The following is a 243,793-nucleotide window of genomic DNA, read 5'->3' as shown; positions in this document are numbered from 1 at the left end:
AAGGCAGATGTATTTCAGCCAGGTGGCTGATTTTCACTTTCTGAAAATGGGTGCTATGAGACAGGACTCACCTCTTCCAGAATTCAGTGCTGGTGAAATTCCAAGTGCCGCCTTAGGATGGTTTTGCAGGTCGTTTGCACCAGAGCAGAGCTGAGAAGAGGTGCCCAGATGTTTGGTTGTGGGGTGTTTTGACTGCTGTAGTGGAGCCATCCAGCTGTCACTATATAAGGCCTTATCTCTGCAGTGCCACAGAAGGATTCAAACTGATTTGTAGATCATTTTCACAAGCTAAAATATTGCCTATGTTCAGAGATACTTCCTTAAGGGCCTTTTAGCTTTCTTACATATTCAGCTCTTGCTTTTGACATATGTTTGTAGAAAATCACAGTCGTTTTCTATTTGCGGAAACATCAACAAAAAGGAAGGGACTGTCGTTTTGCATTTTGCATCTTGACATGATCAGGGCTGTGTTGTCCCCGGCACATCCATGCCACATAACATAAGCAAAACACTGGAAGATTTCACTGATATGGAGAGGGCTGCCAAATACAAGTCTCTGATCATTTATGCTGCGATCTGTTCACGTCTGAACCTCCAGGTGCTGACGATGACGTGCACACCATATGCTCAACCCTGCCCTTACGGCTTACCGCCAGCTGCCCTGCATGCAAGACCACGCATGGATACAGCAGCGTTCACCATTTCTTGGATGTCCACTTCACTTCTACTGGCTATGACTTGGCATTTCTCCAGCCCACCTGGAAATGAACGGTGTTGGGTATGTCTGCCAAATGAGGTCTTCCTGACCGTGCAAGCCCTTGGACATGGCTTCAACACCACAACTACCAGGTGAATAGTACTGGCAATGGTCTTCAGAAGAGCTTCCTGTGGGGTCTTATGTGACTTGTCTTGGGAAAATGACCTGCAAACATGCCAACATGCTCCCTGAATCACTTGTAATTTACCTGTGACACATACTTCACTTGAAGGGCAGCCCACTGTGCCAGTTTTCCTCAGTACATGTTGAATGTGGAGTTGAAGGGGTCTTCTCAGCTGGAGTTGGAGGGACCCACACACCTCCAGAGACAGGGCCAAGCCCCCACCATGGAGCAGTCAGCACGATGCTGCTGGGGAGGGTTCACCACCCCTGGTACCCCCACACGGGTCCATCCTTCCTGGATGAGGACAAGAGACCACGACTCAAGCTTGGCAATTTAGATGGGATATGCAAGAGAAACACAGCTACTAATCCTCAGCGCCCTTCCTCCTCGGAGCAGGCACTAGGGTTTCCTGGAGACAAGAGCAAACACAAACCTCTTGGCATCAGCAGTCCCCATCGACTGGCAACCCGCCGGCCCCTCTGCTCTGCTGCTTCTGCTTCGACATGCTAAGGAGGCAAGTTTTGTGCACTTTTCAGGTCTTGCTTTAATTTTAAGCGTTTTATCTGCTCCCAGGGGACAGGATTTTTGGGAAGTTAGCTGCAGGTGTGTCTGTAGTTTGCTTGCTGTTTTTCTGGTCTGCCCAGCAAAGCTGCAAAGCGGCTGCTGGCAGCAGGGGCAGCAGAGTCTGGTGCTGTTGGGGCTTGACCCTTGTTTCCTTGGCAATTGCTTCTGAATCTCTGGCTGTCTGGGATTAAGAGTGGCGTGACCGAATCTGAAGTTTCAAAGGACAAAGGGGGAGGAAACTATTCATTTCAGGGTAAAGCAGACAGCCTATGGCTTTTCTGAGGCTTTCGGTTGCTGTTGCCGAAGGGGACGATTTGGTGCTGTTGTGGCACGGGGGTGGTATTTATACAAGAAGCCCCAGCTCTGTTATTCTCTATACTTTTAAAATGTTTTTTTAATTAAGAGGCTTATATACTAAACTGCTGTTGTCTAAGCAGGTATCACATATGTAGCACCAGCTCAGAGATTTGAATTCCAGAACCCTCCTGAAACATTGCTTTTCTTACAGAAGCATAACCATGTGTATTATCAAGCTTAACTGATGCATTCACAGTGCGTGATGCAGTGCAAGCAATGCTGTACGGATAGCCAGAGGTATGTTTGCCCCATCCCTGGAAGTGTTCAAGCCCAGGTTGGATGAGGCTTTGGGCAACCTGGTGTAGTGGAGGGTGTCCCTGCCCATGGCAGGGGTGTTGGAACTAGACGATCTTTGAGGTCTCTTCCAACCCTAACCATTCTATGATTCTATGATTCTATGATTCTATGATTCCATGATTCTATGATTCTATGATTCTATGTTATGGTTATTTACTCAGATTTCTCATTAGCAACATTAGGAAAACATTTATTATGCAGCCTAACTCTTATTAAACCTCTATGTAAGTTTTTACAGTATTGAAGTCGCTGCAGACATTCAAGGTCCAAAAGTGGTTTTTTTTAACAACATTGATGAAAATATGCTGGTTTTGAGAAAGTTGTTTCTGAATCACCGAAAACAGAAATTCTTCCTGCTGTATGCGGTTTTAAACTATGATTATTTGCCAGCTTAACCAGCCTGGGTATTCACCTCTTTGATGTGCCTTGTCTGATGCCAGCCAACACGGTTTGCCATATTTGCACTATCTAATAAAAATTTCACTGCTGTTCTTTGAAAACAAATGCTTCTGTGGGGTTGGCAGCTCCAGGAGCTCCAGCTTTGCTGCTCATTTGCACAACAGGTACAGCCTGGAAAACTGTGCTTCTTCCTCACCATGTGGCCATCCCCATCGGCGTCCTCCTCATGGAGAGGGTTCAGCCAGATGAAAGCAAAGTTCATTCCTCCTGGATCTGAAATCAGACTTTTTCCAGGGAAATCGTCCCCGTTCCGGCAGCCTGCTGGGTCTGGCGCTGCTCATGAAGGCGTAAGAGAGAAAATCTGGGTCAACACAGTGTCCTGCTCTCAGAAATGTCTAAAACATCTTGCAGTTGCTCTGAAAGCCCACCTAAAGCTGTTGCACCCATCACTGGAGTCACAGCCATCTGCAGCATGGGGCTAAGGAGCAGCTTTGTGCTCTGGCCAGCAGCGGGCAGAGGTACAGAGGAGCTGGTACCCCGGGTCCGTGACATGAACGTCTCCTGGTGCTCTGTGCCATGAATGTCCATGGCCAGACACTAAACGTATAGAAATGCAAGACACCTCTGAGGCTTTGCTTTGCTGAGTCTTTTCTTAGTGTCATTTTGGGAGGCTTCTCAAAGGTCTGATGACTCCTCGGAGCATATCTACATCTTCTGAGCATGCCCACAGCCAGAATTAGGAAGACTTTGCCTCCAAATAATTGCAGGGCATGCTCCTCAAAAGAAGAGAAAAGCCCTGGAAGATGCCAGGGTGGAGGGCTGAGGACAGGTCTTTTTTGCACGTGTTTTTCATCCAGTGCCAACACTGTCACAGGTAGGTGGTGGGACGATGTTTTGCAAACGTGATTAAATGACACAGCAAATAAGTCCTGCAGTTGAATCTCTTAGAACAGACGAGTTGAAACGTTTGCAAACAGCATCCTCCTCAAACTGCGGTAGAGATGTGCAGCCTGAGACTAGCAGGGCCAGCTAGTTAAAGTGCTTGCAAGTATTAATTATTTTTCTACCTTTGCTTATGTAAACAGAGACCAAAAATGGCCAAGGAAAAAGCAGAAAGTACTTTCAATTACACATTTTTGTGATAGTTGAATCCATGTTCTGCACGACATTGCAGACTGATTTCTCTTAAAGGACTTTCTATTTTAAAATGTTCTGCATGCATTTGATATCTCTGCTTTTAGATGATTATAGGCATACGTGCCACCAATTTGCTGTGGTGATAAAAATTATACCATTAATGTTAAAATTTTGCATGTGGTGGACAGGGAATAAAATCTCCGGTTCTGAAGATTTGATCACATGTCAAAATATTGTTTAAAATCTATTGCTGAAGGTTGTCTCCTGTGTTTAGCCATTGCAAGATTTCTTGAAGAAACATGTGATGAAACAGTGCAAGGTCCTGCATGTGGGTCGAGGCAATCCCAAGCACAAGTACAGGCTGGATGGAGAATGGATTGACAGCAGCTCTGAGGAGAAGGACTTGGGGATGCTGGTTGAGGAGAAGCTCAACACGAGCCGGCTATGTGCGCTGGCAGCCCAGAAAGCCAACCGTATCCTGGGCTGCATCCAAAGCAGTGTGGGCAGCAGGTCGAATGAGGGGATTCTGCCCCTTTGCTCTGCTCTCGTGAGACACCCTCTGTAGTGTTGCGATCAGCTATGGGACATAGATCTGTTGGAGCAAGTCCAGGGAGGGCCATGAAGATGATGCGAGCGCTGGAGCACTTCTGCTATGGAGACAGGCTGAAAGAGATGGGGTTGTTCAGTCTGGAGAAGAGAAGGCTCCAAGGAGACCTTTTAGCAACCTTCTAGTACCTAAAGGGGTTACAAGAAAGCTGGAGAGGGGCTTTGAACAAGGGTATGTAGTGATAGGCCAAGGGGCAATGGCTTGGAACTGAAAGAGGGGAGATTTAGATGAGATCTAAAGAAGAAATTCTTCCCTCTGAGAATGGTGAGGCACTGGAACAGGTTGCCCAGAGAAGTTGTGTCTGCCCCATCCCTGGAAGTGTTCAAGGCCGGGTTGGAAGAGTCTTTGAGCAACCTGGTGTAGTGGAAGGTGTCCCTGCCCATGGCAGGGGAGTTGGAACTAGATGATCTTGAAGGTCCCTTCCAACCCAAACCATTCTATGATTCGGTGATCCTATATTACATGGGAAGTCCAGCCAGATGATCATGGCAACCCTCAAGGTTTTAAAACCTAGGAAAGCTGAAGTGAGCAAGCTGAGAGAAGAACCGAGAGTGCTACTGAGAAGGAAAAACTGAATCCTTGCAGCCTGAAGCCCATGTCCAAACCCCAGCCATAGTGTCTGTGCTGCCTCCATGGTGTGGTACCGAAGTCGTACATCCTCTTATCCAGGGCATCCCCAAATCCCACAGACTATTCTTGATTTGTCTGTTTGCAACCCCATGGAGGTGGCCCTGGGAAGAGCTTCAGCTGCAGCTGCCCGCTGCCGCCAGAGCACAGCTTTCAGCTCAACGGCAGAGATCACCAGTAAGCCCTCTCAGCCTGAGCCTTTTTCCCAGAAAGTACTCGCTGATGCCAGTTTTTCCTGCGGTTAAATGTAATATTTATAATTCAACAATACTCGGTGTGCTCAACAACTGTAAACTCAGCTCTGCAAGGTGTCCTGGCTTGTCTGGATTTTATTTGGTATGGGAAGAGACAGCTCATGTTTCAGCCTGGTTTAAATAAAAATTCAGGAGACAGGTCTGAGCGCAGCAGCGGGCTGAGGAAGCCATTTGCTGAACTCCTTAGATTGTTATCATTGCTTAGAAACCTCCTGTCCAACAGATGTTATCAAGGAATTGCTAACAAGAGCACCAGGATTATTTAATTCATGACAGAAGCAGTTAGGCAACGCTGACGAATCGTTATTGTGGATATGCTGCAAAAACGTTTGTTCTTGGTTTTATCAAGGAACATGCCTAGAGTTAAACTTGTCAAATACTTCCTGCTCACCTCTATGGCACCAATCATTATTACCCAGCTGGACTGAGTTGAGATAATGAACTACTAATTACTCTAATCAACTCAAGGTACCTATCCTGCCTACAAGAGGCAGGCCATTTCCTCCTGGCTGTGGAGGATGCAACAGTGTCCTTGGTGCTGCAGCCCAGGCTGGTGAGCAGCAACTGGTGACCCCGACGTGATACATCTGTGAGACCCTGGGAAGCCCCGACTCCTTCGCCGAGCCGAGAGCCTGAGCCAAAGGAGCCCGAGCCAAAAGAGCTGGAGCCGGGAGCTCGAGCGAGAGTCCTTCGGAGAAGAAGGTAAAGCCGCAAGCCCCGATGTGGTATTTGTGGGAGGGAACCGTGCTGGAGTTGGATGAATGGGCCGGGTCTCTGCTCACCCATAAAGCCTTTGTGAAAACAGAAAAAATAGTAAAACAAAAAGGGGGAATTATGGCACCAATCATTCTTACCCAGCTGGACTGAGTTGAGATAATGAACTACTAATTACTCTAATCAACTCAAGGTACCTATCCTGCCTACAAGAGGCAGGCCATTTCCTCCTGGCTGCGGAGGATGCAACAGTGTCCTTGGTGCCGCAGCCCAGGCTGGTGAGCAACACACCTCCAGTCCGGGTCACCCACCCTTCCCTCTTGGCCTTTTGTCCCATGTCCCAGACTGTGCTCTGCTGCTTCTTGAGAAACAATGTGGAAAAACAACCCCCAAATCCCATCCAATGGCCAGAAGCCTCTGAGAGCTGGTACAGGAGTGGGATCGAGAAGCTCAGACCTTCTCTCTGCTGCTGGTCCAGCACATGTATCTGCATCACAGCCCCATAGGATAAAAAGCCATCAGTACAGCCACTCTACCGAAATCGTAGCCATATCGTGCTGCACTCAGAGCACTGCATTTCACTTTACTTTGCTGTACTTTTTATTTTGTGAAGAATTGTATGCATCTTTGTCATGTGTTGGTTATTTAGGAGAGTGTCTATGCTACAGCTATGCAATTTTGTGCCTGTTTTTTTAGTCTCATTTCTCCTCAAGCTGAAGCCTTCATAATGGTTTATTTCATTAGCAGTAGAAATGAGGTGAGTGCTCTGTAATACATAAAACAGAAATCGGCTAATAATTCATGGTGTTTGTGCTTAGAGAAAATTTAAAAAATATAGTAAATGTATGTTACTATTAAATATATTAAATTTAAAATTAACTGCTTGCTGAATTTTTCCTTGGCTTGTTCACAGCCGTGAGGGATAATAATCCTAGAAGAGGGACCTTAAGTTCAGTATTCTTGGACATACATAACTATTTACATGTGTGTTCTAGATACTGAGACATGAGTCACATCACCAGTCATTTTATTCAGCAGGTTACTTAGAGAACAATGTAAATAAGTTCGACTCACCATCTCTCAGCATTTGTTGATTCCCAGGCTACGGTCCTTCCCAGGGTAACGGTGATTATGGAATGCACTGCTCCGTGTAGAAGAGCACTGCTGTCAGTGAGCCGATATCTGTGTCATCCTTACTACAACAGGGATGGACGCTGTCATTAAGAGCTGAGTGCTTCATGCTGAAGTGTTATGAGCCTCTGCAGCCCAGTAATGTTTCTTTCTCTGGAAGCTCTGAGGCTGCCCTGCATTTCCACATGGTGGTTTACACGGCAGCAGCCGTTGCGGTTCCCTCACCCCATAAAGCTGGTTTCAGCCCCGTAGTGAATTGGTGCTCCACGCAGCCTCGCTGTGCTTTCTGATCCTGCCATCTCAGCCTGCCCCAAGCTCTGCTCTGTTCTCTGCTGGAACCCAGTGGAGGTGTTTTTCTCGAATGAGATTGACATCATTTCCATGACCTGTGCCTTTGGGCAAGGATTGGCTACCCATACTGTTTGAAGAGCTGTGGGGCATGCACACTGTGGGACTTCTCCTCATGCCGCTAACCAATCACCTACCACTAGACCAGGAGTGTTTCATATGAATATCATGAACTTTCTGAATGTTGAGCTCCCAGGCATAGAATCATAGAATGGTTAGAGTTGGAAGGGACCTCAAAGATCACCTGGTTCCAACGCCCCTGCCATGGGCAGGGCAACCCTCCACTACAACAGGTTGCCCAAAGCCTCATCCAACCTGGCCTTGAACACTTCCAGGGATGGGGCAGACACAACTTCTCTGGGCAACCTGTTCCAGTGCCTCACACCCTCTGAGTGAAAAATTTCTTCCTTATATCACATCTAAATCTGCCCTCTTTCAGTTTCAAGCCATTGCCCCTTGTCCTATCACTACATGTCCTTTGCAAAAGCTCCTCTCCAGCTTTCTTGTAGCCCCGTTAGGTACTGAACAGCTGCTGGAATATCTCCCTGGAGCCTCATCTTCTCCAGGCTGAACAGCCCCAACTCTCTCAGCCTGTCTTCATAGGAGAGATACTCCAGCTCTCAGATCATCTCCTCAGGACTTGCTCCAACAGCTCCATGTCCTTCTGATGTTGCAGGCCCCAGAGCTGAGCAGAGCACTTCAGGGTGGGTCTCATGAGAGCAGAGCAGAGAGGCAGAATCCCCTCCCTTGTCCTGCTGCCCACACTGATTTCGATGCAGCCCAGGACACGGTTGGCTTTCTGGGCTGCCAGCGCACATTGCTGGCTTGTGTTGAGCTTCTCCTCAACCAACACCCCCAAGTCCTTCTCCTCAGCGCTGCTCTCAATCCATTCTCCACCCAGCCTGTGCTTGGGAAGGCTTGTATCTCTGCACGCTCCAATGCACATTTGCGTTAGAGTTGCTAGAGCCACGCTTGGTCGTAGAAGTAACGATTTGCCTTCTACCCCCTTCCCACTGGTCACTCGTGTCCATGGTTACACCTCCACAGCAGAGATGCTGCACTTGCACTTCTGATAGAAAGATTGCAATGACCGGGGAAGGAGAAATCATGGCCCTGATTTCAGGCTGGAGTCAGCAGAAGCACGAGTTGGAGCCGTGTCCTGCTGAGGGGCAGCAGGTGTCCTGCTGAGGGGCAGCAGGTGTCCTGCTGAGGGGCAGCAGGTGCCCTTGCTGGGCAGTGCTGGAGCCCTGCCCTAGGGTGATGCTGAGCTGCTCCTGATGCACGATCCCTCGGCCGTCTTGGCATGTGAAGGTACAGACTCACAAGTCCATGCCGAAGTACGGGAAATGTTTATAGCAACTGAGCTGGCAAGTAAATAGTGATCACTGTAGTGTGACGGCAGCTGCACGTAGTTTATGCTGTTGGGCAGTAAATTCCTGCGCGGTTTGGAAGGCTTTTGCGAGATCTGCGTGAAAACAGCTGCAGCGAAACCCTTCCGTGCAGCCAGATTCACTGTGCGTTTCAGGCAGTTCTTAAGGCTGACCTTGGTATTTTTTCCACAGGGCTCCTGCACAGCAGATATGATCCCTGCTCTCAGGGGAGGGGGGAAAAAATCTGCAGCTGGATAGAACGGGGAAGAGCAGGTGACCGTGACAGCACAGGAAGGGCAGAGTGGCCGACATCAAAACTGCAAACAGCTCTACCCCCAGCAAGGGAAAATTTTCAGCAGCCGCTGGCAAACTGCCCGTCCATAGTCATAAAAATTCTTCCTTGGGTATGGGTTTCCAAAAGCCAAGTGAAAATAAATGGTTTATGCGATATATGAAATAACTCAAAGGCTTGGTTTAGACAGGAGCTGTTTTTCAGCTCCGAGGAACATCTCTGCTTTCTCAGCCCTGTTCTTCAAACAGTGCAGGACTCAGTTTTGACATTAGCACCCTGCAGGGATGGTGGAGGTGGCTGGTCACGGACGGACATGCTGGTGAGAAGGTCCCTGTGTCAGGAATGGCAGCAATTACCCTAACAATGTGCAAAAAATGTATTCTGTTTCGGTCTTAGATACATTTTCTCATATGCTCCTATAGGCAGCTTGATCAGAAAAAGTCCACGTTGTCTCCAAGCCATATCCTTGCCTATTCTCTGCTGAATAAGCAGAGAAATGAGGATGGATTTGCATCTACCGAGAACGTTCAAGGTTCATGTGAGTTCAAGATGCGTGTTTATTACTCACGACCCTGAAGTGCCATCGTGGTAGATTACTCATTTTTTCCGTAGAATTGAGGGAACAACTTCAAGTAATGGCAAATTGATTACCTGCCCTTGATGTCACATTTATAAATGTTCCTCTGAGTTTTCTTGATATTTGCTTTCAGATATTTAACCCTGCAGGCCACTGACTTAAACTTGGTTTCCCAAAGTTAAAACTGCAGCTGTGACACCAGAAAAGTCTGTTAGGAAAGGTTCATAGTCTAACTGGTAGGAAAATACAGGAAAAACAGCATCCAGAAGTATTTGAATCTTTTTTCTCCCTATATGCAACAGTTCCCTGCCAGTGTCCCTGCATTACTGTTAGTCTGGTTTTCAAGGAAAGTGCAGCTGCTCTGCTTTTAACAATTTTTTAATTCCTTGGGCGTTTGGAACAGATTTGATGGAAGCTTAGCGCCCCAAGTTTTGAACTTCCTGCAAGTGTAGAGAGAATCATTAGCCCTGCAGAGCAGCAAAGGAGTGTCATTGCTGATCTTCGGTGTGAAGTGAGGGCCATTTATTCAATTTTATTTTGTTTTATTCGTTCTCGTGACCAGCAAGCGCGCGGAAGTGCAGACGCAGCTTGCAGCAATTGCAGCCATACTGCCTCCGGGCTGCGGCATGGGTTCGCTGGCTGTGCGACGGGGAAGGAGGGAGGGAAGGGGAACTGGAGGCATCCCAACTGGAGGGATGGGAAAGGGCACAGGGAAAGGAAGAGGGATTTTTTTGGTGAGGGGCTGTAAAACCGCAGGCGTTGGGAACCGCTGTCTGTTCTGACAGTGTTTTGAATGGGGCTCGGCTTAGTAGAAGAAGTCAGAGCATGGTGTCCACCAGCCCTGTTTTTGCCTCTCCTGAAGAGGTTTCCAAAAGGGGGGTGTGGATCTGTCAGTCAGCTGCACTGGGTTGTGCAGATGCCTCCGTATCCTTCCGATGACACTCACCAAGGGTAGGAGAGAGGCTGGAGCCATCGTACAGAGGCACTTTCATTCTTTCCCTCCTTGATAAAATGAGAGCAGTATGACCCATATCACCATCACCAACCTCTTCACTCTCCTTTTCCCACTTCTATCCAGCTCCTGCCATCTCCGCTGGTCTTGGGCTTCAGACCCAGACTGTAGGTTCGATTCAGCTAATTCTGCTTCCCTACTTCTTTTCCTTCCTTCAACTGCTTGATGTGCTTTGTCTTGAACATCCCCTGAGCTCAAGGTTTAGGATGTCTTCTGATACAGCTGGTTCCTCCTGGCTCTCCAAACCTCAGTCTCATGGGAGCAGCTACTGCATCTGGTCCAGGACCAGGGACCTCTGATTCCATCAGCTTCCTTCAGTTTCTAGCAGTATCTCTGCTCGTAACACCTGGATGCTGAAGTCTATTAGCATGTACTCTTTAAGACTTCAGCTGGGGAATAGAGCATCTCGTTCACTTTGGCCCTGAGCCATGGGAGATGGCTAGGCCTGCAGAAAGCATCCCGGCATGGAAGGAGCAACTGCTGTCAGGTACTTTTAGAGACTGGAGTCCTTGGAATCTGAAAACCTTCTTGGCTTCTCCACTCAGCAGTTAATTATGACTGATAGTAATCACTGATGTGTTTAGAGCAGTAGATTGCAGGGTTAGCTTATCGTGCACATGCAGCTCTTTTGAAGGAGGTCATCAATAAATCAAAGTAGCTTGCACCTCCTAAATCTGTGTTAGTTCTACTAAAGCCAGACAAAACAAACCTAAAATGTTCATTAAATTAGAGGGCCAACAAGGTTTGCAGCAGAAGTTAATTTCTGTAAAAGATGGATCTAAATCTTTGGTAAATCTCCTGGTGCTGATGGAGGATCAAGGGTGTGTTATCACCCTGATTATGCATATGAGCCTTCAGACTGACACAAGGTGAGAGAGGGTACAGGGTGATGACAGTCCCAGCCTCATAACAAGGACGAAGATATTTATGGAAGCTGACGCAGGGAGCCATCTCCCATGCTCCCAGATGGTCGCATTTAGAGATGCACTCCAAGCTGATGACAGCTTGCTCAGAGTCTGGCCAGCCTGTGGGGACTTCCAGGCTAGTGACACGAAAAGGCTCAGAATCATGGAATGTTTTGGGTTGGAAGGGACCATAAAGACCATCTAGTTCCAACCCCCCTGCCATCAGCAGGGACACTCTCCACTACACCAGGTTGCTCAAAGCCTCATCCAACCTGGCCTTGAACACTTCCAGGGATGGGGCAAGCACAGCTTCTCTGGGCAACCTGGTCTAGTGCCTCATCACCCTCAGAGGGAAGAATTTATTTCTTAGATCTAATCTAAATCTCCTGTCTTTCAGTTTAAAGCCATTGCTATGTGTCCTGTCACTCCACACCCTTGTCAAAAGTCGCTCTCCACCTTTCTTGTAGCCCCTTTAGGTACTGGAAGGCTCCAGAAGGTCTCCCCAGAGCCTTCTCTTACCCACGCTGAAGAAGTCCCTTGGGTTTGGGTGCTGGCTGTGACATGTCCTGCAGGCTCCAGCCCTTCAAGCGGGGCTTGAGACAGTAATTGTGAGAGCAAAACTTCTCGTTATCCTGATGAGTCACTGCTGGTTTCCAGTTTTTTGTGCATTATGTTTTCCTTCTCTGCCTCCTCAGCTCTCCCCTCTGTGCTGATCTGGATGCAAAAATGGGACCAAGTGACTGGCATAGGAGAAAAGGAGAGTAGGAAAGGGTGAGAGAGAGGGACCCATATCTTTGGGTCACAAAGTAACTGGACCGGCTCAGCTACCCGTGAATGGTCCACGAGTAATTCCCTGGGACTCCTCAGGAGGCAACTGGCTGCAAGGCAGATGAAAAGGCAAAGAGGCTAAGGAGAATAAAGCTTCAGAGATCACACATTTAAGTCCCTTCCAACCCCTTAGCAGGGCTCAGGCTCAAATTGAGCCATTGCTCTTGATTTGCTGCTGATCAGCAGTGCCACGGTGCACTTGGCTGGCTGCGAGCACAAAAAATGCAACGTGGTAAGACTCGTTTCTGACTTAACTAAGAGTGCTTTAAGTTTATGTGTCCTATTCCACATGTACTACAATCTACAATCATGGTCATGACAAGACAGGTGAGACTGTGCAACTTGTCAAGCTGCCATAACCAGACCTCAAGCCTGGGTCTTGAGATTGACTACGGAGTGAAATTAACCAAACTTACATTCTCATTCAATCATTTTCCTCTAAGATGTTATCTCTCTTTATTTTATTTTTTTTTTTTAAAAAAGATGGTTTGTGAGAAACAAGATGCTTTTGAAAACTGAAGAGGAAAAGTAAATCATGGACATGCTTCATTTTCAACCAGTGATTTTTGCTGTCACAAGTAGAAGACACCTCACAAAATCTTCGCTGGTTGTTTTGATATTTAGGGTTTTTACTAAGAAGAGATTGAAATTCAATGTTCGTATCTTGTTGGCACTTCCTGGCTGCCAAAGGTTATGTTTATTTTAAAACCTTAGTTGCACAGACACATGTAAAGTAGCTCCTGGTGCACACAGATGTGAGCCAACTGCAGAACATCATCGCAGCCCATATGGCTGCAAAAATTGTTGCAGAGTATCCTTAGGCGCACTTCAGTCATTAAACTGTCATCTTTGCATTTTGTGTATTGATCGAGTAGGGTAGCTGAGCTCTTGTCTCTTCGTCTTTAAAAAAAAAAAATATTTTTACATCAGAACTTTTATTTATAGTAAGTCTAAAAGCAGAGATCAGGAGAAAATGCGTATGACTTCTTTCCCAAATGACTAACTGGGTATTTTTCTTCATCATTGAGCTGCAGGGTTTAGCTAAACTGTGTGATGAAAGGGTACTTCATATAGCATTGCGAGCATAAAAAATATGTCGTTCAGGTTAAACTAAGACATAAACCAAGCTTCATTTTCTGGATAACATGCAAGCCCAAAGTTCTGCAGGAGTTAAATGTCTCTCTGAATTTTTACAAAAAAAATAAATAGTGACTTTAGTTTCCCTCAAAATCCAGATTGTGCCTAAGTTAAGCTTCATTCTGTACTTGCCAGTTTCAGATCCTTGCAACATCCTTCCTCTCTTCTATATTTATATGTAGTTTCACTGAGCGTAGCTGAGCCCTGGCTCATTCCCCTGTGTTTCAGCAGGCGATGGGGAAGGGGTAGCTCTAAGAAAACCATTGGGATTTCAGACTTCTTTCCAGGGGTTAGGTGTAAATAACACAAAGGAAAACCAAACACAAGCATAGCTGTACTTGTCATGAGCTCTCCTTTTGCATGCTCTTAGCCGGGTTATGTTCCTGGGGATGCTCTGCACGAGCATCACCATATCCACCAGCATGTTTTTGAAGGTGGTCACTGGGCGTGTTTGTTTTTGCCTTTATTTAAAATGAAATAGGAAGAGCTTAAAATGAGGTTTGCAATGATGAAACGTTACGGAAGTACCTCAAAGCCTCTGAAAATAAGCCCAGGTCCTTAAGCTGTTATGGGATTTGCCTAGTAACTGCAAAAATGTCATTTACAACTCCAAGGCCATTAATGGGGGCGATGTCCAAATGTTAGCCCTGCGTTGAGGGGTTGTTGGTTCTAGTGGTATTGCAGGGATGCATAAGCAACACACAGGAGCATAAAAACCTCTGGTACAATAGATGATCTGGAGAGCCAGGGCTGAAACTGGTCCCACTGTGGAGTGGAGACCGCCAATACTTGCATCCCTTCACTCGCTTGCCATGACTGATGTGACGCCAGCAGTTTTGATGTCCACAGGAGAGACCCTTCCCCTCCTCCTCGTCCTGGAGATAGGGCTCGCTTACTGGAAGATCGCTTATCCAGCCAGGAGAGGACCGTGACTTTCCTCCTTCATCAGGCTTTCCGAATCAAAGATGACATCATCTCCTACCTCCAGGGAAGCGAAAGTTATCAGCACGGGGAGACTGCTGCCCGGCGACTGCTGGAAAACCACGTCCAGATCATTACAAGCATCGTTAAAAAGCTCAGCCAGGACATTGAGGTAATGCTTGCTGAAGAATGTTTCCCTGCTTTAGTGGTGCAGTTCTAGCTCGTGGTCCATTCAGCACTAATATTGGCTTCAGGAGCAGAAAAGTACTCAACATGACCTCTATGTTTTACTTAAATTCTGATTTTTCTTATGTAGTGGCACTTGCAGTTACTTGTGAAAACAAAAGTGTGGGTACAGGGGAAAGTAAAGTGGGAAACAAAGAAAAGGAAGTGAAATGAAATTAAAAGCAGGTTAATGAGTTTTGGTGGTGTTTTCATTCCAAGGTTCAGATTCTATTTGCTTTCAGTTTTGTTGGAGTGCAGGAGATTGAGTTCAAGGGAAATAAGGAGCAAGCTGTATTTTCATCTAGCGTATAACATAAAGACTCGAGTTTGGCTTTACTTCTTAGTTTTCCCTATGGAGATGTTCTACGACTTTACATAATTTCTGCATGCAAACATAATCAAATATTACTGAAACTCTTCGCAGAGCTCACTGCAGACTGGAATGGAGGTTCGGGTTCACATTTTATTTAAACTGAATGATGTTTCTGTGCTGGAAATGCATGGTACACCTTTTTTCTGCCTAAAGACCTTCAAATAGTTGCTGTTATGTGTCAGATTTCTATGTGAAGTTTACCAGCACTTTTTGGCTTTTCTTTTTGGACAAGGGTGTAAAGTACAAAAATGTCTTGAAGTAGGCTTCTTCAGGGATTTGTGTCGTGGTTTACCCTCAGCTGGCAACTCAACATCACCCAGCCGCTCGCTCATCCCCTCAACAATGGTATGGGGGAGAGAATCAGAAGGGTGAAAGTGAGAAAACATATGGGTTGAGATGAAGACAATTAACTAGATAAGGCAAAAGCTATGCATGCAAACAAAGCAAACCAAGGAATTCCTCCACCCCTTCCCGTGGGCGGTCAGGTGTTCACCATCCCCAGGACACCAGAGATCCATCATGCAGAATGGTGACTTGGGAAGACAAATGCCATCGCTCCAAACGTCCTCCCCTTTCTTCTTCTTCCCCAGCTTTATATGCTGGGTGTGACATCCCATGGTCTGGAATACCCCTTGGGTCAGCCAGGGTCAGCTGTCCCAGCCGTGTCCCCTCCCGACTTCCTGGGCACCCCCGGCCCCCTCGCTGGCGGGGCAGGACGAGAAGCAGAAAAGGCCGTGACGCTGCGGAAGTGCCGCTCAGCAATAACGAAAACATCTCTGCGTTACCAACGCTGATTCCAGCGCCGATCCAGAGCGCAGCCCTGTGCCAGCTCCTGGGAAGAAAATTAACTCTGCCCCAGCCCCAACCAGCACAATTTGTTCTGTCCTTTGAAGTGTTAAATGTCTTATAAATGCCACCAGATCAGATTGCATTTTGGTTTTCATCTATTTGGAGAACTATTTGATCTTCAGTGCCTTTGTCTTAAGAAGTATGCAATCATGGCTCACTTGAAATTAATCTGAATTAAAACTAGGATCTATGTTCTTTTCATACTGATTTTATTTTCAAGATTTTGATACTATGCCAATAAGCAATGCTGTAAAACCACTTACTTATTTTAGATTGTGCAATTCCTCTAACCCTACCCAAATCAAGCATGTACAAGACTGTTTTGCTAGAAAAATGCCTAAGATGCTATCAACAACTCAATCTAACCTTTTGCCTTGGTTATAAATTACCCTTTTTTAGGTCCCAATCTCAGGTGCGTTTGCTGTGTGTGTTTTGATGGTGAGCATTTGATAAGGGTAGAGCACCGACAGCAAAGAAAACGGCACAGTGAGACCCATCAATCAAAGCCGCTACAGAATTAGTGGAGGTTTGGAGAATTGCTCCTGGTGAGCAGCAAATGAGAGTGGTTGAGCAATGTCGACTCCTCGAGCATTAAAAAAAAAAAAAAAATAAAGAAAAAAAAGGATCTGCCAGGAAATGTGACTCATACTCCAAATCTTCCCTGAAGCAGGAAGAACATCCTTCAAAAAAGCTTGCTTCGGGGAAGATGCTGGAAACTCCATTGCCATCAGGAATGAAACTGAGCCCTGGTGAACGCAACTCTCTGCCAGAGCCAGACCTGCTGAGAATAAAGATTTCCCTCAATAAATAGGAGGCTGCTGCTTTCTGCCCTCATGAACGAGCGTCTCCCGGTGCTTTTGCCAGCGAGGGAGCAGTGGTCTCGTTCTGTGCCTCCATCTCCGAGGACTTGTGACATCAGACTGCCATTGCCCAGGACACTGTCAAAAATAGTCTTGAATTGTGGAGTACATTCAACCCTTTGAGAATATTATTTTCTGCCACAGAGCAAAAATAGGAATGCCCAGTATACTCAGTATTTCAGTTATTTTATTCTGTGTGCAGAGGGGGCAAGATTATTCAGGAATAACTGCATAAATGACAAATTTGAATTACATTTTGTTCCAGAGTTATTGCAGCTTTCTCTGCTCAGTTGTGCCTCAGTTTTGGTGAACGCTGAAGCGTCTCCTGTGGCTGGAGAAGTGGGACTGTGGCGCCGCATGGGGACTCAGTGCTAGGGAGTATTTCCATGTACCATCCAGAGGGACCTCAACAAGCTGGAGAGGTGGGGCAGTGTGAACTTCATGAAGCCCAACAAGGCCAAGTGCAAAATCCTGCACTGGGTCGAGGCAATCCCAAGCACAAGTACAGGCTGGCCGGAGAATGGATTGATAATAGCCCTGAGGAAAAGGACTTGGGAGTGCTGATGGATGAGAAGCTCAATATGAGCCGGCAGTGTGCGCTGGCAGCCCAGAAAGCCAACCGTGTCCTGGGCTGCATCAAAAGCAGTGTGGGCAGCAGGTCGAGGGAGGTGATTCTGCCCCTCTACTCTGCTCTCGTGAGACCCACCCTGCAGTGCTGTGTTCAGCTCTGGGGCCCCCAACATCAGAAGGACATGGAGCTGCTGGAGTGGATCCAGAGGAGGCCACAAAGATGATGTGAGGGCTGGAGCACCTCTGCTGTGGAGACAGGCTGAGAGAGTTGGGACTGTTCAGCCTGGAGAAGAGAAGCTCTGGGGAGATTTTATAGCAGCCTTCCAGTACCTAAAGGGGCTACAAGAAAGGTGGAGAGGAGCTTTTGACAAGGACATGTAGTGATAGGACAAGTGGCAATGGCTTTAAACTGAAAGGGGAGATTTAGATTAGATATAAGGAAGAAATTTTTTACCCTGAGGGAGGTGAGGCACTGGACCAGGTTGCCCAGAGAAGCTGTGGCTTCCCCATCCCTGGAAGAGTTCAAGGCCAGGTTGGAAGAGGCTTTGAGCAACCTGGTGTAGTGGAGAGTGTCCCTGCCCATGGCAGGGGGGTTGGGACTAGATGGTCTTTATGGTCCCTTCCAATCCAAACCATTCTGTAATTCTATGATTCTATGCCACTTGCAGCCAAGTGGGAAATGTTTGCAGGGGCACGGCTGCTGGGGAGAAGGGTCTGATGCTGCACCCAGATGAACAAGCTCAGGTCACTGGTACAACCCTGCTGAAACTCAGCCAGGTGGTGAGACAAACCTGTGTTACCTGCGGTATGCATAAACTCATCTGCAACAGCTTCAACAAACTTTAAGCATTTGCAGATGAAATTTTCCTTGATATTTGTCCGTTCCTATTTATTTTTAAAATTTTTTTAATTCACACAATGGAGAACATTTCAAATAAAAAACAATAAAAGCCACTCTGTTTTGGCACAAATAGAATCATAGAATCATAGAATCATAGAATCATAGAATGGTTAGGGCTGGAAGGGACCTTCAAAGGTCATCTAGTCCAACCCCCCTGCAACAAACAGGGATATCTCCAACTAGATCAGGGCCTCATCCAACCTGGCCTTGAACGTCTCCAGGGATGGAGCATCCACCACCTCTCTGGGCAACCTGTTCCAGTGTTCTACAACTCTCATGGTAAAAAATTTTTTCCTAATATCCAATCTGAATCTACCTCCCTCTATTTTAAAAGCATTACCCCTTGTCCTATCACAACAGGCCCTCCTGAACAGCCTCTCCCCATCTTTCCTGTAGGCCTCCTTGAGGTACTGGAAGACCGCTATAAGGTCACCCCGGAGCCTCCTCTTCTCCAGGCTGAACAGCCCCAACTCTTTCAGCCTGTCCTCATAGGAAAGGTGCTCCAGCCCTCTTATCATCTTCGTGGCCCTCCTCTGGACCCTCTCCAACTGGTCCATGTCCTTCTTATGTTGGGGGCTCCAGAACTGGACGCAGTACTCCAGGTGAGGTCTCACGAGGGCAGAGTAGAGGGGAAGAATCACCCCTCACCCTGGCCACGCTCCTCTTGATGCAGCCCAGGACGCGGTTGGCCTTCTGGGCCGCAAGAGCACATTGCCGGCTCATATTGAGCTTCTCGTCCACCAGTACTCCCAAGTCCTTCTCCTCAGGGCTGCTCTCGATCCATTCACCGCCCAGTCTGTATTTGTGCCTGGGATTGCCACGACCCAGATGTAGGACCTTGCACTTGGCCTGGTTGAACTTCATGAGGTTGACACGGGCCCACCTCTCCAGCCTGTCGAGGTCCCTCTGGATGGCATCCCTCCCTTCCAGCGTGTCGACGGCACCACACAGCTTGGTGTCATCGGCGAACTTGCTGAGGGTGCACTCCATGCCACTGTCCACGTCACCGACAAAGATGTTGAAGAGGGCCGGGCCCAACACGGACCCCTGAGGGACGCCACTCATGACCGGTCTCCACTTGGACATCGAGCCATTGACCACTACTCTCTGAGTGTGGCCATTGAGCCAATTCCTTATCCACCGAGTGGTCCATCCATCAAACCCATATTTTCATAGACAAGGGTAAAAGCTGTGCTTTGACCAGGTGAAGTGCTGAGTAGTGCTGAACTGCGCTGAAGTATCAGCCCCAGGCCTTGCCTTTCAACCTGATAAGTAAAATCCAGAGATTTTAGAAATTATTCCCCTGCCTCCACTCCGTATCTGTGAAAGGTCATGGTAGCTGTCAAGGGCTTCCTGAAATTGATGCTTGTGACACGTTCAAATACCATCAAGATGAGCCACTTAACAAGAGCCTGCAGGGCTGTTACTCCTTCCATCTTTAGATCAGACTTTTAATACTGTGCAATAGATTTCATATCAGGCCACATAAGGGTAAAACAAGACATTAAAAACCTGCTTATATTGACCCATGTCCATGTTCAGGGCTGGGTGGGTGTATCTATGACGCACCTTAACAGCAGATCCATGCCTTCACTGGAGCCAAACCTGCCCTGTACAGGACTATGTGTGCTAAGGACATATTTTTACGCATGCTGAGGGCAGTGTATCAGCTTGGACATACGCATTTGAGCATTTGCAGCATGGGCAGACAGGACTCCAGGCAGAGATCCTGCGCCCATCTCTGCTCTGCCTTGCCCGCCCTAAAAAGATTTGCTGTGATGCTCTCAGCTGAAAAAGACTCAGACATAGAGCTGTTGGAGCGGGTCCAGAGGAGGAGGAGCCTGGAGAAGAGAAGGCTCCAGGGACACCTTCCAGCACCTTTTAGTACCTAAAGGGGCTACAAGAAACCTGGAGAGGGACTTTTTACAAGGGCATGTAGTGATAGGACACGGGGCAATGGCTTTAAACTGAAAGAGGGCAGATTTACATTAGATATAAGGAAGACATTTTTTACAATGAGGATGGTGAAACACTGGACCAGGTTGCCCAGAGAAGCTGTGGCTGCCCAATCCCTGGAAGTGTTGAAGGCCAGGCTGGACGAGGCTTTGAGCAACCTGGTGTAGTGAAGGGTGTCCCTGCCAATGGCAGGGGGATTGAAACTGGATGATCTTTGTGGTCCCTTCTGACCCAAACCGTTCTATGATTCTATGATTCTAGGAATCTATGATTCTCTCGCTCCTAGAAACCCTGATAGCCCCCAGTGAAAGCAGCACGACTTAAAAAATCTCCTGTTATTTATTATGGGCTGCACTGTCCTGCAGGTGTTTGAAGGGGAGAATAAAATTAATTTCCCAATTTTTGCATTTCCTAGTTTTTGTGTGCTATACTTTTCAATATGAAGCACATTTTTAAAGTGAAAATTGACCCATTATTTATGCAGCTATAGATTTTCGAGAAAAATACAGTCACTTTCTCTAAGAAAGAAAAACAAGCTTTCAGACCTGCTGCTAGAAATGGTGCTTTGAACTCTATCTCGAAATGAAAAAACAACACGAAAGCAGAAAACTAAAAATATATTAATGATCTTGAATTTACAGGTTTTGGAGAGGCAAATAAGAACAAGGGATGGTGTGGCAGTAGAAACTAATTTTGCTGTTCAAAGTCTGGACCATAAATACATCCAGGGTCTTGGAGACCTGCGTGGAAGAGTAGCAAGGTAAGAAATGCATCATTTTCATCTCTGCTAGTCCATTTGTGCTGAGCAGATTCAGAGTGGGCATAAATGTACTTCTCACTCATTTTATATCTCCATTTCAGTGCTTTCACACTCTCCATGTTAGAAAAATTATCAAGCCAGGGAAAAATAACTATATTTTCCTGTCTCCTTCTTCATGACATGCTTATCATTTTGGGAAATTTTTTGTTCTCTCGTCTGGTTAGACTTCAGCTGAAGTGGTTATTTCCTCCTACTGAAACTCTCCTGTTGTTTCAAAAAAATCTTTAGTTCCTCTCTTGGAAAGTACATCTTGTTGAGCGAACTTGATTTCTTCCTTTGGTGAGATTATAAGTTTTCATTGGTACAAGTAATTCCACAGATGTAACATAGGTGGACTTCCATGGGGCACTATGTAACACAAAATATTATGATTAAAAGAAAGATAAAGTGAAACTCTGCTACTTAACATCAAGAGAGCACATGGATTAAGAACTGACTGAACTGATATATTGGAAAAAGTAATCATTAACAACAAAATCTCCCTAAACCGGCATGTTCCCAATGTTTTCTTTCCTCCAGAGGCCAGTCATACATTTTTAATATAAAACACTACTATTGACATTTGTGGATAACACAGGAATTAGTCAAGTGAGGACAAGATGCTAATAGAGAATAACCAGGATTATTGGCAATGTGGTCTGATTAAGAAAAAAATGTACTTTATAAACCCAATGAGAGACTGCTTCATTACTAAGAGCCCCATGAAAATTCTGGGGAATACAGAAGGTAAACAATTCACTGTGAGCTCTTACAATGATGCAGCATCAGAATTGCCAGGAGTATGGTCTTCGATAAGAGAAGCAGAAGATCAGGAAATAGAGAGGTTATTTTAGCTCTATATATGGCACAGAGATTGATACCAGAATATTGTGTTGAGCACAGAGTCCCTCTTCTGAAATTAAAAACTTGTTATGGTGTAAAGAAGAGCCAGGAATGTGATGATGGGACAAGGAAAATTTCTGGCTGAGAGGAGTATACATCTATGTATAGTTTATAAAAAAAAGAAAAATCCAGAGATGTCTTCGTTTCCATGTATAACTACCAGGAGAGAAAGGAAAAAAATCTTAACATACTGAAGGACTCCAGACTACTGCAGAGAGACTCAAGAATCCAAAATGAGAAGCTGAAACCAACACATTCAAAATTGGCAGGAAAAAGATGGTTTTTTTTAATCTTGTGGCTGATTAGCATTGGAACAAAGTAGGAGGTGATCCTGCAAGAGCCTCCTGATGTTTTCAAATTCGAGTCGGCAGACTCTCTAAATGATAGGCTTTTAGCAAAGCTGTAACATTTGATGGGTGAAGTGTCTTGCTCCTCTTTTCACAGTGTTTTCCTAGGCATGATGCTTGCCTTCATCACCCGCACTGGGGCTCGCTCCCATCTTCTGTTCTGGAGTATTTCATAGATTTCATAGATTTCATAGATTTCTAGGTTGGAAAAGACCTTAAAGATCATCCAGTCCAACCGTCCCTAATCTCCCATTAAAACATATCCCTAAGTAGTTCATCCACTCTATTCTTAAACACATCCAGGGATGGGGACTCAACCACCTCCCTGGGCAGCCTATTCCAGTGGCTGACAACCCTTTCAAAGAAGAAACAAAAAAAACCCTTTTCCTCTGCCTGCAGCAGAGGAAAGCAAAAGCACTTGGGGAAAACAGGGTAATTGTGGGGAAAAAAAAATAACCAGTCCACTTCTACTTGCATTAAAAAAAAAAAAACAAAACAAAACAAACACCAGAAGAAACCAGAGGTCAAGCACTCATGAAGGTCCACAACAATACTTATGAGGCCCCTCTTCCTCTTCCTCGCTCACTTTTCGTGTGCACTGGTTGGCCTTTCCTGAGGGTAGAAGGGAGGATCCCATAACACATCATAGAATCATAGAATCACAGAATGGTTTGGGTTGGAAGGGACCTTAAAGACCACCTAGTTCCAACCCCCCTGCCATGGGCAGGGACATCCTCTACTACACCAGGTTGCTCAAAGCCTCATCCAACCAACATACACACAATTGCACACAAAAAACTATCATGAGGGCACCAAAGTCATCATTTTATGGTGCTGGAAACTAAGTCCTTAGACCCCATTTGTTTTTAAGGCGAGAAAACAGAAAACAGCAGGTTTTCTAACTTCACCAAACATACTGGTAGTACAGAGCCAGAGCTGACTTTTTAGCAGCAACATTATAATGCAGTTTTATGAGAACGATTGCCACTAAGCTAAAGCATAGTATAGTGTTATGTGATTCATGAATCATCAGCATTTCCTTGCTTTTCTAGCTGCTGAAGTTCCCCTCTGAAAATGCCAAGCCTTCACTGGGTACCTGCCCCCAGCAGTGGCTGAGGAATGAGCCGCAACTGACAGAGGACTGTCTTTATAGTGATGATTAATATTTTGATTTTTCACATTTGTTTGATCAGTTCCAGCATTCAGAATTTCTATGTATATTAAAGAGACCTCAGAATTGCTGGAGACAAATGCACATGTTCATATCATTTACATTTATTGAATTAGTAGAAATCTTCCGAATGCAAACTTGCAATGACAGTTTTCCTCTTGATTTGCAGCCTAACCTTAATCCAAGACTGTCTGGGATGAAATGAACCTGAAATGGAGCTGCTGCTCTTTCTCACAGCAGATGATTCATCCTCCTGTATTCTGCCATGTGTAAAGGATTAATGGGGATTAGCTCTTGTAATTCAAATTGTGTCTGTTCTTTTACTCTGTCTTTCCCTGAAAAGTAAATGGTGACCTCTTATCAACTACTGAGGTGGTTGTCCATTAATGCTTGGTCCTTTCGACTACATTTCTACGCCAGGTAAACATTTATGTGTCAAACAGCAGTATCTTAAAAAAACCTAGCCCTTCAGCATCTCAGCTATAGTGACATTCCCATTGAATTAACTATATATTTTGTTTGTATCATAACTCTTAAGAATTCTTTTGGGCATAGCAATATGGATTACAGTAATAAGAATTAGGTAATCAACTGTGAAAAAAGCCACAATTCTGATAAATATTAATTCATTCTCTTAAGCTTCACCAACAAAAGCATAACTGAAAGGACAAATGAGTAAACAATGCACTTTGCACAGACAGTTACGTTTTACTTATTTTTCTCGTGAACTTTTTAGTTGCTCAGAGAAGAAGTCCAACGTAGCACCAGGCAATCAAAAGCTCTGCTATGTCATAGAATCATAGAATCATAGAATGGTTAGGGCTGGAAGGGACCTTCAAAGGTCATCTAGTCCAACCCCCCTGCACGGAACAGGGATATCTCCAACTAGATCAGGTTGCTCAGGGCCTTGTCCAACCTGGCCTTGAACGTCTCCAGGGATGGAGCATCCACCACCTCTCTGGGCAACCTGTTCCAGTGTTCTACCACTCTCATAGTAAAAAATTTTTTCCTAATATCCAACCTGAACCTACCTCCCTCTATTTTAAAACCATTACCCCTTGTCCTATCATAACTGGCCCTCCTGAACAGCCTCTCCCCATCTTTCCTGTAGGCCCCCTTGAGGTACTGGAAGACCGCTATAAGGTCACCCCGGAGCCTCCTCTTCTCCAGGCTGAACAGCCCCAACTCTTTCAGCCTGTCCTCATAGGAAAGGTGCTCCAGCCCTCTTATCATCTTCGTGGCCCTCCTCTGGACCCTCTCCAACTGGTCCATGTCCTTCTTATGTTGGGGACTCCAGAACTGGACGCAGTACTCCAAGTGAGGTCTCACGAGGGCAGAGTAGAGGGGGAGAATCACCTCCCTCGACCTGCTGGCCACGCTCCTCTTGATGCAGCCCAGGACGCGGTTGGCCTTCTGGGCCGCAAGAGCACATTGCCGGCTCATATTGAGCTTCTCGTCCACCAGTACTCCCAAGTCCTTCTCCTCAGGGCTGCTCTCGATCCAATCACCACCCAGTCTGTATTTATGCCTGGGATTGCCACGACCCAGATGTAGGACCTTGCACTTGGCCTGGTTGAACTTCATGAGGTTGGTACGGGCCCACCTCTCCAGCCTGTCAAGGTCCCTCTGGATGGCATCCCTCCCTTCCAGCGTGTCGACGGCACCACACAGCTTGGTGTCATCGGCGATCTTGCTGAGGGTGCACTCCATGCCACTGTCCACGTCACCGACAAAGATGTTGAAGAGGGCCGGGCCCAACACGGACCCCTGAGGGACGCCACTCATGACCGGTCTCCACTTGGACATTGAGCCGTTGACCACTACTCTCTGAGTGCGGCCATTGAGCCAATTCCTTATCCACCAAGTGGTCCATCCATCAAACCCATGACTCTCTAATTTAGAGAGAAGAATGTCGTGCGGGACAGTGTCAAAAGCTTTGCACAAGTCCAGGTAGATGACATCCATTGGTCGACCCTTGTCCACCGATGCTGTCACCCCATCGTAAAAGGCCACCAAGTTGGTCAGGCACAATCTGCCTTTGGTGAAGCCATGTTGGCTGTCACCCACCACCTCCTTGCTCTCCATGTGCCTTAGCATGGTTCCCAGGAGAATCTGCTCCATGACCTTGCCAGGCACAGAGGTGAGGCTGACCGGTCTGTAGTTGCCCGGGTCCTCCTTGTTCCCCTTTTTAAAAATGGGGGTTATGTTCCCTCTCTTCCAGTCATCGGGGACCTCGCCAGACCGCCACGACTTCTCAAATACAATAGCCAGTGGCTTGGCAACTTCATCCGCCAGTTCCTTCAGGACCCGCGGATGGATCTCATCAGGTCCCATGGACTTGTGCACCTTCAAGTTCCTCAGATGTTCTCGAACCTGGTCTTCAAGTACAGTGGGCGGTGGTTCATCCTCACAGTCCCTGCTAGTTCTTTCCACAGCTTGGGTGGTAAGACAAGAGGCTTTACCATTGAAGACTGAGGCAAAAAATTCATTGAGTACCTCAGCCTTCTCTATGTCCCGGGTAACCAGAGCACCAGTATCCTTCCGGAGGGGGCCTACATTCTCTTTGGACTTCCTTTTGTCCCCTACATACCTATAGAAGCATTTCTTGTTGCTTTTTATATCCCTTGCCAAATTCAATTCCTTCAGGGCTTTAGCCTTCCTCACTTGATCCCTGGTCACTCTTACAGCTTCTCTGTATTCCTCCCAGGCTATCTGTCTCCGCTTCCACCCTCTGTAGGCTAACCTCTTCATTTTCAGTTGGTCCAGGAGCTCCTTGCTCATCCACGCCGGCCTCCTGGTCTTTTTGCCCGACTTGTTCTTCGTCGGGATGCACCTCTGCTGAGCTTGGAGAAGGTGCTCCTTGAATGTGGACCAACTTTCCTGGGCCCCTTGTCCCTCCAGGGCCACCTCCCACGGCACTTTGCCCATCAGGTGCTTCAAGAGGCCGAAGTCCGCCTTCTTGAAGTCTAGGGTACAGCGCTTGCTGAATGGTTTCCTTGCTGCCCCATGGATCTTGAACTCCACTGTGTCGTGGTCACTGCAGCCAAGGCTATCCTTAAGTTTCACATCGCCCACCAGTCCCTCCCTGTTGGTGAGCACAAGGTCAAGCATGGCACCCCTCCTTGTCGGCTCCTCTATCATCTGCAGGAGGAAGTTGTCATCCACGCATTCCAGGAACCTCCTGGACTGCCCGTGCCCTGCCGTATTGTCTCTCCAACAGATGTCAGGGTGGTTGAAGTCCCCAAAAATGTAGTGGGAAAGTTACTCAACCCTTCAAAAAATGCCATACTTCACCAAGTACTTTAGTCCAGTGTATGCCGTTCCTTCCATGACTTTGGAAGGTAAAGCTCCTGGAACACATAGCAGGTAGCGAAAGTCCCATCTCTAATTACATGCTTTGATATAACCATCAAAGGCTTTTATTTCTTTACACTTTTCAATTTATATGCAAATCTCATAGGAGCACGCTTTGGGTACCGTTCCCAGTCCATCTGCACTGGTGCTGGCACGCTCTCCAGCCTCTGCTCTGTATGACTGGAAAACCATGATCCCTCCATAATCTCTCCTATATGAAATATCAAATTAGAGCAAGATGCCAGCACGTCCCAACTATCTCCATGCTCTTCGGGACTCAATCTGCCAAACAGTAATAATGCATTTAACTACTTTGCACATAATAAGGATGTTATGTGTAGGGAAAGTGAGATCTGAGCAGGACCAGAAATTTAAGGCACTTCAGCAGTGCTGAGGGTCTTTGCAAAGCTCACCATGTCTGCAGGTCCCTCGGGTACACAGTAATGCAGACGTAGTTGCATTAATCCCATGCTGCAAGCCTGGCTCTTGGGCTCTTTGGATCCTATTGTCAAATCCTCTATTTTTAAATATTCTCTGCAGAGAATATTCAGGTTTCTTTCTCTTGTAACTGAGATTACAGATCCATCAATCCTCCTCTTTCTCACACTATGCACCCATTGCAAAGCTTTGTAATTGTTGCCTTGAGGTGGGATTTTCCCAAGGGAGTGGTGAGCCCTAATCCTCCAAACTCTGTTGAAAGAGCTGGTCTATGCGTTGGTCCAGTCAGCCACTGACCTCTCATCTCAACTCCAACCTCATTTTGTTTGTGCAAGCGTACCTCAACATTCCCACCATGCAAGGAGCCCCTGACCCACCATGATGCCGCCTGTCCCCATCCCCACAAGGACTTTTTGTCCCCCGGGACCATGGTGCCCTGTCCCCTCGCCAGCTCCTGGCTTGTTTTCTAGGTTTGCCACCAGAGAAATCATGATGACAGCCAGCTCTGGAATAGCCCCTCCCTCTCCACATCCATGCTCACCTTCTCAGCTATTTTGTACATGTTTTGCAAACCAATGGTTTCTTTTGAGCAAAGTTCCGGCCTGTGTATATAAAGTCTCTATTATCTGCAACAACTTTTTTTTTTTTTTATTTCCTTGATCTACACACTCTGTAGGTGTATCACAATATCTAAGCATCATCAGGAGATGACAAAAAGCTGGTCTATTTAAACTGTTTAAAATTTCTCTTTAGATCCTTTATTTGTAAACAGCACTGGCTTTATTCGGTGGTGGTGCTTCGGAGGATAATTTCTCTGGCATTTTAAAACCTCGCTGTTTTCCTCACTCAACTTCTATTCTGTTATTTATACTAATTTGTGCACTACTTTGTGGTCTTAGGACATTTTTTTCCACACTCTCATTTTAAGTAATGGGGCAGGTGGTTAATTGTGGGGGGCTGGCGTGAAGGAGGAGTGCAGGAGGGGAAGTCTGTATCTCCTCGCCCATGTTAAGTACATGTACAATGTTATATGTATATTTACATACACACTAAAGAAAACCTTCTTTGTTGTGTTAAAAATATATATTTATATATATGTAAATACATATATACACACTACACACACACAATGCGTATACAAACACATTAAAGACAGAGGTTGAAACAGTCATTCATACTCCCTGGAAATGATAGTTGGTTGAGTGGTGTTCAATCCCTGCGATACTCAATTAATGCTGCCACTTTCACGTCATTCTTTGCCCATTTTAAAAGTGACAAGATTTTTGGTGAATGCAACTGAAAGTGTTTAAGTAGCAAACGACAAATGCTCCTTATGAAACACGAAGTTTTTTTGCTCTAGAAGCAAACTTCCCCAACATCTACATTGAGCCAGCGGAGGCTGTGGGCTGGGCTGGTCGCAGCAGCACCGCGCCATCCCTCCTGGTAGGCATCCAAAAGCTCGGGGTGCTCGGAGTTCAGGTCACCTCTCCAGTGGGATCTGGTGAGCTGTGGATGGCTCCTGCAGCTGTCCCAGAGCCTGAGGGCATCACTGCTGCAGGGGAGGGCATTGCCTCTGGCTGCCCCCTGCTCCCTCGCCGTCATTTCCAGCAGCATTTTAATGGGCAATAATGTACAGCAGTAGATTGGGGATCAGGGTTGTTGCAACGGGGTGTTTCTGCTCGTTTCGCCACTCGCCGAGGTGGTCCCAGAGGGCTGGATTTGTTCCGGTGGCAGCGCATGGACACCAGCATCCCCCTTCAGCCACCCTCCAGCATCCCTCTGCTGAGGCTCTCCTGTCTCTGGTTTGACTGCAGATGCGAAGCAAGCATTGCGAAGCTGTCGGGAGACATCTGTATGATCAGGCGTGAGGCCCAGAAGACCAATAAAGAGATCTATGGCCTTCAGTCAGCCCTCAAAAATTGTGTTGGCGATTTTGAGAAGAAGGTGAGTAGAGAAGCCTACAGTGAAATAGCTGGTGAGTGGTGACTATGCATATATATGTATCTATCTCTCTCTATATCTTCCTTTTCTAATTACTGGCCAATTTTAAAGACTGCTCTAGTATTTATACAATACATCAGGATTTTTAATAAAAAATTTTAAAAATTTAAGAAAACATTAAAAGTTTTCCATGATACTGTGGAATGGTAGTGGTGTTTATAGTAAGTGTAAGGTAATAACAGATAATAATATTATTCTAGGATTTGAGAATCCTCAGATCATAAATGACCCATTACAGTTTCCCAATATCATTTATAAGACCCTTAAACTTATAAGACCATGACTCTGTTTCAAGCGCATCTGCAAATTTCCATTACAGCCATTTAGGAGCTAAAAAAGGCCATCTCAGTCTACAGGCTTTTCTTTATTTGAAAGGCAATGTGAGGAGTCAGGTAATAGCGTGTATCCAACTCCATTTTAATTTTGGCAGTATTTCAAAGGCTTTTGAAACTATAACACTTAAAAGTTTTGGAAAATGCTGTTTTCTGTGAGAGTATTTTTTCCTCCATGGAGTACATAAGCCAGCAGTGGGTAGTTGTTAGTAGTAGTTGTAGTAGTTGTAAAGCACTGTTATTGCCTATCATTCCTTATAACTGGCCTTTCCTTGCGAGAAGTTCACTATGTTCAGTAGCAGTTTTGGAGCCTCTAGCAGGACCAGGAGCTTTGACAGTAATATTTCACAAGAATCCAGCTGTAGTGGAAAATTCTTCTTTCTCAACCAGCAGCATGATGGCTCTCTGCTCCTGCTTCAAACTAGACATAACCTGCACCCACCAGAGTTGAGCAGATATGGGATATTCAATTTCTCCTGCACTCCGGTGTCAAATATAATCTCGTTACTGTATTTTGACTACGACTCTGCTGCACAAGGCGCAGTGCCAGTCATTGTGTACCTCGCCTACCCAGGGCCCTCTTCTCCACGGAAAAACTACTCATGGCAGAACTTCAAGAAACCTTACCTGGAATTCTGTTAAAAGACACTGTTTGGGCATCTGTCTCCTTGAATATCTATGAAAAATAGTCGTCTTCACCTAGAAATGGGGAATGGAGAAGATGTGATTGTGTCAGAGTCACACGAAACACAAAATTGTGTGAAAATAAGCCAGGGTAGACATTGAACAGTATGCAGAAAAAACTTCCTCAGCAGAAAAGGAAAAAATTATTCTCACGTGATTGTAGGAAAGGAGAAGGGAAAGGATTTCTGAAAAGGAGTCAGGTGTTGTAAAGGGAGAATATACTGAGTCCATGTAATGAGTATTCAGTGACACCTTTTTAACACTGACTTACTATGGCTACCGAACAGGTGGTGGCATCTCCTCGCCACGGATTTTTTGTGCTCATTTAGTGTAAAATCTCTAAAGAGAATGGCTAGGTTTTTACATCCTCTTTAATTTACTAATTAACTGAGGGTAGGCAGGCTGCATCCCTCATCCCTTGCATCAGACTGTCCTTCAAGACCCAGTGTCTACTTGCAGCAGTGGCTAACACGACCCACGGTGCCCAGGGAAAACTCCTAGAGGGTGATGTCATGAAGAAACAAGTTTCTAGTGGCTTCCAGTCACTCACACTCCATCTTCCAGAGGCAGGTAAACATCTAACTTCTCTTGAAACAACAGATACAGCTGCTGGAGGACCCACAGAGTTTCCAAACTGCTTCACTGCTGTGCCAAGGGGTGTCCATCCCCCCAGGACGTGGGGTGCTGACCCACCTTGTTCTCTGCATCCCAGTTGAGAAGCTCCAGGTCAGGTTGCTGAAGCAGTCTCTCTTCCCTTGCCCCAACAATGAACAATCCCATGAAAGGCATCATCTCAAACCAAAGAAGTGTGGGAGAACATCAGGTGCCTGGGACATCCCACAGCCTACAGAGCATGTGGCTGCGCAAAGCCGGGGTTGCATACTCCAGCCTGGACATCGCAGGGGAGGTGGATACTTTGAACGACGTTCCCCAGGTGCCACCTTAGTGCTGCAGCCACCAAAGAGTTCAACATCGCAGGTGAACCTCTCTTCACTCTTCTTGGGATCCCATTGGGTGTTGGACAACCAAGGATTTGCAACACACACACTCTGTCAAGGATTTACCTTTCAGTTCCTGCCACTGCTGGGGGAATCTGAGTGGTGCCCAGTGCCTTGTTCAAATAAAAAAGAGCGTTGCTTACCCGTGCGTGGAATAGTGAAGCCTTCCTCCACCAAGGCGTTGGCTTCCACAGGGCTTTCAGCCTTGGTGACCCTGAGCTCAAGTCTTCAGCCTTTATTGAACGAAACTATTTGTGAGAAAAGCTTGGTTTTGTGTAGCTATAACTTGATGCCCGCTGTTTCTTTCCGTGCTTGCACTTATACTTCATATTTAAATGTAAGTGCTCATGGTCTGGCTCATAAAGGCATTCTCTGTTGAATTCTCATTAGGTAATGCAGCTCTTAGGCAAGATGGAGACTTCCAACTCTGATCAAAGCTCGAATTTAAAGACAGTCCAAGGAGATCAACATCGGGAATTGCAACTCCTGGATTTCAAGTAGGTGATGGAGGGTTTTTCATTATGGTAATTCGCCCTGAAAGCTTTAGTGTGATGAACAGGTTGCCATGAAACAGCAAAACAAACCCACTAATTAACATCCATTCAAAACACTATGAGAAGGTTAATGAGGATCTGTGCCATAAAATAATGAAAATACATAATGAAAGTATATTGTCTTGCAAGCTAATTTTTAAAATGAGGTGCTAAATGCCACCCTGTAAGAAGAAAGGTATGAAACCAATTAACTTCCCATACTTAAAAGAACGGCACCAAACACAAAGTCTCTATTTACCATTATAATTGGGGCTAATTTGTGACCTGCCTAATGTGCAGAACAAGACATTTTCTTTACGCACTTGATCGCCTGCCCATTTATGAGACAGCCACCTGGGGCAGGGGTGCTGCTGGGGGAAAAAAGGTGGCCTAAAAAAAAAGGCTAAAGCAGCTGCACAGCCTCATGTGCCCACAAATTTGTGATTTATTTGTTCCTTACTTACGCAGTATGTTTTTCCTACTCTAGCTGTAGAAGTACTTTTAGGGTGCCATCTTAATCTTGATGAGTTTTAGAGAGGAAGGAGCTCTGGGGAAGGATGCGATGAACAAAAGTGTCAGAATATGGCATCCATGTTCTGAACAATGCCAAACACCCCAGCATTTAATAGCAGATCCAGCACAAATAATTGAAAATTTAATTATAATAATCCTGCAATAATGATATTTCAAAAACAATAGTTCTCCTTAAAATGGTGAAGCATTTGAATAAAGATTAATTTTAATTAAGATTGTATATGAATTATATTCAGAGGTAAAAATAGGCTAGGGCTTTAAACAGAAGAAAGTTCTCATCGAGAGAACAGGAAAAGGAGCAGGATTGAAGAGAGAAGTAAAAGCTAAATTGGTAAATGAATTAAAACTGGGAAAAGGAAAACAGAAAGCAGTAAATGGTGGAAATCAAGACAATGTGAAAAAGACAAGAAATGCAACCAAAATAAGAGGGAATGAACAATGGAACAATGCCAGAAAAGAAAGAAATTGGAAAACTGAAGTACTTGCTGAGTTTCTCAAAAGTTAATGAGACTTTACTGAAATGGTCATCAGAATAGGAAGCTTGAAAAGAGGTGGCTTTCCAGGCACTGGGATGGGCTGGCATCGTGTGTGCAACACAGATTCCAATATATTTATTTACTAAACTTTGAGATTTTATTCTAGTTAATATAAAATGTAATTAAAATAGCATGCCCTTTGGGGAATGTCTGTCTCCTTTTATATTGCTCCTTTAAAAGTCTACCAGATTTATGTATTCTTTTTATAGAGCTGAAATAAAATTTAACTTCTGGAACAGACTGGATCATCCCCATAAAACTTGGCATGTTTAAATCAGCTTTAAAGCCCAGAGTTACCTCTTCAGTTGACATGAAGTTGTCTGAGACTCAGTCATCTCCCACTGCAGTCTGCCTGTTGCATCGTAAAAGTAGGAACCGATACGGTTGCTGAAAAACAATGAATTTTTAATGTATTTCAGGATTTCATGGGAGTTGTGCCTTGCTCAGAAACTCGGCCCTTCACACTTAGGCGAGAGGATGTTTATCTGTCGGGGTCGGTTAGGTTGGAATAGCAGCATTCATCTGCACAGGGTGAATTCAATCGACAATAGATCTATTGTCACATGGGAAAAATCATTGTAGCACTAGCGGAGTTTGCTCTTATTAAATACCCACAAGTATCCTCTTATTAATATTTCAGGGTTTTGCTGGACCAAAGATTGTGGCAAATCATCTGTTCCCAGAGCCTCGCTCCTGCCAGATGTGTTTTTGTAAGCTCTGTGCAGGAGGGATGCTAATCGAAGAAAGTTTAAAACAAAATAAAACATAGTACTGCTTTATTATTAATAAGAAATCATTCATATTATAATATCAATTAATAATAATTTTATTATTAATCATAATCTTGTCACTATCAAGCATGTCTCTGCAGACACAGGGTCCAGCCACCGCCATCCTCCTCGGCAGAGCCACACCCTGACTGTGGTTCATGGGGTTTGCATCCCAAAGAGACCATTGTGATCGTTTGGTCTGAACCACACAAGCCGTAAACCTCAATGATAAATCCGTAACTGCCAGTGTGGTTCATTAAAATAATTTTCAGTATTTACTAAACAACATTATAAAATGTTAATTATTTCTGTAGTTCTTCCTGTTCTCCCCAAGGCAGACTTTGCTTGATGGTCAAATCTTTTCCAAGTTGCCTAAATACAGTCTCACATAATTCATTTTTAGTTTCAAATATTTCTTTCTTCCCCCTTTTCCAACTTTGGAGAAATCAGAGTGAAGTCAGATGCCAGCTGTCAACTACGCAAAGTTTGGTTTTGAACCTTTGAACAAAGCTGACCATCAATTGTCATTCATGGTTAATTCATCTTCACTCATTAAATGATATTCCCTAAATTTGTTCAGTAATCTTAACACAAACAATGGCATGGGACCTTTGTTCTATGCTTGATGGTTGAAAACCTCCTGATTATATATGTATGTATAAATGAAAATAACTGGACAAAAGATCTGTCTGAAGAGGTATAAGTCCTATAATTGCCTATTGTGGCAGTCAAATAGAGCTATAACTCTTGTAATGACCAACCTGTCCACTGATCCTCAGGTACGAAGGTCCTGCATCCTGACAACGACCTCAGAGCAGGCAGTGGTGGCTTCAACAGAGTGCTGTTCCCATCCCTACCTGACCTTTCCAGAACAGGGTTTGGGTGGCAATTCCTGTTATTCCAGCCAGCTGGCTCACTGTTAGGTCTGAGAAATACTTTCTATACCTCCCCTCCCTGTGCTCAGGTTGGACGCTGGTCTGTATCATCAGCATGACACCACAATAGCATTTTATTTTCTCATGAACAAAGATGAGTGCTCTAGGAAGCAAACGCTATGTGCATGTTCATAGGTGCGTGGTAGGACTATAAATGACAAACTCAATACTTCTGGTTCTTACTCTTGAAAAATCGAATCTTAGAACTACTAAAATGAGTAACAGTGATAAACTGACCCAACAGACTGCTTGTGTAGAAGAGCTCAAAAAGACACTGTCTATGGCAAACTGCAATAGCGTATCACTCAGAGAAATTTTGCTATTATTAGGGGTTTTTTACCACGTTTACAGTGACTGCTGACATTAATTATCACTTCATTAGACTGACACAAAGCTGTCATTAAACATCTGGTATAAAAACCCACTTTCACTCAAGAAGTCTTTTGAAAAGTGATATTAAATATTAGAAGTGCCGTAAGCATTAAGATCAGCTACAAAATCCTGCTCGTTTCCTGTTGCTTTGTATCCTTACTGAGGCCCAAACAAATTTCAAGTGATAATTGTTTGTGTGTAAGCACACATTAGAAATTAATACAATTACGTTAAAATTTTTGTGATGCTCCTACAGTCAGGTCATATGCACAAGCCTGAAAATTTATATAGATGACTACAACTTGGACCTAAGTTCACATCTTGCCAAGGCTTGTGTTGTAAATTACATGCTGCAGCATAAGAAAAGCAAAATCTAAAACTTGAAGTTCCGTTTAACTTGACATTCTCTTTTTGTCTGCAGTATTTTAAACTTTTTTTATCCTTATGAACTTCGTTTTCAGACCGCGAGTGATTTTGCTGCTCTCCTTGATGCCCAGAAGCGCAGCTGATGTTCAATGGGATAGTGTAGTTTCTTCATCCGCTTCAAATTAAGAGTTAATTCAAATGAGAATTAACATTTTTCAGCCTGCAGATATTTTCCTAAAGTAGACCATGCTTTAGAAATCACATTTTAACATGCAGGTACAACCTTCAAGGTAAAAATTAATAAAATAATTGAGCTTGAGGCTTGTTAGGAAGCTATTGAGGAGATTTGGAGTAATTCAGACAATTTACTCAAGTGACTCCAGACCCCTCCATGAAACTGCCTAAGCCTTAGCCTTGTTACTAAAAAAATAATCACGATTTTAGGTTTACAAGTATTCTAAGTGACTTCAAGGATCAGATACAGACTCATCGGAAGTGGACACAGGTGCGGTTGACACAGACTGAAAAAGATGAAGCCCAGCACAGGCATCAGCTGCTTGACTCGGTGAAGGAGAGACTGGTAAGACTTCCCAGGACGGCAGCCCGGGGCAGTGGGGTGGTCTCCAGCTCTCTGAGCACTGGGAGCGAGAAGCACTGCTCCTGGTGCCTTGATCCCAGCAGGTACCAAATCATGCACACAAAAAATGAGATCTGACACAAAACCAGATGCCTCAGGACACACCAGCAAAATGGCGAGTTATGGAAATTGTGTATTATAGTTTAATTTATTTTGGAAAGGATATCTGGAAGTCATAAGGTTCAACCCCTCACTCAAACAGGGCCAACAGCAAAGTCAGGGCTTGAGCGTCATCCAACCGATTTTTGTTTCTGAGGATGGAGATCCCACAATGCTCTGGGCTTCCCAGGAAATAGTCTTCCCTGATGGTAGCACCGCTTCCCAAGGTGAGCATCGGGGCCACCACTGAACCCCACCCGGTTTCGTTCATTGACAAGCTCAGAGAAAGACGGGATCGTCTGTTGCAGATCCTGCCCAGTTTTAAATACAGACAAACCCTCATCCTGCCATCAGTACGTTAAAACGCGAAGCGCTGAGGTTCCACAGCAGCAGTTAGCACTTGGCACAGGACTGATGCCTTTTAATGAATTCCTTCACAGCTCTGAAAGCTTTTCCTCCTTCGCCATATGCAGTTCTGTCCCCTTTAGAGTTCAGAAGCAATGGACGTGCGATCATCACAACTTAGCACTTTGCAAATCACTGGATTTAAAATGAACAAATAAATAAAATAAGAACTTGCAAAGCACCTTTGTCCTGGCCCAGCTCCTCTTTCACAGTTTATTTGGTTGGCTGGGGAAGAGAGGATTGACACATCCTCCGGGGTACCAGACCTCACCTGCATTCATTCGGTGATGTCACACATGGGATTAGGAAGCAAGGCTGATGGAATGCGTGGTTGGCAGGAGGCAGGTTAATGTGGGCATATTTAAAATGTCTTACCTGTGTTGCTATGTATTTAAAGGAAAGGGCAGAAAAAAGAGTTGAAGAAAAGCTCCTATTTCTGTCACTGAAGCTAGAACAAATGGATAAACCACAGAAATACGAAAAGCAGTTGAACCAGGTGAAACGAGATGAAAAAAACCTGCATGCAAGAATCACCAGATTTGAAAAACAGATCTGGAAGGAACTTGAGGAAATCCAGAATGAATACAGATCAGGTGAGGCTGGGCTTTCATGCAATTTATTTTAAAAATAAATTTCTACAGTAACCTGATGCTCCAAAAAATACTTTCCAGTAAAGACAGAAAGACATTAAAATGACTATTTCTCTCTCCCAAACCCCGATTCAGAGGTGTATGGGTTAGCACACTTGTCTTTGCCAACAGCCAGCATGATGTTTGTCGCAGGTTGCTTTCTCTTCCACAGAGTCTAAAAGATCATTTAAAAGGCAATTTCACGACCTGTTTTCCAGATGTTTTAGAGCACCTATTTCTTCTGTTAGCAAGGCCTCTAACCTTCTTTGGGATGTGCAAGTCATTTCATTTTGCACCGATCCTGCTGCTGAGACTGTGTTTGATGGTTTTGTATCATTTCCATCCTTTACTCCCCATTCTCAACCAACAGTCGCTGGAGAAAGAGGCACCTGGATGAGTTACAGCTACCCGACACAGACCAAGTGTGCAAGTGAAGAGAGGAGCACTTAGATAACATTGAAGATTTTGCCCACTATAATTTATCCTGTGCCACTCAAACCGCATCTGTTGTAACACCCTCTGCTTGCCGCTGGTCACAGAAACACAGCAGATCCATCAGGTTATCAAAAAAAAACCCCAAAAAATCCTCAGCCCTCTCTCCAAGGGAACAGATGGCTGAAAATCATTACACAAGGGCTTCACATCTTACACGTTCTCACTCGAAACTCAAGCGTCTGGTTCTCATTTTCAAAGCTGTCTGTGACTGAGGACCCCAGCTCTTTACTTCAGCTCCAATTCCTTCATTATCTGCAACCCACCTACAAGTCCTCCTCCAAGGTTGCGGCAAACCAAGCTCTAAATTAGGTAAAGTCTTTGTTTGGCTTGACACGGGAAGGCTCTGCTATCTCCAAGACCATCTACGGCAGCACAAGACAGCATCTCAAAGCAAGCTGTGGCTAAGAAATTTCAGAATAAAAGATTCTGATGCTGAAAGCAGAGAGTTCTTAACTTCAAATTCCTGCCTGCAGAAATTAATGACAGAAAAGATCTATTTATACCAAACTTTGGCCCTCCTTGTGTTCATGTTCAAACTCAAGTCCAAGGATTGCTCTTTCCCATGGCAGTCCTCTGGTAGTGGCTCACCCCCAAAAAAGACACTGAAGAGGTGTGGGGCAGCATGAAGGGCACAGGGGCAGCCCACAGACTGTCTCAGGAGCTGTTTGTGCTTCAGCATAGATTGACATCTTGGAAATCAGAGACATGTCTGGAATTTACAAAATTCTAAGCACTATGCAATGATCTGGTTGAACACTATCTAGAGTGTAGCAGTGAAAAAATTAATCCATATTAAACAACCCTTCCAAAAAGAAAGAAACATGTCATCAGCTGCCAGGTGACAATAGGCACTTAAGGAAAAAAAAAAAAAAAGATGAGACTTAAGATTAATCCACTGTTAGGTTGCTTGCTTGCTAATAAGCAAGAACCTATGTGACACGCTGGACAAACGTGAAGTACTCTGTTGTAATTTCAAAGTTACTGCAGTCTGGAAACAGCTAGGCAACAGCAGCTCACAATTCTACTTTTCCAGTCTTTATTGACAATATTTGACTGCGTGAGGGTTCAAACAAGGTGTTTTCCCAAGCCTGGGGTTCATTCACACGGTGTGCAATAAGCCATACTGACCCAAGCTGCGCAAGTTTGGGTGCCTTCCCAAGACAGCACACACCTTCAAAGTTTCTGTAAACATTTATACAGCATGTATTATATATATTTACATATTCATTGTTATGCTCTTAATTGATTAAATTTCTCAGCTAGCATATAAATTACTTCACATGCTCAGTCCTTTTCTTCTGCCCCTTTCTTTTTGGGTCTGGGGTATGTTTAGGGCAGGCAGTCTGTGAGTCGGTGGTCACCATCTCCCCCTGCCAGAATTACCCTTCCCCCAGTTACCATTGTTTCTCCCTTAATATTTGTGGTATTCTTCTAATCTCATTAATCTTTTCTCGTAACAAGATGTCTTCCTTATCAGTCTTTGAAGTCCTTGATTCGGCTCCTTCTTTCATGATTAACAGCCAAATGTTTTGGACCTACAAGGACGCGTGTCCCCCTCTTCACATATTTTTCTAAGGCTCCTTCATTATCCCTCATTATCTATAAAGAAACGTCTAGTGCATTTTTGCATCAAGCAAATCTTCACTTAACCCTCTAACTCTTTCATGGCTGGACAACAAAGGCCCATCATGTCCTCTGTAGCTCTGTTTTTGGAAAAAAATGTGCCTGAACACTCCCATTTCTCTCTTTTTACACACCTATATTCACACGCACAAACACCCGGCTGGTGAAGCTGGGCTCCCGTTCTCCCAGAAGCACACAACAAAACAGCGTCTCTCTCAGCTGGATTGCAACTTGTATTTGCTACTACTTGTAGTTGCAGTTGCTACAACTCTGGTTGAACTGTGGCACCAATCCTGCTATCTGGGTAGGCAGAGCAACAGCATCAGTGTCCAGTGGGAACACAGCGTCTTTGATTCAAAATAAGGACTGCAGGCTTAAAAAAAAAAGTCAATCCCAATGCTCAATGGAAGAACAATATGTTTTAAGGCTAACAATACCCTTGGTTTTAAAAGCAGATAGTATTTTCTCTACTCCACACCACAAATCTGATGTCAATGGCAGTTTACTGCTACGTGTAATTATGCCTGGTATTGTCCAATGTATTGGAATGGAAGATACGATTCCTATAGCAAGGAGCTTGCAACCCAAGCTGCTACTGCCTGCCTATGGTATTCAATAAAACAATGGAATAGAGTAGATTTATGTGCTCTGTATTAAACATAGGTTAGGAACATTTGCAAAGAAAAAAAAGAATCTTTCAACATGTTGAAAGCAACCACTGTTTAATTAATTGTTCCTATTCTTCTACCAGGATTTCAATCCACTCACGAGTCTCTGGAGCTGCTCAAACAAATACAGAACACCAAGCTGAAACTTGAAAAAAAGAAAATTCAGAAAGACATGAAAAAGACACAATGAAAGTGACCTCCCAGAAGACTAACTCCAACAGCAAGCCTTGTCAACGTTCGCAGGTGCTCTCTCCAGTGAGAAGTAGCATTGGGTTAAAGGAAGTAGCCTGTAGACACACCTGATTTTATTCCCTCCTCTCCCTAAAGGGTGTTATTGCTCTTTGTGATATTGTGCAGCCACAAAAGTAACAGCTCTGTAACACTAACAGTCCTTTTCACACCAATTTTACAACATAATACTTCACTATAGAAGAAAAGTTAAACTTTAAGGATTGACTTAAAATTTTACAAGCAGATTTTGTACAAAAGTATTAATATTCTGTAAAGGACTTCAAGAAAACCAGTAAGCCCAGTCCTGTCATAAGCTACATCGGTTTTAGATTGGTGTAACTATTGAAACCAAATTCCTCCAGCTGTGCACAAGGTGTATGTAGTAATAGCATTATGAAAACCAGGATCAGAATATCCACAGATGCATCACTTGGACCTATTGTCTTAAGTTACTAGATCACCAAAAGTAGCTAATAAATTTGGTACAGGTGCAAGTTAATTATTAGCAGATGCATTAATAAGAATGTTTATATCTCATCTTCTCTGACTAAATAAAAGTGAGTGGTGGTTTGCAGTAGAACGCCCAAAAATGTAATCAACATTGTGGGGTTTGTTTTGCTTCAAAAACAAAAACAACAATCTGGAAATAAGGAGAAAAACTCTGGGAGTAGGGTGAAAGAAACGTATCGGTTTAATTTCCCAACAGAAGTCAATATGAGTTCTTTAGCAGGGAGGCCAAAAAAGGCCACAATGCAATTGCAAGAGAAACTTGAATTTCTGCAGTGTGTTTGCTTCCAGAAAGCCCAATACTGTCCATCACCCAGAGAAGAAAATTCAAAAGGGCTCAGATAATCCTCCTTCAATAATCCATATCTCAATTCTGTTGTGCCTTTTTCCTCCACAGAAAAGCAGTTTTCTCAAGCCACGGATTACAGGTGGCTTCTTCTCTGAGAAGCCAGACCTGCACAGCGTGACGGCTGAAAGCGAATTGACGCAGTCAGTAGGGAATGCCATGTCAGCAGTTACTGGCGTCACTCCCGCGGGCAGAAACTTTGGCATATTTAAAATTGCTCCAGTGAGTAAAAAGTTCTAGAAATCACTCACATCTTGTAGAAGACAAGACAAAACAGCCACCAAAGTCACAGACAAACCTTTCTGCATTTTGTGGCCAGGCTCTTTGGAGCCAAACTCCACGGGAAAGACTTCCTCAGCCTCACGCCTGCTTTCAGGCCAGGTCTGTGTGTGTCATGCTTCCTACAAGCCACAGGAAACCAGCAACACCCAAATCCTGATAACGTGCAGCAGTTCCTAAGCTACCTTGAGTCCGTATTTTGGTCTCACTGCATGTTCTCTCCATTGCAGGGGGTCCTGCCTTCACTGTAGACTTAGAGTCCATTAGTGCAGACCCAGCAAGACATTTGGGCTTGAGGGCAGCCTCCCCACTTTCTTTCTGTAGCTCTCTCGAGGCACTCTTGCCATTTGTTGGTCATGCTCTTGGCTGCCGGCGGAGCAGCAGTTTGTATGGCTGCTGGATCTGCCTTCCCACCGAGTACCCTGGATGCTGTGGTCGTCAGTTCACTGAGCAACAGCAAAACGGTGAAATACAGAGTTACTGATCAATGTGTTTCTAACAGCGCTTCATGTCAGAAAAACACAGAAAGAAAAAAAGTCAAGACCACCTCCAGAGTCTAACTCTGAACAGAGAAAAGGACAGAAGTACTGCTGCACATTTCCTATCCATATCTGTCTCTATCCATCCCTCCTTTCACACGGCAGTATGGCACAACCAAATCCTGCTTTATCTAAGCGCTGATTTGTACAATTATACTCGAAGGGTTTGAGGGCCTAATTATAAATTCAGATCACCCGTGAATATATATTTGGAACACTGCTACTGCCTGAGTGACTTCACTGCATAAAGGAGTTCTCAGTATTTATCACTCCACACTGCGACCAAGCTCAAAAGGATCTCTCTCTTCCCTGAAAACACGACATTCAAAAGTTATTTCACTGTCAGCTGTTCAGTTAAATCTGTAGAAAGAAAATTAGGTGGGAAAGAAGAAAAGCTATGTTCTAGACATCTAGGACCATAATCCATAGGCTGCAGGATTAGGGATGTATTTTTCCTTGCAAAGGTACATTTGTGCAGCATTAAAACAGTTCTCAAGGGTTTTCTATCTATGAATTTTAAATTATTAATATAAAACATATCAAACAAAAGTACTGGGAAGAGAGACTCATACACCTGTGTTTTTGTTAAACTGTAAGGTTAGGCAAGACTAAACTAATGTAATTACCTGCTGCACTTCATGATGACATTCTGAGAGAAGCTCAGAAGTTGAGTAGAAATTCAATCCAGCAATTCTTGGGAAATACAGAGAATGAGATGAACATGCATGACCCAAATAAATAAATAAAATTCTCAGAAGCAAGCCATCGTCTCATGTTTGCATAAAAGGATATGTAAGAAGCATATAAAATCCTTCAAATCTGAAGTAGCAAGAATTCCTACCTTGAAATTCATTAGATCTCATTCCATTCTGCCTTCAGCATAAGCCAACATAATAAAACAAATTGCAGTTGTGGAATGCTTTTTCCCCCCTTTTTACAGTAATAGCAGCTGAAGGTATTCACAGCCAGGCAGTGAAATCCATAAACAACTATCTGTTCCCCAGCTCCATGACGCTTATGTGCCTTTGTACAGTACTTGGCATTCTAAAGCTGAGCTCTACAATAGTATAAACCATAGGGCTGTCTCAGCCTGCATGAATTTACAGTTTTTTTCAGTGTTACACAGACCTTCTACAAGTATTGATTCTGCAGAGGCTATACATTGCTGAAAAATGAGGAGAGCAAGATTTTTCCCTCATCCTGTTGAAATTTGCAGAAGCTTGAATTTAAGCTTGTGTTCCCTGAGCACTTTTTACTGAGTAGGTGGTAGAGATATGTGGTGGTTTTTTTCCTACGGGGCATGTAATACAAGTTTGGGCTGTATAATTATCTTGTTCAAGGAGTTCATCACTGATCACAGTAAAAGTAATTTCATGGTATTCTGAAGAGAAAAAACAATGCATTATTTTTTTTTTTTTTCTAATATGGAATATTCACAGTCGACAGTTACTTAGCTGGTTTCTCTGGCCCGCTGTTATTTGTCTGTTCTCCTAGATGTTACAGAGTATTCAGGGTTTAGTAATGAACAAAGTATAGGTTAATACTCAACACAGAAGCTTTTCTGCCTAATGCATTAACAAGGGCAGGCAGCTGCTTGCTGTGCTGTTGTCAGGCTGGTGATGATGGCTCTCCCACCACTAGAGTAGGAGGTACAAATATCAAGACCATCCACAAGGATATGAACTATAGGCTGTAAGAACTTTTCCATGCTTTTAATAGCAGCAAGCTAAAAACAGTTACAGCTAGTCTTGAGAGTCACGAGTACGGCTTTTGCAACACTCCCTTTTAGTATCTGCAGTTACTGATAGTTCAAGTCTGTGTGACAGCTGGCTGTGAAGGGAACCACAATCGATCTAAATTTATCAAAAAAAAAACCTTTTTAAGGAAGGTATTTTGCATTGAGGTGGGTGGGAGAATGAAAGCGTGGGAGACAAGGCAGGGTTCTTGCCATTCAGAGGTTTCTACTCACCTCCACAGAGTAGAAACGCCAGCCTACGGAGCTTGGCTTTCCTCTTTACAATGACAGCGGCACGCTTGTGGCTCTCGCCTGCTTTCCAGAGATCACTGAGCATGGCTGGTCGCAGAGGTGCACACTCCACACACCCCAGCTCGGCATCCTGCCTTCTTTAAGCCCAACAGAACTGGTTCCAAAACCAAGTGTATGTTCAGTGCAGTCCCACTGCACACATTGGAAGTGCCCTTTCTCCTCTGCCATATGGGATCATATGAGTCACTGTAAGACTTCGGTGGACAGACAGGAACTTTAAGAAACTTTAAACCAGGAAATGGACAGATATCGTAACTCCTGTCAACAGCCTGAAAATCCTACTGCTAACATTAACACATTAGAATCATTGCTTTATCTTTTTTTATTTCCATGTACATAAAGGCAAAATAACATCACGTCTTAAGAAACAGTGTCATGATTCATTCAATTAAGCAGTCAGCAGCAGAATTACCAAGACATAAATAGAGCCCGTTATATGCATTTATAAATATGACCCTGTCCCTGATGATCACAAGCTTTTCTTGATGGGAATGTTTACTAAAGCCTGCAGTCAAGAGGATACACTGCTGTACTTAAGATTAGCTAAAAAAAAAAAAAAAAAAAAATATTTAAAAAAGTATAAATTGACGCCACATGAAGTTCCAAGTGGATCTGGGTCTCAACCCCACAACAAAGCATATCAGAGGAATATGGGCATTTTAAATCTCTGAGTGTTTTACAATATTGACTAGAGAAGAAAAGTTTGCTGCTACTTTGCTAGGAAGATTCTGTGCCAAGACAACCTTGCATTACAGTTAATATTGTACTTCTGTGTGTGGCCAAGGGGGAAAAACAGACAAGTACTCTCCATTGCAAACAGTGCTGAAGTTTCAGTGAGGAAGAAAACGAAAGTAAAATTCAGGGTTTTCCTTTCAAATAAAGTGTACTTTTATGGTGGAACTCATGTCAACAAGAAAATAACCTACATTTGCTCAAGAAAAAAGTAAAACTAAAGACAAACTTGCAGTTGATGGAACAAAAAAACCAAAACCAGACACAAACAAATAAAAAATCCCAAACCACATATGCTTTTGGAAGATGGACTGATTAAGTTAAATGAATGGAAAATTTTTCACTTGAGATAGTCCATACTAGGCACTTGCTGACAATTTCTCATTTAGTTCCAGAGCTCTAACATCTCCATTAGCTTTGGCATTTTCTATAAGCACCTGCAGAGAAAAACAAACAATGAAAAACTGAGAATATAACATTTTACTGCTAGTATTTCACTGGCAAACTCAAATGCATTTTAATTTCTGCTATGCAATTTCCCTAAAAGATTAAGTAAGGCCAGATAGGAAATATTAAACATTACACATCAGCTTGCTTAAAACAACAGGCACTTAAAAATCCCCACTCTGCAGTGACTTGCCAAACCTGTACTCACTTGCAATGCACTACAACAGCATCATTTGTTACTTGAGGCCGAGACCAAGTTTGACAAGTACGTTAACCCGCTGGCAATGAAACAAGCAGAGCTAGATGAGACCTATCTCCCTGCCAACACGCACTTGCCTCCTGATAGTACCTTAGTGTAAATCTTCAGTTGCCAGACAGGAGCATTCTCTGCAGCTACTTGAACAAAACTGCTAAGTTATCCTTTTGCTTCCCCCATTTAAACTTATCCTTCCTTCATTTACTTTCTACATCTCCTATTTCATAGAATTTCATAGAATTTCTAGGTTGGAAAAGACCTTAGAGATCATCCAGTCCTATTTGCAGCTTTTCTACTGGTTAAAAAGGCTCCTATGACAGCCTAATGTTCACAGATGTTCACAAGCTTCTGGTGCTTTTCTTGTAATCCAATAGCATCACACATATCAAAAAGGAAAACCATTAAGTAGAATCAAGCCAATCCTTACTCTGGCCATGACTGTTATTGTACTCATTGGTAGGGAGTATCAATGACTTTGCAGAAGCAAGTGCAACGAGACCATACCAGTATCATCCGAACTCGTCAATTCTAGCTTTTTTATGAACATGTATGTCTGTGCATGGAATTTTGTCAACACTGAGCCTACTCGATATGTTGCACCTCCAAACGTACTTTGTTATGGATTCAAAGTTTCATGAGAGAACAGCTGTTAGTCTGGGTAAAAGAGTTTATCATGCCGGTGGAAACAGTGAGGAGATTATTAGGAGAGTGTATGCAGAGTTTGAGTAGTAAAGTGATGCACATTACAAGCCAAAATGAACCACCCACTTCTGCATCACATGAAAGGGCTGTGTGGATTTTTTGAGTTTGACCAAATCCATTTGTGAAGTACTGTCAACAGAAACTAATGTACCATCTACTATGTACTGAAAATAATGTACCATTACAGATACAATAAAAGTCTTAAGCACAGAAAGTACAGCACTCTCCTGTTCAAATCTTTTGGGTCAAGGATACCACACTGTGCAAGCCAGGCTAGAGGAAATTAACATTTTTGGTGCGTTAATATGTTCTGGTAAAATTCTGGCAAAACAGTCCTCATGTCTACCAAAGAGTCACTAGTAGAATTCTTGCCAGTTTGGATTATAGGGTGATTTTACTGTTTGTTTTTCATTAGAATTGCATGAACAAATGGAAGACTTTCAAACTGGATGCAGTCTTGAAAACTGAGGTACACTTTGCCCATACAGAATCCTTAAACATTGCAACCTCTAGAACGTGTGAACCAGCACCTCCCTAGCCTCTGTCTACCCCATTTCCAAGTTGCAAGCCCAGTGTTCAACATAAATAGATTGAATTTCTGTATAAAATTGACTGTCTTACATCTATTAATTCATAATCATCTTTGGCATACAGATGTTGCAGGAGGTACCAGCGTGCCACTGACACTATGGTTTCAGGATTCCCCGGTTGATAAACCACTCTTTCCAACATTCGACGAGTCTCTCTAGAAGCACAAGCAAAACATAATGCAAAGCAAATGCAACTGACTAAGTTGCAGGTAACATACCAGTATCCCAGAGCAAACAAGGATCAGGAGTAATACAAGGGAAGGTCCTTATTTCCATACCACCCAAGAAAGCGAGGGAGCAGTGCTGTACATGCCTTTGTTTCCTACAGAGTTGCATCTAGAATGCTAAGGAATACTGCCATCGTTGTTATGCTTAACATACCACACTCAAGCTAGCATATTAACTAGCAAGTAACCCAAATTAGACTGACATAGCAGATTTCGTGACTGCTACATCATGAACTGCTTCCCCTGCCTCCCTTTTAACTGTCATGCTACTTAAAGAATTTATTCCAGTTTTCAATTTTCTGTTAGTTCTTGGAGTTAGATCTGCGGATAATGACCGCTTGTACTTTTAGACAGCATGTTCCATTTAAACTTAACGCATCATGCATACCTTGCTCCCATTTTACGATTATACTGTAGCAGTGCTTGTAGGAGAGCTGCCAAGGGGCAAGAAGACAGTTTCAAAGCTTCAGTTGTCGCCTCCTGAACCAAGGATGGCCAGTGCTCATTTGAGACATTAGCCTATGATAAAGGGAAAAAAAAAAAAAAAAAAAAAAGAAAGGGCTTTATTGGAGTGTGCATAAATCAGGTTTTGTTTGCAGCTTTCTAGACAGTAGCCTTAATTCAAGCTGTTCTGACTTATATAAAGTATTTGGCAGGTTAGAAAACAATTTCTTTAAAAAAAAAACAACACCAAAACCCAACAACAAACAGTGGTTAGAAGGGCCTCGAAAAGTCATGTTAAATATTCTAGGACCACCCTTGCCAGCATTTCACTTGCTCAATTATGCAAAGATTCTTTTTATTTTTCCATACACGTTTTAGTAATGCTAGTTTTAGTCACAAATCCTTGTTTGCTCTTCACCTTGTAAATTTTCATCCCATGTATAAGACTATTCTAGAATGTAGAATTTATCCCCAGAAGTGACAATGTATTTTACCAGAAGTAAAAAACAACTCCAAGATGGTAATCACCTAATAAAGCAACTACTAAGCTAATCCATGTCTCTTCTGGCTTAAGAAAAATCTTATTATTCTCCTTGTGTCCAGAGAGCACTCAAATTGCTGTTCTTGAAGAGGTGCCCAAATTTTCACTTGGACAGATAATTGGGAGACGAGCAACTTTCAAACACAGAGCCTTCTTGGATCTGAACAAGGTTTTCACCAGGCTTTTGCACATTTCGTTAAGTCAGCGCAGATCAGACAGGCCCAACAGAAATCCACTATCTGCTCCTCTGCTCACGCAAAAAAGCAGAGATGAGAATCAATTTTGTACTAATTACATTTTTAAACACAGTCTTTTCTATTCTCAGGCAATTCAGGCCAGCATTTGAAGAAGTAATATTGATTAAGTTAGAGGGTACCTCACAACCTGGGGGGACATTCAGGAGCTACAGGAAACAGGTAGCAGACCATTCAGAAATGGACAGAAGAATCATGGGAGGAAAAATCCTGTCACTTGACAAATTCTGCCATTTGAAGCATATGGCTCATGAGAAAGAAACTTGTCTACACTAAGGGGGATTCTCTTTTCCCTATCAGAAGCAACAGCTTTGCAGCTTTATTCTTGGTAAAACTGACTGCCGATTTTCTTATATAAGCACTTAGGATATATGAGGTTCCTTTGCCTGATTTTGATTATGGCTGTTAGCTCAATAATCTGTTAAAACACATGAAAAAGCGTTAGCCAAGATCACAGCAGTATCCACCTTTTACACCAGGCTCTAAAGAAGTCTGGTAGCGCACTTCAAGTTTCTAGAGTGACAATGCTCTAAGAGAACAGACACTCGCCAAGAATTTGAGTTCACCTGGCCCCTCGGTGCAAGGAGTAGAATAATTTTCTTTATACCACAAGGTACACTTCCCTTAGATTGTCTTTATACTTCAAGGCAAGACACCAGATCTAGAAACGACCATACAGCACAAAGTTACTTGAAACTTGACTGAAGTCTCCAGGCACCAGTGCAGAAAAAAGGTTTACTAAGGCAGTTGTCTGAACAAGAGGACAGAGACTTGAAGGGTATGTCAATTTGGATGATAAAACTGAATCTGTTATTACAGAAATAACCTGATTGAACAAGTTAACCTCTTTATGAGCACAGTGGTTCTATGTGATTATTTCACAGCAACCTCTCTCACAAAGAAACATTCTAGAAGCAGTCCACTGCCCCCTGAAGTCTCCTTTTATCCTCTAGCTGTCATTCATAAAATGTAAAGTCATTTAAATAGAGACTTCATTTAAAGACCCACAGAAGCCCTGCATCCCATGAACTCCTGTTAAATCATGCAGTTATGTAATTTTGATTATCCTACCATGCAGATTTCCAGTGCGAGCATTGCTAGGCTGAGCAGACTGGATAACATCCCATTCCAGCTGCCCTGCTGTGATGCCAACTGCAGACTCTTTCTGTAACACATCTCTGCTCCAACCATCATTCTTTGAGACTGATATACTTTTGCCAGCCACTGAAAACAAACAAAATCAGTTACGGAGCCACCAAAACACACATCTATTAGGAAATATTGTTTAATTCAATTTATAAGAGTACCACGGCATACTATTAGCTATAACACCACCATCCACTCAGCACTTATTCCAACAACATACTGTGCACCACCTTGCAGGAAAATGCAGGTTGCTGCAGAGCTGGCAGTACATCTCACTACAGTAACTTATTTTGGCATTCCCTTGACCACCCACGGACAACCGTTTGATAGCTGTCTTAATCTGGAGATTGCTCACAGGTGAATCAGTAACATGACTGGTTTTGTGAAAGTCATTCTTCAGGCTAGAAGAATGTCTTTTTGACTCTAAAAGCTCTGTACAGATTAAGAGATAATTTTTCCTCTGGAACAAAGGTTTTTCCAGCCCATCTGAGTAATGCCAGGAACATGAAAGACATTACGATGTAAGCCTAAGCTCAGGTGATGGGTGCAGACTTGACCTACACAGTTTCTGACCCAGTGGGGTCACGCTGGAGATCAGGCAGAGGAAGTAGACAATGGGATCCGTGCAGAGTTTCATGCTCCTGCTGCCTGCTCTTCCAGCAAAAGATGTCCTGTGTTTGCTCATGAAGAGAAGGAAAAGGATTCTAACTTCTCCCTTTTTAATTCACGTCACATTTTTTGAAGCAGACAGACCCACAAATTTGCAAATCCCTGACATGTACGTGATACGCATCAAGATGCTTAAGCCACATTTAGAAATATTATTTGCTGGATCACCAAGCAAACAAAGCAACTTCTTATTGAAAAAACAATTCCTTTGCTATTAAGCAAGGGCCCTTAGACTTTTGCTAGCTAAAGGCTGCCCTGTGTTAGAAAGGGCAGAATCCTTAAACCTTTCCTGATGCATGGAAGTTCTTTATCATTAAGAAGAGACACAGTAGAAGATATTTCTTAGCACTAGTGAGATTGTGCATCCTTGACATCAAGCTGCAGGACTGCTTTGTGAAGTATAACATCCATTCACATCCATTCACGTGCAGAAAAAAAAAAAGCCTTCCTCATCCTCAGTTCTTTGCAGCTGATGATACCTAGCACTCAAGATGCAAAGGAGAAGAGAACCCTCACGCAAAGGTACAATGGTAGCTCTGCCAGACCAGCTTATCTCAGTTTTCCTGGCAAGCCACAGCATACGAAGTAGATCAGCCATCAGAACAGTAGTTCAGCAGCATTCCTAAATCCTGCAAAACAACCACTGAGACGAAAGCCAAAAACTTAAGCTAAAAGCAAAATTAATGGCTCCTCTACCTTAGTAAAACTGTAAGGCATCATGATGGATACTTCTGAGCAAGACAAAACAGTCAAACCCTTCTAAAGTCTAGAGCCAGAAAACATAAAAGCATAGATCTATCCATTAGGAATAGATGTAGCAGCCAGGCTTTTTCAGAATGCTATCCAAGTGCTGAGAAGTATCTTCTTTAATTGAAGACTGAAAAGATCTTCCTCAGAAGTATCTTATCTGTGGCCTGGATTGAAAAAACAAAACAACTCTTGTGTCCCTCCAAAACACTTACACTGTCAGTTCACTTCTTCTCCCTGCTTGTAAGCAAGATGACACTTGGCTATGCAGGGGATGCGTAGCCTTAATTCTATTTTCAAAATATATTACTAAAATAGAGGATACAATCACGTCTTGCATGCCCCCATATTTTGCAAATCCAATCTGAATGGGTTCTTAGTTCAGAAAGATGCAGTCTCACAAGCCAAAGCAAAATGCGTCAAAAAAAGCACCTTTCCACAAATGATACCCACATGTTCCAGTAAGGAAGAGGATCTGCAGCCTTTTAACAAATGAGATGACAATCTCTGTGGCAACCGTGCACTGATCTTTTAAGACTGAAAGCAACTTCAGTGAGAATCTTACCACAAACAGGATTTTATTTAAATTTAAATCCTGCAACTACACAAAGGACTCTAATTCTACACAATGTGCTGCTAACATTAGTAAAGGAAGATAGTAACTGTAACTAACAGCAATGGTTAGGAAATAAACAAATAAATATGCTGCATCACCAGAAAGATCTCTTGGCATGTGTGAGACAGACTTCTCAGATTGTCTCACAGAAGCAGCATATGAAGCGAGTTATAGCACCTTCATATCAACTAAAAATGATCTCTCATGATGCCATGGAAGAGTGAGAGAGAACACTTTTACTGGGAGTGATTTATCTTCCCTGCACACTCATATCATTCAAAAGAACGGAGACACTTGACGTCAAGAGATGACAGAGAAAGAGACTTATTCAGGTTTTCAGACCCTGAATAAGGAATTGTGTGTTACTACATTAGGAAACCATTTCCTTCCATCTGTCCTTATGGGTTATAAAATATATCACTGGTTTCCACTCACATGCAAAGACACAGGTCTCTAAAGAAAATTAAGTGCCAGGGGTTTATCTTGACTTTGTAGTTCTTCTGCCTCCATGTCTGCTTGCTCTTACAAACAGTCCTTACTATTTCAACTAATAAAGAAAGTTAACAATGTTACAACTTTATAAAAAAATTGAATATGGCTGTTCTTTCTGTCACTGGCTGTTGTCAGATAAATAAAAGCCAACAGTGAAACAAACTCTTGTCCACTTATAGTGCATACTCTGCAAAGAGCAGCACACCAAAGCCAGGGAGAGAATCCACACTTACCTGCCAGGCTGCAACTGAAGCTGAACTGGCCATGACTGTCTTGCGAAGCTCCTCCAGGATGGTGTCTGGAAGTTCTTTGCGAGACTGCAACAGCTGCTTACACTGAACTTGTCTCAATAGCAAAAAGAAATCTGGGTGCTCAGGGCAGCTTTTTAAACCCTGAAACCAAAACAAGGCTCAACATGATACCAGAATTATCACTTCCAAATATCAGAAGACGCTTTGATTTTTCCATTTTGGGCTTTACAGAAAACAGCATTGAAAGCATTCTCAGGATCTGTGCAACATGGATTTTCCTCCTACTCTGCACAAAGGAGTGTTCCAGGAGCTGATGCATGAAAACAGATTAACGCTTTTTTCTGTCCTCAAAATACATTTGAAGTCTATCCTAAATTTTGAAAATGTCTTACCCTTAGAGGTTTCTGAAAGGTAGACAGGTAAACAGCAGACCTCTAGTTATCCTTTTGTTTCACAACCATTACAAGTTTGGGGCTAATGGAGGCAAAAACCTGTCCTGCAGCTAGAAGCAACTTTGAGCATGTTCAAAGCAATTTCAGCTCTCCCAGTTACCGTGCTTTATTCTCACTGGAATGGAAGCACTTTACTAAACATTTCCGGTTCAATAACAGCAGATACCTATAAAGTATTTTTCAGAACAAACTCACACAAAAAAGCAGACAGAAAACTAGCCATCTGTTGCTTTATCCTTCTCAGGTGAAGCATGTGAAACTTCCGCAAGTCACATTACATGTTATTTTACCTTTTCAAATCACAATACTCCCAACAATTGTAATTCAAATCAGATTTGTTCTAAGAAACATCAATTATATTTTTCACCCACTTTTTTTAAAAAACAAAATACGTTATCTGTGAGTCCTTAACAAGTTGCTGCTTTGCAAAGAATGCAGAGACGTGCAGAGACTTTCTGAAACACAACAGAAGCTGCTAGTATTTGCTGCAAGTTTCCCTCATTAACAAGTGTGGAATCACACTGCCTGCCTCAAACTGAACGACTGCAGCGCCCGACTCATCATCCCCAATTACACTGCTTTCTGAGAACCCTGGGGTACAAAACTGTTAGCGTTTTTGGTACAAGAAAGCTTTACTCTTGTTTCTTCACAAGTTGCAGGTACTGACCGCCCTCTCCCCAAGCTATTTAACTAACAAAACCCAAAGAAAACCCACCATAACCTTCCCTCATGCCCACATATTGCCTTGTATGTCTAGAAATCTCTGCTCCTCATTAATGTAAGTCAAGGCAGTAGATGAGGTGCCAGAAAAGGAAAACACCTCCTCGCCTAGCAAACAATGAGATAAGAAAGTACCTCCCCCTAGAAAATCAGCATGGTTCACTGAATCTGTTTGGTTTGGCTGTTGTTTGTTGTTTGTTTTTTTTTTAAACTCCCTTCCCCATTAATATAGAAATGCCAGAAGCAGGGAGCACGTTTACATGAGATTAGTATTTTTCCTTAATGAAAGTCAGGAATGTGTGCTGCAGAGTCTAATTGGATTTTTGTTTATTTTTTGACAAGTCTTCCGTTCATGAACACATGAAACACACACTTGAGGCTTGTTAATGCCCCAGTCCCCTTCCCCAGCTGTGTTGCCTCAAGACTTTTCCTTCCTAATAACTAAATTTGTAGCATCCACTTGTGGCTCTGAGATGGAGTACCAATGCAATAGACCAGAAGACATTTAAGTTCTATGCTAATCTCCTACTTGGACTTCATGCCTTGAATTTCTGTAATGTTTTGCGTAATACTAGGTTAATGAATAAAGGCAGAAAGGGCAGACTTAGCTTTGTCACGTCATACGCTGCTTGTTTCAACTATTAAGACAGTTTTGATGTTGCAAACAAAGTATCTTGGAGAGGGAGAAAATGCCAATAACTATTGCATCTGATGGAACAGACAGTTGCTAATTCAAAGATTACTTTTTGGTAAAACGCACACGAATCATGATTTCTATACAACTCTACCATAATCTGTCAGTGTGATGTCATCATACCTTGTTACAAAGTGCTTCAGCTTCTGAGAGTTTACCAGCCTCCTCTAGACTGCTAATAGCTTGACACAGACACCAGTCTTCAAGATTCTGGACATAATTACGTGGAAGGTTATTTTCTCCAGCTGCAAAAACAGATAAAACACTTAACCAGATTACTGGATATGCTGTAGTGCCACACCATGACACATGCTCTAGATCTGGTAAGGGAGAACTTTTAGAAGTATTAATCTGACATGGCTTCCTTCATTAGCAGGAACACTACGAGATGGTAAAATTAAAAGCAAGAAAAGGGGAAAAAAGCATACACCATTCGAGTTAATGGTTTGAGAACAATCAATCAAACATGGAATTTTAATTTCAGTTTTCAAAATACTATGGGCATTGAGCAAGACTGAGGCTGAGGTTATTCCTCTACTGGAAAACTTACAGAACTCAAGCATACTTTAGCTTTTTCTTCTAAGCATCATTCCTGTGCTGTAATACCTCCATACATCCATTTAGGCATCCGAGTTCAGAAGTACTATTTTAAAAAATAGCATTTGAGGCCTTGGAGGGAAAAGCAAGCTGTGTGTGATTCAGTAATTAACACTAGCTGTGCATTAGGATTTAGCATTTTTATATGACAAAACAAAGTTACAGTTCAAACCACTACTGAACAATTCTCAGCTTATTTGCAAGCTTCTGAAATTCAGAGGAGTATTGCAAGCTTACAGCATTTCCATTTTTATATATTTTTTTTTTTAACTAGAAAACTTGTATAGCTTACTTTTGGCTGAAACTGTAGATAGTAGTGTCATCTCTAGATCCCTTTGCTTTGGCTGAGCGCTGTTTAGACAGCCAACGGTGTTTTCAGCATGACAGGCTGCCATTAGCACTGCCCAGGCAGCAGGATTATCTAGAAAATAATAGTGCCTATTCTGAATATGCTGGTAGTTCATTTAGAATGGTCTTCACCAGATTAAACATAAAAACATACCCATCAACAGAACCACACACTGTAAATAAGAGACAGCAAGAACAAAGCAAGTAATTCTATCAGACTCTTACATCAGCTCGGCCCAAGGCAACTGGTTACTATTTGCCTCTAACTAGAAATGTTCTTCAAATCCTAAGATGAAGATGCTGTTTCTAAAGCCAACAAATATATTTTCAGTTAGCCACTGGTGTGCTAACTAAAACTGCCAGTTTACTTCTACAGACTACACAGATTAAACTCAACTATCACTCAGCGCTGCACAACAGCAGCAGCAAAAATCCCAAGATGCCATCCACAGCTTTCAGTCATACAGACTCAGTCTTGTCTGATCACTGGCATGAAAATCATGGTGATAGGCACTTGCTTCTAGTGTCAGCTAATTCCAATGTCAGTTTCACCCTGACCTAGCCCCATGAAGAACTGTGACTGTAAGAGTGCTCTCTGTCCTGAACTGGACAGAGCTCAGTTAAAGATTTCACCCATATAAATTTTCATCCCAAAGATAATGAAGTTTCCCAGCAAAATAAAACAAAGCTTGAAGGTCTAACAAAGTAAAATGTAAAGTACACTACTTTTGAATAGCAGGCATAGTCTTGTGTGTACCTGTAGGAAAGTAATTAAAATTTTTAACTTCCAGTCACACTAATGCACCAGAGCAAAATTACTGAAAAAGAAACAATGTTTTGGCACTTCACTATCAAGTGCAAATTAGCACTTGAAAACCCCACTAGATTTGCACTTCATATGTTTAATGAAGATCACCATTTAGTAATAGGTGAACAGTTGCCTGTAGTTCATGACCAGCATATTGTAACGGAATATCTCCAATCCAAATTCTCAAGCTAGATGAATAAATCTCTTCTGCTTGGTGTAGCATACTGTCTCTTGAGGGAACATGTGTTTTTCTTTTTTGTCGAATATACAAAATAATATGTATCTCCTCTTCTGTTACGGGATTAGCGAAGTGCTCAAGTTTTCAGAACAAGTCTTAAAACTCAGCAAGCTTTTTTTCTTGTCTGGTTTCATTCTCCATATCTAAACGACAGTAAAAACTTGACCTCTAAGCATTCTCCTCAAAACATACACAGGCAACCCAAAACAACAAAGCAACCCAAGAAAAGTAGATTATTTTTTTTTGTCAGCACAATAATTTTGTTTCTGATGGGTAAAAAAATTACTACTGTTGAGAACAAGAGTAACCTGGACAGAGATGGATTGCCTTCTGAATATTTTTCAGAGGATTGTTTTTTTCATCTTCTAACATGTGACATCCTGCTGCCAACTGATTAACTGCAATATTCAGTAGAACTTCCTATAAAACAGAACACAAGAGTGACTTAACAGTATGCTACAAGTGATCAGATGGACTTAATTTTAGGATTGTTTATGGAACTATAAAGTCTGCATTTTAAGAAAGCCAAACCTTTCCATAGTTTACATCAAGTGCCTGTGCGATGCCTCCTGCCACAGCTCCCCCCTGTAAGATTTAAAAAAATAATTGATTTGGTTAGATGATTGATCAAGAGATTTTATATAAAATGTAATGCCAAAAATCTTTTTATCTTTGTTATACGAAGTTTGCACAATGAGATCTTTTCCTTGCCTACAGCACGATCTCTTTATAAAGAATTAGGAAGAGACATTCAGGATTAGAGCTTATCAATACATTGTGTTTCTACTTTTAGCCCCATATAGAAAGGAGTTTGTTTTCAGGTGCTACTTCTGTTCACGTAATTGACATAAATTAAGACAAAAAGTACTCATTTGGAGAACAAATAATAATAAGCATAAAAGTGGCAAGGAAATACTGCCTAATGTGAACAGTGAAATTGACTAGATTAATCAAATTCAACACACATAAATTCTAATATATATTTATATATACACATATATAGGTATAAAATGAAACCAAACAATTATACAACACGCCTTTTCTTGTTGGAATAATTCTAGATTTTTCCTGTGAGTTTATTTCAAGAAGATAAAGAATTGAAAGATGCAAATAAATGGATACATAACTTCAGTACATGCCTGTGCATTGCTCTGTATGTGCTGGTGTATGTAAGACTTAAGTTTTCATATTAACTAGTGAATGTCAAGTACTGAAGGGTGGAGGTTTTTTAGTTAAGAAACAACACAGACTACTCAGAATGTAAACAGCACACGTGTACTACAGCAATGCACTTACTTTTGCCTTTTGTGGTGCATACAGTGGAACTAGTCGTGACAGAAGAGACCAGAGGGCAGGGTTATCAGGGTTACTGGGAAAAGAACAGGGGTATTAGACTTTCTGGTTTAATATGAACCTGGTCTTCCATGACTGCCAGTAGGCAGTTGCTCTAAATCACAAATGGATCTTTTTCTATTAAGAAAACAACCCAGTAGTAATTTAAAACAAAGAACACAATATTCAAGTCCTGCTGCTGGTTGAAGAAATAAAATGTACAATATGCAGACCAATATTCATGGGAAGAAAACAAATAAACTTTAGGACTACAGATCTTGTCCTCAGTGTGAGGAACAAGGAATTTTAATTGGAGTTGGAGAAAATTAATTTGCATAGTTTCCAAAAACAGTTGAAGAGACTATGAGGTGTGTCTTGCTTAAAGGCATTGATTAAAGTTTCTCCTTTCTAGAATACTAAGGCTAATCAAAACACACTTAAACAGACATTTAGCTAACAGACTGAACAGCTTCAGGGGCTGTTAAATACTAAATAAAAGCCCTAGAGACTTTTCTACGTTGAAGGTTCTGCTACATATGATGAAAATGCTTTCACAGGACTGAACTGATCTAACTACCAAAGAAGCCACTAAACCAAAACCAGAAACCCCAAAACAAGCCATGAAACTTCTGCCATTTGATCCCATAAATCAGAAAGCAAGCTTCTGTCAGCTGATGTGACAACCTTAAGTGAGGACTTCTTGCTTGAAAAAGAGTATTTTTATATTTCTTGAGAAAAATGCTGCAAGTGAACAGAGGTTTGCTTACTATTCAGTGTAATCAGAGCAACACATTTACAAGGCAATCTAAAGAAAGACAAAATACATACCTGTGGATTGCTTTGGAGACTTCTCTCTGGACCCCCACATTTCTACCTTGCAATGCATAAACAGCAGATGCAATAAGGCACCTCTCATAAATGTTATCGTCCCCTTTTTCATGCTTCAGTAATTCTTTTAGGGCTGCTGTTGCAAGTGTAGCATCCTGCTTTACCAGTCCTAGTGTGCACAAAGCCTTCAGACTTTCCATACTAGGTTCCTTTAATGAGCTGTTGAATCAGAGGGAGGGAAGGAGACAGTATTTTGCAGCATAAATCAAACTTACTGTTAACATTAGACTACTTGTTACTTCTGAGTCCTCTTGCTCCTATGTATCATGTATGGTATACAGAATTAACAGCCTCTCACTGTGGGATCATGGATCAAGCTAGATCAGTAGCCTTGAAGTCTCCGGATACAGAAAACAGCAGTGGTTGTGTGCCATTTCAGCATTCGAGCTTATAATGTGTAACGACTTGGGAAGGCTGTGGTACGATATTTGTCCTTCAGCAGCAGCCATTAAATGGTAAGAGACAACATGTTAACATTGACAAGTATTTTCTTTTCTTGAAGACATCTGTACTTCTAATCAGTAACAAACCTGAGTTGTAGTGTGTCTGTTTACAGCTTTGCAACAGAAATCCAGGAAGAAAAAGCCAGAAATGAGGCTGTTGCATAGAACTGCTCTTTCTGAGAAATCATGCCTTGTTTACACCAAGATTGTTCCAACGTAAGGTAGTTTAAGCACGCTTTCCACCATCTATCAGTTTTAGTACCACCATCAGTTGCACTGTTCCATTCACTTCACGATGAGAGGCAGTTTAACCTCACATCAATTGTATTCCAAGCTTTACTGGAGTCTTACGAGATAAAGCTACTGACTTTTTCAGTAAATTTTTTCCAGTACACATCGAGAACTGGTAACTCAAGTTAATCCCCAGATCTTCAACCTGGTGAGAACAGTGAGCTCAATACAACCCACCAAAACCAAAGACATGAACTGACGTACTAGCTGAAGTTCGGTGTTCTTACAATAAAGGCAATTCAACAAACTGCAACACAAACTGAATGGAGGTAAATAAACAGTGCACGGCAACAGTAATGTGAAGTTACTTCACTGTAATGTCCTAAACATAACTACAGAATTAAATGCCGCTTACTTTCACTTATCAGGTGTTCACAGGCTCCTAACCAAGCTTCTAAGGACTATTTTTGCCTTCAAAAAAAGACAAGAATGTAAACTTGTCTTTATGATTCTCTGTTTTGTTTTCAGTTCCCAGCAAGAAATATTTCTAAGAGCTGTTAAACGTAAGTTGGATAGCCAGCATTATGTTATCTGGCGAAAAGGCGCTGCCCTTTGACAAACAAGAAGTGGGGCTCTATCATAAAGACATACTCACTGCTAAAAATCGCTGTGCCAAGCTAGCCAGGAGAAAAGAAGAAAGGCAGCTTCTTGTTCAAGGTCCTACTCAGGCCCTTTAAGTCATCTAGCATGAATTCCAGTCAATAAAGACATCTGCCTATTGGACTAGAATGCACCATTTTTGTTCTTATTACTAAAATCCACCGTACACCTTTGCAACACTGTGCTTCCAATCCAGATCTAGACATACTCACTGTAGTGTAACTTTCCTAAACCATTTAGTGGTTTTTTTTTTTTTCCTTTAGACACAAAAAACTAATGTCATCTAGAAAACTCTCATTGTTGATGTTTAGGACAAAACCACAAGTCTGCAGTCACTAATAAGATGTACGAAATATCAGTCTCTAGCTAGTTAACCATCAGTTACTCAGGATTTAGAGTGTACTAGGTCAGGGACCCTCACTATTTCATTAACTCCAGGCATTTGCTGGCAAGACAGAGACTATTCAGCCACTATTGGAGTTTTCTACTGACAGAAGTTGATCTTGAGAGGCTGAGACGTCAGCTCTTAATCCATAGCTACCAGGAGACTAACAATGATGCATGGGCTTTTTAGCCTCCACAGCTCTGAAATAAAAGAAAGATATCAACGACTTAACAACTGATAGAGATCTGTTTATTTTCATGGGGAAGCTACAAGATTACCTATGGCACCTGGAACACAACTGTTCTGGAGATTTCTAACTATTTAAACTGAAATTGTTCTCATTAGTCGTCTAGATTTCTTACAGCTAATGAGCAATAATATTGCCTAGTGCTTAGGACAACTACAGATTAATATTATCTTAACAGATAAACCTACTAAAACTAACATTCAAAGATATTAGACATCCAAACTAACCAGCCCACTACACCTTCCATGCCATACTGTTTTAAGAACATGGAAGAAGACACAGGCTTAATACAAAACATATATCAGCTGAATAAGCTGAAAAGAATATTGCATCCACTCCCACTTTTACTCTGCAACAGAAAAAGAAAATATCCATCCAAGATCCCAAAAAAGTAAATTTGATGATTCAGCAGCACAATATGTCATCATATACTGTTTATTATTCCCTCCACTCACCATTTAAACAGCAGTGCCTTTGCAGCATCCACTTTGTTCTGTTTATACTCTATTATTGCCAAGGCAGTCAGGATATGTGCTTTATCTTGTTCAGACTCAGCAACAGACAAGGCTTTTTCATAGGCTGGTAAAAATTCAAAACATAGAATGGAAGTGGGAGAAAAAAAATATGATTTTTATAAAGCCTCTAAAAAGGTATGATACTAGAACACATACACAGGGGCACCTTGGTTTCAGGTTCACTGTATTTTCACACCTCAAACCACAGGCAGAAGACAAAAAAAGTTGACTAAGACTTTGGAAGTAACTATATGTTAGGAAATGTCGGATTTACAGGGTTGTTTAGAGCCTGGGAGTTGTTTAATATGTAGCAAGTGGAAACAGAACTGAAAAGCAATATTGGGATATTTAGAAAAAGCCTGAAAGAACACAGTTTAAATAATTCCCTGTCACAGCTTATTTATGAAATAGTACTTCAGATGAGCACACATCACTCCAATTAAAAACGAATTGTTATTTAAGAAGTTAAGCTGGCTGCTCCTTTGTGAGTGCTTATACTTCTACACTGACAACTCAGCATACCTTTTTGTGAAATCACACATCTTAGCAGTGCAGAACATGACAACACAGCACTTACATTTATCACTAAAGCTAAGTGCTTTGAAAAACACATTAATCTCCTACCCAGAACTGATTTTTCCAGGAAAGCCATTTCATCTGAGAACAAGGGAAGCTAGGAGCACAACAGCTTAATGGACAAGAATTAAACACCTGAAGAAATGTAGATTCCCTTCTTACATTTTAATAGTTATAGTACTCTGATGAACAGCCTAATGTCCAAAATAGTTGTGGAATTTGTACTTATGCATTAGGACTGAAAAAGTGAAATAAACCAAACTATAGTTAGCTAGGTCAAACGAATTTTGTTAAGATTCATCTCAAGACAAGCGTCCCATAATGCTTTGAATTAGGTAGACGCTTACCTTTGATACTTTCTTGTAAGAGTCCTTTCTTGAAGTAGGCTAATGCTATCCCCACAATGCCATCAAACTCAGTTAGAGGTATTGATGTGTAAACCTCAATGGCCTTATCACACTGACCAAGGGCACTGTAAAAACAAAAACAGTCACAGGTATGAAGGATGTAGCAAGTGCTTCTACGATCCAGTCCTTGCAGACCAGTATCCTCTCCTCCACAGCAGCTGTAAGCAGACACTTGGAAAAGACCAAGATTAGGACAAGAATGTGCAACATTCCCCATCCTCCTTCTGTTACAGCAGTTATTCAAACTATCTGCAGCATAAAGAATAACTGATAGGAAAAAGTCCTCCTCATCTGCGTGGCAGCTATATGCAGGGATGTCACTCGGATGGCCAACACAATGGAGTGGGAGAAAACAGCAAAGGAGAAACATGAAATAAGCAAATCAAAATATGCATGCACACAGACAGGGAAGCACACGCAGACAGAGATATAGCACTCTTGTTTTATGACCACTACGGAAGAAATTACACAGGATTGTGTTTATTAGAACTAGCTATTAGTTACTGGAACTTCGCTCTTATGTAAGTTGCACACAAGAATCACCACATATACAGCTTGGATGTGAGAGACTACAGGAAACTTAAGAGCTGCTTCTAAGGTCTTCCCAGAAGTTAAAGAATGGATTACCACGTTATCTCAGCCTAGAAGTTCCAGCGTCATGTACAGAAACTTAAGAATATATGAAGTTTCCCTAGACGGCAGACAAATATCTAATTAGCAGAGCTTGAGTCATCACGTATCAAAGATTAGTTTGAAAGTCTGTTAAGACTTGAGTCTTGCATTCCCTAACAATCAGAAGGGAATTGTGAAGGGAACTTAGAACTGTGGGTAGGATTGCAGCAGAGACGGTCATCAGCAGAAAGATCACATATATGTCCACAACACGCTAACTCCACGTGCTTCAGGTTGTAGAAGTCAATATGAATTCAAAGGGCAGATAGAAGGGATTTCAAACAAACATTGAAGCAGGCTACTTCATTCAGACTGAGTCTACTACATATCTCAAGTGTGGAGATTGTAAAAAACTCCAGTTTATTCCGGAGACCACTCAACAGCTACATTATGTAGACTATGCTAAAGCACTTAAGTAAGGAGCTAAGGATAAGGGAATCACTGATATCTTACAAACTGTCAGGACGTACAGCAATTTCTTGTAATTTGATTTATTTTTTTTTTAATGCATTACCCATTTCTGGAGCACATACAAAGTTCAGTCAAACTTGTCTACAGTTAAGAATGATGTTAAACAGATTCTTTTTAGCAACCACCTTTCAGCCTCACCCATGTTTTTCACCACTGCACTCACTACATCCAAAACTGGAGTTAGGGGCTGGGAAAACATGTCAACAAACACTTACCACAGACACCTGCCGTAGTTTTGCATTGCTATATTATATTTCTCAGTATCCTCAGAGTTTTTCAGCAACAAAGCTGCCCTGAAAATAACCGCAATGAAGAATAATTACCATCTGACTATAAAATGCATATTTTGTCAATAGTTCTCAGAGCAGAATGCACAAGTGTTTTATGCAAAAGCTTTTCTATGCTAATTAAGCAGAAAGAGAGCTTATTTTACAGTTTTAATGCATCAGCAAACATGTTCACCAAACACAGTTTCCTTTGCCACCTCCTCCTACCATTTGAAAAGAGAAAACAAATCCAAACCACCTCCACTAATCACAACGGGGTAGAGACCAAAACTAAAACCAAACTTACTGACCCCTAAAATCTCACTTAAATCCCATCTAGTGAATTAACTAAATGCCCTGGTAAGACACGTAAGCTTTGGAATGCCTTTACTTCTACAATTTTGTGTTCTGCATTTCCAAATTTGATATAAGAACATCCCCATACTACCCCCTCACAGTACACTTAGTTGAAACGTATTGTTGAATTGAGAAAGTAAGGTTTACTAAAGGAAAAGAAAAACTTGTTAAGTTTTTCAGCTGGTACACAGAAAGAGGGGTCAAGGAGCTTCTATCGGCAAACTTTCCAGGGTGTATAGCGTACCTCTCATAGGCGTTTGTTGCCTGCCTTTTTAGGTGCAGATACTCATTCAAATAACCAAGCATTGTAAAAGCAGATGCATCATCTGGATTTCTCTCTAGAAAAATCAGAATTGACAACACAGGAGAACATGATCAGAAAGACCTGTGAAAAAGCATTACAAAGCCATTGCTACATTGGTGCTACAGTGTATGCACATACATAAAACACTTTGCCATGTGCTTCTGTCAGCTGCACACTGGAATCATTTTGACAGGCTGCAGGCAAACAAAGAAGAGAGATACGAAGACCCATAACATGACATCAGGTTAGCTCAAAAATGTTTCAAATCTTATGACAGAGCATTAATGCACTCAATATATTTTAAGTTTTTCAGTTTGCAATGGTTTGGGTTTTTTTGTAATGAAATAAGAAACTATTCAGCTTGTATTGACTCCAGTAAAACACGGGTAGAATCTTATGGTTTATTTTTAACACTACAACTTTGAAAAGCTTGTCAGTAGCTAAAGCACAGATTTGTGAGCTGCCATCTCTCCTCAGACTTCTAACCTTTTTCCAAGAGAAGGAAGGATCATGCAGGCCCTTCCTGCAGTCTGTTTCAGAACAAGGATTTCACAGAAAGAAATACAGTCTCACATTTATCTCATCTGAAGTGCTTGCACCTTATTTTGTAGCTCTTGAAAATCAGCAACAGAACTGTTCAAGGAGTTAGTCAATAGGATCCCCCAGGAAATTGCCCTCAGGGACAAGGGAGCAGAACAGAGATGGCAGATCTTTAAAGATGCTTTCCATAGAGCACAAGAGCTCTTGATCCCCAGACGTAAGAAATCAGGAATGGAAGGCAAGAGACCAGCATGGCTGAGTCGAGACCTGCTGGTCAGACTGAAGGGCAAGAACGAAAGGCAGAGGCAGTGGAAGCAGGGACAGGTATCCCGGGAGAGTATAGGGACACTGCCCGGCTGTGTAGGGATGGGGTCAGGAAGGCCAAGATGGAGCTGAACTTGACAAAGGATGCAAAGAATAACGATAAGGGCTCCTCCAGGTATGTCAGCCAGAATAGGCAGGTCCAAGAAAGCGTATGGTCCCTGAGGAGCAAGACGGGCAAACCAGTAACAATGGATGAGGAGAAGGCTCAGGTACTCAACAACTTTTTTGCTTCGGTCTTCACTGGCAACCTCTTCCCACAGCTCTTGAGTGGAGGGACCGCAAGGCAGGGACTGGGGAGCAAAGTCCCTCCTACTGCAAGAGAAGATCAGGTTTGTGATCACCTGAGGGATCTGAACATACCTAAGTCTATGGGACCTGACGAGATGCATCCCAGAGTCTTGAGGGAATTGGCTGATGCAGTTGCCAGGCTACTTTCCATGATATCTGGAAAGTCATGGCAGTCAGGTGAAGTCCCTGGTGACTGGAAAAAGAGAAACATTGCCCCCATTTTAAAAAAGGGTAGAAAGGAGGATCCTGGGAACTACTGACAGGTCAGCAGTCAGCTTCACCTCTGTGCCTGAGAAGATCATGGAAGAAAGAGATCCTTCTAGAACCTACGCTAAGGCACATGGAGGACACAGAGGTGATTCAAGACAGCCAGCATGGATCTTCACCAAGGATCCTGCCTGACCAACCTAGTGGCCTTCTATGATGGCGTGACTACATCAGTGGACAAGGGAAGAGCCATGAATGCCATCTGTTTAGACTTCTCCAAGGAAGTGGGAAGGAAGGAAGGATGACTTCTGCATGTCTTTGACATGGTCCCCCACAACACCATTCTCTCTAAATTAGAGAGATAAGGATTTGATGAGTGGACCGTTCAGTGGACAAGGAATGCACCCAAAGTGTAGTGGTCAACGGCTCAATGTCCAGACGGAGATGGGTGACAGGTGGTGTCCCTCAGGTGTCCACAATGCAGTACTGTTTATCTTCATCAACGACATAGACAGTGAAAATGAGTGCACACTCAGCAAGTTTGCAGACAACATCAAGCTTGGGTTGGGGCTGTTCAGCCTGGAGAAGAGGAGGCTCCGGGGTGACCTTATAGCGGTCTTCCAGTACCTCAAGGGGGCCTACAGGAAAGATGGGGAGAGGATGTTCAGGAGGGCCAGTTATGATAGGACAAGGGGTAACGGTTTTAAAATAGAGGGAGGTAGGTTCAGGTTGGATATTAGGAAAAAATTTTTTACCATGAGAGTGGTAGAACACTGGAACAGGTTGCCCAGAGAGGTGGTGGATGCTCCATCCCTGGAGACGTTCAAGGCCAGGTTGGACAAGGCCCTGAGCAACCTGATCTAGTTGGAGATATCCCTGTTCCTTGCAGGGGGGTTGGACTAGATGACCTTTGAAGGTCCCTTCCAGCCCTAACCATTCTATGATTCTATGATTCTATGATTCTAAGCTGAGTGGTGTGGCTGAACTGCCTGAGGGATGGGATGCCATCCAGAGGGACCTGGACAAGCTCAAGAAGTGGACCCATGAGAACCTTGTGAGGTTCAACAAGGTCAAGTGCAACGTCTTGCACATCAGTCAGGGCAACCCTTGGTATCAATACCGTCTGGAGATGAAGGGATTGAGAGCAGCTCTAAGAAGAAGAACTTGGGCGTACTGGGGGATGAAAAGCTCAACATGAGCTGGCCATGTGTGCTGGCAGCCCAGAAAGCCAACCATATTCTGGGCTGCATCAAAAGAAGTGCGGCCAGCATGTTGAGCAAGGCGATTCCACCCCTCTACTCCGCTTCGGTGAGACCCCACCTGCTGTACTGGGGTCCTCAGCATAGGAAAGACATTGACACGTTGGAGCAGGTCCAGGGGAGGGCTGGAAAAATGATCTGAGGGCTGGAACATCTCTCCTATGAGGAAAGGCTGAGAGAGTTGGGGTGGTTCAGTCTAGAGAAGAGAAGGGTTCAGGAATACCTTACAGCAGCCTTTCAATACTTAAAGGGGGCTTCTAAGAAAGATGGGGACAGATTTTTTAGCCTGCAGTGACAGGACAAGGGGCAACAGATCTATACTGAAAGAGGAGAGATTCAGACTAGTTATAAGGAAGAAAGTTTTTACAATGAGGGTGGTGAAACACTGGCACAAGTTGTCCTGAGAGGTGGTAGATGCCCCATCCCTGGAAACCTTCAATGTCAGGTTGGACAGAGCTCTGAGCAACTTGATCTAGCCGAAGACGTCCCTGCTCATTGCAGGTGGGTTAGACTAGATGGTCTTTAAAAGTCCATTCTATGATTCCATGAAATTTCACACTTGGTCTATCTACGTTCTGGGCTAGACCTCTCAACAGGGGGGCCACACTGGCTTGGAACCATGCCCAAGGACATGGTCCATCTCCTACTGAAGGTTAACACAATCATACACTCGAGATTATGGGGTTACACAGCACCCAGGAGCAGGCCTTCTGCCAAACATCATGCACTGGGGCAGAGGAGCTAGCATTTATCTGCACCTATGCATACAGACACACCCAAAGGAAGTCTTACAGCAAACACCTCATGACAAGTGTGACAAGGTTCTGGTCCGTATTTTGACTGGTCTTTGAAAGAAAATCTATTGGAATGAGTAGGAAGACAGAACTCACATCTATTTCATCTTTGTATGACAAAAAATCAGTGGCCCACCTACCCTGTTTTGGTTACTCACTTCACAGTTCAAAAGCCTCTCCCCCACTCAGCCAGATAGTTCTTTGCTAGAACCAGTATGAGAGTATCTACTCATTCTGAATGCATCAGATTAGCGAGGCATTTAAATTACCTACCTGTATATTTGCTCAAGACCACCTGGGCTGCTGGAATAGCATTCATTTCAACAATGTTGTACAGATACAGCTCCGTGTTTCTGTTGCTTTTATCCTGCAGCGTTGAACATACCCAGTGGGCATAGCCTTTTGCTCCCTCATCCTCGAGAAACAAGCAAAAACCCCAAAATAGGAGTCATTAAACTTGCTCAAGCAACAGTGAAACAATTAAAGATTATAATAACAATTCTGTGTTTTAAGGCAGAGTCTTGTCTAAAAATATGCACCAGTGTTAAGCAGGAGAAGACAACACCAAACTGAATTACTCCACACTAAGTTTTTGCGTGTCCTTTGGGCAAAGAGAATTCTTACATTAACATATGACTTGCTGCACCACTGGAGGGATCACAGATGAAAAGAGCTGTAAGTCCTCCACCTTGTCAGAACTCAAGGTTCTGGAAATATCCTTGCTCTCTCCTGGAATAGTTAAACTTTATGCCTTTGATCTCTGTCCGATTCTGTGGAACATCAAGAATGTTTTTTTCGTGACTTATGGAGCTGACTTCTTGGACCATTGGGAGTAGCACATTTAATAAAGTAACTGCCTGCTATTTAGTGCCAGCACAAGCCAGGAACAACAACTCTGGAACATGACCGTAACTGTTTCACCATTCAAGACACACTTTTTTAAAAAAAAAAATTACATCACCTAAGTAGAGATATCAGATATGCAGAAACTTCAGGACAATACAACTATTATACTTACATGCATACTGAGTTCAGTTGTGTGCCTGAAGAGATCCATAGTATCATAGCTGCCTACCGTTTCTGCAATAAGAGCCTACAGAGAAGCAAGAGTTGCTGTGGTGAGGTACTTTAAAAGTTATGACATGGTCAAAAAACTCAGCACACATTACATCAGATATATATTAAGCCTTTAACATGAAGGCACTTTCTTTTCCTCATACTCTCCAAGAAACATCAGTTTTAGGAATACAATGAACAAAATTAAACGAAGTACAAGCTGTTCCCATTGTATCAATACTTGAAATTCGAAGTCTTCCACCGCTACTTTACATTCTTCAGGACAAAGACTTCATGTGTGTTAGCACAACTTATAACAACACCTGATAGGAGTTGAATCTTGACATGTGATTATGCTAGTTCTTCCACAGTTTCAGTTAGATATCACTAGTGGGTCAGCAGCATGGGATTATGAATGCACCTACAGTGATCACGAAAGTGTGAGTTACGAGTATTTCTACTATTCATGGATGTTTTAAATACCAGTGGGATCATATCCAGTCCTCAGTGGTAGGCAGAGGAAGGGACCTCCCAGGAAGTAAGAACTGCTTTTGTCCCACGTACATGAAAGACTTACACTTTCCAGCCACGGCATTAGAAAGAGGGGCTGAGGAGAGAGTTCAGTAGCACCATGTAATGAGCTAGAGGTACAGATGAAGCGGAAATAACTCATGCCTTATGAAGATGGTTTTTTGTTGACAATGACCAACAAAAAGCCTCAGAGCACAAACAGTGATTGGTTTTTTTTTAATAGCCAGTTTCTCACAGAACTCACACCATCACATAGAAAAACCTTACCTAAAGATATCTGATGAATGTGGCTTCCCTTCTACTACCACTTAGGAAACAAAGGGTCCCATCCACCCTCAGGGGAAGTAGAAGCTCCCTTTACTTAAAACGTTTAATTTTCAGGAACATGCTTAAGTACCAACCATTAGGATGGAGTCCAAGTGCTCTCTTTGACTAACATCTCATTGGTGCACAGTTATATGATTTTTCATGATCTTACCTGCCCAATCCAACACAGTAGGTAAGAAGGCTCCAGAGACTGAGCTATCTTGAAGGCTTCATGAGCTTGCTGTAGAACCAAAGATGACAGTGCTATTGGAGGAGTTCAATAGCATGGTAACAGGGCACTTTTAAGTATACACAGGTATTGACATGCAATTATATTGGAAGAAATTTCATAGACAAAATTAGGTCACTACTGAAAACATCTACTGTGACATACACAATAAATTGGTTTAGTCTTTTTAAAAAAATAATAATAAAAAAATAATCTTTACAAGATCAAAGTTCCTCTCCTTTCCAAATATTCTTCTTTCTCATAGCAACAAAACAGTTCAGCAGCTAGATTACCTCTTAGAATAATTATTACTTTAAAATCTGAATCTTGGATCCAGTTTTGGAAATCTGCCTTTCCATCACACAAACAGTTAAACAAACATTTTCAAAATAGAAAAAAATTATTACCACTTACAAATTATCTTTTCCCTATGGATTGCTTATGTTTAGAGTTTCTCCCTTAATGTGGCATAAGATGAACAAAGTCTTAGCATTAGTCGTCTTAGCAGTAAGCAGTATCTAGTTATTTTTATTAAAAATAATTCTGATCATCACATTTCCAATTAAATAAAGTTTCTGTAATTCTGATCAGCAAATAGGGTAGGATGTAGGACTAGCTGCGTAAGAACTCCAGACTTCATTTAAGATGTACTCTAACCTTTCTCCAGAGAAACTCTGAAGGTTACACAGAATTACAGTTAATCATATGACATGCTGATGAATAGAAAGTAGCTACACCAATGGGAAACTCAAAAACTGAAAGTTCAGGTTGTGATCTACAACTACAAATTCTTGGTCAAACCTGGTGTGCACTGGTTTGACTAACCACTTCTCAGACCTTTCAAACAGGTTTCATTCCATTCAGTTACTTGGAAAGCCACCTCGCCAACTCAGTCCACTCAACCTTATCACCTCCAGAACAAATAAGGTACAGGTGCCAATTTATTTTCTTTCAAAGGAAGTAAGTTTCTTGAATCTGAGATGGACCTCTGTGCTTGCCCACACTCCTGCCAGCACATACTCTCTTAAAAAAAAACACAAAAAACAAAAAACAAAAACAAAAACAAAAAAAACCACTTGAGGATTGGAAAGTTACCTCAATGTTTCCAGTTGTCAGATACAAAACTCCCAAGTTGGTCCAGGCAACAACATTCTAGATAGAACAAATGAAGTTAAAACCGATGTATTATTACTATATTCAAAAATAACACCGCATTGGGGAAAAAGTTTTAAATGCCCACTTGAAACAGATGGCAGCTGCCTACAGCACTTACGGTTTGCTCAGCTTGAACAGATTTGATGAACGAATGTTGAGCAAGAGCATAATTCCCAATAGCTGGGGGGGAAAAATAGAAAAAAGGATAGCTAGATCTGTCTGAATTTCATAAACATCATTAGTCAAGTTGCCTTCTAATTTAGGATATTATGGAGCTAGGGGTTTCACTGAAGACTTACCACTACAGGAAGCAACTACACCAAGTGCATTCCAATAAAGATGATTTTTGCTGTCAAGCCTCACCGCTTTTTTGAGACACTGCAAGAAAATGTGGATTATAATCACTACAAGAGCAAAAATTAAGACTTTATGCACCTACTTATTCAGACATATAGTTTTTATTGAGGACAGAGAGAGTACACAAGCAAGCACGGATACTAATTTAAATTTTTAAGAATGTTAACAGGAAAAACAGTCATTACCTGTAAAGACTTGTCTAGCAGTTCACTGATCTCATTCATGTCAGTGCCCACTGCTGTGAGGTGCTCTGCTTGTCGATAATAATTTATTCCAAGATCACACCATATGCTAGGCAAAGACATCAATTTTAAAGCTCTGCCGTAACACCTACAGAAACATGAATCACAGAAGCATTATTCCAAGCCTCTCTACATGAAGAGCAGAAAGCTGAAAAAACATTCAAAAAGAGTGCTTAAAAACCTAAACCAAGCAAACATGCATAAATACAAACAAAACCAGACAACAGAAAGCAAACAAGAATTAACTCATTTTCATTCAGACAGTTATCTCCACAGACTCTATCCTGGTCTAAAGGCAGTCTGTCGTGCCCAACACTTGTGAAGCCACAGATGTGCATTAAATCAAAGCCATGTCAGTTACAATATGCATGCTCTTACTTAAAACAAACATCAGTCATTTTCACAGTTAATCAGACCTCCCCGAGGAATTATTTAACTTTATATATCATGGTTGAGATTTACTAAGCAGCTGCATTTCCTGCCTTACACATCCAACTGCACAAAGCTGAGAGGGAGTCACAGAAGAGGCTACAGAAATACTACAAATATTTTCTACCATCATGAGCTTCCAGGGCCAGAAACAAGGAATTCCCTCTTCCAATGTACTCTAGACCCCACACCTAGGGCAAGAATTGATGATATTTTTATAAGAAAGAAGTACAGACAGAAAGCTTAAAGTATTATCTTGGACTTTAGTAGCCCTAGGAGAATTAGTTACTCTTAGGGCTCCATTTAAAGGGGTGCAATTTGTTGAATGACAGGCAGGATGTAGCCATGCGCTGGAGACAGAAACATGAGAAGAGCAGGTGCTAGATGAGGCGTTGATAGCCACTGTGGCAATCCAAGAAACATATCCTAAAATGAGTGGAGTAGAAGCATGAGACTATTTACCACCTCATAAATCTTTGCTCAATATGCAGGTGTTGACAGATCGGCATGTCTTTCATTTTCTAGAAACGAAATAGTCTACGATACTTCAGACTCTACAGTGTCTCAAGCTGTGCAGAAGCTTTTGATAGTAAAAAATTACTACCTTCCTCCCAGTCTGAGCAGCTCACTTTTCTTCAGCATCTGTTTGCCTGCATTTTTACCCAGAAGGGATCCTAGAACTTGAACATTCACTTTGGTTGGTGAAATAACATGCATACTAGTGCAGGCATCTCCAAGCAGTTTCCAGAGGCAACATACATCAGGACGGTGCTTTGTTGCCCTGTAATTAATCATAAAGAAGACTGGCACAACAATCATTCAGGCACTTCAATATCCTTTCCTGAAATAAAGTTCACCACTTTGAAGAGTGGCACAAACTCAAATGTAATTAATCAATGAGTCATTTGATTTTATTTTTTAAAAAATTCAGGTTTTTTTCCTATTGAACTACAGGTTTAAAGGGTCAAAAATAACCAAAAAAAGAGAGAAACTACAAAATCCCAATGTACCCAACTTTGCTGGGACTAAGAGTCAGTTCTGAAAATGAGCCAGTATCTATCAACATGTCAGCTGACTACACCCACTTCTGCATTTCAGAGCACTATCACGTTATATTACAAGACATGAGTTATCTGCTGGACTTTCTCCTATAACAGCAGTTATCCCAAGGTTTAATTCAGGACACTAAAGCATTTCGTATGAAATGCAAAACAAAAAGATTGAGGGAGGGAAGGAACAATTTCCTCTCATCCACCATTTCTGGTAGAAACCCACTCCTCCCAGACTCACACATACAGGAGGACTGCTAGAGAGAACTGCATGTCAATTCATACCTACGTTATAATCAAATGACTCTGTATCTTTAAACAGAAAAAAAAACCTGACTTTATAATTACCATTCATTTAATGTGTACAGAATATATTACTCAATCATAAATAAGTTCAGAAGGTATTATTCAAACCATTTTCAATAAGCATATTCTCACAGATTAGAAACCTGGTCCATTAGATTTAGTTTAACTGAAAATCCTCAAACATTTAACTCTTATACTTCTGCCTGTCAACCCACAATCCCAGTGGAAATTAAGTAACTGAATATTAAGTACTAACCTTGTAAAAAATTCAAGAGCCTGCTCTATGTAATCCACAGCCTTCCTATCAAGATAGTTCTCAATAGCTGATTTTGCCAGCATGAGATAGCATTCACCAAGTCCTGGAAATAGACAAAATATCCTCTATGAAAAGAGATGCTTTTATGATATGCTTGATAAAGGAGGTGGGCTGGGAGAGGGGAAACCCGCTCAGTGTTCTGCTTGATATAAAGATTTATACCCTGCACATGTTATGCCAAAATCAAAAGACTCACAGCTCACAATAGAGACTTTGCTTTTAACCTATCCTGTCAAGTGTAAACTGCAGAACAATTTGAATATTAAAACAAATCTCATAATTACAAAAAGCATAGCATTTAAGCTTTGGGTTTGTCCTCAAATACTAAGTAAAGCCCTCACTAGAAATCTGCTCTGCTTTGCTAGGCCTTTGACAAATACACCAACTTTCAGTTCACACACAAGTAAAAATCACTGCCAAAACACAAAAAGAAGGAAGAATGTCAAGGTAAGCAAAAGGGGCAGTCTTCTTTGAAGAAGACTTGAAACCAACATTAATTAAAACTATTTATGTAAGAATTTACTTCATATGGAGTTAATTTTCCTCAGTGCTGTGCATTCTATTGGTAGCTAGAAAGGTGTTGATAACTCTAGTAAAGTGCCTTTACCTTGACCCACAGGTTTTTTTCATCCTACGTTTTACGCCACTCCTGCCCTGCTGAGGAAGGGAGCAATAGAGTGGCTTGGTGGGCACTCGGTGTCCAGCAAAGGTCAAACCATCACACAGGGAAATAAATCCAACTGCATCTAATGCCACAATTTCTAGCACTTTGGAACTAACAAGGTAGCTGCTTGGTTTCTATTCTTGCTGGCACCAGCAGTGATTCCATACGGCAGTGTCACCGACTATGAACATCATTCATTCTCAGTATTACTTTCAGAGTTCTGAAGCTACCTTCCTCATGCTATCAAACTAGTAATCACAGTAGTCATGTTTTACAAGAATTCTTTTCTTGCCTCAACTAGGTATTTGTCTTGACCACACAGAAGTCTGAAGATCACAAGCTTCTCAGATGTCAAGAAGCTCTATAATCTAAAACCAAAATTGATTTTATTCCCCAAAGTTATACATTAAAAGATACACTGGAGCAGAGGCAGAACACACACACCATTTAGTAACACAAAAATAAAATACATCAAACAGTTGCAGTCAAGTAACGTCAATATAGTTATTTTCTCACCTACCAGGAGATTATGCTTCCAACAATTCAATTCAGAAACTATCTAAAAGGATCAGAACAGTACCAAAAGAACACCGACATATGTTTCAGAGTTTTAAGGAGGCCCACAAAAGACAGCATACCAGACCAAACATGAAACAGTCTCTAAGAAGGTGAAGACTGTTTTGAGACTTAAAGTAAGATGTGGAGCTAGCATCAGATATTAGGAGAGGGATTATGAGAGAAGGCTTAGGAGATTTAAGAACACGTATAGACATAACTATAGTGTGGTGAAACTTTGTTACCATGTGCTTATGTCCTCTCTAAGTACATTATTCCAGGTAATGCTGTCAACTGTCACCCACAGAAACTGAAACAGCCATATACACATGCACACTTCTATACAAAACCTTTGCAAACCGCTGCTGCAGTCAGCTGTTGCCTTTTTGTCCAACAGCGAGTAAAACTGCCTATCCATAATACTCTCCAACTCCATCATGGAGATTTCGCCATGTCTCTTTAATCTGGAAAACTCCAAGCGACAAAATTATACAGGAGGAGGTAGAGGGACAAACACCCTGGAAACCTCCCACATGAAAAACTTTTGTTGCAATAGTGACCCAACACTTCTGACTTAGTCTTAAAATATCATCCTACATTCACCCAAAACCCAAAAGGCTTTCCACACAATGAAAGAACACTCTATAACTTCAAAATTCATACCAGCATCTATTTCAGATGGATGCATGGGCTGAGAATGACTGAAGACTAAGTGGCAGGGAGAATGTGAACCAGTTATTCATGGGCTAGCAAGATTTTATAAGTTCCAATTATGTATCTTGAGAATCACAGTTCTATCACCAGAAAGGAGTTCCAGTTCCCTCGTTTCTCTCTGCTCCCAGCTATATACTGAAGACCTCTACCTATTGCCACCTCAAACACTTGTGAGACCTTGTGAGGTCATCACCTGAAAAAGCTCAGAGAGGTCTGAGTCACCAGAGCTAACACAAAAAGTGAGGAACATACAGTCAGGAGCCGCAGAAAATTGGTTTAGTCCACCTCTTTGAAACAGCAGCCTGACTCTTGCCTGTTGAGCCAGTGTTTGACTGCTTAGGTGGAACTGCAGCACCGTTAGCTGGCTTCCTCTATCTATCTTCAATTCTTCTAAACACTTGGCCTGGTAGCTACATAGGAATAATTACCCTTCATGCTCACTTGCAAGAGAAATAATCACTCCCATGTATCATGATTTAAGAGCTCTTCAGGTATTTGCAGGTTACTACACACTAGCTTTCATGCTGGGGATCACAGTGCTCCACATACCCAAATCCAGCCCTATCCTTCCCTGCAGGCAAACCCCAACACACCAAGAACCTCTCCACAAGACTGAAGCACTACAGCGTGCGGAGGGAGAAGGAGTTAACACTTTCAAATTCAGACATATTACCTTTCAGTGCAGGCACATAGTCTTCTGTCGTATTTAAAATTTGTTGATAGGTAGCTATAGCATTTTCATATTTGCCTAGAATCTGCTCAACTGCTGCAGCTCTGTAAATGCTGTACACGAGTGCTGGATTCAGCTCACTTGCTTTCCTGAAGGATTTTAGAGCTGTTGAATAGCTACCTCTGCTCAAGTAAGCCTCCCCTAGAGACTCCCAGCAGTTGGCATCCTTTGGATCGGCCCTTAGAGCTGCCTGCAAACTGGAGATATCGAGATATAAATTTATTTAAGTAAAAGGTGATGTAAGTTAAGATAAACAAATTATATCCTTGCATTGTATATTCTCAGAACTTTTAAACACAACACAGTAGTGTTCTTGTCTTCAGAGCACGTTATGCAAGTTTAGACATCGTACCTAATCCTGGCTCATTATTCAGTGCTATACTGTGCTCGTCTATGACAAGCCTGTCACCAGGCTCCTTAGCACAGAACACTGCTATGCTGAAAAGACTACGTTGTGCTAATTCTGGAACTGGAGACAGACACAGCTTGCTCAGACCCATTTCCCATTGTTTAGTACAAGCCACCCTATAATCAGCTAACTTATTTTCAAAACTTGCTAAGATCAAAGATCGTTTTACTCGGACTTATAGAAAATGGCTTAAACAAACGACCAGTTCTCTTACTCAGCCACTGCTTGTGACGGCTGACCAGTTCTCAGGTAGTAAAGTCCACGATGAAGCCAGGCCCATTTTGCTGTACCAGGACTTGCTTTTTCAGTTACCTCATTCAGGATTGACAGAGCAGTGTCCTAATAAAGCACAAAAAATGCCAGGTTAGTAAACACATGTATGTGTGAAGAACAAAGTTCTTGTTAAAGAACACTCCTAACCCAGAAAACCATTAAACTGTCTAATCTGTTAATTATAGTAAAGAAGAAATGTTACAGGGGCTTTTTAAAACTGGCAGGCTGAGTGGCAGATTAGAGGAGGAAATTATCACATCTAAAGAAGTGATTATTTCTTATGAACGAGTCTTTGCAAATAGACAGTACCTTCCTGCAGTTTTGTAGTGACTTTTTTTTTTTTTTTTTAAACTAGAGACAGATACAAGTATTTGCAGCAAGCCAGATACTTAGACTGACTTTCCAGATGGTCAAACAGAGTCCAGCAAACTATGGGTAGCTTTCTTTCTCTGTAATACCATAGCCTAAGAACTTTATATACAATGCTATATAAGAAATATTTTTTAAATGTTCTGATGACTTTGTATGACTTTCTCTTCGTGTTCCATACTGAAAAAATCCTTCATCTAAATCACATATGTGATGAGTACAATGTTAAGCTTGGTTCCCCTTCCCTGTCTTTCCCAGACAGATTTAATTTGGAATTGAAGCAGGTTCAACTATGAAAGCTGCTAAGCAATGACAGAGCATCTGTTTTCAGAACCTGAAGTAATTCCTCAAAGAGCAGAATTAACAGAACATCAAAACAGCAGTAATCCAAAGCCCTGAATGTACAATACCATGTCTCCAAGTTCCACACTTAAGCCTACAGCTGCTGTTCCAGATTCTTCATCAGCTTCATCCAGTTCAAAAGCCTTTTTATAGCAACCACGAGCTCTACTTTTGTCTCCAGCAATGTCTCTGTAGTAGTTACCTAAATAACAAAAGACACTTCCCAAGTAGCTGTCCAATTTTGCAGCCTATAAGGAAAGATGAACACAATACAAGACAGCATTTTGAAGGATTATACTGATGGACAGGTCCAGTGATAACTACTTGTTTGATCTCTGCTTATCAACTTATTTAAGCTCCTTCTGTGATACATCTGAGTTGTCCAACTTTTATTTTGAGATTACCTGAGCTTTTATTATTTGCATAATCTGCTACAAACCTCATGACACGAAGCATTTTGTACAAGAAGTACTAAAAAACTAGTTGTGCTATGAGAAAACAATTCCTTACTACATTCCATCCTTTTCATATTCTACTCTGTTTCAACCATTATGCTCATACTCTCACAATATTACATCACAATTAACTCCTCTAAAGTTTAAATTCCTTTTTAGGTACACTTGGCAGATTTGCTTATACCTAAGAAATGCACAGCCTTCAAGCAGCAGAAAACAGCTTTAACAATAATAATAAGAAAAAAAACTCAGATAAAACATTTCAGAACCAAAAGTATTGTTCACTTCAATTACATTCTCCAGGACACTCTGCTGTTATTGAAGTGCAAACAGTAGGCAACAATTTGAGTTGCCAACACCTAGCATGAAGTTATAAGGTGAGTTTACAATGTCTAGGGTCTTATTTTGTATACTTCCATGTTCCAAATAAAGATGTCAGACTAAATCATTTGGATTCACGTTCTTACCTATGTTCAGAGAAAAAGCCACAACCACCAAAAACCTAAAGATCAGGAAAAGTACATCAACTGTGGAGTTTTCCACACTTACTTCCTTGGACAGACATTGAAACTCTAACACCATTCTCATCTTTTTTCCTTCTCCACTTTTTTCCAATTTGAATTTTGCTCATCCCATTTCAAAATGTCTGCAAAGATCTACACTGATCATCTAGAGGCCTTGACTTTACGGCCCTCAAGGAGAGAAGATTAACAATCACCACTACATTGGCTAAATCAAAGGCCTCAAGAATTAGATGAAAAGAGGAAAAAAAAAAAAAAAAAAAGCAGTGAGACTCCAGGTAACTGTATAGCTCCTTGCAATGCCTTTTTGCACAGCTGAACTTGGTTTACAGGCTCTGGAGGCCTGTAAATGGTAACACGCAGAATATTCAAGTCTGTCATTCCAGCCAGTGTTTTTTCCATATTTGGTTTTTGATATAGGCAAACACTAATTCTATATGAATAGTTCAAGCAGCCTTTACCTTCAAGAACTGAGTGAGTGCTTTTCCTTTGTCTTTTTTTGTCTCATCACTCATGAACCAGTACGTGAGCCCCAGGTACTGATGATATTCTGCAGTTTCAGCCTTTCTTTCAATAGCATTTAGAAAACTAAATAAAAGGAACAGAGGTCAGATCAGACAAATTCTCAAACGTTACAAAACATTATATTCTATTCTCCTCTCATATTTTCCTGTTAGAGGAAAGTGAAAAATAAAAATCTACCTTCTTTCGGCCTGTTGATAGTTCTTTTGGGAATAATGGATGAAACCCTCTAAACCATAGGACTCAGCCAGATCAGGGTGGGACAACAGAAGCTCTTGAGAAATCTGCAAAAAGGATGTCATTCTTCCCTAGTTACTTCCTCTATGAAACGAGAATTCCACTTAGCTTACCAGAATGAAAATGCAGCACTAACCTTTGAAGCTTGATCCATTAAACCTTTGTTTAGATAAGCTTGACCTCTGATGGCTAAAACCACCGGATCACTGTTTGCATCTGCAATCTAGAAAACCAAGTGATAGACATGACCAAGTTACTCTCTCCCCCAATTAAGAAATCAAAGGTGTCAACAGCAGGCAGGCTGCATGACGATAAAGGCAAGAAAACATTTAGACAGACTACTCTTGAGAAGACTCAGACAAAATAATTTTGATGGAGAACATGTAGAAGACTACAGAAAGGAAGGACAAAGCTACAGAAGTCTAAACAGCAAAGAAGCAGCGTACACAAAACTGTAAGGCAAAAAAGAGAGGAAGCAACTTCTGCTTAAAGCTTAACCATTCGATCTTCAAGCAATACGCTCCTGCTTATGATCAATGACAAGTGAATGAAGAGCACAGGGAGTAGGATTATAACTATAATACTAATCAAGATGAACACCAGTCATAGAACTAGCAAGAACCTAGCAGCATTGAGCAAGACCAGACAAAGTCAAAAGTGACAGCTTCTAAAATAAGAATTGTGAGTGAAAAAGATTTGTAGCAAATCCTAAAAAACAGAGAAGGAAGGAGTGTTGGGATTACATCATAACTGGTAGGAGCTGTTTAAAACGCATAGAATGTAAAAAGGAGGCAAGGGGAGAAAAACACAGCTGGAGTTTTCAGTACAGCAAGATGAGAGCACTTTTAAAAATTAAAATAAATAAATATATTTTAGTCAATGAAAATACCTGCTCAAGTGCTTTAATGGCTTCTTCTGCAGCATCAGCATCAGATATTTTAATCAAAGCCTCTGCTTTCAGCTGAAGGATAAGGTTCTTCCACCGAAGACTAGGACCCTCAGGAGTTCCAAGAGCCTCAAGAGCTATTGACAAGAGAAAAGTTTCATCAAGTAGAAACAGGAAAAGGAAATACAAAGAGCACCACTGTTCCCAATATTTTAAAAATCTTGTTAATTACAGCTTTTCAGTCTAGTAGGGCATCACTTAATAGAACATTTTTTTTGACTGCTCTCCTTCATGTTGAGCAAATTGTTCTGTAAAATTTCCATCCAGTCAAGTTTACAAGTTAAATCAATTTTAGAAAGGTCCTCTCAGACGTGTGAAGAGACTAATTGCTTTCTAGCTGCTGGCCTTATACATGAAATGCTACATTTTTGTGATCTATGTTCTGAAGAAACACTGACTTCTCAATAAACAAGTTGTTTTATACTTCAGTGTTTAAAGAAAAACATATTACTAAAACCAGGGATTTAACTCTGTGCCTGTGCAAAGGTAACACTGTACCTCTCCAAGTAGTATTGATTACTTCTCCAAAACACAGTATAACCTCATCGCAGAGAATGAAGGCATCTCTGTGCTGCTTCAATGTTCTCCAAAGGCAAGAACTTCCTGAATAACTCAATTTTAACTATATTTATTTCCACATATGTTTAACTTTTATCTGACTTGATACAGTCAGTAAAACAGGCCAAGCATAAAGCAATGCTTCCCCAGAATCCTCTCCCATTTTCCACACATTCTTTAGACTCAAGGAAACCTCCTGCATCGAAAGCATCTTTTATTGAGCCACAATGGCTTAAATTACACCTTGCACTGAGAAATAAAGTTTGTTTGTTCTGAGCCTGTCAGCTTTTAGTTTCAATTGGTACTAACTAGACCTCACATAAGAAAACAAAACACTTGATCTTTATCTTCAACATCACTTGCAACTTAACAGATTTCAACAACATCTCTTCTCCAGACTGAAAAAGGACTTTACAGCTATTTACTTGTTCTCATATATTGCATTTTCCATACATTCAGTCATCCTTATTACAAGTCTATTAACTTTATTTACCAAAACTGCACACAGATTTCAGCATGCTGCTAAAGTTCTCAAAGCAAATAGATGGTGGTGTTCTGTTTCACTAATCAGTCCCTCCTCTGTAATTCTTAATATCTGACTTCCCTATAAAATACAAAAGTGAAAAGAAACAAAACGAAAACCTTTCTGCTCTTTACTTCAAGACGACTCTTGAAGAGCTTTGTGAGAACATTTCTTCCTACAACTAAATGATTTTGCTTTTAAGATGATGGAATTTTATTCGTTATTTTAACACTTAGTTACCAACTCTCGCAGTCTACTTTTAGAGTACTTTCTCTATTCTTAAGACTGAACAGCACAAGGTGCTTTTCAGCTGCCACAAACCAAGAGAAGCAGAGGTCACCAGCACAAGTCATGAGACTGCAAAAAGCAAAGAACTATGACTGCTACTAACTTCCATCAACCATGCAAAGGCCAAATTGGCTGGACCACATAAAGTGGCAAAGCCCTGCAGTTGCTCTTTCAATTAGCAGGCAGTTACCTTGATTGCAGGACAGGACAGCGTCCCTGTGTTTGTGAATCTTCATCTGTGCCTCTGCCAAATAATGCCATGCTGCTGGACACCGGCTAGTCTTCTGCAAACCTAATTAAAGAAGAGTTTTAAAAAGGCATTAAAAAAGTTGCTTAGGCCTGCAGAGACCCTCTAGCTGACAGATGTTGCATTGCCATATAATGCCATCCAAAAAATAGTATCAGATAGTAACACTTGCAGTCAATTTTTGCTTTGAGTCTTATTTTAAACTATTTTAGACATACAGGTCTCCACGCAGTAAGGCAAGACTAAGAAGTATGTAAGTTTGTCTTAAGCTTAATATTGCATACAACATTACATATTTAGAAAAGAAAAAGGGGAAAAAGTGAGGAAATATACAACACTGGCTTAAGGTGCACTTTTGTTTCAAAAAGGAAAAAGTCCTTCACTCTGATCAGACGTTAACATCAGCAGCCTGTAGACCATCTTACAAAGTTTTTCTTAGAAACCAGACAAGGCTTACAGAACTTCAAGACAACAAAAAAATGATGGCAAGAGTGTTTCACTGAAACTTCCCGACAAACTTGCCTTAATTAAAGATTCAGTAACAACACTGAATTTGAGTCTTCTGAGATAGATAGATATATACACATACTAAATAATGCCTCGAAGTTTTAATGCCTAAAACGCAAACACTTGGCTTACTGGGAAAGACATTATTTCCAAATTTTATGCATTTCTACTGATACCAAGAGCCTTGGCTTTTGCATTGTCCCCTTGAAGAGCTGAGTATTACATGCACGAGTAAAAATAAAGAAAAAAAATTATGTGGGAGATGTACCTTTAGTCAAAACCAGGATGTATGTTACGTCAAAACATCCAATGGCTATTTAAGCCAGAAGAATTTGCCTTCCATGGAAGACTTATTCCTCTTAAGCACCTGAAATTTTTATTTCAGATTTTAGGCAAGACATGTTATTTCACTGTGCATAAGCTGCTGTAGCATATTGTAGAATATTATTTTTCTAAATCTGGGTGAAAGGATGTAGGATATCACAGCATAGCCTGACTGACTCCTGATTGCTTAGATCCCAAATGTTTATTTACCCAGCTTTCCGAATAAGCAGCTTTGAATTATCATGGCCAGCACAGTGACAGTGGAGAGTCCTTATTTCCCACTAGTATCCTAAAGACTCATTTTCAACAAGCTTCACATTTTCATTACAAGCAAGATAATTACAGATTAGTGAACCAACTCTTCAGTAATTCTGGCAGTTGTAAAAAGGGGAAAAAAAACCCACAATCCTCTGATATTTCTCTTTAGATATCCAATATAAGTATTTACCTAATGTAAGTGTTAAAGAGCTATTAAAACTACGTAACTTTAAAGAGAAGTAATTTTTGTTCAGGTATGGAAATGCAGCGACCAGACTAGAACAGCTGTATTATATATTACTTTATAAATTTCACATTCCTTCATTAGTTGCTAATGCTGTATTTACTGCTTCATCTAGGTGTTTTCCCAGTAACAGTCAGATTAAAAAAAAGTTTAAAGTTGATCACACTAAAATACTGCAGAGCTGACTATAACAACAATGACAGACCTCAGGGATGTCATAGTTAAAGCTATATTTAAAAAAAGTTTCAATCCTCAATCAAAGAAAGTGTTGAGTATTCTTCAAAAACCTAGCTGGTCTTAGAACTCGAAGTACTATGCAAGTATAAGATTCCCAAAACACCCAGCACAAACTAGATAAAGTTCAAGTTACAGAGTACTTATACCTCATATTACACATTTACCTTCAGTAAGACTCTTAACAGCCTCCTTGTATTTCTTTTCTTGGAGGCACTTTATACCAAAACCAATGATGCCTGGACCACTACTTGCATCCATCTCCAAAAGCCTAGAAAAGCAGTGCAAGGCCTCTTCCGACACAGCACCTAGTCTCAGAAAAATACGGTTTTAGATTAAAAAATGAAAAAGCATACTATCTACATAATTATGACCCTTACCCTCTGAGCTCAAAGTAATGAATCATAGAATCATAGAATGGTTAGGGCTGGAAGGGACCTTCAAAGGTCATCTAGTCCAACCCCCCTGCAAGAAACAGGGATATCTCCAACTAGATCAGGTTGCTCAGGGCCTCGTCCAACCTGGCCTTGAACGTCTCCAGGGATGGAGCATCCACCACCTCTCTGGGCAACCTGTTCCAGTGGTGTTCTACAACTCTCATGGTAAAATATTTTTTCCTAATATCCAATCTGAATCTACCTCCCTCTATTTTAAAACCATTACCCCTTGTCCTATCACAACAGGCCCTCCTGAACAGCCTCTCCCCATCTTTCTTGTAGGCCCCCTTGAGGTACTGGAAGACCGCTATAAAGTCACCCTGGAGCCTCCTCTTCTCCAGGCTGAACAGCCCCAACTCTTTCAGCCTGTCCTCATAGGAAAGGTGCTCCAGCCCTCTTATCATCTTCGTGGCCCTCCTCTGGACCCTCTCCAACTGGTCCATGTCCTTCTTATTGTGGGGGCTCCAGAACTGGACGCAGAATTTATTAACTAAACTTTTTTCCAAAATTACTACATACTTATCACCCTCCACCTCCAAAACCAAACCCAAAAACCAAGCAATACTCCAAATATCCAGTGCCATCAAACAAAATAAACTGTCATTTTGAAAACTGAATTTTTAATCACTCCTGTTAAATTACTACAGATACACTTCCTTTATTAATAAAAACTAATTCCTTCATAAGCTTTTCATGTAAGCTCAGCTGAATGCCCACATGTCAAAATCTGCCTCAAACAAATCAAAATAATTTCCTTCCAGAGAAGACCTTATGTACGTACAAATTTGCTGTGATGAGCTTGCTGAAACAGTTTAGCTGTGAAACCACGTGATTTAATGTTTGCTTAATTTTAACTAACTTTTTAGGCTTACATTTAGCTGTGATTGCAGACTTGGCCCTCCTCACCTAAAGCAACTGTTCTGACTTGCAGCAACAGTTTTTGAACTACTATTTTCATTAAAAAATTATGGACTCATTTGACATAAAAGCTGTCTTTGATTTGCATTTGGTAAAGGTGACCAATAATGCATCTGAGTTACAAGCCCACAAGTTTGGGGCATGATTGTCTATGACATGATACAAACAAACAGCCTTACGAAAACCTAAGCAGCATCCTCCCTACCCCAAGACGGCTGTGGGATGATGAGATGTTAGCAGAACACTGGTATATAAGAACTGTGCCAATCAGATGCTCTTTGTCCTTTGGAAATTAGTTTCTGCAAGTATCTCTGAACTGTAAAGCATTCTCATGTGGAAGTGAGAGTTGGGCCTCATCTGTCTTCGTTCTTTCAAATCCAAGTGAAAAATTCTCTCTTATTTTATGTTGCTACAGTATTCTACAAAGCCAACCTTCGAAACTGGAAAAGGCATTCTTCTAAGCTGAAAGTTATTTCTCTTTATACAAACCAAGTAGGTTTTTTCCTGATTTTCTTTCCTTGTTTTAAAAAGAAATAAAATCAACTTCTGATGCCTTAAACAATAAAATGAAAGACCAGAATTTAGTAGTTGTCTTTGAAAGTGCTTGAGAAAGTGTCCAATACTATTGCAATGTTACTCAGTGAACTACTGAAAATAGCAATTGTATTCTTTCAGATCCCTATACTATTGAACACACCATGGCATTTTTTTCTCCCCTCACAAATCCTCCTTTTCTATGTAGAACAAATACCTAAACACGTCTGTTTATTCCCTGTTCACCAGGTATTCTTTTCAAGAAAGTTTAACATATGCCTGTTAATTTTTTTCACCAAGAGAGTTTTATGTCAAGAATAATCTAAGTATAACCCATCCTCAGCCTTAAGGCACAGGTTAACATTCTCCATTCCCTCTCCTAAGCTTAAGTTAACCTTCATTTATCCACAGAGGCTGCTTTTGAGTTTTGTAAGGCATTCTTTATTTGCGACTTTGCGCACTGCCAGAGTGAGACTTAACTCACCGAAGTTTTTTGTCAATTTACAGTCACCACTCGGTTACAGAGCAAAGAAACAGCAAATCATAGGAGCAAACACTTTTCATTTCCAGACAGGCAGAAATATAATATAAAAGTAAATGGTGCATTTGTGTTGGGTCGTGAAGGGTAAAAACTTGTAAAAAGATTGTCACAAAACTAACTATAGGAGAAATAGTTTAAGCCCCAAGAACGTCTAAATCCATCCCACTCACCTGACTGAAGGAAGTGCAAGCAAAGTACTTCTAAAGGATAACTCACAGTAGGATACAAAGCCATCATATCATTACAGGCCTTTTCCAATCTAGCTGTTTCATGAGGAAACTTGAAAGGAAAAAAATAGTTATTTGCGTGAATTATCAGATATGGACTATTACATCTATTCACTGATGAAGATAGATAAACATAACCTTACTTTTGACAAGCACTGAATAAAGTCCTTGTACAGATTTTGGTGGTCTTCACCAGGAACAGTGTCAGCAGAGTTCACCGCATGTTCAAATGCAGTCAAAAGCTGAAATTAGAAATAATTAGGAGTGCAACAAACAGTGACTCTAGGAAAATGTTATTATCTTCATAGATTGGAAAAAATCAGTTGGAATGGACCTACAACCACCATCTAGTCCAACTGCCTGACCACTTCAGGGCTGATCAAAAGTTAAGGCACCTTATTAAGGGCATTGTCCAAATGCCTCTTAAACACTGACAGACTCAGGGCATCAATCACCTCTCTGGGAAGCCTGTTCCAGGTTTTGGCCACCCTCTCTGTAAAGAAGTGTCTCCTAATGTCAAGTCTGAACCTCCCGATGCAGCTTTGGACTCCTGGATCCCAGGGAGAAGAGCTCAGCAGTCCCCTCTCCATGTCCCCTCCTAAGGAAGCTGCAGAGGGTCATGAAGTCATCCCTCAGCCTCCTTTTCTCCAAACCAGACAAACCCAGAGTCCTCAGCCACTCCTCAGAGGACATGCCTTGTAGCCCTTTCATAGTTAAGTGAACAGTTACATGTTGTTATCTGAATCCTACTCATTAAGTTTCCATCAGTACTGTGAACAGAGATCACAGAAGTTCCTTATCATGAAGTAGTATTCAAATAGGATCCAAAGCACATTAATTGTCTACTACAAGATGAAGCAGCAATACGCTGTTTCAAAACATAAGATGGGTACAAGGAGGGCAAAATTTCTAAGAACATAGATTCTTCTTCACACCTAAATCCAATTCAAAGAAGGACCTGGTACCATAAAAGCTAGGTTACTATCCTCTACGGTTAGCTGTCAGCCCTTCCCCTTGTTCTAGTCTAGAAATCTAGTCTTTTATTTCTTGACTCGTTATGTACTGGAGAACACAGGCACCACAGAGTGTGCACTACCAAACAAGTATGCCAAACAAAAAGTTGCCCACAGCTTGTCAAAAGTCACATGCTGAACAGAAGGTTGCTTTCAATGCCACATCATTCCAGGTTCAGGTGCTTCACTCAAAACTGCAGTAAAGTGAACTGCAGATTTGCATGTGAAACCCATTCCTGATATTTATGCAACTTTTTTTCTTTTAAAAATTCTTGCCCCCAAAAAAGCAGTGCTGCCTGCAGCCTCTCTTTTCTATAACAGCTCATAAGTTAAAGCATTTGCTTTCTCAAAAAGTAGAGATCCAGATTCAATTTTCTGCTGTTCAATTTATATTTTTTACCTTTCTGCTATCAACCAGATTGGTGATGAGAAATTTCCACCCTTCCTGTTGAAAGAGTTTCATCTTGCAAGAACAGATAAAAAGATAAAACAGAACGGGTTTTGTCAGAAGGTAAAATCACCCATCTTTTCCTGAGAATTTTAGTATCATTCAACGTGAGACAAATAGCCACAAGATTTGCATGGCTTTCAAGGCTTCATCTGAAGCCTAGCTGCACTGTGCATACATACGTATCTAGATGAGTAGGAGTGAGAAACATTACCGACTGCTCAGTCTTATTATCCTGGTTCTGTGTACTGTCTTTCAGTAACTGGATCATCTTCTTCCAAAGCTGGTGAAGCTCTGCCTTTTCTGCACCTTCCTCCTGTTTCATTTGTATTAGTTTCTGCCATGTTTCAGCCACCTGTCAACAGGAAATAAATGAACCGCTGCTATCACTCTTTAAAGAGCCGGTGGACTGACACAAGCTTTCCAATTACTGTCAACACTTACCACACTAGGGTATTAGACAACAGAGTAATGTTTAAAGGAACAACCCAGATTTACCCACTTTCTGATTAAAGCAATAACAAGTCAAAGCATTGTGTGGGACCTGTCCACCTTCCCAGGAACAGTAAAGAAGGGAGGCAACATCAAGTGCATGAGTTCTGACTCTGTTTCTCGGCAGAAATCAACAATAAAAATAGACCTGTACAGTATTCTGATAAACTCTGAAGAAAAAACAGAAGCTTTGTTGGATCTACAGCACTACAAACAAAACTAGAAGAACAGCAGCAGTACCTGTTGAAATTCCAGTGTGGAAAAAACAACAGAACTGAAAAAGAGAAAACAGGACCCTGAAGCCTAACTTGTGCTTTCCTGTCGCACAGACTGCAAGTCTGCTTTCGTACGCTAAACTATTAGCACTGAATTTTGTTTCAGAAACTGGTACGCGAAGAGACTTCAGAGCTAATTAGTAGCCTTGAGCCTGATGCTAAGAGATATGAAATTTTTTTCATTTCCCATTGTTGGAGAAAAGGGGAGTAAGACCACACACCACTTTGTAAAAGAGTAGTATTTTTGAAGAAAGAATGAATAGCGTAACTGTAAAAATCCGCATTCTGTAACATTACTACAGAGACCATAGGAAACGTTGCTGTTGAACCATTCAGGCATTTAACAGCTCCACCTCGTGGTATGCTGACAAGAGCCACGACCATTTCTGCAACGGTCATCGTGACATAGACATGGGGAGTTCCAGAGGGACTGGAGCCGGGGTTGCCCTGGAGCAGCTTTGCAGGTCCTTATCATTGTCCATAGAACGCAGAATGTAAGTCACAGGCAATCAAGTTCAGGTTGCGTGCGAATTCCACTTTATATCCTCTGGCGTGAAGTATCAGAGACAGTCCCGGAAGGGATCACCACACCAGTGAAGGGCTAATCAGACACCTAGAACCAGCCAAGCCAGGCAAAGGACACCTGACTCACGTATACTGCATGTAATTGTGCATTTGGGATGATACTTGACTTCTAGAAATAAAACACAAGAATGATGTTCCCCCTTTCAGTCTGTACGCTAACATCCTTTGCCCACCTTTGCAGTTTAATGGATTGCATCCAAGTCTGTTACGCAGCAGAAAATAAAGGAATGTAGTTAAAATCAGTTCTTCCTGGTAGCGGATCACAAGGAGACCTTAAGTGGTCTGTAGCCAAAAAAAATGAGGATTCCTTGATGAAAAGTAGTTAGTTCTGATCAAATGGAAATTTCCTGTTAGAAGAAAGTAAAGTACTCAACCTACCTCTAAATATTTCTTTTCTTGATGATATAGTTCCACAAGCTTGTTACACACATCACACCATTTCTGCTTGTCACCACTAGAAAGGAGAAAGAAAATTCCATGCAAACAAGCTCAGTTTTCTGTAAAATAGTATGTTTTCAAACAATGAACTTTTTAGCAGGTTCAGCTGCCAAGCAAATATTTAGAATAAATATTACAGATTGCCCTGAAAGTTTTTCTCATTGCCGCTATGAGTAAAAAAAAAATCGCTTTTGTTTTTGAACAATTTTCAAATTGAGAAAATAAACTGAACACTCCAGTCAGCTACAGCAACAGCTGAGAGCTACATTTGTTTAGAACTGTACCTATATGAATCACACGATACATATACTGTGACCTTAAAGCACAGGAAAATAAGCCTACTTATTAATGCAGCCAATGAACTAACAGAGCTAAACGCTTCAAGGCAGTGAGTTCAGACAGAGGACACAGGATAACATTAGAATTCTCTAAACTATTAACCTCAAGTACAAATATTCCAAGAGTTTTTGCCCTGTCAAGAGGGACAGCATCAAGAAACCTTATATAGGTACAGAAAACCTGAGCACCAAGTGTTTACTTGTTACTACAAAACAAACTTGCAAAATGCATATCAGCAATGGTATTCACCGAACCAGAAATCTCAGACTGAATTATGGTATTCAATATTTTTTACCTTTCATAGAGTTCCAACAGCTTCTGATAAACATCTGCTAAGTCTCCTTTGACATCTGTTTGGTTGGATTTCTCATACAAATTTGCTAATCCCTTTAAAAAAAAAGATAACAAATAAGTAAGATTTGGTGTCAACAGTTAGTTGTTATGAGAACACTGCAATTTTTGCCTACAAACATTATTCGATTGGCCTCAATGTGGTCAAGTGTTAACATAAGGAATCTCTGAGCAGAATCTACGTTGATACTTCCATACGGCCTTCTAAATCTACTTATTTTAAACAAAAAGCTTTCCTCGCTTTCTTAACTAATACCAACAACTATTTGAAACCTGTATACATGACATAATCTTGTCTGCATAACAGACAACATACAAAGCACACTAAGTCATATGATAAAAAAATCTATATCCAAGTATCATACCGTCTTATACAGTAACAGAAAGCCAGAATCTGATTGCAAAACAACTGAGGAAATTTCAACATACCTTGAAATCAGGCACCTTGAAATCAAGTTATACTTGAAAAAGTTATTTATATTGAAAATGCTAAGAACTTATCACCTCAGAAAAATATCGATTGTTGGTATCGGAGCGACAGACCTCACACGCACTTTATGCTTCACAAGTCTCCAGGCAACAAAACTCTATGTTTTAACTTCATGGTGTGAAAGGTTGTCATGCACACACCACCCAGCACACACCTATTTTAAATTTATACTACTGTATACTAATACAGTAACAACAACAACAACATTCAGTAATAATCCACTTAATGCTGGATGCTGGGAAAATAACTTACTAAATAAAAAAATTGCTCTCCTATGAGAAAAGCACTGTCAAATGTTTCTTAAGCTACGAGCACGGCAACTCCTAAGCATGGGCAAATTTACTGTATCTGTTTCAATTCACATTCTCCCTCGCACATTTCACTGCTATCTGCTCTACACAAGAAATACAAACTCAAATATACTGAAACTAAAGTTCACCCTGCTCTACATACGCAGCCACCCATGGCTTAACTTTGGACACACAAATAATACAAACCTCAGCTGCTTCAAAGCTTTAGTAGAAATAAGGGCCTCAAGAAAATACAAGTCTCAACTCTGCTTTATTCCCATATTTAACTCCATAGTGACATTTTTCAGAGAAAGAAGTGAATTTGGACATTCACATACCTGCCATGCCAGCAACTGGTTTGGTTCAAGATCAATAGCCTTCTTATATGCTCCTTTGGCCTGATCAGGCTGCTCTAACTCAGCAGCTGCCAGGCCAATAAATACCCAAGCATTGTAGTTGTTTTTTTCTTGCTTCAAAACTGCCTAGAAACAGACAATTTTAAATGAAATGAATTAATTAAATGCATCTTACAAATCCGTACGTTGAGTTCTATCATAACAGTTTGGTGAATTATTCTGTCTGGTAAAATTAGAAGTTAACTCATTTTTAGGACAAGGCTAAGATTAATAACTTCAGCTTTTTATGCCAGAGGATCCTTCAAATCTGAATTGTTCTGCCACTAACCATATCTGTAGCTCAGCGATTAGAGCACTCCTGTCAGGTTCTGGCTTAGAAATAGATTTTATCACTATCTTTCTAGACATAGTATTCTTATTGCCACATATAAGTAAATGCAAAAGGGAAGGGGAATAAAGGTTCACCTGTGGGCAAGTAACATGAACAATCAGCAAAATCCGTCTCAGCTATTACATCAATAACGTACTCCACACTCTGCATTACTATACAGCTGTAGGTGTACGGGAACAGCAAACAAAACGTGCAAAAAATATTGCCTTCCAAGTAAAAAAATTAATTACCTTGCAATGTTTTAAGGCTTCCTTATATTCTTTATTTCGTATTGCGTCTCTAGCGCTCTTCAATGCTGCCTTCACCTCCTTATTTGACATTGTGGCTACTAAGTAAAAAGTACATATAATCAGTTCCTATAAAAAGATATATTGCACTCAAAATATTGTTTATATCCTACTGTAATTGCATAGAGAGCATTTTAAACACATAAATATAGTGCAATATGCCAGAATGCATACAGCACTAAAAATTGCTGAAGCAAACAATATGGTTAAAATTAGTTATGCTTAGCTCCAGCGCAGGATTAAGCTAATATTCTAAACAGTTAAACGATACAAAGTAGCTATACCAGAAAAAAATTTTAGTTAAGGCTTAAAATAAATTTAAACAGGAGGAGAGGTGTTATATGACAGTCACCATAGTTAAGACTCCTAGAAAGACATCTTGCACCTAGTGTGGTTTTTTTTTTAATGGAGAAATTACTAAGCAGTGAACTGTGTTTAAGAGGCATGTCGCACCGGGCGTGCTCAAGGGGTTCCTAAGGTTTAGGAACAGCAGTACCACAGCCAGCCTGCCACTTATGTTCAGGTGTGATCCACAATGCTTCTCTCACTTTAAACACACTTAGGGCAGACCCTGCTTCTGACAACAGCTGCATAGGAAAAAAGAGTAAATAAGCATTTAAGGACATATCAAAGCAGCATTCAGGCTTTTGAAGTCTGACATAATCATCCGCTATTTTGATGTGTATGGTAAATATTTGCCTCAAATGAACTTTAGGAACATCATAGTCAAAACTGCTTAAATGGGACGAGGCTGAGCAGCAGCACTGCCTGTGCAGGCATTGGAAGCGACTGAAAAAGTGACAAACTGAAGAACAAGAAAACCTTTTAGCAGCTAAAAATCAAAATAAAGAATGGATGAAGGGCCTTGAGAGAAATTAGCAGTGAAAGGTCAAAGGAAGAGAATGGATTTCAAATATTCCCTCGGAGCCTAAAAAGAAGAAATCTCTCAAACTTACACTGCTCAAGAGCTCCTGGAGATGAATTCGCACGCTAGGAGGGCACAGACTCCTCGCTCGTCACAAACGCACACCTCCGCGGACCTTTCCGAGCCTGAGCTCCATTTCCACCTACAGAGAGAAGAGACACCGCGTCAGAACACAACCGGGGACCTCGGGGGAGGTCGGCTCCGCAGCCTCGTCCCGGACTGAGGGGCGCCCAGGCCGCGCCGCGGGGCCCAGCGCCCGCCGCTCGCATGGGGAAGCTGCCCCGCGCCGGCAGCCGCTCCGAGCGCGGCCGCTCGCCCCGCCGCAGGCCGGGCCGCCAGCCATCCCGGCGGAAGAGAACATGACGGAGCGGGCCGCCGCCGCCGGCACCCTCCACCAGCCCCCGCCACTTCACCTTCACCCGCCGCCGCCGGCACCCTGCACAAGCCGCCGCGAGCGCGCATGCCCCCTAGTACGTCAGCGCGGGGACGCGCCCCATTAGCTGCCATTTTGTTTCGAGCGCTGTGGGAGCTGTAGTTCCCGCCTCCCGAGGCACGCCGGGAGCTTTAGTCCGCGCGGGGCACGCTGGGAGTTGTAGTCCGCGGTGCTGAGGAGAGCGGGCGGCGCGGCAGCTGTCGCGGCGGCGGTCCTGTGCTGCGGCCGAGACCCCGCCGTGCAGCTTTGCCGGCGCCGGGATCGGCTGTTGGGGCTGCTGCTTCCCCCCTCTCCGGGAGGGGGGTCCCGGCGCCGGGGCAATGCGGGGCGGCGGGGCGCTGAGGCAGGCGCTGCTGGCGCTGCTCCTCATGGCCGCCGCGCCCTGGGTGGGGGCCAGGCCGCGGCCCGCTGCCCCCGGCGGCCAGCCCCGGCCCAGCGTGGTGCTGGTGGCCTGCGACTCCTTGGTGAGTGTACCGGGCGAGGTGGCAGCCCGCGGCGTGGGGCCCGGCCGCCGCATGGCCGGGGGAGGGCGGGAGAGCGGCGAGGGCTGCCTCGGCGGCGGCGTTTCGCCTGACTGGAACCTCCGAGGATGTGGCAGCGAGGGCTTCCCGTGGCTGTGCCCGGGCTACAACCAGTGGCCCGCGAAAATAGGGCTGGTTTTTGTTGTCCGCCACCTCCGCGGGATGCACGGCTTGCTTGGGGCGATGAGAGCAAGCCTTCCGTGCCGCAGAGGCGCTGGGTAACTCCTGTGATCTGAAACAAACTCGTCGTTCTTCGCAGGAGTGTGCTCCGTGTTTTCATCAGGTGCATTACTATAGTCAGAAAAGTCCTGCGTAGGTGGTTCCCGCGGTCTGCTGTGGCACACAGCTCGTTCCTGCGGCTTGAGGCAGGTGAGGGCAGGACTGGGGGCAGGGCAGCAGTTAGCAGAACAGACCCGGTGTGTAAAATAAATGCTCTTTAGTTGGCCTGAAAAGCTAAAAAGAAAGGAAGATCGCTAAAACCTGTTATTCTTGCCGTTGTAAATCCTAAGAATGTTACGTTTCCGCAACAGGCGAAACAGAGAATTGCTGTAATCACAGATGAAATGACTGAGTTGGGCATCATGTATTGACTTACTCAGGCTTTTATGAGATATAACAAATATTGTGATAAACTTGTCAGATGAGTTTCTACAGCTAAAGGGATAAAGGAACCAGTAGCTATGTTTTTATAAATTTATAGTGGCTTTATTACTGTGAATTATTGATAGATCTGTTTTAACCCCCAGACAGGTAGAAAAGGGTATTTTTTTTTTTAATTCACAAATACTAAGTGGGTTTCCTCGCTTACAGCTAAAGACAGCATATTTTTTCACCCTCTTCTCACCATGCTTCTATCTGCCCACCCATCATACTAGAAATGCTTTTATCGGGGTTTTACTTTGAGGAAAGGGAAAACCTTGGTTTCTCTGCCTCATCTGAGCCTTTCTTCCTGATAAATGAAACGTAAGCTCCATGGTAGTACTTCCAAGGACTTTCACATCTCACCACTTCTCATTCACTGTTACCAAATCAACACCTGGCCCCCAGTCATTTCAGAATACCATCCTTGGCTGCACAGATAAGAGCACTTGACTTCTTTCCTGCTGCCTGTCATTCTTGCAATGAATTCTTCATGAGTATTTGGTAAACATGTATTATCCTTCTTCAGACCCCTTCTTAAAACCCGTTTGCTATAATTTCAAAGACAAAGCAATAGCTCCTTATTTACTTTCCTTTCCCTGACTGTATTCTGTGTTTATTTTTATTTTATTTCGAGAATATCAGTTCTCTTAACATTTTGAAGTAATGTGTGGGTTTGTAGATGAGAATTTTTCTCCAATTTTTCAGCTTTTTACTAAAGCTATTACTTACCATTAAAATGCCAGATTTATAATAGTTTAGGTTCTGGGAGTTCATCAATGGCCAGTTTGTCTCCAGGTACTAGCAGAAGCTACAGACAAATCTTAGTGAGGCTTCTGTATGTTATCCTGTAAGCAGGAAGATTCTCATGACTATCTGACAGGGGTTCGTGAGGTAACCCTTATAAAAATGAAAGACAAAACCCCAGGCGTTTGTGATGTTCTTTACAAAAACAATTAAGAACAAGGTGCTGTCTCTGACAGGCATCTGCTTCGTGACAGGTATTTGCATAGTGTGTACAAAGAAGGATATGTTAAAGAATCATTGTGTTGCTTAAGATTTTTGTGAGATGTATAATGTTTTTCTGGAAACAAAAGCTTAAGTCCTGCAGGCTGTCAAAGGGTATGGGCTCGCATTTGAAAGTATGCCTGCCTTTGTCACAGGTGATGCTCTCTATGAAAGACTCACACCTGTTTTTTCAAGTGTGACAAAAATTTTCTTCTCAGTGATGCTGGGCTGTGTTTGGCCTCCAGAACAGTGACCTCCTGCCTGAACAGCCAGCTTTCTCCTGCTGTGTCACATCAATCACTATGCTTCTCACAGGACTTGCTGTGGGAATGTGCTAGCAGGCAATTCAGCTCTGAAATTGCTGCTTGAGGTTAACTGAGTGATGACAGGCTTTGCTTGCAATGCAGCTCAAGTTCCTGGATGAAATGTGCTTGCTTCAGAATAATTGCATAGGCTCAGATACTTCAAAAACCACAAGTCCTACACAGTTCTTGGAGAATGGATTTCCAGAAATAGCTGTAGAGCTTTCACCTTCTCAGCCTCTTAAAAGCAACTTACTTCTTTCACTGAATAAACAAGTTGCTGATCTGTCCTGTATCGGAAGAATGAACTCTTGTCTCCAGCTGTTCAAACAAACAATATCTTTGTTGGAGAAACTTGTGAATATGTTGTTGACAGGATGACAAATCCATCATCTACTTTCTAAAGAGCACTTTCAACCTGAAGTTCCTTTCAAGTTCATATTGCAGATTACAGCTTTACTTCCAGTTTGTCCTACTGAATGCTTGCTCTAGTTGCCATTTGTAGTAGAGTATAAAATTAAGTGACCAGTCTATTCTGATCTCCAGTGGCCCGGTTTACTGTGTTGTTGTCCACTGCCAGGTGGTACTGGGATGCCACAGTTCGCTCTCCTGGTGCCACATGAAGTGATTCTCTGTACAATGCCATGTTATCTAATACCATTTTCTACCAGAAAACAAGTGGAGGGAATTGTTTTCTTCTGCATGCAGTCCCTGCATTGAACTCTAAAGAGTGAAGAAAATTACATTAGTCTGTGATCTGTGTAGTGTATAAGCAGTGGTCAGGTGGCTAGTGAGGTAATGAAGTGCTCATGCTGTAAGGTTAAAATATTTTAAACAGTGACAGAATAATTCTAATCTTAAAATATTTCAGAAATTTATAAGAATTATTTCCTACCCTGCAGCATAATTATGCTGTGCTTAACTCTACTTTGTGGGTTCTTTCTGAAATGTTGCAAATTCCAATTACATACAGTATTCTTCTTAAATTTTCACTTGGATGATTCATGCCTACCACTGGGAATCAAGGGTAATGGAAGCAGTAGTAACACAGACTGTAAATTCTTCAGGTTTACTCTCACTTATCTTTAGTGTTGGTATTTTTTGTCCTCTCGGAAATTATTCTAGAAAATGAAACTAGTAAAACTGAAGTGAAAGTTCAGAAACACATCTGCTAATGTGCAGAAACAGCATAGCATGAAATGGACAGGAAGTCTCACATTGACCGATCTGTATTCTTAAATGCTGAAGACAGAAAGAAGCTATTGTTCTTTCCATGTAAGCTTGGCTAGTGTTTCATGTAGGAGAATATTATGTTAAATACTTGTTTAAATATTATGTTAAATACTTGTTTATGTTAAATACTTTGTTTCAAACAGTTATTTTCCAACCAAATACGGGGTTTTTTTTAAAAGAAACCCCAACATTTTCTTAATAAAAAACTGTAGAGGGTGGCAGTTCTCAGAACCCGTGCATCCATATACCTGTTTTATTCTAACCTAATAGCATTTTCTGTTATCCTTTGGAGTTTTCACTGTCTCAGATGCCTGAGAAGTGTTTGTACCTGCTTCACATGTACTGTTATTTAAAGGTGGAATTTCACAAAAGGTAAGGCCTTGGTCCTGCATCCCTTGAGACTGTACATGTTCTTTACGTTTTGAAGTGGATGATCAAAGGTCTCCATCTGAAGCAGTCACAGAGTTTTTATTAGTTGAATAAAACTACCTATTCAGTATTCAGAGAAAGCAACTCCCATGGTTCACTGTTGGTCAAGCATTACACTTTTTTATAAGTAATCCATTTTATATTGATCTAATTAAAGCTTCTCAGCACTTTATTTTCCATACTTGAGTAGAATTGGCAATATTTAAGTAATAAAAGTTCAAGGTAACAAATCTATGAATTTAATGCAGCCAATAATTTGGGATAATGCTGTTTACATAGTTTTTCTGTGTTTGATTGTAGGATGGACGCTTGACATTTTATCCAGGAAATCAGACTGTGGATTTACCTTTCATAAATTTTATGAAAAGATATGGTACTGTCTTTCTCAATGCCTATACCAATTCTCCAATTTGTTGTCCTTCCCGCGCAGGTAGGACCAAACGAAACATCAGATAAATACTTAAATGTATTGATTTAAATGTGTGAATATGTGGTAACGATAGGAAATTTCAAAGGATTGACTTTTGTGAGATTTATTTTGGTTTTCAGTAAGACCCAATTTTTTTAATTTGTGTCTGAATTTATACAGTATTCGCATGTTTGATCTGTTTCTCTTTTCTGTTTCTCACGCTTCTTCCTTTCCTTTTTTTTTTTGTCCTCCTCTTTCAAGCTATGTATAAGCTCCAAAAATATTTTTGCAAACTTCACTGAAGCTTCAGTATTTTTTTTAAATCTTCAGGAGTTGTAGAGAAATCGCCAGTTTGTCCAGTTTGTCTGCTGCAGTGCTGAAGCTGCTTCAGAACTACTCTCTCTTCCCAGTACAAAGTTAATAAACCTCTTTCCTGTTCTCAGGAAAATGTATTAATATCATCTGAATAAATTGGGGCTGTTAGAACTGCCTTCTGATGGCATTTATTCCAAACACTCTGTTAAATACGTAGTGTATCCTTCAGTAGCTTTAATTCAATACTTCAGGGTGGGTTTTTTTTATTTGCTGCAATCATTGTCCTGTGTGCAATTTCACACTTGCAGAATTTGCTAGGAAGTTAGAAGGACAGTATATTCTTGAATCAAATGTTATGTCTTAAAACATTTCTAGCCTTTTCAATTGTTTCAGAGACCCTCCAGATGTGATGTAAATGAAAGGGAGATCCTCCTTTCTCCAAAGCATACATTGGAAGAAGCAGCCTGTCCTGACTGCAGCAGGCACAGGCTAGCAAATTTACTATTCCATTTGTTGATAAGCTAGTCTCCTTTTCTGTTTCTCAAGGTTATGTTTTAAGTGAGTGAGATTACATGAGCATGCCATCAGTCTGTTTTCTTTTTCTTGGTTTTTGAGTCTGTCAGCCAGTCTTTGTTGCTGAGAACAATAACCTGATGTTAGGTCATTTAATTCCCAGGAGTTTTGTGAAAATAGCAGCTAGAGCTTCCAGTGAGGAAGAGGCTGCATGATGAATTCAACAGTCATCAATTCTGTTCAGCATTTTAGGTGATCCATCAACATCATTGTGACCACTGGTCAGTCTTCACAAGTATAGCTCTGAACCAGTGCGACATCTCTTGTTTAGCTGGTAGCTTGGAGACCTGCAAGGAACTGAGAGTACATCTATTCTGGAGGTGTCAGGGATGATACTAGAAGAGATGGTGGATGAAGGACTTTGGAGTAGGGAAAGTGGGGGTATTATCATGGTACAGGGTTGGGCTTGAGACAATGTTTGTGCTTAGAGGATATTTCCGTTGTTCATAGAACAGCTTAGTTTCATTTTAGGACTCCCTTTGACTCTGAATTGGGGTTGGGAAGAGTGAACGATTCTTGACAAGCTGCAAAGAAGCACCGGAATTCACTAGTAAAAAATGTCCTTATAGTTCCTTTGCAGCTCTTCCCTTGGTTTCAGTTCTTCTTGGCCTGTTTTTAATAATCTTGCTTTGTTTCTACAGCTGGTAGTGAAGTAAATTACCTAGAGAGATAAAACTAAGGGCAAATAGTATTTACAAAAATAATGTAGTCTGATTCCCTCTGCAAACTTAACTTTAAATTCACGTTAAAATCTAACCAAAGTAAGGGAAGATAATGCTCTGGAACATGCATAAATACATGACTGTTTCATCAGGATCTGTACTACCATGGCGTTTTCTGTCTTCAATCAATAAAGTATATCCTGATCTACAGGAAACATTGATTTAATGACTGCATAGTCCTTGGAAAGGTGGCACCACCTTCTGTGATTCTGGGGATTATTTTAGTTAATGTTGTTATTTGTATTGATGATGAAAATAAAATTTGGAAGAGTAATGCTTTGTATTACCTGCTGTATTGGATCACAGTGTGGACTTTCAACCTCTAAAATAATGAGAAGATTGATCCCTTCTCATGTATGTTCGACTTACATTTAGATAGGAACTACTACTTACTCGTCAAAAAAGATGTATTTTTTTTCCCCCCAGCTATGTGGAGTGGTCTTTTCACTCATTTAACAGAATCTTGGAATAACTTCAAAGGTCTAGATCCAGATTATGTAACGTGGATGGATCTCATGGAGAAGCATGGCTACCGCACACAGAAGTATGGGAAATTGGACTATACTTCTGGACATCATTCAGTAAGGTAATCAGATAGATTCTCCTGCTATGAAACAGACAGGAGTGAATAAATCATGTAACGGGCTGCCAAGTGGTGTCTGTCTCTGACTGAAATGGTAGTAGCTTTAATTTTGTCCTGATTTTGACTGGGACAGAGTTAGTTTTTCTTTTTAGCAGCTGGACAAGCTCTGTGTTTTGGATTGCATCTGGGATTTGTTATGAGAAGAAGGCTAACAGTGCGCTGATGTTTATGGTTGGTCCTGAGACATCAAGGACCTTTCAGCTTCCCGTGTTTTGCTGGTGTGCAGGAGCACAGCAGGCCGGGGGGGAGTATGGCCGGGACAAAAGGTGCACAACTCCCCTTGTGATTTGGACTTAGACTTAGGATTGAGGGCCAAACTGGGCAATGCAGTATTCCGTGTCATGCCCAGTGTAGAGATGGAGGTTGACTGGGAAGAAGCTCTTGCTCTTCCAGGAGCTCTCTCTTGGACTCTAGGAATTCTGTCTCTTCTCACTTGTCCAGGACTGTGGTGTCAGGATTTAACAGTTTCGGGATTGCTTGTTGGGACAGGACAGGTGTTAGTCACTAGGTGGTGAGCAATTACACTGTGTATCTCATTTGTGTATATTATATTTTTTACTATATATTCTTATAATATTATTAATTTGTCATTATTAGTTTATTATTATTATTTTTTTTATTATTATCAAATTGTTCTTATCTCAACCCATGAGTCTCCTTCCCTTTTCCCCTTTAATTATTTTCCCCATTCCCTGGGGGTGGGGAGGGTGAGCAAGCAGCTGTGTGGTGTTTGCTTGCAACCACAACAAATTTAAAAGAAATTTTGTTCGAAACCTATCAGGGGTCTGTCCTGCAACTTTATGTAGAAGCCAGCATTTCCCATGCCAATGCACTTTGGCTTTTACCTGTAGCTGGAAGGTATCAAGACTGTGGTTTTGCCCAACATGAATGAAGGTTATTTTTGATCATTGGTATAGCTCCCCAAGTGACATTCGTAAAACGTTTTTGCCTTGCCTTTAGACTCCCTGGCTTGATTACAATACCAGTTTAGGAAAAGCAGAGCAAAGAAACATTATATGATAATACTCAAAATATTAAGCCTAGCATCACAAAACGAGTTGTTTTTTTTCAAAAGCCTATGTTTTCACAGACTTGTGCTGTACTTCCTATGCTGTAAAGCTTTCTTTTAAAAAAAGATGTGACTAGAATTAGAGCAATTTATGAAAAATGCTTAAACATTTAAAGACAAACCGCATTATGTTCAAAAAATAATAAACATAATTATTTGGGACAACTGTGTCTTCTTTCTGTGCAGTTTTTATGAAGATGCAGTATCTCCCTGATTAATAATGATGTCTGTTGTCTAAATAATAATTATAATAAAGAGTAACTTTTTCTTCAATTTTGAACAAGTTAGAGTTACTTACAATTTCCTCACATCACTAAAATGAGCAATCAGAAGTTGAAAGGTCACATTAGTAGTTAATAATACGTTGCACATATTTAATTCTTTTTATCTACAAAATACTTTATAAATACTATGCACTTCAGAATCTGGCCCAAGTAATAATTTCCTCTCCAGTTTAAGACTGTCAAAAAAGAAAAGAAAGATCTTTTCCCCTTTTCCGTATACCAGTTCTACACTGGAAGGAAAACATTATTCAGATACAGACTTAAGGCAAAAACTTCACGTTTACTTACTTTACCAGACAGTGTTCGTATTCGTGTTCTACTGATGCTTCTCTCTTGTCTCTGTCTGCAGCTCTTCTTAGTAACTTAGCGTCTAACTGTGAACAGATGGGTGTTCAACCTCTGGTCTTTTGCTTTCATTTTTTTTTCCTGAAGACTGCATTATTCTGTGTTATTGTTAAAACTTTTTTTGTTGTTTTTTTTTTTTTTCCAGTAAGAAACAATTGCCTGTAAAACGTAATAAAAAGTCACCTGCTATAGTATTATTCTGATTTTTTGTGCTTGTTTATATGAATGTTGGGAAAATTCCCTCTCTGCAAGAAACAACTGAACAATAAGATAAATGCTTACAGGTGTTTGTATTATTGTAGTGTAGAGATGGTTTGTTGTGACTGCCTCAGGCATTCATGCTGTTCAGAAGAGCATAGTCTTAACAGCATAAAGTGCTAGTAACAGACCATTCACTGAGAAAGCAAAGGGTCAGGTTTTGTTCTATGTAATGAAGCAAGACAGAAACGATTCTGTGGGTGCATCGTTCTTAAGCATTTCTAGACTAGAGTTTCAGTAAATTAAAATTACTCTGAAAAATGAAAATTATCTGTAGTATTATGCAGACCCTAACACTTTTCATCTGAATCGCTTTCGTGCAGAGAATATTCTGTGTTGTCTAAATAGTATTCAGTATGCACTCACCCTGCCCTTCACTGAGACAGAATACATGTTTTATAACATTGAAATTAGTTTAATCCAAAGTCATTCCAGGTTTAAAGAAGAACAGCTCTAAAGTAATTCTAGAAGTTTCCGGCTTTTGCTATGATAACCAAAACACAAAGGTGGCACTGAAAAAAAGATTGGTTGCATATAAATGTCTGAATTCCAGAACTGTTGCTTTCATTTGCCTGAGCTGAAGTTGATAGGTGAATTCTTCAGGCACATGGGGAGTGCAAAGCTGAACAGATGGTCTTTAGTTCTCAAATATATGTAATCGTGTAGGTATCAATGCAAATAGATTCATAGATTTTCTAGGTTGGAAAAGACCTTAGAGATCATCCAGTCCAACCGTCCCTAATCTCCCATTAAACCATATCCCTAAGCAGTTCATCCACCCTTTTCTTAAACACATTTAGGGGTGGGGACTCAGCCACCTCCCTGAGCAGCCTATTCCAGTGGCTGACAATCCTTTCAGAGAAAAAATACTTTCTAACATCCAACCTGAATCTCCCCTGACTAAGCTTATACCCATTTCCTCTTATTCTATCACCCAACACTAATGTAAAGAGCCCCTCCCCTACCTCCCCACCATCCCTTCTCAAGTATTTGTAGGCTGTAATCAGGTCTCCCCTCAGCCTCCTCTTCTCCAGGCTAAACAGCCCCAATTCCCTCAGCTGCTCCCCGTGAGTTTTATTTTCCAGCCCCTTGACCAGTTTAGTCGCCCTTCTCTGGACCCGCTCCAGGAGCTCAGTATCTCTCTTAAAGCGAGGGGCCCAAAACTGGACACAATATTCCAGGTGTGGCCTCACCAGTGCCGAGTACAGGGGCAGGATCACTTCCCTGTTCCTGCTGGTCACGCTATTCTTGAGACACGCCAGTATCCCATTGGCCTTTTTGGCCACCTGGGCACACTGCTGGCTCATATCAAGCCGGTAGTCAACCAACACCCCCAGGTCCTTCTCCGCCAGGCAGCTCTCCAGCCACTCTTCCCCGAGCCTATAGCGATGCTTGGGGTTTTTACACCTCAAGTGAAGGACTCTGCACTTGGCCTTATTAAAGCTCATGCCATTGGCCTCAGCCCAAATAAAAAAAAACCTAAAAATAAAATAAAAAATAAATGTGAGAGTATGTAGAAGAGGAAAATAATTTTTGGTTGTTTATGTTGCTTAACTTTCTGAGTTGGTAAACTCTGCTAACTCACAATCTCATACCCACAAACATACTCACGAATACTAAGATTTGCATTCAAGTAGTCTGAACAGAATTGCTGGCTTGTGGTAGGGCAAGTGATGTCATCTGATTAGGTCTTTCCTATTTTTCTGTTGACTGGCAAAGATTAAATGAGTTTGCATAGGTATTTTACACTCTTTAGGAGTAAAAATTTGCTATGGTGTGATACTTTGCCTTGAAATCTTGCTTACTTCAGTCTTCCAGAACATTAGGCGAATAGCCTTTTTATTTCCTTATTGTGGCAATCTTGATTGTATTTTGTTCTTCTGTTGGAATAAGAGGAAAAGGAGTGGCACACAGAGTGCGCAATGACCTTGTTGCCATCCCGTTATAAAGATGCTGCTGTCAAGTCATCTGTACAGTGATCTTAACACTGACAGCCCCTTCTTCAGTACTGACCTGTTTGCTGATGTCATTCTGTCCTTGGCTATCAATGCATGCTATTGCTTTGTCTGGTACGCTCACATTTGAATGGTTCTGTTGATACCATTTGAAATATTTTTGTTACAAGTCTCCACAGATGAGAAATAAATTAAGACAAATCAGGGTTTTGCAAAACAGTAACAGCACCAGAATCAGTGGAGCTACAGTCATGTACTCTGATTTTTCTCATTCTGCCTTGTATAGATTCATATACTTTACTGATAGGGTTCGAGTCTCACAAACAGAAATTGCAATGTAACCATATAATCAGATCATGTTTGCATAGCTCGTGGTCTCATGAGGCTGAATTCTTAGGCACTTTCAAGATAACAGAAAAGTGCTGCAAAGTATATGGTGTCACAGTTTTTAATTGTCTTTTGTGGTAGGCCTTTATCCTGCATTTTCACCTAGTGCAAATTTTTGATACATTTTTTCTAACTTTCCCTTCAGTGAGAGTTTGAGATCTGTACTGAGCAGGATCAAGCCCTTATTGTTATTTGAATAAGTGTGGGTAGGACTAGAGAATAAATGAAAATAAACACATGGTTAGCCAACCTCTCTATGACTACCTAAGAGGAATTTGAAAATGGCAGTTCACACAGTTTTTAATTTTTAAAAATGAAAACTGCAAATACAGTTCCTCAATCAGAGAAAAATGTACATCTCGTTCCTAGCATGGCATCTGTCTAGGCATTTAAAAACTAGCCAATTAAGTAATCTAAAAAAGTAGCCAATTAAGTAATCTATTAATAGCATAGAAGAGTTATAACAAAGGTTCCTGTTCATTGTGGAGGTAATTAAAATGTCCTCCTGTTTTAATTTCTTGTTAAAAAGGAAACTAGCAAAGGGATACAGAACAGTTCAGCTAGTGCAAGATGAGTAGTAGGTTCAGTGGAGATCAGCTTATTCCAAAGAAACCGATTTGACAGGGCACAACAGGCAGTATTATCTCTTAGAAACTTTTCTTAAGCATTTATGTTAGAGTCATAGAATGGTTAGAGTTGGAAGTGACCTCAAAGATCATCTAGTTCCAACCCCCCTGCCATGGGCAGGGAAACCCTCCACTGCACCAGGTTGCCCAGAACCTCATCCAACCTGGCCTTGAACACTTACAGGAATGGAGCATCTACAGCTTCTTTGGGCAACCTGTTCCACTGCCTCACCACCCTCTGAGTGAAAAATTTCTTCCTTATCTCTAATCTAAAGTTCCCCTCTTTCAGTTTAAAGCCATTGCCCCTTGTCCTATCACTACATGCCCTTGGAAAAAGTCCCTCCCCAACTTTCCTGTAGGCCCCCTTTAAGTACTGGAAAGCTGCTATAAGATCACCCCGGAGCCTTCTCTTCTCCAGGCTGAACAGCCCCACTCTCTCAGCCTGTCTTCATAGCAGAGGTGTTCCAGCCCTCGGATCATCTTCGTGGCCCTCCTCTGGACTCACTCCAGCAGCTCCATGTCCTTCTTGTGTTGGGGACTCCAGAGCTGAACACAGTATTCTAGATGGGGTCTCATGAGAGCAGAGTAGAGGGGCAGAATCACCTCCCTCGACCTGCTGGCCATGCTTCTTTTGATACAGCCCAGGATATGGTTGGCTTTCTGGGCTGCCAGTGCACATTGCTGGCTCATGTTGAGCTTCTCATCCACCAGCACTCCCAAATCCTTCTCCTCAGGGCTGCTCTCAATCCATTCTCCACCCATCCTGGACTTGTGCTTGGGATTGCCCCGATCCACGTGCAGGACCTTGCACTTGGTCTTGTTGAACTTCATGAGGTTCTCACAGACCCACCTCTCCAGCCTGTCGAGGTCCCTCTGGATGGCATCTCTTCCCTCCAGCGTGTCCACAACACCACACAACTTGGTGCCATCTGCAAACTTGCTGAGGGTGCACTCGATCCCATTCTCCATGTCACCAACAAAGATGTTAAATAGCACTGGCCCCAGTACTGACCCCTGAGGAACACCACTCGTCACTGGCCTCCACTTGGACATTGAACCATTGACCACAACTCTTTGAGCGCGACCATCCAGCCAATTCCTTATCCACCAAGTGGTCCATCCATCAAAACCATGTCTTTCCAGTTTAGAGACAAGGATGTCGTGTGAGACAGTATCAAATGCTTTGGATAAGTCCACGTAGACGATGTCAGTTGCTCTTCCCTTATCCATCAGTGCCGTAACCTCATCATAGAAGGCCACCAAATTAGTCAGGCAGGATTTGCCCTTAGTGAAGCCATGTTGGCTGTCACCAATCACCTCCTTATTTTCTATGTGCCTTAGCATAGTCACCAGGAGGATCTGCTCCATGATCTTGCCGGGCACAGAGGTGAGTCTGACTGGCCTGTAGGTCCCTGGGTCTTCTTTTTTTTCCCTTTTTAAAAATGGGGGCTATGTTTCCCCTTTTCCAGTCATTGGGAACTTCACCAGACTGCCACGACTTCTGAAATATGATGGATAGTGGCTTAGCAACTTCATCTGCCAGTTCCCTCAGGACCTGCAGATGAACCTCATCAGGTCCCATGGACTTGTCCACCTTGAGGTTCTTTAGATGGTCTTGAACCTCATCTTCTCCTACAGTGGGCGGTTTCTTTAAACGACAAAACCACCACTGCTCCCTGACCCTGTATTTACCTAATAAAAGAATTGATAACTTTTCTGCTGCAGTGTTTATGTGACATGGGTGTTACCTCCTTTTTCACCTCTTCACCTAGCCTTTTGGAGATTCTTATTTTGGCACATCTTTTTCTCCTCTGCTGCTTGAGTTCCTCTTGGATGTGTCAAAACATCACCTGTGTAGCTCCAGAATGTGGGAGGGGTCTCAAGTGGGGCTTTTTTGGGGTGTAATTTTTTTTGAGTTTTTGGAGTTTTGTTTTGGTTTGTTTTTTTCCAATTTCATAGATTTCTAGGTTGGAAAAGACCTTAGAGATCATCCAGTCCAACCGTCCCTAATCTCCCATTAAACCATATCCCTAAGCAGTTCATCCACCCTTTTCTTAAACACATCCAGGGATGGGGACTCAACCACCTCCCTGGGCAGCCTATTCCAGTGGCTGACAACCCTTTCAGAGAAGAAATTCTTTCTAACATCCAACCTGAACCTCCCCTGACTGAGCTTAATTTGATCTTAACCTCAGTCTGATTGGATAGTCAGACTAGCCTATGGCCTACACTATATTTTTTTCTGTATAAGTCAGCATTAGATGCATTTTGACACACACACCCACACACCCACACCCCCACACACCCACCCCTTTACTATCGTTTCATTTTAATGTTTATGAAACATGATTTCTCTGTAGACTATCTAGCTACCTTAACTTGTTCTAAGTAATTTGTTTAAGCCTGTTGACCTTGAAAGTATGAGCCTAAACAAGGAGTTAAAACAATGAAAAAAAAATCATTGTTAAGATAAGTCTGAATAGTTTTTCTGGAGGTTAAAAGTGCACGTGTAAAATGCCGATGGGGACAAAACTAGTTAGGTGTCATTTAAACAATAATAATGCTGTGTTTTGATGCAAGTATGTGATCAAATCTTGAACAGTTTCATATTTTGCAATTTATTTGGTGATACTGAAATTACCATGAACTAAATGAAGATTAGTCAAGGTCTTAAATGGAATGTTTCCTCCAACCTTTGTTTATGGTACTTGTGGTGTCATTCACTCTGGCAAAGAAACGAGGACATCTGCAGCCCAGATTTCTCATTGTTTTAGAGAGGCAACAATTGTCATGATACTAGAAAAGCTGTTACAAAAATATTTTATCATTAAAGGGTTGTCTTTTTTTTCTCTTCTTGCTTTCTCCCTACACCCTTCTCCTCTGTTATTGCCTTTTCTTGGTAAGAGTTATCAACTGTATCAAAGGCAATTGTACAAGATAAATCACTCTTACAGATTTTTGTCCTAAGTGATAGTGTTTAAAAATATTGTAATAGTACAATCCAAAACCAGAGCTTTGCTTCTACATGCAGCCTCTCCAGCAAGTTATTTCCCACAGATCTTTTTCAAAACACAAAAATCTAAGGCCCTCTTTACCAGATAAATACTGTATGAATCCATGCCAGAATGGGGAGCAGAATCAACAAGATAGAGATGCTATTTCTAAAAGTTATTTTGTAGATGTGAGAAGAACCATTCTGACAGGAAGTTACAATAAATGAGAAAGAAGATTCAGAAGCAGAAAAAAATGGCAGAAGCTTTGAGCATAAAATAGATGCACAATGGCTGTTGATCAGTTGAATAACAACTCCCCTTTATGTAGAAATTACAGATAGATTGCAGGTTCAAATATAGGGGAAGTTCTTCAGGAGTTTTTAACTCTTTTGACTTGGAGGAAAAGTGAAGAAAATACTTTCCTCTTGTTACCGAAAATCCAGAATAAGAAACTTATCAACACCAATGGGATGTAGATAAGCAGACACTTCTTTATTGCGGCGCCGGGTGCACGGGGGATATCTCCTCCTAGCGTGCGCACCTTGCACCAAAATTAAACTTCTTATATAGAGCTTACACATGCATAAACAAATTATTTCCCAAAAATCATTAGCATATTCTTCCCCTATTTCCGATTCTGCGCAATAAAATTTAGAATCATCTGGAAATGAGTCTGGGGTATAATATGGGTAGGTGGTCTATGAGTCGGTGGTCGCGATCTCCCCCTGCCGGAATTACATTTTGCTTAAGTTCACAGTTTCTGGTAATTACCTCATGGTTTCTTGGCAAGTACCCATAACTCGTTAAGGCTGGCCTTCTTCATTCTCATTAACCCAAACCTTGATAGCTACATGCATTCTTCTAGTTGTATGTAAGTAGCATAAATCAATGGGTAGGTCAACTTGTACTTGTTATCTAATTTCTACATGATTCTAACTTATCCCTTTGGTCTTGGTACAGGATTATACAAAGACTTTCATAGCAGCATCTGGTTACTGTACGAGCATACTTTTCATTGAAATATTTCTTATAGCTTTATATTATTGAAATCAATTGCAACCTATATTAATTACAAACTATTGATTAAATTCTAATTACTAAAATTCTAAGTATCAGTAACACTCTGAGTATGTATCTTATGTATATATTTGCAGTAACCGTGTGGAAGCGTGGACTAGGGATGTGGACTTCCTGCTCCGTCAAGAAGGGAGACCCATGGTAAATCTTACTGGTGACAGGAAGCATGTGAGAGTGATGGAATCAGATTGGCAGAATACTGATAAAGCAGTAAATTGGATAAAGAAAGAAGCCATTAGCCTTACTCAACCGTTTGTTCTTTACTTGGGACTAAATTTACCACACCCATATCCATCACCTTATGCAGGAGAAAATTTTGGATCCTCTACCTTTTTAACGTCTCCCTATTGGCTTGAAAAGGTATGTGAAGATGAAATTTAAATATAAATTATTTATAACTGTATTGGTTATGAACAGTATTTTATTCCTCGTGATTTTTTAAGTCAGACCCAGTTTTGATATTTCAGTACACAGTAAGAAGGTGCTTGGGTAAGATATTAAATTTGTGATTTAAGGCTAAGCAAATAGAAGTGAACAGTTCTCTGTTACAAGAAAGGGTTTGTTAGCAGTCACTGAATCAATAAAGAAATTTGGGGTTAAATGGCTAGAAACCTATTAAATGGAGAATGAAGTCGTTGCTATACTTAGCTGTGATTTTTTTTCGGTAATAGTCTGAAGTTCATTGTTTATAACATTCTGTATTGTGCTTGTTGTAAATAATGCTATATGTCATCATTCTCTTAGTTTTGCAGTAAGAGACTGACTTTTCCTATAGTATAGGCCTAGAATGTGAAGTAGTAGTATGACACAGGAGAAGTCTCTCTTTTCTATTAACTTCTTTCTGTGCTACTGTAGCTTTTCAATGGTTTCAGAGTGCAGAAAAGTCCTATTATGTCCATATGTGGAAGCCTAACAGATAGCACTCCATCCTAAAGAAGAAGTAAATATTTTTTCTCTCTCGTGTGGTCTCCAGGTGCCATTATCTGTCAGAAAAACATAAATGGTTTACAACAGCTTTCACTGCATAAAGGCATTAAGATTCTCTGCAGCTGAAGAACTGAGAATTAGGTTTGAAAAGACTTTATGCTTATGTTATAAAATAACATACACAATTTATATACCTTTTGGCCTTTCCTACTGGGGAACTGCAGAATGTCTTTATCTAGGTGCAATAAAAATACAAAGACTTTAAAAGAAGGATATACAAATTAAGGTGGATGTGAATTTCTTTGTAATAGTGCAGGTTGTGGGTTCTTTTGTTCTGGGAATGGTGAGGAGTTTAGAAAGAGGAAGAGCATGGGGAAAAAAACATACATTTGCAAAAAGCAAGATCTAGCTCGGATATTAAGGGAAGCTTTCTAGGTTCTAATTGCTAGGTTAGACATGTCTTGGGAAGTGTAAGTACCTTTTTTCAAGTCACAGACAGAGTTATAACATCTCTGACACGTTTTTGTCATCTTTAATCCAGTTAGAGTACTTAAACTCCATAGTTTGCTGAGGTCCTTTCAACCACCACATACACATACTCAGTTATGTGAACCACTTACTACCCTTTGTTGACCGTTGGCTGGTTCTTCTGGAATGTATCTGTATTTTGGCCATGGAAGAAGCAGTCTTTGGAGATGACAGATCAATCTCGTGAAGAAGTTTGAGTGCATAGATGAAGAACTTGAATTAAATTGTATGTTTACTGGTGAGCTAATACAGAACCGAGTATCGACATGGAATGTCTATGAAACCCTGTGTTGCTAAGCAGACTATCCCCTGTATTTTGCACAAGCTGACACTTTTTCAGGACATGTGGCTTCTTTCCTGAATTGTGACAGACAGACAAAGGGATTATGACTTTGTGAATCCTTAAAACTAGATTGTGGCCCCGTAGAAAAGGGTTCAGTCTTCTGACGCATCATGGATAGAGAGAGACAATTTTGCTCCTGTTATATCTTAACCAACTAATAAATACCATTTGAAGTGTGACTTTATATAGCCAAGGACCTTCACCGACAGGAAGATGAGTGAAGCAGTTGTCTGCTATTATTTCATTCCATGACTTCTTCTTGCAGCCTGTTTTATATAGAGCCTAAGAAAACTTAGGTTTTGTTATGGCTGCTTGACTGTTACGAAGCTGGCTTTTACCCCTGTGTTATGGGAACTTTAACACTTGCTGTCTCATCAGCTGTGTAGATTACTTAATACATCTGCTAGATAACTCAAGAGAGAATATTGACTCTTGTGAGAGGTGGAGCTCTGTGGTTATTGGAGCACATGGCCATTAACAGCACAGGTGGTCAAAGATATAGAATCACAGAATGGTTAGGGTTGGAAGGGATTTTAAAGATATCTAGTTGCAGCCTTCCTGCTGTGGGCAGGGACACCTTCCACTACACCAGGTTGCCCAAAGCCTCATCCGGCCTGGCCTTGAACACTTCCAGGGATGGGGCATCCACTACTCCTCTGGGCAACCTATTCCGGTGCCTCACCACCCTCTGAGTGAAAAATTTCTTCCTGAGATCTAATCTAAATTTCCCCTCTTTCAGTTTAAAGCCATTGCCCCTTGTCCTGTCACTACACGCCCTTGTCAAAAGCCCCTCTCCAGCTTTTTATAGGCCTCCTACAAGAAGGTACTGAAAGGCTGCTATAAGATCACCCCGGAGCCTTCTCTTCTCCAGGCTGAACAGCCCCAACTCTCTCAGCCCATCTCTATAGCAGAGGTGTTCCAGCCCTCGCATCATCTTCGTGGCCCTCCTCTGGACTCACTCCAACAGAGATCTATGTCCCAGAGCTGAACGCAGCACTGCAGGGGGGGAATCTCTTGAGAGCAGAGTAGAGGGGCAGAATCCCCTCCCTTGACCTGCTGCCCACACTGCTTTGGATGCAGCCCAGGACACTGTTGGCTTTCTGAGCTGCCAACACCCTGCTTCCCATCAACCAACACCCCCAAGTCCTTCTCCTCAGGGCTACTCTCAATCCATTCTCCACCCAGCCTGTGCTTGTGTTTGGGATTGTCCCAACCCATGTGCAGGACCTTGCACGTGGTCTGGTTGAACTTCATGAAGTTCGCAGAGGCACACTTTTCTCAAGCTTGTCAAGGTCCCTTTGTGCTTGAGAGATAGACGCTACGCTAGTAGCTCCCCAGACAGCTCTTAGTTATCGGTGCCACACCTTGGGGCAAAACCAAATTGGGTTCAGCAGGAATTGATACTTTAATTGCTGTACCAATAAACAGGGATGCAATACTTTTTGGAACAGCTTTGGTCTTATTGCTTTTGTGCTGCATGAAGCCCCTTGGACAGTAAGTGCCTCAGTTTTATCAGGAACCAGTGCTGCCCGTGTTTGAGTCCAGCACTGGTTGGGTCCAGCTGCAGGAGTGGAGCTATGGCAGCAGCCCTGGGAACGTGCTGCACAGGCACTGGAGTTACTGTGCTGTTATCTAGGCCTCAGCTCTGTTGTTAGAGAAGATTTTCAGAGGTGAATGAGCGCAACAGATGTGGTTTTGTCGTTTAATAAACTTAAGTTTTCCATATTGAGATTACATATTCTCTGCTTTGTGGTCATTCATGCTCTAAATCTACAATATAGAAGTAATTAACTCTGTTAAATGCAGCACTTTCTTAAGGGAACGTTTAAGTGTTACTGCCTGGGCTAAATGTTTGTGTCAGACTTTGAGGTTCTAATGCTGGTACTGCAGCGCACAAGATCTGTGAGCACGCCAGTTTGAATATACAAATCTAGCATAATTTGTAATTCATTGACTCCTACTTTTTCATTTCAAACTGATCTTACCTTCCGGTACTTAAAGGGGGCCTACAGGAAAGCTGGAGAGGGACTTTTTACAAGGGCATTGTAGCAATGGGACAAGGGGCAATGGCTTTAGACTGAAAGAGCGGAGATTTAGATTAGATCTAAGGAAGAGATTCTTTACAATGAGGATGGTGAAACACTGGAACACGTTACCCGGAGAAGTTGTGGCTGCCCCATCCCTGGAGGTGTTCAAGGCCAGATTGGATGAGGCTTTGAGCAACCTGGTCTATGGAAAGGTGTCCCTGCCTGTGGCAGGAGGGCTGGAACAAGATGATCTTAAAGGTCCTTTCCAACCCAAACCATTCTAAGATTCTGTGGTTATTTATAACTAAATGAATTGACACCTGTAGAAACAAATAGAAAAGTTTTAGAAAATTGGACTAATGTAGTGAATTCTTTTCATGAAGGTGTCAAGACTTGTCATCCACTGTCCTGAAGACCTTACCAGAATTACTGTATTTCCATGTGGTTCTGTAGGCTCACATAACAGTCTCTCTTTTTGATACGTATGGTTTATTTATTCTATAGTTAATGAGACACTATGCCAACACTTCTGCGCTTACTCTAGAGTACTCTTCTAGAAGATTGTTCTGCAGTATCTCTCTTAAAAAAAATATATCAGCTGGTATAGCACATATTTCTGGCTTCTGGCCATAGTTTCTAGCTGATTTTTGTAGCTCTCTTTTAATAAAATTACTTGATACCTGTGGAAGCAGAGGGGAAGTATGAAGGAGGTAACAGCACCATGTAACAGAGAAGCAGCTGGCGTTTTCTGGACCACAAATTGAGAACTGTGAATTTATGCTAAAAAGTTTCTAATTAAATCTGTTTTTAAAAAATTTGTTTAATTCAGTTGCTGAAGTAATGATAATTTCCTCTTATTTTTAGGTAACTTATGAAGCTATTAAAATTCCCAAGTGGTCTTCTCTTTCAGAGATGCATCCAGTAGACTATTACTCATCTTACACTAAGAATTGCACCGGAGACTTTACAAAGCAAGAAGTGAGAAATATTAGAGCATTTTATTATGCTATGTGTGCTGAGACAGATGCCATGCTGGGTTGGTAATGTTTCATTATATAGTGGATTTTCTTTTTCTGATTTTTTTAAGAAAATGCTAATAAAGTGGGTCTTCTGAATAAAAAAAAAAAAGACACCACAGTTCGGATCTGGGAGTAAGTTGGATAGCTTTCAAGGCTATTGCAAGGTGAATTCAGAGCACTGTGAAAAGTAATCACAACCACCCTGTAAAAGGCCAGAAACTGCAGCAAAACATTGCTTGACCCATGTACAAGAAGAACTAAATACCCATTGACTAAGTGCTAACTGAAATAATGGAAACAATTGCGAAGGGGACAGACTGGCAAAGCGAAGCTGGAAGGAAAGATAAATTTTAGGGCATAAGCAGCTTCCTTGGAGATTGATTTCAAATGCATAGACTATTATGCATAGACTAAACAATAAGGTTACCTTTGAAGTCTCACTTAGCATATTATAGAAAGTTAAGAAGAAAAAAATTAATTAGGCATTAAGAATTCTTCGTAGTTTGCAATAAGATCTACATACAGAAAAATTGTAATGCAAACGGGTCTTAATTTACAATATTTTATTTCTTAATTTGAAAAGTGACAAAGAAAATAAGAATTTCCTTATTCATGAATAAATAAGCTAATCTTTTTAGCAATGTTAGAATGATAAAATAATTTAAAAGACACGGAATTACTCTTCCACATTTTATGAAAGAAAGATCAGCGATAGCCTGACAGCTTTAGAGAATGAAGGTATAGCAAAGTAACTGCACTGATGTTTAATTTGTTAACATATTTGAAGTTTTTAACTAGTCTGTTTAAGCAAAAATCATCTTAGTGTTTTAACTTTAAAGGTGGCAATTAAGCGAAGCACATACATGACTTCATTGGTCTTTGCCCTGTCTTCTTTGCACAAACATATGTTTGAGCAAGGGGCTCCTGTAGGCAAATAGGCACAGGAAGGAGAGATTTCCACTGATTATGTGTAAGGTGGATAGTGTCAAGAGTCCTTCATCCTAAATGTAGTGTCAGGGCTTCTGCTAACCCATTTTACTGCTGTTGAAGAAGCTGTTATTAGCTACACTAGAAATTAAAAAAAGTGGCAATAGCAAAAATGCAGCTTGTCTTGTGGTGCATCCTTCTTGCCTTTTGAGATGTTTATAGTTGTTGTTCAATGCACTCTGCCTTCTGTGGCAGAGAGGCATTTCCAACCCTCCAGCTGGGATTCGTCAGAGTTTGCATGCTGTTTTGCAGGTATGGAAGTTGGAAGGAATCTTTTGAACATATCCTTTTCAATATTTTTTTCTTGTTGCAGGTGAGATTATTTCAGTTCTGAGAGATACTGGGCTTCTTAAAAGAACAATCGTTATATTCACTGCAGATCATGGAGAACTTGCTATGGAACACCGGCAGTTCTATAAAATGAGCATGTATGAAGGAAGTTCCCATGTTCCTCTTTTGGTTATGGGGCCAGGCATAAAAGAACAGCAGCAAGTACCAACTGTGGTATCTCTCGTGGATATATATCCTACTATGCTTGGTGAGTTAAGTAATTTCAAATTAAAATTTTCTTCCTCAGTTACTAATTATTATTATGCATTTGTATTATGGTCAGAATTACATCTCCACTTTGTGAGGCAATGTAGTAACATAATAGGAGATAACAAATTACTTGTGGTGCATACACATGGACGTAATACAAATAAAAAGGACTGACGTCAAATTACTTACATACAGATGGAAATTACTTTTAAGAATGAATTTTTGAACAGTTACCTGTGATAAATCACGCAAGAGATTAATCTCTTGGGAACTAAACATTAGGTGAGGTTGCCATTTGAGGCTTTATCTGGGATCTTTTAGGCTCGTGATCAGAAAATTTTTCTTTTCAAGGCAAGCTGCAAAGCTCACTCTTTAAGAAGTGTCTCATGTACACTGCAATTGCCTGAGAAAATGTGGGGCAGTAGATGAAACTGTACTTCCAGCAGTAAAAGTCAATGAAAAATCTTTTTCTATATTGTTTTAAGTTGATTTTCTGAAAACAGAACAAAATATATTTATCTACCTGTCTCTTCTCAAAACTTTTGAAGCAGTTATCCAGTTGAAAATAGGATATAATCTGAGTAGCTTTCCCTTCCAAATTCTGATATCAAATCTTTTATATATATAAAGTAATCTGTATTAGATGTGGTTCTTATACAAGTTGTGGTATCATAGGCAGAGAGTTAAAGATTTCTTTTTTCTTCGTTGTGCCTTTTCCCCAAATAACATAATTGTTCGTTAACAACAACATCCTTCATTCTAGTTCTCTTCCTCCTTGTTTTTCTTCCCAGGGCTTTGTCTTGATAAGTCCTTTCCTTCTCTTCTGGCAGTTCCCCTTTCCTGTAATCTGAATGTCAAAAAAGGCACATACATCAAGATGAATGAGAAAACCTGGAGAATCATCTCTGGCATCTATTATCTCTTCAGGCTACATGCTACTGCTGACTAGTGAGGAAACAGATTTCAAGTCCTTTTTTCATGATAAACGTAGTCCCTTTGCTTTGCTTTGTCTCAGGGCCATAATCTCTCTTTAAGCCATCCTCCAAATGCTTTGCTCAATACTTCCTCGCTGACTTTGAGATTAGGCACACCCCATAACGAGTGTGGTACAGATGTTTTGATTCCAGCAGAATCTGTGTGTCGTGGGTCATTCTGCCAGGAGTGCAACAGCTCTTCCATTTTTGAACAGCATGTAGCATAACCTTTCCTCTAGACAGCACTGGCTTTGTTGGTCCACATGGAAGTATCTCTGGATCTCTGCTGGAAAAGCAGAAGGTGTCAGCCTGGAGCATTCTTTGCATGTGGAGAATGCACTTACTGCAATTAATAGCATTACTCATTCAGGATGACAGAAGGGGAAGGCCTATATCCCTTTTTCATTTGTTCAAATGTAGTATTTATTTGTTCAAGTTTTTAGCCCACACACTGGAAGCTCCTGGGTTTGCATGTTACAGGTCTGCAATGCCAGACTTTTTATTTACTAGAGGAAGAACTACAGATTAATGACAGGTATACATGCTCTAGAAACAGAAGAGAAAAAGGTGCTGATGAAGGAAGAAGTCACCTGTGGGCAATCTGGTTGTACTATCACCACTTGGCATAGAACAAAAGATAAAATAATGCCACAGTGCTCTATGAAACGGAAAGTGTTGAATTTTGAATGACTATATGCTATGTTCAGTAGGATGATTAAAAATAGCAGTACTGTCATACCCTGTTTTTAGGACATGCTGAAGTTTAGGTAACATCCTTGGGCTTCTCAGCTATGTTTTTCAAAATGTCTCTGAGAGATCTTTGCAGCCTCTTAATATTGACCTGATCTTTGGAAGCTACAGACAGTTGTGATGTAAGGTGATACTGAGGAGCTTATTCAAATTCAATTTACAGCATCTTCTAGGTGCCACCTGGTAGGCTATAGAGTCATCCTGTGTTTTCCTTATGTGCACTGTATTGACACCACCTCTGATACCATCTTTATCTCCAGCCCTGCCAGAGAAACAAGTGACTCTGTTCCTCAGTTTCCCCACCAGGTATAGGTGATAACCGTAACAGACACCTTTTGTAAAGTATTTTGTTATTCACTGATGAAGAATGCTAGATAGGAGCTTAGCACCGTTATTATCAGAGAAGTGAATGGTTAGACCATGTTCGATATGGAGCTTTTTAGGGTCCTTTTGTGCTATCACAATCTGTCCCTCTTTCCTGAGGCAGTCAGAGCAGAAGAGAAGGGTATAAATCCATGATTTAAACAAGTAAAGGAGCTCCACCCATCACTGGAGGCTATTGCAATTGGTTTTAACATCTGTTAAAGATTAGCTTAGACGTAGCTGACACCGCTTCTGATGAGGATGGTGGGCAACCGACCTTGAAAAGTTCCTTAAGTTCTTTTATTACTTGCATATTTTTGGGTTGCTGTGTTCTACAAGGAGAATAATTAGGAATGCATGTTCTATTCCTGTAATAGCATTTATGTTCAGACACCTGTAGCGTTACGTTAGGCTTTTTTAATCACAGTAACAGGAGTGGCGTTTTGACTTTGTGTATCTTTGCTTAGATATAGCAAGAATTCCTGTCCCGCAGAACCTCAGTGGATATTCTCTTATACCGCTGCTACGTGGAAAGGCTGAAACCGGTGTGTCACCCAGAGGGCCTCGGCCCTCATGGGTGTTGAGTGAATTCCATGGCTGCAATGTGAATTCTTCCACGTACATGCTTCGAACTGGCAAATGGAAATATATTGCGTACTCTGACGGCAGTTCAGTACTTCCCCAACTGTTTGGTATGTTACAACTTTTCTGTCCTAACCGACTGATTGATTTACTTAAATGCAAATTGGCTCTTAACTGACTTTTTGTTTGTTCCAGACCTTTCTGAAGATCCAGATGAGCTAACAAACGTTGCCATAAAATTCCCAGTAATTGTACGTTCCTTGGACAAAATACTCCGCTCTATAGTAAATTACCCAAAGGTTTCTTCTTCCGTTCAGAAATATAACAAAAGACAGTTTATAAGTTGGAAACAAAGTTTAGGTCAAAATTACTCAAATGTTATTGCCAACCTTAGGTGGCATCAAGACTGGTTAAAGGAACCAAAAAAATATGAGAGTGCAATTGACAAGTGGCTTGGTCAAAGTAAGTAAATAAAAACAACCTAGATTTAATCTGACTGAGGATGTGAAAACATTCTGCGTTTCTAATGCTATGCTGTATTTCAAGTGTTACAATTTCTGTCTTATATAAGCTATTGAAAGCAAAGATGCCCAAACAATTACTGCTTTGTGTTAGACAGCCAAAAGCATTTTATGCAACTAGCCAGCACAACAAATCTCGGATTTTACCTGTTATAACTCTGTCATACATAAGTATACATAGGATAGGAAGGATAGTACCTAAGTACTAATGGCATGTATGCAATATTTAGCTGGTTGCAAAAATGCACAGTATTAAGCATTAGAACTCAACAGGAATTTCCGTTTCTAAGGACAGACTAAAGCAAGGATTATAAAATTTAGTGTAGTGTAGTGAAATACTCTGAAGCCCACTTTTTGTCAAGGCAGATTTTAAGTCCACAGTCAATACACATTCATCCACCTTGAAGAAGCTATAGTGCTTAAAATATAATCAAGAAGTTAACAACTAGTATTGGTCTGAATATAGATGCAGTTTATTCAAGTACTTACTATGTCAGCGTTCCTGTTTTATGTACAATCCTGTATGATTGACTCTCCATCTTTTCAAGATAGGTCTTCTAACCTATTGCTTTTGGATCTGGAACTTACACTCCTTGCTGATAAAAATTTCATAATATGTATAGGCTACTAACTGAACATGTGTGCAAGCGAAGAGGAATCTGGTCTCTGGTCACTGTTGGAAATTAAAAGCAAAACAACAAACCCCACTGAGAAAAACTGTGAGTAGAGCAGTTCTCTGAAAAGTGTAGAGTGATTTGCATAGCATAAGATGAAAACTACTTGAATAAATCTGTTATGCAGTTAGATTCTGCAGGAAATGTTTTAATGAGCATCAACAAGTGGAGAGCTGGGACCTGCAATGTATACAAAGGAGATGCAATTGAAGCTTGCAGAAAAAGTTAACGTAAAAATACTCTTGTACATTTTCCCAGGGATATGATAAAAAAACAAAGCGGTTTTGGAAGAAGGTAAGATTTAGCTAGTAACTCTTCTGCTTAAAGAAAAATGTAATTGCAGCAGCACGTAAATTTGCTTATTCTTAAACACAGTTGTTGCTGCTATAGTAACAGTTCAGGATGACATTATACTTGATACCTAAATGCTTTCTGGAATCTGTAATGAAATACTCAGCAGTAGCAGTAAGCTACTAAAAACATGAAAAATGCATGTGTTTTCTGATGGCTAAGCACTCCACATGCATTTGTAAACAACTTACCACAGTAAAATTAGGTACATAATTATGAATGTTTTAGTTATTTGATATTTTTTTGTTCATAGAACATTAAGGCTAACCTTATGCTACGTACTATTATAGTAGCATTTTTTTCCTTTTGTTTTTTTTTGGTAGGCAAGGAACAAATTAATAGTTAAAAATCCTTCAAACACTGTAGCATGTCATTATAATTCTTGCTAAAATGACTTCAGAGAGTGATGAAATCATTTAAACGAACACATCTTAGCAGTGTAATGTAAACTGCTGCATAAGTAAAGAAAATAAGTATATCCATATGAAGGCTCATTCAGTGGGGAAAGGAATAAATAAATTGATCACTTTCCAGAGGTCTGAACAGAACGCAGTACATTTGCCCCATCCCTGAAAGTGTTGAAGGCCAGGTTGGATGACGCTTTGGGCAACCTGTTGTAGTGGAGGGTTTTCCTGCTGTCGTGGTTTTATAATAAAAGGACTGAGGGTCGAGACAAGAACAGAGAGGGAGCACCCACCAACCGTGGTCCCAGGCAAAACAGACTCAGTTTTCTTAAAACAAAACAATTTATTAACAGTTGCTTAAAAGGACAAAGGGAAGCAAAAACGGTTACTTGAGAGGATAAAGAGAAAAACGAGGCCATATCTTAAAAACAACACCTCCCCCCCCACCTTTCCTTTTGTTCCCGGCTCTACCTTCCCCCCAGCGGTGCAGGGGGACATGGAGTGGGGGACTGCAGGTCAGTTCATCCATATTGTTACTGCCGCTCCTTTCTTGAGGAGGAGTCCTTACACCATTTTCCCTTGCTCCAATGGATCCCCTACTCACGAGGAAAATCCACAAACCTCTCCAGTGTGAGACCTACCCGCAGGATGCAATCCTTACCATCGGATCGCTCCACTGCAGGCTTTACCACAGTCTCGGATTCTTAGGGAGTTGTGGCCACTTGCTTCGGCGTGGATCATCCCACAGACTCTAGATGCCTCACAACCTCGTCGTGCATCCCAAGCTCCATTATTAACAGTTACTTGTTTTGCATCCCATGCTCCACGACCTCTCTAAAGCTCAGGCATCTTTTCCCCAATGTGGGTTTCTCCATGAGCCGTGAGTGGGTCTCTGCTCCGCCAAGCCCATCTTGGCTGCAGGGATGGGCATCTTGCCACTGGTTGCAAGGGAAAAACTCAGCTCCGGCACACCTCCTCCCGCTCCATCTTCACTGACCTGGTGTCTGTCACACCTGCCCATGGCAGGGGGGTTGGAACTAAATGATCTCTGAGGTCCCTTCCAACCCTAACCATTCTATGATTCTATGATTGATTGTTCAGAATATAGTAAAATAAAAGTATGGTGAACTGGATGTGTTTTGGGTGTGTCCTGTTTCTTTAATGACCAAAGGCTTAAAGAAATTAGTAGGGAAAATTGTATTCTGTCGGTTCTGTGGACACAGTGTTGTCTGTCTTTAAAGACAGAAGCTTTAAGATGTACTCTTTGCAAGTGTTGAGCTTACAAAAATGCAGTTTGTGATACTCTGTGAAATGGAAATACACACCGGAGAAACGAACTTTTTACCGTAATTCCTTACAACAACTTCTTGCCTCACAGACTGTCCAAAGCAGCCCAGTGCACGGGGTCAGGTTTCCAGGTAACGCAGGAAACCCCCAGAATTTGCCAGCCCACAAAGCAGAGCCACAGTGCCCGGAGGTGTGGATGCTGCCTCGCATGGCATGATCCTGTGGCCTGTGAGCCAACCAGTAGCAGACTGTGATCACATCCTAGTATTTCCAGTCTAGTACTTCTTTTTGTATCTGGCCGCCTTAAAATGCTTATTTAAAAAGAAAACATTGGACTTGTCTGTTAAAAGCAAAACTTTGACTTTTTGCAAGTTATTTATCATTTGTGTGTGAACCTTTGTTTTGAAGAGTTACAAAGAGAGAAGGGAAAAGCCCCCTAATGCCTTCCTTCCTGCCTCCGTTTGCAATAAACAATCTGTCTGTGTTGGTGCAAAACTGAGCTAATTTAAGTCCAAAACAGACACATTTAACAATGTGGCCGTATTCAGTTACTCTCTATTAGTTATGGTAATGTGTCTGCATTATTGTAATGAGTTTTTGCCAGCTAACAGAGGAAAACATTTCTCAAACATGCATAATGAGGTACACGGTATTACCATGGAAGAGACCCTGCGGAGTGAAGGGAGCAGGCTGGAATGCCAACAGGTTCACACGTATCTATTAGATGTGGCCAGGTCAACACAGCCTCTTGAGATTTACCTGAGATTACCAAGGAAGGGCATTGGCCTGATCAGCTTCTGAAATTGTATTTTATCTTAAAGTATTTACAAAGGCAGGAGAGGTACCACTGTCCTGATGAACAAAAAACGGTATTATTTTTGTAAATACAAGGTCCTAGTGGTCACTAGAGAGGTACGAGACTGAAAATGTGAATTTGCCAACAAATCACATGAAAATAATCACCTGCCGCCTTTGTCAGGATAACTAGCCTAGTCAGTGAGAAAAAGGTCAGTGGGGAAATCCAGACTTTGCATGTCCTTGGGCAATGGCCAGTCTCATCTTATTTTAAGCAAGCTATGGAAATAGAGTCTAGATAAAATTACTGCAAGTTCAGTTCACAACTGGCTAAAAGGAAACTCAGTAGTAGATACCAATTAAAAAGTGAGAAGGCTGATCAAATAATGTCTTCAAGAATTGGATGTAGTACTGTTTGGTACTTTTTTAATAAGTAATTTGAATGCCAGGAGTAAGCACTTTTTTCTTATTAAACATGAGAAAATGCACCCTGGAAGAGCTATCAGCACTTCTGAGGATAGGCTAAAATTCAAAGTAGTCTTGATTAGCTGGAAAATTTATCTGAAATCGATCAGATAAAATTCATCATGGATCAAAGGTCAAAATAAAAAAGAAGGAAAAATACTAAAATGGTGAACAGCACACCGCCTAGGCTGCAGTTTTGCAGGGGAAAAAAAGCCCCACATGCCTGGGTATTTCAGAGAACCCGAAGCAAAGGATGAATCAACAGCATGATGTGGTGACGAAGGAAACAAGTGACGTCCTAGGGTGATTTAAAGGAGTGTTGTATGTAAGACACAAGAGGCAATTATTTTATTCTTATTAACACTTGTGAATCCTCAGGGTATTACCTCCGCTTCATGGATTTGTGTTTTAAGAAGGACGTAAAGAGATGAGAGAATTTGGAGGAAAATAATATAAATCAGGGACTGGTGAATCATACTAGGTTTGTTTCAGCTGTCAGAGAAACCTTGACAAGTCCTTGACTATGAATAAGGCTCATACAAGAGCACAGCAAACGCTGCCACTAAGAATGGAAAAAAGAAATGTCTTTGTTTTTCAGACAGGGCTGTTCTGGTGAGCTGTTTGGAGAAAAAAAAAAAAAAAAAGAACTCTAAGTGGTTAACCATTAAAACAGCCTGTCAAGCTATCTAAACTGGTGTCACTGGAACTTGGGAAAAATAAGTTGGAAATATTTGTCAAGAACAGCCAAGGTATGTGTGATCCTGCACTAGATCAGGGAGCTGGACCAAATGCCCCGGGGATGCTCTTTGCAGCCCATTTCCGTGTGCTGGGTGTGGGTTTAGGCTTCACCACTGTTTATTTCTTCCTGAACAGGGTTCAGTCGCATTCACACAGCACCGTTTCAGCTTTACCCACCTTTATAATAGCGCTTTATCAGCAGCAGTTATTATGAATAGACATGACTGACTTACTTTAATGAGGTTCTGTTAAAACCACACACGAGGTCACTGGTGTTGGAGTAATTTCTTCTTAGAAAAGTCACTTTTAGCCTAACTTTCTCAGAGGAACCTTGTTGAGACTGGGATGGCACAGCTGCCCGTCAGACAGCATCTGGTACTTTACAAGCAACCGGCACAACATGATGTGATACCCATAGAAAAGAGAGATGTAGAGAAAAAAACCTTGAGATTATTGGATGGCTTGGTGAGAGCCAGATAAAGAGCATCAAGCCTTGTGTCACTGTACCAGTGCTGATTTGTCACCCAGAATAAGCAAGGAGAAGGCCTGCTGAAGAGCCAGTGACACCCTGCACGGGCAGGAGCCTTGTCCCGAACTGACCTTCCTCATTCCCTGCATGAGTGGCGTTAGCCAGAGCCTAAAAGCATGCGTGCCGCGGCAGACCATGAGGACTGGAGAGCCGCACTGAGCAGCTTCCTTGGAAAACAGACGTTGCCATTAAAAATGCAGTGCAGGCACTGGAACCCGCACAGACGGCCACGCTGTTCCCCACACTGGTACCTGCACAGACACCACCGCCGGGGTCTTTGGGGGAGAAACAGCTTCACACAATCACAGCATAAACACATTTCGGTTCATGTTCAACATCTCAGGCTCCTCAAGGCCATCAGTCGGACTGGGAATCCAGCATGGCAACCAGATGTGGGGATGCAGGTGTACCCCCTGCTCTGGCAGGTGCCTCCTGGGTCCCGACGATAGCATCTGACACGGCTCCCTCTCTCTGTTACCTGCTATGACGTTTGTCAATCATTTTCATACATGTGAGCTATCATCAGTACGCTGAGGGTGTCAATACGCATGTGCTAGCAGCTATAAACACTGCACATCATTCGTGCCCAGTCCTACAGAAACAGAGCTCTCGTATCACAGACAAATGTAGGTTCGGTTTCATTTGTAGTGTCAACAGGACAAAAAATATTCTGCTGGTGGAGTTGGTGTAATGGAAATCTTCTGAATAAAACCGGAGCTAAATGCGAAGGATACAGTCTCAGAGCAATTCCTTCATTGCTCCGCCTTGAAAGATGCTAGGCAGGAAAAAATATAACAATGTTGTAGCAGACTTCTGCCACAAGCAGGGGTGTTGTATACACATACATCCCATTGCAGCGTGCCTGTAAGCCCCCTGCTCAGTGTGCATAGCTCATTAGTGAAGTAATACAAGAATTACACCAGCTCAACTGAAACGAAACGGTCACGTAGTACTTTTCTAGCGGATTTAAACAACAACAGCAACGACAAGAAAAGAAAAAACAGTAAATTCCTAGACCGACCGATTTTATTTTGGATTGACGTATCACGAAATCCACAAAGTACAACCAGAACACTCGTAAGGCTTTGTAAAGATAACAAGTAACTCGGGTGCTGAACGGGAACAACGTTCGGGCAGTTTGCATAGCAACAGCCATCCTGCTGATTTTGCCCTCGTCGGAAAGAGCGTTTGACACGAAGACACACCAAAGAAGTAAAAAAAAAAAATATATATATACAAATATATATATCCCCCAAGCTCAGCCAACGCTAAGGTAAAAGACCACGGGCACCGTTGTGCGGCTGCCCAAGCGCTTCCCAGCCCACAGCCCCGTCCCGTCCCGTCCCCTCCTCGGGGCGAGAGCAATTCCGCGACGAGCCTCCGCCGCGGCGCCCACCCGCGCGTGTCCCGGCCCCGCCGCCGCGCTAACACTCCGCCTTCGGCGGGGCCGGGCTGGCCGTGGCGGCTGCGGGCGCCGGGGCGCCGGGGATGGGGCTGCTGCGGGTGCCCGGGGAGCCGGCGGAGCGGGGGCTGCCGGCGCGGCGGCGGAGCGGGCGGCGGAGCGTGGCCCCGCGCCGCCCGGGGCCGTCGAGGCCGGGACAGCAGCAGGCGGCGGCGGGCGCCGTCCCGGTGCAGGTGCCGGTGCCGGTGCCGCAGAGGCCCCGGCGGAGGCGGCGCGCCCCGGGCCGGCGGCCGTGGAGCAGCAGGCAGGCGTAGGGGTTGAGCGCGCTGTTGGCCGCCGCCACGATGCCCAGCGCCGCCAGCGCCTCCCGCCGCCCCCCGCCGCCGCCGGGCGCCGAGGCCAGGCCGAGCTCCACCGCGCAGCGGGGCAGGCGGCAGAGCGCGAAGAGACCCGCCAGAACCAGCGGCAGCCGCAGCGCCCGCGCCCGGCCGCGGGGCAGCCCCCCGCCGCGCCGCCCGCCGCCCGCTGCCGCTGCCGGCGGGCGGCCCCGAGGGCGGCCAGGCTGCGGGCGCAGGCCCAGCCCAGGAGCCCGGCGGGCGCCAGGAAGCCGGTGGCCGCCCCGTAGGCGGCGAAGGCCAGGCCGTGCCAGCGCGGCAGCTCCTCGAAGACGCTGCGGCAGCGGGGCCCGCCGGGGCGCGGGGCCGGGCGGAAGGCGAAGGCGTGGGGCAGGGCGAGCAGCGGCGCCAGCAGCCAGCCCAGGGCGGCCAGGGCGCGGGCGGGCAGCGCCGGGCGGTGCCGCTCCAGCGCCAGCAGCACCAGCCCGTGGGCCGAGGCCAGCGGCCCGCAGCGCTGCAGCAGCGGCAGCAGCCGGCAGGCGGCGGCGCCCGGGGGCCCGGCGGAGCCGCCGCGGAGCTCGGCCGCCAGCCGCGGCAGCAGCGCCAGCCCGCAGCCCGCCAGGTCGGCCAGCGCCAGGTGCCCCAGCAGCAGGTCCCTCCGCCGGCGCGGCCGGCCGCCGCACACCCGCCGCAGCACCAGCCCGTTGCCCGCCAGCGCCAGCAGCAGGACGGCGCCCGCCCAGGCCGCCCGGGGGCCGGGGAGGGGCGGGGGGCCGCCGGGGGCGGAGAGGTTGAGGCCGGGGGGGAAGGGGTCCTCCTCCATCGCGCCCGCCCCGGCTGCCGCGGGGGAGCCTCCGCTGGGATCCCCGCGAGCTTCCCCGGCGGCGCCGCGCCGCTCCCCGGGGGCATATATAGGGGCTCGCCGTCATCCGGCACCGGGGGTGGGCTGCGCGCACGGCGGATCGCACGCCCCCCGCCCCCGGCACCGCCGGGCGTCTTCCCTCCGCGGTCCGCTCCCGCTGTACGGCCCGGCAGCGACGGGCATCTTCCCCCGACGGCTCGGTACCCTCCTCCCCGCCCCGGCGGAGCGGACTCCTCCGCTGCCCGCCCCCGGCACCCCCAGCGGAGCATCTCCCCAGGACAGCGGGGGGGGCTGGGGGTCGCGTCGCCGTTTGTTCTAATCTCCGCACGGGAGCTCTTGGGAGCCGGCGCAGCCCCCGAGGGCTGCCCGCCCCCACACCCGTTTTCCCGGGCACGTGGGGCCCGCGCCCTGTGTGTTTTTTTTTTTTTTTTTAACTTTCCGCAAAAGGAGTAAAAGAAGTTAGAGCAGGATACAGCAACGAATTAGTACGACTCCTAAAGCCAGCTGTATTTCTAGCCGGAAAACGAAGCCTTTCGCCGCTCCCAAACCCCTCCGTCGCTCCCAGCAGATGGCACTTGGCTGCAGGGTGTGCAGTGACTCAGGAAACGTCGAAGCAGCCAAACTCTTAAGAAAACATTAGGAAAAATCTAGTAGAAAATCAACTTGAAGTGTGTATGTGTGGGAGTAACCTTTTCCCTTTTCGATGGAAGTGCCTCTGCTTCCAATGGTAGGTGCAGCTCTGGAGCTGGTTGGTAGCTCAGGATTTTGTCGAGGGACCCGGGAGAGTTATGTGGGCAGTTACACCGCGTGTCTTGTTTGAATGGATGGTTTTAACACTGCCATCGGCTTGAATAAGACACGAGCAAGTGAAACCGGACATTATTTCACCTTAGAATGTGCACTTTGCAAAGGGCTGTGAGGGGGCAGGCAGACAAATTGCCTTTTTAATGTGGTTTTGATAGGCAGGTGGTGCTCACCAGCTCAGCTCTTAACACTTGGGGCTCTGCTCTTTAAAGAAAGGGAGGAGAAAGCAGGTCTGCCTTCATCTGGTTCCAGCTGTGGAGGCAACATTGTCCATCTGAGTGGCACCAAATCAGGGGCTGAGATGGAAGAGGAGAAGGTGGTGATGTGTGAAAACCACCTCAGAGGTCTGTTGCTCTTCTTCCCTTATGTTGAGTCCTGTCCCAAACTCGGGGTAACTCCTCTAGGCAAGAAACTGCTGCTTCATTTGGGGCTTTCACTGCCTCCTGGCCTGCTGTAGGTTGAAATATCTCATTTTCTCTTCATACTTTGCAGGTACGCATCCACTCCATGGATGAGAAGGTGGCCAGCGATAGGCCTGCAGTAAGAGAGTCTAGTTACAGGTCTTGTGTGATGAGGAGTCCTTAGCTATGCTTTTTTTTTTCTGAGGGAACAACGTCTTTTGCCATCATGCGTTCAACAAACTTGTTTGTGCATTAAGAAGTGTATGTATGAAATTCAACAAGACCAAGTGCCGGGTCCTGCACTTGGACCACAACAACCCCCTGCAGTGTTACAGGCTTGGAGAAGTGTGGCTGGAACGCTGCACAGCAGAGAAGGAACTGGGGGTGCTGGTCGACAGCCGATTGAACATGAGCCAGCAGTGTGCCCAAGCAGCCAAGAACGCCGACGGAATCCTGGCATGTATCAAAAACAGTGTGGCCAGCAGGAGCAGGGAAGTGATTGTCCCCCTATACTCAGCACTGGTGAGGCCACACCTGGAGTACTGTGTCCAGTTTTGGGCCCCTCACTTCAAGAAGGACGTTGAGGTGCTGGAGCGGGTTCAGAGAAGGGCAACAAAACTAGTGAAGGGTTTAGAGAACTTGTCCTGTGAGGAGCGGCTGAGGGAGCTGGGACTGTTTAGTCTGGAGAAGAGGAGGCTCAGGGGGGACCTTATTGCTCTCTACAGTTACCTGAAAGGAAGTTGTAGGGAGATGGGGGTCGGTCTCTTCTACCATGTTATGAATGACAGGACGAGAGGGAATGGCCTCAAGTTGCGCCAGGGGAAATTTAGGTTAGATATCAGGAAAAATTTCTTTACAGAGAGGGTTGTGTGGTATTGGAACAGGCTGCCCAGGGAGGTGGTGGAGTCCCCATCCCTGGAGGTGTTTAAAAACCGAGTAGATTTGGTGTTGAGCAATATGATTTAGGGACCCTGACATTGCAGGGTGAATGTTTGGACTCGATGATCTTGAAGGTCTCTTCCAACCAGACGATTCTATGATTTTATGATTCTATGTTGCCTCGAGGGCTTTCTTTGGAGGACCTCCCATGTGCAAAGGCAGTTCATAACCTGCAGTTGGTAGTAGATAAGTGTGAAAGTCTTGACCATAAAATGAAGCTGTTGGCTATTGATTGCTGACACCAGTTGGGCCATGTAGGGTCCACAACGTGTTGACAGTCTGAGCCAAGTTTCAGACTGGGTGCCTGGATAAGTTATGTATATAAACCCCAGACTGATGGTAGAAACGCCATCGCTGAATGAACTGGAGATTTGGTGCCAAGTGTTATTTTAATACTGGTCTGGACATACATATATATGTATGTGTGTGTATGTGTGTGTGCACGTTGATGTATGTAAATATATGCGTGTGTGTGTATCTTTCTATATGTATATGCCTATAAGTACACAATTTTTTAGAGATGTCTTTGTAAGAGTGTTTTTAACTACAGGCTTCTGCATTTTAAGATTTTGGCCAATTTGGCAAGTTTATGTGCAGAGTCAGCCAAAAGGCGATAGCAAAAAATTAGGGATTTCCTACCTCAGTTCTTGTGGTTAGCTCGCTACATGCTATTTTCTTTAGAAAACAAACATTTTGGATGGTGCTGTGAGTCTGACAGTGACGTTTCACTTTCTGGGTAAGACTGGGTGGAAGTTCCTGTGAACTGGAAAGCAGAGGTTGATTGCGTGCCAATCAGATAACAAATGGCCCTGAAAACGCCACACGATTATACACACCAGTCTTCCCGGTGTAACATTTTGTTAGGAAACACACAGCTGCGGATCCTGAATAAACACGCAACATAACGTGTGACTCCGAGCAGGGCTTGCGGGGACGAAGGCGGCAGGAGGAACCCCGAGCTCACTTCTTCTGTTATCAGGCCAACGCCAGCACCTCCCCGCTCCTTATCAGTGCTGGCAGAGCTGGCTCCTGCCACACGGTTCCTCCATACATCCTTCCCATATGGTGCCATAGGGGCCGGCCCTGCTGCCTCCCGTTTGCACGTAAAGCGAGTCTGTGACGCACGCCGTTACATATATGAACGGGGCAGGCAGTTGCGATAGGCACAGCACAGAGAGGCAATGCTGGACCTCATCATTCTGACCCTCCATTTCTTCGTCTGCCTCCTCATCTCCTTTGCCATCTGGCATGGACCTAAGGTACGGTGCGGCTCTCGGTGGCTCTGCACCCCCCTGCAGCAGTGTCCCCCTGGCCCACGGTCCCCCTTTGTACCTCGGCAGGTATAAAGACCTTTTTTAGCCTGATTTTTCAGAGGAAGTGAGGGTAGTATGGTTGTATTGGGAATTTGGAGGGAACTGGGACATAGTAGCTAATTTTAATAGGAAGGCTGGTTTTGTGATAAAACTTCTTATGTTCTCCACTGGGAGAGCCTATAAGGCATTTGAAATACCGAAGAGGAGGAAGGGAAAGGCAGAGGCATTTGCTAAAAAGCCCAGGTTGAATACAGCTGCTCAATAAACAATTCTTTTCCCTTTTCCAGATAATATTTTCAAGTTTTTACCAACTTATATCAGTTTGTATTTCTATCCATAATACTATTGAAAGAGTATTGGATTTATATGTGAATGCTACTGTTTACCCATTGTATAGCTAAATAATATAGCATTTTACATGTTGCATCCGTGTATTTTTTGCTTGTGGCTTTCCCAAGGATATGGTGTGGAGTAAATGAATAGTGATTTAGAATTTTATCTTGCCTCAGCTTCAGGTATCAGGTTTGCAACAGCTGGTTTTCCTGGTCCTGATCCTGTTACTGAACACGTTGGCCAAACGTTATCACCAGACTCATGTGCTTTGCTACGTGTGCGCGTCGATAGTCTTTCACCAAACCTTCTGCTCCTTTCGCTTCATGTGTTAAATGGGTCAGGGTTTCCTCCGGGACCAAGACATCCATTCTACGTGTAGAAATTCAAACAAAAAAACTGTTTCATAAGGTGACTTTTTGAATTTTTTTTTGTGTTAAGGATGCGGATTTGCACAGCTCAAGCACAGGAACAGTTGAAACGGAGCCGGATGGTCTTATATTAATTGGCAAAGAAGGCGACATAAAGAAGTCCGGAAGAGTAACAGCCAGAGTCAATGGCAGAGAAGTTGTTGTTTTCTACCATGAAGGGAAATTTCATGCTATGGACTCTCGCTGCTACCGTAAGATATTTGCACGTATGATCTCAATGTTGCAACGATTAAGCATAAAATCTGCTGCATAAATTAATACTGTGTTCTGCCATGTTTCAGATGAAGGAGGCCCTTTACGACTTGGAGAAATAGAGGTATGTAAGCAAAACAAAAATACTGTAAAGGCATAGAGTAATTTAAAATCTCTAATGCATTTTTATGAATGCTTTTATCTGAACGTAACATTGAAAGAAATAGGTATATATGTAAAGTAGCATACAGCTGTACAGCCAAATCACCAGACATCTCGTTTGGCTTAGAGATTCTCCCAGGAGAAGAATCAGAAGCTAATGACTTGCATTTTTTTCTTCTTTTTCTTCGCAGGATATCAATGGTCAAGCATGTATTGTTTGTCCTTGGCATAAGTTTAAAATTACTTTGGAAACAGGAGAAGGATTATATGAAGGAATAAACCCTTTGGAGCCATCACCAACACCACAGTGGCAATCAAAAGGAGTCAAACAAAGGATTCATAAAGTCACAATAGTCAACGGAAATGTCTATTTGAGTCCTCCAGATTTGTCTGTAAGCTTTGACTCCGATTATTTTGCTGATAAGTACAAAAATGGTGGTGATTTAGCCATGGAAAAACAAAGCAACTCGGAAGCAGCAGAGCAAGTTGTGACCAGAAAGCAGAACCCTGGGGAATGCACCAACAAAGAACCACTGTCGTGAAATAAAAATGTACTGTGGCCATAAAAATTGTCTCCAGATTAAATTCTATTATTAACATTACGTTGAAGTATTGAAACACGTAGAATTGAGTAAGATAAGAAGCTCTGCATTGTCAGAAATGTGACTGCTCTTGTGCCAATGATTTTTTTTTTTTTTTTTGCACTGGCATTTCAAGAAGACATTTACAGCAGAGTGCTTCATAATATTTGATATTTTAGAAATCCTACTTTGCTAGAATTGTTTTAATTTTTAGGAGTATGTAGAGTATTACTGCTTATAAAGCATTACACAGTTTAAGGTGAATAGTCAGATGTAAAGGTTATGTTAGTATACTTAACAGTTTATACTTATAATGCCTTTGATATAAAAGACATGGAAATTTTAAACTTTTTAGATATGTGAGCAATCTCTGGATTATTAAGTGCTACAAAGAGAAGTACAAAACTTGAGCATATTTTAGTGCATGCCTATTTCTGTATTACTACTGTGTTTCCACATAATTATTTATTTTCCTTCTCCTCATTGAACTCCTTTTGGTAGTTCATCAAACAATGTGACAAGCATTTGTGATGTGTAGCTTGTTCTTCCTGATTCTGTTGGGTAAGAAAGAAGCTGTTAGGTATAAAAACCTGATACATAACGTAGTGGCTCTTATTTGTTTGGTTTTATTTATTGTAAATATATTTGTATACATTCCTTTGAAAAATTATGCTTTCAGTTTAGAGCCAAAAGTTAGATTTCTCTATATGTGTTTACTATAAAATGTCAGGTTTGCCCCAATAACCCCCTCTTCATATAAGTGTATTTAAAAGTAGTGAAGCATAGGGAAGTATCAGAGGAAGACGTCGGTGCCTGATCGATCACAATGAAAAAAGCAAAGCACACGATCCATTTATTTCGCTGCATCCAAATTTAGATGTTCACCTCCGATCATGCCTCCTTACGTTGTTTTTGTGGTTGATAGGGAGAAGCGGCACCTTCAAGGTGCTGTTGAGCTGACCTCTTTCAGTTTTGTGTTTTAGAAGAACTGCAGCACAGAAATGCTTTTCTGCTTCACTTTCTCCTCCTCCTCTTCCTCTCGCTGACCACTCAGCCAGTGAGTGCCAACAAGATCGGATGCCAATCGCTGCCTTTGGTCGGATGAATGACATCTTGATCATCTGCTAGGAAATGATGTTATTTACTGATCAGTTCGAGGAGGGGGGTTTGGGGTTTTGGGGGGTTATTTTTGTGGTTTTTCAATTGGTTGGTTGGGGGGGGGGGGTTTTGGGGGGTTTGTTTTTTTTTTTTTAAGGAATACATAAACTTCTGTTCTTGCAGCCACAGGGTAGAAAGCAGGAAGATAAGGTGGGGGGAGGTCCCAGAACCTGTGTCCTTTTGGGAGGTGCAGAGGGAGATGGAAAATTGCTTCTCTTCCCTCCCTCCTCACCCAACTACCTGCACCCGCCATGAAACTTATGCATCAATGTCTTCTCCTGTTCAAAGACATGGATCACATAAACAAAAAGTATTGTAAGACCTTCACATGCACCTGCATTGATTGCTTAGGTAGTATTTTTAGCTCTGGAAATGGAAGGCCCAGTGACGGATGAGGTGGCTGACGGTCCATCTGCACTGGAGGTGTCACCAGGGTCAGAGATGACAACCTCCAGTATCAGGACCTCCTCCACAGGGAAGAAAAGAAGGGTAGTAGTTATAGGTGACTCCCATCTGAGGGGGACAGAAGGTCCCATATGCCGGGCTGACCCTGCTCTGAGGGAAGTCTGCTGCCTCCCTGGAGCCGGGGTTATAGATGTTGCTAGGAAACTTCCCAGCCTCGTACAGCCCATGAATCATAGAATCATAGAATCATAGAATGGTTAGGGTTGGAAGGGACCTTAAAGATCATCTAGTTCCAACCCTCCTGCCATGGGCAGAGAAACCCTCCACTACACCAGGTTGCCCAAAGCCTCATCCAACCTGGCCTTGAACACTTCCAGGGATGGGGCATCCACAACTTCTCTGGGCAACCTGTTCCACTGCCTCACCACTCTCAGTGAAAAATTTCTTTCTTGTATCTAACCTAAATCTGCCCTCTTTCAGTTTAAAGCCATTGCCCCTTGTCCTATCACTACACGCCCTTGTATCGGTTATTGCTTTTCCACATGGGAGGTGACGAAGCTGAAACACGGATCAAGAGAGACTTCAGGGCCCAAGGAAAGCTGGTAAGGGGATCTGGGGCACAGGTTGTCTTTTCCTCTATCCTTCCAGTTGCAAGCAGTGATGCTGGAAGAAGCAAATGCATCTAGTCAATTAATATGTGGCTCCGTGGTGGTGTCATCGCCACAATTTCAGCTTTTTCGACAATGGAATGGGCCACACAGCACCAGACCTACTGGCACCAGATGGGACTTGCCTTTCTCAGAGGGGAACGAGGGTCTTAGCACAACAGCTAGCAGGGCTCATTGACAGGGCTTTAAACTAGACTCAAAGAGGGAGCAGGGTAATATCAAGATTGATAAATATATGCTGGAAGCACCTGAAGAGCAGCAGAAAGGAATTCCAGCTGCTCCAGTCAGCAAGTCAGATTCATCTGGGCCCAACTGAAATGCCTCTATGCTAATGCACACAGCATGGGGAATAAGCAAGAGGAGTTAGAAGTGTGTGCGCACCTGTTGGAATACAATCTTATTGGCATCACAGAGACATGGTGCGATGAATCCTATGACTGGAGTGTCAGAATGGAAGGATACAGGCTCCTTAGGGAGGACAGGCAGGGGAAAAGAGGAGGAAGTGTCACCCTCTATGTCAAAGACCAGCTGGAGTGCAAGGAACTGTACCTGGGGATGGATGAGGAGCTTACTGAGAGCTTATGGGTCAGGATTAAAGGGAGGGAAGGGACAGGTGAAGTTACAGTGGGGGTCTGCTATAGGCCACTCAACCAGGAGGACCGAGTGGATGAGGCCCTCTACAGACATACAGGAGCAGCCTCATGTTCACAAGCCCTGGTCCTCATGGGAGACTTTGACCACCTGGTATCTGTTGGAGGGACAACACAGCAGGGCATAGGCAATCCAGGAGGTTCCTGGAATGCATGGATGATAACTTCCTTCTTCAAGTGACAGAGGAACCAATGAGGAGAGCTGCTTTGCTGGACCTTGTTCTCACCAACAAAGAAGGGCTGTTGAGGAACGTGACGCTCAAGGACAGTCTTGGCTGCAGTGACCATGAAATGGTGGAGTTCCAGATTTTTAAGGAAGCAAGGAGGGTGCACAGCAAGCTCACTGCCCTGGATTTCAGGAGAGCAGATTTCGGCCTCTTCAGGGATCTCCTCGCTAGAGTACAATGGGATGAAGCCCTGGAGGGAAAGGAGGCACAATAAAGCTGGATAATATTTAAGGATTACCACCTCCAAGCTCAGGAGCGGTGCATCCCAACAAAGAGAAAGTCAGGTAGGAGCACCAGGAGGCCTGCATGGATGAACAAGGAGCTCCTGGACCAATTCAGACACAAAAAGGAAGCCTACAGAGGGTGGAAGCAAGGACAGGTAGCCCGGGAAGAATACAGAGAAATTGTCCGAGCAACCAGAGATCAGGTTAGGAAAGCTAAAGCCCTGATAGAGTTAAATCTGGCCAGGGACATCAAGGGCAACAAGAAAAGCTTCTATAGATATGTCAGTGATAAAAAGAGATCTAGGGAAAATGTAAGCCCTCTCCAGAAGGAAACGGGGGACCTGGCTACCTGGGATATGGAGAAGGCTGAGGTTCTCAATGACTGCACAGCCCAAGTCACAGAAGGCAAAGACAGAAACTGGGAGAATGAAGAACCGCCCACTGTAGGAGAAGATCAGGTCCGAGACCATCTAAAGAACCTGAAGGTGGACAAGTCCATGGGACCTGATGAGGTGCATCCGCAGGTCCTGAGGGAGCTGGCAGATGAAGTTGCTAAGCTGCTATCCATCGTATTTCGGAAGTCGTGGCAGTCTGGCGAGGTTCCCAATGACTGGAAAAGGGGAAACATAGCCCCCATCTTTAAAAAGGGGAAAAATGAAGACCCAGGGACCTACAGGCCAGTCAGGCTCACCTCTGTGCCTGGCAAGATCATGGAGCAGATCCTCCTGGCGACTATGCTAAGGCACATGGAAAGTAAGGAGGTGATTGGTGACAGCCAACATGGCTTCACTCGGGGCAAATTGTGCTCAACATGAGCTAGCACTGTGCACTGGCAGCCTAGAAAGCCAACTGTATCCTGGACTGCATCCAAAGCAGCATGGGCAGCAGGTCAAGACAGGGGATTCTGCCCCTCTACCCTGCCCTCAGGAGACACTCCCTGCTGTTCAGTTCAGTTCTGGAGTCCCCAACACAAGAACGACATGGAACTGTTGGAGCGAGTCCAGAGGAGGCCATGAAGATGATGTGAGGGATGGAACACCTCTGCTATGGAGACAGGCTGAGAGAGTTGGGGTTGTTCAGCCCAAAGAAGAGAAGGCTCCTGGGAGACCTTTCAGCATCCTTCCAGTACCTAAAGTGGCTACAAGAAAGCTGAAGAGGGGCTTTGGACAAGGGCGTGTAGTGACAGGACAAGAGGCAATGGCTTTAACCTGAAAAAGTGGAGATTTAGATGAGATCTCAGGAGGAAATTCTTCACAGTGAGCACGGTGAGGCACTGGAGCAGGTTGCCCAGAGAAGTTGTGGATGCCCCATCCCTAGAAGTGTTCAAGGCCAGGTTGGATGGGGCTTTGAGCAACCTGGTGTAGTGGAGGGTGTCCCTGCCCATGGCAGGGGGGTTGGAACTAGTTGATCTTTGATGTCCTTTCCAACCCAAACCATTCTGTGATTCTATGATTTTTATTGTTGTTTTGGTTTTGGTTTTGTTTTTTTTTAAGTACTTCGTTAATAGAAATTGACTATTTTCATCAGTAAAGATGCAGTTCAGTTTAAGGAAGTAACAATTATGAGTAATATGCTATTGCCCGTATGACATTTAATGAAATGTTAGCAATAGGAAGTTTTACTGGAAAGTTTTGTGAACATGTTCATGTTAGTGGAAGAGTGCTCAGCTTTTGCAGAATTGAATTTCCTGGCTAAAATGCAGCAAAGTATTTAATCATATGTTTACTGTTAATCATATGAAATCAGTGGAACTGCATGTCCAGGCTTACATAAGTCTCTTTTCTTCTGTGTTTCTCAAGCATAATAACTGTCTGCAAGCTTTGAGGTGTTTTTGCTTTTACTTTGAACGTGTTCTTATTCTCAGGGAGATCACATTAATTTCATATCTAAAGTTTGTCAGTTAGTTTACTTTCCCCTCAATTTTCTTGTCGATCATCACAGAAGGAACAGAGAGTTATTAACTCCGATGGCTGTGAACAAAGAGAGAGTTGGCTGGCTGTTAGATTTTCTTTTTTTGTTTGTTTTTTTTTTCTCTTTTTTTATTATTTTTTGATAGCGAAGAACGAAGCCTACAGCATTTTAAAGTCGCTACCTTTAAAAAATATATATGCACCATTACATTTTATTTCTCTGAGCTTCGAAGTACTTGAATATGCACCTGATTTGAAAAAAACTTAACCATTTAGTGTCCCAGAGTTGGACATTTCTGAGTCTCTTGTTCTGCCAGCCCTTCCTAGGTCTGTGGTTATACTGATACATCATGTGAAGACAAAAATGCGGGGGTTATCCTGAAAAGGGAGCGAGTCAGGGGATTGGGAGGGAGGGATGGAGCAGGAACACAGCAGGATCTCGGATGTGGTAGGAGAGCGGGATGGCAGACACTGGAGCTGGCTGAGGAGCAAGGAGTGTCAGGACGGATGAGAAGAGGAGGTATTGGTACTCATGGGGGAAGGAGACTTCAGTGGGGAAAACCAGGAAAAAACAGAAAAGGCAGCAAAAGGCACTTTCGGGAGCAAGGAGACTGGAGCGAGGTGGAGGACCGAGAGCTGTCCAGGGAATGCTGGTGGGGCTGGGAGATGTCCGGGACGTGGCTGTTTGCAATTAGAGGCCAGTAACTGAGAAAGGAGGGTGATGAGGAGTGGTTGAGTTAAGGCATGGAGACTACGGTGGCATTTCAGGGACACCAAGGAGGCAGAAGGAATGAGTAGTTGTGGGCAAGAGACCAAAAAGCCACTGGCTGGATAATTAGAGCTTCCTGGAGAGATGTGTTAATGAGAGCGGTGTTAAGATCAGCTCTCCAAATCGTTCTGGAGGAGTGTTTTGTTGGTGATAGTTTTGGGGGTTTAGTTTAATTTGATAAATGAGCAAACACCATCTGTTTTCCCATCGTTAATCAGCCAGGCAAAGAACAGAGAAATATGTTTTGTGCTTTGGCTTGAAAATTTTCTTGATGACTCTGCAAGACACTCAAGTTCTGCAAGCTACTTTCACGAGCAGCTTGAACAGAATAAACAAGTTATATTTATCCTATCATGGAGCCATCTTTTTGATAAAGACAGGTGAAAACTGTGACTGTGGTAGTTTGAACTGCAGCTTGAGACTTGACCTGGCGTAGCTGCACCACAACCCTTAGTTAGACGATAATAACTGAAAGGCTGGATGCTGTACGTTTTCCTTTCTGTGTGTAATACCTTGGTTCTGCAGGGTCCCCTTGACTTAATTTGGTGCTGCATATGAAATAAAGGACAGCTTCAATGTAAAAAAGTGTTATAAAGGCAGGATTGAGGAGCTTATAAACATGCCCCATATGGAGAAATACGAGTGACAGCAGTCTTTGCAGGACAAGAGGTCACGCCAAGCAGGGAAAAATGTCTCATCGGTAGGAAAATGATTTTAAAACCGAACTTTCACTGCCAAAGCCCTTTTCAATAGCATTGTGCAATTCCTAACTTCATGCTCCGTTTTGAAATGAAATCAGGTCGGAGGTTTGCAGCTGTGCTTTCCAACACGGTCAGGACAAGTAACTCACATTCTTTCCCTGATGATGGTACAAACATGGTCTCGGGGAGTCGGCGCTCACCAATTCCTGAGTGTCCCACCGCTCCTTCCACTCCGCATGGCAGATGCTTTCAAGGGTTACTGGAGGAAGCAGGGGATGAGGAATGGAAATAACACTGCTGGAGAGGTCCCAGAGCCTCCGGTTGTGTGGGGAGACCACCCTTTGCTGGCAGTGCCCTAGGAGAGCCGGTCCCACAGCAGAGCCGGATGGTGGGGGCTTCCCCATCCCAGTGCTGTCTGAGGCATCCAGGGATAAGTGGTTTTCCACCGGGGCAGTGAGTTCAGGCATCTCCTCCAGTGGAGGAGGGGGAATGCAGGAGGAGCAGGTGAGGCTGAAGGGGGTGTGATGAATTGGGTCAGTTCTTTGGACACTATCCAGCAAACGTTGGGTTTTTAATGTGGAATTTATTCATGCAAACCTGCTGGTTTCATTAAGTGGAATTTTTTGCTTGAATGAAGAGTTAAGCACAGTTTTCAACATCAGATATCTATAAATTACTGAGATAGGCTAAAAGTGAAACATTTGTAGGTACACAAACTAAGAAGTTGATGCTGGTATCCTAATTAGCCCATTAATGACTCTTCTTCTGTGAGATGAAGAGAGTGCCCTGACAAGCACTGTCTGTGATGCTTCAACAGTGTAATTGTTTTGCTAAAAAGAGATGTTTGAAAAGTATGATTTGTTGTTGCAAACCCATTAGTTAGAAATCCAAGGCTTATGAAGGAAAGACTACCGCAGAAATAATTATCCTGTATGAAACTTATGATAAAATGTGTTCCATCTTATTTTTAAAAAGAGTTATCATTAATTTATTTCTTCAAATTGCAATGAACAAACTATGATTTTGTTTGTGGCTTTCCAAGTCCTCTCGGTATTTTGCTGAGGCTGTGGTTGACTTAGGACCCAGACAACACAGAGATTACAGATAAAGGTAATATCTTTTTATTAAGCTAGCAACTGTAGATGGAAAAAGTAGTAAAGCTTTCAGGCCTGCTGAAGTAGGACTGTAGTGCCCGAAGGCTTTTCTGATTTATTTATGTTTATACATGAGTTGCTTAATAAGAGATACTGCTTCTGCTTACAGATGTCCTGCCTTGATTTCAATTAATATCCAAGACACAGAAGTATATCCTCATTCAAATAAAAAGTATCATCTTTTTTATCCTGAAAAACTGCATGCTTATTGGGCACAGATAGCTCCAGGGAAAATGGTGTATTTCCATAACTGCATTTTGGCCCAGAAAAGCATAGAAGAGCAGCGCAGTGGTGGCCTTCACCTGTGTTGATTGTATGGCCTTGCAGTGTTCCTGGTGCCGTAACATCTTGGCACCCCAGAATCCAGCACCATCATCAGAGTTTGGAAAGACATAGGTGTTCAGGATGAAGAGCACCTCCCAGGAGGCCGTGCCTCCCTGCAGTGCTCATGGTATTTTTCATGAGACGCAGCACTGTAAGAAATCCTGAAGCCCACTGTTGGTTTGGAGATGAGAGTGTTTGCTCAAATATTCATTATCAGTTTGCATGTGCTAAGCAGAAAGGAGACTTGATGTTAACTAAATCCATGTGTAAGGCCAAGTGCAAAATCCTGCACATGGGTTGGGGCAATCCCAAGCACAAGTACAGGCTGGGTGGAGAATGGATTGAGAGCAGCCCTGAGGAGAAGGACTTGGGGGTGTTGGTTGATGAGAAGCTCAACATGAGCCAGAAATGTGCGCTGGCAGCCCAGAAAGCCAACCATATCCTGGGCTGCATCCAAAGCAGCGTGAAGAGCAGGTTGAGGGAGTGGATTCTGCCCCTCTACTCTGCTCTTGGGAGACACCCCTGCAGCACTGCATTCAGCTCTGGGTTCCCCAACATCAGAAGGACAGAAGCGGGGTCAGAAGAGGCCATGAAGATGATGCGAGGGCTGGAGCACCTCTGCTGTGGAGACAGTCTGAGAGAGTTGGGGCTGTTCAGCCCAAAGAAGAGAAGGCTCCTGGGAGACCTTCCAGCAGCCTTCCAGTACCTAAAAGGGCTACAGAAGAGCTGAAGTGGGGCTTTGGACAAGGGCATGTAGTGATAGGACAAGGAGCAATGGCTTTAACCTGAAAGAGTGGAGATTTAGATGAGATCTCAGGAGGAAATTCTTCACTGTGAGCATGGTGAGGCAGTGGAGCAGGTTGCCCAGAGAAGTTGTGGATGCCCTATCCCTGGAAGTGTTCAAGGCCAGGTCGGATGAGGCTTTGAGCAATCTGGTGTAGTGGAGGGTGTCCCTGCCCATGACAGGGGGGTTGGAACTAGATGACCTTTAAAGGTCCCTTCCAACCCAAATGATCCCGTGTTTCTGTGATTTTATGTAATGTTGTACTCCTCGTTGTTTTTTCCATGGCTGTTTTAATAACTGATAACTGATAAACTATAGAGGCAGAACATACTGGCATTTAAAAATATGCACTACTTTTATGGCTTTGCTTCCGTAATTTAGACAATGCAATCTTTAACGGTAATTATCTTTTCATTTCTATGGATTTCTTTTACAAGATTTTCCTTTGCTGTACAGAATGGAAGAATCCTTTCTGAGAACATTCATAGCAGTAAAATACAGTAAGTCAATAATATTGCCTCATACAGCCTGCATTTTCAAATTTTATCAGTCAGTTCCTCAGTGAATAATATTACCATACTTCATAGCTGTGAAACTAAAGCAGAAATTAGCATTTGGAACTTTCCCTGGCTTTGAAATAGCTGAATATTCATCTAGAAAAAAAGTGTAAGTACTGAAAATGAAACCAAGTAATACAAAATGTGGTTTTGGCATTTACCCAAACACTGTCCCCATATCTCCCCATCACAAAAAGGAAACAAGAAGGAATCCAAAAGTTCCTTCAGGCTAAACACATAAACCCAATTTCTTATCTTTTTTAATTCGAAAGAGACAAAACCACAGCTCTTCCGAATTCCTTTCCTGACATCTCAGCTAAGTGATGCAGCTCATAGTTGCTGCCCCTTCCAAAGGGCAGCAGTTGTGCTCCTGAGTGGTGATGATTGGCTTTTCCATTACTTAAGCAATGATGCATTTAGCCACTTCTTACAGGTACAAGGCTGCTGGCCAGGAGGCTCCCGAGCCCTCCCTGTGCCAGGCTCTGCCGAGCTCAGCCCAAAGCTGTGGTCAGGACCAGAGGGGACGGTGCATCCCTGCGCTGACTGACAACGAAATCCATGAGAAACGGTGGTTCCCACTATAACAGCAGCGGTTCAGGTGGCTGCCAACAAAAGCAAGAAGCACGTGCGGATAATCTCTGCCTGTTCCTCAGATGACTTTGCTCAGGGAATTTTGTGAACAGCGGTTCGATGGCTGCGGGGCAAGGCTGAGTCCTGGGGCAACGCTGCTTGGACCGGCTACGGGGCAGCTGGGAATCGGTCACCAGGTAAATGGGGTTCCCGCAGGCCCCTTCAAGTCCCTTTATAATGGAGTAAGGTGGGAAGATGGGAAGAGTGATAGAATATCAGTTTGTTTGGCCAGAGTTGTTACAGGTGAAATAAAAAGTGCAGCTTCCCCTTGGGACCCCTGAGAAACTCCTGGTGTTTAATGTGAAATGGACTTCTGCAAAGTCATCTCTTATAGCTCAGGAGCAAAGGAAACTTTTGTAAAGAACAAATAGCACTAACAAAATCACTGTCTGGGTCTTTCACATACCACCCATCTCCAAGTCTCCTTGCAGCCAGAGAGATGGAACAACATAGGGCAAGGTGCCCGACGGCCAGCCGAATTCACGTGGTTATTTCTAAGGGGAGGAACCCAGTTTCCAAAACAAGCAGCTCTCACACTTTGCAGGATCTTCTTTAGCCCAGTGGCACTTCTGAGAACTGACTGTAGCTGTGTCCTGTCCCACTGAACGTGGGGCATGCATGCTGCATTGCTCCACGGAGATGGGATCTTGGCACAAGGATCAGGCATGGGACCTGAGAAGGGTTCCTAGTCACAGGTTTCTTTTAATTTGGATTAAGGGGAGCTAAGGTACATGGCTATGCATATATATGGGTATTATGCAAACTTCCTCTGTAAATAAAGCTCTAGCTGCTCGGCTGTAGCAGACGGTGAATGGCAAACGAGGTCGCTGAGAGATGGTTTCTTCACTGAGATGTTCATCCTTTTCAGAGTTTGATAGTCCAGGTTCCAATGCACAAACACAAGCCTCATCATTTCGGGGTACTGTTGCAGCTGAAAAGCAGTGCTTTTTTAATGAGTGCATGACTTAGCAATACTTTTTGAAATAGTGACATCGTTTGGCTGTGAAGCACAAACTGGGCTGCGTTAGTGCTGCACCGCGTTAACATTCGCAGCTCGTCCTCTCCCGGCGCGATGCAGGAGAGGAGTCGTGTCTCACCCACCTTTCTTCAAATGCAAAACTATGACAGCCTTGAAGTTAGGAGCGAAACTTCTGGAGCCATAAAAAGGCGAGGAGATTTTTACAGGAAGCTTGTATACCAAGATATGGGAATCTCATACTGCTCCCTAAGTAGTGCTCGCTGATGCAAAGGCACGTTTAGAAAAATTCGTTAGGTGAATGAAGACACAAGTACTTGTACTGTTTTGCGGATTAAAGACTTAATGTCCTGTAGCTTGCTTCTGTACTTATATGTTAAATGTTCTCTGACTGTTGAGCTTTATTTTACCTTAAATGCTCTGCGTATATCTCAAATGGTACCACTATAATATCCCGGTTTTCACTGAAAAACTTATCACTATTTTCTAGCAAGATCAAAGGATAATGATCTGTATTGTTCCTGGCAAAGGAGGCAAAAATTAACATAAATGGGGCTTGTTAACTTCTGGTCCAGTCCCGTATCTGAGCTGAGATACCAAACAATCTGTTGTTTTTCTTTTTTCTGAGTATGTAATAACTTACAGCTCTTTGTGTGAAACAGCTTTCTTCAGCGGTGGTTTCAGGTAAGCCCTTTCTACTTAAATGAATCATAGCATAAAGTGTCAAGAAAATGAGAAATGTACAGTTAGTCATTGCCTGTTAAAATTTGTATTCAGTGACTTGCTTAAATTTATTTAAGAATTCTAGCAAGGAAAAAGTTCTTTGAGAGTAACTAGCAATTTTTAACATCTATAATGATTTAATTTGCTCAAGCTGTAAGTGACAGTGCACTGCAAAGATTTGGGACACAAATCTTTTCAATGCTATCATGGTTGTCATTGCTGTCTCAGCCTTGTAGTATCATCTTGGTAATGGATTTGAGACTCTACATCCTCATTTCCTCTTAATCTGGAATGTAATGGCAGAATTAAAATGCTACAGGAAAGAGGAGAAGGTGGAAGGTGAATGTTAATGGAGACCAATGGGAGCTGTAGCGTGAAGTGATGACTCAGATGCCTTCTAATCTTGGAGCATCTCCCAAGTCCTGTTGGGAGCAGTCGCGGTTCCTTGGGACCAGAGTTCAGCACGACACCATCCCTGCACTGCTCCGGTGCCAGTGCTGCAGGGATACAGATGAAGCTCCAGTGTGTCCCTCTCCAGAGTGCCCAGAGCTGCCGTCTCCTGTCTGAAAACCCAACAGACCTTAATCAAGGTGTACGATGAACAATTAGTGTACAGCTACAGACAAAACAGTATATAGCCTCTAAAGAAATTGAATTACGTCAGCAAAAGGTCTTTAATGTGCTCAAGTAATTTTTTTTTAAAAAAACCCTGAGAATAAGCAACTGTGAAGGTACAGGGTAGTGTAGCCAAAAAAAAAAAAAAAAAAAAAGGACAATAAGAACAGACAAATGTACATTAGTTGATTCTAGTAGAACCAAAAGTTTGGAAAAAAAATGTGGGAAGGCTTAAATTAGTATTGAAAACAAATGGAATAACAGCACAAGATCTATTTAAAACACAGATAGCATTGTAACACCACACTGCTGATGCTTTCCTTCCTTATAATTAGCTTTTTCACTTGCATTTGCCAGTAATAATGTTAATTATTGTATTTTTAGTGCTCATTTTTGCCATGATGCTTAATAATCAGAAATTAGCTTTAAAAAAAAGAGCTTCAATGTCATTTACGGTGTTACATAAGAGGCCCTCCTTCTAAGACATAAAAGTGTCATTTAAGCTGTATTCAAGACGCAAAAGTAAGGAAGGATTTGCTTGACCCCTCCCTCATTAATATTCTAATAAGAAATAACTTTGTGAACTTGTTTTAATTATCTCTCAACACTTTATGCCAGTGTTTATACCTTTTAAACTGATATTTTTTTCAGTTTCTTACTGTCTCGTCATTCTTCGCTGTATGCAGTTTGATTTTTCATTTGTGCATCGCTGCTGCATTGCTGTGAGGGCAGAGCATCATTGGGTGTGTGCAAGCAGAACCGACCTCAGACCCAATTCTCACAAAACATTGTACAAAGAGACCTGAGAAAGGGCAATCCGTACAGAAACTGATGTCATTCCTCAGCCATTTTAAGTGTCTCAAACTGTTAAAAAATTAGTCTGGATTCTGCAGGCTAATGGGGAGAATTTCTTGTATTGGTAACAAAAATTGTGGTCTTACCATCAAAGTAACATGGCAACTGAAATGAGACAGAGGACACAGAATCAAAAGATTGGCAATTGAGAATGAGAAGTATTCCTCATTGGCCTTCAAAGTCTGCTTGATATCAGGTTAAAGATCAATAAAAATGAGAAGTCTCTGGATTTAAGTCCCTAGCTTGTGTTAATGTATATGTTCTATATATAACCATAGCAACACTCTTAATCTTTGCTAGGGAATAAGGGTTGGCATTCTGATGCTCCTTCGGCAGAATCCACCCTCCATAAATATCCGTTTCAAAATTTCCATCCAGACCATAAGGCAGCAGCAGGACACAACCCCCAGTTTGGAAACACCTTCTGGCATTTATCTGCAGCAGCACGGACTGAGGTTTGATACCCTCTTCCTGTTGCACTGCGTCTTGGGAGGCTTTCAAACACCAAGAGAATTAGGTGACTCTATAAAATTTCTGAGGTTCATGGGCATGGAGCCAACCTAGGGCACCTTCCACTTGCAGTGGAATATCTGGGTGCCTGGTACTGTTTCTATAAACTTTGTTTATGACACGGAGGACTGGACCTTTGCCTCGCTAGAAGTGCTCAGAGTTTACTTGTGCATGGCCATCACCTGCGATATTCAAGCTAGAAGGTTTACCATCCCAAACGAGTGACGCGGTTTTCATGAAGCTACCTATGAAGAGCATTTCATCCTTGCAAAAAAGTGCTATTTAATCACAGGCAAAATACTGCACTATCCATTTTCTTTGACGTTTTCTTCATTACCTGCTTCAAAAAATTGTTCTTACTGTTGCTGAGCTATTTCTGTCTTCAATGGTCAAGTATGAAACTGTAAATCCAGGTCAACATACTGCCTCTTGTATAATGAAATTTAAGTGAGACACAATTTCAAATGGATGCAGACTGCTATCAGCAGAATTCAAAAGACCAGAACTCTAAAATGTTCATTTCTCATCACAAGCAAATGTCGTGGTCATTCACTTCAAAAAAGTTAATCCTTGCATAGAAATTCTGTAGCTTCTGAGAAGACATTTATGCTGTAACGTATTGTCCTGGTTTTAGCTGGGACAGGGTTAGCTCTTCTTTTTAGCAGCTAGAAGAGATCCGTGTTTTGGTTTTACAGAAGAATGTTGATAGCAAGCTGAAGTTTGTGGTTGGCCAAGGACTTTTCAGTGTGCCATGTCCTGGCCAGAGTGCAGAAGCACAGCGGGATAAGGGAGGAGCATAGCCGGGACAAGGGGGCCACGATTCCCCTTGTGATTTGTGATGGAACTTAAGATTGAGGGCCAAACTGGCCAATTAGTATTCCATATCATGCAGCGTCATGCCCAGTATAAAGGTGAGGGTCAGCCGGGAAGAGGGGCTTTTGCGCTTTGGCTCTTTCGCCGCTTCTGTTCCTTTGCGCTTCTGCGCTTTTGCTCTATTGCCTTTTTTTCCCCCTCTCTCTCCCAGTACTCCCACTCTCGGAGTACTCTCTCTCTCTCTCTCCCCCTCTCTATTTCGGGGCCTCGCGTTCGTCTGGGATTGCAGCTTCGGGACGAGACGGGCTTCACATACAAGGGGGTGGTGAGCATCTACACTGTGTATTAAATCATCTGTATTAAATTGTTCTTATCTCAACCCACGGGTTTCCCATTTATCCTTTAATTCTCTCCCTCATTCCTGGGGCTGGGGGAGGGTGAGTGAACGACTGTGGGTGGGTTTGGTTGCCGGAGAGGCCTAACCCACAACATGTATCTAATGGATAGGCATTTAACATATGTGTCCTATACCATAACACATAGGTTGGAAGGAGGTGTATAATAAGATTTTTAAGAGCCTACTTACTCCATCTGAGGTTTCTATAGTATATATCTGGCTTGGACTAATTATTTCTTAGAGAGTTCAGACATTTTATTGATGATATTATCAGTTTTGTTGCTCTTACTGCCTGGTTGAAGGTTTCTCTTGGTCAGGAATTAAACTGATAAAAGGACTGGATTTTAAAACCACAGGTTCTCTAGCAGAGAAGTACATACTAAACCATGGACATACCAAAGTAAGATTAAACCTCAGTTAATTAAATCCCATTTAGCAATCTGTACAAATGTGTCACATAAAATATTTCTATATTTCTATATACTGATTCATTACTTTGCTGACTGCTCTATTTCTACAAATGTTTTGACTGGTAGAGAATGGAAAATAGTCTTAAAGATCAAAGCTTTTCAAATAAGTTCCACTTACATTTTTTCTTTTACATTTTCATGTTTTCCTGTAGTGGATAGGAAATAGGAGGTAAGTCCAGTCATTAAGTAACTCCACTCGTGGACTTAAGGCATGAGGTTTTTTTTTGTTTTAGTCATAATGCTGTGTATTATTTTGTTTTGAACTCATTTGAGAAGACTTGTTAATAAGCATAGGCTGCATAAATCTTTGCACACAGACTTTACTGATCATTTGCTTTCAGGGAAGGAAACTAAGTGTAAAACCAGAATATTCTGTCCCAGCAGAACACAAAAGTAAATCAAAGAAGAGCATAAAACTGTCTTGTAGGGATGTTGTTGAGTAAAGTACTGTTTGTAAAAAACATGGGAAAGTCTATAAACCTAGAAGCCTACAGAAAACTGCTATTGCTATTAAAGAGCAAAGAAGATTGGTTTTGTTCCTTGTGGTTTGTTTTCCACTTTGTTTTACCTTGCTCCCAAAAGTTTTGCCCTGCTTGGCCTTTTTAAAAAATCATGCCCCTGCCTTCCTGTTTTTATTAGACAACAGGGCATTGTTAGGCAACCCTGGCAAGATTTCTGGAGATACGAATCTACGCTCAAGACTGTAGCTTAAGTTGCTGCCAAATGCGTAACTGAAAATCAAGATGTAATTTAAGACTCTTCAACTGAAGGTTACTGATGATTCAAATATAAGAAAAAAAAATGACAATCCAAGAACTGCCAAATCTTTTCTTGCAGAAAAAGCCTGCTTTTTTTGGTAAATGTTTTCAGAGGAGAAAAAAACATGTCAAATGCGTGCCTGAAATGTTAAGTTTTAGTAGCATTTACTGTTTATACTTACATTGTAAGAATGTCAGAGCATCTTAGTTACTTGGAGACTTACTCAGGGCCTCTGAAGTGAAAGAGAGGCAAAAATAGGACCTTTGCCACAATAAAATTGATGCCATTTGTCATACGCTGTTTCTGTCTTCAGTTTCAAACTAGGAAGTGAGACGTTGTCATTAGAAGGCTATGAACGTGATTTTTCAAAACAATACCAATTTTGTTTTTTCTTATGATTCAGTAGAGAAAAAGCTAACATTAAGCAAGGAGGAAAAAAGATTTATGAAACTCAAACAAAATTGCATTCTTTTATATTATCAAAGCATGATATTTTACTATGAGGTTAACTGAAAAGAAGCAGATAGAAATTTATAATGCATATGCTGCCATCAGAAAAGCACCAGTCCTACCATGAAAAACAAAACGAAAGAAATAAAAAAAGGGAGTTTAGACAAGTTACTGATTGCAATGTTTGCTAGATCTTCATAGACACTAAGTGGAAAACCAACCAGATATGTAACTTGTATGTGTGTTCTTTTCATCCAGCTCAAGCAACTCTGCAATTGCTTGCCAGCTCCTTTTTCAAACTGTTTGGCAATTCTTTTAGTTTTTCTGCAGTATTAAGAATAGTCCATCATTATAATATAGGAAAATACCTCTTTTTGCCCTTTTTTTGCAATTTTAGGCCCTTCATGCTAATCTATGTTGATTGCTTCTGAGCAGACCGTCTTTCATGCTGGCAGACCAGTCTGGCCTTTTTGCCTTGTTTTTCTTGCAACTACAATACTACGAATAAAGCAATAGACACTGAACCTAATTATCACTAGACATCTAGTTCTAATCTGTCAGTTTATATCTGTGCAAACTCTAGACCAACGACTAAATGCAAGGTAATTTGTGGTTACTTTTATTTACCTCAACTTAGAAAAAGTAAGGCATAAATGTACAATACTGATTTGTGGATTAAATCAAGGTTTCATTTTCAGTTTGGAGAGCTAGCATTCAGAAATGGCAGCTTTTTGTTGAAAACTTTTTACGTAAAAACTTACCAAATTTGTCCTGGCCCTCCTCAGTGATTTCAAAGGTGAGGTATTTAGTGCAGATGTGTGCTTCTAATTGAAGAAAAAATGAAACAAACAAAATCAGAACACCAGAATGACCACAACAAAAATTTCAAGAAACTGTTGTGGAAATAAAAACCAACGCAGTGCTGCTAATTTCCATCTCCCTCCTCTTCAGAGGGAGCCATTGTCAGCCTGATTTCCAGAGGAAGCAAAGCTTAGAGAGTCATGTGGTCCATGCCATCCATCCGTCAGCCCTTAGTAGTAAACTTTCAGTATAATGGACTAATGGCGGAAAAGCCTTGAAGATTTTAAATTCCTATTAGTTTTGTAAGCATAGGCTGCTCGGTAGCAAGACCTCAATTAACACTCCTGTAGAGACAACAGCCAAACAGGAACACTTCTGTGACTATACATTATATATCCAGGGTCTGAGGCAGGAAAATAGTCATTCACTGACTTGTGCTCTTAAATATAACCCATTTATAAAGACACTTTCATGTATGTGACATGAGGAGTTGTGGCTGCCCCATCCCTGGAAGTGTTCAAGGCCAGGCTGGATGAGGCTTTGAGCAACCTGGTGTAGTGGAAGGTGTCCCTGCCCATGGCAGGGGGGTTGGAACTAGAAGATCTTGAAGGTCCCTTCCAACCCAAAACAGTCTATGATTCTGTGATTCTATGAAGCTGGATCTGGTTTACATTGAAAAAGCGTCATTTTTTCCTCCTTCTCCTCCCATCAGATCATTTTCCACCTTTTCATGCGTTCAATTCAGTATTGGGCTGATATTACATTACTTGATATGATACAGTAGTACTAGAAAAAAATGGTTATAGTAAATGTTAATATGCAGCCACCAGTGGATAACGTTTACAAGAGCGTTCCACTGAAACTCAGATAAGAAACCACAGAACTGGGTCTGAGGTATGTGATATGTCACATACCTGGCCACATACTGGGCCTGGTGAATGCTGAAGCAATGGGTCCAGCTACCATTCCTGGTGAGATGATACAGTCTGCAATACAGAATGAGATCAAAGGACACATGGATGAATGCAGTCTGCCGGGAAGGTGTCAGAGAGGCTCCAGTGAGGTCCAGCGTCACAGACATCTGGAGGACGGGTGGTAAGTATGCTGATAAAGGGAGTCGTGTGGGCATAATAATCCTCTTGCGTTTTCAGAGAGCCTTTGAGAAGCTTTTTGTAAACCTCATTAAACTTTTTAAAGAAACGAAGTTGCCACAAGATTGGATGCGAGGTTTGGTTTTGGGTTGAAAGCTCGCGTAAGAAGAGGAAGTGAAGGACAGAGCTTAGTGGTCACTCTTCAGCAAGGAGGGGTTTCGTGGAGTCGGAGAATAATTTGGGTCGAGGGGACCTCTGAAGGTCATCTAACCCAGCCTCCACTCCAAGTAGGTCTAATGAGCTCAGATTGCTCAAGGATTTTTCCAGTGAAACCTTGAATGCCTCCAAGGATGGCGAGTCTTGGCACAAAATCCTCAGGATACATGCTGGTTTTCCTTGACGCCTCCAGTGACCTCTGGAAAGCAGCCAACAGTAAAGTCTGCTGGGCTGGAGGGACAGTAACCTCTGGCTGGGAGCACCTGTGCCGTCTCTGAAATTGGCTCGAGAATTCACCTGGGTAAACACCAATCCCCTGTGTTTCCAAGCTCCATCAACCCTACGTCATTCTTCTGGCATAGTTGCAGTGGAAAAAATTAGCGGTCCGTAACGCTGTCTCACCATTCAGTCCTCACCTTCCCACACACAGGCTGCTTTTGTTGGTTTGGATGTGGCAGATGGCTACAACAACAGAAAAAGTCTTTTTGTTTGCTGGTGCTTTGTCCGTGCAAGAGATGTCGACCAGCAGCTCTTGCGGCAGCAATCTCTAGCGCGGACGAGCACTGATACCGTCAAGCCTATCACAGGATGTATTTTGCAACATCAGCAGGAAACGCGTCTTTTCACCAAAACGTATTACTGTTATCCGGAGTCACCTTCTATCTTTGAACAAAAACTTGGAAATTGATGATGGCAGTGATGTCAGTTGTCATCTCCCATGTTTGCCAACAGTGGAATAGTACCTTTGTCAAGAGTACACACTGCTGCAGGCAAAGGTCTGCTCTTTATTCTGTTGATATTTGTATCAAGACCTGTGTTGAATGAGTTCTTGTCTGTGGGATTACGCGTTCGCATAATAGAGGGTGTTTATTTATTGTGAAATGTGCCTGAAATACTTTGTTTTTTCACTTTAGTGGTATTCGATAGACAACATGGTGTTTTAGAATGAAGTTGGTTCTGGGAGATATTGTATTTGTGTTTATTTCATTATAATTAGATAATTATAAAATCGTCTTTGAAATAATATACTTTTGAAAACACAAATCCACAGCTGGCTTGCCTTTTTACTTCTGCGTGTGTACGCTCATACTACATCAGTGTCACACTAACGCTAAAAATTCTGCACGGGCGTTTAAGAAATGATCAGCCTAGTATTGAAAAAATAGTATTTAAGTGAATTTTTTTTTTTTTTTTTTTTTTTTTTAAAAAAAGCGCTTTAGCTACTTGAACAGAGGATCTCCACGCGGCTCTCCCTGCGCTGCGGCGGTCCCTCGGCGCTGGCGTCTCCCGCGGTGGTGTCTGTCTGTCTGTCCTTCTGCGGGGCGGCACAGCGGCGCTCCCCGCACAGCTTCCCGCCCGCCGGTGCGCGAGCTGCGCTCCCGCCGCGTGACGTCAGGATGCGATGGCCGTGACCCGGCGGCAGCGGCTCGTCCCTGCGCCGAGGGTTCACCCGCAGACGCCGAGCAAGCAAGCCGCCAGCGCTCGGCCCGCTGCTCCTGCGACTGCGACTGCCGCTACTACTGGTCCTTCTCCTGGTCCTGGTGCTCCTGCTCCTGCTGCGGTGCGTGCGGCTGCAGTCCATCACGCGGAGCAGCCGGCGTGGGAATTCCGCGAGGGAATGCGGCAGGAGCCCCGGAGGTCGCCGCAGCAGCGAGGCTGAGCGCGGACGCCAAGGAGATTTGTAATGCCAGCGGCGTTTCCAGGTTCCTTTTCTTCCGCTTTGCTCTCATCCTGCTGTCGGATTTGAGATCATGTATGTGTTTTGCTGCTGATCGCGGGGGGGTGGGGTGTTAAAATCTGGGGAGGGAAGGGGATTCGGGAGGATTAATATATTAGTTCTGATTTGAGGGGTTTTTTTTATTTCTTTTGCTCTAACCGCTGCCCTCCGTCTTTGTTAACGCGGCTAGGTCTTCGTTGTTTTTATTTCAGGTCGGTTAACGTTGTAGCCTTTGGGAGTGAAAGGGACGGGTTTTCCGAGGACAGTCAGCGGCCGAGCCTGATCCGGAGCTATCTCGGGAGAAGCGCTCTGGTTTCCCAGATCGACAGCAGCTCGTCTGCCAGCCACGTCGGAAACCCAGTTTTTAACGAATACCAAGCCTGTGTGTTTGGAAATGTCAAACTGGTGGTTCACGACTGTCCTGTCTGGGTAAGGGATCGGTCTCAACCTTTTTGACTGCACTTAACAGTGTAAGCTGTTTTAATTAAATTAAAGTATATCCTAATTTTAAATTATTTTCACTATTGTAGGATTTCATTCATATTTTTCATTATTGCAAACAGTAAAAGCATATAAAATATATCCAGGCAAATGCTGCAAAGTCTTAAAGGTGCTACAGAAAGTTTCTGCCCACTTCCTCTGTAGGAAGGTGGTATTTTCAACTGTGCTGTTGAGTGGAAGCTTCATTGAAGATAATCCAAAGGTAAACAAGAACCCCTTCTTTGTGACGCTGCATCGTAAGCGCTCTCTCCAAATATTTGCCAACAATAAAACAAAACTTTTTTTTTTTTCTGTAAAAATGGAAAGGCAGACAGTTTTCCAGCTTTGAAAAATGACAGATTTAATATTTTGCAAAATACAGCATATGGAGTCATTTTACTTCTGTTGTAATGAGTAATCACTTCTTAACATAATTTTCTTCAACTGAAGGTAAATAAAAAGGATTTTGGCACTGTTCCAGGTTGGAGGCACTTTTGTTAGTAAGTGAGATAACTGGGTTGTGAGTGTGAGCAGATCAATGATTATGTAAGAAATGATACTGATAATCTAAATTAAAATGTATTTAATGACCACTTAGCAGCCAAAAAAAAAAAAAAAAAAGCTTAGCAGCTTTTAGAAGTTAAAACAATAATCAGTTTCAGCTCCATAATTCTATTCTTGAGTTGATTTTTGTGGTCCTGTAAGGGAAACTTTTTTGGGGATCTGCAGGAATCCTGCCAGTTCCAGAAATACATGATCAGAAGTTTGCAAACTTAGAAGTGAATGATCCAGTTCACCTACCAACTGCTTTCTATTTCTCAAGCACTTTTGTCAGCAGCTATTACAGACAGTGGTTTGGATGGACTGGGGGGTCCTGTCTTCAGTCTCTGACTCCGCGTGTGACCCGCACGTGCAGTTTGCTGGAGTAATTGGAGCGCAGCGAGGGGTAAAAGCTCCTGAATATAAATTAAGGCTGTAGGATGTCAAAAGGGTCTTTCAGAGGACTGGAGACTGGTAAGGGAGGTGGGAAGGCGAGCAGGGATAGCTGGGGATGGGCAGGAGAAAGGACCTAGACTGAAGACACAATTCATGTGGTTTTGCGTTGTTTTATTTGCTTTTACTCTTCTACGAAACAAGGTTCTTCAGTTCTGGAGACCTTTCCATTTTTGCCCTTGAAAAGCCAGCTTGTTATTGTCTGCAGCAGTATGTTTCTGAGGCCTGTTGTTTTTTCCTTTCTCAGCTAAATGAGGCAGGAGATTTATTGCTGGGAATGATGAGGAACATTGGCTTTTTTTTTTGCTTAGTAGAAGACATCTCAGGCAGCTGGACTGGGCTCTGCAGGAGGTTGTTTGCTGTGAAGGAATCTGTCTCCCTCCTACAGTTAGGCAGAACAGGATTGCCTTCCATAGCCTAAGTGCTTGAGGTTTGCTATGTCACAGCAGTCCTTCAGGGCTCTTCCTCTGGTAGCCTGGGGAAATGATATATGACAATTACAAATATTGACTGACGTTGCATTTTACCTGAGATTTGTGTCTTATATTGATCAAATCCATATGACTAAGGCAAGCCAGGACGAGACATAAACTTGGCAACTGGGTACACTGATAGTTGTGAGTCTGCAGACTCAAGGGTGCCCAGCTGCTCCCTGTCCTCCACATGGTTTCCTCCAGCTTTCAGTCTGGAAAAGCAGCATGGATGCAAATTCACCACGTAGGGCTCCCCAGCAAGGCGGGGGGGATCCTTTTGTGAGACAGATCATGATTCAAGGTGTTTCGGTCATTGCTGCATTGCTCGTGTTTCGGTCTGCTGCTGCACATGTCTGTTTATCCAGGACACTGCTCAACTCTCTGAGTCTGCAGGAGGGGTCAACAGCTCGAGCGTCTTTGGTTGAACTCTTCCTGATGACATCATGATATTGAGTGTCTTACTCTGTACTCTATGTCTCTCTGAAAGGGCTGCAGCAAGGTTTTTCAGCAGCTGCCAAAGTGCTCATGCATGGATGGGCTGGAGAAACATGAAAGGTCTGGCCCACACAGTGAAGGCTGCCATGGTGGCATCACCCTGCTGGGCACGTGGTTGGTGAAAGAGCGGCAGTGCTGCTGTGAGAGTATATGGGGGATTGGACTAGATGATCCTTTGAGGTCCCTTCCAATCCCTAACATTCTGTGTGATTCTCGTGTTCTTGTGTTATCTGATCTAGGTGGTCCTGCTCCGGCAGGGGTATTGGACTAGATGATCCTTTGAGGTCCCTTCCAATCCCTAACACTGTGTGTTTCTTTGTATGGTATTCTGTTAATTGAGGGTGACCAAAGGTGGCTGCCAAACTGCAGAGACAGGAAAGCAAAGATAAAACAGTAGCAGCACGTTGTGAGATGCTGTTTCCTGTGGCGGTGGCAGGGAGCAGAATGGACATGCTGACTTTGAGGAGCGTGTTTTTCATTAACACAGATGGCACACGGTTGTAAAGATAGCAGTGGGGCATAGTCGAAATCTAGGGGTAAAATGTCACTGTTTCCAAAACCATGTTGACCTCTGTGTGTCCATCACTGGGTGTATCGCTGTGGCCCACTACGTCCTGCGCTGCATTTGCGAAGCTGTGTGCTGGTGTCTCCCATGCACAGGGGACAGACACACTGGTGGACCCATGTCCGTGTGATTCCCGTGGCTGGAAAACGTTTTGACAAAAAATGCAGATCCAGGATGAGAGGGGGTATAAAGAGCCAGGGAAAACACACATGGGCACTGACATCTGTACTGAATATTGCGATTTAATAACGGATCAGTTGCTAATGCATGCTCGAGTTGTGCTCTCATAAAGCATGTTGAACTAGCATGTTCTAGTTTTTCTAGTTTTTTAGGGGGCAAACGTTTGTATGGGAGCTAGTAACTTAAAGGGAATAATTTACAAGATGAATTTTAAGATTCGCTTCACAAAAATTTGCTTTATTTAGCACTCTATATCAGATTTGGCAGTCTTCAGGACTGAGTTGCTCTTTTATTGTTTCACATGTCATTTGCAACTTCAGCCAATTGGTGCTGGATTTTGTTGCGCTTCTGCACAGGTGAAAACTGTAGAAAAAGTGCAGGCAAAGTTTGTCATGTGTCTTCAACTTCAGAATGAAGCGTAGCATAGGAGCTATAATTCATATCATGATTTGTTTAATTATGATACTGGGAAAGAAATGGCAGAATGAAAACTTCACTGAGAGTGTCCTGCTACCTGCGGTACCTCCCTTGGTCTTTCCTCTCTTGTTCGGAGCAGAACCATAAGGATACATGACTGTTTCGGTCCCGGCTGGGGGTCTTGCGGTCACTTACTTTTTTCCTCTGTGAGCCACCTAAGGTTTTTTTGTTTGTTTGTTTGTTTTTGGTGTGGTTTGTTTTGTTTTGGTTTTTTTTTACCTCCAGAAATACCTCCGTGTACCTGCTCAGAGGCTTGTGCAGAGCTGCAGACCTCCATGAGACTCCCTGGTGCTCAAATATTTTAAATGTGATTCTCAAAAAGTGCTCTGTGGTGGTTTTTTATTTTTTTGAATCTCTTTCAACAGCCTTTTTTCATGAGTCTTCTCATTTTTCTGTCTCCTTTTCTCCCGACACTGACAGTAGTAGTTCCTCAAAGCCTGTAAGCTTTCTTCTCTCCATGGTATCATCCATGCTGTAGTTATCTGGCTTTTTCCCTGCAGAATCTTTGTGCTACTTTGTGTTGTCTGGCCCCTAACTGAAGGCAAAGGAATCTGATCCACTTTTTAATCTTACTTTAGAAATCCAGTCATATTACTGCTTCAGTGCAAAAGCATAGTTTGCAACTTTTCATTTTTTAGTTTGTTATCCTTTTTAAGCTGGTCATTCTCAAGTTTGGGGCAGTTTACAACAGGTGATCATATCCTGGTAGTTTATTTTCCCTACTGTGTTCTTTATTTTTGCTTTTTACAAATATTATTAAATTACTTTGTGAGAGGACAACACAGGACAATGTTAGCTTTCATAGTTTGTTTTTTTTTTTTTTTTTAGGGGGAGGTGGGGGCCAGCTCAACCATTTAAAGCTGTTTTGGAAAGCCTTGACTGAAAAACAAAAGTGGCATTCTGGGGTCATGGTCTGAATTCCCTTGATTTCTGAAGAAGATACTTCCTCCTATGCTACCTGTCACTCAGCTGAGTAAGCTCAGTAGCTTACTACTAGTAAGCTTACTTATAGTAGCTTACAGAGGGCGCATCTGCAAAATTTTGCTCTGCTGTGGACCTGAAGGATTAGAAATTGCAGAGAAACCTTGAAAAAATGGGGAAGGCTCTGGGAAAGAAGGATCTGTTAATGGAGGGTGGGTCTGTAAACGCATCCTTAGAGAGAGATGAAGTTTCCAGTATTCTCAGTGCAGCCCCCTTGAATGCCTGGGAAATCCCAGGGGAATGGTCCTTGGGGGTGGCCAGACTTCCTTGTCCCCTCGGAAAGCCTTTGCTGCTGCTACTGCCCCAGACCAAGGGCCGGGCTGGGTGGGCATGGGGACATCTATGAGCAGCTTTCAGAAAGTGTGGGCATTGCAGGGGCACAGTGGATTTCACCGCCATTCCATAAAGGCATTCATAAATTATTTTTAACAAAGCAAGTATTGTCCTCTTGAGGGGTCATGTGATTTCGTAGGAAAATCAGGTCTTCATGGCCTCTGAAGGCTTTGTTTTCAATGCTAGTGCTTGAGAAGTAGGTTCACTAATGAGAAGAATATATTATGAGATGTGTATAATGGAGACATGCAAGGAAAGACTGAAGCTTTTTTCTAATAAGTCCTGCTAGCAGTAGCGATAGGAGTGTAATTATAATTAATAAGGTCATATAATAATAACCTTAGCTATGCAGTTACTTTTTCCTTTTGTCAATAGCTGTCTTGGGAAATGACAAGTGCAGGAAGTTGTTACGTAGCGATGAGGAGCAGCTGCTACGTAAATTTTATAAATGGAGCCTTGAATTACCATTATTCCCGAATCTGAACTGTCGTTCTTCATCTAAAGAAATTCCCTCTGTCATTTTCATATGAAAGCTTCCCTAAAAATGATCATCAAGGAGTCTCCAGTGCTGTCTCAGTGATGCCTCAGGCAAATAACCCTTTGCTGTTAGACACATTTTTAGAGGATTTTCCCAGCACAGAGCAGCAAACTGAGCAGCCTATGCTACGCGTGATGCAAAATAGAAATAATTGCAACAAGACCTCTGGAAATGTGTCTTTCTCCTGTTTTTAAATGCAACATCCGTCTTCAAGCATGGACTTTAAGGGTTGTTTAATCAATTATGTGAGGGTGTAGGGAAACTGCACAGTAGTAACAAAAATCGGGTGTTTTGAGACATTGGGTCAGCACATTCTGCGTTTTTCACTTCTTGATGTACCTGTGAAAGTGGGGTCCATCCTCACCAGAACTGCATAAACTTTGACAAAATCCTTCTGGGTGGGATTAACTGAGACACATGGTTGTGGCACGGACCTCCACAAACCTGGTGCAAGGTGCAGCCTTACACGCCTGGGAAGCTGTTACAGCCTGCACCACATTTCCATAGGATTTCTTTCCCCTGACATTAAACAAAGAGGTGCATTCACACACCTGTGAGGCTGTTTTCCGTAAGGATTTTTCTAGTTTTCCCCACACCTGCAGAGATGGAAATACAGCAAGTTGGGCTAAGTTCAAAAAGGGTAGGGGAGTCATATGAGGTAATGGCCATACTTTCTTTTTGTTATTGTTTTGTTTTCCAAGATGTAACTGCTTTTCTTATTAGTATTATTTTCACTAGGGAAAAAAAACCCTCTCTGTTGTTTTTTTTGTTTGTTTGTTTGGGTTTTTTTTATATGATATTGACCTCTTAAGCCACTGTTTTGTTATATGCATGAGCATATTTGTACAGACAAAGACAAGTCTACTTCAACATCATCTGTTGAGATTCCCACCAGCAAGAAGAGAATTAGACCTGCCTCTGGTTGAGGTTAGGGCATGGAAGGGTCTTCCAGGCTAGACAATGCTCTCCTTGGAGAGGCAGGATGAGGGCTGGGGCCAGAGCAAGAGTGCGTGTCTGGGTGTGTACTTGATACCTGGTGTCCCGTCCTCTGCTGCTGGTGGGGCTGAGGTCGGGATGGAGCCACAGCTCGGTGCACTTTGGTGTCTAGAAGCACTGTCCTCTGCTGTAGGTCAGGACTAGGTTTATGCTGAAGATAAACACAAGAGTTAAAGTCAGTTCTTTACTTGGGCATCGCTGTGTTCATATTGACCAAAACTTAAGAGATCTTCCTAAAATCTTTCTGATTTGTAACATGAAAGGGTGTCCTAATGCACTGGAGATTTAGCTCTGTTGTAAAATGGAGGGAGCTACAAACCATATACAAATATATCACTACATGTGAACAATACGTATTATATTCTGTAAGAAGTTTCCTTAAGCATTTGTTATTATTAATGTTTAAAGCTGTGATGAAGTTCTTGTATGTTTGTGCACCTGTGCTCTAGACTTCGTTGGTGATACTGCAGCTCATGGAGATGGGCATGTGCAAACCTGGGCTGAGCTTGAAAACAGGCAGCCAGAAGGAAATTGCAAAGGAACAAGCATGCTTTCTGTCTGCCAGCATAGAACAACTGAAAATTCAATATTATTTTTTGGTTTGTATTGTATGTTTTTCTTAAACTTTCGTCGTGTTAAATATATACAACCCTACTAAAATTTCTAGGTTGAGGTCTTTGTTGACTAAAATGTATCAAAGCTGTCCCTTGAAAATTGTCAATTTTTGCCTGACTATATGATCGGGTTCTGCGACTGCCCATCTAGCTGGAAGTCTCAAAGCACTATAACAGGTAGTCTTACTGCTGGAGGTGCTAAACGTGTTTTTATGTATTAACTTTATATTCTTAACACAGCCTAAATGACTCTGTTAAATGTTGGTAGGGGTTTTCCTTAGCCTGAGATTATTATAGTCTCTAACAGAGTTGACTGAAAAAATAAATACCAAGAGCAGTGTTCTCAAAGTTCTTGTCAACAAGGTGAATCATACAGCTGTGCTTGATTATTTGCTAACTGTCTGTGGTTTTCTTATCACAGAACAAGGATACCTATTAAAGACAATAATGGAAATGCCTATTATACTTTATTTATCTACTTATTTCTTTGTAAAGACAAGACCTAAATTGGGTATGATATGCACTGACAGCCTAGGCAAATTTTTGCTGATGACATGACTTCTGCAAGTTCATGCTGTCTCTTGTACTTAAGAGTATTGCAGCTACTTTACCAGAGATTTGAAACAATGACTCTTTTGAAGTGATCAAAAGTAGTTATGTTGACATTTATTGATATTAATAATATTTTATATATTTCTCTGATTCCCATCTGTAATGCTCTTATTTCTGTGTCTTGTTCTTCAAAAATCACATTGACTATCCGCAACCCAAACTGGGTCTCTTTTGTCACTTCTTCTGTGCTCACATACTCCTCTCTTCCACATCATCTTTGTTTCATCATTGCTTATTTCTGTTTGGGTTTTTTTTTTCAAGATCTCAAGTTCTTCTAGCTTTGCCTTGTGTTGTACGGGACTGTTATAGAATCACAGAATGGTTTGGTTTGGAAGGGACCTTCAAAGACCATCTCGTCCACCACCCTGCCATGAGCAGGGACATCTTTCATTAGATAGGTTGCTCAAAGACCTGTGCAGCCTGACCTTGAATGTTTCCAGGGATGGGGCATCCACAACTTCTCTGGGCAACCTGTTCCAGTGTCTCACCACCCTCATAAAATTTTTTTTTTCCTTATGTCCAGTCTAAACTTTTTTCAGTTTAAAACCCTTGTCCCTTGTCCTGTCACTACAGGCCCTTGTAAAAAGTCTCTCTCCAGCTTTCTTACAAGCCCACTTTAAGTATTGGGAAAGCCGCAGTAATGTCTGTCTGTTCCAAGACATCATAGTATTTTATTTTTTTTCAGTTGATTTTCAGTTCTCTGGACCTGTTTGAGATTTCTGTAAAGAGTTTTCAATTGACCATATGTGCAGAGACTTGGCTTTTCTCGGTGTTCATGAGCAGGTAAAGCAGGACACAAAGCAGAAATTGTGAAATTATAGTTCTCATGACAACTAAGCAAGTAATAACTGTATATTAGATGTGGATACAGCACAGTTTTAAATTAACAGGATACAAAATAATTTTAGAGTGTAAGACTTACATATAGCACAGAACAATGACAAATTGAATGTGAAGTCAAAAAAAGAAAGTTTAGTTGTGTGATTAAAAGCCTTATCCTGAAGACATTTACACTTGTGGGAGGTACATGGAAGCTCTTGTGAAGCAGATGAAAATCACACCCAGCTGGTGAAACTTGTGCTTCAAGGTTCATAGGTACATTGCATAGTTCTGCGTAGCGCTTTCCCTAAAACGTTGTGATAAATAATGATTTTGTATGAATTGCTGCAAACTTGTACTGCTGAAGCTGTTTTTATTTCCTTAATGAAAACATTTGAAAGTTAAGTAATTAAACCAGTAAAGCTTCTTCCTGCAAAGCATATTCCTAGAAAACCCTATTTTTTCTTCTTCCTGAAGAATTCCTGAAGTCATAAAAGAAATTTATTGTTTATTATAACGAACAATTTGTTCTCCAAACAAGGAAATTACAAAGCATGAGTTCTGCTCTTTGTTGTAAAATCTTCAAATGGGAGATCAAGTCACCAGTTAAAAATTCTTTTGTAAGGTTTTGCATTAAGACCGTTGAATAGTTCACCTTTTCCTTTATAGACAGGAAATTCTTGATCAGTTTTTTTTTTATGTTTAGGATTTATTTGACAGCGACTGGTACACCTCTCGCAGTCTCATTGGAGGAGCTGATATTATTGTGATTAAATACTCTGTGAATGACAAGACCTCATTTCAAGAAGTAAAGGACAGTTATGTCCCAATGATTAAAAAAGCGTTAAACCACTGTTCGGTTCCAGTAATAATTTCTGCTCTCGGCGCAAGAAAAAACGGTATGTATCTGGTCTCCTGTAGTAATAGTTAAAATCTCACTTGGAAGTTAGAGGTGCTGTAATTTCAGCAGAAGCTGGTTGTATTTCCAAGTCGTTAACAGAAACAATTAGTCTGTCAGGATGACAGTAATATGTGCATGTAGGATGGCTCTGTAGGCTGGTGTATTGGCAAGAACATTATGCTTAATTAACCCTGGCAATGAAAGGCGTCCTATCCTGCTTTGACCTCTGCAACAGCCCTTCTCATGGAGTCACCACAGGCTGGGATTAAATCTAGTGCTTTGGGTTAAGCAGCATGCATCTGAGTGTACGAGGTGGACCCTGCAGTCATGAGTTCTGTCCGGTCATCTCTCAGGTATAAAATATCTCTCGTGTGTGATTAGCTTGCAGCCTCTGGAGAGGGGGTGGGAAAACTTTGAGATTCTCCCGAATGTCACCGGATGAACGGACACACCAGTCCTTTGGGTACCACAAAGTGCCACATGCTGCCGTGTTGGCAGAGCTGACCTGTCACAGCAGAGCAGCTGTGGTACAGCTGTGGGACAGCTGTGGGATAGCTGTGGTGTAGCTGTGGGATAGCTATGGGATAGCTCCTGTGTTTTCGTGATGCCCTGTCCAGGCTGATCAGTAGTCTGCTACGAGAACTGTGCAAATCGATTTTACACCAAATATTTAAAGTTGTTGCTGTTGGATCAATATGAAATCACAGTCGCACCAGTGCGGAGCTGCGGGTGCGCAGCAGCCGATGGGGGCCATGGGCTGAGAACACCTTCAGGTTTGGGCAGACTTTAGTAACTCCTGCCTGTTTACACCGGGGAAATAAAGTCCAGAAAGAACACCTCAGAAACCATGACAACAAACACGCAAACTATATTCTGTATTTCCAAATATTTTGCAATGTGCTTTTGTTGGTTTTAGTATGGTCTATTTAGTCATGGGACCTGATTTTAAAAACTTTTTTTCCTAAAGCAGTGAATGTAAAACTTGAGCCTGTGAGTTGTCTTTTTACTTTACAAATTTGACTAAAACAAGTGTTTTTGAGCATCTCTCCTGCTGTGAGTAAGGGGTGTGATGGATGTAGAGGTAGATACTTATTTTATAATGTACAAAGAAATAGTAAGCTCTATGAAGTGTGTCTTCTGTGGACATAACGCTTAGTTTTGCCAGTGTCTACTTATATATCTTTTTGCTCAGTGATTGAGAAAGGACTGTTAAAGAACTCTATAATAATAATTAAATCCTTTTTTTCCTCCCTTTAGTAATTCATTGATAATGATCAGAAGTTTTTATGCTCTGATTTATTATACAGGGGTTATAAATCTGCTGTTCTAAAGGCAAGGTCTTGCTAAACTGATGTGTGCATTCCCAACATCTTTTCTTACACTTTTTATATAAGCAAAGGACACCATCAGTCTGCGTGACTCCACTACTGGCTTTTTTCTTTTCCACTTTTTTTTTTTTTCCTGTCTTCCTCCCTAAATAATGTGACTATGGGATAAGTCAGGCTCTCCAGCCACAGTTTCGCTTCGGGACCTGCCAGAGCAGACTGCTGTGCAGACACAGAGCCCTTTTGTTTCTAGGAGGTATGTGTGAACACAGCAGTTTGCTCATACAAATTAGTAAGATCTTAATCCTCTGTAGTAGCAAATAGTGCTGCCAAAATAAATTAAAAAAGAGCTGTGTTATTACATGTTATCCATAGGTCTGAGCAGAAGAAATTAATGTAGAGCATGCATGGCACGTTTGGAAGCACATCCGTGGCCGCTTACTGGCATTAAGCAAAATTGACCCAGGGTGGCTGGTAGATTTTTGTCAGTTAACTGACGTAATATTCAAAACCATCTATTTTGGCTTGGGAAAAATTATGCAAAACATGTAATTATATCGTGTTCATACATACACACATCATGTACGTAACAGCCGGGACTGCAGGGGAAAATTTCCCCTTCCATTACTGTGTATGCTTCCTGCGTGGACAGGCCACAATAATTAAACAAGCTTAAGGGTGACGTTAGTGAATGGTAACACCTGCAGCTCATACAATACTGTGTGTATAAAAATACTGAGGCCCTAAGCCAAACCCAGCTTCTGGAAGTCCCTCTTGACTTTTTTGCCTTAAAAACACTTAATGGAAATTAATGGCAATTAAATGTAAGCTGAGTTTGGTATAGTAGCTAATATTTTGAACTGATTGATTAGAAGGTGTGGGTTTTTTTTGCAGTAATTATAGCTTCTTACTCTAAAATGACGATGATTCCATTTCCCTTTTTGTTCTTTTCTCAATAATACCTCTTTACAATTATTTAGGAAGCTAAATATTCTGGATTATGTGACAGAAATGGCTTCTTTGCATGACTTTTTACCCCAGGAGTGCCTTGCACCTGCCCCCTGTGCACGTCAGACAGGAGGAACTGTGTCACCACCTCCGAGGGAATTCAGCTTGCCAAGGAACTGGGAGCCACTTACCTCGAACTGCACACTCTTAACGACTTCTACATCCAGAAGTACTTTGGAGGAGTGGTGAGTGAGAAGCCACTGGGTTGAACACAGGGTGGCACATGCGGGAGGTGCGTGGCCAGTCATCAAGGCTTTGGAGAGAGAGCAGAGGCACACCACGAGTCCTCCTGCTGAGGCTGAATTCCCACCGATGATAGACTTGGGTCAGAGACAAGCAGAAAATTCTTCCCTCTGAGGGTGGTGAGGCACTGGAACAGGTTTCCCAGAGAAGCTGTGGCTGCCCCATCCCTGGGAGTGTTCAAGGCCAAGTTGGATGGGGCTTTGAGCAACCTGGTGTACTGGAAGGTGTCCCTGTCCATGGCAGGGGGGTTGGAACTAGATGGTCTTGAAGGTCCTTTCCAACCCAAACCATTCTGGGATTCTGTGAATCTAGCCTAATTGTCAGTACTGAGGTTGCTCCAGTTTTAACTGCCTTCTAAGAAGTTTTAGGAAAGTCATAATACATACTGAAAGAATTCCACCCCCCCCATTCCCCCCCAGTTCCTGTTCTTCTATCTTAATGGGACGGGATAATCAAAACCCAGCTGGACGAGCCACTCGACAACCCCATCCCACTTTAAAGATGAGTCCTGTTTTGAGCAGATGCCTTAGGTGGGTGACCTCCACAGGTCCCTTCCAAGCTGAATTATTCACTGATATTCCAATATTTTTATTTTTAGTAGCTCAAATGCTCATAGCTGTTCTACTTGTAAAGTGAGACAGGTAGGATTGTTGAATTGCTGGGTTTTTAGTGTATTCTTGTGATCCCTCAGTTTGCAGTTGTGACACAGTTTGCAATCCTGAGCAGAGCCTGGGGTCAGCTGCAGCAAAGCTGAGCAAGGCAGAAACTGAGAAGCTTGTTAAAATGTCCCACCTTTAATGAGCTTTTTCTTTTTCCACTCTCCCAAAGACAGGGAAGCACACCGTGCAATTTCCAAATACAGTCTTTCAGACTTATTTTTCTTCTCCACAAAATTATTTCACACTGGTATTTCATTTTCAGTTTTACGAGGTGTTTTAAGCTCAGCCTTTTTTTGAACCTTTTGTTTTACTTTCGCAGTGGCATTTGAGCTTGAACAAAAAAATGCAGTTTTTCAGCACAGTAATTTCACATGGCCTGAGCTTCTGTTGTCCGTGGAGTGTGAGTACAGTGTGCTGCCATGGGACTTGATAATAAATTGGAATATCTGGCATGACAGTTAGCCAATTTTTATTGGATGCCTTCATTCCCAATTAAAAATGAGAAATCCACTCAGCATCTGGTCCAGCCGGAGTATTTTTCTAGTTTTTAGAAAGCACTGTATGTTCTGCAGTTGAACCTCGGGTGATAAAAGTGTTTAAGACATGCGTTAACTCAAATTGACCCACTCTTGCGCCTCTTCATTCCTGTAAAATGGACCATTTCCCCTCAGGAACATCTTTATCGCAGTGATGATGCTTGTGGTCTGTCCCAGCGAAACAAACTTTGGCCGTAAAGATGACACTGTAGTGTGACTGTCTCAGAGGACACGGTAGCGTTGCGATTGGTGGTGGTGATTAGCTGTATGGTTCTGTGACTTCCGTCACTTGGACCTGATCGTTATTCATCTAGTCTTATTAATTATTATTATTATTATTAGTTATTATTATTCTCATTAATTCTGTAATTAACATCTACGGAAGTCAGTGAATTGAGTATCTTTGTGTCTAGCATTGCTGGGAAGATTAAATACAAGAGAATTACCACTATCATTTGAATAAATAGCCTTTTAAATCATGCTAATTCCAACTACGTTTGGTACCTGTGCCTGCCAAAGGGGGCTGGGACTCTCCTGGATCATTGTCCGTAGTGGCAGTAACCTCAGTCCTGCACACAGCACTCGCTCGTTCCCCTTATTTTGATGTCTACGTTGTTCTTAAATAACTGGGATTTTTTAAAAGTGCATTTTGTCTTTTAGCTGGAATATTTCATGATCCAGACGTTGAATCAGAAGTCATCTGCAAAAATGAAGAAAAGGGAGAAGACACAGAAGCGCCGTCGAGTTCAGCCCCCTCAGCTTGAACAGCCAGGTGCTCGCTGGCGTCTGGTCTCTGGTGTCGTTCGTTATGCGTGTCATGTCCTTTGTGCAATTAACGTGTTGTAATCGTTACTGTCAGCTGTGCTGTCATCAGCTATTCTGGTTATGTTGCTCTAGTGGCATCATCTTTTAGTGATGATTTCATTAATTTGGAAAGAACTATATAACGCTATGTAGCATTGCAACGGATTTTTAATTTATTTTAGACAAAAATAATGGGATTGGTTTTCAGGTGCACTTGATGAAATAATGCAGTTAACACTTGCTTCGGTTCTACAGCCCGGCTCGTTGTCTTTCGCAGAAAAAATGCCGATCTTAAAGGGCGAAGCATCACACTACGACGCGGACCTGCACAACCTGCTCTGCTGCTGCCAGTGCGCGGACGTGGCGTTCTACCCTGAGGACCTCAGCACGGTGGTGGAGGCTCACAAGATCATCCTCTGCTCTGTCAGCCACCTCTTCATGCTGCTCTTCGAGGTGAAGAGCCCCACCGACATCTGCGACGCCTCCATCGTGCAGATGGCGCAGAGCCTCTTCGCGGTGGAGGCAGGGGCCACCTTTTCCCCGCTGCCCCGCAGCGTCCCGCCCTGCGTCCCACCAGTGAAGGTGGTGGTGAAGGACTCTGTCTTCTGCTCTTGTCTCCCAGACATCCTCCACTTCATTTACTCAGGTACCCCCGGGAATAAGTCCGGCTACTCATTTCCATTACAGCTGATGTCTCATGAAGGAGCATGTGCATCAATGCATCACCCTAAGGAACATGCCTTTGCTGTTGGGTATGATGTTCCACCATGTTGCTACATCTGGAACGGGTTGCCCAGAGAAGCTGTGCCTGCCCCATCCCTGGAAGGCAGGGGTTGGATAAGGCTTTGAGCAACCTGATGTAGTGGAGGGTATGCCTGCCCATGGCAGCGGGGTTCGAACTGGATGGTCTTTGATGTCCCTTCCAACCCAAACCATTCTATGATTCTGTGATCCCTTGTGATCACTACAAACAATGTCTATATGAAAAAAACCCTTTGCCTAGCTTTAATAAAACTAAATTCGTTGTCATTCCACATCTAATGAAGGTCAGTTAAATGCAATATTTTACTGAACAGGGTTGGTAAGTTAAGATCAAGAATATTCAAAAGCTTTGCCAAAAAATTCTAGAGTTTGGGACAGTTTCAGGTTTTAGGCTTTTGAAATATTTAAAATGGTTAAAAGTTCTGAACACATTGATGAGAGTGCAGGGTGACTTAAGGAAAACTCAAGTGATTTCTCTTCTGGGTATGGTGCTGGTACCATAAAAACACTGGTAACTGGTTGGAGTGCAGGGAACGCTGATATGTTGCATGTGTTCTGCTACCAACTCAGTACAGGCAGTGACCTCACCTACCTAATCCCAGCTGTCTATTAAAATGACACTGATATTTTTCTAAGTGTTGCTTGGGAATCCTCAGGTGAAAGAAAATTTTTTTTTTTCTGGAAGTACCTGATACCCGTTATTCTCTACAAAATATTTTACAAGATGTCAGAACATGAGAGTGTAGATTTTATATTTGTTGAAAGATTTAGCAAACTTTTTAATGATGCATTCTGATTTTAACTGTAATTTAAAAAAAGCCTCAAATAATTATATTGTTAGAGCTGCATCTGTAAAGAAGCTTAGTCAATCTCTGTAGACCGATACCTGCCTGACATATGAAAAGGTTTTCTGCCTTAGCAGCTGAGACATGAAGACTGGCTTGTGTAGACACAAGGGAGACTCTTCCAGCTTTCAGTTAGAGATTGTACACTGAAAATACCCCTTTCGGTTCTTCCCAAACCATAAAGAACAGAGGCATAAGTTTTCCAGTGTGAACAGACTGATTTTTTTATCTATTCGTGACATCAATAGGGGACGAAACCTCAAATTTCAGCAGGTGAGAGATAAATGTGTCTGCTGCCTTCTGTGTATTAATTTTACTTTTGCTTATGTCAGCAAAAGAGATGGGGAACTTTGTACCTTTGTAGATTAAACTCTGCTGTAAGTCTCAGCTCCCAACCCAAAGGGCATTGCCAAAAGTCATTGCACTGTTGGGTGCCTTTGAGAGATGGAGAGGTCTTTCAAAGGTGTTTAAGGCACTGGCTGAGAATAGATCAGATCATGAGGCAATGTCATCGTTTTCAGCTTTTCAGGACTGTGACATTATGCCCATGAGGTTACAAAGATTTACCATCCATACGGTATACGTAGGAGCTGATAGACCTGAAGATGCCGTAGGCTGTATGTGCCATTTCAGCCTTTTCTGCAGCAGAGTGCCTTCAGGGCTGTGCTGACTTGTCTTTATCTGTCTCTGACTCTTCCATGCTGCATGGCCTTGGGAATCAGAGCTGAAAGTTACCAAAAAGCCCCATGGTGTCTTTGAGACTTAACTCCAGCCAAGTGTATAGGGAAAAATGATGTTTGTTTTAATGCCGGTCAACATTTCTATTTTTTTTTCTGAGAACACTGTTGAGAGACCTAAGAGAATATAATGGCTTTGACTCTGAAAACAAGAAAAAAAAAGAAATTTCACTGCAAACTTTGTTCTGGTTTTAGCTATTGGTATTCAGAATATATCTGTGTGCAAAGTTTTTCTGGTTCAGACAACTGTAAAGCAATGCAACCAGCAATATGAGCAGAAGCTAAAGAACTTCTATGAATATTGAAACATGCAGGAATTTTTTCTGAATTCCTACCTGCAATATGTAGTGATTGAACTGGAATGAATCCAGAAATTGCCTTTGAAAACAAGAGAGATGCCCTGATCTGCCTGTACTTGATTGCATTTATGTAAAAGTACCATGGAAGTTTTATTGTGCAAGAATTGGGTCTTGCTCTCACTAAGCACAAAAATCTGGCTGATCTATGTGCAAAAAATATCGTTTCCGCAGGGTCTGTTTGGCATTGATATCATCTTTTCTCTGCCTACTAAGGCCTGCGCCTCGTTGATTTGTAATTCAGCTTTACCCGGTCTCATGGCAGGTGCTTTCCAGTGGGAACAATTAGAAGAGGACATAAAAAAGAAGTTGAGGGATCCAGAAAAAACTGAACATGTGCTTGAGAAAGTTAAATGTATCCTGAAAACTCCAGGAAAGGTACATCTAACTCTCTTGGGGTAACTGTTAGTATTAGTTACTTAAGTTCTTGAGAAATTGTTTTGTAGACAAGATTTCCTTGCCAGTCTTTGTTTTAAACTCACTTTGTCTTACACAGCCTTTATTACTTAATCAGTGGCTTGCTCACAGGCATGTACAAAATAGAAACACAGAGATGCTGATCTAATGTGCAGAACTAGTGTAATCAGTAAAAAGTGCACAAGTAGGTATCCTAAAAAGATTACTCATACTCACAGCTTTGCACATTGTCTAACGATATGATTATGTGTTCCTGATTCTCATGTAATAGAAGCTTTGCTTTCCTGAATATGTGCCAAAAGTCATGTTTGTGCAGTAATTCAAGAGACTTGATTTCTCTCTTAAGTGTTGTGATGTAGAAATCTGTGTATAGCTCAATATATTTAATTCAGCAGATGGCGTCACAGTAAAATGTAATTTATGTCACGTTACTATGTTAATAAAAATTTACAATATAGCATTAGTTTTAACATCCATGTGCTGATAGAGCTTATGTGATACTATAGAACTTGCACAAAGTATTTCTGTCAATTTAAATGGGAAATAATCTGGGACTGTCTTGAGATAACATAATATAATGATAAAAACCTTACCTTAGCTGTTTTAAGCTTTTGATCACTCAGCTGTAGGTTTACCAGTCCTAAGTGTCCACAGACAAAACATTCATAGCTTTGGACTTAGAAAGTTGTGAAAACTTTTTAATATAATAAGCCTGAGTTGTGTCTTCCAGGGTTTTGTTATGCCTTTGGGATAGTTTTATTTCACATTTTGAAGTTTTTATTCAAAGGCATAAGGACTATAAATGAATTGTGACTTTCTTGATAAAAATTAAATGTATACATTAGGTAAAATTTTAACCAAAAATTCAACCTCATCTGAATTTCATTTACTACAATTTTGATGTTGTTCGTTTTGATAGCTTTGGATTCCATTTTTAAAGTAAGAAAACCAAAATAATCTGAGCATCATAGCATCAAGACCCTCCAAAACCCAGCACTTCCAGATAGATGTTCAGTTTCAAGAGAAGTCTGTGCTTCAGCCTGTGATCTCCGTCTGCCTTTGTGGAGGCAATATCAGGGCAATATCAAGAAACACACAACATTTGGCTGCTTTGCACCTGTGTGAGGTGGATGTGTGTCCCATCAGCGCTCCCCCCTGAGCCTTCAGACCTTGTGTTTCTGCAACCTTGGCTCCGAACAGGGCGCGTATGAAAGTGTTTGGAGTCCAGGAAAATTGTGATGCCATCAAACCTGCCCAGAGATGCTGGATGGGGCAGTTTTGTCGCAGGTGGGAGAGCACCAGGGCAAGAGCTAGATGTGACTGTGGGAGACGGAGAGGCCCTGCAGTCGCTGCACTGCAGGAAATTGGAAAATAAACAAGAAAGATTATTGCAGAGTATTGCAGGTGTGAGCGATGTGGTTGAGTGGCACTAGCAAAAGAACGTGAAGTAGAAAGCAAAAGGCTGCTGTTTAGTTTCCCCGTATAAATGATGTCTTGTAATCTTTGATTCTGTGGGCAGATATACCTGACAGTGTTTCATGAATAATTTATTTTGCAGCTAAGCACTGTAAAGGACTGCAGACCTCACCAGATAAAACAGCTGTATAGCACTTCTCTCAGGCTGTTCTTCAACACACCTGTCCTTGCTGACGTCATCTTCAAAATACAAGGTACGGGACTGCCGCTCCTCTGGCATCCGCCCACTCTGCAGGAGGGTGGGAGACGGAGATCGTATTTCCCCTGCATCGAAACTAAGGAAATGCATACTCTTTGCTATCACTGTGGAAAGGATTTTTTTTGCTGGGAAGTAGCACCTGCCTCTACGGATGCTTTACAGCAGTGTCCACTCGCAACGTGGTCCATCAGAGCAGAGCCCATCCGAATGCCTTCTGCCTGTCCAGCAGCTTTGTGCCTCTCTGGTTGACACGCAGCCCTCAGAGGCTTGGAAATGAGGGATGTGTTGCAGGAAAGGCTCTGAGGCAGCAAGGCTAAACCAGGGATTGTGTCACAGAGGACGGTGCTTTTATTTTAAAACTTACTTATCTTGCTCATGTTCCCACCTTCAAAAGCAATGGGATGTGTCTGAAGGTTCTGCCCAGTGTCAGACCTCGGAGAGGTGTGGACTCAGGATGCTGTGTCTGCTTGTTGCCCTTGGTGAAAAGACCAGAGGTGCTGGTTGTTGACTCCTGGCCACCTTCCCTCTGTCCATCTCGTCCATCTCAGGCTGGTGTTGGCTGTGGATATACCTTTCTCTATCCTGCAGAAGGTGACAGGGACTTATGTCCCAATCCTGCACCTTCTTGGGCTTTATTCGCTGCCCTTCTTTCCCCAGTGTGGACATCCCTAGAAATAAACATAGATGTACTGACCCTCCCCTGCAGTACTGCATACAGCTCCGGGGTCCCCAACATCAGAAGGACATGGAGCTGTTGGAGTGGGTTCAGAGGATGCCATGAGGATGATGCGAGGGCTGGAGCATCTCTGCTATGGAGACAGCTTGAGAGAGTTGGGGCTGTTCAGCCTGGAGAAGAGAAGCCAACTTCCAGCAGCCTTCCACTACCTAAAGGGGCTACAAGAAAGCTGGAGAGGGGCTTTGAACAAGGGAGTGTAGTGACAGGACAAGGGGCAATGGCCTTAAACTGCAAGAGGGGAGATTTAGATGATATCTAAGGAAGAAATTCTTCCCTCTGAGGGTGGGGAGGCACTGGAGCAGGTTGCTCAGAAAAGCTGTGGATGCCCTATCCCTGGAAGAGTTTGAGGCCGGGTTGGATGAGGCTTTGAGCAACCTGGTGTAGTGGAGGGTGTCCCTACCCATGGCAGGGGGCTTCGAACTGGGTGATCTTGAAGGTGCCTTCTAACCCAAACCGTTCTATGATTCTGTGTGCTGGGGTTTCAATGACCTGCTAATCTAGGTGCCATCAACACCTGCTCTGTTCTACTACCCTTCTAGATGTTCCTGTACCAATCTTCATGTTTTTGACACAAGTCTCTGCAACTTCTTTATGATAGGTCACTCCTTATGAAAACAACCTTCAGCCTTGCAGGTGCTTATGTTAGACCTGCCTATTGCTTAGCCCTACAAGTGTGAAAAGTAACATGTAAATTATTGAGTTTTCGGAAAAAAAATAAAGTCTATTGAGATGCTGGTAATTATCTAGTCCTCTTTGTGGCCAGATTAAAAAGATGTGGGAGCGCAGAGGCTGGCTTCCCATGCTGGCTTGTCGGTAACAGGTTGTTGTTGGTATTCCATGGGTCTGCTCACAAAGATGCCGAGTGCTCCTTGGCAGAGGCACGGGCAGGAGCTGCGCCAGCGAAACCATCTTCTGTTCCCATTTTATCTGCAAAGAACATGCTTGGGTGCACCGATATGCTGCAGCATTACGGGGGATTTTTTCTGGAAATTAAATGCATTCACCCTTAGAAATGAAAACACAGGAGGGGAGAAAGTGTTGCATGGTTTTGTGAGAATGAGAATGAGACAGTTTTTGAATGCTAATGATTTTCTGGATGTGAGCACACCCACCCTTTGTGCAGAAATGGTCTTTGAGGATTAGACAATTGTTTAACTATTTTCAGCTTTAAATCTCAGAGCTGGGTATGAAACATTATTCCTTCAAAAGGAAGTATATGAGGACAAGCAAATTCTTTCTAGATGTTCTGTATAACATGCAGAAAAAAACCCAAAAAGATCTTTGAAAATTAGAACAAAATTCTGATGCTGAGTTTAATGACACGAACAATTCTTCTCTGTATCCCACTCCAGAGAGAGGCTTTGTGGGAAGTTGATGAAACCGTATCACCGCTATACATTTCACAGAAAAGAAGTTACTGTTGAATGGGTTGACATTTATTTAAAAAAAAAAGTGTCCTTACCCAGTAACAAAATGGGAACTGTTTTTCCTTATGCTTGGTAAATCTTCCAAGTCTTTTCCCCTAGTTCATCAGCCAAAATAATTGTATTAAAATCAAATAATTGCTAAGAGAAACTGAAAGCTCTAGTCTTAACTGGACAAATAAATTTTTAAGTCTTCAACTAATTCCTTGAGCACTGGGAGTTGCTTTCTAGCTTGCCAAAGTGGGAGCCATTGAAAATGGGAGCCCATTATGTCCGTGTAAAGACTTATAACGTGACTGAACCTCCTAATTAGCAGGTGAATAGCTAATTGCTTGCATGTACAAAAATACATGCAAATCTTACATCATGTCTGCATCAGGTATTGCTCATGTCACGTGTGTAAATATTTAATAAAATTTACATGTGTTCTCTCTATGTAGAAATATATACACTTTTTGTATGCAGCTTAAGACAATTTGGAAGTCAAAGCACAGGTAAATAGAAATAGCACAAAGATGAGAAAGTGCCAGATGTCTTCAAGAAATTAAGTAGGTGGGAGGGTTTGTCATTAAGGAGGAAATTAGGACAGTAACTTCTATACAAGTATTTACAGTATATTTATTTTGTATGTCACTTGGTCTGTTTATTATAATTTTAATTGAATCATTTACATCCAACTGTAAGCTCTCCTTCTGTCTCTGGTTGCTGTCCTGTCTGGCACTCATTTGGCACTTTCCTGCACACTGGACTGTCTGGTTCAGCCAGACTCTGGAGGATTCCGAGTGTTGGGCTGGCGGCTCAGGCTGTCAACATTTTCATTAAGAGCCTGTAAGACCTCTACCACCCTGGGCTGTTAACCTTACTGGGTCTTCCAAGTGCTGTAGTATAGTAAATGATCCATTTACAAATACGAAAAAATGGAGAAATTTCTGGAAAAAATTTATTGGCATTATTTTCATAAGGCAACAATCAAAAAATTCGCTTGGGCAAAATACTTAATCTGGTTAAATCCATACTTACCTCTTAATCTGGTTAAATCCATACTTACCTAATGGATTTAATGGAATTTCATCTGGGATAATTTGCCTTTCTCTGCTTCGTGTGGTTATGTGAGTGTTTGGCTTCTGGAACACACAATCATCACCAATGGGATTACTGATGAACACGAATTACTGATTTGCATAATAACTCACATAGAATCATAGAATAGTTAGGGTTGGAAGGGACCTCAAAGATCATCTAGTTCCAAGCCTCGTGCCATGGGCAGGGACACCCTCCACTACACCAGGTTGCCCAAAGCCTCATCCAACCTGACCTTGAACACCTCCAGGGATGGGGCATCCACAACTTCTCTGGGAAACCTCTTCCAGTACCTCACCACCCTCAATGTTAAGAATTTCTTTCTTATATCTAACCTAAATCTGCCCTCTTTCAGTTTAAAGCCATTGCCCTCTGTCCTATCACTACACGCCCTTGTAAAAAATCCCTCTCCAGCTTTCCTGTAGGCCCCCTTTAGGTACTGGAAGGCTGCTATAAGATCGCCCCGGAGCCTTCTCTTCTCCAGGCTGAACAGCCCCAACTCTCTCAGCCTGTTTTCATAGCAGAGGTGCTAAGACATCACTGCATATTTATGCAATGGGCCTGAAAGGGGTTGAAAACCTGTTTCTGACTGATGAAAGTTTACTCTGTTTGGAGCACCTGGTGTTGGGAGCAGGTCGTCGTAACAAATCTGGTATTTCTTATTGTTTGCTGATGGCTGCTGGGTGGATGTAAACATCATGACTGGTATAAAAGTGTGTTGTTGGTAATCTATCGGATATTGTTAATTCTGAACACTTTTGTCTTGTTCCGTGAAGTGAAGGCCTTCTAAGAAAGCATGAGCTGTAAAATCAAGATCTTTCTATGCATGTAAAATCATCACAGATATTTATCTTGCATCCCGCAGGTGCAACTGTACCAGCCCACAGAGCAGTTCTGGTAGCTCGCTGTGAGGTAATGGCAGCTATGTTTAATGGTAATTACCTAGAAGCAAATAGTATTCTGGTTCCAGTGTACGGGGTTTCCAAAGACACTTTCCTCTCCTTTCTAGAGTACCTTTATACCGACTCCTGCTGCCCAGGTAAGAAAATTTAAAAATACACGTGTACCTGTTACTCGGTTTTCCACATTGCGTCATTGATAGTTATGTAGCAGCATTTCTTTCATTGAAAAACGCCAATATTTTAATTTATGATGTCTCAAAAAAGAGAATTTGTTCATATTGTGCAATAAAGAAAGAAATCAGTCTTTTGCAAATAATAAAATGCTGTATTTGTTTTGTGCTTGCATAGCAATACTCAAAAAACTGTGAAATTTCCTTTCTGGTTCTTTACAATATGTGGAATTTTCTTTCTACATCACAATAACACCGCTTTCTAATCTTATTAGAAATCTTATTATCTAAATTCTGATTTTAAATTAGTCATTATGTTTAGCATATATTTTGTTCAGTTTAGTATAAATGAGGTGAAATTGCAAGAATGCCTTATTTATACACGTGGATGTCTTATTTGTATATAAAAGTAGAAAAAAGTTTAACTGGAGTATTAGGCAAGAAAAAATGAGCTCAAGTATTCTTTGTGTCTTAACCTTTGTCTTTCTTAAAGACAATCTACATACTCAATATGAAATATTGTATAAATACAGATAATTTTCCGTTGATGTAATGAATGAATGATGTTGTGATATGTATTTTTGCTTTTGTTTTCTTTTCAAATAATTCTACCTTATTCTTAAGTTTTCCAAATGTTTCTCTTTTCAGTTCATCTAACATTTCCTTATCCGTCAGTCTAAATATGCAACCACCATACTATATTTTTTTCAAAAACATGGTGGCTCCATTTTCTTTTTGGCCTTTTTGCTATATTTTCTTGTACGCGTATCTTTTTGAAAGAGAGATTAGAAAGCTAAATTCTTTTATTAATGGTCACTTACTTTAAATAGACCAGAAGTACTCGACTCAGCATCTTCAAGATACAGGATATTGACAACAATTTATTTCACTTACCTTCTAAAAAGTACTAACTGCTTTTTCATGTTAATTAAATAGTTTATCTGGAAAAAGAGAGTGGTGTAGCAAATTTATAATGATAATAATGAAAAACACAAAAAGATGATCAACAGTAGTTTGATTTTGCATTTATTTTAAGGTGTTTAAAAGATGACATGGTGAAAAGTGGCTTTGATCATCTTGTCAAAAAAGTAAAACACATGTAACTTATGTTTTCTTGTTTTTCAGCCAGTATTCTCCAAGCTATGTCTCTCTTGATCTGTGCAGAGATGTACCAAGTAATGAGGCTCCAGCATATTTGTGAGCTTTACATTATCACGCAGCTTCAGAGCATGCCTAGCAGGGAACTGGCGTCCACAAGTCTCAGTATTGTTAGCTTGCTCAAAAAAGCTAAGGTATGTGTTGTGTATGTCAAAGAATAATGTGTATGTTGACTCTAATTAGCAGGTTTTTGTCTGTTTTTAAAATGTAATTGTTAAGATTTTTAAGATCTTAATAATTTCCGTTTCCAAGGACAAACATTGATATACAATCTGTTGATTAGGTGTATCTGGTGGCACAAGGCTGGCTAAAATAAAGCCGTCATAGTTTAACCCTTGCAGGCAACTCAGCCCCACCCAGCTGCTCGATGGGATGGGATGGGATGGGATGGGATGGGATGGGATGGGATGGGATGGGATGGGATGGGATGGGATGGGATGGGATGGGATGGGATGGGATGGGATGGGGGGAGAAGAAAATCGGAAGGGTAAAAGTGAGAAAACTCATGGGTTGAGATAAAGACAGTTTAATAGGTAAAGCAAAAGCCATGTGCACAGCAAAGCAAACCAAGGAATTCCTTCACCCTTTCCCATGGGCGGGCAGGTGTTCACCATCCGCAGGACAGCAGGGCTCCATCACGTGGAACAGTGACTTGGGAACACAAACACCATCACTCCGAACATCCCCCCCTTCCTTCTTCCCCAGCTTTATATGCTGAGCATGACATCGTAGAATCATGGAACCATTTAGGTTGGAAAAGACCTTGAAGATTATTGAGTCCAACTGTTAACCCAACACTGCCACATCCACCACTAAATCACGTTCCTAAGCCCTACGTCTACATATGGTCTGGGATACCCCTTGGGCCAGCTGGGGTCAGCCATCCCAGCCGTGTCCCTTCCCGACAACCTGGGCACCCCCAGCCCCCTCGCTGGCGGGGCAGGACAAGAAGCAGAAAAGGCCGTGACGCTGCCGAAGTGCGGCTCAGCAATAACGAAAACATCTCTGCGTTACCAACGATGATTCCAGCACCAATCCAAAGCGCAGCCCCGTGCCAGCTCCTGGGAAGAAAATTAACCCTGCCCCAGCCCCAACCAGCACAAAAGCCTGCTTCAGCCTCTTGCTGAACAATGTGCAGTCACACCACAATCTGTGTGATTTTGTTCCTCAAGGACACATCGCAGTAATTCCACTTAATTGCAACTTGTGCCAGAAAAGATGTATTTTAGGCAGGTGAAGATGCACTACTTTCTTTTTTAGTCGAAAGGAAAATTATATGATATACAAGTGACAAAGAAGATGTAATCTGACAGAATATTGAGTGAAATACATAAAAAGCACGATTAGAGGCTGAAAAAAAGAGAGAAAGAGACAGTAAAGACAAAATAGGAAAATAAAAACTGAATTGAGACAGTAAAGACAAAATAGGAAAATAAAAACTGAATTGTGTACAAGTCTCAGGCAGGATATTGACTTAAATGAAGAGGATTTTGTGGAGAAAGAGGAGACAACAAAACCAACGTGCCACGCTCCTTACCTTCCTCTTTCTCAAGCTCTGCTATGATGCGGAAGACAAAAATTTCCAAGATTCATGACCAAAGAAGCCCCAGGGGTTATGTCTTTGGGGGAGGGAGTTTTGTCATTAGTTCTTGGGCCTTCCTCTATTTACATATTTTCAGCAATGACTTTTCCTTTGTTATCTCCTACAATCAAAACTTTATTTAATAAATTTCTGTGTTGACAGTGGTAATCTGAAATATTTTGACATGTGAGGCGTGGTTGTGTTTTAGACATGATAGCATTAAGTGTTGCGTTTCCTTTCTTCTCACAGTTTCACAATTCTGATTGCCTTTCAACTTGGCTTCTTCATTTTATTGCCACTAACTACCTCATCTTCAGTCAAAAGCCTGAATTTCAAGATCTTTCAGGTAATTTATCAATTACTTTTAAAACAGGAAGTGTTTTCAGTTCTGCTTAGACCAAAAGCGAGGTACTGGACAATACTATTTCTGCATGAGAGGAGTATTAGGACTTCTTTAGGCTACACAGTCCAGTCAACCCCAGAGTCTGTCTGAGCTGGATGGTTCACCACCCTGCTGTGGAACCAGCATATGACACATGAAGAGCAGCATAGCCAGCAACAGCATCCCTGTGTCTTTTGGTTGCTGTACTGATGGCCAGGTTCCCACCTATAACTGAATCGACTGGGACAGTTTGGTCATCATATGCCACCCTCTCCACCTTATGTATTTGATTTTGTTTAGTTCATACATTTGAACCAAGGTAATGAGTCACTTACAATACCTGCTCTTTAAGGGCTGGGGTTTTCTTTGATAGGATTCTTACAATACTCTCCAGTAGATCTCACGAAATCAAATAACTAATGTCCATTCACGTAAATAAACCCAGGCTCTGTCGAATACTATATTTGTTCCCTGATACGTAACTCTCAAAAGTTTTGCTCATTGCCTACATGATTTTTCATCACCCTGATGAAGTTTATCTTGATGAGTGCATCTCTTTGGCCTGTGGTTCCTGTTCAGACCATTGGAATGGGGCCAGTGTCTTCCAGAAGGGGATTTTTTTTATCAGTGAGCTGAAGCTCTGTTTGGTCTGAAATACATTAAAGGTCCTCTTTCCTCCTCTGCAAGGCTTGTATATTTATGTGTGATGATGGATGACTTTGTAATCGTTATGAGCAAAGGAAGGAGAGCTAGGTCCTCTCCGCCTTGTTTGGACCTGGAATTTATCTTCCAGCAGCCCACCTGGTCATTTTCTGAAATATCCATTTTGTATAGCGAGATCTGGATTGAACAAGGCAGTGTAGGACACCTGTGCTGGCAGGTGTCACTCACCAGTGGGTTTGGTCCGCAATGGACTTGCTTTGCTTTCCTTCCTGCTAGTTCAGGTGACAGGCTGTGTTTGAAGGCACTTTGTGGTATCTTCCTCGCTACAGGACTTTGGTCTCAACCACTCTGAAGTTCTCCTGAAGCTGCAGGAATCAGGTTATCCTTCCCATTTGGTGAAGGTGGGAACTGCTTCTGCTTTCCCCTTGGTGAGGCAGGAGAGCACAGAGACCCTTCTGACTTGGGGTCACTGCAGGGCTCAATCTAGGCACATCTACTTACCCAGTTCCCGGTTCCCCAGTGGGATATCAATTTATCAAAATAGAATCACAGAATCACAGAACGGTTAGGGTTGGAAGGGACCTCAAAGATCATCTAGTTCCAACCCCCCTGCCGTGGGCAGGAAAACCCTCCACTACACCAGGTTGCCCAAAGCCTCATCCAACCTGGTGTTGAACACCTCCAGGGAGGGGGCAGCCACAGCCTCTCTGGGTGTGCTGGTTTTAGCTGGGACAGAGTCAGCTCTTCTTTTTAGCAGCTAGAAGAGCTCCGTGTTTTGGTTTTACTCAGAGGCTCACTCTGAGAAGAATGTTGATAGCAAGTTGATGTTTGTGGTTGGATGTGAGACTCCAAGGACTTTTCAGTGTGCCGGAGTGCAGAAGCACGGCGGGATAAGGGGGGAACATAGCTGGGACAAGGGGGACACGATTCCCCTTGTGATTTGTGGTGGAACTTAAGACTGAGGGCCAAACTGGCCAATTAGTATTCCATATCATGCAGCGTCATGCCCAGTATAAAGGTGAGGGTCAGCCGGACAGAAGGGCTTTTGCACTTTGGCTCCTTCGTCGCTTTTGCTCTTTTGCGCTTGCTGCGCTTTTGCTCTATTGCTTTTTTTTCCCCTCTCTCTGCCAGTACTCCCACTCTCGGAGTGCTATCTTTCTCTGCCCCTCTCTATTTCGGGGCCTCGCATTCGTCCGGGATTGCAGCTTCGGGACGAGACGGGCTTCGCATACGAGGGGGTGGTGAGCATCTACACTGTCTATTAAATCCTCTGTATTAAATTGTTCTTATCTCAACTCACGGGTTTCCTGTTTATCCTTTAATTCTCTCCCTCATCCCTGGGGCTGGGAGAGGGTGAGTCAACAACTGGGGGGGGCGGTTTGTTTGCCGGAGCGGCCTAACCCACAACACTGGGAAACCTCTTCCAGTGCCTCACCACCCTCAGAGGGAAGAGTTTCTTCCTTAGATCTCATCTAAATCTCCCCTCTTTGAGGTTAAAGCCATTGCCCCTTGTCCTGTCATTATACTCCCTTTTCCAAAGTCCCTCTCCAGCTTTCTTGTAGCCCCTTTAGGTACCGGAAGGCTGCTAGAAGGTCTCCCCAGAGCTTTCTCTTCTCTAGGCTGAACAGCCTCAACTCTTTCAGCCTGTCTCCATAGGAGAGGTGCTCCAGCCCTCAGATCATCTTCGTGGCCCTCCTCTGGACCCGCTCCAGCAGCTCCACATCCTTCTTGTGTTGGGGACTCCAGAGCTGAATGCAGCACTGCAGGGGGGTGTCATGAGAGCAGAGTAGAGGGGACAAGAGCAGAATAGCTTATTAATTACTTTTTTTTTCTGCTGGGGAAAGTAATAATAATAGTGCCTCTGTCTCCAAGTTGTAGATATCCTGATGGACATCAGGCTGCATGTGAGCCTGTCATGAAACTTATTCAGCGATGCTTCTGATAAGCATCACTTACTGATATTTGTGAGCACGTGCTCTGACAGTGCCTGAGTAACTTGGGGATGGACTGTACGATATTCCCACACCAAATGCTTGCCATGCCAACACCTGTAGTTTTCTCCATGCTCCCACCACTCGTGGAGCATCCAGGGCTGATGCAGAGCAGTACTAAGGCTGTTGGCTGTGTTGGCTGTTGGAGGGGTTTTTTCTGGTACCAGCCTGGCTGTTGGCTCAGAGGAAAAGTGCATCACACCAGTGGACTGGTATCCCTTGAGATTCGGTGTTCACACGCCTGGCAGCCTTCTGCTTTTCTCCTTCGTCCAAGTGCTGTCCCCATGATTCACCGAGGGGTCAGCACGCACTGCTGCGTCAAGCTTGCTCCAAGACAACCAGAGGAAAGAAATAGGAGTGCATAAGTAAATAGAGGTGGATGAGTGAAAGCATTCTGATCTGGTTTGCGCAGGCGCAAACACTCACAGGCATGTTCCAACGGGGAGCACGCTTCCCAGGACACCGACAGATGTGGACAGTTGACCTTTTTTGCTCAGGACACCATAATACAGCATGAGCTGAAGGTTCAGGCGAACGATGCAGCGCGGGGCAGTGGCTCTCCGGGGATTTCCTGACGGCTGGAATCTTATCTGCCAGCCCTGTGTGTTGCATGACGCTGCCTGCTGCCCGTTATTACAGCTGTTTCCCTGACCTCAGCCCTCCCGAGCCCCAGGTCTCTCTGCTGCGACTTGGTCTTTGTCCAGGTTGGTCTGAGCCCCTAAAGGACCACAACCGCTGCTGCAGGCTGGCTCCAGAAAACCTGGGGTAAGGGGATGAAGATGTATATTTCTGCCACGGCAGAGGGGGTTCATCTAAGTAATATGGCTAAAATCTCCGTTACATGATTTCATCGTTGACAAAAAGCACGTGCAATGAAAGAAAAAAGTCTTGTTGAACTCCTAATTTCTTTCTTTACCTTGCTTTTTTCGTGATGATCTTGAGACAAACTATTGGCATAGGGAATGAAACACTCTCCTTTATGGTGTTGTGGCATAGAAAAACCCTTGTGTTTGATTATCAAATCTGATTATCTTCTGAGGAAAAAGAATATTCATCTTTAGGATAATCTCTCCGCTCTGTTTAATGAGTATTGTATTTATTTTGTTAAGTAATATTTATTTCTAACGTAATAGCAAGCAGGAATCGTGTGGCAAGTCTCGTGTGCATTACAGTGAGATCAAGGCAAAATGGTCAGCACTCATCTTTACTTTTCTAGTTGTATTTATAGCCTTAATGTCCTCGAACCTGTTTTAAAAGACTTCTTGCAGCCTGTGCACTTGTGCTGTGTGTTTGGGTGTTACCCTTAATTCCTTCGTTGCTTCGTTTAGTGGAGGAGCGCGATTTCGTGGAGACGCACAGGTGGCCTTCTGAGTTGTACCTGAAGCAGCTCGCTGACTACAGGAGCTACGTCCACTCTCAGAAATGCCACTGCGCAGTAATGTGAGGAGATGGAGCACGCGCGACGTGCATCTCGACAGGGAAGTCTCAGACTGGGAATTATACGGAGGGTAAAGGTCAAGTCAATAAACCACTCTACTTTTTTTCTTAAAGCATTGAGAAATGTATCATGAAGGTGTATTTCTAGCACAGGGATTTCACACCTATGCGGATTAAACATAATACGGAACACTGTCATGACTGTCATCTGTTGCCTTTTCTAATTTCTTTTTTGGTTGTTTTGTTTGTTTTCAGGGTTATATTTAGCTGCTAAAGTGGCATCTGTTGAAAACTAATTTTTTTTTTGTAAATCTGCGCAAAATAGGAGCACAGTACCAGTACAGGGAAGCTGAGAAGCCGACTCATAAGTTCCTTAACTAGTTCAGAAAGCAAAAAATTTACTGCAGTGTATGGTGGTTTGAAAAACAAAGGGTAGATTTAATAAGCATTTCAGTAACTATTCCTTTTCTACTTCGTTAAGTCTGTAGTTCCTTTTACTGAGACTCTTGCGTTTGTATGAGTCAATATTTTGATTCCAGAGAAATGCCTGTGCACAACTGTATTGTTCAGTGCCTTCCAAAAATCTGAAAATTGAAACAATTATTCCTCCCAGAAAATGGGAGAAAAAAGTCTGTTTTAATAATCTGTTGAACACCTTGGTTAGAGTGATCATATTGTATTTTTCCCCATGAGGAAGGAAGTCAGGGAGAAATAGGTCTGCTCAGAGCATATCCAAATGGTATTGGCAGAGACTGGGAGGGAAGGGAAGGGGGTCAACACCCTTTCGTAGGTTTAGTGGGAGAAAATTCACTGACACCAGTGACTTTTTGGGGAAAAGTGGGTCTTGTAATCCTAGGTACACCCTGACAGCACAAATGTTAGATGTTCTGGTTGTGAAGGGAGGTGACTCTCATGGGTACACCAGTCCTATGAGGAACGTCAGCTCTTGTGACAGGACTTTGAGCTCGACCCTCCCTGGTGGGGATTCAGTGTAAATTGAGTTATTGTCACATACTTATAAGGTACGCTGTGCCAGACAAACCTGGTTATATTTTCTGGCTGCGTGGATTCTTTCTCAGATATAGCAGAGAAATCCTGGATATTATGAATAGGACAACCCTTGCAGACGCTATTGAGAGTTCTCTTGACCTAAATCATCCATTTGCCGTTCCACTAACTTGTATGTATGTTGTAATATTAATGACAAAATCAACCCAATCTATATATAAGGGTATCTACCTGAACATAGGTACTTCTTTGTAAGTGAGATCTTTCCAAAGAAGTAAACCCTTCGTTATCAGTCTTGTCATATTTTTAATTCTGCTTTGCCAGCTGCCTTTAATTTTGGTATGTAGTCTGTGTCTAGAAAGACAAAGAAAAGACATTGAAAAATTATTTATGGGTTCCCCAATGTTCACAGCAGACCGTCTCAAAAGTACCTGAAAACTGCAGCTGTGAGATGAAGACAGAACATCAAATTGCTGGAGCTGAATCGTTTTTTTACTGATGAGAAATGCTTTTATATTTCATTATCATTTTATAGATTAATTGTTCTTTTCAAATTCCATGCTGGAGTCACAAGGATTTTATTTTTTGGTTTTGATGACATTTTGCAGAGGTGGAGAGGGTATTTCCTCTCCTATTTATGGACACACACACACACAAAAAAAAAAAAAGAACTTGTGACTCATCTGGCTGCTGCAGGCTCAAAATTCTGGTGTTAGTTTTATGTAAGAAAGAGAATTCATTCTTATTTTTAACTTTTCATATTGTGATCCTGAAGTTCTTTGAAAGATGAGATACTCTTATCTACATCTCACATACAAGGTGGCTGAAATATAGAGCATTACATTGCTTTTTCAAGATCACTAAAGAAAACTGAAAACATTGAAGAAAAAAATTAGTAGGAAAGTAATATGTATTGAACTTAGAAGAAAAGGATATTTCTTATCGTAGTAGAAAATAAAAAATCTAAGCATAAGTTAACTGGACAGATGCACATAAAACTTAGGCTTTTTTGAAGCATAAAGTCATGAACAAAAATGAGAATACAGCTGAACTGCAGCTTGCCTGGACACCTGATAGCATCCTCAGTCACAGCACGTGCTTCTACCGGCAGCCAGTGCAATTGTCAAAAGTACGGACTAGATGCCTCATACTGACTTCTTATGTAAAACTGATTTGTGTGAACGTTTGTCTGCATTGTATGTAGTCCATATGTTTTTAATATTATTTTTTGCTAAAAGTTAGCGTGTTGCCAATAATTTAAGTATAGATAACAGATAACAAAATACTATTTTTAACTTTCTGTAAATGTTTTATAGGCATTTAAATATAGGCCTAATGGAAATACAAACACTTTATATCCAACCAAGAGAAATATTTTGCTATTACACATTTTAGTCAGTGCTAACCACAGATTTTTTACAAAGAAGTCAGGCAGTGTAAAAGTATGTATTATTTATTCACAGATTGATGCATACTTCTATTCAAACATCTTTCCATTTTACTGAATATCCCCATATTGATGCCTGTACCAGGTGCAGATGTGCTGTCTTTGCAGACATAGACCATCTGATAAATTTAAATCCTTAAAAGAATTTTATTTTTCTGTAAATTCTCACTTTTATTCTGCATGATGATTTTCTGTAGAAATGTATTTATCTTAAAGGTATTTTTAAAACTGATACTTCAGCATTGAGAATTGTGACTGAGAGTAGACCATGATGTTTGGTGAGTTGCAGTCGGTAATTTTCTTTAGTGGAGGCTTTAGGACCATATCCATCATGGTTAGTCAGGAATTAGGGTATGGCTGAGTTTGGTATTGATGAATAACTTTGTATAGTATAAAATAAAAATTGCTAAACCGTGACACCAGTGTCTCCCAAACTCCCAGGGCATCGGCAGCCTTGGAGGTCACAGCAGGAGGCTGGTGGAGAATTCAGGTGACCTTAGACAGATCTTAGAGGGTTTGGGATTACAGTTTCAGACTCAAGTTTAAATGACGTTTCAACTCGAGAGTCCTTCATTAGCGCCAACTCTCAAAATATACTTTTAGAGGAGAATTTTTTGAATGATAGATTGCACAGTGTAGTTCTTGCGGTACCGATACGTTGTCCCAAGTGAGCACTACGCTTTATGAAGACTGACAAAGAAAGCTTTCTGCACTAATAGTGTTTTCCACATGACAGCTAAAAAACCACTGCTATCGTCCTTTAGGTCTTGGTGTACCTGATTTGAAAAAAACTGTTAGAGGAAAAAAAAGCTGTTTTTCTAACCCCTGTGTGTTTTTCTTTTAATATACCCTGACTAACTGTACTTGGTTTTAGATTGAATATATAAAATTTTGTTACAAAATAAAAAATTATCTCTAGTCAATCTCATGTGATTATTTACCCATCTGCATTAGAAGATTTGACCGTTAATGCTGGAAATATTTTTTTGTAGCTTGTTACTGGAATCACAGAATCATAGAACAGTTTGGGTTGGAAGAGACCTTGAAGATCATCTAGTTCCACGCCCCCCTCCATGGACAGGGACACCTTCCCCTAAATTCTGAAATAAACACGTGAGAATTTAGTTCTTTGCCTTGTTGTTTGCTGCAAGTAATCCTGGACATCCTGCAACCCATAATATTAAACCCTTGCAGGCTTCCAAGCACCAAGTTATATTTCTTGTACGAGGGCAGCCTGCGTTCCTCGGCAGGGTTACTTTGTTGTCCCTGACTTTGCTCTTTATGCACTGGGGCCAGTGCTATTTAACATCTTTGTTGGCAACATGGACAGTGGGATCAAGTGCACCCTCAACAAGTTTGCAGATGACACCAAAATGTGTGGTGTTGTGGACACGCTGGAGGGAAGGGATGCCATCCAGAGGGACCTGGACAGGCTGGAGAGATGGGCCCATGAGAACCTCATGAAGTTCGACAAGGCCAAGTGCAAGGTCCTGCACATGGGTCGGGGCAATCCCAAGCGCAAGTACAGGCTGGGTGGAGAATGGATTGAGAGCAGCCCTGAGGAGAAGGACTTGGAGGTGTTGGTGGATGAGAAGCTCAACATGAGCTGGCAACGTGCGCTGGCAGCCCAGAAAGCCAACCATATCCTGGGCTGCATCCAAAGCAGCGTGGGCAGCAGGTCGAGGGAGGAGATTCTGCCCCTCTACTCTGCTCTTGTGAGACCCCACCTGCAGTGCTGCATTCAGCTCTGGGATCCCCAACATCAGAAGGACATGGAGCTGTTGGAGCAGGTCCAGAGGAGGCCAAGAAGATCGTGCAAGGGCTGGAGCCCCTCTGCTATGGAGACAGGCTGAGAGAGTTGGGGCTGTTCAGCCCGGAGAAGAGAAGGCTCCAGGGAGACCTTCCAGCAGCCTTCCAGTACCTAAAGGTCTCGGCCCTGGTCCATGGGGTTCGGGGTGCCCCATCCCTCTCTGGTCCATAAACTTTGAACATTGGATGTGTTCTGACCATGTCCTGGCCCTTACCTATGGTGTTTGGGGCACCCTGCCCCTGTCTGGTTTAGGACCTTGTTTCGATGTGAACATTTCCTGACCGTGTCCTGGCCCTGGCCCATGGGGTTTGGCATGCTGTATCCCCCTCTCTTTTTCATTACCTTTGGGGTTTGGTGGTGTCCTGCTTTTGTCCTGGACCTGACCCACCATGTTTAGGGCAGTTTTTCCCTTTCTGATCCATGGCCTATTGGGTTTTTTTAGTGTACTGCCTGAGTTCTGCCCTGACCCTTTGGATTTTGGGTGCCTTGTCTCTCTCTGGTCCAGGAGCTGATCATTTTTTGTGTGTCCTCCCGTATCGTGGCCTCCACCGGTGGGGTTTGGGGCACCCTTTCCCTGTCTGGTCTGTGACCCGTGGGGTTCATGGATGTCCTTCCCCTGTCCTGGACCTGACCCACAGGGTCTGCGGGTACCCTGCCCCCTGCCTGAGCCTGAACCACACAGTCTATAGCTTCTAAAGAGCCTGAACGCACTCGTCAAGAGTGTGGCAGGATAAAATCCCAATTTCTCTAGGTTCAAGCAAAATGATGTCACATCAATTATGCTTTTTACACCTTTTTTTTTTATTTTTCCAGTTGGCAATGGATTTTAATCCTCATTATTCACCTATTTTACTACCAACCACCTGTGTCTCCCTCCAACAGGATTTTTAGCAACAGGTTGATTATTTATGTCTCATTTGGCATAATTTGGGCATAAAATATAGATCAAAACCTGGTACTGGGAGCCTGGATTTGCACTTTTCTGGGGCTGGCAGCAGGCCTGCACCACCAGCTTTGCTGCTTGACTGTGCATTAAGGCTCTTAAATTTAAGGACGATCTTTTGACTGCTCACTGCCCACCACGAAACCTTAATTTTGCTATTTTTGAATAGTAAACCCCAGCAGTTTTAGGTCAGAGCCGACCCTAGTTGTCCAAGCAAGGCTTCATATCACTGCCCCGGTCCTGGTGGGATCTAGATGATAGCAGTTTTGGAGAATCTCCCCCCAAAATATGATGCAGGGCCATGGTGGCCTTTTATCCCTCCACAGTCAGAGACCCCAGAACCTCCCCAAGGAGCCTCAGTCACTCCCACAGTAAAAAAGTGTCCTCCCATGTCACTCTCTGTCAAGGTTTGTGCCCCGCGCCTCTTGTCCTGTCACTGCCACGGCTGAGATCCCATCTGAGTGGGACCCCTACAGCCAAACCTTCTCCAGGTTGAACAGTTCTGGTTCACAGAGCCCCTCCAAGAGGCTTCTGGCCATGGAGCATCTCAGGGGCCCTTCACTGGGCTCTCACGGTCGTTCCATCACTCTTGTACTGGTAGCCCAGGACTTGGACCCAACGTTCAAAGGGTGGGCTCGTCAGTGCAGAGTGGAGAGGATGGAGCACATGACCCCACCGCCACACCTCTCCAAGTGCCACCCAGGATGGTGATGGCCTCCTTGGCATGTTGCTACCTATGGTCACTTTAGTGAGCACCACAGCCCCAAGGTCCTTCAGAGCACAAAGCGCTGGGCCTCCAGGGTCAACAACCCCAAGGCTGATGGGCCTTAGAGGTAATGGACACAAAGGGTCAACCACCACAGGTGTGATGGGCCCAGGGTTAATCACCTCAGGGATGATGGGATCAAGAACTAATGGGCCCTGAGGGTAAAAACCACCAAGGGTGATGGGTCCCCAGAGTTAACAACCTCAAGAGTTATGCACCTCCAGGGTTCACCACTGGAAGGGTGGTAGGTCTCAAGGTTAACCGTGCCAAGGGTGATGGACTCCCAGAGTCAATCGTTCCAAGGGTGAAGGGCCCAATGAGCGATGGGAACCCAGAGTGAACCACCCCAAGGGTGATATGCCCCAGTGTTAATCACTTCAAAGGATGGTGGTCCCCCAGGATGCTGGTCCTGGGGGTTACGCACCCTGAGAGTGGTGGGCCCAAGGGGTGATAGATCTCCAGAGTTAACCACTCCAAAACTGATGGGCCAAGGGGTGATGGGCTCCCAGGGTTAACAGCTCCAAGGGTGATGGGCTCCTGGGGTTGGTGGGGGTTGACACCCGAAGGGTGATAGGCCCAAGAGATGGCTGAGAAGCAAGTTTCAGCACCCCTTGGGTGTGGGTGATAGACCCCCCCAGTGATGAGTATCCACAGTTAAAAAACCCTCTGTGTGCTGTGCCCCACAGTAAACCACCCTGAGACTGATGAGTGCCCTGGCTGGTGGGCCCCAAGAGTTAACTGCCCCAAGGGTGATGGACACAAGGGGCGATGTGTCCCCAGGGTTAACAACCCTGTCGTGGGTTAGGCCGATCCAGCAACTAAACCCCACACAGCTCTCCCACCCCAGTAAAATGGAGAGGAGAAAAATGTAATAAAAGAGCTGAGGATCGAGACAGGAACAGAGGAGCACCCACCAACCACGGTCCCGGGCAAAAGAGGCTGTTTTCTTAAAGCAAAACTATTTATTAACAGCTACCTAGAAAGAGAAAAGCAAACAAAAACGGTTACTTGAGAGGATAACAAGAAAACAAGGCCAGGTCTTAAAAACAACACCACTCCCGCCCCTTTGCCTCTTCTTCCCGGCTCTACCTCCTCCCCCCAGCGGCGCAGGGGGGCAGGGAATGGGGGAGTGCAGGTCAGTTCATTCCAAGTTGTTACTGCCGCTTCTCTTAAAGGAAAAGGAGTCCTTACACCATTGTCCCTTGCTCCAGTGGATCCCCTACTCACGGTGAAAGCGTGAATCCTACCCGCTGGGGGGCAAATCCTTACCCCATCGGATTTGCCCCAAGTGCGGGCTTTACCAGTCCTGTACCTTTAAGGAGCTGTAGCCACTCGCTCTGGCGTGGGTCATCATACAGACTTTAAACGCGTAAATGCGCCTCGCCCTGTGCCCATGATTCACAACAGTCTCAGGCTCAGGCATCTCCTTTAACGAAACACCTCCCCATCGGCGGGGGTCATCCCACGGACTCTAGATGCGTAACTTACTCAGGCTCTGGCATCTCTTCTCGATGTGGATACTCCACGGGCTGCGAGTGGGTCTCTGCTTGCTCCACCGAGGACTGGGTACAAAGGGGCTGCTGGCAAGGGGGACTCAGCCGCGGCACACGTTGTTCCGTTCCATCTTCACTGACCTCTTATCTGTGTGGCCGTTTCTCTTAGATTTCAGTCCTGTCTGGGTGAACTCGGCCCGGTGGGCGCCCCGGCAGCGGGGCTCTCCCCGAGTTCCCCAAGCGGCTCCGCCGCCGCCATCCTCGACGGGGTGGGCACCGGCACGGAGCGGGGGCCGTGCCCCCCTCCCGTCTCCTTGCTCCTGGGCACCGGCACATCTTTCCGGTTCCTTTGTCCGACGTAAATAGGGCAATTCGCAGAGGCGCCGATTGGCTCAAGCCCCGAGGGGGGTGGGAGTCCGGTGTAATGGGCAGCTTCTGCCACCCGGACCTCCCCCCCACTTCAAACCATGACAAACCACCAGTGTGATATCCTCCGAGGTGAACCACACCAAGGTGGATGTACCTCAGGGCAGTGAGACTCTAGGGTTAACAACCTAAAAGGTGATTGGCCCAAGGGTTGGTGGGCCCCCACAAATGACCACCTCAAGGGCAATGGGCTCAGGAAGTGATGGGAAACTAGGTTCTGCCACCCCAAGTGTGATGAGCCCCCAGGCTGATGGGCCCCCAGAGTTAACCACCCCAAAACTGATGGGCCCAAGAGGTGATGGGCCCCCAAATGTTGAACCATCCTAAGGGTGATAGGCCCAAGAAGCGACGGTCACCCAGGATTAAGCCACTAAGGGGTGACGGGCCACTAGTGTTAACCACCCCAAGGGTGATGGGCTTCTGGGGTGATGGGCTCCCAGGGTTATCCACCTCAGGTGTGGTGGGAACCCAGGGTTACGTACCCCGAGGCTGATGGGCCTGAGGAGTGATGGGCACCTGGGTTTGAACACGCCAGAGCGGAGGGCTTCCAAAGCTGATGGGCCTATGGGGTGATGGACCCCCACGATTAAACACCCCAAAGCTGATGGGTCCGAGGGATTATGGGACCCAGGGTTAACCACCCTGAGGGTGAGGGCCAAAAGCATGATGGCTCAACATCGTTGAACACCCCAGCGATGATGGGCCCCTGTGGAGACTGGATGCTGGGGTTCACCAGCCCGTGGCTGACGGACCCCCATGTTTAACTGCCCCGAGGGCGATGGGAAACCAACATGAACTACCCGTACTAGTTTTGGCCAGGAGAGAGTTAAATCTCTTCACAGAAAGAAGAAAGAGGCTGGGAGTCCACAAGAAGTTGGGAGGACACATAGCTGGGACAGCTGACCCCAACCACCCAAAGGGATATTCCATACCATAGGGTGTCACGCGCAGCAATAAAACTGGAGAAGGAGGTGGAGGCTGGCAGGGGCTGACACGGCTCGGGGACTTGCCGGGCATCTGAGGGTGCCGGGCTGGGAAGGGGAAGATCTCATCCAAGTGCCAAAACTAAGAGGTCTGCCCAGATCCAGGAGCTCAGCGTTGGGGTGAGATGTGTCTCTGCAGGAGTGTGGAGTGTCACCTGCTGGCCTGAGCGTGTCCAATGGGGCCATTCTACGAAGGGAAAGCTCAAAACCAGAGCATCGTTCTGGGCGCAGGGGACATCTTTCATTTCAAAAGCCTCATTTCCAGGAACCACAGCTGATTTTTAGGATCCAGTCTGGAATTTTAAGGGCCCAGAGCCTCATTTGGAGAGTCCAAGTACTCATTCTGAGGGCCCAAAGCCTCATTCTAGCATGCAAAGGCCCGTTTTTAGGGTGCAAAGCCTTAGTTTTGGGACCAGAGCATTATTTTAAGGCACAAAACCTCATTCCAGACTTCAAAACCTCCGTTTCTTTTCCAAGCACCCAAAGACTCAATCTGAAGGCCCCAACCCTCAGTTTCAGGGTTCAAACTCTCGTTTATATGGTCCAAACCCTCTTTCACAGCTCTAAGCCCCATCTGTTGCACCCAAAGCCCTATATCAGGGACCAAAGCTTCATTTCTTGGGGCCATCCAGGCACCAGTAGGTTCCTCTCTTTTTCAGGGTCCAAAGCCTCAGTTGTAGCATCCAGCCCATCACTTTTAGGGCCCAAAGCTCTGTTTTTAGGGCCAAAATCCACATTTTTAATGTCCAAGCCAGTCTTTTAGTACCCATAGCCTTTTTTGAGGAACCAGAGTTTCACTTTTAGGGTCCAAACTCTCGTTGTTAGCAAACAAACCCTCGTTTACACTCAATTTATACATATGTTGAAGTTTTATGGTTTTTATGGTTCCAAGGCTAATTTTAAGGGCCCAGAGCATCACATTTAAGGCCTGAAGCCCGATTTTCAAGGTCTAAAGCCTCGTTTGTAGAGTCCAAAGCCTCATTTATACAGTTCAGAGCCTCATTATCGCATTCTAGTCTTAATTTTTGCTTCTAAAGCCTCATCTATAGGCTCCAAATCTTCATTTTTAGTGTCTAAAGGCTCAGTTTTTGTTTACAAAGTATCCTTTTCAGGGTCTGAAACCTCATTTTTAGGATCCAGTCAGTCCTTTATAGGGTTCCAGCCACATCTTGGGTGTCCAAACACTTTGGAAACCAGAAATGAGTATTTAGACCCCCAAAGTCAGAATTTAGACCTTGTAAATGAAGACTTGGACTCTATATATGAGGGTTCAGGCCCTAACAATGAGGCTCAAGACTCCAAAAGTGGGATTTGTACTGTAAAAGAAGGGTTTGGATCTTACATAAATGAGTATTTGGACCCTTGTCATGAAGTTTCTGGACCCTAAAAATATAGGACTGGATTGGATAAAAGACACTCAAAAGGAGACTTTGGGTCCTAAACATGAGTATTTGGATGTTATAAACAAAACTTTCAACTCTAAAAAGAGGCTTTTGGTCCTAAAAATGAACATTTAAAACCTAAAAATGAGGCCAGGGGTTTTGCAGTATCCATCGCTCTGGATGCCTTTGGGGCACAGCCCCCCTTCTGCGTCCCCTGGCAGATGCTGTGACCGTCTCCAGAGGCCACTGCTGAGCATCCATCTCCACCTGGCTTGGGATTTTTCCAGAGATTTCCTCACCTTTCAGACATGGCTGCTGTCACTGCAGTCAGCACTGTGGCCAACCTGGAGACTTTGAGTGTAGAAGAGCTACCAGGACAAGCCATGAATTTTTCTCATCTTATTGATCGGAAACAGTGTAGGTGTATTGGCAGGTAACCTCCAAATCCACCTTTTTTTGAGAGAAAATGGGATAAGGGTGGGAGCAGGAGATGATGGATATACTACTCATATTTGATGTTTGTTTTTCTTGTCTGGGTTCAATGCTGAATTTATTCTTATCGTATTGTTTGCTTAACTTTCATACATAATAAAGGCACATGGATCCTGGCTGGACGCCAGACAATATCTGGCGAAAAGTAAACGAACAGTGAGAGGGATGTTACTAAAACTCAAGAAGCAAAATGTCGCAGAGGTACCCTGAGCTCTGACTCTCTGTTTATATCATCCTATAAACACTGCCGTGCCATAAGACAGGAAAATAAGAATTATGATTCAGTGGTGAAAGGCTCTTCCTTGGCTTTCTTGATTGCAGCACATTTCACATTCATGGATAACCTGTGCAATAGCGTCCATAGTTAAGTCCACCCCTTGATCATGAGCCCATCTGTGTGTTGCATCTCTTCCTTGATGACCAGAGGCATCATGGGCCCAACGAGCTAGAAATTTTTCACCTTTATTGAAAAATTGCCAGTCCAGATCTGAGACACTTTAATCCACCCGTTGATTGTTTTGATGTTCTTCAGTGGCCCGACTCTTGGGTACACGAGCATCTACATGACGTACTTCTACAGCCAGCTTCTCTACTCGAGCAGCAATGTCTTTCCACAATGGTGCAGCCCAGATGGGTTTACCTCTGCGTTGCCAGTTGCTCTGCTTCCATTGCCGTAGCCATCCCCACAGGGCATTTGCTACCATCCAAGAGTCGGTATAGAGATAGAGCATTGGCCACTTTTCTCGTTCAGCGATGTCTAAAGCCAACTGGCTTTCACCTCTGCAAACTGACACGATTCACCTTCTCCTTCAGTAGCTTTTGCAACCTGTCCAGTAGGACTCCATACAGTAGCTTTCCATTTTCGATGTTTTCCTACAAGACGACAGGACCCGTCAGGAAACAGAGCGTATTTCTTCTCATTGTCTGATAGTTTATTATACGGTAGAGCCTCCTCAGCACATGTCACCTCCTCCTCCCTTGGTGACTTTCCAAAGTCTTTACCTTCAGCCCAGCTAGTAATCACTTCCAAAATTCCTGGGCGACTGGGGTTTCCTATCCGAGCTCTTTGTGTGATCAGTGCAATCCACTTACTCATGTAACATCAGTTTTGTGATGTGTAGATGGGACACTCCCTTTGAACATCCAGCCCAGCACCGACAGTCGGGGTGCCAGGAGGAGCTGCGCTTCAGTACCAGTCACTTCAGAAGCAGCTCAGACTCCTTCACATGCTGCCAGTATCTCTTGTTCAGTTGGAGCGTAGCGGGATTCGGACCCTCTGTACCCCCGGCTCCAAAACCATAGGAATTGACCTCGAGTCTCCCCTGGTGCTTTTTGCCGGAGACTCCAGGTAGGACTGTTCTCCCCAGCTGCAGTGTAGAGCATGTTTTTGACATCTTGTCCTGTCTGGACTGGACCCAGGGCTACTGCATGAACTATTTCTTGTTTAATTTGTTAAAGGGCTTGTTGTTGCTCAGGGCCCCAGTCAAAATTATTCTTCTTTTGGGTTACATGATAGTGGGGTTTTACAAGCTGGCTGTAAACTGGAATATGCATTCTCCAGAAACCCAAAATGCCTAAGAAAGCTTGTGCTTCCCTTTTGTTGGTTGGTGGAGGCATAGCTGTTATTTTATTAATCACATCCATTGGGATTTGACAACGCCCATCTTGCCATTTTATTCCCCAAAACTGAATCTCCAAAGTAGGTCCCTTGACATTACTCTGTTTTATGGCAAAACAAGCTTTCAGAAGGATTTGAATTATTTTCTCACCTTTCTTGAAAACTTCTTCTGCTCTGTTGCCCTCTACAATAATGTCATCAATGTATTGCAGGTGTTCTGGGGCTTCACCCTGTTCCAGTGTAGTCTGGATCAGTCCATGGCAAATAGTGGGGCTGTGTTTCCATGTTTCCACCCCTGGGGCAGTCGATTCCAGGTATACTGGACACCCCTCCAGGTGAAAGCAAACTGTGGCCTGCATACTGCTGCCAAAGGAATTGAGAAAAACGCATTAGCAATACCAGTTGTAGCGTACCACTTAGCTGCCTTTGACTCCAGTTCATACTGAAGTTCCAGCATATCTGGCACAGCAGCGCTCAATGGTGGTGTAATTTAATTCAAGCCACGATAGTCTACTGTCAGTCTCCACTCTCCATTGGATTTATGCACAGGCCATATGGGGCTGTTAAAAGGTGAGCGGGTCTTGGTGCTCACTCCTTCACTCTCCAGTTGACGAATCAACTTATGGATAGGAGTCAGAGAGTCTCCGTACGATATTGCCGTTGGTGCACTGTAGTAGTAGCAATCGGCAGCTGTTGTTCTTCAACCCTCAGTAATCCCACAGCAGAAGGGTCTATTGAGAGACCAGGCAAAGTAGACAACTGCTTGACTTTCTCTGTCTCTATTGCAGCTATGCCAAAAGCCCACCGATACCCTTTTGGGTTCTTGAAATACCCTCTCTTAAGATAATCTGTGCCAAGGATACATGGTGCTTCTGGGCCAGTTACAAGGGGGTGTTTTTGCCACTCCTTACCCGTTAGGCTCACTTCAGACTCTAACACAGTCAGTTGTTGAGACCCCACTGTAACTCCAGAAATGTAGATGGGTTCTGCCCCTCTAAAGTTTGATGGCATCAAAGTGCATTGGGCACCAGTGTCCACTAGAGCCTTATACTTTTGGGGGTCTGATGTGCCAGACCAACGAATCCACACAGTCCAGTAAACTCAATTGTCCATTTCCTCCACCTGGCTGGAGGCAGGGCCCCTCTAGTACCTGTTATTATATTCATCAGAGGAATCAGCAGGATTAAAATCAGGATTGCTAGGAGGATCAGCCCTCCCATTTTGACTAGGGGACTGCTCACTGTGGACTGGGGCAACACCTGTCCTGGAGGAATCGGAAAAATTTCTATTTCTGTTGGTTCTTCTTTCCAACTGGCGTATCCTTGCCTCTAAGGCTGAGGTGGGTTTTTCACCCCACCTTCTCATGTCTTCTCCATGATCACGCAGGTAGGACCACAGCTCGCCCCATGATCTGTACTGTCTCTCTCAAGGAGGGTAATGCCCGGTTCTCACAGCTGAAATTCTAGAATGATCAGGTGGTGAGGAGTCTACTTTTTCTCTTAATTCTCAGACCTCCTCAGATAGCTTTTCCACAGCCGCAACACAGGTTCTTGTAGAAGTATTATCATCATATCGTCGGAGGTAAGTGACTAGACTACCTACGATTGGTAGTATATCATCGTCTTCGAAGTACATTATTGCCAGTGAGGTGGAATATGCTGATGGTGCACTCTGTAGAATCTTTTGCCACATTGGTCATGTGCACCGGACGTCATCTGGATCTTTGCATCTTGGTCCGCTTCTCGAGTCAAAATGAATCAACTCTCACACGGCTAGTTCTCTCAGAGACTGAATAGCTCTCTTGACGTTGGTCCACTTGCTTACATTACATGGCACCTCATCCTTGTAGGGATACCTTTCCTTTATAGCTGCCAGGAGCCATCTCCAGAGGCTGCAAACTTGTGTCTGTCTTCCAATCGCTTTGTCAATGCCTCCATCCATAGCAAGGGCTCCTAGCTGCCTGGCTTCTTCACCATCTAACTCCAGACTGTTGGCCCCCTTGTCCCAGCATCTGAGCAATCAAGTGACAATGGGCTCACCTCTACAATGGCCATAATCTTTTCAAATATCTTGCAGCTCACTCATTTTTAGAGATCGGGTGGTTATTGTCTCATCTCTGGAGTCCTTGACACAAGAAGGACATGGAGCTACTGGAGCAGGTCCAGAGGAGGGCCACGAAGATGATCCGAGGGCTGGAACACCTCTGCTATGAAGACAGGCTGAGAGAGTTGGGGCTGTTCAGCCTGGAGAAGAGAAGGCTCCGGGGTGATCTTACAGCAACTTTCCAGTACCTAAAGGGGGCCTACAGGAAAGCTGGAGAGGGACTTTTTCCAAGGGCATGTAGTGATAGGACAAGGGGCAATGGCTTTAAACTGAAAGAGAGGAGATTTAGATTAGATATAAAGAAGAAATTTTTTACATTGAGGGTGGTGAGGCAGTGGAACAGGTTGCCCAGAGAAGTTGTGGATGCCCCATCCCTGGAAGTGTTCAAGGCCAGGCTGGACGAGGCTTTGGGCAACCTGGTGTAGTGGAGGATTTCTCTGCCCATGGCAGGGGGCTTGGAACTAGATGATCTTCAAGGTCTCTTCCAACCCTAACCATTCTATGATTCTATGATTCTATCTATGACGTCACTTCTCCTCCATTGAGATCTTCTCTGGGGCGAAACGGAATGTTCCCGTGTGATAGTTTGATGTGTGGGGGGGTGTTCTGGTGGCAGGGGAGGGGATTTGCTCCCTGTGCCACCAGATCTGAGTCCCATCCCCCCCCGGGGGAGGTTGAGCCAAGGCGGCGCCTCTGCGAATTGCCCTATTTAAGTTGGGACAAAGGGGCGGGAAAGGGGCTTTTTGCTCAGGAGCGAGGAGAGAGCAGGAGGGCGCTGCCCTCGCTCCCGGCTCCCGGCCGAGCGGCCGCTCGGGCCCGGGCCGGCGCCATGTGCTCAAGATGGCGCCGGGGGAGCCGCATGGGGGACTCGGTAAGCGCCCCATTCCCGGGGTGCCCGCCGGGCCGAGCTCCCCCAGAGAGGATTAAGAGCTAAGAGAAGACAACCACAACGACCGGGTCAGCAAAGATGGACCAGGAGGAGGTGTGCTGGAGCTGAGGCTTCCCTTGCAAATCGGTGTGAGATAGCAGGCGGCCCCCCTGCAGCCAGGGTGTACTCGGCGGAGCAGCGGCCCACTCGTGGCCTGTGGAGAAACCCACGTCGGGAAGGAGATGCCTGAGCCCAGGAGAGGTCGTGGAGCAGGGGATGCGCGACCAGGTACTGTTGATAATGGGGCATGGAATGCACGACGAGGTCGTGGAGGCATCTGGAGACCGTGGGACGACCCACGCCGACGCGAGTGGCAGCAGCTCCCTAAGAGGCCGAGACTGGTAAAGCCCGAACTGGTGCGATCCATGGGGAGGATTGCAATCCTGCGGGCAGGACTTACTTTGGAAAAGTTTGGGGACTTTTTCTTTGTGAGTAGGGGATCCACCGAAGCAAGGGAAAAAATGGTGTAAAGACTCCTCCTCCTTTAAGAAAGGAGCGGCAGTGAACAACATGGATGAATTGACCTGTACTCCCCCATTCCCTGTCTCCCTGCGCCGCTGGGGGGAAGACAGAGCCAGGAACGAAAGGAAAATAGGGGGTGGGGAGGTGTTGTTTTAAGATCGGGCCTTGTTTTCTCTTTCTCCTCTCAAGTAACCGGTTTCGTTCCCTTTTGTCTTTTGTTTAGTAACTGTTAATAAATTGTTTTTGTTTTTATGAAGAAAGCCTGAGTCATGTTTTGCCCGAGACCATGGTTGGTGGGTGCTCCCTTTTCGGTTCTTGTCTCGACCCTCAGTCCAAAAACCACGACAATTGTGGCGCCCAACGTGGGGCTCGAACCCACGACCCTGGGATTAAGAGTCCCATGCTCTACCGACTGAGCTAGCCGGGCGGGGATTTGCTCCACAACTATCACATCCCGCTTCATCTCTCATTGTCATGATGGCCCTGGTTGCTCTTCATCATCATCCTCTCCTCTACGTTTTGACTTTCGTACACATTTCCTTGGTTGCTCTTCCTCCAATTGTTGTGATGGCTCTGGTTGCTCTTCTTTGTCTGGTTGTTGTGATGGCCCTGGCTCTCCTTCATCATCATCTCCTCCATGTTTTAACTTTTGCACACATTTCGTCTTTCTTTTGGAGGCAACTGATACCGTTGTAGTCTCAGTAGCTATAGTGCTTGTCATGGGAGTTGAGATGGCAAGCACAATAACACGAGAAATAAACTGATATACACCCCTAAATGGTCGATTGACTTTGAATATATATATAATTAGACATATATTCAGGAGGTCTTGCAGCAAAATCAAACCCGTTAAATTATTCCAATGATGTTCAGCGTTATCAAAATTGACATAAGCTTTTGTAAATGAGAAGTTACCGGTGTAATTGGCAATGGCATCAGCCAGGTGGCGCTCAGAGTTAATAAATGAGCTCCACGTCACCATCCGCCTCTGCACCGCTGCATACAGAGGCTGAGCTGGTCCCAACATCCATGATCTTACCAGCTTTACACCGTACAGTATGGCAAACCCCTTAATTACCGATAACATGATTTTCATACCGGTCCAGCACTCAGAGCTAGAAAACCGAGTAAACATTCCACCTAATATCATATAAGGCAGATAAGGCAATAAATTACAATTTCTGGTAACGTGTATGAGAGTATTACAAAAAACATTCCGGCCAGCAACATCCAGGAAAAACACAATAGCAAATCACTGCAATTTACTTTCGTTATCTCAACCTCTTCGGGCCCCACGTTGGGCACCAATTAAGACTGTCATGGGTTAGGCCACTCCAGCAACCAAACCCTACACAGTCGCTCACTCACCCTCCCCCAGCCCCAGGGATGAGGGACAGAATCAAAGAAGAAAAAGAAAAGAGACCCGTGGGTTGAGATAAGAACAATTTACTACTACCGCTACCAATATATATATGTACGGATATGTACAAGGATAAATATATACAAACGAGTGATGTACGGTGTAATTGCTCACCACCCCTTGACCGAGGCCCGTCTCGTCCCGAACTAATGATCCCGAAACAGATAAATCCCAATACCACAATCCCGGATGAACAGGAGGCCCAAAAGAGGGAGAGAGAGAGAGAGAGAGAAAGCACTCTGAGAGTCCGAAAATGAGAGTCCAGAAGGGCAAAAAGCCCTTCTTTCCAGCTGACCCTCACTTTTATACTGGGCATGACGCTGCATGATATGGAATACTAATTGGCCAGTTTGGCCTCAATCCTAAGTCCAAGTACAAATTGTAAGGAGAGTCGTGGACTCCCCGTCCCGGCCATGCTCCCCCCTTATCCTGTTTTGCTCCTGCACACTGGCAAGAACACGGCAGCTGAAAAGTCCTTGAGACCTCAGTGCCAACTACAAACATCAGTGCGCTGTCAGCATTCTTCTCAGAGCGAGCCTCTGGGTAAAACCAAAACACGGAGCTCTTCTAGCTGCTAAAAAGAAGAGCTAACTCTGTCCCAGCTAAAACCAAGACATGGTTTTGATGGATGGACCACTCGGTGGATAAAGATTTGGCTGGACGGTCGCACTCAAAGAGTTGTGGTCAATGGTTCAATGTCCAAGTGGAGGCCACTGACAAGTGGTGTTCCTCAGGGGTCAGTATGGAGCTGCTGGAGTGGGTCCAGAGGAGGGCCACGAAGATGATCCGAGGGCTGGAACACCTCTGCTATGAAGACAGGCTGAGAGAGTTGGGGCTGTTCAGCCTGGAGAAGAGGAGGCTCCGGGGTGATCTTATTGCAGCCTTCCAGTACTTAAAGGGGTCCTACAGGAAAGCTGGAGAGGGACTTTTTCCAAGGGCATGTAGTGATAGGACAAGGGGCAATGGATTTAAACTGAAAGAGGGCAGATTTAGATTAGATATAAGGAAGAAATTTTTCACTCAGAGGGTGGTGAGGCAGTGGAACAGGTTGCCCAGAGAAGCTGTAGATTCTCCATCCCTGGAAGTGTTCAAGGCCAGGTTGGATGAGGCTTTGGGCAACCTGGTGTAGCGGAAGGTTTCCCTGCCGATGGCAGGGGGCTTGGAACTAGATGATCTTTGAGGTCCCTTCCAACCCAAACCATTCTATGATTCTATGATTCTATGACCGTCTCAATGAGATGGGTGATATTTTGGATCTTTTGAAGCCAAATGGGAGAGTCAGCAGCCAGGGTCTTAGCCCATGCAGAGAAAATTGTAACTAAAAATAAACACAAGCTGTTTACACAGGGAAAACAAAAATGAGGCCAAATAGTCAGAATCTGAATTGTATGCATTATTTGCCTTAAAACAGAAAAAAGATATTAAAGGGACGTTTCTTGAAAAACAGTTGAATAATTCAGGGATGTTTTTCACTTTGCATGGGACTTGAGGTACTTCATCTATCAGGGAGTCATGGTGGCGACTCGGAGGAGGAAAAATGTGCTTTCAGCACCCACTCGAAGGGATGTGGGTGTTCAGGTCACAGGCTGTGAGGAATGTCACAGCTTATCCTTGGTAGCTGGGAGCAACCCTGAGGATGGCTGCGTGAGGTGCGAGCAGGTCGATGACCTGCTAAGCCGGGTGGCGCAGCTCCAGGATGAAGTGCTGGAACTCAGGGAGGAGGTGAATAGGTTAAGAATAATTAGGGAAAGCGAGAAGGAAATTGACAGCTGCCATAATCTGGTTGTGGCAGAGCAGAAAGAAGTGGAGAGGGTAAAGAGGATCAGGGAATGTGAGGAATTAGGGGATGAGGAGCAATGGCACAAGGTCCCTGCTTGGCGAGGCAAGCACAATTGCCTGGCAATTCCCTCGCCCCCCCAGGTGACCTTATGTAACAGGTACAGTGCTCTGCGAGGGGAACTGGATGACAGGGAGGGTGATGGCTGTCCCTGCTTGGAGGTGTCTCCAAAGCCGGATCGGACTGCCATTGGTATTAAAACCTCATCAAAAGAAGAAAGCATAGACGAGGGCCCACGCAGAGGGTTGCCTAAGGGGAGTCAGTCTGCTCCACGATTTCTGACTGCCCCTGTTAAAAGAAAAAGGAGGGTAATTGTCATAGGTGATTCCATTCTGAAGGGAACAGAGGGGCCAATATGTCGACCGGACCCAACCCACAGGGAAGTCTGCTGCCTCCCTGGGGCCCGCGTCAGGGACGTCACTAGGAAACTCCCTGCTCTGGTACGGCCCTCTGAGTATTATCCATTACTGGTCATGCAGGTTGGAACTGATGAGCTAACAGAGAGAAGTCCAAAGGACATCAAAAGGGACTTCAGGGCACTGGGGCGACTGGTCGAAGGGTCAGGAGCCCAGGTAGTGTTTTCTTCAATCCCTTTAGTGGCAGGAAAGAACATAGAAAGGAATAGAAAATCAGATTTGATTAACAGATGGCTCAGAGGCTGGTGCCACCGATGGAAATTTAGTTTCTTTGATCATGGGGAGGCTTTTGCTGAACCAGGTCTGATGGCACCGGATGGGACCTGCCTTTCTCAGAGGGGAACCAGGGTCTTAGCTCAAAAGCTAGCAGGGGTCATTGGCAGGGCTTTAAACTAGATTTGAAGGGGGAGGGGGGGAATATCAAGAACGGTAAAGAGATGCTGGAAGTACCTGTAGAACAGAAGAAGGGAATTTCAGCCACTCCAGCCAAGAAGTCAGATTTATACCGCTGTCAGCATGGCACCAGTGCCAGCACCGAGGGTCCAGAAGCTGAGGAAGGATCGCAGGTATGTTCGAACGATCTTACACTGCCGTCCAAGAGAACCCCTGTCGCTCCAGCCAGCGAGTCGGCTTTGTCGGAGGCCCAGCTGAAGTGTATGTACACCAACGCACGCAGCATGGGAAATAAACAGGATGAGCTGGAGATGCGTGCACATGAGCAGGGCTACGACCTTATTGGCATCACGGAGACGTGGTGGGACGACTCCTATGACTGGAGTGTCAACATGGAGGGGTATAAGCTTTTTAGAAAGGACAGGAAGGGGAGACGAGGAGGTGGTGTCGCTCTCTACGTCAGCAACCGGCTGGAGTGCGTGGAGCTTCGCCTGGGGTTGGAGGAGGAGCTGACAGAGAGCTTATGGGTCAAGATTAGAGGACGGGGACGGATAGGCGATGTTACAGTAGGGGTCTGTTACAGGCCACCTGGCCAGGAGGACAGAGCAGATGAGGCGCTTTATAGCCAGATAGAAGCAGCCTCGTGGTCACAAGCCCTGGTCCTCATGGGGGACTTCAACCACCCTGACATCTGTTGGAGAGACAATACGGCAGGGCACAGGCAGTCCAGGAGGTTCCTGGAATGCGTGGATGACAACTTCCTCCTGCAGGTGATAGAGGAGCCAACAAGGAGGGGTGCCATGCTCGACCTTGTGCTCACCAACAGAGAGGGCCTGGTGGGCGATGTGACACTTAAGGATAGCCTTGGCTGCAGTGACCACGACACGGTGGAGTTCAAGATCCATGGGGCAGCAAGGAAACTATACAGCAAGCTCTGTGCCCTAGACTTCAGGAAGGCGGACTTCAGCCTCTTCAAGGACCTGATGGGCAAAGTGCCATGGGAGGTGGCCCTGGAGGGACGAGGGGCCCAGGAAAGTTGGTCCACATTCAAGGAGCACCTCCTCCAAGCTCAGCAGAGGTGCATCCCGATGAAGAACAAGTCGGGCAAAAAGACCAGGAAGCCCGCGTGGATGAGCAAGGAGCTCCTGGACCAACTGAAAATGAAGAGGTTAGCCTATAGAGGGTGGAAGCGGAGACAGGTAGCCTGGGAGGAATACAGAGAAGCTGTACGAGTGACCAGGGATCAAGTGAGGAAGGCTAAAGCCCTGAAGGAATTAAATTTGGCAAGGGATATAAAAAGCAATAAGAAAAGCTTCTATAGGTATGTAGGGGACAAAAGGAAGTCCAAGGAGAACGTAGGCCCCCTCCGGAAGGATACTGGTGCTCTGGTTACCCGGGACATAGAGAAGGCTGAGGTACTCAATGACTTTTTCGCCTCAGTTTTCACTGATAAAGCCTCTTGTCTTACTGCCCAAGCTGTGGAAAGAACTAGCAGGGACTGTGAGGATGAACCACCGCCCACTGTACTTGAAGAGCAGGTTCGGGAACATCTGAGGAACTTGAAGGTGCACAAGTCCATGGGACCTGATGAGATCCATCCGCGGGTCCTGAAGGAACTGGCGGATGAAGTTGCCAAGCCACTGGCCATTGTATTTGAGAAGTCGTGGCGGTCTGGTGAGGTCCCCGATGACTGGAAGAGAGGGAACATAACCCCCATTTTTAAAAAGGGGAACAAGGAGGACCCGGGCAACTACAGGCTGGTCAGCCTCACCTCTGTGCCTGGCAAGGTCATGGAGCAGATTCTCCTGGGAACCATGCTAAGGCACATGGAGAGCAAGGAGGTGGTGGGTGACAGCCAACATGGCTTCACCAAAGGCAGATCGTGCCTGACCAACTTGGTGGCCTTTTATGATGGGGTGACAGCATCGGTGGACAAGGGTCGACCAATGGATATCATCTACCTGGACTTGTGCAAAGCTTTTGACACTGTCCCGCACGACATTCTTCTCTCTAAACTAGAGAGGCATGGGTTTGATGGATGGACCACTCGGTGGATAAGGAATTGGCTCAATGGCCGCACTCAGAGAGTAGTGGTCAACGGCTCGATGTCCAAGTGGAGACCGGTCACGAGTGGCGTCCCTCAGGGGTCCGTGTTGGGCCCGGCCCTCTTCAACATCTTTGTCGGTGACGTGGACAGTGGCATGGAGTGCACCCTCAGCAAGTTCGCCGATGACACCAAGCTGTGTGGTGCTGTCGACACGCTGGAAGGGAGGGATGCCATCCAGAGGGACCTCGACAGGCTGGAGAGGTGAGCCCGTACCAACCTCATGAAGTTCAACCAGGCCAAATGCAAGGTCCTACATCTGGGTCGTGGCAATCCCAGGCACAAATACAGACTGGGCAGAGAATGGATCGAGAGCAGCCCTGAGGAGAAGGACTTGGGAGCACTGGTGGACGAGAAGCTCAATATAAGCCGGCAATGTGCTCTTGCGGCCCAGAAGGCCAACCGCGTCCTGGGCTGCATCAAGAGGAGCGTGGCCAGTAGGTCGAGAGAGGTGATCCTCCCCCTCTACTCTGCCCTCGTGAGACCTCACCTGGAGTACTGCGTCCAGTTCTGGAGCCCCCAACATAAGAAGGACATGGACCAGTTGGAGAGGGTCCAGAGGAGGGCCACGAAGATGATAAGAGGGCTGGAGCACCCTTCCTATGAGGACAGGCTGAAAGAGTTGGGGCTGTTCAGCCTGGAGAAGAGGAGGCTCCGGGGTGACCTTATAGCGGTCTTCCAGTACCTCAAGGGGGCCTACAGGAAAGATGGGGAGAGGCTGTTCAGGAGGGCCTGTTGTGATAGGACAAGGGGTAATGGTTTTAAAATAGAGGGAGGTAGATTCAGGTTGGATATTAGGAAAAAATTTTTTACCATGAGAGTTGTAGAACACTGGAACAGGTTGCCCAGAGAGGTGGTGGATGCTCCATCCCTGGAGACGTTCAAGGCCAGGTTGGACGAGGCCCTGAGCAACCTGATCTAGTTGGAGATATCCCTGTTCCTTGCAGGGGGGTTGGACTAGATGACCTTTGAAGGTCCCTTCCAGCCCTAACCATTCTATGATTCTATGATTCTATGATCTCAAAGACTTCCTTAGAGATAGCACTGCATCTAGCTGGTAATGCTTTCTGTACAGCAAGAATTTCTTGGACTTTGAGTAATGCCTGATGGGGGAAGTACACACACGTGTGCACTGCCCGTTCATTATTAAATGCCATCTCCACCCCAGTTAGTCCCCCAGTACAAGTGGAGGGACAGTCATACTTACTTCCACACTGACGGCCATGAAACAGGAACAGAAACGGGAGGCTTCATTACTCTTCCAGTGACTATCCAAGGGCAGGTTGCAAGGTCCATTGAGGTGCCTTGTTCTGAATTTAGGTCCTGCGGTGCTGACGTGACGTGACTCCAGTCCAGATCTCAGGCCACTCCCAAAAATGGGCCCAAGTGGCTCTGTCTTACACTGTGGAGCAAAGCCAGGCCCTAACAGCTTGGAAAACCTGCACTGAGAGTTTACCTTTCTAAGCCCATTCTGCCCAAAGGAAGGCACAGAACTGGTGATAAAAGTAAAGAATTGTTTTCTTTCCTTCTCTTCCCAGAAAACAGAGAGTCATCATCCAGAGCTGGGCAAAAGTGATGGAGAAATACTCCAGAGGAAACTATTATGTTTTTAGTTTTCCAAACTCGTCAAATTCCATTGTTAGAGCCACATGCACAGCTGAAAGCTACTTGTAGCAGCTCATGAGCGTTCAATGAAAGCCCTGTCGAGAAAAACAGCCACAGTTTTGCAATTGTTCCCCTTCAGGTTGGCTTTGCACCATAGAGGAGAGAATGTTTTGGATCCCGCCTGAAAACAGGGCTTACAGGGATGGACAGGACAACTATCTGTAGGATGATGCTCAGTGATCAGAACTGGTTTACAAGCTTAGGAGAAGAAACAGCTCCTCTGTAGTGCTGAATCATTTTATTTTTTAGAATAAAAGCTTATGCTTCCCAGGATTTTGAGCCTGATGTGGGATGTTGCGATTGGCAGTAGGTGGTATCAAGCACCTGGGAAATCTTGCCTCGTTAAGTGAAGCATTTAGAAAGCCAGCCAGGCCCTGCACCGGGCACTTCCCCTCCCCAACCTGTTCCTTTCACAAGCAGGTGGCAGGAAAATTAACACTGTTTGGACATCCCAGTGATACAGCAGGAGTAAATAGTTGTGTGTATCAGTAAGAACTTCCCTTTCAGCTGGAAACGTGGTATTACTGCCAGTTTACACACAGATAGCACTGACACAGTCAAGTCTTCAGTCTCTCTCTTCCTATACTTACAGCCAGACTTTAAAAAAATTATTTTTCCAGAAATATGGTGTGACAATTGCCTAAAATTGGGAAATAATCAGTAAATTCTGTGTTTCTACCAGGATTAGACAGGCCTTCTGCCACCCTCTCATGTGGGCAGGGTTATTGTCAGGCCGCTCTGGAAGGGGTGACCGAGGGAAAAGCACGTGGGGACCTCAGGGATGCCATGTGCCTCTTACAGCGCTCGTTGACCATCGTACCTCTGGTGTCACTCCCTGTATATGTTCATGGTCAATATGAGTGGTGACCTGCTCAGGACGGCTGGTTTGACTCCTCTAGGTGCAGATGAATGAGCTGGTGCAAGCGATGCAGAATGGACAACATGACAACAATACTTCTGTATGGATCTGCATCATGGCTGTGGAGAAGCTATCCGAAGAGGTCCGAGAATTAAGACAAAAAGTAGACTCCTTGTCACCTGCACATTCCAGAATTTCAGCTGTTAGAACCAGGTGTTATCGTCCTCGAGATGGTATAAATCATGGGGCGAGCTGTGGTTTTACCTGCATGATCATGGAGCAGACATGAGAAGGCGGGATAGAAAACCCACCTCAGCCCTAGAGGCAACGGTGCACCAGATGAAAGGAAGAACCAACAGAAAGTTGAGGTTACAGCATTGATGGATAGGGGAAGAGGAACTGACGTCATCTACCTGGACTTATCCGAAGCATTTGATACTGTCCCACATGACATCCTTGTCTCTAAACTGGAAAGACATAGTTTTGATGGATGGACCACTCGGTGGATAAGGAATTGGCTGGATGGTCGCACTCAAAGAGTTGTGGTCAACAGTTCAATGTCCAAGTGGAGGCCAGTGACAAGTGGTGTTCCACAGGGGTGAGTACTGGGGCCAGTGCTATTTAACATCTTTGTTGGAGACATGGACAGTGGGATCGAGTGCACCCTCAGCAAGTTTGCAGATGACATGAAGTTGTGTGGTCTTGTGGACATGCTGGAGGGAAGGGATGCCATCCAGAGGGACCTCGACAGGCTTGAGAAGTGGGCCTGTGAGAACCTCATGAAGTTCGACAAGGCCAAGTGTAAGGTCCTGCACGCGGATCGGGGCAATCCCATGCACAAGTACAGGCTGGGCAGAGAATGGATTGAGAGCGGCACAGAGGAAAAGGACTTGGGAGTGCTGGTGGATGAGAAGCTCAACATGAGCCGGCAATGTGCGCTGGCAGCCCAGAAAGCCAACCATGTCCTGGGCTGCATCAAAAGAAGCATGGCCAGCAGGTCAAGGGAGGTGATTCTGCCCCTCTACTCTGCTCTCGTGAGACTCCACCTGGAATACTGAATTCAGCAATGGAGTCCCCAACACAAGAAGGACGTGGAGCTACTGGAGCGGGTCCAGAGGAGGGCCACGAAGATGATCCAAGGGCTGGAACACTTCTGCTATGGAGACAGGCTAAGAGAGTTGGGGCTATTCAGCCTGGAGAAGAGAAGGCTCCAGGATGATCTTATCGCAGCCTTCCAGTACTTAAAGGGGTCCTACAGGAAAGCTGGAGAGGGACTTTTTCCAAGGGCATGTAGTGATAGGACAAGGGGCAATGGATTTAAACTGAAAGAGGGCAGATTTAGATCAGATATAAGGAAGAAATTTTTCACTCAGAGGGTGATGAGGCAGTGGAACAGGTTGCCCAGAGAAGCTGTAGATGCTCCATCTCTGGCAGTGTTCAAGGCCAGGTTGGATGAGGCTTTGGACAACCTGGTGTAGCGGAAGGTTTCCCTGCCGATGGCAGGGGGGTTGGAACTAGATGATTTTTGAGGTCCCTTCCAACCCTAACCATTTTATGATTCTATGAAATAGAAATTTTTCCAATTCCTCCAGGAAAGCTGTTGCTCCAGTCTACAGTGAGCAGTTCCCTAGAAAAAATGGGAGGACTAATCCTCCTAACAATCCTGATCCTAATCCTGCTGATCCTCCTGCACAAGGAGCGCATTATGGACATGATAACAGGTATTAGAGGGGCCCTGCCTCCAGCCAGGTGGAGGAAATGGACAATTGAGTTTACTGGACTGTGTGGATTCGTTGGTCTGGCATATCAGACCCCCAAAAGTATAAGGCTCTAGTGGACACTGGTGCCCAATGCACTTTGATGCCATCAAACTTTAGAGGGGCAGAACCCATCTACATTTCTGGAGTTACAGTGGGGTCTCAACAACTGACTGTGTTAGAGTCTGAAGTGAGCCTAACGGGTAAGGAGTGGCAAAAACACCCCCTTGTAACTGGCCCAGAAGTGCCATGCATCCTTGGCATAGATTATCTTAAGAGAGGGTATTTCAAGAACCCAAAAGGGTATCAGTGGGCTTTTGGCATAGCTGCAATAGAGACAGAGAAAGTCAAGCAGTTGTCTACTTTGCCTGGTCTCTCAATAGACCCTTCTGCTGTGGGATTACTGAGGGTTGAAGAACAACAGCTGCCGATTGCTACTACTACAGTGCACCAACGGCAATATCGTACCGAGACTCTCTGACTCCTATCCATAAGCTGATTCGTCAACTGGAGAGTGAAGGAGTGAGCACCAAGACCCGCTCACCTTTTAACAGCCCCATACAGCCTGTGCATAAATCCAATGGAGAGTGGAGACTGACAGTAGACTATCGTGGCTTGAATGAAGTTACACCACCATTGAGTGCTGCTGTGCCAGATATGCTGGAACTTCAGTATGAACTGGAGTCAAAGGCAGCCAAGTGGTACGCTACAACTGGTATTGCTAATGCATTTTTCTCAATTCCTTTGGCAGCAGTATGCAGGCCACAGTTTGCTTTCACCTGGAGGGGTGTCCAGTATACCTGGAATCGACTGCCCCAGGGGTGGAAACACAGCCCCACTATTTGCCATGGACTGATCCAGATTACACTGGAACAGGGTGAAGCCCCAGAACACCTGCAATACATTGATGACATTATTGTAGAGGGCAACACAGCAGAAGAAGTTTTCAAGAAAGGTGAGAAAATAATTCAAATCCTTCTGAAAGCTGGTTTTGCCATAAAACAGAGTAATGTCAAGGGACCTACTTTGGAGATTCAGTTTTGGGGAATAAAATGGCAAGATGGGCGTTGTCAAATCCCAATGAATGTGATTAATAAAATAACAGCTATGCCTCCACCAACCAACAAAAAGGAAGCACAAGCTTTCTTAGGCATTTTGGGTTTCTGGAGAATGCATATTCCAGTTTACAGCCAGCTTGTAAAACCCCACTATCATGTAACCCAAAAGAAGAATAATTTTGACTGGGGCCCTGAGCAACGACAAGCCCTTGAACAAATTAAACAAGAAATAGTTCATGCAGTAGCCCTGGGACTAGTCCAGACAGGACAAGATGTTAAAAATGTGCCCTACACTGCAGCCGGGGAGAACAGTCCTACCTGGACCTCTGTAAAAAAGCACCAGGGGAGACTCGAGGTCGATCCCTAAGGTTTTGGAGCCGGGGGTACAGAGGGTCCGAATCCTGCTACGCTCCAACTGAAAAAGAGATACTGGCAGCATGTGAAGGAGTCTGAGCTGCTTCTGAAGTGACTGGTACTGAAGCGCAGCTCCTCCTGGCACCCCGACTGTCGGTGCTGGGCTGGATGTTCAAAGGGAGTGTCCCATCTACACATCACAAAACTGATGTTGCATGGGGTGAGTGGGTTGCCCTGATCACACAATGGGCTCGAACAGGAAACCCGAGTCGCTCAGGAATTTTGGAATTGATCACAAACTGGCCAGAAGGCAAACATTTTGGAATGTCAACAAAGGAGGAGGTGCCATGTTCTGAAGAAGCCCCACCGTATAATGAACTCTCAGAGAGTGAAAAGCGATGTGCTCTGTTCATGGATGGGTCCTGCCGCATTGTAGGGAAACATCGAAAGTGGAAAGCTGCTGTGTGGAGTCCTGTGCGATGAGTTCCAGAAGCTGCTGAAGGAGAAAGTGAATCGAGTCAGTTTGCAGAGGTGAAAGCCATCCAACTGGCCTTAGACATTGCTGAGCGAGAAAAGCAGCCACTGCTCCATCTCTGCACTGACTCATGGATGGTGGCAAATGCCCTGTGGGGGTGGATACAGCAGTGGAAGCAGAGCAACTGGCAACGCAGAGGCAAACCCATCTGGGCTGCCCCGTTGTGGAAAGACATTGCTGCACGAGTAGAAAAGCTGGTTGTGAAGGTACATCATGTAGACGCTCACGTACCCAAGAGTCGGGCAACGTATGAACACCAAAACAACCAACAGGTGGATCAGGCTGCCAGGATTGAAGTTGTTCAGGTGGATCTGGACTGGCAACAAAAGGGTGAAAAATTGTCAGCTCGTTGGGCCCATGACACTTCAGGCCATCAAGGAAGAGATGCCACATACAGATGGGCTCGTGATCAAGGTGTGGACCTAACCATGGACACTATCACACAGGTTATCCACAACTGTGAGACGTGCTGCCCTCAAACAGGCCAAGCAGTTAAAACCTTTCTGGCATGGACGATGTTGGTTAAAATATAAGTATGGGGAGGCAGATTGATTACATCACACTCTCACAAACTCGCCAAGGCAAGAGCCATGTGCTCACAATGGTGGAAGCGACCACTGGGTGGCTGGAAACATACCCTGTGCCCCATGCCACTGCCTGGAACACTATCCTGGACCTTGAGAAGCAAGTCCCATGGCAGCATGGCACCCCAGGAAGAATGGAGTCAGACAATGGGACTCACTTCTGCAATAACCTCATAGACACTTGGGACAAGGAAAATGGCATTGAGTGGGTATATCACATCCCCTATGATGCATCAGCCTCTGGGAAAATTGAACGGTACAATGGACTGCTAAAGACAACACCAAGAGCAATGTGTGGTGGAACTTTAAATCAATGGGACACTCATTTAGCAAAGGCCACCTGGCTGGTTAACACCAGAGGTTCTGCCAGCGCCAGATGAAGGTGGGCTGGCAGCTGATATTGGAGGACAGGCATGCCTTGGTGGCTGACTAGCCTGTGCTTTTTTGATTTTATTTTCTAGGTGCGAATCCATGCGTGACATGGGATAGCCACACTGGAGCAGACTCTGGCAAGGTGAGTGAGTGATGTGCTGCAGTAGCAGTTTTTTGAGGTGTCATATCATGGATGTAGCTAAAAATCACACACTGTTGGAGTTCTCTAGGTGATGGGCAGGCCTCGGCATGGTGGTCTGAGGAATCTGACTCGGCAGTTGAGCAACCAAGGTAAAGGGGTGCTGCAAGCAGGCCGAGGGTTTGGGTGGTATCTTAGCATATGCTTTTCTTCTGGGTTTTTTTGGTGGGTGCTGCGCTCCTTCCTGGAGTAGCAAAGCCCCACGACAACAAGCAGTTTAAGAAAAGGTGAGAGACTCTAAGTGGTCAGGACTGGCTCAAATTGCCACAGATCACGCAGCAAGATGCTTTAAAGTCAGGGCTGTGGAGAAGGCTATTTAGGCTCTGGTAAAGCCTAGGGGTGGAGAGATGGCCTGGGGTTTGTCCTGCAGGATGCGACTGCGTGAGTGAGAAATTGAAGGAAATGTCTGGTGACCAGGCAAAGGGCAGAGCCTCAATGTTCTTAGGGCAGTGAGTAGGCTGCAAAGGGCTGAGGAGTACCAGCCAAGGCTTGCCCTCCTGATATCTTTGGTGTGGGAGGAGTTGCTGGATGTTTTCAATTTTGGAGCTGGGCTCTTGCACGAGTGAGAAAGTGAAGAGAGTCTTGGGTGAGCAGGGAAAGGGCAGAGCCCCAGTGCTCTTGCTGTAGTGAGGAGGCCACAAAATGCGGCTTGGACCCTCAAAATTATGAGCTTGATCCTAAAAGTGCCGCTTTGGAGCCTGAAAATGAGTCTTTCGACAGTAAAACTGCGCCTTTGGACTCCGAAAAGGAGATTTTTCAAACTAAAACTGAGCCTTTGCACCATAAAATGGATGCTTTGGAGCATAAAAGGAGGCTTTGGAAGTTAGAAGCTAAGACTCTGGGAAATAAAATTCATAGATTCATAGATTTCTAGGTTGGAAAAGACCTTAGAGATCATCGAGTCCAACCGTCCCTAATTCCCATTAAACCATATCCCTGAGTAGATCATCCACCCTATTCTTAAACACATCCAGGGATGGGGACTCAATCACCTCCCTGGGCAGCCTATTCCAGTGGCTGACAACCCTTTCAGAGAAGAAATACTTTCTAACATCCAATCTGAATCTCCCCTGACTAAGCTTATACCCATTTCCTCTTGTTCTATCACCCATCACTAATGTAAAGAGCCCTTCCCCCACCTCCCCACCATCCCTTCTCAAGTATTTGTAGGCCGTAATCAGGTCTCCCCTCAGCCTCCTCTTCTCCAGCCTAAACAGCCCCAACTCCCTTAGCCGCTCCCCATGAGTTTTATTTTCCAGCCCCTTGACCAGTTTAGTCGCCCTTCTTTGGACTCGCTCCAGGAGCTCAGTATCTCTCTTAAAGCGAGGGGCCCAAAACTGGACACAATATTCCAGGTGCGGCCTCACCAGTGCCGAGTACAGGGGCAGGATCACTTCCCTGCTCCTGCTGGTCACACTATTCTTGATACACGCCCGTATCCCATTGGCCTTCTTGGCTACCTGGGCACACTGCTGGCTCATATCAAGCCGGTAGTCAACCAACACCCCCAGGTCCTTCTCCGCCAGGCAGCTCTCCAGCCACTCTTCCCGAGTCTATAGTGATGCTTGTGGTTTTTATACCCCAAGTGAAGGACTCTGCACTTGGCCTTATTAAAGCTCATGCCGTTGGCCTCAGCCCAACGATCCAGTCTGTTCAAATCCCTCTGAAGGGCCTCCCTACCCTCGAGCAGATCGACACAGCCTCCCAGCTTGGTGTCGTCTGCAAACTTACTGAGGGTACATTCAATCCCCTCATCCAGGTCATTGATAAAGATGTTAAACAGAACCAGACCCAGCACTGAGCCTTGGGGAACCCCATTGGTGACCGGCCTCCAGCCGGATTTAGCCCCATTTACCACCATTCTTTGGGCCCGGCCATCCAGCCAGTTTTTAACCCAAAGGAGGGTGTGCCTATCCAGGCCAGCAGTTATCAGTTTCACAACCAGAACACTATGAGAGACTGTATCAAAGGCTTTACTGAGGTCAAGGAAAACTACATCCACAGCCCTTCCCTCGTCAACCAGGCGGGTCACCCCATCACAGAAGGTGATCAGGTTTGATTGGCAAGACCTGCCTTTCATAAACCCATGTTGACTGGGCCTGATCACTCGGTTAACCTGTATGTGCTCATTAATAGCACTCAAGATGACCTGTTCCATGACTCTGCCCGTCACCGAGGTCAGACTGACAGGCCTGTAGTTCCCCGGATCCTCTTTCCGCCCTTTTTTGTAAATGGGGGTAACATCCGCCAGCCCCCAGTCCAGCAGAACTTCCCCAGTGAGCCAAGACTGCCCAAAGATAATGGACAGGGGTTTGGCAATGACATCCGCCAGCTCTCTCAGGACTCTCGGGTGGATACCATCAGGCCCCATAGACTTGTGGGCATCCAGCCAAAGTAGCAGATCCTTGACCCGTTCCTCTTGGATCACAGGAGCTTCGATTTGCTCTTCCTCCCTGCTCTCAGACACCATAGGCCAGCTCACCTGGGAACTACTAACCTTATTATTAAAGACTGAGGCAAAGAAGGCATTAAGGACCTCAGCCTTGTCCTCATCCCTAGTGACTAACGTACGCCCTGTGTCCAGTAGGGGCTGGAGGTGACCTTTAGCCCTCCTTTTGTTATTAATGTATTTATAGAAGGACTTTTTGTCCAAAATGAGGCTTTGAACACCAGAAATGGAGCTTTGGACCCTAAACTGAGGCTTTGTGCGCTACAAATGAGGGTTGCGACCCTAAAAATGAAACTGTGGGCCCTAAAAATACGCTATGGGTTCTAAAAGACAGCTTTGGACCCTAAAAATGAAGAATTCGGCCATAGAAAGGAGGCTCTGTGCACTGAAATGGTGGGCCAGATACTGCAAGTGGTGCTTTGGTCCCTGTTCTAAAAACTAAGGGTTTGTACCCTTAAAATGGGTCTTTGGAGACTTCAAGCAAGGCTTTGAGCCCTCCAGATTGCAGACTGGGTGCAAAAAAAGGAGACTTTCGTCCCTGAAAAGGAGGCTTTGAAAGCTAAAAAGAAGGCTTTGAAAGCCAAAAACCGAGCCTTTGGACCCTATAAATTACGCTTTGGCATTTGAAAATGAATCTTTGGACCTTCAAAACCAGACTTTGGCCCTTCAAAACGAGGCTCTGGTTCCTCAAAATGAGTCTTTGAACCTTAAAAGGTTCAGAAAACCTTTGGAAATTATAAATGAAGTTTGTACTCTAATAACGAGGCTTTGGGACTGAAAAATGAGGATTTGGGCACTACAGGACCAGTTTGGACCCTAAAAATGAGTGTTGGACACTCAAGACGTGGCTTGGACCATAACAAGGACTGCCTGGATCCTAAAAGTGCCACTTGGAAGCCTGAAAATGAGGCTTTGAAGCCAAATCGAAGACTCTGTAAAGGAAAAATGGGGCTTTGGGACATGAGCCGAGGTTTTTGAGTCCTAAAAATGAGGGCTTAGGCACTAAAAAGGAAACTGTGGGCTCTAAAAAAGGCCATGGGTCACAAAAGACAGCTTTGGACCCTAAACAGGGAGATTTCAGCCCTAAACATGAGTCTTCGGGCACTGAAAAGGACGGGCAAGATGCTACAAATGACGCTCCGGACCCCGCAAAGGAGGGTGACCTGTTGATCCCTCTGGCCCTGGCCCCAGGATGCCGCGTGTGGGGCAGAATCTGGGCTCAGGGACAGGGACGCTTGCCCTGGCTCACCAGCCAGGTTGTGCCAGCCCAGGGCATATGGGAGGTTGCCACCTCTGAACACGGGGACGGCTGAAGGCTCAGCAGACGTGGGTGCCTTTTAGTGCCCTGGCTGTCTCAGGAGGGGGCGGGTCGCCTACAACTTCTCCTCCTCCCCTCTGGGTTCTCGGGGTCAGCTGGGGCTTCATCGCAAGGAGACCCCAAGTCAGCACAGGCTGTGCTGCCACGGGCTGCTGGAAAGGGAGGGCATCGGGCAGCTCTGTGGGCAACCCTGATTGCACCGGGGGCTGCCATTGCCCCTGTGTCCTCTGGCCCCTAAAGAAAGGGCTTTTCACAGGCAGTCAACAAACACAGCTCCTTTTGGGGGAAGCCTGGCCAAGGGCTGAGCCTGTCCAACAAGACCACGGCCAGGGTGTGCTGAGGGATGAGCTGTCCCGCAGGCAGTGGGAGAGGGCAGGAAGGACGCTGAAGGACACCATGGCACTGGGGGTTGGCTGATGCAAATTTAATGTTCCATTTTCCCAAGTGTCGTGGTTTTAGGCTGATCCAGCAACTAAAACTCACACAGTCTCTCCTTCTCCAGTAAAGTAGAGAGGAGAGAAAAAAAAACAAAGGGACTGAGGGTTGAGACAAGAACAGAGGGAGCACCCACCAACCATGGTTCTGGGCAAAACAGGCAGAGCTTTTCTCAAAGCAAACCAGTTTATTAATGATTACTTAGAAGGACAAAGGGAAACAAAAACACATTACTTGAGAGGACAGAAAGAAACAAAACCAGATCTTAAAACCGACACCTTCCCCCCCGCCCCCTTCCTTTTCCTCCCGGCTCTACCTCCTCCCCCCAGCAGCACAGGGGGCAGGGACTGGGGGGGTGCAGGTCAGTTCATTCCGTGCTGTTACTGCTGCTTCTTTCTTAAAGGAGAAGGAGTCCTTACACCCTTTTCCCCTGCTCCAATGGATCCCCTACCCACGAGGAAAAATCCACAAACTTCTCCAGCGTGAGTCCAGCCCACTGGAAACAATCGTCTCCACAGATTGCTCCGGTGTGGGCTTTACCACAGTCTTGGGTACTTAGGGAGCTGTAGCCACTCGCTCCGGCGTGGGTCGTCACGCAGACTCCAGATGCCTCTCTGCCTCGTCGTGCACCCCAACACGACCATCCTCAGGCTCAGGCATCTTCTCCCCACGGGCTGCGAGTGGGTCTCTGCTCCACCGAGGCCGTCCTGGTTGCAGGGGGGCCGCCTGCTATCTCACCACCAGCCGCAGGGGAAACTCGGCTCCGGCACACCTCCTCCCGCTCCATCCTCACTGACCCAGTGTCGATGCGGCTGTTTCTCTCAGATCTCAGTCCTCTCCGGGTGAACTCAGCCCAGTGGGCACCCCGGGAGTGGGGTGCCCCCGAGTTCCCCAGCTGGCTCCGCTGCCGCCATTCTCCGTGGGCGGTGTCGGCCCGACGCAGGCAGCTGCCCGGCCGGGAGCCAGGGAGCCAGGGCAGTGCCCTCCTCCCTTCTCTGCTCGATCCTGGGCGAAGCACCTTTGTCCTGACTTAAATAGGGCAATTCGCAGAGGCGCCCTATTGGCTCAATCCCGAGGGGGATGGCAGTCTGATCTGGTGGCCAGAACTAAGCCTAACCCGGTTCCAAAACCGGGGAGGTCGCAGGGAGCAAAACCCCCTCCTGCCACCAGAACCAGCCCCCCCTCCACATCAAACCATGACACCAAGGAGAGCTTCACCCCTCCCCGGCTTTCCAGGGCCAGCAGCACAGCAGCCTGGTCCATCCTGATGCTGGCTGCTTCCTTGGAAATTTCACAATCTGCACGGTCTGATTTGCCAGTGAACAGACCGAGGGCTCGACGTCTTTCATCAAGGGCTCGAGGGCTGCAACAGAAAGAAACAGAGCAGAGATGAAACGCCCCGTGCTTACACAGACACCCAGGCATCCCCTCCAGAGCACGCCAGCCCCACCCATATCTTTCCCCAGCCCTGGAGATGTTCCCCTGTCCATGAAGCATCTCCCTCCACAGCGGCACCCTTCCCAGCTCTGTTCCCAGCCCCACCAGCATGGCCCCCACTCACCATCACAGATGACACTAAGCTTCTCCTTGCTGGGGTTCCTCAGGTGCCATGCAGCAAGCCCTGGGCACAGAGCTCCCGTCAGACCCCCTACTCCCCCGCACACACCAGCAGCGCAGCCCCCAGCCCCACCGGCGTAGCTGCTCACCCTCCTCCCCCTCGGCAGGGCTGGCCGAGGAAGGAGAGGACCTGAGGCACGAGGGGACCGGGCCAGGCTGCCGCCGGGCACACTTGTGCGGGCAGGGGCGGGAGGGGGAGGCACAGAGCCCCTGTCTGCCCAGGCCCTGCACGGGGCAGCCGGGGCTCCGGCAGCCGCAGGGCTGCTCCTCACTGCCAGCGCAGCGGCCGGAGTGGAGCTGGGCTGCCAAAAGAGGCATCCCAGGGGCTGGGGCTCACCCATGAACCTGACGGCCTCCTCTCGCACAGTGGCCTGAGCGTCCTTCAAGTACTCCTTGGTCTCCTTCAGGTATTCTTCCACCCTGCCGCTGTCCTGCGTGAGCTGGAGAGAGCACAAGGGCGTGGGGCTGGCACAGACCCTCCCCAGCCAGCCAGACCAGACCCTCCTCCCAGAACCCCCTTTCCCCCAGGCCTTTCCTGTTGCCCTGCCAGGAGCTCTGTGGGGCTGAGGTCCAGAAAGACCTGCAAGCAGAGGGCGCCGGGAGGTACCGAGATCCCTTCCTCCTGCTGCCAGGGCCCACATAGGACGGGGTCTCCTTCTGCGCCCGGGGGGGGCGAGGAGGGGAGAGGGGCCTGGAGAAGAGCCCTTGAGGGCTCCGTGCTTGAGGGCAGGGAAGGAGCACACAGCTCCGGGCTCTGAGCCCCGGGCTGGAGCAGGGCGGAGGAGGCACAGCTGCGCAGCCTGGGGAACGCGGGGCAGCCCTCGTCCAGCCTGGGCCCTGGGCGTTATCCTCACCAAGCACTCTCCAATCCTCCAGGCCTGCCCCGTCCGCGTCAGGTACTTGAGTTGTTTCTTGTCCAGGAGTTCCGCAGTGGCTAGGAGGGCTTCCCTGGCAGCCTGCAGAGCAGCAGAGATTCGGACATGTCACCATAGCCCTAGGAAGGAGACCTGGTGTCCCCTTCCTCTTGGCAAGGCTCTGAGCAGTTCCCAGTGCATTATGGCAAGAGGCGGTGGAGGACCGAGTCTGAACTGTATTCAATGCCCAGGGCAGAGACACGGGGCAGCCACCACCTCGGGTGTCTCCCGTTGGTGGCCAGCAGAACAGAGATCCTCAAGAGCTGCTGCCAGGGCCGGGACCAGACTGAAGGGCAAAGGAGATGTAGGCCCATGGCTGTAGTGCCAGAGACACCGGGGCAGGACAGCATCAGCAGCACCTCCCGTGGGCTTCATCCAGCAGAATGCTCAGATCTCCGGCAGGGGCTGTCCCAGCTCCTTCAAGCCCTTGGCTTTGTGTGGGCAGAGCTTTGATCCCGGGATGCAGGGCCAGTCTGCCACCGGCTGCACCTCCTTCCCAGTGCTCTCAGTGCCCCAGGCTGGGCCACAAGCTGGTTCTCCGTCCCTTGCAGGCACTGCCCCTCTCTGCAGAGGCCAAGTTCACTGGCCCTATGCAAGGGGACCTCAGCCAGCGGGCTTTTGCTCCTGCGCCCATCCTGCCCTAGGGAGCTGGGACGTACCCTGGCCCAAACATCCAGGAGTCTCTTGGGCACAGCCCTGGGGGACGGGGATTGGGGCTCAAAGCCCTGGCCTCCGACACCTGCAGGGCCAGCTGGGAAGCCTGTAGAGACCTGCATGTTTGGTGGCCACGGGCTGCAGCCGAGCCCTGCAGGACCAGGGAGGGCAGGTGTTGGAAATGCCTGTGCCAGCATCTCTGCCCCTGCTCGCACTGGCTCTGCAGGGACCTTCCTCTGGGCTGTGCTGGAGGAGGGCTGCGTGGGAGGAGTGGGGCTGGGAGCCCTAGCTCCCCATCCACCTCTGCAGCAGGAAGCACAGGGGGCGGAGGAGGGCAGTGGTGGGCTGCTGCAGGGAAGGAGGGGAGCTCTGCCCTGTCCGCAGTGACTCAGGCAGCGGGACCCCGAAGGGGGCACATTCCTCGACTCCGACTGTCATCAGCCCTTGCCCCCGATGCCCAGATCACGCCTGTGGCGTCAGCTCACCGTTCCCCGCATCACTGCTCAGGTCTGAAATCTGTACCTCGGCCACGCTCTGGGTCTTGTCATGCATGCGGAAGAAGAGTGGGAGCAAGCCCTGCCACACGTTCTTCCTCATCCGCACATTCTTCCTCATCCACCTCTTGTGTCTCCACATCTCCTTCTGTATCGCATCTTTGAAGATGCGGATGGAGAGCTCCCGCACCTGGCTGGACTCCTGGTAGGGAGGAGAACAGGGGGACTTCAGCGACAGCCGCTTCCTGCCCACGCTGAGCAAGGGCGTTAGCATGCCTGACGGGAAGGGAGATGCTCCAGAGTCGGGTTCTGAACACGGGAGCTGAGGACCAGATCTGCAGCAGTGGCTGAACAGCCCCGGGCCCGGGAAAGGCCACGCAAGAGGGTTCCACTGGGTGGTGCCTCTGCCTCCGAGTGCTCCCGTTGCCACCCAGCATTCGCCACCAGCCATGCCAGCCACGCCAGTGCAGAACTCCCCAGGGATGGGCCGAGGAGACCAGGCTGGCTCTCGGCAATGCCTCCAGGGCACACGTCACCGGCTCAGTCCCAGCCCCAGCCCCCCACGACAGCCACGGCAGCTGGGAGAACGTCTGATCCTGCCCGGCACTGCAGCTGGGGGAGCGCTGGCGGCTCAGAGAGCAGCCCTTGGCCTGCCGGTGCTCTGCCCAGGGGCCGGGCTGGGACCCAGCACAGGGCCTCGGGTTGCTCAAAAGGCATCGAGCGGTCAGGGAGAAGCTGTGCCGGGCTGCACAGCCCAGGGGAGCGGAGAGGGGAGTGGCCCTGCCCAAGTGCTGACCATAGGGCTGGGCTGACAGGCAGCTTTCCTGGCAGCATGCCCAGCGCCAGCGCCCGGGCTCCTGCAGCAGCCTTACGTTCTTGAAGAGCGGCAGGAGACCCTCCACCAGCTGCAGAGCGATGCAGCGGGCCACCTCCCTCGTCGTATGACCCAGCATGTTTCTGACAACGAGCAGGGCCTTCATCTGGATGTCTTCACTGGGACACTGCAGGGTCTCCAAGACGTCTTCCAGCAGGACCATCATTCTTCCTGCCTGTATGAAACACACCATTTCCGTTGGGCAAAGCAGTGAACGACCACCCCGAGAGCAAAAACACTCTGGTCACTGAGCACCAGCCTCCCGTCTGGCTTCCTGGCACAGGCACGGGAATGGCTGCAGCAGCCTCCGAGGCAGCGGTGGCCACGGGTGCACTCACGGGAATGCAGGGAAAGCGAGGGGAGGAAAGGGAGGGGAGAGGAGCAAAGATTCCCTGTCCCTCGCTCAGCCATCCATTCTTCCAACCAGCCCGAAGCGTAGATGGCTTGGTAACCTTCCATGCCTGGAGAGCTCTCCAGGAAACCAGCAGGCAATTCCATGGCAGGGAAGGTGTTTGGAGCCATCACCCCACCTCCTGACTCCCAGCCAATGGGCTCTCAACTGCCATGGGGGTGGTGAGGGGCTAGGAAGGGCAGCCAGTCCGGGGATGGAGGTCCTGGGCACGGTGAGGGTGGGGATGTGATGGGCTGGGGTGGCCAGAAGCCCCCCTGGCTCTGGGACAGGGGACCCCCAGCACTGTGGGGCTGGGACACAGCGGGGCTGGGATCCCTCTGACAGCGACACCAGGCTGGGAAGGGTCAGCACAAGCTGGGGCAGTAGCGTGGGGCAGGGCAGGATCTTGGAGGGGTGGGAACTCTCCCGTCCCACAGAGTGCCGTCCCAGCCCCACAGAGCCCCAGCCCAGCCCACACTCACTGCCACTCTCTTTGTAGCGGGCCCGTGCTCTGATGAGGTTCACACAGTTAAACTGCTGATTGTCCTTTGCCTTCTGAGTCTCAGCGTCCCAGTACTGCTGATCCAGGTTGGCCGCCATCCAGTCTGACCCAGGCACCATCCTCCCTGTCTCATTGTCGAAGCATGAGATGAGGTTCTCGTCCATGTACACCACCACTGTGAACTTGGGTACCCCTGGGCTGGGATTCGACACCGTAGTCTCGAAGTAGCACAGGGAGTGGGGCTCTGTGGTGGGACACAGGGCGTGGTGAGAAATAGGGGGCAGCGGGGTTGCGGGGCAAAGAGGGGTGAGGGTGCCCGGGTGCAGGGATGGATAGCGAGGCTGGGTGGGGGTCTCAGGGGAGCAGATCAGGGGGTGGGGGCAAGTTCAGGGGGGATGTGAGTGGAGGAGGGATGTTGGGGAGGATGGCGTGTCTGGGGAAAGGGTCCTGGTTCCCGGGAAAGGGATCCCAGATGTCATCCAACAATGAAGGGCTTAAAATTTTTGTGTAAGAATTTCACGAAGGGTTTAGTAGGCGGTTTGCACGTACCTAAGGAACAGAACAAGATGAGCATCCTTGGAGCTGCCAGGAGCGATGAGAAGGGAAACTCTTTATCCAGAACTGTCTGCCCTTGAAAGGAACATCCCAGAGAACGTATAAACTTTGTTCTCGTGTTTTTCTGAGCTGCGAAAATGCGCAGCAGTGACTTGGGGAAAAGGTAATTCCGGCCGCAGGAGATGGCGACCACCGGGACCACCTGCCCTAAACATAGCCCAGACCCAACAGAAAGGGGCGGAGGAGAGAACGGAGCACGCGAAGTAATTTACATGAACAGCGAGAGAAGATGGACCAACCGCCTAGGAGAACAACAATGACTATGTAAACACGCTATGAATATGCACATGAATATGCCCGGACACTTCCCGCTGCCGGCGCAAGAGAGGCACAGCCCGAGCTCAGCCCGCACGGGGGTCGGACTGTTCGCCCCGGGCTGCTGCGGCGGGAGGGGACGGGGCAGAGCAGCTCCCGCCCTGTCGGTGCCGGAAAGCGCTCCGGCGCCCGACGGACTCAGCCCGGCGCAGCTGAGGAGACAGCGGAAAGACGGAGACCACGAGCGGCCGCTCCCTCAGCGGGCCCGGGGGGGAGACGGCAAAACGGCGGCGAAGGGGGGCGGCGCGGGGCTCCCTCCGGCACAGACCCCCGCCGCAGCGAGCGAGCGGTCGAGCCCGCGCAGCCCCGACCGACCGACTGCCCCGGCCCCGGCCCCGGCCGCTCCCCGAGCGCCGTCGACCGCCACCGACCGACCGGCCCCGCTCCGCGGGCCAATCAGCGCGCAGAGTCGAGGAGTGGCGGCGGAGAAAGCCAATGGCGGCGACGCCCCTTGTCAAGCCCCTCCCCGTGAGCCGCCAGCTCTGAGGGAGGCGCAGGGGTTTGTTTTCTGGGAGACCCCGCGCGGTCCCAAGGTATCCTTCCGCCCGGGCGCTCTATTTTGGGTGGAAACTCGGTCCTTTCTCACCCACGGAGACACCGGGGGGCGCGGGATACCCCCAGTTCCACCGGCCGAGGCTGCTGCCGCTGTTCCGGGCCCTTTTTCCGCCCGTGCGGGGCAGCAGCCCCGGGCGTCCCCACTGCCGGCTGCCTGCGGCTGTTTCCGGTCTTTTTGGGGCGCGCGGGGCCGCTGCGGAACCCCCTTCCCTCAGCAGCGGGTCCGTCAGTCGGAGCGCGCAGGCGGGCGGTGCCGGGGCGCTGTGGGCAGAGAGGTTGCGCAGCGCAGTACGCGAGAGGTCCGTGTGACGTAGAGCAGGGAAAGGGCGGTCGGGCCCAGGGAGAAGGAGTCGGCTTCTCGGGAGCGGCCGTGCATAACGGATCCCGACTGGATGCAGGGGCTGAAGGCGTAGGCTCCGCAGATGTGATCCCAGAGACGTTTATTGCAATTCACAGCAGCTTTTATAGATCACTTCGAGCCACGGTGTCCCCACGCGCCCTTTGCTCAGTTACGACCAGTTCGTACCAGTGCTGCAGGCGCCTGTTTGAGCTTTGCTATGGCTGTGCCTAAAAAAGCGTTATTTTCTATCTGCTGAGCTCATGTCCGCTTCTCACACTCCCTTTTATCAGCATTCTTCCTCTCTATTGGTGTTTCACAGCTCATCAAGAACACAGACCGAAATCATTAGGGTCAGACCCCAACTGTGAGGGGTTCATGGATGTCCTTCCCCTGTCCTGGACCTGACCCACAGGGTCTGCGGGTACCCTGCCCCCTGCCTGAGCCTGAACCACACAGTCTATAGCTTCTAAAGAGCCTGAACGCACTCGTCAAGAGTGTGGCAGGATAAAATCCCAATTTCTCTAGGTTCAAGCAAAATGATGTCACATCAATTATGCTTTTTACACCTTTTTTTTTATTTTTCCAGTTGGCAATGGATTTTAATCCTCATTATTCACCTATTTTACTACCAACCACCTGTGTCTCCCTCCAACAGGATTTTTAGCAACAGGTTGATTATTTATGTCTCATTTGGCATAATTTGGGCATAAAATATAGATCAAAACCTGGTACTGGGAGCCTGGATTTGCACTTTTCTGGGGCTGGCAGCAGGCCTGCACCACCAGCTTTGCTGCTTGACTGTGCATTAAGGCTCTTAAATTTAAGGACGATCTTTTGACTGCTCACTGCCCACCACAAAACCTTAATTTTGCTATTTTTGAATAGTAAACCCCAGCAGTTTTAGGTCAGAGCCGACCCTAGTTGTCCAAGCAAGGCTTCATATCACTGCCCCGGTCCTGGTGGGATCTAGATGATAGCAGTTTTGGAGAATCTCCCCCCAAAATATGATGCAGGGCCATGGTTTTGCCCTATCCCAGTGAAATATATATGGGAAAATACTTGGCACAAACATTTTTCCTTGGGGATGCACCTTTTCTCCTTGTCACTGCCATCCCCTGGGGCTTGCTAAACCCACCCCTCTGTGCCCCGAATCCTTGAGAGGCCTCTGTCCTGGCTACGTGTCCCCTTTGGGTACCTCCCCTAGCCCTTTTGGGTGCCTCCCATGTGCCTGTGTGTCCTTTTGGATGCCCCTCCGGCCCTTTCGGGTGCCCCCCATGTGCCTCCGTGCCCCTTTGGGGTACCCCTCAGATCCTTTTGGGTGTCCCCTGGCTCTCTCAGCTGTCCCCCAGTCCCCTTAGGGTGCTCTCCCAGGCTCCTCCGTGCCCCTTTGGATACCTTCAGCCCTCTTTGAGTACACCCCCACTCCGTGTCCCTCTATGCCCCTCTGAGTTCCCTCCTGAATCCCCCAGTCCACTCTTAGGGCCTTTTGGGGCCCCCTGGAGCCTTTACCCTCCCCGCCACCCGCCAGGGACAGAGGCCCTGGGGTCCCCCACCTCTCATCCTCGTTGCTGTGAGGACAGCATCTCTGCCCCCTGCCCACTCCCTGGCTTGTCCTTGTCCTCCTTAAGGGCCCTTGGCCAGCACTGGCCCCCTGCCCAGAGCCTGATGGGCGTCCCCAGCTGCTACCGCCATGGAGGAGACGTGAGTGCCCCCAGGGGTTCCCAGCATACACCCCACACACACCAGTGACCCCCCTGAAGCCCCGTTGTGTCCCCAGGGTGCCCTCGGTGGAAGCTTATGAAGCGGCCATGGTGCTAAGTGGGGTGGGGGACGCACTTGGGTACCGCGGGGGCCGCTGGGAGTACTGCACCTCGGGACCACAGATCCACGCCGAGCTGGCCGAGCTGGGGGGGCTGGAGGCCATCACCCTCGAGCCCCCCGAGTGGCCTGTCAGCGATGACACCGTCCTCCACCTCGCGACTGCCGAGGGCCTGGCCACAGGTTGGGGGGGGCAGTGGGGGTCCCCACTGCACCCCACAGATGCAGGGGAGGGTGACCAGGGGAAGGCGTCTGCATTATACCCCGGGCCCACGGTGGAGTTTTCCAGGGGCAGGGGGTGACCCTGTTGTACTCCTGGGCTGCATGCGGGTTCCCTGAGGGGGGTTGGATGTCCCTGTTACGTGCCTTTGGGCTGCATGGGGGGGGTCCAAGGGGTCCCATTATACTTCTGGGCTGTATGGAATGGGGCCTGGGAAGGTTTGGAGGGGTCTCTGTTATACCTCTGAGCTGCTTAGAGGAGTTCCCAGGGGGGCTCAGAGGTCCTCATTAAATCCCTGACCTGAACTGGGAGGTCCCTGGGAGGGCCTTTTTGGAAGTCCCCGGCCAGCGCTGGAGGGGTTTTGGGGGCATCCTAATTCCACCCCTCTTTTAGGGGCTCCAGGGAGGCTCCCTATTTCCCCCCCCCCAAAAAAATGAGAGAGGTCCCCATTTCCCCTGGATGGGGGAGGGTATCCTATTTTTCCCCAGTTTGTGAGCATTTGTGTTCCCTTTCCTCCCATATTGGGTGCTGGGGGCCCCCATTTCCACCTCCCAATTCGGGGGGCCTGGGTGGGGTTACCCCTTTCCCACCCAATTTGAGGTACTCAGGAGGATTCCCCATTGAGGTGTTAGTGGATGTTGTCCCACTTCCCTTCCTATCAAGGGGGTGCATGGGGGATGTCACCCTTCCCCTCCAATTTTGGAGCCCATGGGTGGTGTCTCTCCTTTTCCCTTCAGTTTTAAGGCATCCATGGGAGGGCGTGATCCTTCCCCCTAGATTTGGGGGTCCATTGGGGGTGTCCCCTTTTTCCTCCACTTTTGGGGGTCCATGGTGGGGGGCATCCTCCTTCTCCTTCAGTTTTGGGTTGCCTATGTAGTGGTGTTCCCTTTCCCCACTGCTTGTGGGTGGTGCAGTGGGAGGAAGTCTTCCTCTTCCCCTTCAGTTTTTGGGGGGCTGTGTGGGGCCTTTTCCTCCCTTCCAGCTTGGGTGGTCCATGGGGGTCATCCCTACCCGCCCCCAGGCCTGGAGGGGGAACCCCTCCTGCAGGAGTTGGCTCGCCGCTACGTGGCTGCCATGGGCGACATGGAGGGCCGCAAGCCAGGGCCCACCAGCATCCTGGGTGAGTGGGGCCTGAGGGTCTGGGGGGGAATCCAGCAGTGCCGGGGGGTCTCATGTCCCCAGTCACCCCCAGGCACCTCACAGCTGCGGCCTGGGGAGCCCGAAGGCTACCGCATCCCCTTCAACCCCAGCGGCACCGGCTGCGGGGCTGCCATGCGCAGCCTGGCCATCGGCCTCCGGTAGGGATGGGGACACTGGGGGAGACGGGACCAGGGAAGGGGGGTATCAGAGCCGTGGGGACAGGACAGGGATGGGGATATGGGGGTGTTGGAGCTGGAGGGAGGTGGACACGAGGGAATGGGGTAGCGGATGTGGGGGCGCAAGAGGTGGGGGAACGGGGGCACCGGGGATGGGGATGTGAGGTGGGGGTGGAGCAGGAGAGGACAAGGACTGGGGATTGGAGGGTGCTGGAGCTGGGGAGGCTGAGGACAGCGGGATGGGGGAGCCGGGGATGTCTGAGCTGCGGGAGTGGGGACAGGGAGCCCCCGTGGACAGAGAACACGAGGATGGGGATAGGGAGGAGGGGGATAGAGGAGATGAGAGAGGGACACGGAGGTGTGGGGGCTGGGGGACAGCAGGGAGAGGGACGGTGGGGCCAGGGGTGGGGAACGGGGACAGGGACCAGACTGGGAGCACAGGGACAGGGGAGGGCGCGGACAGGGCTGATGCCGACACAGGTACCCGCATGCCTGGGAGCTGCCGACGCTGATCCGCGTGAGCATCGAGAGTGGGCGCATGACCCACCATCACCCCACTGGTGGGTGCCAGGCAGGGGGTGAGGGGGGGGGCACAGCGGAGGAGGGGACACCGGAGCGCCCCCTGAGCCCCCTGTCCCCACAGGGTACCTCGGGGCGCTGGCAGTGGCCCTCTTTGGGGCACTGGGGGCTCGGGGGGAGCCCCCTGAGCGCTGGGGGGCCGAGCTGCTGCGGGTCCTGCCCCTCGCGTGGGACTACGTGGAGGGTGCCGGAGTGGCTGTGGGGGACAACGCCGCTGCCTGGCCCTTCTTCGGGGATGCCTGGCACCGGTGAGGGGGTCCTGGGAGGACTTGGGAGGGTCACTGGGAGCACTGGCAGGGCTTGGTGAGGATACTGGGAGGGGCTCAGGGAGTCACTGGGGTCACTGCTGACCCCGGTGCCCAGTCTGTCCGCAGGGTCACCAGTGCCCATCCAGTCCCTGCTGCCCCTGATGTCCCAATCAGTGTCGCCATCCTCAGCAGTGGGAATGGGGCCCCATTGTCACGGGTGACAGTGACGACCCTGATGTCCCCAGTGACCCCAGTATCCCCATGTCCACAGTGACCCCAGTGCCCCACTGTCCCCATGTCCTCAATGACCCCAGTGTACCCAGTGACCCCTGTGTCTGTGTCCCAAATGATCCCAGTGTTCCCATGTCCTCAATGACCCCAGTGTCCCCAGTGTCTCTATGTCCCCAATGCCCCCAGTATCCCTATGTCCTCAATGACCCCAGTGTCCCCAGTGACCCCAGTGTCCTCAATGACCCCAGTATCCCCAGTGACCCCAGGGTTTGTGTCCCCAATGACCCCAGTGACCCCAGTGTCCCCGTGTCCTCAATGACCTCAGTGTCCCCAGTGACCCCAGTGTCTCTATGTCCCCAGTGACCCCAATGCCCCCAGTGACACCAGTGTCTCTATGTCCCTGCAGGTACCTGGAGTCCCGGGGGCTTCTGGAGGGTTGTGGCCCACCGCAGGTGCCATCCCTTCCGTCACCGGCCGAGCGGGATGCGGTTTACCTGGGCTGGGCACTGGAGGGGTGGCCAGGGCGTAGCGGCCATGATGCGCCCATGGTGGCCCTGGAGGCCCTCCTGGCCGCCGGTGGATGCTGGGGGGAGCTGTGTGCCCGGGCAGTGCTGCACGGCGGGGACAGTGACTCGACAGGGACCATCGCCGCCGGGTGCTGGGGGCTGCGGGGAGGGCTGGCGCCCGTTCCCCCCGGGCTGCACTGCCACCTTGAGCACCGCGGGCGGCTGCGTGATGCTGCCCACCGCCTCCACGCGCTGGCCTGGGGCAGATGCTGAGCCCTCGACGTGTCCCAGCGGTCACCTGCTGTCTCCCTCCTGGGGTCCTGGAGGGGCTTGAGAGGGTCTCTGGGGGTCAGCAGGGCACTTGAAGGGGTGCTGGGGGCTCAGGCAAGCCCCAAGGAGACCACCATAGCCACATCCAGGTGGCCTTTTATCCCTCCACAGTCAGAGACCCCAAAACCTCCCCAAGGAGCCTGAGTCACTCCCACAGTAAAAAAGTGTCCTCCCATGTCACTCTGTGTCCACGTTTGTGCCCCACGCCTCTTGTCCTGTCGCTGCCACGGCTGAGATCCCACCTGAGTGTGCCCAAGGGGTGATAGGTCTCCAGAGTTAACCACCCCAAAACTGATGGGCCAAGGGATGATGGGCTCCCAGGGTTAACAGCTCCAAGGGTGATGGGCTCCTGGGGTTGGTGGGGGTTGACACCTGAAGGGTGATAGGCCCAAGAGGTGGCTGAGAAGCAAGTTTCAGCACCCCTTGGGTGATAGACCCCCCCAGTGATAGGTCTCCACAATTAAAAAACCCTCTGTGTGCTGTGCCCCACAGTAAACCACCCTGAGACTGATAAGTGCCCTGGCTGGTGGGCCCCAAGAGTTAACCGCCCCAAGGGTGATGGACACGAGGGGCGATATGTCCCCAGGGTTAACAACCCCCAGTGTGATATCCTCCGAGGTGAACCACACCAAGGTGGATGTACCTCAGGGCAGTGAGACTCTAGGGTTGACAACCTAAAAGGTGATTGGCCCAAGGGTTGGTGGGCCCCCACGAATGACCACCTCAAGGGCAATGGGCTCAGGAAGTGATGGGAAACTAGGTTCTGCCACCCCAAGTGTGATGAGCCCCCAGGCTGATGGGCCCCCAGAGTTAACCACCCCAAAACTGATGGGCCCAAGAGGTGATGGGCCCCCAAATGTTGAACCATCCTAAGGGCTATAGGCCCAAGAAGCGATGGTCACCCAGGATTAAGCCACCAAGGGGTGACGGGCCACTAGTGTTAACCACCCCAAGGGTGATGGGCTCCCAGGGTTATCCACCTCAGGTGTGGTGGGAACCCAGGGTTACATACCCCGAGGCTGATGGGCCTAAGGAGTGATGAGCACCTGGGTTTGAACACGCCAGAGCGGAGGGCTTCCAAAGCTGATGGGCCTATGGGGTGATGGACCCCCATGATTAAACACCCCAAAGCTGATGGGTCCGAGGGATTATGGGACCCAGGGTTAACCACCCTGAGGGTGAGGGCCAAAAGCGTGATGGCTCAACATCGTTGAACACCCCAGCGATGATGGGCCCCTGTGGAGACTGGATGCTGCGGTTCACCAGCCCATGGCCAACGGACCCCCATGTTTAACTGCCCCGAGGGCGATGGGAAACCAATGTGAACTACCCGTACTAGTTTTGGCCAGGAGATAGTTAAATCTCTTCACAGAAAGAAGAAAGAGGCTGGGAGTCCACAGGAAGTTGGGAGGACACACAGCTGGGACAGCTGACCTCAACCACCCAAAGGGATATTCCATACCATAGGGTGTCACGCGCAGCAATAAAACTGGAGAAGGAGGTGGAGGCTGGCAGGGGCTGACGCGGCTCGGGGACTCGCTGGGCATCTGAGGGTGCCGGGCTGGGAAGGGGAAGATCTCATCCAAGTGCCAAAACTAAGAGGTCTGCCCAGATCCAGGAGCTCAGCGTTGGGGTGAGATGTGTCTCTGCAGGAGTGTGGAGTGTCACCTGTCGGCCTGAGTGTGTCCAATGGGGCCATTCTACGAAGGGAAAGCTCAAAACCAGAGCATCGTTCTGGGCGCAGGGGACATCTTTCATTTCAAAAGCCTCATTTCCAGGAACCACAGCTGATTTTTAGGATCCAGTCTGGAATTTTAAGGGCCCAGAGCCTCATTTGGAGAGTCCAAGTACTCATTCTGAGGGCCCAAAGCCTCATTCTAGCATGCAAAGGCCCGTTTTTAGGGTGCAAAGACTTAGTTTTGGGACCAGAGCATTATTTTAAGGCACAAAACCTCATTCCAGACTTCAAAACCTTCGTTTCTTTTCCAAGTGCCCAAAGACTCAATCTGAAGGCCCCAACCCTCAGTTTCAGGGTTCAAACTCTCGTTTATATGGTCCAAACCCTCTTTCACAGCTCTAAGCCCCAACTGTTGCACCCAAAGCCCTATATCAGGGACCAAAGCTTCATTTCTTGGGGCCATCCAGGCACCAGTAGGTTCCTCTCTTTTTCAGGGTCCAAAGCCTCAGTTGTAGCATCCAGCCCATCACTTTTAGGGCCCAAAGCTCTGTTTTTAGGGCCAAAATCCACATTTTTAATGTCCAAGCCAGTCTTTTAGTACCCATAGCCTTTTTTGAGGAACCAGAGTTTCACTTTTAGGGTCCAAACTCTCGTTGTTAGCAAACAAACCCTCGTTTACACTCAATTTATACATATGTTGAAGTTTTATGGTTTTTATGGTTCAAAGGCTAATTTTAAGGGCCCAGAGCATCACATTTAAGGCCTGAAGCCCGATTTTCAAGGTCCAAAGCCTCGTTTGTAGAGTCCAAAGCCTCATTTACACAGTTCAGAGCCTCATTATCGCATTCTAGTCTTAATTTTTGCTTCTAAAGCCTCATCTATAGGCTCCAAATCTTCATTTTTAGTGTCTAAAGGCTCAGTTTTTGTTTACAAAATATCCTTTTCAGGATCTGAAACCTCATTTTTAGGATCCAGTCAGTCCTTTATAGGGTTCCAGCCACATCTTGGGTGTCCAAACACTTTGGAAACCAGAAATGAGTATTTAGACCCCCAAAGTCAGAATTTAGACCTTGTAAATGAAGACTTGGACTCTATATATGAGGGTTCGGGCCCTAACAATGAGGCTCAAGACTCCAAAAGTGGGATTTGTACTGTAAAAGAAGGGTTTGGATCTTACATAAATGAGTATTTGGACCCTTGTCATGAAGTTTCTGGACCCTAAAAATATAGGACTGGATTGGATAAAAGACACTCAAAAGGAGACTTTGGGTCCTAAACATGAGTATTTGGATGTTATAAACAAAACTTTCAACTCTAAAAAGAGGCTTTTGGTCCTAAAAATGAACATTTAAAACCTAAAAATGAGGCTTTCTACACTAAAAGAGGGATTGAAACCCAAAAACAAGTCACTGGACCCTAAAAACGCAGCTATGAGCCCTAAAAGTGAGGCTTTGGATCCTAAAAAGAAGGCTTTCAATCTTAGAAGCAAAGCTTTGGACTCTAAAATTTAGTCACAGTATCACAGAATCACAGAATGTTAGAGATTGGAAGGGAACTGAAAGGATCATCTAGTCCAATCCCCCTGCCGGATCAGGACCACCTAGATCAGATCACACTTGTCCAGGCGGGTTTTGAACATCTCCAGAGAAGAAGGCTCCACAACCTCTCTGGGCAGCCTGTTCCAGTGTTCTGTTACCCTTACTGGGAAGAAGTTCTTCCTCATGTTTAAGCGGAACCTCCTATGTTCCAGCTTATATCCATTTCCCCTTGTCCTATCATTGGACGCCACTGAGAAGAGCCTGGCTCCATCCTCATGACAGTCACCCTTTACATATTTCTAAACACTAACGAGGTCCCCCCTCAGTCTCCTCTTCTCCAAGCTAAAGAGACTCAGCTCCCTCAGCCTTTCCTCATAAGGGTGATGCTCCATTCCCTTAATCATCTTTGTGGCCCTGCGCTGGACTCTCTCATGCAGTTCCCTGTCCTTTTTGAACTGAGGGGCCCAGAACTGGACACAATATTCCAGATGCGGCCTCACCAGGGCAGAGTAGAGGGGGAGGAGAACCTCTCTTGACCTACTAACCACACCCCTCCTAATACACCCCAGGATGCCATTGGCCTTCTTGGCCACAAGGGCACATTGCTGGCTCATGGTCATCCTGCTGTCCACCACGACCCCCAGGTCCCTTTCTCCTGTGCTGTTCCCCAACAGTTCAGTCCCCAACTTGTACTGGTACATGGGGTTGTTCTTACCCAGAAGCAAGACTCTACACTTGCCCCTGTTGTATTTCATTAAATTTCTCCCCACCCAACTCTCCAGCCTGTCCAGGTCTCTCTGAATGGCAGCACAGCCTTCAGGTGTGTCAGCCACTCCTCCCAGTTTAGTGTCATCAGCAAACTTGCTGGTTGTGCACTCTATTCCCTCATCCAAGTCATTGATGAATATGTGGAACAATACTGGTCCCAGTACTGACCCTTGAGGGACTCCACTGGATACAGGCCTCCAACCGGACTCTGTCCTATCGACCACTACTCTCTGGCTTCTATCCTTCAGCCAGTTCACAATCCACCTCACTACCCGATCATCCAGACCACACTTCCTCAGTTTAGTTGTGAGGATGCTGTGGGAGACTGTGTCAAATTTCATAGAATTTCATAGAATTTCTAGGTTGGAAAAGACCTTAGAGATCATCCTGTCCAACCGTCCCTAATCTCCCATTAAACCATATCCCTAAGCAGTTCATTCACCCTTTTTTTAAACACATCCAGGGATGGGGACTCAACCACCTCCCTGGGCAGCCTATTCCAGTGGCTGACAACCCTTTCAGAGAAGAAATTCTTTCTAACATCCAACCTGAACCTCCCCTGACTAAGCTTATACCCATTTCTTCTTGTCCTGTCACCCACTAATGTAAAGAGCCCTTCCCCCACCTCCCCACCATCCCTTCTCAAGTATTTGTAGGCTGTAATCAGGTCTCCCCTCAGCCTCCTCTTCTCCAGGCTAAACAGCCCCAACTCTCTCAGCCGATCCTCATAAGTTTTATTTTCCAGCCCCTTGACCAGTTTAGTCGCCCTTCTCTGGACCCGCTCCAGGAGCTCAATATCTCTTTGAAAGCGAGGGGCCCAAAACTGGACACGATATTCCAGGTGTGGCCTCACCAGTGCCGAGTATAGGGGCAGGATCACTTCCCTGTTCCTGCTGGTTACACTATTCTTGATACACGCCAGTATCCCATTGGCCTTCTTGGCCACCTGGGCACACTGCTGGCTCATATCAAGCCGGTAGTCAACCAAGACCCCCAGGTCCTTCTCCTCCAGGCAGCTCTCCAGCCACTCTTCCCCGAGCCTATAGCGATGCTTGTGGTTTTTATACCCCAAGTGAAGGACTCTGCACTTGGCCTTATTAAAGCTCATGCCATTGGCGTGCTTTACTGAAGTCAAGTTAGACCACATCCACTGCTCTACCATCATCCACCCACTGGGTGATGTCCTTATAAAAGCCTATCAGGTTTTTCAAGCACGACTTCCCCTTAGTGAAGCCATGTTGACTGCCCCTAATGACCCTCTTATCCTTGATATGCCTAGAGACAGCACCAAGGATAAGTTGTTCCGTTATCTTTCCAGGGATGGAGGTGAGGCTGACCGGTCTATAGTTACCTGGGTCTTCCTTCTTGCCCTTTTTGAAGACCAGAGTGACATTTGCTTTCCTCCAGTCCTCAGGCACCTCTCCTGTTCGCCACGATTTAGCAAAGATGATGGTGAGTGGCCTAGCAATGACATCCACCAGCTCCCTCAGCACCCGCAGATGCATCCCATCAGGACCCATGGATTTATGGATGGCCAGGTTGCTTAACTGGTCCCTAATCAAGTCCTCATCAACCAGGGTAGACTCCTCTTCTATCCTGACTTCCTCAGGAGCCTCAGGTTTCCAGGGCTCATCAGGGTAGCCTCCAGCAGTATAGACTGAGGCAAAGCAGGCATTCAGTAACTCTGCCTTCTTCTTATCCTCTGTCACCAGGGCACCCTCCTCATTCACCAGTGGGCCTACATTGCCTCTAGTGTTAGTTTTATCTGCAATGTATTTGAAGAAGCCCTTTCTGTTGTCCTTGACCTTTCTTGCAAGGTTTAATTCCAAGGAGGTCTTAGCTTTCCTAATTGCCTCCCTGCATCCTCTGACAGCAGAACTATATTCCTCTCACGTGGCCTGCCCCTCCTTCCGTGATCTGTACCCTCTCTTTTTCTGCTTGAGTTTGCCCAACAGTTCCCCATTTAAACATGCAGGTCTCTTGGTACCCTTTCTTGACTTCCTACCTGTTGGGATGCACCGGTCTTGAGCTCGGAAGAAGAGGTCCTTGAAGGCTAACCAACTATCTTGGGCCCCTTTACCTTCTAGTACTCTGTCCCATTGGATTTCTCCTAGCAGTTGTTTGAAAAGATCAAAGTTGGCCTTACTGAAGTCCAGGGTTCTAGTTCTGCTAGGTGTTCTCTTCCTGCCACATGAGATCCTGAACTGCACCGTTTCATGGTCACTACAACCAAGGTTACCCTCGGCCTTCAGCGCTTCAACCAGACCCTCCTTATTAGTGAGAATAAGATCCAGCAGCGCTCCTCTTCTAGTAGGCTCATCCACCATTTGCATGAGGAAGTTATCATCAATGCACTGAAGGAACCTCTTGGACTGTGGATGGCTGGCTGAGTAGGCCTTCCAGCAGATATCAGGATGGTTGAAGTCCCCCATGAGAACCAGGGCCTGCATTTGCGAGACTGCTGTCAGCTCTCTGTAGAAGGCCTCATCAACCTCCTTATCCTGATTCGGTGGTCTATATATGATCTATGATATATACTGTAATAAAGTTTCCTTTCTGGATACCATTCAGCTGCTCCTAGAAAGGCTACCATGGGGCAAGCTCTGCCTGGATGCAGCTACGAGGCTTTGTCCTGACTCGGGCTGCTCTGGAAGGGTTTGGTGATGTCCACGTTGCCAGAGAAAAGTCATCTGTTGCTACTAAACTAACTGAAGCAGGTGAAGCTGGAAAGTACAATCTCATGTTGTTAATGTTGTATAGGACAAGAGCAGATACATTCATATGCATACACCTAATTAAGTTTTACCTAAAAAATGTGGTGGAAACATGAATTACCAGTCACCAGCTGTTCTCTAGACACTTGAATCTGCGTCCTCCAAGGGAAACACAAAGACATGTTGTCATGGTTGGTTTAGCCACAGAGGTATTGATCCTTCCTCAAACAGCACGTCTTTGTGTTTCAGCGATGGTGTAATTGTGTGGTCATCCAGGTCAGCTCACGAACCTTGCTGAAAACTTGCCTTTCCAAAAGCACTAGTTTTTGTTTAGGTCAGGCAGCTGAGTTTGGTGACTGTGAGGGTAAATGATTGCTAATGCAATCACAGGCAGAAGGAGTGGAATTTACAGCTGGAGACTGGGCAGAAACATACCTCCAGACCTTTTACTAAAAGCCCTTGTTTGGGTTGGCTTGAGGTAATGGACAAACCTCAGCCACCGAAAGAAGTAAGTGAGAATCATAGAATCACAGGATGGTTTGGGTTGGAAGGGACCTCAAAGATCATCTAGTTCCAAGCCCCCTGCCATGGGCAGAGACACCCTCCACTACACCAAGTTGCCCAAAGCCTCATCCAATCTGGCCTTGAACACCTCCAGGGATGGGGCATCCACAGCTTCTCTGGGCAACCTGTTCCAGTGCCTCACCACCCTCAGAGTGAAAAATTTCTTCCTTATATCTAACCTAAATCTCCCCTCTTTCAGTTTAAAGCCATTTCCGCTTGTCTTATCACTAACAACTTAGTTAAAACTTACTATACAATTTCAGAGGACACACATTGATCCTTCTGCATCTGAAGCTACTCCTTAACAAAAGCACACCATTTGCTTCACAAATGTCAGATTGCCATGACACGACCACATAAAACTGATTACAGAAGTGGGAAACGTCCTTCGGCCAACTGAATTATGATCATTTCTCCTACTTCTTTGTCCAGATCTTGCTTACCTTAGCAACTTCACCTTATCCAGGGGAATTTAAAACACACTGCAGCCATGCAATTTCTGCTAAAACAAGGGCTGCGCGCCGTGCCGTACACAGCAGGCGTTTCCTCGCAGGTACCACGCCTGCACCGCGCGTCGCCGGCACACAGACAATGTATATCCAACTAATTCTTTGCCTACAGTATTACATTTATTTAAGCAGGATAAATAAAGGATTGTATTCAACGGCAGGAAAGACCACAGGAGCCAAGAACAACTGCACGCATAACTGCATCCCCGGCGGCCTCGGCCGGGGGCAGCCAGCCGGGCCGCGGGGGCCTTCGGGGCACCCGTCAGCGCAACGGCGGCGGCGGCGGCGGCGGCAGGCGGCTGCAGCGGGTGCTGCGGGGCGCGTAGGATGGCGGAGCGGCGGGAAGGGCAGCGGCACGGCGTGTCCTGCGGAAAAGACAAGAAAAACAAGAAAAAAGCCGTAGTGCTACGCATCGAGCTGACCGGGAGCGTCCAGCGGGCGTTGGAGCGCTGCCGGGCCCGCAAGGTGAGGGGCGGGGGGCGCGGGCGGCCGCTGGGCTCTGCCGGGTTACACCGCGGCGCTGGTGGTGGGGGGTTTCCGTGGTTTCGGGGCGCGCGTCCCCGCGCGTCCCCCCCGTGTCCGTGGGTACCTCCCGCAGCATCCGCGGCGGTGGGTGCACAGGTGCCGGGGGCCGCTGGGCAGGGCTGGTCCCCACTCGTGGCCCGCGGAGGACGGGTGCGCAGCGGTGGCACTTGGTGAACTTTCAGGAGCGCTCAGGCGTGCCTCCGGGCTGGAATTAATGAGTTTATGGTTGTTTCTGGGAGCGTTTGCGAGGGCGGCCGTGCTGTCACGGCGGGTGGGCAGTGACGGGCATTCCTGCCGGGCTGCCGAGGGCTTGGAGCCGGCGTGCGTCCGTGCCGGCTTTAAAAGTGACTCAGTTTTTGCAGTTGCAGCCACGTTTCGTGGTGTCGGCATCCTTACAGCTCGTGTAGAGTCGTTAGTTGAGGACAAACGAGTTCTGTGCTCGCGACGAAAGGATGCCTTCCCGCAGCCGGTGGGGGTGCAGGTGGGACTCGGGTCTCGGATGGAGGAGCTTGACTTCTCATCTCGGGTGTTTCATACTGTAATTCGGAGATCCCGAAAGGCTGTGCACACCTTGTGCTATGTGAGATGTTGCGGTTTGAAGTCAGACACTTTTTGCGCGTTGGAATACATGAGAAATTGGAAATTGTGCTGGCTGTAATAGAACTGCTTTCTTTAGTGCAGGTAAATACATCTTGGAAGAGGTTTAATTATTTCTGATTTATGAAGAAACTTGGGTGCGTTATTTGCCTAGATGTTTTTCTAAAGTGGGATTGATTTCGAAGTTAATGTAGTTTTGCATGAAAAATAAGTAATACGTGCATAATCATCAGGATATTGCAGACTGACTAAAGAGCTATTTGTGGTTATCATGATCAAGAAAATAATTAAAATTCTTTACCCTATTTCACTGTTTATTCATCTCCCTAACTGTAAATGAGACTCCAACTCCTCCTGCAGGTCTGCTTTCCATAGTCTGGTCCTGCTGGAGTCTGAATGTGCCATTTGAACAGTGGCAAGTGGAAGGATAATGGAACACAAAAGTTCAAGCTCTGTTATGCTAGCCTCTGGAATTTCTCGGTTTAAAAAGGGTCATCTTTTAAACTATTCATCCAAATCAGACATTTTTAACTCTGGCACTGGCAGAAAAAACTGTGGCACTATTCGGGAAGTGATCCTCAGAGTTGTCTTATTGCAGATGCTTTTTGGTTTGTTTTTATTGTTATTTGACAAGAATATCAGCATCAGGGGGAGGTGTGAGGGAGGGAGAAGAAACTATTCCTTTCTGTTGTCTCAGTTTTAGATAGGTGCTGTTTTGTTCTGGTGGCTCAGACATCTGTCCGGTGCTGGAGGAGAGAGGATTGATGGTCTGTAGCTGGTGATACCTTCCTTCTCTCCAACATAATGCTCAGCTGCTTTGCTGACCCATTTCATTTCTGACTGTGCAACTGAAAAACCTGCAGTGAAGGCTTAAAATCAGCATTGCTGAGAGCTGGGGAAGACAGTAAAGGGAAGGCACGGAAGGTAACCTACAACTCTGCTGCTGCCTCTGTTCTGTGCTGGAAGATCTTATCTTTGTAATAATATCACAGGGAGCATGTAGAGGTGAGAAATCAGGATAACCCTCCAATGACCTACTTATCCCATCACCTGTAGAACCTAGGCAGCATGTAGTCAGGCTCTGTATGCTTAATTGCCTAATGTTCAAATTTAAAAAGTCTGTATAAAGAACGTGGCAGCGTACTCTGTCTGTAGTAATTTAATGGACTTTATCAGTGCAGGTAGTCTTTCCTTCCATATACTTTTTCTTCTTGTGAGGGCGATGTGTCTAATTCCTCGGCGTAAGCTGTGCTGATACAAGGCCGTGCTCTGAATTGTCACACAACTTTTTTGGGGTCAATGTGTGGCTGTAAGCCCCGAGGCAGGGAAGAGAACCTGCGGAAAGGAGGAGGACGGGACTGGGGAAACCCCTGGGCTGATATTGCTAGAGAGCACCAGTGTCTTCTAGCCTCCTCCTACATGATACATAGCTCTTTTAAAATTACTGAAGCATATAAAAAACTTTGTTAAACATCAGGATCTCTAATGGGCTGATACGAAGGTATCTTCTGCTCACTCTGAGTCAACATGTCTGGAAAACAGTAGATAATTAGCTTCGTAGACAGGGGTGGTGCCTTGTAAGCATCTGAGTTATTCTCAGCGTGCTGTGTGTGCGCAGATCTCAAGTCTTGTGAGCAGACGCAGACCCTGCCCAAAGCCTATTAAGCAAAATAGAGGACCTGTAGAAGACAAGCCAGCTAGCTCTTGAGGTTTTGTCCCCCAAATTAGAGATTTGAGATCTGAATGTTGCACCTCCTCTAGCTATTTTTTTTTTTTTAACCAGTCCTGTGTAGGAGAGCTTATTCCTTATCTTAAATAAAATCTTCAGATGCAAAGAAAGAGTAATTATGTAAGTGAAGTGTGCCTGGAGCTGTTTGCAGCGTGGTTTTCAGCTGAGTTGACACCTGCTTATTCCTACTCTTTAGCGAGGTGATGCGCACGTTGCTCCAGCTTTTTTTGGGCACTAACAGTTCTTCCAGGATTGCTTCCTTGAATTAACTAGGCGAGGCTCTGGAGATTATGCCCCAGGCATGGGATTGTAGGGTTTTTGCGTTTGCGCTGTTCTAGAAGTTTTGGGCTGAACTGGCTGAAGAGTTGAGAACAGATTGGGAAGAGGGTTCAGCTCATGCGTTAGGTGAGAGGTGATGCTGGTCAGATCAGCATCAGAGGAACCATGTGCAGAAATGGGTCTGGCTTAGTGGTGGTTCTTCAAGATGGAGGTTAGTCCACCTCTGATTGCCCAGGTATCAGTCCTGGAGCCAGTTTCACTTCACATGTTCAGCAGTGGCCTGGAGAAGGTATTGAAATGCAAAAGCTTGGAGGTGATACTTGGATTTTGAAGTGATCAGAAAGTGGTGCTGAAGAGTTCTGGAAAGACCTTGCTGATCTGGATTGGTGGCAAAAAAAGTGGCATACAGTTTTTACCATAGGTCAAGTAACATGTAGAGGAAAAATAAGCTCTGCGTGACATGCAACTTAGAATGAGTGGCTGCAACTACGGAATGAGAGATCTTCTTGGAGTTGTTATTTTCAGTCCTCAGAAATAATTTCTTCAGTGTGCATCACCAGCCAGAAAAGCTAAGAAAGAGCCAGGCACCATCTGGGAGGGCGTTAAGGGTGATAGAGAGGGCCCCTTTGTTGCTGTGTAAAGCTTTGGGCAGCCATGTTTCGAGTCCTCTGTGCAGTCCTGGTTTGTGAGGGATGTGAGAGGAGAGCTGTCCTCAGCTCGCTCTCTCAAGCTGTAGCAGCTGCCTTGCAAGGTGATACCATGGAGGCTGGGACTTTCCATTGGAGAGTGAAGAATACAGTGCTGCAGCTCGAGGAATCACAGGTGACGTGACAGTGGAGATGATACTGCTCATATCTTGTGACATGGGGCAAGAGGGCTGCTGATGGAAGCAGCAGATAAAAGTAAAGCAGGTGGATCTGTTCATCTGTTGGATGGTGGGTTTTTACACCTTGCTGTCATAGGAGGCTGGGGCCAGGCAGTATCGGCGGGTTCAGGCGAGGACTACGCTAATTTGTGATTGGCAAGTGTGCGAATGAATGCAGAGCAGGGCTAATGAGGGATGCATGCTCCAACGCTCCTAACAGGGGTGGGTGGTGGGGAAGCACGAGGGGAATGGGCATGGGAAAGTGTTGGGACTCCTGGGCTCCCACAGAGAGCCGCTTCTCCAAAACTTCATGCTCTTTGCTGCAAGAAAAGAAATGCAATGATCCTGGGGGAAGCAGAGGAAAGAGGGGTTTGGAGAAGCTCTTCCTGCATCTGTGCTGAAGCCTGAGGTGTGTGTGGTGATTGCTCAGGAGCGGTTGGCTCATTGGACGCAGAGGGTGAGAGAAAATTTGGCTGGAGAGCCAAGGTCATCTGCCGCAGCAACGTGCTGCTCCAGACCACCTGCCAGTAGGTAGGTGAGACTTTTCTGCTTGATGCTCTGCTAAATTCCCATTTTTTCTAATGGCATTTCCTCACACTGAAGCAGGGGAGGTGGCTGGTTATGCCAGCACGGTTTCTCTGGCTCGAAAACCAGCTTGTGTCAAATTCTGTGGGCCACTGTGAGAAGGAGATGGCTGCTGCATGGTCCTCCACAATCGTTGCATCACCTGCCTGGCTCAGTATTTGTGAATTACCTTTTGTACATTAATTTCTGTGTGGAGCATGAAACTTCATTCTGGAAAACCTCAGGCAGGAGTTAGGGTTCCTAAATGTGAGCTGGACTTTGCATATGTAACCCACTGCATTTTTTAATGAGTTTACTTGTATGTGCTGGATAAGTGGATAAGTACGTTAATAATGTCAAACTCGGCTCACTTCTAAAACTTTCTGACTTTAAGTCATAATGTTTGTGGAGCAGACAGCTTTGCAACAAGCCATTTCAGGGTTTAAGGCTGTACGTATTGTTGGTTGGTTGCTGCGTAACTCGAGTTAGTGTATAAGCCTCCGATGGTGGAAAAACAAGCATTAAGTCATTTTTCAAGACCTCACTGACGACTCCTGTGAGAACTCCAGCTCTCCAGTGGTATTATTTCTGTCTGAGGCCCTCTCCGGGATTTGACATCATTGGGTGATGCTCACAGGCCATGTTGAGCACCGGTGAGGCTGGGCTTTGTCCCACACTCTGCCACGTGCCCTCCGCCGGCTCTGGCACTCACTGGCACTCGTGTGAGCAGCATCAGCTCATTGCCAAGCCCAGCACAGGGACTTTCTGCTGAATTGCTGAGAGATTTTTATCGCAAAAGGTGGAGACAAGCACCAGTGAAGGAGGAGGTACCTGTGGCTGGAGGGGAGGGGAGGACAGGGGCTGGATCTACTCATCTTTCCAGACATGCTGAGTCCTGAGTGCTCCTGAAAGACACCTAAGTTTTAAGTCCATAAGCACCTGCTTTTGCTGGAATAAAGTCTGTGTTCCTTACGATTTCATCCTTTGGTGCAACTCTTTTAGCATAAGTGTTAGCAGTGGGCTGTCAAAGTCCCTCTAACACCTGGTGGACAAAGCCTTGCAAATGGAGCTGGTCAGCATAACTGCCCTGTGTTTTTGTGTCCAGCAGCATAATTTCAGGATTCAGTAAAACTGAGCAAAGTCAGCATTGCTGCTATAACGCGGTATTCTTATCAGTGGGCTCCTGCTGACACGGCTGGTGTTGCTGTTTGGGCTGCATTGCAGAGCAGATCTGACCAGAAGCCAGCTTCAGACAGAGAAAAGTAGCTTCCAACTAGCAAGCTCCTTGATTTTTATTTTTTTTCTTTTTCTCCCCCTTAACATTTGCAAGTCTTCGTGAACTGCGATCAGCACAGAAGCAGTGCAGGACACTTCCATCCTCGCAGGTCAGGAACAGGCTGCACTTGGTGCTGTGAAATTCAGAGAGACAAGGTACAGAAGGCTTTATTATTTTTTGGCCATATTGCGTATTTCCCTTAGCAGATAACGTAACTGAAGAAGTGAGGATTGTTTGCAGGAACTCAGAAGTTTTTTGGAGCCCTGGATCTCTTCTTGTCTTTATGACACGTGCTAGCTGAGGTTAATTATCTTAAATTAAGAGTGTAAGAGCAGGAGAGGGGTAGTATTCCCTGCCTTGCTGAGGGCAGCTGGGCTGACTGCGCTGCTGTGGTGGGAGGTTTGGTTTCCAGCATTGCAGTAACGCCGTATGCATGGGGGTCCAGGTGAAGAGCGGGTCGTCGGTGACAGTGGAGTAGTGATGGGGGCCTGAGCATTGTCCTAACGAGGAACGACATCATCATCAAGACCTTTCGAGTAGGCAGGTTGCCTGTGTTAATCGCATAATTTGAGCAGATACCCAGAACTCAAGTACGTGGAATAATGGTATCATTAAACAGTCTTTTCAGAAACAAAGCCAATCCCAATCTATAAGCGACCTGGACAGCAGCGCAGGGTTTGGGAGAGGGAAAGCATGCTAGTTTGGACCCCCACATTCAGTGGTACTTCAGGCAGAGGAGGGGTTGTTTTGCTTTTCTGTGCCAGCAGATACCGTTGTACTACTTTCAGCATTTTCTGACTTCCCATGGTGCCCAGGTGTCCTGGCTAAGCGCGACGAAGCACCAGATCTTGGGCTCCTTGGTGCCGAGCAGAGGAAAACCTGGGTGCAGCGAGGAGCCCAGAACCACTGCCGGAGCCTCGGCCACTGCTGCCGGAGCCTCGGCCACTGCTGCCTGGTGGGGTCTGCATCATGGTACGGGTGTGGGGAGCCCTCCAATTTGCTCTGGGTGCACCCACCTTCTCTTTCTGCAGAGAATTTCTCCTGGAACATGGAGGTTTGTCATTTTGCTTATTTTCTGATTGTTTTCTTTCTCTTGTAGGAGAGTGTTCTCAATCTTCAGTTCAGTTTCGAGGATCCCAAGGGGTGAGTATTTTGTAGTTTTGTTATATTGGAAAATAAATGCGTTATAGGTTATCCACTTCCACTTATTTAGAAAAAAAAAAATCCTACAGACAATCTTAAGATCTGCTTAAGGCCAGATATGTTTCATTGTATATTTACTGAAGAGTTGTAGCTAAAAGTGGAAGAGAATCATGCTTTAGATATGCTGCTTTTTTATCTTGCTTTTGTCACCTTTTAGCTTAAATTTGAAAGCAACAGGAATAACCTGTAAGTCATTAGCTGACAGCACAAATTTAATATTTTAATGTGGACTTTAAAGTGGTTGGTTTCAAGGTGTAAAGCAGAACTGCAGTTTTGAGGGATGGGGTTTTGTGTACCACAGACTACTGATGGTAGTAGATCTAGGGAAAACGTAGGCCCTCTTCGGAAGGAAATGGGGGACCTGGCAACCCGGGATATGGAGAAGGCTGAGGTACTCAATGACTTCTTTGCCTCAGTCTTCACTGGCAAGAGCTCCAGCTGCACAGCCCATGTCACAGAAGGCAAAGGCAGGGACTGGGAGAATGAAGAACCACCCACGGTAGGAGAAGATCAGGTCCGAGACCATCTAAAGAACCTGAAGTTGGACAAGTCCATGGGACCTGATGGGGTGCATCCGCGGGTCCTGAGGGAACTGACAGATGAAGTTGCTAAGCCGCTATCCATCATACTTCAGAAGTCGTGGCAGTCTGGAGAAGTTCCTACTGACTGGAAGACGGGAAACATAGCCCCCATCTTTAAAAAGGGGAAAAAAGAAGACCCAGGGAACTACAGGCCAGTCAGTCTCACCTCCATGCCCGGCAAGAATATGGAGCAGATCCTCCTGGCGACTGTGCTAAGGCACATAGAAAACAGGGAGGTGACTTGTGACAGCCAACATGGCTTCACTAACAGCAAATCCTGCCTGAGTAATTTGGTGACCTTCTATGATGAGGTTAAAGCATTGATGGATAAGGGAAGAGCAACTGACACCGTCTACCTGGACTTGTCCAAAGCATTTGCTACTGTCCCACACAACATCCTGTCTCTAAACTGGAGAGACATGGATTTGATGGAGTGGATAAGGAATTCGTTGGATGGTCGAACTCAGAGAGTTGTGGTCAACGGTTCAATGTCCAAGTGGAGACCGGTTGACGAGTGGTGTTCTTCAGGGGTCAGTACTGGAGCCAGT

The 243,793-nt window shown here is 44.8% G+C and overlaps 7 protein-coding genes and 1 non-coding gene across 12 annotated transcripts; 5 read left to right on the top strand and 3 right to left on the bottom strand.

Annotated features, from left to right (window-relative positions):
* Positions 1 to 607: 607 nt before the first annotated feature.
* On the top strand, positions 608 to 39,911 carry FAM81B (family with sequence similarity 81 member B). Its single transcript, XM_086629844.1, has 10 exons — positions 608 to 849; positions 9,401 to 9,516; positions 10,118 to 10,289; positions 14,287 to 14,530; positions 20,734 to 20,852; positions 28,919 to 29,048; positions 31,510 to 31,616; positions 35,610 to 35,745; positions 36,704 to 36,899; positions 39,805 to 39,911. The coding sequence occupies exons 1-10, from the start codon at positions 608 to 610 to the stop codon at positions 39,909 to 39,911; spliced, it is 1,569 nt and encodes a 522-aa protein (XP_086485970.1).
* A 4,314-nt stretch (positions 39,912 to 44,225) lies between these two features.
* SKIC3 (SKI3 subunit of superkiller complex) lies at positions 44,226 to 92,475 on the bottom strand. 5 transcript variants are annotated; one of them, XM_086628900.1, is made up of 42 exons: positions 92,454 to 92,475; positions 92,072 to 92,182; positions 91,059 to 91,156; positions 90,420 to 90,563; positions 89,246 to 89,337; positions 88,552 to 88,627; positions 87,036 to 87,176; positions 85,504 to 85,602; positions 85,304 to 85,412; positions 82,871 to 83,011; positions 81,080 to 81,181; positions 79,464 to 79,597; positions 78,711 to 78,797; positions 78,518 to 78,621; positions 78,277 to 78,403; positions 76,908 to 77,087; positions 76,070 to 76,194; positions 75,390 to 75,643; positions 72,724 to 72,826; positions 71,717 to 71,893; positions 70,627 to 70,771; positions 70,384 to 70,462; positions 70,203 to 70,264; positions 70,025 to 70,081; positions 68,873 to 68,941; positions 67,826 to 67,900; positions 67,081 to 67,222; positions 63,336 to 63,429; positions 62,684 to 62,761; positions 61,266 to 61,390; positions 60,283 to 60,406; positions 57,802 to 58,020; positions 56,938 to 57,010; positions 56,173 to 56,226; positions 55,950 to 56,061; positions 54,540 to 54,668; positions 53,774 to 53,895; positions 51,767 to 51,925; positions 48,935 to 49,087; positions 47,013 to 47,143; positions 46,429 to 46,552; positions 44,226 to 44,839 (listed from the first exon to the last, which is right to left on the bottom strand). In XM_086628900.1, the coding sequence occupies exons 3-42, from the start codon at positions 91,146 to 91,148 to the stop codon at positions 44,762 to 44,764; spliced, it is 4,689 nt and encodes a 1,562-aa protein (XP_086485026.1). In that variant the 5' UTR covers positions 91,149 to 91,156; positions 92,072 to 92,182; positions 92,454 to 92,475; the 3' UTR covers positions 44,226 to 44,761. The 5 variants fall into 5 exon arrangements, with proteins under 5 accessions (XP_086485026.1, XP_086485029.1, XP_086485028.1 ...); XM_086628903.1 differs by lacking the exon at positions 48,935 to 49,087; XM_086628902.1 differs by lacking the exon at positions 82,871 to 83,011.
* Positions 92,476 to 92,793: 318 nt separating this feature from the next.
* ARSK (arylsulfatase family member K) lies at positions 92,794 to 119,907 on the top strand. The gene is made up of 8 exons (XM_086629506.1): positions 92,794 to 92,937; positions 96,906 to 97,035; positions 99,051 to 99,210; positions 108,339 to 108,621; positions 112,951 to 113,122; positions 114,406 to 114,630; positions 117,187 to 117,411; positions 117,497 to 119,907. The coding sequence occupies exons 1-8, from the start codon at positions 92,794 to 92,796 to the stop codon at positions 117,769 to 117,771; spliced, it is 1,614 nt and encodes a 537-aa protein (XP_086485632.1). The 3' UTR covers positions 117,772 to 119,907.
* An 8,743-nt stretch (positions 119,908 to 128,650) lies between these two features.
* RFESD (Rieske Fe-S domain containing) lies at positions 128,651 to 131,422 on the top strand. Its single transcript, XM_009990791.2, has 4 exons — positions 128,651 to 129,067; positions 129,893 to 130,073; positions 130,164 to 130,198; positions 130,428 to 131,422. The coding sequence occupies exons 1-4, from the start codon at positions 128,990 to 128,992 to the stop codon at positions 130,776 to 130,778; spliced, it is 645 nt and encodes a 214-aa protein (XP_009989093.1). The 5' UTR covers positions 128,651 to 128,989; the 3' UTR covers positions 130,779 to 131,422.
* Positions 131,423 to 151,405: 19,983 nt separating this feature from the next.
* RHOBTB3 (Rho related BTB domain containing 3) lies at positions 151,406 to 181,727 on the top strand. Its single transcript, XM_009990790.2, has 12 exons — positions 151,406 to 151,413; positions 151,584 to 151,800; positions 160,634 to 160,826; positions 163,195 to 163,346; positions 165,260 to 165,371; positions 165,681 to 166,049; positions 168,369 to 168,481; positions 170,079 to 170,190; positions 174,301 to 174,474; positions 175,633 to 175,799; positions 177,497 to 177,593; positions 181,612 to 181,727. The coding sequence occupies exons 1-12, from the start codon at positions 151,406 to 151,408 to the stop codon at positions 181,725 to 181,727; spliced, it is 1,830 nt and encodes a 609-aa protein (XP_009989092.2).
* Positions 181,728 to 197,935: 16,208 nt separating this feature from the next.
* On the bottom strand, positions 197,936 to 198,008 carry TRNAK-CUU (transfer RNA lysine (anticodon CUU)). Its single transcript has one exon. It is a non-coding gene; the product is annotated as a tRNA-Lys (tRNA).
* An 18,542-nt stretch (positions 198,009 to 216,550) lies between these two features.
* On the bottom strand, positions 216,551 to 220,055 carry LOC147526367 (uncharacterized). The gene is made up of 5 exons (XM_086629843.1): positions 219,877 to 220,055; positions 219,044 to 219,209; positions 217,784 to 217,909; positions 217,291 to 217,393; positions 216,551 to 216,699 (listed from the first exon to the last, which is right to left on the bottom strand). The coding sequence occupies exons 1-5, from the start codon at positions 220,053 to 220,055 to the stop codon at positions 216,551 to 216,553; spliced, it is 723 nt and encodes a 240-aa protein (XP_086485969.1).
* Positions 220,056 to 224,297: 4,242 nt separating this feature from the next.
* Positions 224,298 to 227,798, top strand: LOC147526366 (ADP-ribosylhydrolase ARH1-like). Its single transcript, XM_086629841.1, has 7 exons — positions 224,298 to 224,308; positions 224,385 to 224,608; positions 225,667 to 225,765; positions 225,838 to 225,943; positions 226,442 to 226,521; positions 226,605 to 226,788; positions 227,426 to 227,798. The coding sequence occupies exons 1-7, from the start codon at positions 224,298 to 224,300 to the stop codon at positions 227,796 to 227,798; spliced, it is 1,077 nt and encodes a 358-aa protein (XP_086485967.1).
* Positions 227,799 to 243,793: the final 15,995 nt, after the last annotated feature.

Source organism: Tauraco erythrolophus, chromosome Z (genome assembly GCF_009769465.1).
Source record: "Tauraco erythrolophus isolate bTauEry1 chromosome Z, bTauEry1.pri, whole genome shotgun sequence".
NCBI classification, from domain to species: domain Eukaryota; kingdom Metazoa; phylum Chordata; class Aves; order Musophagiformes; family Musophagidae; genus Tauraco; species Tauraco erythrolophus.
Note: the sequence above shows the minus strand (reverse complement) of the source record. Positions and strands in the feature narration are given on the sequence as shown.

Excerpts from the sequence above, each read along its gene's own strand:
- ARSK (XM_086629506.1), top strand. The coding sequence starts at position 92,794 with ATGCGGGGCGGCGGGGCGCTGAGGCAGGCGCTGCTGGCGCTGCTCCTC. Across the intron at positions 99,211-108,338 it reads TCTGGACATCATTCAGTAAG|TAACCGTGTGGAAGCGTGGA; the intron begins GTAATCAGATAG and ends ATATATTTGCAG. Across the intron at positions 117,412-117,496 it reads AGTACTTCCCCAACTGTTTG|ACCTTTCTGAAGATCCAGAT; the intron begins GTATGTTACAAC and ends TGTTTGTTCCAG.
- FAM81B (XM_086629844.1), top strand. The coding sequence starts at position 608 with ATGACGTGCACACCATATGCTCAACCCTGCCCTTACGGCTTACCGCCA. Across the intron at positions 14,531-20,733 it reads AGCTCAGCCAGGACATTGAG|GTTTTGGAGAGGCAAATAAG; the intron begins GTAATGCTTGCT and ends TTGAATTTACAG. Across the intron at positions 20,853-28,918 it reads CTGCGTGGAAGAGTAGCAAG|ATGCGAAGCAAGCATTGCGA; the intron begins GTAAGAAATGCA and ends GTTTGACTGCAG.
- SKIC3 (XM_086628900.1), bottom strand. The coding sequence starts at position 91,148 with ATGTCAAATAAGGAGGTGAAGGCAGCATTGAAGAGCGCTAGAGACGCA. Across the intron at positions 85,603-87,035 it reads ATAATAAGACTGAGCAGTCG|CTTTTGACTGCATTTGAACA; the intron begins GTAATGTTTCTC and ends TTCTAATTTCAG. Across the intron at positions 62,762-63,335 it reads GCAACAAACGCCTATGAGAG|GGCAGCTTTGTTGCTGAAAA; the intron begins GTACGCTATACA and ends GGTTATTTTCAG.
- LOC147526366 (XM_086629841.1), top strand. Across the intron at positions 225,766-225,837 it reads AGGGCCCACCAGCATCCTGG|GCACCTCACAGCTGCGGCCT; the intron begins GTGAGTGGGGCC and ends AGTCACCCCCAG. Across the intron at positions 226,789-227,425 it reads TTCGGGGATGCCTGGCACCG|GTACCTGGAGTCCCGGGGGC; the intron begins GTGAGGGGGTCC and ends ATGTCCCTGCAG.
- RFESD (XM_009990791.2), top strand. The coding sequence starts at position 128,990 with ATGCTGGACCTCATCATTCTGACCCTCCATTTCTTCGTCTGCCTCCTC. Across the intron at positions 130,074-130,163 it reads TATGGACTCTCGCTGCTACC|ATGAAGGAGGCCCTTTACGA; the intron begins GTAAGATATTTG and ends GCCATGTTTCAG. Across the intron at positions 130,199-130,427 it reads TACGACTTGGAGAAATAGAG|GATATCAATGGTCAAGCATG; the intron begins GTATGTAAGCAA and ends TTTTCTTCGCAG.
- LOC147526367 (XM_086629843.1), bottom strand. The coding sequence starts at position 220,055 with ATGATGGTCCTGCTGGAAGACGTCTTGGAGACCCTGCAGTGTCCCAGT. Across the intron at positions 219,210-219,876 it reads TTCAAGAACGTAAGGCTGCT|CCAGGTGCGGGAGCTCTCCA; the intron begins GCAGGAGCCCGG and ends CCAGGAGTCCAG. Across the intron at positions 217,910-219,043 it reads AGACCCAGAGCGTGGCCGAG|GCTGCCAGGGAAGCCCTCCT; the intron begins GTACAGATTTCA and ends GCTGCTCTGCAG.
- RHOBTB3 (XM_009990790.2), top strand. Across the intron at positions 160,827-163,194 it reads TCTCGGCGCAAGAAAAAACG|GAGTGCCTTGCACCTGCCCC; the intron begins GTATGTATCTGG and ends TTTTTACCCCAG. Across the intron at positions 166,050-168,368 it reads CCTCCACTTCATTTACTCAG|GTGCTTTCCAGTGGGAACAA; the intron begins GTACCCCCGGGA and ends GTCTCATGGCAG.